The sequence below is a fragment of the Myodes glareolus genome, chromosome 9, assembly GCF_982192425.1.
Source record: "Myodes glareolus chromosome 9, mMyoGla1.1, whole genome shotgun sequence".
Taxonomy (NCBI): domain Eukaryota; kingdom Metazoa; phylum Chordata; class Mammalia; order Rodentia; family Cricetidae; genus Myodes; species Myodes glareolus.
The window spans coordinates 39,452,292-39,737,974 of record NC_142034.1 but is presented as its reverse complement, the minus strand read 5'-3'; the positions used below and the strand labels follow the sequence as shown (position 1 = coordinate 39,737,974).

The 285,683-nt window shown below is 44.6% G+C and overlaps 10 protein-coding genes, 2 long non-coding RNA genes, 2 other non-coding genes and 4 pseudogenes across 29 annotated transcripts; 11 read left to right on the top strand and 7 right to left on the bottom strand.

Annotated features, from left to right (window-relative positions):
* Positions 1-356: 356 nt before the first annotated feature.
* Positions 357-8,125, top strand: LOC148120849 (schlafen family member 2-like). Its single transcript, XM_087910194.1, has 2 exons — positions 357-587; positions 6,738-8,125. Exons 1-2 carry the CDS (start codon positions 538-540, stop codon positions 7,816-7,818), a joined length of 1,131 nt encoding a protein of 376 aa, XP_087766320.1. The 5' UTR covers positions 357-537; the 3' UTR covers positions 7,819-8,125.
* Positions 8,126-15,132: 7,007 nt separating this feature from the next.
* Positions 15,133-23,524, top strand: LOC148120848 (schlafen family member 1-like). Its single transcript, XM_087910168.1, has 2 exons — positions 15,133-15,495; positions 19,765-23,524. Exon 2 carries the CDS (start codon positions 19,790-19,792, stop codon positions 20,933-20,935), a length of 1,146 nt encoding a protein of 381 aa, XP_087766294.1. The 5' UTR covers positions 15,133-15,495; positions 19,765-19,789; the 3' UTR covers positions 20,936-23,524.
* A 19,658-nt stretch (positions 23,525-43,182) lies between these two features.
* Positions 43,183-59,315, top strand: LOC148120847 (schlafen family member 2-like). 3 transcript variants are annotated; one of them, XM_087910170.1, is made up of 8 exons: positions 43,183-43,274; positions 43,439-43,519; positions 46,820-46,904; positions 47,067-47,146; positions 52,285-52,460; positions 53,533-54,590; positions 56,254-56,373; positions 57,265-59,315. In XM_087910170.1, exons 5-8 carry the CDS (start codon positions 52,330-52,332, stop codon positions 57,789-57,791), a joined length of 1,836 nt encoding a protein of 611 aa, XP_087766296.1. In that variant the 5' UTR covers positions 43,183-43,274; positions 43,439-43,519; positions 46,820-46,904; positions 47,067-47,146; positions 52,285-52,329; the 3' UTR covers positions 57,792-59,315. The 3 variants fall into 3 exon arrangements, with proteins under 3 accessions (XP_087766296.1, XP_087766295.1, XP_087766297.1); XM_087910169.1 differs by lacking the exons at positions 43,183-43,274; positions 43,439-43,519 and having other exon boundaries at positions 46,417-46,904; XM_087910171.1 differs by lacking the exons at positions 43,183-43,274; positions 43,439-43,519 and having other exon boundaries at positions 46,421-46,904; positions 56,254-56,370.
* A 3,292-nt stretch (positions 59,316-62,607) lies between these two features.
* On the top strand, positions 62,608-62,798 carry LOC148120846 (U2 spliceosomal RNA). The gene has a single exon (XR_015738951.1). It is a non-coding gene; the product is annotated as a U2 spliceosomal RNA (small nuclear RNA).
* A 16,773-nt stretch (positions 62,799-79,571) lies between these two features.
* On the top strand, positions 79,572-92,837 carry LOC148120845 (schlafen family member 1-like; annotated as a pseudogene).
* A 7,535-nt stretch (positions 92,838-100,372) lies between these two features.
* Positions 100,373-120,365, bottom strand: LOC148120844 (schlafen family member 2-like). 2 transcript variants are annotated; one of them, XM_087910182.1, is made up of 8 exons: positions 120,281-120,365; positions 115,616-115,696; positions 112,609-112,693; positions 112,367-112,446; positions 107,109-107,248; positions 104,994-106,036; positions 103,321-103,440; positions 100,373-102,411 (listed from the first exon to the last, which is right to left on the bottom strand). In XM_087910182.1, exons 5-8 carry the CDS (start codon positions 107,201-107,203, stop codon positions 101,885-101,887), a joined length of 1,785 nt encoding a protein of 594 aa, XP_087766308.1. In that variant the 5' UTR covers positions 107,204-107,248; positions 112,367-112,446; positions 112,609-112,693; positions 115,616-115,696; positions 120,281-120,365; the 3' UTR covers positions 100,373-101,884. The 2 variants fall into 2 exon arrangements, with proteins under 2 accessions (XP_087766308.1, XP_087766309.1); XM_087910183.1 differs by lacking the exons at positions 112,609-112,693; positions 115,616-115,696; positions 120,281-120,365 and having other exon boundaries at positions 103,324-103,440.
* On the bottom strand, positions 120,188-126,328 carry LOC148120843 (schlafen family member 2-like). Its single transcript, XM_087910192.1, has 2 exons — positions 125,989-126,328; positions 120,188-122,380 (listed from the first exon to the last, which is right to left on the bottom strand). Exons 1-2 carry the CDS (start codon positions 126,036-126,038, stop codon positions 121,300-121,302), a joined length of 1,131 nt encoding a protein of 376 aa, XP_087766318.1. The 5' UTR covers positions 126,039-126,328; the 3' UTR covers positions 120,188-121,299.
* A 7,477-nt stretch (positions 126,329-133,805) lies between these two features.
* Positions 133,806-240,878, top strand: LOC148120837 (golgin subfamily A member 5 pseudogene; annotated as a pseudogene).
* On the top strand, positions 152,781-167,627 carry LOC148120842 (schlafen family member 2-like). Of its 10 annotated transcripts, XM_087910176.1 has the most exons (9): positions 152,781-153,017; positions 153,186-153,266; positions 155,787-155,847; positions 156,336-156,420; positions 161,480-161,577; positions 161,988-162,161; positions 163,266-164,323; positions 165,682-165,798; positions 166,665-167,627. In XM_087910176.1, exons 6-9 carry the CDS (start codon positions 162,031-162,033, stop codon positions 167,183-167,185), a joined length of 1,827 nt encoding a protein of 608 aa, XP_087766302.1. In that variant the 5' UTR covers positions 152,781-153,017; positions 153,186-153,266; positions 155,787-155,847; positions 156,336-156,420; positions 161,480-161,577; positions 161,988-162,030; the 3' UTR covers positions 167,186-167,627. The 10 variants fall into 10 exon arrangements, with proteins under 10 accessions (XP_087766302.1, XP_087766299.1, XP_087766300.1 ...); XM_087910173.1 differs by lacking the exon at positions 155,787-155,847; XM_087910174.1 differs by having other exon boundaries at positions 155,787-156,420; positions 161,480-161,557.
* LOC148120841 (uncharacterized) lies at positions 180,909-183,065 on the bottom strand. Its single transcript, XR_015738793.1, has 3 exons — positions 182,861-183,065; positions 182,612-182,692; positions 180,909-181,175 (listed from the first exon to the last, which is right to left on the bottom strand). It is a non-coding gene; the product is annotated as an uncharacterized LOC148120841 (long non-coding RNA).
* Positions 193,376-204,667, bottom strand: LOC148120840 (schlafen family member 1-like). The gene is made up of 2 exons (XM_087910190.1): positions 204,385-204,667; positions 193,376-200,111 (listed from the first exon to the last, which is right to left on the bottom strand). Exon 2 carries the CDS (start codon positions 200,084-200,086, stop codon positions 198,923-198,925), a length of 1,164 nt encoding a protein of 387 aa, XP_087766316.1. The 5' UTR covers positions 200,087-200,111; positions 204,385-204,667; the 3' UTR covers positions 193,376-198,922.
* Positions 212,176-213,786, bottom strand: LOC148120839 (schlafen family member 2-like). Its single transcript, XM_087910195.1, has one exon. The coding sequence runs from the start codon at positions 213,784-213,786 to the stop codon at positions 212,746-212,748; it is 1,041 nt and encodes a 346-aa protein (XP_087766321.1). The 3' UTR covers positions 212,176-212,745.
* On the bottom strand, positions 213,690-236,525 carry LOC148120838 (schlafen family member 2-like). Of its 3 annotated transcripts, none has more exons than XM_087910189.1 (3): positions 236,424-236,525; positions 226,811-227,865; positions 213,690-213,826 (listed from the first exon to the last, which is right to left on the bottom strand). In XM_087910189.1, exons 2-3 carry the CDS (start codon positions 227,823-227,825, stop codon positions 213,738-213,740), a joined length of 1,104 nt encoding a protein of 367 aa, XP_087766315.1. In that variant the 5' UTR covers positions 227,826-227,865; positions 236,424-236,525; the 3' UTR covers positions 213,690-213,737. The 3 variants fall into 3 exon arrangements, with proteins under 3 accessions (XP_087766315.1, XP_087766313.1, XP_087766314.1); XM_087910187.1 differs by lacking the exon at positions 213,690-213,826 and adding an exon at positions 221,191-224,311; XM_087910188.1 differs by lacking the exon at positions 213,690-213,826 and adding an exon at positions 224,394-224,656.
* A 640-nt stretch (positions 240,879-241,518) lies between the features above and the next one.
* On the bottom strand, positions 241,519-242,498 carry LOC148120836 (nuclear inhibitor of protein phosphatase 1 pseudogene; annotated as a pseudogene).
* Positions 242,499-250,695: 8,197 nt separating this feature from the next.
* Positions 250,696-256,617, top strand: LOC148120835 (schlafen family member 2-like). The gene is made up of 2 exons (XM_087910191.1): positions 250,696-250,996; positions 254,210-256,617. Exons 1-2 carry the CDS (start codon positions 250,947-250,949, stop codon positions 255,288-255,290), a joined length of 1,131 nt encoding a protein of 376 aa, XP_087766317.1. The 5' UTR covers positions 250,696-250,946; the 3' UTR covers positions 255,291-256,617.
* On the top strand, positions 256,446-277,442 carry LOC148120834 (schlafen family member 2-like; annotated as a pseudogene). The gene is made up of 7 exons (XR_015738792.1): positions 256,446-256,524; positions 261,223-261,303; positions 264,851-264,930; positions 270,392-270,567; positions 271,641-272,701; positions 274,365-274,481; positions 275,390-277,442. The product of XR_015738792.1 is annotated as a schlafen family member 2-like (transcript).
* A 2,823-nt stretch (positions 277,443-280,265) lies between these two features.
* On the top strand, positions 280,266-283,932 carry LOC148120832 (uncharacterized). The gene is made up of 2 exons (XR_015738676.1): positions 280,266-280,715; positions 281,619-283,932. It is a non-coding gene; the product is annotated as an uncharacterized LOC148120832 (long non-coding RNA).
* LOC148120833 (U2 spliceosomal RNA) lies at positions 280,761-280,951 on the top strand. Its single transcript, XR_015738950.1, has one exon. It is a non-coding gene; the product is annotated as a U2 spliceosomal RNA (small nuclear RNA).
* Positions 283,933-285,683: the final 1,751 nt, after the last annotated feature.

Here is a 285,683-nt window from a genome sequence, read left to right as displayed (position 1 = left end):
AGTTCTTGTCATACATGTCTTCCACTTCTTTGGTTAGAGTTACTCTGAGATATTTTGTGCTATTTGTGGCTATTGTGAAGGGTGTTGACTCTCTGATTTCTTTCTCAGCTTTTTATCATTTTTCGACTGGAGGGCTACTGATATTTTTGAGTTAATCTTGTATCCTGCCACATTACTGCTCATTACACTTATGAGTTGTAGAAGTTCCTTGGTAAAATTTTTGGGGTCGCTTATGTAAACTATCATATCATCAGCAAACAGTGACAGTTTGACACAGAGAGGGTGGTATGGTTAACTACAAGCAATTCTCAAATTTCCAGTATGACACCAGAAGTGAGGCAGCAGCAAGCTTTTCAAAGATCAGGGAGATCAAAAAACAAAGGACTAGGTTAGGCTTGGAGGTGGGGACACAACCGGAGCTGTACCTGGGACTGGCCAAGTGACATAGCCCACCCTGGAAGACCTCACAGTGGGGAGGGTCTTCCTCAGATGACTGTAGACTGCCTCATCACACCAGGAGGCTGACTGGAAGAAGATATGAGCCCCAGACTTCAAACAATTCAGCTAGGCAACCCCAGAACTCATAGGTAAGTGACCACTTCATTAGAGCCTACTCAAGCCCCAACCCTAAAGGGGTTATGCCCTTTCCATTTCTCCCTTCCAGCCCAGGTACAGTCTAGTGGCTGTGGGATCTTATGGGGGTCGTCAGTACAATTATTGTCTATCAGGGGACCCTTGTTTGTTTCTGTTCCTACTTGGACTATTGGCTTTTGGAGATTTCATAGCTCATTTTGACAAAGTACAGGCTGTGGAGGACTTGGGTGAGCTGTGGGTGAGGAAAAGGCCTTTGTCTGCTTAGGGTGGAGGGAGGGTTTAATCTCAGGCTCTGCTGTGTGTGAGCCAGAACTAGTGAGGCAGACAGCAGAGGGTGTGGGTGGTCTCCAGAGCCTCTGGAGCCTTCCTTGTTCTCTTGGAGATCTGACCCTGTGGGGAGTTGGGTAACTATGTCCGGCAGGAAGGCAAGAACTGCATTCTAGATGAAGAAAGAAGGAAGTATAATAGAGCCAGAGAAGCTTTCACTGCTCTCCTAAACCAAAGGCAGAGCACCTTAGAGGAGCCCAAAGAGGGCTCCAGGGCTCACTGTTCTCCAGAGGCAGCTCCTGCTCCTGTCCCAGGGGGTTTTCCTGCCAGTCTGCAGTGCTGGCATCAGAATGCCACGTTCTTCCCCGCTGAAGACAGCTACCAAGACACCTTAAATCCCAAGTCAAAGTCTCAGGGAATTTTCTCCAGTGCACAACACAATTTGGGAGTGGATTTAGGGTTGGAGAATCTGATTTGTAAACCACAGCTAAAGCTCCCGGGAGGTTAATGAATTTACACGCCTGGATTTGTGGTTCACCTGACCTGTGTCTTTCTGAAGGATTGAGTCCCAGATACATGCCGAAAAGAAGTGAATTTTGAACCATTGAAAATTTACCATAGTCACAGGTTTAGGAGTGCGATGGTCAGTGCCCCAGGCTAACCCACAACACCTTTAAATATGACTGTACTGTCTCCCCCTTGAGGTCCAAATTTCCTGGGGATGTGAGAATTGTGCTTTGGGACTTGGGTGTGAGATGAGACTCTGTCTCCTTTCCATATGGAGAGCGAACCATGGGTGCTGGCTTAGGACTGGGCCTGACAAGGAGACGCTGGACAGGAGGGGCTGGGAAGGAATGAGGAACTGGCTGCTCAGCAGTGCAAAGAACAGGGTGGAGTCACGACTACTGACTGGGCAGAAACGAAATTTCTCCCTTTTCAGAAACAAAACTGTTCCCTTCTCAGAAACGAAACTTCTCCCTTTTCAGAAACGAAACTGCTCCCTTCTCAGCAGTACAGGCTGCTTTAGTTCCTGTTTATGAAGGTTGTTGTTTTGCTGTAGTATTTTAGAGGGGAAGGAGGCAGACAGGGTCTGGGTGTGTAGCCCAGGCTGAATGCTCACTGTTCATTTTCTCCATGTCTCAAGCTCACAGAGCCCACATCAGCCTCACAGGGTCAGTACCATGCTAGGCTCCTTGCAGCCTTTTGGGTAGAGATGAAGAACTTTACAAGGTGTTAGGGAAAATGTGCTCACCTTTGGGCGCCTCAGTCACACCTGTTCCCTCTTTCTGTGATTTTATTACTAACATTCAATTGTGACAGAGTAAGGTATCTGAATACCATTCTCTTTCTTTCCAAACATAGCTGACTAGACACCCTGAACCCCAAGTTCCCTTCTGAGAGAATTTCCCCCAGAGACAGTGCTATAATTTGAGAAGGAACTACCTGGTTAACTAGACCCAGGGGTGCCCCTCTTTGTCTGCCAACACTGGGATGTTAGACACAGGCAGTCAATCTCAGCTTTCTGTGTGGGTGCTGGCAATCCAAACTCAGGTCCTCAAGCTTGCAAAACAAGCCCTTTATCTACAGAGTCACCTCCCTGGTCAGAGACCTTAATGTAACTTCATGCTGAGGCAGAGGATGGGGACCTGGCCAGGTATGGAGGTGCCCTGGAAGATTAGAAGTGCTAGTTTCTTTCCTTGCTGACCCATTTTCACCCAAAGCTCACGAGGCTTATGAAAATCAGGAAATTATGGCCCATGCAAAAGTAGACAACAAATGGTCAGGAACTCCTTCTGAGAGAGCCAAGACCCTAGACAGTAGATGAAGTCATTCAGACACTTGAGGTGATGTACACTTGCAGAAAATGAGATTGGAACTTTTCCCACAGCACGTAATAATATGAACATAAACCTGAACATTTATTACTTCAAAGAGAGAAAGACAGAAACAGAAAAAGGGAGAAAGGACAGAAAACACATGTGCACACGCCAAGAGAGGAAACAGAAAGAGGCCAAGATGGTGAAGAGAGGTCAAAAGTCGCTGGGAGTGGGCGTGACTTGCCCCTTAAAGGGACCAGAGACCAAAAGGAATAACATTCCCAGATCCTTTTTATAATAAAAAGCAGGTAATATTCCTTAAAAAAAATTGCTGGCGTGCCCCCCGAGCGGCCTGCCCAAGATCCCTGGGCAGCAGGCTCATAGAGCAACCACAAGCCAGGCAGAGGCTGCCAGAGCGGTGCTGGGAGAGTCATCCAAACGAGTGGGAGAGCAGGCGGTGGATGAAAGGCTTACAAGATATAGTAAATAGACATAAAGCTGAACATTTATTACTTAAAGGATAAAGAGAGACAGAGACAGAGATACAGAGAGACACGTGTGCACATCCCAAGAGAGAAGATAGAAAAGAATGTGTGATCCAAGATGGCGGGGAGAGGTCAGGGGTCACTGGGAGTGGGTGTGGCTTGTCCCTTAAAGGGACCAGAGACCAGAGGAATAACTGTCCCGCGCTATCGTCTCGCCAGCAAGAACCATGCGGTACACATAGGATACTTTTGTAGAAAGGCTTTAATCCTCTTGGGAGCTAGAGCATAAGCCACATGGCGGAGACCCAGATATGATGGAACCCATCCCTTATATAGGAAACAGACCCTGCTTTGGACGTGTCACTCTTGTATTGGTCCGCTGCTCCTAGTCCCAGGTGATACCTTGGGAGTAGTGGAAAAATACCAACATGTGTGAGCTTTCTAGCTCACCTGGCGGTGCAGCGCCATCTATGGTGGAGAGTGTGGTTGCGGCCTTCTACATCTCCCCCTAATTTTACTTCTTAGCAGAAAGGCAACTCCCTCAAAAGGTAAAGATAGAGGTCGTACTTTCCAAAATGAAAACATTAAAATGGGCTTACATGGAATCTGTCCCTAGGCTCATGACATCTGGAACCTATCCGGCCTGTCCTCTGCCAATTTTTTGGGAAAGGGAACATATGGCAGGAAACCCTTATGCAGAGCGACTTATCTCTCAGAGAGGGCCATTCTCTGTGTGCTGCTTTTTAGCTCCATAACCTTTAGGGCTAGCTAAGCCAAGCATTCCACCCTGTGCAATGGACCATTGTCCTAGGGGTGCAGGAGCTGGTTGGCTTAAACCTTATTGCTTTAACAAGATAACCATATAACAATAGAGGCTCCCTGTTCTAGGGCAGCCAGCGCTGAGCAAAAACCATTTTGTCCCTAAGACTTTGGGATTTGAGTCAGCAGACCATCCAGAGGAGAAACACTATTTCATAGCAGGACCGTTCCAAAACATTTCCACCCCCATCCATTCTTTGAAGTAGGGGATGAAGGACACGATCCAGGACTGGAATTCTTTGGCCAAGCTTATGTCCATTCGCGTGGAGTTGATTGTCATGATGGACCGTCTCAAGGAGGACAGCAAATCATCAAAATTCTCCTGCAAGATACAAAGACAATTCTCGGGACAAGTTAGCCATTTTTATAAAGTTCTCATATGGTACATTGGTCATATATAAGGCTGGAGTTTTCCATTTACAGCCCAATTGGGCAAGCTATCATAAGCTATCCACCTGTTCTTGTATTAGGTCAATTATTTGATTAAGAACCATTATTTTACCTCTAATAGATATATCTATGGTAACCTGCTGATCTAGGGCTGTAGCCACTGTGGTCGATAACTGATTGAGGGTCTTTGTTTTTTATGATATAGGCCGTGCTGTCCCAGTGGCGCCTAGGAAAAACCCAGGCCCTGTTTGTTGATATAAGGTTTAAGATTTATTGGCTCCCGTATTCCTTGCCGGTACGGTGGCCTCGGGCTCCAGAGCCCGCCCGCTATCCAAGTGTTGTGTGGGCCTGCTCGCTGTGCGGATCCCCGTGTCCCAGGCCAGGAAGTGGCGGCTCCACTCCCAGGCGCCCCCCCCCCCCGCCTTCCCTGCGAGGCCAGCCCAGTCCTCTGCGGCTGTGTTGGTGGGGGAGTGTGGGGGGAGCCGACACACAGACCGAGGCGGCATAGGCCAAGATGTGTGAGCTTTCTAGCTCACCTGGCGGTGCAGCGCCATCTATGGTGGAGAATGTGGTTGCGGCCTTCTACAAATAACACATAACATAAGCAGAATACAAAATGAATTAATCATATCAATGTAAGACCATAAAAAATGTAAGAAATTGAAAAACTACTAAAAGAAGGCTTAGAAGAAAAGTTCTATGACATTGGTTTTGGTAAAGGTCATTGGATGTTGCCTTGAGTGGTTCTACTGTCAACTGGACAGAACCTAGAATTATCTGGGAAAAGTACATCTGATGGAGGAGGGTTAACTGTCTATGTGTTTCTTTCACTGGTTAATAAAGAAACTGCCTTAGCCTTTTTGATAGGCCAGCCCTTAGGTGGGTGGAGTAGACAGAACAGAATTGTGGGAGAAAGAAAGCAGAGGCAGTCAGTCGCCATGACTCTCATCTCCGAGACAGCCACAGGTTAGAATCCTCCTGGTAAGCCCCCACTTCGTGGTGCTACAACGATTATTAGAAATGGGTTAGATCAATATGTAAGAGTTAGCCAATAAGAGGCTACAGACAATGGGCCAGGCAGTGTTTAAAAGAATACGGTTTCCGTGTAATTATTTCGGGTAAAGCTAGCCGGGCAGGCGGTGGGAAGCGGCCTGCCGTTCATTCTACATATATCAACTGAAGGATCATCAATATCTGATTGACTGTGGGCACGTGTGTAAGATTGTGTTGATAATTGATGTAGGAGGGCCCAGACCACTTTAGGCAGCCCCATTCCCTAGGCAGGGAGACTACAACAACATAAGAAAGCTAGCCGGTCAGCTCCACCCCCATGATTCCTGGTATATTTCCTAGACTGTGAAGTGAGTTCTTCAGTCAAGGTAATGTTGTGTGGAACAGCAAGCAGGCCTCCTTCAAGTTCCTGCTCTGACATCCCTCAGTGGTGGGTGGTGATGTGGAATTATTTGCAATAAACCAGCTCTATCCCAAAGTTACTTTGGTCCGGATATTTGTCACAGGAACAGAGAGAAAATCAATGCAGATGTTTCCTAAAGCACAATAAAAAAAATTTACCAATGTTGATCTGAGATTTTATCAAACTGTAATATTTCTGCAAAACATAGCAGACAATCCACAGAGGGAGAAAAGGTTTACAACACACAGTCTGATAAAGGGTTAATACCCAAGGAGATAATAAACTTAGTCAAAGATAAACAAATAGCCTAATTGCAAAATGGACAGAATGGATACTAATCACAAAACTTTGAAAGCTGGGATGGAGAGAGGGCTCAGTGGTGAGGAACTCTGGCTGCTCTTCCAGAACACCAGAATTCAATACCCAGCACCCATATGGAGCTTACAACCACCTGAAACTCCAGTTCCAAGGGATCCGGTGCCCTCTTCTGGCCTCAGGGCTACTGCATGCACATGGTCCCCAGACATAATTTCAGAAAAAACACAAGTAGGCATAAAATAAATAAGTCTAAAAAAAAAAATGTGTAACTAAAGCCTTTGTTACACAAAAGGCAAGAACCACACAGATTCCAATAAGGGCTTACTTAGAGAAGACTGAAGACAATATTTAGGACTGGAAAAGAGATAAGTGAAAATTAAATTAGAATTGAAAATGCAAAGGGCTTAACTATACTTGTAACGCCACATCTGAAAACTCAGTAGGCAAATAAGCTCAGCCAATGAATGCAAAAGCTGAAAATAAAATAAAATAAAATAAAATACCCATTTCTCCTCCTGAAAAGTGACCAGCGCTGTGAAAAATATGTAGTCAAGGATGGTGCTGTTGGCTTCACAGTACAGAATTTGTTGTCTCCTGTTAGGTCTCATTCTAAAGGCTCTGTCTGTTTTACAGGAAAGAAATTCAGGTTGAAAATGCAAACGCTGCTGGGGACATGGCCATCACCATTGATCTGGAAACAGACTATGCTAAGCTGGTTCTAAAGGTGAAAGCAATCACACTTGGAGAGAAGAATAGAAAGGAAATGAAGAACCAACCCCTCAGAAAACAGGAGAATGAAACCATCTCTCGAGCTGTGTGTGCCCTCCTGAACTCTGGAGGTGGAGTGATCAGGGCTAAAATTGAAAATGAAAATTTTAGCCTCCCCAGGAATGGATTGGGACAGGATTTGGAAGCCGCTCTTTGTAAATGTCTGCCGTTTGTGGGGAGGCATCTGGACTTCATGGAGCATGGAGGCTACTTTAATATCTTCGTGAAACCATGGAGTCTGGATGTCTTCGGGCTGCCGATTGGCACCCTGAGAACCAATTTGTACATTAGAAACGTTTCATCTTCGATTGAAGTGAATGCTGCTGCTGCTCTCGAGTTCCTCCAAGACCTGGAGGAGGTGGGAGGGAGATCCTGTGTCAGACCAGAGCTGCCTGCAAGCAGAGCCTGCCCTGGAGTAGAAGAAGAGAGCGACCTGGAGGACCTGGCTGCTGCGGTTTTTAACAAGACACAATTTCGGCACCAGGAAGACTTCCCCTTCACCAGATCCACCTATGTTGAAGTTACATTGCTTTCTGTGAAACAGCTGCGAAAATGCGTCAAAGAGCTCATCCCTCGAACTGTGTCCGCGTTTGCAAACACTGACGGGGGATATTTGTTCATTGGTCTGGATGGAAACAATCGGCAAATAATTGGTTTTGAAGCAGAGAAGAGAACACTTGTTTTTCTAGAGAGTGAAATAGAGAAGTGCATCAGACAGCTGCCTGTCACTCACTTCTGTGAGGAGCAGAAGAAGATACAGTACACATGCAAATTCATCCCCGTCCTCAGACAGGGAGCTGTGTGCTCATATGTGTGTGCACTCAGAGTGGAGAGATTCTGCTGTGCTGTGTTCGCTGCAGAGCCTGAGTCCTGGCACGTGGAAGACAAGGGTGTGAAGAGGTTTACCTCAGAGGAATGGGTCAAGAGTCTAATGGATGGCAAGTAAGGCTCTGGAGCCACTGGTGACTTCACGCATGCCCACTGGTCATGTTTTAGCTGAGGCTCTCAAGAAACACTTGGAGTCTTTACCAATGGCATTCTTTGGGCCTGTCACAGCTGAAGGACTTCATGGCTACAAGAGGGCCAAGCCTGCAAGTCCCTGAAGCTGTGTAACTGGAGATGACTCCCCAGCAGACGTCTACTACCAACCAACTATTCCCTGCTGGACTTCAATTGACAGAAGAAAATGCCTTCATAAGATCAGGCTTCAGCCAAGCCTACAGCCATTTGCTTCTCCCTTCCTTCCTTCCCTCCTTCCTTTCCTTTTTTCTTTCTTTCTTCTTTCCTTCCTTCCTTTCTTCCATTCTCTTTTCTTTTCTTTCTTTCCTTTTCTTTTGTTTGACTTTTATTTGATTTTTTGTGAATTGCACCCCAATTCTACTCACCTCCCCATCCCTTCATAAGCATCGTTTGCCTTTTCATCAGCCCTTGCAAAAGAAAAAAGAAGCCTAAATAAAGATGAAAACAATAATCTCGCCATGGAAGCTGTGCTGTGTCACTGTGTGTCCACAGTATACCCTTTTTCACAAACATCTTTACTTGAAAATGTTTTTCACAATAAGTTGTTGGTCTGGTTCTAGGATTCTGGCCTCTGTCACACTATCAATATTGGACGCTCCCCTGGACCCTTTTCTGATATCCAATTGTTGTCCTGTGTCATGGAGATCCTGCAGCTATGCTTCTACAGTACCAGCCCCTTCCCATGTTCCAGCAGTTTATGAATAGGTTAGATGCTGGGATGAGCCAACTCAAAACTCTGGGTCTTGGCCTGGGTGGCAACTGAATAGGTTAACCAGCCCACTTCTACACCCGTGCCACCCAGATCAGCTCTCCACACTGCCCCTGTGAGTAGTAGGGCCAGCTCACCTGGGTGTCACAGCTAGTAAGGGGCAGAGCTAGCTTTTAGACTCTACTACCCAGGAGAGCAGTATAGGACATTTCCTAAACTAGTGATTGATGTAAGAGAGCCCAACCTCTGCATAGGCTCCTCCCTCCAGGTTCCTACACGGTTTGAGTTCTTGTCCAGGCTTCCTTCAAGGCCGATGACACCGTGGAAGTGTAAGGCAAATAAACCATTCCCTCCAACTCCTGCTTTATGGTCATGGAGTCAACGGAGCAATAGAAACTCTAAGATACATGCTTAGTGTAAAGTCTGTGAGAAATTCTTACTGTAGCCACTGGCAGTGCTCTCAGCGGTGCACGTGAGAAGGGTGGTTTCATGGGGGAGGGGGTTAGGCCATGGGAGGTGGAGGTGTGGGGAAGACTGACAGGAGCAGGTATTTGTTTGTTTGCTTGCTTGCTTGATGAGACAGGGTTTCTCTGTGTATCCCTATCTGTTCTGAAACTCAATCTGTAGACCAGACTTGTAGGTGATAATAATAAATTGGCACATACTAGCCCACAATGGAGCATAATAAAAGTCTTTTTATTTAAGGGTAGACTGACAGATCAGCAATCCTAAGCACAAGTCGGGAACAGGAACCAAATCCAGTAGCCAAGATGCTGTGCACATTTCTACATCTGTTTATATAATACCTGTGGCCATGGTCCAGAGTGTTCTAGGATCTTAATGGCTATTGGCTGAAGGAGTTCCCACAGCATCTTCTCCTTTTGTCTAAATAAGAGAGTTCTAAACACAATACAAAAGTATATACAATAAGAATAGATATCAAGTATAAAAATTAGAATTACATCCAGCATAAACAATATCAAGGAAGAAGCATATGCTAAATGTTTAAATAGTTATCCTATCCTAAGGAGACTAAGTCTTATATTATAAATAACTTAGCTAAATTATGAGAGGAAAGGAACTACGACTATCTAGATTTTAACCCCATCAAAGACCTGAGAAGGAAAACAATATTACTTGAATAAACAGGAACTGCAATCATGCAACTTCCAAATGTGCAATAAATGACAGAGACAACTGGCTACCTGGGCTATCACCCAAAGTCTCATTTGCAAGGTTGAAGCAACCAACTTTGACTAAGGCCTAGAGTAACTGACAGACCATTTTCAGAGGCTGGAAGATTCTCAAAGTCTTGTTACCCTGTCTTGGCAAGGTATGGCAGTGTTTTCTCTTGTAGCCTGCTTGTCCTGTCTGGACACCATGCATTATGTCAGTGATAGAGGCATGGGCAGTTCATTGTCCAAAGGCCAGTTTTGTCAAGAAGAAAACAAGATCCAAGTAGAGTGTCTCTGGTGCGCAACACTCTCTTGGGGATAGATTGGTGCTGCCAGGAGCAATTGCGTCTCACGTCAACAGAACCTTAAGTTATTTAAATACTATATCCTACAGTTCTTTAAAGTGGTTGAAGATTACCTATCTATGTGGAATACAATCTCTACATATATCTAAAGAACCTGATTAGTCTAACTATAAGTATGGCAAACACAAATGACTATTGACCTATAATTAGTAATACCTATATAGCTTAGAGACTAAGACTTCATATTAGAATATTATACAATATTTATGCAACTGTGCAGAAAATGAAGACAATGACCTCAAAATGTAAACAATGTATAAGTATCTTGGTCAGAGGTAAAAATGTATAGTGCAACATGATAAATATATCCTAAAATTGTATTAGTATACAAAATGTCTTAAGCAGAGGTATAAACATGCATGTATGCAATATGACAAAATAACTTTGCGTAGGTATGCAAATATTGTAAACAGAAATAGGAGCATATTCAATATAACAAATATAATTTGAATTTGTATCAATGGGTTCAACCCCACTATCACTCAGAATAGTTGAATCAACATTAAATGTAAAATCAGATAATAGAAATAAAAATCAAAGCCACCTATTATACTTTCTGTTCCTATAGAAATGATCATGTGCCCTTTGGTGTGATAATGGCATGAGGAGAAAGGGTTCAATCATTTTCCAATTGGATTTAAGGTCACGTCATCCCCCCTCCCATCTATGCAGGGATTTAATGTCTGATACTGGAAGCCAAGGCAAAGGCCATGCATGGCTACAGAAGTCCCAGGGACAGGGGCAAAGCACCTGACAGTTGTGAAACAGATGTGATTTGCCTATCACACAGCTTTGTAAATATTGGTCTTCAGGGCCGCTCCTGTCGGTTTCATAAGAACGTGGTCTGCCCTTACAGTGGGCGCTGGGCACTGCAGAGACTCACACCTGCTCAGGTCCTGAGGATAAGTGACTCCGTGACAGCACGGAGGCCAGTGCTCAGCAAACCCTGCAGACCCTGAGCAGGCTCAGAGCAACCTGCTCCAAGGCTTTGGGTCACAGACAAAAGGGGCAGGAAAAACAAAACTTATCCTCCAAGTTTGATTTAGAGTAAGATTGCATTATGATAAAAGAAGAAACATGGTTTTGTTTTGTTTTGTTTTGTTTTGTTGTCTTGCGTGGTCCATTCTGGTCTTGAACTCACAAGTCTGGTCTTGAAGTCACAGAGGAGAAGATAGAACTTGTGATTCTTTTCTCTCAACTTCACAAGTGTTGAGCTTACAGTTGTGTGCCAAGAGGCTTAGTTTTGTGATAATACAATTTAATTGTCATTTTCAACAAAAGAAATAGCAGGGCAATCATAAAATTACTATCTCAGGCTTTCATAGAGAGCAAAAATCTGACTCTAACAGGGTATACGAGCCCTAAGAGGAACAGAAATGGGGAGGGACATCTTTACAAGTAAGTGAGTCTAGTGGGGCTAGAGAGATGGTTCAGTGACTAAAAGCACTTGTTTCTCTTATTAAAAATCCAAGTCAGGTCCCAGCCTCACATGGAGCTCTAAAACTATCTGTAATTTCAGTTCCTTGGGATATGATGTTCTCTCCTGAACTCTGCAGGCACCATGCACATAAGCAGGACAGATATGCCTGCAATAAGAACACTCGATACACATGAAATAAAACCAATGAATCTGAATACTCTTAAATCTAGTTCAGCCTGGCTTGTCAACACATGGGTATAGCACTAAGGAGACAAGACAGTAGAAGTAAAAGTTTGATAAGAGGCGATATAAGGTGTCTGAGCGAGGCTTAAGATAAATCCAACACCTTGTATTAAATAATTAAACATAGTATAGAAGTGTTTGCTGAGAGTGTAACATAGTTGACTTTGGTCTGATTCCTATGAATCACTCCAGTCCCACCAAAGCCAATCAGTGTCTATCACTTGTTTACAGCTTAGTTCTGCTGCTTCCCTCTGAAGTGCTGCACTGTTTACGTTGCTGGTTGCCATGATAGCATCCTGAGGGCAGAGTCCATCATGTCAGGGATGGAGGGGTGGCCAGAAGGCCTCTAGTTATGAGGGATGGAGTGTGAGGAGACAGGGCTACTGTGTGCAAACTGAGGCAGCAGAGAGGAGTGAATGCTTTCCTGTTGTCCTTCCCCAGTTTATCCAGCCCAGGACACCAGGCCATGGGATACAGACCCCATGTCAGGTGTATCTTCCCTCTGAGCTAAACCTCTATAGAGAGTTTCTCACCAACAGAGCAGAGTCGAGTTTCCTAGAAACATCTAAGTGTGATCAGGTTGACACTGGAGATTAGTCATCAGCATATTAATTTCAAGTTAAATTCTTCTTGAACTGGAAGAAGAATTTCCCTTCCTTTGGTTATAGTCTCATGGGTCAGTGTTATAAACTGGTGTGTCGTCTTCACCCACCTTAAAGTGGACGTGGTGCCACTAAAGAGGTGAGCAAGGCTAAACATCCTCAGGGTGAAACAGCACATGGACTATGTCCTTAGGAAGTGGCATGGCAGGGCACCTGCTCCCTTTTCCTTATGTCCCTGTGGCCTTGAGAACACAGAATGACTGACTGCTGATAATCCTAGATATAAACCCTCTCAGCTGCCTTGGAGTAGAAAATCTGAAAGTAAGTATGTTGCTAACCCCAATGGAAGCACACTAAGGCTTGCTGTGTCAGTACCATATCGACAACGGGAATCAGATTGTGGGGCTGAAGCGAACCATCCAGGGCTTCCAGAGAACGGCAGTGACAGCCACAGGAGCAGAGTTCTGAGCATCCTGTCATGGGTTTGCATGAGTGGTTCCGTGCAGTTGGCTACCAAGGCCACAGGGGCATGAGGACTGATGGGAAGCCAGAAGAATGTTGATGAATCAGCCTGGCACATTCTGGGCGGTGCCGTCCCTCAGCCCTTCCAGAACCACCTTCTGCTGCTGTTCCATCTGGAGGCACAGGACTGACTTCACTCCGTGTCTCCTGGATGCTTCAGCCCATGTTTAAGATCCATGTATGATCATCCCCTCCAGGCCGGCCAATTTCTACATAGCGTCCAAGACCGCATTGTGGTAAAATTCTGTGGGGTCACTTGGATTTTCTCCTAACCTTCAGACCTGTATTGCCCTCCAGTAAGGGGTGCATTATTAAGGAATAGTCCCTCTGGTAATGTCCCTCCGGGTCTCCCAGGATTCTCCTGTCTGGCCCTGTGTTCTCAGATCTTTTGGATCTCATGAGGTAGCACATCAGATCCTAATCAATGCACGACTGGATGCTGACTTTGGAGCTGGTTGCTCCTTCAGAGAAGCCCAATGACCACAGTGGTGCTGCAGGCTCCCAACAAGCCTAATGTGGCACTGGAGCCAACATCCTGACTGACGCATGTCGGGTGTGACAATCACCCCAATGCTTTCCAGTTGATATCAAAGGCTTTTAGGATGGGGCTTTTGTCTGCTCTGGCAGATGTTTTCCAAGGTAATGAGGTGATGCTTCTGAGCTCTGAGACATGCCTCCTGCTGTTGAACAGACAGATCTGGAGGAGCTAGGTAGCCACGCTTGTTTGTGTTCAAACTATTTTTAGTCAACATATATATCAATGTGCCTCATTATATTTTCACACATACCTGCACTTGTAGTTCACCCACAACCATATCCTGTTATCCTTCCCGCTTCCTCTTCTTCCCTCCTGATGGTCACCTTGCCAATCCCACAGTCCCCTGTGGTGTCCATATATATGTGGATACACAGAAATGGATTCTGCACTGCGAGAGAACATGTAACCTTTGTCATTCTTTGGCCTCTCCATCTTCTCTTGTTCCCTTCCTCCCACCTTTAGACACGGTTCTCACTCAACATAAAGTGAAGTTCCATATAGATGAGAAAAGAAACAATATTTGCAGTTCTGAGTCTGAAATATTTTATTCTCCAAAAAGCATTTTTTCTAATACTTTCTGTTTTCCTCCCTGCAAACGACATATTTTAATTTTTATTTAATCTGAATGACATTTCGTAATGTACATATGAGTATACATATCTTACAGATATATATAACATACAATAATAAATATTTGGCAACATGTGAGATGCAAACTGACATTTCAGTGATTCAGGAAAATGATTAATTCTGAAATGTCAAGTGTTGGAAACCTGTCCATCAGGTGCACATGGTCGCCTGGACACAAGTTTGCGTTGGTAGATCAAGCTGAGAGTCAAGGCCTTGGGCACCATTTCCTTGAGGACCCAGCAGCGCAGGAACATTCCGGTGATGGAAAATCCAGATGATGACAGGATGCAGACAGCATTGCTGCGGTCACTACAGGTGTGTAGCAAGTGATCCAACCCCAGCCTATGAAATTATTAGTTATTCTACCTACAGGTGTTTGGGTAGGGGAGGAGCTCAGGGCAGGATGCAGAAGCCTCGGTTCTGTTTCCTTCACCTTCAACTGGTGTGTCCTGTGCAAGGGTACTCGAGTCACCCACAGGCTCTTTTACCTGTCTGAGGTTCATGGTGGAGAGGCACCCACAGCTGGGGTGTCTGAAGACCCTCTCTCCTGCCCGCTGGCCTCCCCTCTCCTCTCACCTTTGCCTAAGCTCTTGCCTCCTCCTCACTCCCTCTATTTTCTTCCTCACCTCTCCCCTCAACTCTAAAGTCTCTCCCTTCTCCCCACTCCTGGTTGGTGGTTCTTAAATGTTGTGAGTCAGAGTCTTGTATTACCAAAATTACCATAAGACAGGGCACAAAGAAAAAGTGGTAGATGATTCTTGTCTGCCTAGGGTAGTTCTTGGAGACTCCCACAGAACCCCATCTTCCCAAAAAGCTAGGAGATGCAGCTTCGCCCTATGAGCCAGCACCCCACTCTGCCTCCCCTGGACCAGCCCCCCCCCCCATGCTCCTTCCCTGCAAGGCTGTGACAGGTGTTCTTTCCTGTCCCTAGTGTCACCTGCTCTGTCTGAGGGCAGAGACAGCACCTTTACCCTGAGGATTCTAGTGAAGTAGTGAAGGCTGAGTAACCAAGTCTAGGAGCCCAGTTCTTCAATTTTGACAGGTTCAGTGACAGTCACAGACAGAGATCAAAGAACTTAGAGAGAGTTCTCACACTTCCTGGTTTGACGCTAACCGATGAATCACAGGTTCTCCAAAACTGAACTCAGCACTGAGAGTGGAGGAATCCGCCCAGATCCACAAAGATCCACAAAGAGGAAAGTTTAGTGCGACCACAAGCACTGAAGTTTGGCATTCTCACATCCAGTTGCTGAGGAAGTCTGGTGACAGCCACCAAGCCCCTGCTGTGGGAGCCTGTCCCAGGCTTGAGCTTTCCTGTTTCGTCCAGCAGGTGTCCACAGCACAGCCAACTCACAGAGGGCTTCAAGCCAGAGTGAGATTCATTGGAGCAGCTTTGTAGGTAAGTGAGCCACACTCTATGGCACCATTCACCATCTCAACACTTTTATTTCTCTCTTTCCCCATGCCCACCCAGAATTCACTCTGCTGGCTCTCGGGTGAAGTGGGGGGGCGCTTCGAGTGCATCACCCAGCCCTGGAGAGGAGCCTGGTTGCTTTGACTCCTTTCTGGAAACTTTGGCTCCTTTGTATCTTCATAGACTCCTTCACAGCTGCTGAGGGCTAGGAGGTTTAGGGAGAATGGGGTGAAAGCAAAGTCCCTCGGGCTGCTTGGGTTGGGGTACTTACAGATCCCTGAGAGAGGAAGCCTGGGTTCTGTGAGGGTCAAGCAGGGGAGGAGAGGCAGGGAGAAGAGGTTATGCACAGGCCAGGCTTGTGCAGGACTCCAAGTCCCTCAGAGGGGGGACTCCATCTTCTCAGAGACCAGACTCGGTAGAATGTTAGGGGAAATTTGCCATTAGGCGGGGAGGAACTGCATTCCAGAACTAAAGAGATCTAAGAACCTGAGAGTCCTGGAGAATTTTTTATCTAGAATGAGAACATGATCTTCCAAGAGGCAAAGCATCATCCTAACAGGGAATGCGCCAGGGTTATTTGTTTTCCAAGAGGCAGCATCTCCCACTCTTGTGTCCCCACCCCATTTTATTCCCTCCTGCCGAAGGGCACTGCCTGCAGAACTAGGGACATCTGTGTGAATGCCATCATTTCCTGCTGAAGATAACAACAGCCAAAGTTGTGGGTGAACTCTGAGAGAATTTTCTCCAGTAAACACTCTAAAGAATTTTACAAGAAAAACTAGTGTTTACACCAGACCCAAAGGTTGTGGGAGATCAGTGAGTTTCATTCAGGGACTCCAGAGTCCAGCTTACTGGTTGAGGACTGCTTTCCAGGTAGATGCCCGTCGGAATTTAAGTCATAAAATTTTTCATAGTTACAGGCATGATATTAGAGAGCCTGGGTCCCAGGTTAGCCCCCAGATTCCCTTTGAGATGATTCCACTCCAGTTTCCTTGAGTTTCAAATGTGCCACCTACATGAGCATCCTCCTTCAGCACTTTGGGGTGAGATATGGTTCCTGCCCCTTTTGATGTTGGGAAGTGGACTAGGGATGCTGGCTTAAAACAAGGTGCTGAATGGGAGGTGCTGGGAGGTAATGATGAACAGATACTGCTCAGCAATGAATAGAACAGGGTGGGGCTGCAGCTTCTAACTGGGCAGAAATGAAACTGCATTTCCCGTGATCTTACAAGACTTTCGGTTTTGTTTTTCTTTGGTCTTCCTGTCTCCCTCTCCTAAGAGCTCTCTACCCCAATGCCTACCCTGCAAGCAGACTGTGGCAGACAGAATCTTGCTAAAATATAGCCCAGGTTGACTTTAGACACAGTTTTGCAAGTGCTGAGATGACAGGCATGCAACCCCAATCCCCTGACTCCCCACTTCCCCTTGCTTTGGGGTGAAGATATCATCTGGAAAGTCCTCAGGGAAATTGGTCCCAAGTTTGGGGCAGCATCCCATGGAGGAAATAGGATCTAACCAACATTAACTTGTTGTGATAAGGAGAAGAATGTTCAGCACGGCAGAAGCAGACATCTCTCTCTGCTGTCTGGGCAGAGCACTGTCACACTGAGACTATTGTGGAGCGGTGAACTTAAGCACCGATGGTTGTGTCCCATTGGTGTTCCCTTGCCAGGAGTCAGGACTTCAGCTTGAGCATCACTTCCTCTAGAATGTCTTGAGGTCAAGTCAAAGCTTTCTCCCCTGAGGGTTTCTCTGAATGAAGATCTGTCAGGAAAACATCTTCACATTCCTAAGCAACCCTAGGGGCTGCTGTGCATGGTGCAGCCGGTTCTAGGTCTGCAATCACAGTGTGATCTCCAAGGGGCACTAGATGCAGCTCTATGGGCTTGGCCAAGATAAACCTGGTAGAGCAAAGACTGATGACATCCTCTAGGGCACCATTTTCTAGTTCATTTCCAAATGCTCAGGTGTCCATCAGGGGACCCAGTAGTTCTGATTTCCAAAGCTTCTCTCTCCATGCACATAGCTGTATGTACTCAGATGATTCTTTGCTAGTTTACAGACCTGAGACAGAAGCCCAGTATGGCCTCATGGTTTAGACTAAATCTTCATTTCCAGATTTCCAACTCCTTCATCACATGATTTTGCTCCTTCAGAGTTCCACTTCATACTTTCTGGATCTATCCCTATTTTGTCTTCTTGTTCTGGCCTCCCACCCCATTCCAGCAGATCTTTATAGATGCCTGAACTATGCTGCGTATAGGACTAGGGACTCCATGAGAGAACTCTTGGGCTTAAAGAAAATCAAATGTGATTTGCATACCCAAACCTCAGTCACATTGAGCCATGATGCTAGTATAGTTGGAATAACAGGGGACTCCTTACTCTCACATTAATGTGGCATGTGGGATTGGGCAGCGGGTTAGAGTCTTTTTTAAAGAACAGTTTGTGGTAATTATAAAACTTGATTGTGAATAATATGTGACCCCATGGAAAAGCAAGATTCCAAATTCTCTCCTTCACTTTCATATAGGATGGCAAAAGACGACGTGTTCATGTCTGTAAAATATTGAAACCATTTAATATAATTCAATTTTATGTATAGGCTGGGCACAGTACATATCAGGCAAGTGTCTTTTCGCCGAGGATCCCCCACTTCCTTGGGACTCATTTTATAATGCTGTTACACTTTACATGATCATCCACCCATAGCAATAGCAGAAAGAACCTCATAGATGCAAACTTAAAACAATCGCCAGTAAATTAACTTTAGTGCTAAGGTAATAGTAATAGGATGCTTCTACGGTCACAGTTATTCAGGAGACTGAGGCAGGTGGATTGCTTAGGAGTTAAAGCCCACACTAGGCAGGAAAAAAAAAAGGAAAACCATCCTGAGTACTCTTTCTCCCATAGAAAATTAAAAACCAGAGATCCACTGAATTACAAGTCAGAGGTTGACGGCAACAAAATGTATGCCCATTGAGAAGTCAGTTTCAACACTGGGAGATCTCAGGCTGGAAAGATGGCTCCATGGTTAAGGGCACTGGCTGCTCTTGCAGAGGACCAGGGATCTGTTCCCAGCACCCACCTACACACAAACATCCAGTCCCAGAGGATTCAGTGCTGTCTTCTGACCTCTATGAACACCACACACACAGTAATAGACACACATGTATGCAAAATACCCATAAGCACAAAATAAAAAAAAATAAGATCTTAAGGCAACAGCAATAACAAACGTAGTTAAAAGGTGCCATATCATTTTATTTTCCATTTGCAGAAAAATGGACCCTGCTGGCTCCTAAAAGGAAAACACTGGCGGGTGAGAGGCACAGAGCCCCAGCCTGACCGCCTTATGCCATTCAGCCAGATCTGAGTGACACGAGCTTGGTGGAATAGGAATCCAGACGTCCCCCTTGCAGTGTAGGTGGCAGGAGGTCAGAATGAAGATGCCGTGGTCAGGCTCTAGAGACGACCCTCTTTTCTTTGAAGACTGCCAGCGTCTCTCTGGGACAGGATGCACAGCGTGAGCTTAGCTATCTGGAGTTCCTTTGATCAGAGCACTGGAACCATTTAGATGGTTCTACCTGTTGACCTGGTAACCTCCCAGAGGCTTCATGACCACAGGAGTAGTAATTACAGCATCAACTTTGAAAGGAAAGAAGCCTAGTGATTCTGTTTTAACTGTAAGAATCACACCTCCCTGGAAATACGCGGCAGTCTAATAGGAAGAGACGACCACAACCCGGCTTGTCCTCTCTAAGATCAATGGCCAAAGTTTGTGACTGAAATTTATTCCCAGAAAGAAAGAAAATAAATTCCCTTTTCTATTGTTCTGTGTCCCTAGGTCCCAAGGGATGAACATCTGAAATTATTCAAGAAAAAGTATCAGTGGCTTTATAGCAAACCTTTACTTCTTTAAGAAAAAAAACATAGGTAAATTGCCCTTGTAGTTTATTGAAAGACACAGAATTCAAGTTGTATCATGTTAAATATTAAGAAGGAGATAAATCGCTGATAAGATGAAGCTAAAATACAGATGGATCATAACGAAGGATAGTAACAGACCTGAGAAGTCACTACATGCATGCGCTATCATGGCCTAATATCTATCTCCAAATGGCCTCTTCCCCCACCTACACACTGAGCAGTGCCATGGAACTCACCCAGCGAACAATTTTGCTGTTAGTTTCTCAGTATAGAATTTGCTCTATCCTCTTCAGCCTTATTCTAAAGGTTCTGCCTGTCTTCCAGGAAAGAATTTCCGTCTGGGAACAGAATGGATCCTGTGGAGAAGAACATCACCATTGACCCTGAAAGCACCGCTGCTGAGTTGGTTCTAAATGTAGGAGATGTCACTCTTGGAATAAAAAGTAGGAAGGAAATTCAAAAAGGTATGGAGGAAACGCAGAATCGTTGCAGGAAACAACAGCAAAAAACCATTTTAGTAGCTGTGTGTGCTCTGCTGAATTCCCAAGGAGGTAAGGTCAAGGCTCATATTGAAAATGAAGACTATAATTACAACCAACACGGAATAGGAGAAGATTTGGAGACCTCTTTCAAGGGGATTCTGCCACTTGCACAGAACCCTCTAGACATCAAACAGGAAGGGCGCTGCATTTTTATCTCTGTGACATCATGCAGTCTGAGTAACTTTGATTTGAAGCCTACCACCATTGCAACAAATTTGTACATGAGAAATGGGACCTCCTGTATTCAAATGGACTTGTGTACTGCTCTGCAATTCTTCAAAGACTTGGAGGACCCTGGATTAAGATCTCCAATAAAAACAATGTTGTCTGACAAAAGGCCTGGGGAAGATGTGCGAGGAGACCTCTGCATCCGTGGACAAAAAGAACTCCAGGGGCAAGAAGAGCTCCACGTGCAAGAGCTGGCTGCGGCTTTATTTAACCGGGAAGAACTCACAGAAATGGCAAAATTCTCCTTTAGTGAATCCAAGAATGTTGAGTATAAATCATATAACACAGGTAACCTCATAAAGCGAGTTAAAGACATTCTCCCTATAACTGTGTCTGCTTTTGCCAACACAGACGGAGGATATTTGTTCATTGGTTTAGATGAAAAAGAGAAGCAAATAGTTGGTTTTAAAGCAGAGAAGATAACGCCTGCTTTTCTAGAGAGTAAAATAGAAAAGTACATTCGAGAGCTGCCTGTCACTCACTTCTGTGAAGAGAAGCAGGAGAAGATACAGTACACATGCAAATTCATCCCAGTCCTCAGACAGGGAGCCGTGTGCTCATATGTGTGTGCACTCAGAGTGGAGAGATTCTGCTGTGCTGTGTTCGCTGCAGAGCCTGAGTCCTGGCACATGGAAGACAAGAAACTGAAGAGAATTACCTCAGAGGAATGGGCCAAGATCTTAGTGTCTAGCAGGCCAGGGTCAGGAAGGGGGATTAGCAATTAGAACACATTTAGCTTGGGAAGTTGGAAGACTTTCTCTTTGGAATTTGAGACAAGATCATTAGTTCTGACTCTACTCAGTGATCAACAGTGGAGCTGAAGTCTCAACTGCTCCTGCCACCTACCTGGGGCACGGATCTCTCTCACCCTGGGTATTACATCAACCACCTCTGTTCATGTGTAAAGAAAGTGCCAGCATCTCCCACTTGAGCTCCATTTCAGGCAGTAGACATTTCTTTCAGCAATCTGTGCCTCGGTTGTCTGCTGTTTCTCTCCCCATCTTTCTCATTGACTCTTCTCCCTGAACCGTCCTCCCTTCCAGTCACATTATTAGACAACACACAGCCCTAGAGTTTATGATGAGAAAAGTACCTTGCGGTGTGTCATGTCTGCAAAAGAGAACCCTCTGAAGAGGCCAGAGCAGCACCAGCAACCCTGAGCCTGCGCAGTTCTGGCAGCTGCTGTCATCTCCTCCCAAGCTCCCATTGCTTCGCCAGCCTCCCACCTTCTTTTCCACAGCTTTTCAATAAATACATAGATAAACAAATAAAAGCCTCAGCAATGTGCTCACAGGAAACAATCTTCTTCATGAGAAACTGTCCATTGATTTGGACCTAATTAGATCTCGTTTAGAGATGAGAAAGTTTTGATTTAAATTTTAAAATTCCTACTGAAAATCATGGAACTAATAAATTTCACCTCCAGGATCTGAAACCAAGGCTGCCCGAAACCAAAGTCAGTGTCAGCCTCCGTGCCTCTCTGTCTCCCTGGACAGCACAAGCAGTGGCATGCAGTGATGTGGGATTTCCCTCTGTGTGCTACGATTACCATTGATTAATAAAGAATTGTTTTGAGCCTATAACAGAGCAGGGAAGAAGAGATCTAGGCAGGAAAACTAAACTGAATGCTGGGAGAAAGAAGGCAGAGTGAGAGAGAAGCCATGTAACCCTACTGGAGACAGAAGCTGGAACTTTACCCAGTAAGCCACAGCCATGTGGCGATACACAGATAATTAAGATGTAAGAGTTAGCCAGTAAGAAGCTAGAACTAATGGGCCAAGCAGTAATTTAATTTAATTTCTGTGCGGTTATTTCGGAGCTGAACAGCCGGGAACAAACAAGCAGCCTCTTACTACAGTACAGCTCCGTGTTGACAGTAGTTGCCTGATTTATGCTGAGAAGAAGGAACGCACTTATAGTATTTTATGTCAGCCAAATTGATTCCTCTTAAGTGCCACAACCTTTTCTCTAAAACCTAACATTTACCCAAGTGACTTACATAGAAGGAGATGCTCAGAGAAATGCATTATCTACACTAAGAAATTTAAAAACAGTTGTCATCAAAAATTCTGTAGTACCGCACTACAGAAGATTAAAAACAGAGAACCATAAAAGAGAACCCATTCTTGTTCTTCCCTGATCCAACAGACAGATCGCAGCTGGTTTTCACTTTTTTTGTCTCCATGCCCAGAAGCAGCTTAGCAGAGTTTCATCATGGGCACACTCCACCTGCTGCCACCCAGGGCTGATGTTCCACGGCCCCTTCCCACTCTGTAGACAAAGCATCTTCCAGGTCACAGCCCAGGCACAGCAGGTTCTTGGTGCCGTTGAGCAGTGAGGGGTTGGCAATGCGGGTTTTTTGTAGCCTGAGATCAGGCCTGTGGGAGAGGAAGAGGCTGGTGGATTAGCACTTTACTTCATTAAGTCTTAAAATTCAGGACATGGGAGGATTCCAACACTCCGGGGCACTCGACCACAGGACAATACAAGAGAGACACATTGTCTTCCCCACAGGTCACTGTGAGAAGATGGCACCCGTGACAACTGTGTCCTCTGTGAAGAGTGGCAGTTGACAGGTACAGAATGCAAGAGGTCCTTAAGCAGATCCCTGCCTGCCCAAATGTTGCTAGACAGTGGTGGCAAATGCTACCCCAATACATACTGTTTGGCATTATTTGATTTAAAGCAACTGAAGAGCTGCAGATGCAAAGGAGACGATCTAATTCTTTCTCCTCCTAGAAACAGGAGATGAAAACTCCCCCAGGCAAGGTGCCCTCCATGTAGGAAAGAAACATGCTTCCATGGAAATCTCAGAGAAGAGCATTCTATAGCAAACCTTTCTTACTTATAATCCCTTTCTCACTGCATTCTCCCCTTGCCCCGTCCATCATATTATCCTTTCCCACAACCTTTTGTCCCCTCCTCTTCTTAGTCTCTGTTCCTCCTTCCCTTTGGTCCTGTTTTTCCAAATAAATCTGAATTTTGCATACAAGAGAAGATGATCCTGCTGGGCGGTGATGGTGCATACCTTTAATCCCAGCACCCAGGAGATGTGGGGGGGGGATCTCTGTGAGTTCTAGGCCAGCCTGGTCTACAAGAGCTAATTCCAGGACAGGTTAAAAAGCTACAGAGAAGTCCTGTATTAAAAAACCAAAGAGAGAAAGAGACAGAGACAGAGAAGATGATCCATATTTCTTATTCCAGGTCTGGCCCATTTTACTAAACAAAATAATCTCAAGCTATAGCCTCTCTCCTGGGAAAGAGAGCATCGCTTCATTTTTGTTGTGGTTAAGTAAACCCTTGTTGTGAACAGATGTCAGAGCTTCTTTATCAAGTCCTCTGTTGATGCGCACTGTCCTAATTCCACATCTGGTCTACTGTGAGCGTTCTCCAGGACACGGATGTGCCAGTTTCCCTGTCATCTACAGACTTAGATTCTTTCAGGCTTTGACACAGGATTAGTGCAAATGCAATCTGTGGTGGGTTTTGTTTTCAATAATCCCCACAGTTTTGTTTCATGATTGCACTAAGTTACATACGTAGTAAACTGTTATTACCCTCTAGGGAATGGACCAGAGCAAGTAGATGGAGAGAGAGGAAGATATCTGTTGTTGTTATTCTAGTATTTCCAAACACAAGTTTTCTATTTCTTGACAATTTCCTACATATGAGCAATGTATCTTGATCATATCAAGCTCCAGCCTCTCCTGAGATGCGCCCTTCCCATCTCCACCGCATCTCATTAAAATATAATCCACTGAAACCACTAAGTGCTGCCTGCTTAAGTATGGGCGAGCTACAAGGAGCCACATCTCTGAGCAAAAATGATCACCCCTTGTGCGGGATAGTTTAAGTCAGCCTGACACCAGCTAGTCATCTGAGAGGAGTGAACCTCAATTAAGAAAATGTCTCTATAAAATGGGGCTGTCAGTTATCCTGTAGGCATTTTCTTTATCTGTGATTGATAGAGGAAGGCCAGTCCATTGGGGTGGGGCCATTCCAAGTCTGGTGGCCCTGAATTTCATAAGAAAGCAGACTGAGCAAGCCATAGGGAGCAAGTCAGTAATGGTCCTCATCCTTGTCCTCTGCATCAGCTCCTGCCTCCAGGTTCCTGCCCTGTTTGAGTTTCTGTCTTAGCTTCCTTCAGCTAAGGATTACAATGTGGAAGCGTAAGACAGATAAACCCTTTTCTCCCCAATTTGCTTTGGACTTGGTGTTTCATCACAGCAATAGTAACCTTAACTAAGACTCCGCCTGTAAGACCCTGCACTTTTCTGTGGATACCCACACCGAATACAGGCGCGCGCTTTCCCGAACTCGGGCCCACGAGAATGGACGATTGTCCTGAGGGTTAAAAGAGACACACACAAAAAGAGACCTTTGCTCATTTACCAGAGTAAATGGCAACTTTATTAAACTCAAGTCAGGTATTTATAGAAGTGGGCAAGCAGGAACAAAAGGGTAAGGCCTCCTCCCATCCAGGAGCAGGAGGAGAAGATTAAAGGCCCCCGACGCCTCTGGCAGAATCAGCTGTGGGAGGCAGGCTATGGAGCCCACTACTAAAACCTTGAATACAGGTGGAATCACCATAACAAAGAGAGCCAGGTTCTTGCTAAGTTATCCCCTCAAGCCAGTGCTAGAGCAGAATCTCCAGGGAGCCAATTGTAAATTTAGATATTTTGAATGGTATGGTAATTCTGTGTATCTGGCAAGGTTTTAGCCTTGAGCATCCAACTCTGCTATCAGGGCAGGGGAAAGTAGCTGTTTTCCCCTCAGGGGGTCAAGCAGCCTTGGCTGAAAGGGACAGATCAGGCAGAGAGACAGAAAGCTGGGAAAGGGGTAAAATCAGGCGCTGGATCATCTCTCAGGAATCTGCCAACTCTGCCGCCACCTCCGCCGCAGTGTCCGTGGGATCTCTTGATCTCGCCTCGTCCTCAGGTTTCTGAACAGAGGAATCCACGGTCCGCACCAGACGTTCAGGGACCCAGATCGGGAGCTCTGCATCCTGTGGAAATACGCAAACCGCTCCTCTGCCCCAAATTAAGACCCGGTCCAGACCACACCAAGTGCCGTTTGCCAGATTTTTCCACTTCACTAAGGGCTTCCCGGGGGAGCTAGGCTGCCAATGATTCTCGGCCGCCTTACGGGAGCCAGCATCCACAGTCAGAAAGTTTAAAATGTATAAAATGAATGATAGATGCTCTCTGGGGGTAGAACTGTAATCCCCCCTTTTAGTTTTGTGTAGATAAGCCTTAAGAGTGTGGTGGGTCCTCTCTACGACTGCCTGCCCCTGGGGGTTATGGGGTATACCGGTTTTGTGAGAAATATGAAACTCCTGGCAGAACTTAGCAAAACCAGCACTGGTATAGGCTGGTCCGTTGTCCGTTTTGAGAGATTTAGGGACCCCCATGTAGGCAAAAGCCTGCAGGCAGTGGCTTTTAACATCCCGTAATTTTTCTCCTGTATGAGCTGAGGCAAAGATAAGGTGTGAATATGTGTCCACAGTTACGTGAACATACTGCAAACGTCCAAAAGAAGGAACGTGGGTAACATCCATCTGCCATAAATGGTTGGGAGCCAGCCCACGCGGGTTAATTTCCAAATGGGGAACAGTTAAAAGTTCTACACATAAAGGGCATTTCTTAACAATATCAGTGGCTTGCTCCCGAGATATTTTAAAATGAAATCTCAAAGACCCAGCATTGAGATGAAAGCGATTATGAGCTTTCTTAGCAGCTTTATAAGATTTTTGACTAACTGTATAAGCCTGGCGAGTGAGTTCATCAGCCAAGGCATTGCCTTCACTCAGGGGGCCAGGAAGATCGCTATGTGCCCTCAAATGTCCCACGTATATGGGAACAGACCTGGCCCAAAGCAATGCTTGAATAGCTAGAAGCTGAATCTGGACTCGAGACACAGAAGCAATATAAGCTGCAGTTTTTAAAGGTGCAAGAATTTTGCTAATATACTGACTTGTCAGTATAGAGGTTAAATGGAATGTCAGCATATTTTTCCAAGGCCAGTTGTACTGCGATTAATTCAGTTATCTGAGCAGAGTTAGTATCAGCAGCTCGGGTGCAAACATCAGGCGGGGAGAACGCCATAGCTCTTCCGGTGGAGGAGCTGTCAGTAAATACATTCCTAGCCCCAGCCAAAGGCTTTAAGGAAATAACTTTAGGGAAACACATCAGATGATTCTTGAAGAAGGTGACTAGCTTATTAGAAGGGTAATGATTATCAAACTTACAGGGATTGGAGCATAGAAATAAGGTCCAATCCTTAGCAAAATTCTGCAGCCAAGTTATTTCTGACTGGGTATACGGTGTAATAACTTTATCAGGTAACATACCAAATGTTTGCAGACACAGTTTCTATCCTTTCTGAATAACACGCAGCACAGCTGATGGATAAGAAAGATATAACAATTTTTGCAGGTGACACGTATTCATGTACCCATAGGATTGGCCCTGTTTGCCAAAAAACTCCAGTAGGACTATGCTGGGAAGGAAAAATTATTAAAAACAGAGGTTGATTATAGTCTATATACTGGACATGAGCAGAGGCAAGCCTTTCTTCAATCAGTGAGATACACTGTCTTGCCTGGGGAGTTAACTCTCGAGGGGAAGTTGGGTTAGAGTTTCCCTGCAGGATGTCAAAAAGCGGCTTTAGGATTCCAGTAGGAATACCCAAACAAGGCCAGATCCAATTGAGGTCCCCAAGTAGCTTTTGAAAATCATTTAAAGTTTGTAACTTGTCTAGGCGGAGAGTGACCTTTTGAGATTTTACTCCTGTTTGCAACAACTGATGCCCCAAATATTGATATGGGAACTGCTGTTGTACCTTATCAGCAACAATCACCAACCCAGCATGTGCTAGAAATTCCTGCAGGTCAGCAAAGGCCTCAAGAACTACTTTCGGCTCCTGTCCAGCGAGAAGTATGTCATCAATGTAGTGGATCATATACAATTGAGGATATTTTTGTCTGATTGGGGCAATAACCCTTGCCACAAACACCTGACAAATGACTGGACTGCATGACATTTTCTGTGGCAAGGTTTTCCACTGGTAGCATTTGAAAGGCTCTACGAGATTTGTGGAAGGCATACTGAAAGCAAATTTATCAGAGTCTTTTGGATGCAGGGGAATGGTGAAAAAACAATCCTTCAGGTCAATAACTAACAGATGGTATCCTGCAGGGATACCCACCGGCTGTGGCAAACCTGGTTGGGTGCTACCCATTATTTCCATGCAATCATTTACGGCTCTGAGATCCTGCAACAATCTCCATTTACCTGATTTCTCTTTAACCACAAAAATAGGTGTATTTCAGGGGGAGGTGGAGGGCATTATACGCCCCGCTTCCAGCTGTTCCTGGACCAAGGTCTGAGCAGCCAGTAGTTTCTCCTTACTAAGGGGCCATTGCTCAATCCACACAGGTTTTTTAGTTTTCCATTTAATAGGTATATAATCTGGCTGCTCTGCAATGGTCCCTAAGAAAAATTTCCTAGCCCTGCACGTTGTCCAGGCAATTGCTGGATCAAGTTCTTGTTGACTAAGGTCTGAATGTCTCCCTGGAGATTTTTTCCCAGACCTCGGCCGGGGACAAAGCCCTGATTAGCTTGCATGCGCCGCACGGGTTCCGTGGTCAGCACCGCTCCCATGGCCTATAACACATCTCTTCCCCACAGGTTAAGAGGAAGGTGTTCTAGAACATAAGGTTTAAAAATGCCAGCGTGGCCCTCTTCGTCCTCCCAATCAAGGTATTGCGTGCTGCGCTCCGGGGAGCTGGCTACACCGACCCCCTGTAATGCAGTGCAGGCCAGCTGAAGGGGCCAGGAAGCGGGCCAATGTTTCTTAGCAACCATGGACGAGTCAGCCCCAGTGTCAGGGAGACCCGTGAATTTCTTTCCACAGATGGTTAAAGTGAGAGCAGGGCGGTCCTTTAGGCTAGTAACCCAAAACGTCCCAGGGGATTTACCGGGAGTCAAGCCTTTCGCCTTCTCCTCGTATTTGTTTATTTAAAGGATTAACAGAGTGAAAACTGCGCAGGAGAACCAGTTGGGCTATCCTCTCCCCGCGGGGGATGACAAGGACACCCATGGTGGCTTCCATCATAACTTTAATCTCTCCCGAATGATTGCTGTCTATAATACCTGGCAAAACTTTAATTCCTTTAAGCATAGAACTGCTTCGGCCCAGTATTAACCCTACAGAGTTCTCCGGAATGGGTCCAAACACCTCAGTCCCTAATGCTGTGCCCCCATCTGCGGTGTTAACACTGCCCGGGCAGAGGCGCAGAGAGCTAATCCTGCATCTCCTGGGGTGCTTCGGGCAAGTTCAGAGACAGTGAGGCGCTTCTTTGAGGGACGAATCTGATCTGAGCATTTGGCTCGCTCATAGCCCCATACGCTTGCGTTTTTGGGGCCCGAGGCTGGCCCCTTCTCCCGTTTTTTTACACAGGTAGGGGAATGCCCTGACTGTCAGTTTTAGACCAGCAGTTGCTTGCCCAGTGCGTTCCTTTTTGGCATCTGGGGCAGACATCAGGGCTACTCCTGGAAGGACCAACCATTCCTATAATAGCTGGGCAGTCTTTTCTAATATGCCCGGGCTTCCCACATTGAAAGCAATTTTTTGATCCAGTTTTGGCTGCAACCTCCCTAGGAGCAGAAGTGACCACCTGTCCCACCACAGTAGAAGGAACTACGCTTCTGCACAGATGAATAAAATTATCCAGGTCCTTGTTTTTATGCAGGCGCAAAACTTCCTGGCAAGACCTGTTAGCATTTTTATAGGCTAATAGCTTTACTGCTGGCAAGTAAGAATTAATATCCCCAAGAGTACGGTTGCCCACTTCTAAGAGGCGGTTTATAAATGCAGAATAAGACTCTGTAGGTCCCTGTACAATTTTTGAGAGTAGTTCTCCTGTTCCTTCAATTGGTAGAGATGTCCAGGCCTTTATCGCCGCGGCAGCCATTAGAGCGCAAACTGCGTGATCGTAAGTGGTTTGCACTGTGAGATCAGAATATTGACCCCCTGTAAGTAACACATCAAGGTCATGCTGGGAGAAACTGGCGGCGGCATTAAGCCCAGCGGATTCCTTGCAAATCCTTCGCAAATCATCTCTCCACAGTAAAAATTCACCCCCAGAGAGACAGGCCTTGCAAAGTTGTATCCAATCACTGGGCATAAGGTTGAGCTTAACGAAGGACTCCAGCAATGTCACAGTGAAGGAAGCGCAAGCACCATAAGCAACGACCGCCTCCTTTAATTGCTTGACCATCTTAAAGTTCAGAGAGTCAGGCTGTCTGATACTAAGTACTTGCTGGCCAAGAGTTCCTTCAGTAGGATAGACCGACCTATCTCTACCGAGATTATCAGGCCTGTTTGAAAACTCTCGAGCTCCCGCCTCCAGATTAACAGGGGCGAAAGCTGTAGCGCAATGGTTTGGGGTAGCAGAAAATGTTCTTTGCGGAGGAGGCCTAATGGGGGCATCTCTACTAGTGGCCCCGCCTTCCTCCTTCTCTAGCTGTTTGGTTAGAAGTGCGATTTCGCCTTCTAATATTTCCTCTTCTTTATCTAAATTATCAATGCTTTTGACTTTTTGATCCTCAAAATTCCTGATAGAGCTCACAGATTCTACTTTCTGATTTCCTCAAGGATTTTGTTCAAAACCTCTAACTGTTCCTTCACTAAAACATCTTCACTAAGGAGGGCATCTCTGATAAGACGCCATAGCGAATAGATCGCTAGGGGGACGGCTTTAGTTCCCCGTTCTCTCTGTGCAACACGTAAATCAGCCCTAACTTGTTCCCAGTCCTTGATATTAAGATTTCCTGTTAACAAGAACCAAGGACTGAGCTCTGAAATTACCTTGATGGTCCCTTGTGCTGTGTCAACTTTGATCCTGGTGCCTAGCTTTTCCACAAGCTGCAGTAGCTGATCTGCTAACTGCCCTTCTAACTCCGGAGTGGACATTTCAGCAACCATTTTCCTAAAAATCAAACTATTCAAACTATTCACCCCGTTATCATATGTGCACAATTGCACATTACAAAACTGGCCAGATTCCGGATCGTGGGGGGGCCCTCACCTCTATTGGGGTTCTCGTGGTGGATCCACTGACGGCAGGACGCGATTCTTCAATTTTTCTTCAAAGCCGACCCGAGGACGCCATCTGTAAGACCCCGCACTTTTCTGTGGATACCCACACCGAATCCAGACGCGCGCTTTCCCGAACTCGGGCCCACGAGAATGGACGATTGTCCTGAGGGTTAAAAGAGACACACACAAAAAGAGACCTTTGCTCATTTACCAGAGTAAATGGCAACTTTATTAAACTCAAGTCAGGTATTTATAGAAGTGGGCAAGCAGGAACAAAAGGGTAAGGCCTCCTCCCATCCAGGAGCAGGAGGAGAAGATTAAAGGCCCCCGACGCCTCTGGCAGAATCAGCTGTGGGAGGCAGGCTATGGAGCCCACTACTAAAACCTTGAATACAGGTGGAATCACCATAACAAAGAGAGCCAGGTTCTTGCTAAATTATCCCCTCAAGCCAGTGCTAGAGCAGAATCTCCAGGGAGCCAGAGGTCACACGGCCCTGCGAATCGCCAGGAGAAGGAAAAAAGACTTTTGGTACCTACATCCGCCTCTCCAGCAGCCATCAGTTTCCAACAGCTTCTCTAGGATGCATTCTCATGACTACCTACCCATCCACACTGCAATTATTCTCTGGCTGGATCTTGTGTGGGTCGTGTGCAGATGCTCACAGCTGCTGTGAATTTATGAGCACAGCAACTTTGTTATGTCCAGAAATGGTGCCCAGCAACGTGGTGCTGACTACTGAACCTCCGAGACAAAAGACAAAATGGTACTGACCGCTAAAATCTATGAGACGCCGGAAAAAGGGACAGGACGAGAGAGACCATGAATGCTGACCGCTAAAGCCCGAGGGAGACCAGACAAAGGATGGAGGAGAAGGCGAGGCTGATTCACGCACCCCAAAAAGCAAGGAGGAAGGGACCAGGCACGACAAACTCACACACACACACACACAAAAAAAAAATCAGTGGATATATGAGTATTGAGCCCTCAGAGATAGAGATCGGAATTAAAAGAAAAATAAAAAAGCCAAACAAAATTTAAATCGGGAGTAAAAACTTATAAATATAAAAATATGGGATAAGAAAAAATATTCAGCTATATATGTTGGTAACTAAAGGAAATGAAAATAGAGCAGAAACAATGGCAGAGTTATTGAAAATCTGCAAATATGATAGATACAAAATTGCAACTTTTATTGCTTGTTAAATGAGTAGGAAAGATAAAAAAAAATGACTCTTGGCCCCGAAATCACCAAATTACTGCTGAGATTGAATAGCCACATGCTCACAGTAGCCAGCTAATCCAACTCACCTGCGGGTAATAGACAAGCAGGAGCAAGAGTAAATATAGAGAACAAATTTAATCTCACACAGTCTATAGAACAGAGGAGAGGATTCAAAAATTCTCCTAATTTAATGATTTACAAGTTAAAATAAAAAGGATAGTTAAAAATACGCCTGCCTGAGTTGGGAAAGGCAGTTTAATGGACAAAATGAGCCTGTGTCCTAACCTGCCATGCAGCACAGCTTCCGCTGAAAGAAAAAAGACAGGTTTAAATTAAGGTAGCCTCTGAGATAAGCAGGTTAAAAATTCTTCTTTTCCATTTCACAATTTTGCTTCTTTGTCAAAAGTCTGCTGCTTGTAGGCAGGTGAATTCGTATCCAAGATGGATTGATTTCAATACTATGGCTCTGTAATGAAGTTTAAAGTCAAAGATTATAATATATTTAAAAGTTCCTTGATTGTACAGGATTTTAAGATTGTTTAGGCTATCCTGAGTTTTTGTCTTTTCTCATAAAATGGAGGATTTTTTTTTTCGAAGTCTAACAATTTTGTTATAAGTTTAATGGGCATTTACATTAAATTTGTAGATTGCTTTCAATAATATTGTCAATTTTGCTATATTGGTGCTGTCTTTACAAGAGATTAGAAGATCTTTCCATTATTGGATGGCTTAAATTTTTTCAAAGATTTAAAATCCTTATTATACAGGATTTTCAATTTACATAATTAGAGTTACTCAAAGATATTTAAGATATTTATGGTTATCTCATTTATCAGGATACATTTGGGTTGTTTTCAGATTCTATGTATGATAAAATGATTCTGCTATAAACATGATTGAGCACATGTCCTTATGATATGGTTGAACATCTTTTATATATAGGCCCAAAAGAGATATAGCTGAGTTTTGAGATAGTTTATTGCCTAATTTTCTGAGAATTCGACATACTAGGATCCAAAATGGCTGTACCAGTTTACACTTCCACAAACAATGGAAGAATTTTTCTTTAGCATAAGTTATGAGCAATATTTTTTATCTTGGTCATTTTTACAGGGATAAGATGGAGTCTCAGAGTTATTTGATTTACATTTCTCCAATGGCTAAGGATATTATATTTGAACATTTTTTTAAATGTCTTTCAGTCATTTTAAGTTCATCTATTGAGAGTTTTCAGTTTAGGTCTATAACATATATTTTGATTGGATTAATTGTTCTTTTAATGACTAATTTCTGGAGTCCTTATGTTTTTAAAATGGATTAATGATTAATAAAGATATTTTCCTATTCTATAGGCTATTATGTCTTGTTGACTATGTCCTTTGCTATACGAAAGCTTCTCAGTTCAAGAGATCTTATTGTTTCTCTCAATATATATGCCACTAATATAGCCACTAAGGCTATATTAGAATTGTACCAGCACATTCAAATGTTAATTCTAAAATTTTCTTCTATGAGGTTAAATATTATTGATTTTATGTTGAGGTCTTAAAAAAAAAAGAGAGGAGAAGACCGATTTGGTTCGTCTGATGATGGATTGTTGCAACAGAGCCTAAGCCATGCAGGGTTAATTGTTGCTCTTAAGAAAGTACAGAGGCACCCACCTTTTTAATATCTAGGTCATGTGTTAAACCCCAAAGAAATTAAGCCTCAGAAGATAAAAATTAGGAAGAATGACTTAAAAAACTCTTAAGGACTTTCAGAGGTTGTTAGGAAATATACAAGGCCTTATTTAAGGTTTCCTACAGGAGACCTCGAGCCTTTAAATGAAATACTTAAAGGGGACAACGGACCTGAGGACAGCTTAGCTGACACCCGCCCAGCAGAAGAAACTAAATGAAAAGAGCTCCACGAGGAATCCGTAACCCAGCCTGATCCTGACCTGCAGCTGCCAACCTGCACCGCAGCAGGGAGACTTCAGACAAAGAGATCCTGCTGAGATGAGCTGACTGCGATGTCTGCAGCTGGCTGTGGTATAGAACCTGTTGCTTTAGAATGAAGATACAAACTGAACATTTAAGTGTTCTCGGTTTATGAGACACAGAACGCATTTTAAATAAAATATTAAACCTAAGAACTAGGACCTAAGCTTTCCCCTCAGGGAAAGAAAGACTCAATAAAGAATGACAAAAACCCCTCTTCACTTAACAAGGGGACAGACTAAGGGTTTAACAGCTGCACAGTGACTGAAAATGGGATTTAATAACAGCAAATGGTATTATACTCTTAACGATAATGACCTGATATTTAAAGCTACATATAAGGTGATGGAAAAGATCTGGTAATGACCAATGGTGCTAAATACATCGGTAATGACCAAAAAGAATATAGAATTATGGTTAAAAAAAGAATATGAAAGGGTTGGTAATGACCAACTAAATATAAAATGATGAATAATTAGAGAGTTGGTACTGACCAACTAAATATGAAATTATGATGATTAAAGAGTTGGTATTGACCAACTAGATATAAAATTATGATGACTGAAAGCTGGTACTGACCGGCTAAATATGAAATTATAAATAATTGGAGCGCTGGTATTGACCGGCTAGATATAAAATTATGATATAAAAAATTAAAAGATCGGTATTAACCGATAATGTGAAAAAATCATGATTATAAATGGTTGCGATTGGAAATTGCTAAAAAAGAGGTTATGATGGTAAATGTTGAGAGTTGATGCATATGCTGAGAATGCTGAGAGCTAAGTGATGTTCTGTACCAGCGGAAGAAACATTTTCAACTCAGGCGATTCTACTCTCCTTTAAAATAGGAGACTATAGACTTTGGGAGCATAATTATTCATAAAGCATTATGATATATCCTGACAAAAGATATGGCTCATACACAGGGCCTAAAAAGTATATTTCTCTCCATTAATCTCTTTTCTTTACAGAGATCAGCATCAATGATGGTTTTGAAGCCTCTTCTCCCCAAATGCCTAAGACAGGGGCTCGCATATATGAATGCCTGTTCCAAAAACGAGAAAATTTGGGTAAATGAAGAGGACTTTGCACAGGCCAGGCATAATCCATCTGTCCTGTTGCAAAAGCACAGGAGTTAGTAAAATTAATAAGAGAATGGATTGTAGGCCCATATTTCTTATTGGTATAGCAGCCAGGCTCTGAAGCCATTGGGCTGATCCGAAAAGATCACATAGCCCTGTAGACAGGCCTTCTCTGCCTGACAAAGGTCAGGATGTTGGCTGCTCCCTTTCTTTGTAATTTAGAGGATGCCTTATAGAGATGCTAATTCAAGCCTACCTGACAGTTAGCATACTCAGCAGACAGGTAGATGAGGACTTGACAAAAGGCCATTCACCTGGTTGCCTACATGACTGAAGCTGATGTATTCCCCTCCCCCCCCCCCCCCCCCCCCCCGCTCAGTTTATGTGTTGATATAAAAGCTGGCTGGAAAATAAACGGGAGAGCTTCAGGAGGAGGAAGCCTGAGATGCCTTTTTCTGTAATAATGGTGTAAGTTCCACCTGGTTATTCCTTATGCCTCCATACCAGTCCAATTAGGGAAAATAGATACTTATGTTGGAGCCACACGGGCTCCAACACAGAACTGGCATTTCACAGAACTGGAAGCGGTATTTTAAAGCATTTTCAGACAATGGCTTACCGTGTAGGTCAGGCTAGCCTTAAACTCACTGTGTAGCCCTGAATGGCCTCCAACGTGCAGCAATCCTCTTACCTCAGCCTCCCAGACCGCTGTGACTAAAAGAGAGAGAGAAATAGTCAGCAACCCAGGAGGAATGGGGGAGGTAGAGAGCTTACCTGATGTGTTCAATAGTTCTGAGTTGCTCAAGAAGTGTTTTCCAGTAAGGAAATAAAGAAAGCAAACAAAACAAAGCAAAACTAACAAGAAGAAGCAAAATTGCTGGAGCCACCCAGAGAATCAGTCAGTTTATCTCCTTGACTATCCACTTAAGTGTTCTAGTACCCTCCATGACCCTGAGAGTTTCAGTAGAAGCTCAGCTGAAGTTCCTGCTGGATCCCCAGTTACCCATGTGGCTCTTAATACTGCGGCGTCACTGGAAGAGCAGTCAGTGCTTCTGACTGCTGAACCATCTCTATAACCCACAAAACAACTTTTGAAAGTTTAACCACAGATGTGAGGAGCACCCACAAGGGTGTACAGTTGTGGAAATTGCCCTGACAAGACTCAGGAAGTTCTCTCCCAGAATTAGTGAACAAAGCTGAAACTGTGCACCGCAAGCTGGTTCATGCTTGAATCTCAACACTCAGAAACGTGAGGCAGGAGAATTGCTGTGACCCTGAAGCCTGTTAAGGCAAAGAATAAGAAAGAATTTTTTAAACAGAGGAGGTGAAGGCGGGTGTAGAGAGACAGAAAGTCTAGCAGAGACAGACAGACAGACATTGAGAATAAAGGCCATTATCACTAGCTATCAGGATAGTGTGCATATAGAAATCTTTTAATGCAGTGATTCTCAATCTTTCTAACACTATAACCCTTTAATACAGTTCCTCATGTTGTGGTGACCCCCAACTATAAAATTATATTTCTTGCCTTTTTTTTTTTTTTGGTTTTTTTTTTTTGAGACAGTGTTTCTTTGTGTAATAGTCCTAACTGTTCTGGAAGTCACTCTATAAACCAGGCTGGCCTTGAATTCATAGAGATCCATCTGCCTCTGCCTCTCAAGTGCTAGGATTAAAGGTGTGTGCCCATAACCTTGCTAGTTCATAAGTGTAGTTTTGCTACTGCTATGAATTATAATATAAATATCTTTGTTCTACGATGGTCTTAAGTGAACTCTTTCAAAACATTGCTCAACCTCCAAAGAGGTCGAAAACCAGAGCTTGAGATCCGCTGTTCTAAGGGATGTGAAGTTCCTCCAAGAGTCACAGACTCACTGGCCTGTGATACGTGGGGGAAGAAAACACGGGAACAAGAGATTCACACTCATATCTAGACAGTGAAGGTGAAGGTGAAAAGCCAGTGTGGGCGGGACGGCTCCGGAAGACACACCCTCTAACCCTGGCACTCAGACTAGGAGACATCTGCTTTCTCTTCATGTCTTGAAGCCATTTGGCCACTCCACGGGTCAGCACATGCTCTCACTGGCTGCTGGAGACCAGAGAGAATGTTCTCAGTGGTTACAAATCTAAGCTCTGGAGATAGAAAACAAGATGAAAGACAAACAATTTTCCCCTGTGACAACGTAATAAAAGGGACAGAAGGCACACAGAGGCTATTCCAGGGGAGGCTGCAGTTCACACCCAAACCAAACTCATGAAGTCACAGGAAAGAACCAGATCTCTCGGTCTTTGTCTGTCTATCTGTATTTCTGTCTCCGTCTCTCTATCTCTCTCCCTCTCCTTGTGTGTGTGCATATGCGTTTGGTTAATGACACCAGGCTTCACACATACTAGATAAATCTTCTACCTCTGAGCTCCATCCCTACCCTGAGCAGAAAGTTTTTAACATGTTCTGTTGGGCCTCATGAGGCCCAGTGTAACTTCCTAAGCCTAACTTGAGTTTGATGAGGCCCAGTGTAACTTCCTAAGCCTAACTTGAGTTTAGAGAGGAGTGACTCAGACAGCCTGATCTAGGCCCATCTCTGCCCAGCCACCTCTGACGTGCCAGGATATTATTGGCCCTTATTTCTCACTCCACCTCACCTCATCCCAAGACTTCTGTCCACTACCTCAGCCCTTTTTAAGTTCCTGCCCTGATGCAATAAAGTGAGATCCTGCTTTGACAGACTCCCAGCTCAGTGTGTGTTTCTCCTAGGTGGCCGGCAGGGAGGGGGGGTTCGGGTCTGGGTTATTTGACCCTCACCATCCTGCTCAGCCCCGGGGAGAGATCAGTGGGACTGGCTCTGTCTCAGGCCTGTCTGCTGGAGAACCCAGCAATGTTCCTTGCTGATTCATTTGGACAATGATGAAGCTGAAAACTTGGGGAACTGAAATACTTACAAAATAGTAAACCAAATCTGGCAAGTGTAGACATTAAATTGAAGTGTGTATGAAGGCAAAGATAAAATTACTCGAGAGATGGCGCTGCAAAGTACAGTGGTTGAATGCATGCTTAACATGAAACATACAAACACAAAGAGAGACACATGCATGTGCACATACACACACACATGTGCACACACACACACTCACACATTCACATAACACTTCCACATTCCCGTACATGTACACACACAGGCAAAAAGACACACAGGAAAGGGGAAGATAGGGTGAGGGAGAAGAGACTAGCAAGAAGGGGAAAGAAACACACGGGTCTCTCATCTATGAATGTAGATTGGCATGTATGATATGAAGGAAGAAGGAAGTTAATTAGGAGACTAGTGGGGGAGGAGACAGATACGAGGGAGGGTAATGAACAAGGTACAAATCTATCCATGTACGAAAGCTGCAGAAGATTTCCTTTATTTTGAGCATTAACTAACTAAAAGGCATTAATGATAAAATAAAAAAACTGAAATGAAAACCAGCCAGACCTGGACACACATGGTGGGAAAGGGTTGCAGAAGGAACAGGAGTTCCATGTCCTTGCTGGTAACACAGACAGTCCAAGGACAGCCAGGGCTACCTGAGACCCTGTCTGACCACAAGAGAAACCAATAGACACAGTTTATTGCTGTGTGATATTTTGTTTGTGTTCTAACAAATGAATCTTGCTTCGAGTCAGAGGGCAGAGCTAGCCACTAGTTAACCACAGGGGTCTAGAGGTCTATACAGAGAGGAGTGCTGTGTGATAATGCTTTTGTACACTGTAAAGATTTGTCATTCAGGGGGCTGGAGAGATGGCTCAGTGGTTAAGAGCATTACCTGCTCTTCCAAAGGTCCTGAGTTCAATTCCCGGCAACCACATGGTGGCTCACAACCATCTGTAATGAGGTCTGGTGCCCTCTTCTGGCCTGCAGACATACACACAGACAGAATATTGTATACATAATAAGTAAATAAATAAATAAATATTAAAAAAGGATTTGTCATTCATATTGGTTTTAATAGAACACTGATTGGCCAGTAGTCAGGAAGAAAGTATAGGCAAGGAAACCAGACTAAGAGAACTCGGAAATGAGGAAAAGCAGAGACGCAGTCACCACCCAGATGCGGTGGAAGTAAGATGAGAATACCTCACTGAGAAAAAGTACCAAGACTAAACAAGACAAGACTTAAGGGTTAATTTCAATTTTAAGAGCTAGCTATTAATAATCCTGAGCTAATAGGCCAAACCAGTTAAAATTAATATAATCCTCTGTGTGTTTAATTTGGCAGCTGGACCCACCCAATTCCTTAGCTTTTTGAGAGTCTAGCTTCATGGTGGAGGTCCTGGTGGGATCTACACTTACTGCCACAACTCCATGGAGTTCCTAGGTCCATGCCAACACCAAGAAGCATGCTGCCACCTGCTCATAAACACCATTTAAGTGTTTGGTGGTAGGGCCTCTTAGAAGATATTTGATTGTAAATGCTGCTGTATTAACCCAACTTATATATTTTGGAAATGCCTTTCCCCTCTTTGTTCTGCAAGGGATTTGGTGTTTTCTAATACAGCTTCTTCAGTCTCAAGCCAATTTGTAAAGTGATGAATATTACCCAACAGGAAGTAGACTTTGCTTACTCAGGTTAGTAGGGTGGAGGCAGAGGAGAACAGAGAACTGTGCTTTCGTTTTCTAAGAAACAAAACCTAAGAAAGGTGGGGAAATTGAAAGCAAGCCAACCTCAGCCTTTGCCTGGAACTGCATTACCTCACAGAGGCAAAATGGAGCTGGGTCCTTCTCAAGCCTTAGGCCTGCATCCGCCAGTGTCTGACGCTTGCACTAATCAGGGCTTCTGGAGTCTTCTACTCTTTCAAAACTCCAACAATATGGGTTTTTAACTCCCCAGGCAAGTTGTTTGTTCAAATTCTCTTGGAGATGGGAAACAGATTCATATATAATTAGGAAGAATTCAGCAAGTGAGGAGTTGGTGACTCTCCCCGCTCTGCCACAGCAGTGGCCTGGAGCACACTCACTCAGTTTCTCACACAGGCAGCCCCTACCTGTCCTGACAGTGAGAATCTAGGCTGCACTTGCACCAGCAGGGAGTTGAGGCAGGACTAGGGCTTGGGTTGAACTTCAGAGACCAAGCAATGCACCCCCACAGAGTCCCTAGAGGTCTGGGCATTTTGTCCCCTGTGTATTCAAACCTGAGGTCTCTAGGCACTGGAAGTGACAGAGCTTAAAGGGAATGGGTATGCCCAATCTTTGTAAACTACGTATACACCACCCTCAAAACAAACAAACAAAATAAAACAAAACCCTAAAAATAAAAAAAAAAAAAACGAAAATTGCTTGTGCTTTCCTGAGATTAGTCATTGAGAGTAAAGGGCTAAAAAAATAAAATAAAAGAAAGAAAGAAAGAAAGAAAGAAAGAAAGAAGGAAAGAAAGAAGAAGAGAAGAGAAGAGAAGAGAAAAGAAAAGAAAAGAAAAGAAAAGAAAAGAAAAGAAAAGAAAAGAAAGCAAAGCAAAGCAGTAGGAGGCTGTAAACTCCTTAGGGCCACTGGAGTCTTTTCTTGCAGGGCTAAGGGGGGGGGGGATGCCCTCTGCCTGCACTGGTACAGCAGCTGTTTCAGTTTAAAAAGTGGCACATGAGAGAAAGGCACCATGTGACAGAACTCACATGGGGGTTTTTATTGGGGCCAAGGTAAGGGGGAGGGGAGAAAAGGGGAGACTGGCTTCCGGAGACAGGAGTGGTGGAAGAGAAGAGAGAGGCAGAGAAAGAGGGAGAGACAGAGACAGGCAGAGAGTGAGAGGCAAAGAGAGTTAGAGAGAGAGCAAGAGAGAAGGGCCAATGCCTGCCTGCATCTTCAGAGGAGCAGCAGGAAAGAGAGAGAGGGAATGAGTGGAGCTTGTCTCTTAAAGGGGGCACCTAGTACATGCGCACAGGCTATGCGGGCACAGAACGCTCGACTATTCAGGGTACTGCCTGAGTGCATCCTGCCAGGTTCTCAGGGAAAGGACAATGAATGCATGTGCCTGGGTGCTAACATTCCGACCTTTGCTTATTATAAAAAGTGAGTTAGGGATGGCAAGTGGGGACAGGAAATGAGGGCACCAAGTTCTCAAGACTGCTTCCTGCTGACATGTGGGTGTCAAAATCTTGGGAACTTAAGAAACTGTGGTGCTGGCAATGGTGTGGTGGAGTAGATGGTTGTTTCACTTCTGCCCAGGTTCTATGGAACTCTCTGGCACTGTTTGATCACGGCAAGACATTGGCAGGGCAGAAGATAAAAGTTAAGTTTAGAGAGAAAAAAATTTCTCAGGTCCTGGTAATTGAGGGAGGGGTCATCACAAGACCAGGGAAAGTGGGGATCGTACTTATCTGGAGTGAATCTGAGATGTTCAGGTGGATCCCAGTCGACTCTCTGGAACCTACGAGAATTCTGTGAGTGTGGGAAAGATAACTTTTACACACGTTAGAAACGGCAGCACACTCACACCAGACATGATTTTCACTGAAAGCATTAACGCCCTTTCTTCTGTCCAGGAAACTGCGACAGATGTTTGTAGTACAATGCAAAGGACCTTTTAAGCCTAGAGTTAGAACCAACTAAGGGAATTAAAGTCCTGAGCTTGTGGCTATGGTGACATGGTGGTAGTATGGTGTGTAGTTCTTCACCAGCGCTAGGTTACTAGCTTATCAGAATCCCATCAATTACTGTGAAGACGGTTAACTTTTGTAGTCTTAATATCACAGTAGCAAAATGAGAGAGAGAAACGTGTTTCATTCTTCAAGCGTCTCAAATCGCTTTCTCTTCACTGGCACTTAAGCCTTTCATCCTCAGACCTTCATAACACGCATTCACACACCTTAAGTCACTTTCTTAGACCCTGAAACACTCTGAGATCCGCACATCTTAAGCTGTCTTACCCTCACATAAACTTCACACCGCAAACACCGTCTTTCTATCTAATTCACTAGGAGACACAGGGGACTGAGCACTGCGGGCAGTCAGTGCAAAGTGAGCTCTTTTAAATAAAGGAATGGTAAAGGTTACATGGAAATATGTTTTGAGATTTCTCTTTTCTTGAGTCTCGGAGCAAGGGGAACTGTGCCCGGATTTAGTATTAACTCTAGGAAAGTGAGGCCTGTGACCTGAATTTCACACAGAGACCTGAGGAGGCAGCTGAAGCCTTGGTTGCTGCTGTTAAACTGACAAAGCTACTAGTGATCAAAGGGCATCAGTGTTCTGAGAAGTATAATGTTTACCTGAGTTTAGCGATTGAAAATGAGAGATGCTCACTTGCTGGCTACCTAGACAGCTACTCCCCAGGGTCCTCCATGCTAGTTGAGGACAGAGGTCTCAGGGCAACATCAGTCTTCTGCTGTTAGGTCTAGGCCTGCTAGGTCGCAGACGGTCCAACAGGGACTAGGAATTTGATGGAGGACCAGCCTGCCTTTGTCTAGGTGACAACTCAAGGCAGTAGATTCCCCAGTGTCCTGTTGCCTACACTCTGAAGAGGGTCTTGGCAACAGTTGAGATGAAAGGCAGTTTTTGCTTGGTTACTGGGGTTGCCACTTTTACAGCATGTTCTGGACATGCCTCAGATTGCTAGTAGGTGATCGGAAATGCCAGGATAGTCTGTCAAGCTTCACACGATGCCAATGTTAGAATTTTAAAAGTGGCGTGAGAAAGACACCATGCGATGGAGCTCACGTGGAGGGGCTTTTATTAGGAGAAAAGGAATGGGGGAAAGTGGGGGAAAGAGGAGAGACCAACCTCTGGGGACAGGTGTGGCAGAAGAGACGAGGGAGGTGGTGAGGGGACGACATGAATGGGGGCAGAGAAACAGGGTGACAGTCAGAGAGACAGGCAGAAAGACAGAGAGACAGAGAGCAAGGGATGCAAAGGCCTGCCTGCCTCTTCAGAGGAGCAAGGGGAAGAAGAGAGAGGTAACTTCTGGAGCTTGTCTCTTAAAAGGGGGGAAGGAGTGGCACAGGGCACACAGACAATGTGGTGTCTTAGTGGCCATAGGATGCTGGGCTGGCCAAGTTTCTGTCTGAAGGCTCCTGCCAGGTGCCCAAGGGCTAACAGCAGCCCTCTGCAGGCCCCTTCCTTCTCCCCAGGACACTCACTGCTCTCCTCCTACCAGCCCTCCAGCACCTGCCCTTTGTGGCTCTGGGGCTTAGGCTGCTCAGGGCTGGCTGCTAAAGATGGAAGGCTGGCGCTCCTGCTAAGACACCACAAACAGCCCATTTCTTTTCTAAATTAAATTAGAATGTTTTTCATGCCAGTATTTACTAGATAGGAACAAATTCCCCTGAACCTCTACCCTCCCTTTGCCCTTCTCCTTCCATCTGGTCCCTGTGTTCTCCGCACTTTCACGTGTGTTCGCATTTTGTTTGTTCTTGTTCTTGTCTTCGTCCATTTTGAGTGAGGATTACACAGAGCGGGGAAGTTCCCCATCATACTTCCTGGAGTGACGCAAGGCTCAAAGTTCCAGCGTACAGCACAGTTTAATTCATAAAACCAGTCCACTTCAGGGCATCAAGCAACCACACCTTGGCTATATATAAGCCAGTTGCTCTCTAGGAGACTGTCAAGGGGGGGTTTTAGCCACCCAATGTATACCTCGTTCATCTCTGGACAAGAGAAACAACTGGAAGCCTACCAGAGCTCTGAGAGTCAGTGAACTCAGCTTCCAGGACGCTGAGTAAGTGAGCCAGGTCCATTGCAGCATCCTTGACCCCACTGTCTCTTCCTTTTCCCACCCAATGTCAGGGCCTGTCAGCTTACTGACACCTGGGGGATGTGGAGTGGGGGAGTTGCCAGCACAACCCATCCCTCTCAGGTAAACCCAACATGGTTTCCTTGTAGGAATCTTGACTCCTTGGCATCTTCATAGACTCTTCTGTCAAAGCACAGGCTGCTGAGGACTTGGGAGTCACCGGAGCTGAGGTGAGAGTAAATGTCTTCCTCTCTTAGAGAGGAAGGGGGGCTTTAAGTTGCTGAGAGAACCTACTATGCTTGTTCTGTGACTGACTAGTGAGGCAGGAATAGGGAGGTCATGAAGGGGCTGTGTATAACAGGCTTTTGTGACTCTCTAGAGTCTCTTGAGGGTTCCCTGTTCTTCTGGAGACCTGACCCTGTTGCAAGGTAAGAAAATATGGTTCCCGGAAGGGGAGGAGCAGCACTCTAGAGCCAGGAAGAAATCAGCCCCTATGGAACTTTGTAATTTAGAAGATGGGAACTTTGCTTTTCCAAGGGAAATGCACAGTGCCAACCCAGAAGAGAAAGAGACAGTATGGTCAAGGCTTAGGTATTTGCTGCTGTTCCACAGAAAGCAGGTCCTTCCTCTCCTGGCCACCCTTTCTCTGCTTTCCTACCAACCTGCATTTGTGGGAAAGGAAGGACATCTGAATGTCATCCTCTTTACTTCCAAAGACAGTTGACTGGACACCCTGAACCCCAGTTCCTTTCTGAGAGAATGTCCCCAAACTCAATGCTACAATGTCAGAAGGAAATCTGGTAAATTAGACCCAGGGGTCCAGGACTTGAGTGAGCTTTATGTCACTCTTGGGAATTGGTGAACTCTGGCATCTGCCTTGGTTTTGAAAGACAGAATCACAGTCGTGTGCCTGAAGGTAATGAATATGAACCATAGTCAGTTTTCATAGATGGGCCCTAGAACTGAGATGGTCATTGCCCCAGGCTAGCCCACAGCTCCTCTAAATGTGACTGCATGGTATCACCCTCGGGTTTTAATAATCTTAGGGTCACTGTCATTTTGCCCTTTGGTGTGAGATATGATTTCCGCCTCCTTCATTATGGATGGTGATCTAGGGGTGCTGGCTTAGGACTGGACCTGGTAAGGAGGGTGCAGGACAGGAGGGGCTGGTAAGGAATGAGGAACTGAGACTGCTCAGCAGAGCAGAGAACAGGGTGGGGCTGCAACTACTAACTGGGCAGAAAGGAAACTGTATCTTTCTCGGCAGTACAATAGCTTTAGACCCAGTGTAGTTTGGTTATGGTTTTGTTTTAGTATTTTAGAGGGGAGGGAGGCAGACAGGGTCTTGGTGTGTACCCTAGGCTGGCCAGAACTGGCCAGAACACAGTGTGTGTACTGCCTGCCTCAAGCTCAGGATGCCCACAGCAGGCTCCCAAGGCCAACACCATGCTTGGCTCCTTGCAGCCTTTTAGATGGAGATGAGGATCTCTGGCAGGGCACTGGGCAAAGTGACTCACATCTGGGGCTGCTCTCCTGTGTAGAAATTGGTACTGACTGGCGCTAACACACACTAAGTAGCTCTCCCGTGAACCAGAATGCTCATCAGAGTGAGAACACACAACTTCCTGCGAGTTTCTAGCTCAGTTACATCACATGAACATCATGGTTAGGCATTCAGTCTACATTTGAGTGATCACACACATCTGGCTTCCTCGCTGTTCATTTCTTGGGAGACCAAACTTCTTTCTTTAGCCTGACTATGAACTTTCAGCAGTGTGTTCAATGTTTTCCTTAGCTGGGACCTATCTGAATGTATGGCCAGTCTGAACTCATCTTGGAACAGTGTTTTCCTCCTTGCTCTGGGTACTTGGAGAACATAGAGGAACATGATGGTTTATAATAGATACGGAATCCTAGGCCTGTGTCCTATCAGGTGCTGTGTGTGCATCCACACCCCTGCCCAAGAGAAAATTGTTGTTGGGGAAACCCCAATGGTGAATATAAAATATATAAGCAGTTTTATCACTTGACCTAGTAGTTCAGCTTCCAGAAACTTCTTTAGTGTTCCTATATAGTTTTTGCAGTCTTAGATGATATTACCTTCTTGTAAAACAAGTCACGATTCAGATGCATCCTCATGGTTTATTCTGATTTGGATTCCTGGAGTCAAAACAAACTTCTTTCCCACAAGGCTGTTTTACTTCAGGATTCTACTTTTGTTTTCTGTGATTTAATTATTTTGTGTATCTTCTCAGGATTCCCAGCTCCCAGTATAATCTTTATATCCCTGCACCACATCTACATGTAGATTTGAGGATATTTATGAGAGAACCCTTGGGCCTAATGAAATTCAATAGCTGTGGCCAGGAGGGTTGACTCATGCCTTTAATTCCAGCTCTCAGGATGCATGGGCAGGTGGATCTCTGTGAGTTAAAGGCCAGTCTGATGGGTCGAGGTCAGCCAAGTGGACATAGAAAGATCCCATCTCAAAATACATAAATAAAAATGAATTATAAATAAAAATCAGTAGATATGATTACTATCCTCATGCCTCATTTATGATGGTGTCTGATCCTCATATATATTGCTCTAACCGTCTGGAACCCATCTCCAATCTCAGCTGTCGTGATAGTAAGAAGGACTGATGCATTAACATGAATATGAATTTAGGAGCAATTTACAGGCACTGGGATGGTGTAGAGGTTCAGAGCACTTGCTGCTCTTGTAGAGGACCTGGGTTTAGTTCCCAGCATGGTGGCTCACCAACATCCCTAATTACAGTTCCAGGGATCTCTCTTCAGAACTCCCTGAGCACCAGTCACAAGTGTGGTACACATACATACGTGAATCAAATGACTCATTTTAAAAAGCTACAGTTTTCAGGGTTTTGACAGAAGCTGCTAATCATTATTTTACAAACTAATTGTAAATGAAACATGACTGCAGAGCAAAACAAAATTCCAAACTTTCTGCTTTAATTTTTGCCAGGATGGCAAACCATGATGAACTTGCCCATGAGGGAAAGAAAGCTCATCATGTCGGTGAAATGGTACTTCCTTCAGCTGTAGGATAATGGATGTGCTGCATGGTGTTCTATCCAGAACGGTCCACACATCAGGGCAGACCTCTGCCATTGAGCTTCGGCCCAGCACTCCCCCCTCCTTTCATGAAGTTATGAAAAATTAACACCAGCATGTTTCAACAGTTATGCTAAGAAGAACATCATAGGTGCAGACGCTTAAGTCAAATGCTGACAGATTGAACTCTGCCCTAGAAATGACAACAGAGTGATGGGTGTGCCCATGATCATGGGTACTTTGGAGGCTGAGGTGGGAACAAGGTTGGGGAACAGAATTTGGGTAACTCTGGGCCGAGAGAGAAAGAAGACAAAGGAACAAAACTGCTTTATTCCCTCTATGGAAGTATGAAACAAACAATAACAACAAGGAAACAAAACCAGAACTCATGAAGGTTAAGTATTTATCCAGGAGAAGCCACATTCGGCACTGAAGGAACTCTCGTCCTTGCAGGGCTCCTGCTCTGGAGGAGGCTGCACAACGTGAAATTCCCTCCCTTGAGCAAAAAGGACTTCAAGCAACTAGATTCCAGCACAAGGTAGGGTGAGGCAGGTTCACGCCAGCATCCTGCAGACTCATTATATTTCTCTTTCTGTCCTCACCCCAAGAGCAGGTCCTGTCTATTCCGCGATGAGTAAGAGTTGATGATTCAACAACACAACGTTTCCTGTAAACCCTGAATAGTTTCTGTTTCTTCTAGGATCTTTGGATCCTTGGCATCTCCACAACCTCTTCTCCCAACGCACAGACTTCTGGGGACCTGAATCCTGCAGGAGTTTGGTGAGAGCAAATGCTTTCCTCTATTTGGGGAAAGGGAAGAATTAAGGGTGCTGAATTATGCTTGGTCTAAGTCTGGCTGGTGAGGCAGAGGAAGAGGGGTTTATGTAGATCTCCAGAGTCCCATCCTCTTAGAGCACTAACCCTACAACCAGAAACTGACGAAAGATCTCTACACAGAGAAGAATGAAATTGGAACTCACACTAAAGATACACTTCAGCTAAAAATGAGCTAAAAAGATAATTTTCAGACCCCAAAGCTAGGGTGCTGAAAGAAGAGACGTCCCAGAACCCCATCAGTTCAGGAGTCCACAGCTGGATAGAGGCGAGGGGAAACATTCAACGCAGATTCACAAATGCCAAAGAGATACTTGACAAAAATTTAAAGTCATAATCTTTGAGGAGGTACAAGAAGAACAGTGAAATATGATTTATTCTTGTCACAATGACTGGGCAATTTATTATTTTAATTATTATATTTATACTAGAAAAATAACTATTTTATAATAATTATTATTTATTGTCTTCATGTATGTAGGTACACCATGTATGTGCCTGTTGCTCTGTAGAAGTAAAGAGGGTGACAGATTTCCTGGAACTGGAGGTATAGAAGGTTAAGTCATCATGTGGGTGCTAGGAACTGAACCAGGTCCCCTGGGGGAGCAGCCAGTGCTTTAACTGCTGAGCTATCCTTCAGCATCCTTACTTTTTATAAGACTAATTTATTTTATGTGCATGTATGGAACTTGAATCTTCTGCAAGAGCAGCAGGTGCTCTTAACGATGGAGCCTGTCTCTCCAGCTCCTGATTCTGCAGTGACTGTTACCAGAAAGATGAAAGAGAAATGTTGTCACAGATGTGGAGTAAAGAGAACCCAGCACAGCGTGGGTGAGCGTATGAATTAGAGTGGGTAAATTGGAGAACACAGTGGCAGCTCAACTAGTGAGAGACACCACTAGGCTTGTCCAGGGAAATGAGATCATTATGGCAGAGAGACAGCTGCATGTCCCTGGCTGTTGCTGCATTTTTGAAAAAGTCAAAATATGAAATCATGGATGGATGAGAAGCAGAGAATATGTAGTACACATACAGCGGACTGAGATGGAGCCTTAAAAGCAGGGAAATATAGTCACTTGTAAACACATGGAAGAACCTAATGACAATATGTTCTGTATAATAAGCCAGGCACAGAAAGGGAAATCCTGTATGAATTCACTTACATAAGGAATCTAAAGAAACTCAGATGACAGGAGAAGTTAGGGTGGCAGTGAGCAGGGAGGGGGCTCGCATGCTGAAAGGCTATCAACTATCTGTCATGTAAGAGGAGAAGTGCAGTACAGGGTGCCTGCAGCAAACAGTAGTGTGTTCTACCTGGAAAGACACCAAAATTAGACTTCGTATTTGTGGTGCTGAGGGTTGAAGGCAGGGCTGAGAACATGCTGGGCAGCTGTTCTGTTCCAATCCTCTGATTACTTTCTATTTGGAGAGGGAGTTTCGCTTACGTTACTCAGGCTGATGTTGAACTCACTCTACATTCCAAGCTTGACTTTGAAGTTGTGCAGTTTCTGCCTTGTTCTCCTGGGTACCAGGATTATGGGATGCACCACCAGGCCTAACTCTAGAAGTAGGTGTTTAGTGTTCTTCACACAAAATGACAGTTTTATCATATTTGTATCAAACAATCCACAAGTTAATTAACTTAATTTAACCATCCCATAATATGTACATATTTCATATGGGTATTCTGCACTCTGAATACACGGCATTTACGTTAGCAAATGAAGAAAGGAAGGCTGAAGAAAGACTGACAAGGATAGATGGCTCAGCAATTCAGAGCACTGGCTGCTCTTCTAGAAGACCTGGTCCTGGCACCCACAGGGCAGCTCACAACCATTTGTGCCTCCAAGTCAGATGTCCTAATGTCATCTTCTGACTGCCAAAGACACCAGGGATATTAGTGATTCACAGACATACACAGCGGGAAAAAACATTCAAAAAATTTCAGCTATAATACACACACACAGCACACTCAAACATGCTCAGAGAGCTAAAACTCTACAGGGCATAAAAGAATCCTGAGCATCCACACCGAGCTGGCAAGGACAGCACAAGTGACTCAGGCAAACTCGGTTCCCTGAAGTCAGATGAGCTCAGTGGGGTTAGCTCACAACAGGGACAGGCTAGGAGAGTTGCATTTATTTGCCATTGGCCAAGACACTGAAGTGCCCCACCTTATCCTCCCACATCTCTGCAGCTCCCCTTGTCCAAGGTGTCTTCGCTGTCGTTTTGTGTGAGAGTGCCCCCTAGCGTCAGTGCAGCAAAGCAGCTGCAGTTCAAAACACCTCAGGCTGGAAGTCATGCTGAGAAAATTGATTTGTTGGTGGTGGTGATGTTTTCCCTCTACAGGAGCCTCTTTCTTATTGATTGGTATTCGTTTTTACTGAATAAGGGGCTTCACTCTGACGTTGTCACCCACGAGATGTCCTTTGGTCATGGGAACCCCTCTTTATTCTCTGTTCTCCCCCTCCCCTCCTGTTCCTCTTCCGGCCCTTGTACTTTAATACCTTTTAGGGGTTTCATTCTGCATGTGAGAGTAAACACGTGATGTCTGTCTTTCTGTATCACTTCCCTTATGACACTCCTCAGCTCCATCCACTTTCCTGCAACGATGCACTTCATTCGTCCCTATGGCTGAATAAACCCTCAGTACAGAATGAGGATGTAGTCGGCTGGATTGTGCATCGCCAGCCGTGTGCTCCTCATCCACTCGCCTGCTGACAGGCTATTTGAGTCAGCTACTCGGCTGCTGTGAAGAGGAAGGTGACACACAGTGTGTGTGTGTGTGTGTGTGTGTGTGTGTGTGTAACTACATGATGATTAAGAGACTTAGATTCTTTAGGTCATATTCCCAGGAGAGCAACTACTGTGGGTTTTTATTGTACTGTCTTTAATAGAATATCTTTATTATTGGATAATTTCATGTGTGTAACAATGTATCCTGAACCTATGCACCTCCCCTCCCTTTCTCCATTCCAAACACTTTCCTGCCTTATCTTCTCTCTCTTACTAATTAATTAATTAACTGTGGCCCACCGTGTCCAGTCAAACCTGTTGGACACAGTGTGGCTTTTTTGGGTTGGTCTGGTGCCTGTGCTGACACTATGGGGAGTTCATGAGTACAGAGGCCTCGTCATGTCCAGAGACAGAACTTCTCCATATTCCACCTCACCCTCCTGCTTTTACAATATCTTAATGGATTTATTTATCGTTATGTGTGTGTGTGTGTGTGTGTGTGTGTGTGTGTGTGTGTGTGTGTACACAGAGGTCAGGAGAGGATCCTTATCCCTGGTCCTGGGCTGCAGATGGTAATGCGCTGCCACTCAGTGCAGTGCAGCAAACCTGAGTCCTCTAGAAGAACAGCAAGTTCTCCTCAACACGACCCGTTTCTCCGGCTCCAGCTCTCAGCCCCGACATTCTTCATGTGCCGTCTTCTGCACTGACAGGGCGGGCCATATTTTTTTTTTCATTTAAGGAGGGGAACTCAGTAGCCAATTCTTCCCAACATTTGAGCAGTGATGAGTCTCTGCATTAACCACTGACCACTGCAGAGGGAAGCTCTTCAGACCGAGGTTGAGTGTAGTAGTAATTCAAGTATATGATCATCAAGGGAAAGTTGTGTTTAAAACAATTTTAAACTATTTTTGTGTGTATTGGTGCTTTGCCTGCATGCATGTGTTGGCACCACATGTATGAAGTACCACATGTGTAGGCTGAGACTGCTCAGTTCATTTCCCAGCAGCTCAGACCCAAAATAATCACACAGAAAATTATATTAAGTAATTATATTAATGAAAACACTGCTTGGCCTGTTAGCTTGGGCTTCTTATTAACTCTTACATCTTAAAGGAACCCATTCCTATTATTCTGCGTATTGCCACAAGGCTGTGGCATACCGGATAAATCTCCAGCATCTGTCTCTTTTGACAGCTGCCTGGCATTTCCTTGACTTTGCCTTCTTTTCTCCTCCATCTCTGCTTGGAATTCCAGCCTTGCTCCCTCCTGTGCTGCCATAGGCCCATAGCAGGTTTGTTTGTTTTTTTTTTTAAATTAACCAATGGTAATAAAAACATCTTCACAGCATACAGAGGGGAATCCCACATCATCTGTGCATGGTGGGAACTGAGCAAGGGTGCTCTGGAAGAGCAGTCAGGGCTCTAAAGCACTAAGCCAGGTGTCCAGCCCTGTTGGAGTTGCTGACATCAGCAGGACTGTCCTGGTGTGGACGGATGCTGTGTGCTCCTGTCGTCTGTCACGTGGAGCAGGGAAGAGCAGCTTCATTGCACAGTGGAGTTGCCCTGGCTGGGGTTCTGAGAACTACTCTCAGGAAAGACGGGGACCAGGATGGTCACTTTGGAATATGAATTCACTAATTAAATAGCATATGAAAGAACCAAACAGGATTTTCAAAACTACACTAGTTGAATTTTTTAAAATAATTGGAAATGCCCAATATTAGACCGAGTAGACAGAAAAACAAACCTGTAAACTGAAGAAAAAAACCAATGAAACCACTAAGCCAGGGAACATCAAAAGGAGCTGTTGTTTTTAACTAATCATTCAATTTTACCAATACAGACTTGAGAGTCAGATGCTGGGGTGAAAGCCTCCTAGCTTAGAGAGGCAACTGCTTCCTCTTCTATCAACATCTCAAAAAAGGAGTTTTCTCCTATACTGTCAATTAAAACTCCCCCAAATGAATGTCCCTCCCTTCTACTTCCTGTGCGTCTCTCTCTTCCTTCATCCTCTGGACTCCCTCTCACCGTCTATGGATTTTTTCCTCATCAACTGGTTGCTTGCTCCACCTCTTGAACTATGGTTCATTTTATTTACTCCCGTTAACAAGATTCAAGCAGAAAACTCTTGGGTTAAAGGTGTGTGCTAGAGCTGAGTCACGTCACAAGGAGAAATAGGTTTTTCTAGTAAATAATGCAATCTCAGTGTTCACAGTGTGATAAAATAACCTACATGAACACAGGCACTGTGTTCAGGAACTGAACACAGGCAAATAAACAAACAAAAAAGAACGAGTCCAATATTATGTGCATTGCTATCATGAAAACTAACATGGTTTTTGTCCCCAGAAAGCAGAGTGTCAGAAAGCAGTTGAGAAGTTATTGAAAGGAGCAATGCCTGCCAACAGCCCAATGTCGGTGAAAGGTGTGAATCCACAGACCCTCGCAGAGCCCTCTGATCAGCTCTCGGCAAATGTTCTCCAGAGAAGACAGCCTGCCAGGTCAGGACGCTTGAAAGACTCAAGGTATGTGAACTAACTGATTTGTCATGGTGGGAAGAAATTAGGAAGCAGCCCAGAAGGAAAGTCGGAAGCTCAGAGTCCTAGGACAGAACAGAGTGCTCCTAAGCAATGGTACAAAGAAGACTTCACAGGATTAGAAACAAAAGTCCCGAGAAAATGAAAAGAGAAAATCAAGACCCAAGAGCTTAAAAAACACACCAGGAGGGAGATGGAGAGTGAGGAAGGAAGGGCTGTGGTGTGCCACATGGAGAATGCTCACCTCACAAATACAAAGCCCTGAGTGTCATCCCAACCTCTGTGGGGAGTGGAGACCATGGGACATGCTCACACTCAGTGAATCAAGTCAGTGCTAGAGAGACAAATCTCAGACATTTCCTCTAGGTTGTATTTCCTAGAGTTTATAGATTATACATCCATAAAATCACGGGTGTGTATAAGACATGAAAGAAGAGGTGAAATTATTTAAGTGGGCATAGGGGACATCAAAGAAAGGTCAGACAGGAGAATATACTCAGTGTGCAGCATTCACCTAGGTTAAATGTCCTTCTCTAGGGGCTGGAGAGCTGGCTCAGTGCTTAAGAGCCCTTGTTCTTACAGAGGACACGGGGCAGATTCCCAGCACTCATATGGGGGCTCACAATCACCAACTCCAATCCTGAGGAATCCAACACACTTTTCTGACCTCCATGGGCACCTGGCATACCTGTGGTGCACCTACATACATGCAGGCAAAAAACACATATGCATAAAGTAGTAAAGTAAATAGACTAAAATTTCTAAATGTCCCTTATATAACACAGGGCCATAAATGATGAATATACACAAAGAAGTTTATTAGTTTAAAATGACGAGAAGAGGATTATATATAATCACAACAGCCAATGTGAAAATTTACCAAGTTCACAAGCTACTGTAGTCAGTTCAAAATTTGTCAAACAACCCATAAACAAAACATAGGTCCGACCTTCACACTGACTCATCCAGAGCAGCTCAGGTGCTTGTACTGTTTGTTCTGTAAAGCAGAGCTGGCTCTCACTGGTTGGCTCCTGCTCTAATGGCTCTGTCTGTTTTACAGGAAAGGATTTCATCTGGGAAAGAGAGCAAGTGCTCAGGAAATGAGCATCAGCATTGACCAGGAGACGGACTATGCCGAACTGGTTCTGTCTGTAGGAGAAATCACACTGGGAGAGGAGAATAGGAAGACAACCAAAAAGAAAGAATTGAAAGATCCACAGCTGAGAAGGAGCGAGGCCCACAGTATCTCACAGGCTGTGTGCACTCTGCTGAATTCTGGAGGGGGCGTGGTCAAGGCTCACATTAAGAATTCAAATTACAGCCTCAGCAGAGATGGAATAGGACTTGATTTGGAAGAATCATTTCATAAAATGCTTTCATTTTCGCATAAATATCTAGACTACATGCAGAACAAAGGGTACTTTTTAATTTTTGTGAAACCATGGATCCCAGATATCTCTGGTCAGTGTGTCCTCACCTTGAAAACCAACTTTTATGTGAGAAATTTGTCAACTTCAGATGAACTGAAAGGTCCTGACACAGTGCAGTTCCTCAAACCCAAGAAAGACTTTGAAGGGAGATCACGTTCAAGACAGAGCTTGCCTGGATCACATGACTCTGATGAACGCCTTGCCACATTTTTTAACAGAGCAAAGTTAACCTACGAGGAGACATTCTCTTTCACTAAATCCAAACATGCAGAAGTTAAAATGTCCCCTAAAGAAAAGATTTTAGAGATTCTTCCTAAAACTGTTTCTGCATTTGCAAACACTGATGGGGGATATTTGTTCATTGGTTTAGATTTGGAAAAAGGACAAATAATTGGTTTTGAAGCAGAGAAAGGAGATCTTGAGAATCTAGAGAGTGAAATAGAGGAGTGCATCAGAGAGCTGCCTGTCGGGCACTTCTGTGAGGAGCAGGAGAAGATACAGTACACATGCAAATTCATCCCAGTCCTCAGACAGGGAGCCGTGTGCTCATATGTGTGTGCACTCAGAGTGGAGAGATTCTGCTGTGCTGTGTTCGCTGCAGAGCCTGAGTCCTGGCGCGTGGAAGACACGGAAGTGAAGAGAATTACCTCAGAGGAATGGGTCAAGCTCCAGATGGAAGCCACATCAGGTTTGGGAAGGGGGAGTAACAATCACTTTTCTAATTTGCTCAGGGGGAGTTAGAAGATTGCTTTCTGGGGCCTAGGCAACATCTAACTCCTCATTTACTGATCTCTGCTAGATACTATCCAGAGCTCACAACCTCCTGTTTCTTCTGTCCACTTAGGACATTCCCTACAGAAAGTATGTTAGCTGCTTTCAGTAAGGCTATGAGCTATTTCCTTCACAATGAGTAAATGTGACACAGCCTGCTTCTCCAGTGGCCAGGACTAAAGCATACTTAGATTCCCTACAGAAAGTATGTTAGCTGCTTTCAGTAATGCTATTAGCTATTTCCTTCACAATGACCAAGTGTGACACAGCCTGCTTCTCCAGTGGCCAGGACTAAAGCAGGAAGACGAAAGGGGACCAGGCCCCATAATTCCCCTCAAGGGTCTTGTCACCTCCAACAGTAGGTTAAGCTAAGATCCCTGTCAAGACTCAGGCCATGGGCAAAACACAGCCCAACTTCTTGTAACAGAATCCTGAAAGTTTCTCTAGCCCTAACCTCACTGGAGTGCCCGTTTCCATCAGAAAGCCGATCAACAGAGCCTCTCATGGACGCTGTCCTATCTGTTCCCTGAATTTCTGCGCATCCACCCAGAGTTGCCTATCGAGTTCTCCCTGCCTCTTTCAGACTATAACTAGCTTGTCTGTCCAAATCCCTCCTTCTGCGCAGGCTCCTGGAGCCCACCCCAGGCTCCCACTGCACTGATCCCATTTCTCAGGGTCAACTTTCTGTGTCCCTCATCCTTCACTAACAGTGACAAATGCATTAAAAAACCGAGTAAAGCAAAGAGAATGTCCCTTTGTTTGGGCATTTTGATGCTCTCACCCACCATGGATTGTCTCCATAACCCCGGGTCCTGTGGTACCCTGTGTTCAGTTCAGAAACCTCACCATCTTATCTGCTCCTTTGTTTTTATTTACCTCTTTATTGTCATTTGTGCCTCTGCCTTAAAACTTCCTCCTCCTCACATTTGTATACAAAATAGAGCCCTGAATTTTTCTCAGAAGGAAAAAATGCTGGCCTTTTAACTCCCTTCGACTAAGAATGCCCAGCTGACATGAACACGAGAAACTTCTGCACTCTCCCAGTGCCAGCTTCCCCATCTCTGCACAAACCCACTTCTTTCCCAGCCTTCATTCCTTCTGGATTTACCAGCTTTAAAAAGAAACCAAACCTGGGGACATATCTGAGGTGACAGAGTGGTTGCCTAGCATCCGTGAAGCCCTGGTTTCAATCGTTCTGCTTTGTAAACTCATAAACTGGGCGTGGTGAGGCACTTGGGGCACAAGGTCCACATTGTGGGTTTGCACCAGCATGGTCTATGGGATGTCTGTCTAAATGTCACTTAGTACAAAGTAAAGCAGACCCACTTAGTTGTTAACACATTCAGGAACTCTTAGTGCGCTTTTTGCAGTTATGCTTTATGTAAGTGTACTGTTGAGAACTTCACTATCATCAAAACTGAATTTTGCAAATTGCATTTGACCTCAAAATCTAACCTCAATATCTAACCCTTTTTCTCTTAGGAAAACACAGTTCAACTTGGACTCTTAAAACACATTGCTCTAGTTAGAGAACAGTATGACCTGTGAGAAATTTAAAATTACCTTTTCTGTCTTCTCAGGTTTTTCCAAGCAAAAATATAAACAGACCCTTCAATCAAGCAGCCCACCACCATGTTTCTGTAGCTGCTTTGCTACTGACATTCCAGAAGCCCAGCAACAGAGTGCCCACCTTCCAGGTAGTGGTAATGTGACTTCCTAGGTTGGTTGCTGTGACTGTGTTCAGGCCTTCTCGCCTCAATAGGTCTCTGTGCTGAAATCTGTCTCCAGGCTTTCTGCATTGGGATTGATTTGCTGTCAGGTCCCTTTCAGGTCCCTAGAATAACTTTGTCTCAAACATTAACCACCCCATACCACCCTGCCAGCACCAGAACACACACACACACACACACACACACACACACTAGCACCTGGCTACATGTAACACTCTGACAAAGGAGGACAGACAAAACGGACTTCCTCTCCAATGTCAACCTGACAGGTAGAAGATGACAGTGTCCCTTCAAACTCCTGTACTGGAAACAGGTTTTCAAGAACTATGAATTGACCCTATGGCCGTGATTGCCAGTCTGTGCTCACAGGGAAGTCTAGCCTACCTTGTGTTCTCCTCTGAGGCGTCCTCTCCCCATCCCTTGAGCTCTGGGAATGTGCTCTGCTCCCTCCTTTGCTCTGTGGAGACGTCCTGTTTCTCCTCACTTTCCTTCTGTCTCATCACCTCTTTGTTGCTTCCTGATACCTGACTTTTCTGTCTTCAGGACTAGGTCTGTCCTTTGCTCCCCTGACTCTTCCGATTCATTGAGTACCAGAGCAGGCTCCTGCTGCACCATGTTATGGAAAAGGTGGGAATGTGAGTGTTCAGCTGCTTCCAAAGCTCTCTCTTTGCAGAGACTGTGTTTCTAAGTCCCCCTTGCGCTGCTGCCCTTCTGTTCTTGAATTATCGTTTGGTGTCTTGTGTGTTCACCTTCTGGGTTGTGATGCAAAGTGTGGGACTTACCAGCTGTTTGGTGATAGCTCATACAGGACATTCATGACATTTTTGTTTTATAATTTGGTGTATTTATTTATTTTTCTAGTGCTGTCTAGAAAGGTGCCATGCCCTCCAGAAGGCCTCCGCATGGAGCTGTGCTCAGAACATGAAAGATATGGGCAGTTACTTCAGACAGAGCTGGGCTCACTTCGTCAGGGAAGGCTGATCATCTCTAAGAGCTTGGCTTTAAGTCTGGGCTTGCAGAGGAAGCAGGAAGTCATCTTGGATGTGCTTCATATTTCCCAGGACAGTCTCCTGACCCTGCACAGCTTTGTCCAGGGAGAGGAGGAGCTGGAAGGCGACAGTTCTGTTCTGAGGGACCTGGGCACTAAGTTAAAGAATGATTGTAAACAAACTGCACTAACTTTAAAGCAGAAGCTGGTGAATCTTGGCGGTTTCACTGGTAAAATAGGTATTGGGATAAAGATAACGTACTTGGGTCATAGGGCAGTGTCTCTATATGATTCAAGCTCGATAATAAGTTACCCCAGAAAGTATCGTCTGACAACTAAGACAGTAAGGGACCTAGAGAAGTCACTTGATGAAGTCTTAGGACCAGTGTATCAAGGTTAAACTGTAGTGATCAGTCTGCCTCTGAACTTTTAAACACATAGAATTAGATACTTTACTTTTCGAGGATTGTCCTAACTCATGTTTGAGACTGCCTGTCATAGAAAATGGACTTTGGTGCCATGATAGTTCACGTTTTGTAGGTGATAATATTCTTTCATTCTGTTAAAATATGGAAAATATGTCTTTGGATAACTTAACAAATATAAAAATGAAATTCTGGGAAAGGGATTGGCCATTGAAGAAGGCAATGGTAAAATAGTGCTTTAAAAAATGTGTCCCTAAGCCAAGGGATGTGACTGATGCTTTTAATTCCAGTTCTTAGAATAAGGCTGGTCATCTTAGTCTACACGGAGAGTTCCAGGACTGCGAGGGGTGTGAGGAAAGACCAGGCCTCAAAATAAATACTTAAGAAAATAATCAAAAGGCCAAAAATTGTCCCAATCTGCATAGCCATCCTTCTTGCTGAGGAAATGCATGGGGACTCTAATCATGGAAGACACTCTCCCTAGAGAAGATTGTGAAGGAAATGATGAAGAAGGCATTGTAGGGCAACATTTGGTCACAGTGTTGCTGCTCAGCTGTGTGTGCTATTGCTGTTAAATCTGTGGTTTGTGTGTCACAACCCTAAGAAGGACTTTTCACATGTCCCAAATCACAGAGCCAAGGCGCAGGGTTTGCAGAAAGTAAATGGACACTGCTCACAGCAGCAAGTAGGAAATACGGGAGGTTCCTGAAAAGGTCAAAGATATGTATAAAAGAAATACAATTGTACATTGCGTCTTAAGAAAACAGTGTATCTGTTGATGTAAGGCTTCAAAAGGCCAACAAGTGTCAGGAATGAGGACATGCAAGTACTCTCTATGGGACTATAGCATGTGCCTCAGTTTCTCTTTATAACATTGTTCCCTTTTGAAGTCTTGATAATATGGTTTTAAAACCGATATTATTCTTTTACGGTTCGAAGTATATATGTTTTATATTCGAATTGTAGTTTTATCTGTGCTGTACATTAACACCTGTGAAGGTGTTTACAGCATTGAGTTTATATGCGAGTATTGTGCATTTGAAATGTTGGTGTTTCCTTCATAAAGGAAGTAATGTCCTTGTGGTACATCTTCATTTGTGAAGGATACAATTTCTCAACATTTGGCCCCTAGGGGTGATTATATATGCCGTGGTGCCTGTTGTGACTTCTGATGGTGCTCATCAAAGGGCAGGTTGACCATGATGAGAATTTGTATGACCGGGCTATGGGCTGGGTGCTCAGAGATGCCAGACATTCTAAGCCATGTTTTCTGTTTTCATCTATTTCTTAATCAATGCAATTTATTTTAAAAATCTAATTCATTTGTCACCTAATATTTTCTAAGATCTGTGTCTTTCTAAATACAATTATGCACGCATCTTTCTTTGATAAAGCTTCACTGTTATATCTGGGAAGTTATACTTACCAAAATTTGGATGCCATCAAAATGTTCTGCCATTTTTTATGTTTCTAAAATAAATAATCATTTGAAAACATCACCAATGCCTTGTTAATAATTCTCATTATTTTTCCAGAATAATATTTCTAACCTGATGTTTTAGATGTGTTGATTACTTGGGGTTGTGGTTTTCAGAACTGTGGCTCAGAGCTTTGAAGACCAAGGAAGTCAGAGGAGATGTTAGCAGGGCAGCAAGAGCACTGCCCCTGAGACAGCCAGCCCCAGGAACTGGCCTAGAAGACACCTTACCACTCTGCCACCACCCACAAACAGCCCTGAGTCTGAGATCTATTGGAGACACTTGGAAAAGGAGGCAAGATCAAGGGTCAGTTCATGAGAATATGTCAAGGGACAACACGGTTGTCTTGGAGACTGATGTACTGTCAAGTTTGTGGGAACTTATGGGAGGTTCTTTAGCAGAGAATTTAGTGAAAGCAGCTATCTTTCACTAAACCTCTGAGAGACAGGATGGGAGCTGGCTAATCTAGGAAACCAGGAAGCAGGAAACCGTGTAGATAGGTGCCCTGGGAAGGGGCAGTGGAGTAGTAGTGCTGACATGCTTGACTGAAGGGTCAGGGTGTCAGGCACATTAGAAAACCATCAACACATGAATGAAGCGTTGGGGACAGTGAGATGGCCCAGTGGGCGAAGGTCTCTGCTATGTCGCCCGAGGACCTGAGCTCCAATACCAGGGATCAGTGCTGGAAAGAGAGGATTGACTCCTGTAAGCTGTTGTCTGACCCCACGTGGAGCTGTGGTCCATGACCACCCTCCACACATCTACACACATACATACATACATTTATGCATGCCTAATTTTTAATTTTTTAAAAATGTTTATTTATTTATTATGTATACAGTATTCTGTCTGTGTGTATGCCTGCAGGCCAGAAGAGGGCACCAGACCCCATTACAGAGGGTTGTGAGTCACCATGTGGTTGCTGGAAATTGAACTCAGGACCTTTGGAAAAGCAGGCAATGCTCTTAACCTCTGAGCCATCTCTCCAACCCCCACTCCTAATTTTTTAAAAGGTCCATTTTAGGGTCTGGAGTGATGTCTCAGCAGTTAAAAGCACAGCTGCTCTTTCAGAGAACCCGAGTTCTATTGCCAGCACCCACATGGTAGCCCAGAACCATCCCTACCTCCAGTTCTGGGGGATCTGTTATACTCTTCTGTCTTGAGAGAGACTAAGGCAGGGTGTGGTCATATACATTCAGCAAACACTCATACACCTAGTGTCAAAATAAGTAAACCTATTTTGGTCTTCTTAAGATATTTCTCTAAATTGATTTTGATCTTGAACTTATCTGAAGCCCTGAAATTCTATTTCTAAAATAGAAAAATAATCCATTTTAAGTTGAATATAAGGAAGATCTCCAACTAACTGGTACATAATGTATTAAATCTACTTAAATCTGACTGTTTTCCTAAAAGAAATCAGGGGTTGTTTATGGTTGCTAGAGTCCCAAGTTTGATGCAAATTGTAAATTTAACTTCTGAGTGGTCTACAATGCTATCTACTTGCAATGAAAAATAACAATGCTGAAAACAGCCTGGTATTGGCATAAAAACAGACAGGAGGGCCAATGGAACCAAATAAAAGACACAGATATCAATCCACACACCTACAAACATCGATCTTTGACAAGGAAGGAAACAATATAAAATGGAAAAAGAAAGCATATTCAACAAATGGTGCTGTCATACATGGATATCAACATATAGAAGAATGAAAATAAATTCATATCTATCACCATGCACAAAACTCAAGTCCAGATGGATCAAAGACCTCAACATAAAACCAACCACACTAAACCTCAAAGAAGAGAAAGTGAGAAGTACACTTGAACACATTGGCATAGGAGACCACTCCCTAAATATATCTCCAGCAGCACAGACACTGAAAGAAACAGTGGGTTAATATAAACGGGACCTCTTGAAACGGAGAACCTACTGTAAAGCAAAGGACACAGTCAACAATACAAAACGACAGCCTACAGAGTGGGAAAAGATCTTCACCAACCCCACATCAGACAGAAGTCTGATCTCCAAAATATACAAAGAACTCAAGAAATTGGTCATCAAAAGAACAAATAATCCAATTTTAAAGAAAAGGGGAGCATACAAACCTAAACAGAGAACTCTCAACAGATGAATCTAAAATGGCTGAAAGACACTTAAGGAAATGCTCAACATCTTTAGCCATCAGAAAAGTGCAAATCAAAACAACTCTAAGATTCCATCTTATACCTGTCAGAATGGCCAAAATTGAAAACACTAACAGCTTATGTTGGAGAGGATGTGGGGCAAAGGGAACACTCCTCCATTTCTGGTGGGAGTGCAAACTGACACAGTCGCTTTGGAAATTAGTATGGCAACTTCTCAGAAAACTAGGAAACAACCTACCTGAAGACCAAGCAATACCACTTTTGGGTATAAACCCAAAGGATACTCAATCAAGTTTTGGTATAAGGAACTGTGCCGGGTATGGCGGGCCACACCTTCAGGGTGAAAAGGCGAGGTCGATCTCTGAGTTTGAGACCTGCCTGGTCGACATTGCACATTCTGGAATAGCAACAGCTACACAGGGAGACCCTATCTCTCAAACTATAAAAGAAATGAACCTGGCTGTTGGGCCAAGCTGACATGGGAGGATCACCAAAAGTTCCAGATCAGTCTGGACTTCATCTGCTAGAGACTGCATGTGGAAAACAATACTTATAGGGGAGGAATTAACGGGGGGGGAGGGGGGAGGGGGAGGCGGCACGTAACAAGCCAGAGCAACAGTTACAGCAAAAGAGCCGAAATTACCCATCCAAGGCTCAGTCCACCCTTGAGCAGATCAGAAAGTCTCTTCCCTAGATCCACACGCAGTTAGGCACCGACCCCTCTGCTCAGCCAGGAATATCAGTCATCCCGGGGAGAGACGCGACGCATAAGGGACTAGATATAAGAGGAGGAGTGTGGGGGCGAGGGAGGGAACCTCTTTTTGGTAGTTGTTGTCAAGTCTGTGTCCGGAAATTGTGAAAATGCTGGGAGAACCGCTGGCATCAGTCCTGCAGCACCCAGACCGAAAGCGCGTTGGGCGGGGCATGCAAATGAAGACACGACCCAGTATCCTGGGAACTCTGGGAACGAAAACGGAAAGGAAAAAAAAAAAACTTTCGCCCTTCCTTGCATTTTCACGAGCTTTCTACGGAGTAAAGTCGTGTTCACGACAGAGCAAGAGAGTTCGTGTCTGGTGAGTGTTTGTCGGAGCGACCGTCTTTGTCACCGTGAAGTAAAGGTGGGTTCTCCTGTTAGTGGGGCAAGACTACTGCACGGTGTCATTATCGCTTCTCGGCCTTTTGGCTAAGATCAAGTGTAGTATCTGTTCTTATCAGTTTAATATCTGATACGTCCTCTATCCGAGGACAATATATTAAATGGATTTTTGGAACTAGGAGTCGGAATAGGAGCTTGCTCCGTCCACTCCACGCATCGACCTGGTATTGCATTGCCTCCAGGAACGGTGCACCCCCTCGGGGAGTATCTGTGGTCTAAGAATAGCTTGTGTCTTTCCCCTCATACAACCTGAGAATATTAGGGTATTTCCTGTAACTCGTGAGAATTTTGTTTTATTTTTGTGAGGCTTTCAGTTTAGTTATTAATTTTTTGTCACTGTTGTTTTTTTTGACGCAGAACGTCACTAATGTAGCTGTGCTCGTCCAGATGGTGTGTGAGTTCCAGGGCTGCACAGAGAAATCCTGCCATGAAAAAACTAAGATCAAAAGGTTTCAGTTAATCTTAATCCCCATGTATGTGAGAGAAAAAAGCAAATTGAAAAAAAAGGCATATACGAAATCCTATTTTATTGTACTATCGCACCACGAGTTTCATCTACATTTCTAGGATAATTAAATGCTGGGGTTTGTGCGTTTGTTTTTGGAAGAGACTATCCATCTGTGTTCACTGTGGCGCTACTCACAGGAGCCGAGATGTGAATGGCTCTTTCTCCCATCTGATGAATGAATGGGCAAAGGAAATGTGTCCTTGGAAGTTTTCCTCTCCTCTTTGCAGAAGGGGAAAGAATTAGATTGTCTCTTGCATCTGCAGTTTTTCAGTTGCCTTTAATTCAAATAATTATGTCAAACAGCATAAATTGGGGTAGCATATGCAACCACTGTCTAGAAACCTTTGCTTACAGACCTCCTGGATTCCTTACCTGGGAACTGCCACTCTTCACGGAGGACACAATTGTCACCTGTACCATCTTCTCACAGTGACCCGTGAGGAGATGAAGGGAGAAGAATGCTTCTATCTTATGTTGCTCTGTGGCCCAGTCCCTGGAGTTCCGGAGCCCCCATCCCCTGCCTTGCCCTAGTTTTAAGACCTTCATGAAGTGAAGTGCTAACCCACAGGCCTGAGCTCAGGCTGCAGGAAACCAGCCTTGCCGTCCCTCGCTGCTCAAAGGCACCAAGGTCTGCTTGCTGCGCCTAGGCTGTGACCTGGAAGATGCTTTGTCTGCCGTGTGGGAGACTGCAGAGTGGGAAGGGGCTGTGGAACATCAGCCCCAACAGGCACCAAGAGGAGTGTGCCTATGATTACAACTCAGCAAAAGCATATCTGCCAGTGTGCTAGCACTGGAAATGAAAGAGCAAAATTGAGTAACAATTGGGGGCGTTGTGAAAATAAGGATGAGGGTTTTGTATTTGTATTTTGATTTGTGTGTGTGTGTGTTTTCCTCTATAATACACTTTTTATAGAAAATATACTACTTACACATTTCCTAAATCATTCAAACAAGATTTAGAATAAGCTAGGCTTGGTGGTGTAGGCCTGTTATCCTAGCTACTCTCGGGGCTGAGGCAGGAGGATGACGGGTTGAACATCAACCTGGGTAACTTAGTGAGACCTGGTCTCAAAATATAAAATAAAACCCAGTCTGGGGTTATAGCTTCATGCTAGAGTTCATAGCACATGAGAGGTTGGTATTAAAGGTGTATGCTACCATGCTTGATTAAAAATTATTTTTAAAAGTCCCATTCATGAACGGGGTCATCTTTTCTTTTCGCTGAAACTGTACATATGCAATATCAAGGTTAAGTGATCCATGCTTCTACTACAATTCTCCAAGTAATTTCTTTGAGGTTCTGGATTCAAGTGATTAGGCATGGCTCTTCCGCGCATGCTCCTTTGCAGAGTCAACTATTTCTGAGACATGAGTACTCATTTTTGTAATCAGATGCTGATATCAGTCTCCCCCCCCCTTATTTAAGTAAAAGAATTCTATATGTCTGCTAGGTTAATGGTACAGGTATACAATCACAGACATAATAAGACATTGTTTGGGGGTGGGGGTTGAAGAGATGGCTCAGTGGTTAAGGGAGAGCATTGCTCTTCCAGAGGACCTGAGTTTAATTCCCAGTCCCCATGCTCAGTGACTCACAACCAACTATAACTCTAGCTCCAGGGGCCTCCATGGGCACCTACACCTATATGCATATACATACACATAATTTAAAAATGAACCTTTTAAAAAAGGAAGGCTAAGGACGTAGCTCAGTGTTACAGGCTTGTCTAGCACATACAAGGCTCTGGCTTTGACCCTCAGCACTGGGAACAAAAGCCAACACCACCGCCAACACCCTAAGTTAACAAGTGTGATGACAGAGTGTTCTGTGCCCTTCACAGCAATATAAATAAGATGTTTCTTTTCTGCACCTCACCCCCTAAATCCTACTTCTGGGAATTTGTAAATATACCAGTAAAAGAAGAGGCTGCACGCCTATGTGTCTGTCTTCATTTTTGTTTGTTTTTTGTTTTTCAAGACAGGGCTTCTCAGTGTAGCTTTGGAGCCTGTCCTGGAACTAGTTCTTGTAGACCAGGCTGGCCTCGAACTCACAGAGATCCTCCTGCCTCTGCCTCCCGAGTGCTGGGATTAAAGGTGTGCAACACCACCACTCGTCTGCCTGTCTTAATATTAATAGCGTGGAATTGCTAGTGACACATCCAACAGAGTGATCGCCGAAACTCTGTGAGCAGCGAGGGTGCGTGAAGCCACTGAGAAGGACACTTTGAAGACTGTGCTGTAACGGATGTCGGAATACGGTCAAAAGAATGACGCATGGCGAACAAGGCCTTGAGGAACCATGAGGGAGGCTCCAGGAGAAAAGGCAGAGGACCTTTTACCTCAGGTGCATTTTGTTCCCTGGATTGTTCACGGACCTGATTTTGTGCCTCGTGTATTAAACGTTTACACTCATAAGGCAAGTTTATTCTTGTTGGATGTCAGAACATAGCTATAGAACCCAATCTGGTCAGTGTACCCTGAATCTGGATATGGCCTTCTACCTTGCCTTCATGGTTTCCCAGATATAATCTATAGTGCGAGCCAGCAATTGTTTTTGAGTTGATCTATTCTGAGGAAGTTCTGGGAAAGGGCTACTCTGTCAATATTTAGTATGCGCTTACTGGTGTTTATTTATATGTTTTTCTGATCATGTTTTTTGAACTCAACATTCCTTGAACCGTTGTTTTCTTTGTTGCATTTGCATATAAAAGTGCACTGAAACTGAGGTGAGGTTGTCTACAGCACTAGACTGTAGTCTGCCCTGTTCTTTCGGGTCCTCAGATCCCAGGTCCAGCAAACAAGATCTGAGTAGGTCAGCCCAAGAGTCGTCACACGGAGAGCTGCCTGCATCTGTCAGTCGTTGCTACAAAACAACCTTGAAATCTCAGTTGTAAAGGATCAATATGTATTTCTCATTAATACATTTACTGTCCGTTGGGATCCCTTGACCTAGTTGTAATTCCTTGAACTTGGCCCTGAGCTGAGTTCAAGTTGGTTTCGCATGTTTCTCGTTCATCTGTGGCTGATGGGTCATCTAGGGCCGGCTCTTTGTATGCCGTCAGCATAAAGGCAAAAGAGCAAAGATGTCGAAAGCACACAGTCAGCCTCTACACACAGCGCAGTTACTGAAATGTCATTGTGCAGCACAAGCGACATGACCAAGCCCACGTCACAGCACCAACAAAATATCTATAGCTCTCTTTCTAAAATAGGTTTTGTTTTAAAATTTTCATGCATGAACATGGTATCCACCTCCCTCAACTCCTTCCCAAATTCATGAGCAGGATTTTTTGTTTGTTTGTTTGTTTTTTGAGACAGGGTTTCTCTGTATCTTTGGAGCCTGTCCTAGCTCTTGTAGACTAGGCTGGCCTCAAACTCCCAGAGATTCGCCTGCTCTGCCTCCTGTGTGCTGGGATTAAAGGCGTGTGCCACCACCACCCGGCTGATCATCATCTTTTAAAAAATTATTGTTATATGTAATATATATGTGTATACATACAATATTTTTATTATTTTATATATGTACTACTTATACATATATATTATTTGTATTATATTTATACACATATATTATATATGTATTATGTGCATGTGTATACATACCATGCTAAGTTCATTTAGCTTTCTTTGCTTGCATGTATATGTGTTCAGGGCTAACTTTGGGATTAAGATAATCCCAAAGTTATGGGATTTGGTCTCTGTGGGAGCTGATCTCTGCAAGCACCCAATGCTCCCTGTCTCAGCAGTCATTGACCTCCTGCAGCTTTTTGCCTAGGGCTGGGACTATGCAGACGTTCCCTGTCCCCACTAGCATGTCAACTGGTAGCGTCATTACGCGGGTCATGTTGAGAGCTCATGGGTGCAGCTCCCCTGTTGTGTCGAGGAGATTCAGTCTAGCAGCAGGCAGGGGTCATGGTCCCATGGTTCTCACAAACTTTCCTCCCCACTTTTCCAGAATCTTCCCTGAGCCTTAGATGTAGGGAGTTGTGTTGCAGATGTATCAGATGGGACTGGCACCTCCACTCACGAATTACCTGCATTTTGATCGGTGTGGGTGTCGGTAACAGTCTCCATCTGTTGCAGAAAAACGCTTCTTTGGTGAGGGGTGAGAGCTGCACTTACCTGTAGAAGGATAGTTACTGGGAAAACAAGTCATACTGGCTTAGGGAAGGAGCAGCAGGAAGCTCTCGTCTCCGGTTTATGTCCCCTCTAGCCATGTGTAGTTGGCTAGGTTTACAGTACTAGGCATGAATTCCTCCTGCTCCTGTTGAGCAACCCTTAAATCCAATCAGACAGCCCTTGGTAACCAAAATAAAGGTGCCACTATAGCACAATTGTGGCCATCTTGCCAGGCCAGTCACTGTTGTGGTTCCTGGACTTTCCAGTGAAGCGGGACTACCAAATGCATCTCTCCCTTGGCAGCGTCCATAGAATCTTCTAACACTGCAAGAGCCAGTCATCAAGGAGGAGGTTCCGAGGCCAGTTCCAGATCATTTCCTCCAAGTCCTGTGTCACAAGGGTGTGACTTCTTCAGCAATAGGGTCTTCCTTCCAAATTCTGGGGGGCAACCAAGTGCAGCAGCAATAGCCTATGTTGTTGTGTTTGGGGGTCCTCTTGGACTACGGGTCAAGAGAACTCAAGTGTCTCATGCATGGTACTGGAGGCTTTGTTAGTTCATGGCTCTTTTGGGGAGCATTATCACCCCAAGTGTTGTAACTTCTTTAAACTATATATCTGTGTATACACGTACACACATATATTACATGCAATTTTAGGTAAGCATAAAATCATAGGGTCTATATGTCTTATGAAACATTCTTAGTGTTATTTCTTGCCCCCTCTGTATTGCTTACCTTCCCTCTCCCTGGCTAAAGCCCCACTCCAGTTTCCCTGTTTTCTGCTTCATAGCACTGTGCCAATCTAGAGCTCCCCGGAATTGCTCCCTTTTTACTTCCCTGGTTTCTGTGGTTACTCTTATCTAAAGATTCTGAGCTAAAGACCACAGACAAGAAAGAACATGTGGCATTTGTCTTTCTGGGTCTGGATTACTTCACTTGGCATATGATCTAGTTCCATCCATTTACCTACAGAATTCATGGCTTCATTTTTCTTTGCAGCTGAGTAGAATTCCTTTGTATACATGTCCCTTTTCATTATTCATTCAGTTTTGAAGGTCATTTAGGTTGTTTCCTAGCTGTTGTGAATAGAGAGGAAATGGGCATGGCTGAGCGTGTTCACAGTGGAGTGTGATATCAATGAGAAGTCCAACTCAAAAACACAAAAAAATATATTAGACAAAATCATAGAAGAAAACTTTCCTAACCTAAAAAGAGATATACATATGAAGATACACGAAGCTTACAGAACACCAAATAGACTGGATCAAAAAAAAAGTCCCCTCACCACATAATAATCAAAACACTAAACAAAGAATAAAGAAAGAATATCAATATCTGTAAAGAATAAAGGCCAAACAACAAATAAAGGCAGACCTTTCAGAATTACACCTGACTTCGCAGTAAATGGCAGAAGATACAAAATAATCCCACAGCAGTACAGAATTATGTATAACAAAGCATTACTTATTTAGGGGAGACTCAGATCACGGTCCTAGATCACAATCCTCTGCACAAATGGGGAACAGGAACAGAATCAAGGAGCCAAAAGCAAGAGCCAAAAGTAAGAGAGTGAGTACAAGCTTTACAGCTGCATTTATAGTATAAGAGACCACACCCAAGTGGGCTGGTATCTTCAAAGGCTATTGGTTGAAGGAGCTGAAGGAGTTCTCACAGCACCTCCCCCTTTTGTTTAAATCAGAGTTCTAAATCCAGTACAAAACTATGTACACTAGGAGCAGATATCAATTATAAAGTTAGATTTACAATTAGCATAAACAATATTAAGGAACATATCCTAATGTTTTAATAAACATTCTATCCTAAGGAGTCCAAGTCTTGTATTGGAAAAGGCATGACTAGATCATAAGAGGATGGTAAATATGACTATCTAAGTAGTTCTCTTTATAAGGTTAAGTATCATTTTTGGGATAATGGTTATTAATTTCTCCTTAAAAATTAGCACAAGCTCTTTGTCATGGTTCATTTTCTTCCCATAATTTTGTAATTTCATCAGTAGTAAATGGAACTATAATCTCTGCTGGTTCTATACCCGCTAGTTGATTAAGTCTCAATTTCCCTTTTATAATTAATTCGGAGACGTTTTCCACATACGTTTTAAATTTTTTATTTCATTTATGTGGTAAAATATCCATTCTAAGATAATATCTTCTCTTTGCATTAAAATTCCCATAGGGGAAATTCTAAAAGGCAAGATGACTAGAATACAATTAAGAATTGGATTCACACTGTCTATATGTACCTCCTGTAATTTCTCTTTAACAACCATCAACTTTTCTGCTTCAGCTGTTAATTCTCTGGGACTGTTTAAGTCTTTGCCACCATCTACATTTTTGTTTAAATGATCTATTAGATCAGGTGTTATTCTAACAGCCAGTCAGACAGAAAATGCCTAACAGTCTTTGAACATCATTAAGAGTCCACAATTGGTCTCTCCTAATTTGTGCCTTTTGTTTTTAATTTTTTGTAAACCTATTTTGTAACCTAGATAACTGACAGAATCTCCTCTTTGTATTTTTTCAGGAGCAATTTATAATCGCCAGTTAGGCAAAAATTTACTTCAAACATTTTTTCTAAATTACCTGCATTTGAATCAGATAATAAAATATCATCCATGTAATGGTAAATTATAGTCTTAGGAAATTGTTTGCATATTATTTCCAATGGCTGATTTACAAAGTATTGGCCCTGTTTAACCCTAATATATGACTCAATCATATTTCTTGGCTCCTGAATCCTATCCCAAGCATTTAAAGCCGCTGTGCTACATAGGGACAAGGTGTGTTCGTTGTAGCGAGCCTGGTCCCGAGGATCAGAGTAATGGCCCTTGCCAAGAATTTGATCTTGGGAAGTCTCAAATCCTTTTGCTTTCCCTCACTGCTCTAAAATTTTTGCCTCTCTTCTCCAATAACACTTTAAAAGCAGGTGAGGTCTATTTTCTAGGACCGCTGAGATTAACTGAAGCCAATCGTGTGGCATTGCCTTAGTGCTTAAAGCCCACATTTTCACCATTTCCCTGATAAATGGTGAATGCAGCCCATAAGAAACTATTGCTTGTTTTATTTCTTTTTAATCACTCATACATATGGGTTCCCATGCATATTCTTTGACTGTTTGACAAACTACCTTAGGGTACTTTGTGCCAGATGGTCTTTTCGAGGAAATTACCGGATATGCAGTTGAAACTCTGTATAAGTCATCCAGGGGTCTGGCACATACTGATGAGACTAAATCCTGCCCTTTTACCTTCTGTCCCTGCTCATCAATTTCAATAAATTCCTCAATCTCTTCAAATCTTTTTAAAAGTTTGAACCTCCTGTCCAGTGTTCTGTTCTAATGTCTTCACTGAGGATTTCAAAGTATGAAACTTGTACAGTAAAGATAATGTCTCATCTTTGGACGTTTCATAACTTTTAAACAGATTTTAATAGTTAGATTCAACAGCACAAATTCTTTCAGATAATTTTGTCAAGTTGATGCTCTCCCTCTCTGTAGTAATGAACCACTTTTTAATGAGATAATATTGAAAACAAAGCTAATTCCTAGATTCAAATAAAGGGATGTTGAAGGAAAATCATGTCAGCCTTGTAAAATACCTTCCATAGTATAAGCAAAATAATTATTGAACTCCTGGTTGTTAGTCATTTTTGTAGTTTTTCAGATCTTACCTGTCATAAAGCTATTACAATGAATTGGAATAGGTGTAATAATCTTTATCGGCCAGCATACTTTATGGTATCGCAGTTGCAGCCATGTGGCCTAGAGATGCTAGCAGTAGTGAACAGCACACACTGCTTACTTAGGTACTGAAAAATATGCTTTGTTTAACAAATTAAGAGTAGTTATTAAGGTGATCAAACGAGAGTTGGGGCCCAGGAAAAAGAAAACCCAAAGTTTTTCATCAGTGCAAGATGCAGACTGTGTGCACTGTAGGGATCGCAGGCAGCAGTGTGTGGGCTGGCGTGTAATGCACAGAGAGGCAGCATTGGGTCACTAGCCAGGGAGCTCTGAGCAGCAGCAGCCTGCTGTATCTGAGGGCCGGCTAGAGCTGCAGGTGGGAGAGTCAGTGCCCAATGTGTGCCACATGGCTGGTGGACCAATCCCAAATAGTGTGGACTGGTCCTATGTTCAGGCTCCAGATAACAGTGCAAGACACAAAATAATCCCACACTAATTCAGAATTATCTATAATAAAGAGTTATTTATTTAGGGGAGACTCACAGATCACTGTCATAGATCACAGTCCTCTGCATAAATGGGGAACAGGAACAGAGTCAAGCAGCTGGAAGAGAGAGTCTGAAGCAAGAGAATGAGTGCAAGCTTTACCGCTGAATTTATAGTATAAGAGACCATCCCCAAGTGGGCCGGTATCCTGAAGGCTATTGGCTGAAGGAGCTAAAGGAGCTCCCACAGCAAGTACAAACAATAAAAACCAGAAGGTACTGGTCAAGTGTTATGCAGACATTAAGAGACCACGGATGTCAGCCCAGACTACTATACCCAGGAAAACTTTCAATCACCATAGATGGACAAAACAAGATATTCCATGACAGAACCAGATTTAATACCTAGCCACAAACCCAGCCCTATACAAAGTGCTAGAAGGAAAACTCCAACCCAAGGAAGTTAGCTACATCCATAAAAATACAGACAGTAGATGATCTCTCAGCAGCAAATCCCAAAAAAGCACACAACATCAATAACGAAAACTAAAATAACAGGAACTAGAAATCACAGGTCATTAATATCACTTAATATAAATGAATTCCACTCACCTATAAAAAGAGACAGGTTAACAGATTGGATAGGAAAACAGAATCCATCCTTCTGCTGCATACAAGAAACACACCTCAACCTTAAAGACAGACTGTCTCAAAGTGTTGGGAAAAGATTTTCCAATCAAATAGACCTAAGAAAGAAGCTGGTGTAGCTATCCTATTATCTAACAAAATAGACTTCAAACTAAATCAAAAGAGACAAAAGAAAGACATTTCATATTAGTCACAGAAAAAATACATCAAAAGGAAATCTCAATGCTAAACATCTCTACCACAAATATAAGGGCCCTCATATGTAAAAGGAAAACTTCTAAAGCTTAAATTACCCATCAAACCCCACACATTAGTAGTGGGAGACTTCAACATCTCACTCCCACCACCGAACAGGTTTGTCAGATAGAAAATCAACAGAGAAATAAGGGAACTAACAGATGTGATGACTCAAATGAACTTAACAGATCTAGAGAACATTCCATCTAAACATAGACCCTTAATGTTTATGAACTTTTATATTCTTCGACCTTTATATATATAATGAGCTAACAAGCTGACTATAGCTTTGTGGAAGGATCTGGAAATCCTTCTTGCTCTTAAACTGATATTATAGCTGACCTAGCCATTAATACAATCAGAGATCTTAGAAGGATAAATAAATTATACTTAAGTACAGACAAAACCCAAAAATGACACAGACCAGCCCATATACAGTCATACCCAGGTCTCCAGAGTATGGAGACAGAAGTATCAGAACAGCAGGCTTTATCAGACACACAAGGTGATTGGTTTCTGTGGAAGAGGACATGGAAAAGACTGACCTTATTTTGTCTAGGCAGAAGTGGTGTGATCAATTCTCCAAGGGCCTACCATTTGTCCACAGTCTGGACCGGGTCCTGGCAGCCGGGGTTGCACCGCGGGTCAGCGTCGTTGTTATCCAGGTGGAGACACTGGTGTACCATAGTCTTCTTTGGAGACCTTGGGTCACTGTTAGGATCTCAGAGTCTCTGTCTGATATAAGCTTTTTAAACATTATTTTAAATGCCATATTTGAAGTATTTAGGGCTGTCCAGTATCTCTGAATAGACAGACTTTATTATTTTTAATTATTTGTTTTAAGGTTTAAAACATATATAGGGGACTAAATAAGGCTTACCCCTATATTTATATTAGTACTTTGAGGATGACTGATTATTAACTTGTATTTTTAACAGACCAGAAGTATATACCATATTTTTGTCAGATTGAACCTTTAAATTAATCATTTTTAGCAAAGACAATGAGGCTAAAATCTAAATATTAACAATATGAAACATTTTATAAGCATTTATGCTTTACAACCTATTTTATTATAATTGATGCTTTTGGTGATTTATCACCTGGCCTTGGTGTTTTCTTTATAACTGTTTTTTCTTTGGGAGTCTAGTCCCAGCTATTCCCGGTGGTAACTGACATTCTTGTATATCAATAAAGAACAGCATAAAACAGTTTTAACATTATTTATATCAAAAAGACATCCAAATTTTTGCGAACCCGAATCTAATGACCAGAGTTCAGACAAAAAATTACAAGTACAAAACTTACAATTACCAAAGATTAATTTTTTAACAAAACAAGCATACATATTTTTTAAAGAAATAAACATGACCCTTGAGCAAGACAAACAAAGCTTTTTAAAGCCAGATTTAACCATTAAACATTTAAGTACAAGAAATTACAGCAAACATCTTTTGGCCTTTTATAACCTTTTGTGACATTTTATATACCTTTTGTAATTTTTAGGTTAGGCTCTTTCTCAATCTTTGTTTTATTGGTTAAGCCAGACATTTTTAGACAAACCCCTTTTATTATTATTATTATTATTTTAGTTTTTTGTTTTTGTTTTTTAGACAATATAAAAACCTCTATTAAAAACTTTTTAAATTTTTTTCAGACAATTGCAAATTTTTATCGAAGTCTTTTTTTGTGATTTTTATCCAGCAGAACATTGCATAAAATAAAAGCAGAAATATGTATCTTAATCAAAGGTGATAAGTATTTGTAACCCATATATTTATTTATTTATTTATTTATTGGAAAGAAAAGCATTTTTTAAACAATGCATCTTTGACATTCAGTTTTAAATTAATGTTTTTTTTTTAAAAGTTACAGGTTGGTATAATTGAAAACTTCTTATAAACTGTATCAAGACAGGAAAGGGTTAAGAAGGGAACCTGCTAGCCAGCAGAAGAGACCTTGAGTGTTATCACAGTGAAGAATTTAGCTCAGTAAAGAAAAGAGGCACAGAGAGTGTCCTTAGCTGCTGATGCTTTTTTAAAAAAAATTTTGTTAACTTTTCTCTGTCCATGATCTCAGACTTTTTGTTTTATATTTGCCTAGTTTTTTATTTTAATTTTAATTTTTATTCTTATCTAAGCGCATTCCATCCTTAAGGAACTTGGATTTACATTCATTTCTCCAAAGTCTCCCTTTTTGACATCTTGGACAATTACCTAGGGGAGGGCCTCTTTTGCCCTCCTTCCTTTCCCCGGGGCAATTCTTTTATACATGACCTTATTCCCCACATTTATAACAAGTGGGAGCTGAAGGGTTCCTTTGACCTCCTCCATAGGTTTGCTTAACATAGACGCTGAACTTCTGTCCTTTCATTGCTTCAGCATAGGCCATCCCTAGGACTATGTCTGGTGAGGCGTCTGTACAGGCTTTAATGTAGTCCTGTATGGTTCATGTATTTCTGATGGGCCTTATAATGTCCTGGCATAGAGCATTGGCATTTTCCCATGCCAATTGTTTAAGGAGCATATCTGTGAAGAAATCCCCCAAAGACTGTTCTGATACGTTCAGTCCTCTACTTGCCATTAGATGTTTAAATACTGAGTATAACTTTCTTTCCTGCTTTGACTTAGTGAGCCCCATGGTTTACCTCAAGATTACTTGCACTTAACCCATAATCCTTTAGCGGCGGAACTGCAGATTCCTGGGAAGAGCCTACTTGTTACCTTGAAAAGAAAAGAGGAATTACCTGTCCAAGGTCCCTGTTCGGGTGCCACCTGCCACGGACCGGCTCGGGGAGTCACTCAGACCATGGGAGAAGCAGGGTCTTGGTACACAGGAAGGCACAAGTTCGGCAAATGACAGACAGACACAACACACAAGAGAGTGTTTGGAATCTGCTGCGATTTTACCGAATTCATGTTTTCATTATATAGTATTCAAACAAAGAACAAATCAGAAGGTCATATATCATTGGTTGGCACAGTATGAAAGCTTCTTTTAGTCACATCAGCGATATTGAAGAAAAGCATATTATCAGGGACAGATATTAGACATAAGCATCCTTAGAAGAGAAAATCTTGTCCTTGGGAACATAAACCTCAGACAAGTAGTTTCATCTTATGAATAGAAAGTTTCTGTCTCATTATCGCTATCATGGTGCTTCCTCTTTCTAACCCCCCCTTTTTTATCTCATCTAGTGACCAAATATGCCTAATCAGCTCTCTGCACCTGCTGAAATATACTTTTTAGTACCTTCTAATGCAGCAGACACCATGGGGGTTGGGATCTAGCAAGCCTATCCATAAAGTTCAAAGTATAATATAACAGTCTTTGTCCATCAACATTAATCCATCTATTCCCTTGCTCATCATACACCCTGTGTATGACAAAGGTTCTGCTGTAGTCTTATATATTCCCATACTGTGCTTCCCTATCCCAGAGCTGTTCCTGAAGAAATAATCCTTGTCTTGTATATATAAAGACTATCATTATTATGAAAGAGATTGTGCAAAGCCCATATCTCATATAGCCAGCTAATCCAGAAACCTGTCTATGCCTCAAGAGCCGCCAATTCCAGGTCATCTGCCATTGACCTCCAGGAAGCCTAGTCCCATAGGACACGTAATGACACATATCATGTCACACAGACAACACTGGAGTAGGTGTGCAAAATCTCACTCATGAATATTGATGTAAATATACTCAATAAAATACTGACAAACACCACTTAAGTGTTTAGTAGTAGGACCTCTTCAAAAGCCACCTGTTTTTGTCACTAACACTAAGTCAGAAATAACATCTCTTAAAGGAGTCATGCCTCCTCCCACCACAAACAGATTGCACCAGAGAAAGCATAGCTACCAAGAAGTCATGCTTGACTTCATTCTTGTGTTTAGAATCTTTTAAGCTTTTTCAGGCTTTATGTGGCAATTTGGACCCACATCAGAACGCCATATGAGGTGCAGTTCAAATTAGTCTTAACAATGAAAACCTGGAGTCAGATACTGAGGGTGAAAGCTGAAAGATCAGAGAAGCAGAGCAGCAGCCACTAGAGAGACTTCTTACCTCTATGAATCCTCAGAACAAATGGGCCAGGCTCCTGTCTCCTCCTGCCTTATACTCCTTTCTCTACCCAGCCATATCACTTCCTGTCCCCACCTCCCTAGTGGTGGGATTAAAGGCATGTGCCTCCCACTTCCTGGCCATTTTGGTAAATGAGTGGCCAGCTCTGCCCTCTGATCTCCAGGCAAGACTTATTTGTATGAAACAACATATCACACAACAAGCATCCTCCATCTCAACATCTTTAGCCCTCTCTTTCCCCATCTTTAGCCATGCTTTTTACCCAGAATTCACTCTGTTGGCTCTGGAGTGAGGTGTGGGGTTTCCAGTGCAACCCAGAGATCTAAAGAGCCAGGTTGCTTTGTCTTCTTTCCTGGAATCTGAGCTCCTTGGCACCTGCATAGCCTCCTTCACAGCTGCTGAGAGCTTGGAAGCTTTGGGAGCATGGGATGAGAACAAAGTCCCTCGGGCTGCTTGGGTTGGGTTGAGATGGTCAAGTAGGGGCCAGTGAGGCAGGGAGAAAAGGTTATGCACAGCCCAGACTTGTACAGGGCTCCAAGTCCCTCCAAGGATGCTCCATCTTCTCGGAGACCCTACTCTATGGGAAGTTAGGGGAAATTTGCCATTAGGCAGGAAGGAACTGCATCCCTGAACTAAAGAGATCTAAGAACCTGAGAGCTTTGGAGGACTTTTTCTTTTTTTAATCCAGAACGAGAGCATGTTTTTCCAAGTGAGAGGCAAAGCATCATCCTAGCACAGAATGCTCCAGGGTTATCCATTTCCCAGGAGGTAGCTCCTGCCACTCCTGTGCCCCCTGCCATTCTATGCCTTCCTACCAACCTGCACTGCCTGCAGAACTAGAGGCATCTGTCTGAATGCCATCCATTTCCTGCTAAAGAATTAAACAGAATACAAGAATCTGAAGACTTGTGTATGCTCTGCTGAATTCTAGAGGAGACGAAGCTCATATTGAAAATGAAGAATATTATCTCAACAAACGGAATAGGGGAAGATTTGGACACCTCTTTCAAGGCTATTTTGCCACTTGTGCTGAATCACCTAGGCTTCCAGCAGAAAGGACGTGACTTTTTCATCTCTGAAATCATGGAGTCTGAATTATCTCTGGTGTGCAGCCGGCCAACATTAAACCAATTTCATACATGGGAAATCGGGACCCGTCATTGAAATGGACTCGATTACTGCTCTGCAATTCTTTGAAAACAGACAACCCTGGAGTAAGATCTCCAATAGAAACAAGATTGCTTGATAAAAGGCCTAGTGAAGATTTGCAAGAACTCCATGTACAAGGTTTCCAAGGCAGACCCCACGGGCAAGGCGGACCCCACGGGCAGGGGGTGGCTCCTGAGTTGAATGTAGGAGGGAAATGAAGGATTCTCATATGATACAACAGAATAAAAGCATTTTAAGAGCTGTGTGTGCTCTGAATTCTTGAGGGGGTATAGTCAAGGCTCATAAAGGAAAGTCAAGCGTATAGTCTCCCCAAACACAAAATAGAAGACTTGGGGACCTCTTTCGAGGCCATTCTGCTGCTTGTTCAGAACCACCAGTACGACTAGCAGAAAGGCCTTTTTTCATCTGTGTGAAATCATGTAGTCTGGATATCTGGTTTGCATCCTGCAACCATTAAGCCAATTTGTCCTTGAGAAAAGGGGCCTCCTGTGTTCAAATTGTGCTCTGTGCTGCAATTCTTCAAAGATATAAAGAAGTGTTGTGCACGAAGTCTCCTGGAGCAGGAACGACAGCTCTGCGACATCCACGGCTGTCTCGCCAGTGTAGCAGAAATGCTGACTGGATGGGCAAATATTGCTGGAAGGATTGGGATTTGTGCTTCTAGGAGCTGTGTGTTCCAGACGGTCCCTTGGCAATCAGTTGTGGTGTAATGCTACCTGAGTCGCCATTAGTACTGACTCGACTTGGCTGTCCTTGGAGCCATATGTCTGTCTTTTCCCCTTGTCTGTGTGTTCTTTGTGATCCTTGCATATTGCTAACAGATCAGACTATTCCAGGCAGTTGCGGATACAAACAAGACTGCTGAGGACATTTTTGAGCTTTGCCCCAGTATTCATTAAAGCCTTAAAAGAAGCTTTAGGCATTTGCCTGAGAAATATGTACAGTTGTAAATAGAAGGCCTATGAAACCTTTCTTATGGAAAGAAAAAGACCTAGCCTAAGCTGACAATATCTGAGCCTGAGAATTGAGAAGGGAGGAGAGTTGAAGTTAGTGATATAAAGTAAACTTCAGAGAGATTCAAGACTATGTATTAGAATTTTCCTAGCAGAAAGCTTTCCCAGGGAGATAGTAGCCTTTTTCTTTCTCACCCAGACACACAAGGTCACTTAGCTCAAATCGGCTAGCCACCTGCAAGCTGATAAAGATGGTCTAGCTCAAGGGCAGTGGTCTCTCTGAAGACAAGAAAAAAGAATTTACTTTACAAAATATGAGGAAGCAAAAGTCCTTGTACTCATGCCAAAGCATCTTTAAAGATTCACTTTGTGAAACTGTTTTATGCTGTTCTTTTCTATTTTATGATCTGATGATGTATGCCTTTGCCAAGTTCTTTGTTTGTAATAATATAAAAACCTCGCACTGAATAAGTAAAGCACAACAGCATGTCTCAACATTGAGAGTGTCTGTGTGCCACTTTCCTCGCCGTATTCTGATTTCTCCTATGCCTTCGCCCTGATTCCCTTATGGTCTGAGTGGCTCCCCTGAGCCGGTCCGTAGCACAACTCCACGAGCACGAAGAAATCCATGAACATGAGCTGGCTCCTGGGTAGGAAGCAAGGGAGGAAATGCAGGCTTCTCACATGATACAACAGATTTCAAGTATTTTATGAGTTGTGTGTCCTCTGCTTAATTCTCGATTGTGTGTCAGGCTCATACTGAAAATCAAGACTATACTTTCACAAACCATGGAATAGAAGATTTAGAGACCTCTTTTCACGGCATTTCTGCTGCTTGTTCAGAACCACCAGGATGTCAAGCAGAAAGGACTTTTTTCCTCTCTTTGAAATCGTGCAGTCTGGGTATCTCTGATTTGTAGCCTGCAACCATTAAACCAATCTATACTTGAGAAAAGGGGCCTCTTGTATTCAAATGGACTTGTGTACTGCTCTGCAATTCCTCAAAGACATAGACAACCTCAGAATAAAATCTCGAATAAAAACAAGGTAGCTTGACAAAAGGCCCAGTGAAGATGTGCAAGAAGGACTCCACGGGCAGGAAGAACATCTCCTCCACGGGCAGGAAGAACAACTCCTCCACGGGCAAGAGCTGGTTGATGATTTTTTTTTAACCAAAGTAATGGAATCCAAAAATGTTGCATGTAAATTATTTGAAACAAGTTGTTGCAATGAGCTAAAGATATTCTCCCTTGTACAGTATCTGCATTTGCCAACACTGATGGAAGATATCTGTTCACTGGTTTGGATGAAAATTAAGAGCAAAAATTCAAAAAGGTATGGAGGAAACGTAGAATTGTTGCAGGAAACAACAGCATAGAAACCTTTTAATGGCTGTGTGTGCTCTGCTGAATTCCCAAGGAGGTAAGGTCAGGGCTCATATTGAAAGTCAAGACTATAATTACAACCAACACGGAATAGGAGATTTGGAGACCTCTTTCAAGGGGATTCTGCCACTTGCACAGAACCATCTACACTTCAAACAGGAAGGGCGCTGCATTTTTATCTCTGTGAAATCATGCAGTCTGAGAAACTCTGGTTTGAAGCCTACCACCGTTGCAACCAATTTCTACATGAGAAATGGGACCTCCTGTGTTCAAATGGACTTGTGTGATGCCCTGCAATTCTTCAAAGACTTGGAGGACCCTGGATTAAGATCTCCAATAAAAACAATGTTGTCTGACAAAAGGCCTGGGGAAGATGTGCGAGGAGACCTCTGCACCCGCGGACAAAAAGAGCTCCACGTGCAAGAAGAACTGCATGTGCAAGAGCGGGCTGCGGCTTTTTTTAACCGGGCAGAACTCACAGAAATGGCAAAATTCTCCTTTAGTGAATCCAAGAATGTTGAATATAAATCATACAAAACAGGTAACCTCATAAAGCGAGTTAAAGAAATTCTCCCTAAAACTGTGTCTGCTTTTGCCAACACTGACGGAGGATATTTGTTCATTGGTTTAGATGAAAAAGAAGAGCAAATAGTTGGCTTTGAAGCAGAGAAGAGAATGCTTCTTTTTCTAGAGAGTGAAATAGAGAAGTACATCCGAAAGCTTCCTGTCACTCACTTCTGTGAAGAGAAGCAGGAGAAGATAAAGTACACGTGCAGTCCTCAGACAGGGAGCCGTGAGCTCATATGTGTGTGCACTCAGAGTGGAGAGATTCTGCTGTGCTGTGTTCGCTGAAGAGCCTGAGTCCTGGCACGTGGAAGACAAGCAAGTGAAGAGAATTACCTCAGAGGAATGGGCCAAGATCTTAGTGTCTAGCAGGCCAGGGTCAGGAAGGGGATTAGCAATTAGAACACATTTAGCTTGGGAAGTTGGAAGACTTTCTCTTTGGAATTTGAGACAAGATCATTAGTTCTGACTCTACTCAGTGATCAACAGTGGAGCTGAAGTCTCAACTGCTCCTGCCACCTACCTGGGGCACGGATCCCTCTCACCCTGGGTATTACATCAACCACCTCTGTTCATGTGTAAAGAAAGTGCCAGCATCTCCCACTTGAGCTCCATTTCAGGCAGTAGGCATTTCTTTCACCAATCTGTGCCTCGGTTGTCTGCTGTTTCTCTCCCCATCTTTCTCATTGACTCTTCTCCCTGAACCGTCCTCCCTTCCAGTCACATTATTAGACAACACACAGACCTAGAGTTTATGATGAGAAAAGTACCTTGCGGTGTGTCATGTCTGCAAAAGAAAACCCTCTGAAGAGGCCAGGCCAGGGAAAAGTTATCTGACTGGCCAATTTGGAAAGAGAAATCGGGCCATACTTGCTCAGCCTTTTCCTCTGAAAGCAGCTCACAGCACTGAACACATGCTCTTTCTGAGTTCTCAGTCATATAATAAGTTGAAGGATAAAAGCTGTCTCTGTGGAGGGAAGTCTGGTTATTTAGCACTGCCAGTTGAGAGAGTGAGGGAGGAGCCTAGCTAATTCCCCGTTCATCCCATAAATCTCACTGCTGCTATACTCATAAGCCATTTGCGCAAATACCTCTACAACAATAAAGCTGATGGGCTGACATCTACGTGCCTCGCCTCTCTGTCTTGATCCACAAGGGGAAAGGGACAGTGCTTCTGGCATCCCTCACATACTAACAGCTGGCAGAGAGGAAAAACCAGTATCTCCTTAAAAAACTCAATTAACACCCAAGAAATCCTCTGCAGGTGACCAGTCCCTTCAAAACTAAACTGTTTAAGGTCACTTCCCCACTCCACACTTGTCCTGGCCTTACAACCCTCATGCTAGCAAGGGTGTATGTCATGAATCAGACCCCAAGTCCCCATATTTGTATCTAGAATTGCCCACCCCTAGAGTCAGTACTTACCCCCAGTCCATCATCCACATCCTTCACATAGCCTTTCTCATACAGATCCTGTGGAACATTTAAGATGCGTTTCGAAAAATCATTTTCTTGCCAATCCACACGAAGACCTACAATAGACAATAATGACCTGAGATCACCTATGGGAGCTAATGTCAATTTTCTGCCCACTCTCAAAAAGGATGTGTAGTCTACACTGGTCTGATACTTGACTGTAGTGGAGACTGGTCTTGAACTTGCAATCCTCCAGCCTTTGCATCCTCAGTGCAGGGATTACAGAAATGTTCCACACACTTGGCTCTATGATACCTTCTTTTAAAGCTACTGTATTTACCAAAGATTGAAGGCAGATTGGCTGGGGTAGAAGAATAATATAAAAGCTTGATCAGTCCATGGAGATAACAGTATTCAGCTATAGCATGGGCTAACATTTCGGGTCCTTAGACTCAAAAAGTCAAGGAGAGTGGGTAGAGATCTAGCTACAAAAAGACAAGGATTAAGGTGGGGTGGGAGTAGAGGAAAAGGAAAAAGGAGAGGGAGAAGCATGACAAGATTTCTCACCGCAACACACAGGCAAAAGACCTCCAATGTTTTCAGGCCTGCTTTGGGGCCAGAGGTCTGAGAAATAATTCAAACTTTAAATAAATATATATATTGTATTTAGGGTTCTGTCTGCATGTATGCCTGCAGTCCAGAAGATGAGAGATCTCATTTCAGATGGTTGTGAGCCACTGTGTGTTGCTGGGAATTAAATTCTTCCAGAATTAAATAATTCTGGAAGAGCAGTCAGTGCTCTTAACCATAATTCATCCTGTATGAGCCTCTGGAAATGGAAGAAGAGGTTTTATTGGTCTCCGCAGAGTCATGATTCCATGGTCCCTAAATGTCTCTGTATTCAGCTCCAAGGGGAACACTACAGCCTCTCCATTCAAACAAGAACAAATTCAACCTTTTAAACTATTTGACCCAGCAGGTCTGGAAAAGATATGGCAATCCTCTGGACAGTTGGAGGAAAAAGGGTTCAAATCTACAGTATTCAGTCTCAAGACAATAGTCATTCCTATTTCAAAAGGTTTTATCATGTTTGTTCCCTGTGTGTGGGGCCCTCCCCTCCCCATGTGCGAGTGCATAAAAGGGGAGGGGTAGTTCTTTTAATTATTAGTTTAAAAAGTCACATGACAATCTAAAGAACTGGCAAGGATAAATCATTTCTCGATATTTCTTTATCCCTTAGCATGCTTGGGATAAAGGTGGCTACTGATCCTATCTCTGCACCCTTAGAAATGAACAGCAGGCAGACATCTGAGGACCTGAGATCAAGGCTTTTCCTAGTGATCCAGGTCACTCCCTAGGCACTGCTGACGTCTAATTTCATCTAACAAGTCTTCCTCTGAGGATGCTTCCAGTCTACTCCGAGATATGAAAACTACCCCTATCACTGCCAAAATGTGTCTTCCAGAGTTTCTCCAAATCAAATCCTAGTATCATTCCAGATCTCAGTTTAGTATCTGTACATAGAATGTAAATTATATTCCTAAAATATGAGAAAAATTAAAGAGTAAATAGAGAGTGGTGAAGGAAGGCCTTTGACACCTGGGCCTCCACTCTGCACTCATATATGCCCATATAGATATGAACACACACATATATACATATCACACATCACATACACAAAAATTTAACAAGCAAAAAAAAAAAACAAAACAAAAAAAAACAAATGATTTCTTACCGCTGCCCCTCCAGGGAAGAGTTGAGAAGCCTGCAGTTTGAGCACAATAGAAGATCCAATCTTATCCCCCCAAGGCCCACTTGGAGGGCCTAAAAACAAGACAAGAAAGGAACCTTAACAGCAGTATCTCTGCCTCCTTTATGGTACATAGTGTTGTCCCACTCATGACCTACAGTGACCTCCACGCTTTGACTCATCTTTGCATTGTTTCTAGAATCCAATGTAGTAAACTATTCGCAAACAAGGTCAGCCCAACATACAGAAATTCTATTATTAAATTTCTGAAAACAATCTAATTTTATGAGTCAAAATCCACCTTAACCAAGTAACAAAGTCATTTCTCTTAATCTATATCCTAAGGTAAAGTTTACAAAATTTTAGGGTTTACATCTGAAATATATACTATCTGATCTTAGGAAACCTAACAAAGACATTCTCCCCCCACAATTATACTTTTAAAGTGTCATAAGCATTGGAGGGTCCATGTAACCTCCATTTTTCCTTCAGCCATGATAAGGGTAGAAAAGCTGGAAGAAATAGCTCTCACTGGTAGAATAAAATTATTTACTTAAAATATAAAGGGGCTAATTCATATTTAAGGACAATGCTAGGGTAGGGAGAGGGAGGGAGAGGGAGGAAGGAAAAAAATCGTGACTGTCTTTACTCTCTTGGCCACCCAACTCTGCCTTCGTGTCTAGTGGTTACATGGTCACTTAAGTCTGGCAATGGTTCTCACCTGTGGGTTGCAACCCCTTTTGGCTTCTGACCCTGGGCTGCCAATGGGAGGGACAAGAGCATGTGGGAGGCGGGTGCTGAGGGCCGAGTCTGGTGGCTTGGAAAGTTGACCTTAAATTTGTATCAATACAGACAGAGACCCACATTGGAGCACCGGACTGAGCCCCCCAAGGTCCAAATGAGGAGCAGAAGGAAAGAGAACGTGAGCAAGAAAGGCAAGATCAGAGGGAACCTTCATCCGACGATGGATGGCGATACAGACGGAGACCCACATTGGAGCACTGGACTGAGCCCCCCAAGGTCCAAATGAGGAGCAGAAGGAGGAAGAACATGAAAAAGGATTTCAGGACTGCGAGGGATGCTATCACCCACTGATACAAGGGGACGGATCTAATGAGAGTTTACCAAGGCCAGTTGGACTGGGACTGAACGAGGACGTGATCTAACCAGATTCTCGGAATTTGGCCGGATTCTCTGAATGTGGCTGGCCCGAAGTCTTTCTGAAAAGCCATTGACTATGACACTGGGACTTGTTTCCTCTGCATATACTGGATTTTGGGGATCCAGTCTGTTTGGATACTCACCTTCCTGGACCTGGAGGGAGGGGGGAGGAACTTGAACTTCCCACAGGGCAGGAAACCCTGACTGCCCTAAGGGACGAAGAGGGAGGAGGAGAGGGAGTGGGGGGAGTGGGAGGGTGCTGGGAAGAGGGGCGGACATGGAAACTTTTATAATTTAATAAAATTACTTTGAAAAAAAATTTATCAATAGACCAACATCCATACCAATGCAAAATATTCATCTCTATTATCATATCCTCTTTTTTTAAAAATTGACTGTGATCATTAATCACTTAAAATCAACCCCCTTTAAATGAAAACGTGATGTGGGATTCCCCTCTATATGCTGAGAATGCCATTGGTTAATAAAGTAACTGCCTTGGCCTGTTGATAGGGCAGAACTTAGATAGGTGAGGAAAACTAAACTGAATGCTGGGAGAAAGAAAGACGGAGTAAGGAGAAGCCATGGAACCTCTGCCAGAGACAGATGTGCTGAAACTTTGCTGGTAGGTCACTACCTCGTGGTGATGCACAGATTAATGGAGATGGGTTAAACTATTATGTAAAAGTTAGTCAGTAAGAATCTAGAGCTAAAAGGTCAAATGGTGATTTAATTAATACAATTTCTATATGATTATTTCGGGGGTCTGTGCTGCTGAGTGGCCAGAATGACCAAGTGGCCTCCTTGAAACAAAAACAAACATTTATAAATAATCATTTTGAGAATTTGGGTATAGTTTTCTCCAAATTGCTTCCTGTTGTTTGTTGGGCAAAGTATTTTTAGAGTTTATGGAGACCTTTCAGGGGACCTTGTTCCATCAAACCACATTAGTCTGGAAGGAATCCACAGATTCTCATTTTCTGTGGAAATAAAATCAGAACCTCTTTTTCAAAGCAACATAGCCTTAGACTCAAATTTTGAAGTTAAGATACCTTTAAAATATATATGTTGATTTAGCTTAGCAACCCCCAAAATGTCTCTCTGCAGTCAAAAAATTCAAAGAAAAAATATATAGAATCCAGACTCTGTATATTCCATCTTTACAGTTAATCAGCTGGGCTGATTAACTCGTCCTTACACAGAGAAACCCTGTCTCGAGAAAACCAAACAAAAACCAAACCAAACCAAACAAAACCTACCAACACCACTGCAACAGCAAAATCTCAAAATCCAATTTAATCTTATCTCTGATGTATTTCTATACAACTTTACTAAAACATAAGCAAAGCCTCTACAACACTAATAAACACAGGCAGCTTCGGAAATTAGTATTTTACTATTGACATCTTTCACTGATCCACAGGTTTTGATAATTATTACTGGGGTCACACCAACACTCCTGTTAAAGCTCAAGTAGTATTTAGAAATAAAGCAGACGCCAAAGAAGTGGGAAGAGACTTGCTCCTTTGCAGCAAGCAGGCACCTACTACCTGCACTGCTAAAACGGACCCTACTCTTAGACAGCGATGCTTTCCCAACAGGTGTTTGTCAAATGGGTACAGAAATCCAAGACAGATGTCAAGGGCATCCTCATTCATGAAACAACAAATTAGAGTATTCCCACCCCCTAAGAGAGTCAACTATGTAACGAAGGAAAGCATATTTCCAAGCATCAACTGTAGGATTAGAGGGGGAAAATGAAACAGAAAAGTCAAGAGAGATCAGCTCCTGAGAGCAAAGGCCAGGTCATGAGATTTATTCCGCACACTGGAAAGTTTCTGAAACACTTTATGCAGACATGGAATCAGGAAATTCTGAAGTCTCTTGATTTGTCATAAATCTCCCAACACATCCATCTAAAATTATTTCCCCTGAACACATATACGCCTGTATGCTTTTAGAAAAACCCACAAAGCCTACATAGAACCCCTGAGTTTTAAAGCTGATTCCAAGTGTTCACTTGCCGGATACTCAGTTCCAAAATAATACCGGCCCAGACGCGGGCAGAATCTCCACGCCCATTTTCCTCTGCAATCTTTAGCTTCCTATCACCTTCTGTCCTATCTCCAACAGCTGCCCCAAACCATCCAGAGGAACGCCAAGGGGAGAGTTGAGAGCTGGCGAGTAGCTTTTCCTACTTCCTTCCCTCATAGAAACCCTCAAATCCTGTAAGCAGGAACTGACAAGGGGACAGCAGCACCTGCCCGGCCTGGGCTCTCCCCATACAAAGGCACAGTGAGAGGCACAGCAGCCTGCGCCTCTGCGCCCCACACCTCTCTCCACAAGAGAGGAACAAGACTTTCCAAGCCACCAGACCCGGCCCTCAGCACCCGCCTCCCACGTGCTCTTGTCCCTCTCGGAGCCCGTGGTCGGAAGCCAAGACTCAGCCCGGCGAGTGGCAGCCAGCAGCGGGCGGACACCGCGGGTCCTCCCGAAGGGCTCCGGGCGGCACTCCTCCCGGGTTCCGGGGTCTCGGCCAGCCAGCCCCGAACCCCAGAGCCCTCCATGCGGAGCCCAGAGGGAGGGGACTTGGAGGCCGTGGAGCTGAGGGGAGGACCCGGCTGCCCAGCCCAGAGTCTGCGTGGGATGGAGCCCCACCGCGTGCGGGCGGGCGGGGCCCAGCCTGGATGGATTGTAGTATTGCTAATCCTGTTACTAATGAGGTCGGTCGGTCTGATCATATATCGATGGTTGTTTTTGGTCTTTTCGGGGGGTCCACCACCCTGCTCCTAAATAAATCACACACGGAGGCTTATTCTTAATTATAAATGTCCGGCCTTAACTTGGCTTGTTTCTTGCCAGCTTTTCTTAACTTTAAATTATCTCATCTAACTTTTGCCTCTGGGGTTTTACTTGTCTTACTTCTGTATTTGTTACCTTCACTATTACTCCGTGGGTGGCTGGGTGGCTGGGTGGCCGGGTGGCCGGGTGGCCGGATGGCCGGATGGCCCGATGGCCGGATGCCTGGATGGCTGGATGACAGGCCCCACTGTGTTCTCTTGCTCTTTTTTGTCTCCCAGAGTTCTCCTTCTATTTATTCTCTCTGCCTGCCGGCCCCGCCTATCCTTGCTCCTGCCTTGCTTTGGCGGTTCAGCTCTTTACTAGGCCATCAGGTGTTTCAGACAGGCACAGAAACACAGCTTCACAGAGTTAAAGAAATGCAGCATAAAAGAATGCAATTCACCTTTGCGTTATTAAGCGAATGTTCCACAGCATAAACAAATGTAACACATCTTACAGTAATATTCTACAACAATCAAGCCCATCCACTGCCTTCAGGTTAGTTCAGGCTAACCAATGCAGCTAATCCATCCCCAGCCCTTTGCTTAGCTCCCCAGCCTACCTGAAAGGAGCTGTTGATGATGGGTCCTGGATATTGAAGAGAAATGTTAGTAAAGAAAGTTTGGTGGACAAGGCCGTGTACAAAGGACAGCAATCTCATGCTGTCTTCAAGAGTTAAGCGCCAGTGAGTCCTGACTTGTTAGATTGCCTTCCAACCTTTCCTGGGGTTGCCCCAAGTCTTTTGAGGTGAAGCAAACAGATTTATCTAGTTCTGCCACTTCACAGCAAGACTTTCATGGCAGTGCACATTGTCTATTCATGGTGACTGGAAGAATTCCCAACACAATACAACCATTGGGCGTAGGTGCAGTGGCGATGACAGGAGACCCATTTGACAAGAACAGGGTGAGTTCTAACCTAGTGCAAGAATTCAGAGGACCCGGAGTTCTTTTCCCAGTCCTTATACAAGCCCGTGATGAAGGCCGGGATAGGTGCAGAGAACATCATGGGCAGAAGAGAATTTTGATGCCAGAGGGCAAAAAGTGAAAAGGGTAGATGGCCACACCCCGGGAAACAAATTATTGGATGGAAGCTAAGTCAGGAAGATTCTAAGACAGGTCAACAGGAACAATGGGGCCCCTCATTACCATTAGGGGGCAGCTTCTTCAAGAATTTGCCCACTCACTTTTGAATTAGTAACTATTGGTAACAAATTATAGAAGTAGCAAATTTTACAAAACATTGATCTATATTTTAACAGAAAGTGTGTCATTGGGATAAATGTCAGCTGAACAAATGAAACTCCAAGCTAAGAGAGAGAGAGAGAGAGAGAGAGAGAGAGAGAGAATTGAGCAAGACTTCCTGGTTTAACAAACTGTTCGACTGACTAAGAATGATCTGGAAAGTTTTGCCTCTTCATGGTAGTGCTCTCTGAAGCTGGCATGAAGAAGTGACCAAGGAAAGAATTTTAAACCCTTGGAGTTGCCTCTTGTTCTTTTACCTTTTAAATGGTACAGTCTCTTTCCCTAGGCCTCTTAATGGTGCTGCCGTTCGTCAGCTTTAGGGATGCCACAGTAATGGATTTGTCCTCTAAACTTCAGGATGTGTGCAAGACCCTGGGGTCCATCCTCGAGCGAGGTATTCAAATAGTCCAGCGCTCAGGGCGGGCAAGTGAGATGGCTCAGCAGGGAAAGGTGTTTGCCACCAAGCCTGAGGACCTAGGTACTGTCCTTAGACCCCACAGGGTTGAAGGAGAAAACCGAAGAAGGTTCACAAGTACACTGGGGCAGGACATGTACACACACACACACACACACACACACACACACACACACAAGTACACTGGGGGCAGGACATGTACACACACACTTGTGCTCACACACATACATACACACACAAGTACACTGGGGGCAGGATATGTACACACACACTTGTGCTCACACACACACACAAGTACACTGGGGCAAGCACATATACACACATACACACAAGTACACTGGGGCAGGACATGTACACATACACACGTGCTCACACACACACACACACAAGTACACTGGGGCATGTACATGTACACACACTTGCTTATCTTATTCTTAAACTTTTAATAAGTTCCCTAAGGGGGCTGGAGAGGTGGTTAAGAGTTAAGAGCAGTTCTTAACACCCACACAAGGTGGCTCACAACTACATTGTAACTCCAGTCCCATGGGTTACAATGCCCTCTGGCCCCCTTGGGTACACATATGGTGTACACACAGGCAAGCAGCCTACACATAAAGATAAAATTTAAGAACAAGCTCTATAAGCAGAGGTGGATTTATTGTGTGTTACTAACACTTCAAGACCATGGACCTTGGCCAAGGTTTGTATCTAATATTGTAAACTTTACATTCCCCTTTTTTGTTTGTTTTGTATTTTTTTTGTTTTTTTTTTTTTTTTTGAAATAAGGTTTCTATGTGTAGCTCTGGTTGGCCTTAAGAGTACTCTATAGACCAGACTGGCCTGTAACTCAGAGATCCTCCTGCCTCTGCCTCCTGAGTGCTGAGATTAAAGGTGTGGACTACCACTCACCACCCGGCTAGTTAAGCATGTTTCTTTAGGAAGGTTCCTCCTAATTGTAAAATCTTTAGCATTATAACATGTGTCCACCCTGAGTAACTCTCAGATACAGCAGCGTTTAGGATCTGCTGTGCTTCAACCCAGTTTAAAGATTTGGCAGAGCAACTTTCTTTCCCCTTATGTTTGGGTTTCCTGACATGATTATAAAGAGTGCCTTTTGGTGTCTGAGCTGTCACCACAGGGCTGATTCACCAGACTGATTAATCCAGATTGCCAAGCCAGGTTAGACTCAGCTTTGGGATAGTGGAAAGTGATAAATGGGCACTTTCCCTAAGACACCCAGACACTCACTAACATGAGCAGACAAGGTTCCCACTGGATCTAGTTCAAAGCCTCAGTCTGGCACCACAGTAAGACTGTCTCAAAAACAAACAAAATAAGCCATACGACAGTTGTTCCCTGTGCACTAAACAAAACGAGGTGTCCGTTTTTGTAGATTTATAGCACTGAGAATTGGTCTCAAAGATGGTGCATTAAAGGGGTTTGATCCTCAGCAATATCACCAACACACACACACACACACACACACACACACACACACCCCTGCTATTCCTTTTTGATCTGTATCAACTGCACAGGTTACAATAGTAATTAAGAACAGTACCTGCAGCCTAGCAACAGACTGTTTCTTATCAGGGTACTGAGTCAAGTGAACTTATTTGTCCTCTTGGGGCTAGGTTGGTATTTTCTAATTTTATGAATATGGGTTTTACCTGCACATATGTATGTGTGCCAAGTTCATGCCTGTTGCTAATGGAGATCAGATGATGTGTAAGATCCCTGAAACTGGGTTTACAAATGACTGTGAGCCATCATATCATGTGGGTTCTGGGACTTGAACCTGTGTCCTCTGGAAGGGGAGCCAGTGCTTTTAATCATCGAGCCATCTCTCCAGTTCTTATATTAATACTTCTATAATCCTGATTATTCTAATAGTAGATGATGGATTAATATTTTTAGAGTTTTGCTCCTATCAGCAGCATCATTTCAACTGAACATTAAAAGAAATAGACTTGGTCAGGTGCCTTTAATCCCAGCACTTGGGAGGCAGAGGTAGGTGGATCTCTATAAGTACAAGGCTAGTCTGGACTACACAGTGAGTTTCAGGACACCCAAAGTTACATAGGAGATCTTGTCTCAAAACAAACAAACAAACAAACAAACAAACAAACAAACAAACAAAGACTTGAAGAGAGCTAAATAGCTTAGAGCAAAATTAAAGATAACCTCATAGCAGCAAATGATTGAACTTCTTCCATGAATATGATTGGCTATAAATTGGTGACATAAGCTCGTAATCTCCGTATTCAAGAGATGGAAGCAGGAGGATGAGAGGTGTAAGGTGATCCTCAGCTACAAAGAGGGTCTGAGACCAGAGCCGTGAAAATGAGTCAGCGGGTTAAACACTTGCCCGAAAGCCTGGTGATCCCAGATCCTTCGTGGGGAAAGGAGAGAACTGACTCCACAGTTGTCTTGTATCAAAAAATAGGAGGTATCACCCAGTGGTGGCACATGCCTTTAATCCTAGTACCAGGGAGGCAGAGGCAGGTGGATATATGAATATGAGGCCAGCCTGATCTACAGTGAGTTCCAGGACACCCAGGGCTGCACAGAAAAACTCTGTCTCAAAGAAAAGCAAACAAAACTATATATCTATGTGTATGTATGTATGTGTATACACACACCGAGTATCAGTTTTATACACATTACCCAATCTGCTCTTCCCAGCGCTCCCGAAGGAAGACAGAACACAGAACGAGTCTCTTCCAGTTTCAGATGTTGAATCTGAAACTTAGAGAGGACTGTGATTCTCCTAAGGTCGTTCAGAGGAAGCAGAACTAGGGTTCCAACCCCCTCTTCTGATCTCTTAGGGCATCAGGTACACACATGGCTCACATACGTACATGTAGGCAGAATACCTGTAAACAAAACTGTGTAACGTTCATAATATAGGCATTCAGAAAATGCATGCAAAATCTGATAGGCCATAAACTCAAACACAGTAAGGGTGGAACTGGATTATTTAAAATATTTAAACCAGGTGTATGCCACACTCTGCATGGCTTCACGGACTGGCCTAACTGGGTGATGCGGGAATGAGAGAGGGACAGACTCAGGGACACATATACAGAAAGACTGGGATCAGCTGGGCTACGCTCATTCTGATGGACAGCACCCGCTCCTGTCTTCTGCACCACCATCTCCTTCTTGCAAATCATTACAGGCTGCCTCCTGAAGCCCTCACACTCGTATCTTCACGGAGACTTTATAATCAAATATATGCCAGGACAGTGAAGGAAGCTCTGGGTCGACTGAGCTACCCTCATGCCCTGCACCTGACACAGACAGAAGCCTCTGCGATTCACTTTGTACTTCCATAAAATGGGTTATCTGTCCAACCCAGCAAATGAAGACAAAGTCCTTGCCTCCGAGTGTTGTGAATGACCTTACTGCCTTCTTCAGTGAAAGCCGAGACACAGTCTCCAAAGAGCTGGAGCCCACAGCATCCACGTTCCAGCTCCTCTGCTGCCCTCCCAGCTTTCTTCATGCTCACTGGCTGCCAGCGAGCTTACACAGGGCATCTGCTCTCCCAGGCTTATGATTAAATGACTTAGCCTCTGTCAGTATACCTGATAAAGAGAACCCAGCCTTAAGCATCCCCAAAATCCTTCTAATAAGCCATTCCTGAAGGGTTTCAGGACAGCAGAATATAGCATTGAAATGAGTTTGGAACATTCAGGATTCCTAAAGGAGATCTGATATTAAGCCTTTTCTTTCCTGATACTGTGATTTGGACCAAGGTCCTCACCAGCAAGTGCTATGCCACTGAGATATAACTAAGCCCTTTTGTAAAGGTAACTTTTATTTTGAAAGGTAGGTTCTCACCAGTTACCCAGAACCTGGAACTCTCTGAGTGGACCAAGATCTTTCAATTCTCTTGCCTCAGCCTCCCAGAGGAGTTGGCAATACAAGTGTGAATCACCAGGCCTGGCTATGTCTTTTTTAATTTTTAATTTTTTGAGACTGGATTTTATGTGTGTAGCCCAGGCTGGCCTCCAACTTGCTGTGTAGCTGAGGATCACATGGAACTCCCAACCTTCCTGCCTCTATTTCCTGGCTAGGCACTATTTTACCAAGGAGCTGCATGTGGTTTTAATTAAGGACCTGAGAACAAAATGATCGCACTCACAGGGACACCGCTCTGAGTAGAGTCTGACCTGCTTAGACAGATTTCAGTGAGAAAGCAGAACTGGGGACTGGAGCAGCTGATACAGCGAATGGTGGGGTCCTGTGTTGTCCTGCGTCTTTCCCAAGAGCGTGAAACCCATTCCAACTGCCGGATGTTCCCCTCCTCCATGTACAAACTATTCCACATATACATATATATTACATGTACCCCAGGCTAGTGCTGAACTACATACATATCCCAGGATGACCTTCAGCGTGTGTGTGCCTATGTGTCGAAATGAGAGGACAAACCTTAGAATCATCCTTAGAAATGCTGCCCCGCTCTTTTGAGAGATGAAATGCTCATCTGCCTGAAGCTTACTAGTTGGGCCAAGCTGTCTAGCTGGGGAGCCCCACGGATTCTTCTGTCTCGACCTCCCCAGCACCGTGACTACAAGCTTACACTATCATGCCCAGTTCTACGTGAGCGCTGGGGCTCAAGCTCAGATTCTCATGCTTGCAATGTGCTTTACGGACTGAGTCATCCCTCTCCAAGATCTTATTTGTGGTTATGAGACACAGTCCCACGTAGCTGAGGCTGGCCTTGAACGTCCCAACTTCTTGCCTCTTCTTCCCGAGGGCTGAGGTCACAGGTGTGACCCCAGTTTACACAGTGCTGAAGATGAAGCAGGGTTCTGCCATCACTCTGCCGAGTAAGCTTCAGTCCCAGCTCTGGTTGGCTTTGGTTTCTGTTGGTCTGTTTGTTTTTAGGACACTTTCTCTAGCACAGACAAGACTGAATTCACATATGTAGCCCAGCCTGGCCTAGAAGTCATAATTGGTATTCCTGCCTCAGCCTCCCAAGTGCTGGAATTATAGGCAAGAGTTATTACACTTAGTTAAGTTTATATCTTCCCCCTCAGATTTCTATATCTCTTGCTACTTCTCTTCTCCTTCCTCCCAATATATATTTTCCTTGTGTCCTTCAGACCATGCATCTTGATCCCATTCATTTCTCTGTCCCTTTGTATCTGCCCTCTGCCCTTGCCATCTCCACCCCAAAATAGAATAAAATAAATTTTAAGAGAATAAAGAAAGAAAGAAAAAGGAAAAATCTCATCATGGAGGCCAGAAGCTGTAGTGTGACACAGTGAATCACTTAGTGAACACTTTTGTCCATGTGTCTTTACCTGCAAGTGTTCGTTGCAAAGAACACCTAAATGGTGTCTGTGTGCGTGAGTCATGTGCATGCACACCTAGAAAAGCTAAGAATGGCGTCAGAACCTGAATTCTGGTTCTCTGGAAAAGCAGCAAGCGCTCTTAACTTCCAAACCATTTTCTAGGCTCTTCACATGGTGTGTGTGTGTGTGTGTGTGTGTGTTAAATAAAGTACATTTTTTTTAAACAGAGTCTCACTCTGTAGCTCAGGCTGGCATGGAGCTTGCTTACTATATAGTTCAGCAGGCTGGTCTTGAATTTGTGGGAATCCTGCTTCAATTTCCCAAGAGCTGGGATTTTCAACATTTTTTCATGTGTTTTTTTTTTCCTTATTCAATAATCTGACCTCAGTCATCAAATTCAGTTTATCAGGTCCAACTCTAAGAATCTTTATCCACTGAGCAATCTGTTTGGCCCTATTCATTCTTCATATTAAAATGAGAGGAAAGAACAAAAAACAAACCAAGTTGTCAAATTCTAGGAGCTGTTATCGTCTTACTGTGAAACTAGTTAAGTCACACCCAGTTCAGTTTCAGAATGAGTTAGACAGGTCCTGTTCTCCTGGATGGCTATGAAGACACCATTGTGTCGGAAAAGAAATACAAAGCCTGGGGGGGGGGGCGGGGTGGCACATGCCTCTAATTCCAGCACTCAGAAGGCAGAAGCAAGCTGATTTCTGTGAGTTCTAGGTCAGTCTGGTCTATGGAGTGAGTTCCAGGACACTGAAGGTTACACAGATGAATCTGATCTTGGGGAGGAAAAGTAAAAAAGAAAGAAAAGATACAAAATCCAGCAATATCTACACCTCGGGGATAAAGTTCATTTAAAAAACAAAGGGGCACAAGTCTTTAGAATTCAAGCTACTTGGTAGGCAAAGACATGATGATCACTTGGACCCAGAGTTCCAGGCCACCAGGGAACACACAATGAGAGCCTGTCTCAAAACAGTAAAAGCACCAACCACACCAGGGCACGCCATAAAGCACCTGTGCCCAAACGTTTTGTCTGAGTACACGGAGGATGAACCCGGGCAAATGGCACAGGAGAGGAGTCTGCTGGGAGCCGCTCCTTCTGGCTATGAGGGAAACAGGCAGGTTGATATGCACTGCAGCAGCCTCTCATTTGTTGCCCATGACCTTCTATCATCTTTCACCAAGTCCTCGACGTCACAAACACGGTGAGCTTTTCACAGTGCAAACTGTACAGCATGGCTTTGCAGCAGAAAACTACTCAGCGACGGACTCAACAGATGGCTAACAGAAATCAGTCAGGGCAGGCGGCAGACACCTGGCATCCAGCTCTTGAAAGTTCAAGGCCAGCCTGGACCATGTCCTAAATTATTATTTTTTTTTTTACCGCCTCTGCTTGTTGACAAAGCAGTGGTCAGCCTCTGGTCCAGAAGCTTGCCTCTCCACTATGCTACTGGTGTACGCTCTCCATGGATCAGGCCTTTATGAAGTGGAAGTCTGAGTGATGCTCAAGAGGCAAACCGTAGCCACCTACCTCAGGTCCCAAAAGTTCCTGTCACTTCGCAAAGGAAAACACATTTAATATGGCACCAGGAGCCTTGAAGTCTCAACTGCTTCTGTCTCCTACCTGAGGCACAGATCCCTCTCCCCATGGCCAGTTCACCCTGAGCGCCTCTACTTGTATTGCAGGTGAGGGGCCTTCTGGGATTTGCTTTCTCTGCCAGTTAAAGAACTAAAGGCAGGAAAACTATGGAGCACAGCAGGGAGGGTGGTGGAGTGAAATCTCAGACACAACAGACCACAGCAACAGAGTCTGCCTGTAGAAGGCTTTTAGTAGGGGTAGGGAAGCATACATACAGAGTAAGACAGACAGACAGAAAAGACGCTGAGCAGAGCAGAGGGGGCCTCAGGAAGCTGAGGTCCTTTCTCTCCTTGATGTCTGGGGGCTCTTAAGGGTCTTCCACCCCCATTTTATGACTATTCAGTTTGAACGAAGACAGTGCAGCTGATAGATCCGTAAGTCTGAGGAAAACACATTCTGGTCTGGCTTTGGTCTTGTTGGACTGGTCCATAGGTGGTGGTGGGGTCCTCCTGGCAGGAGGAAAAACCCAACAGGCCTTTCTTTGAAGCTGCCAGGCTTTTGTCTCAGGTCAGGAGGATGAGGAAGAAGTCACCATCTTGTAATTTCACTGTCTTTATGATCTATAGTCATGGCCTCTCTCCTTGTACCTTCCCCATGTGCAAGAAAAGTCCTTCCACCCTCTCTTCCCTCTTGAGCTCCATTTTGGTCTCTGACCATTTCTTCCAGGAATCCTTGCCTGTGCTGTTTGCTCTTTCATTTTTTTCCTCCTCTTTTCCCATTTACGTCTTTTTCTTAAGCTGCCTTCCCTTTAACCATACTGATTAGACAGTACACAGCCCTATAGTCTGAGGAGGATAGAGAGGTGGGTGCTGGTGTGTCAGGTTTTGCAATGGGAAAGCATCAGGTGAGGCCAGAGCAGCACCAGGCAACCAGAGACTGAAGACACCGGGGTCTGCTTCCATTGTCTCCCCAGCTCAGCTTCCTTCATCAGCCTCCTATCTCCTGATTGTAAGTGCTCTTCCAACAAACGCATGATCAATACATGAATATTCTATCAGTGTGCTCACTTCTGTTTCTTTGTTTTCGTTGCTGCTTTTCTTTTTTTCTTTATTATTTTTTATTGAGCTATAATCCTTTTCTTCACTCCCCTCCCTTTCTTCCCTCTCCCCTTCTACCGTCTCCCATAATCCATACACTCCCAATTTACTCAAGAGATCTTGTCCTTTTCTACTTTCTGTGTAGATTAGATCCATGCATGTTTCTCTTAGGGTCCGCTTGTTGTCTAGGTTTTCTGGGATTGTGAATGTATGTTAGTTTTTATTTGCTTTATGTCGAAAAGCCACTTATAAGTGAGTCCATATGATATTTCTCTTTCTGGGTATGGGTTATCTCACTCAGTATGATGTTTTCTAGATCCATCCATTTGCCCAAAAATTTCAAGATGTCATTGTTTTTTTTCTGCTGTATAGTATAGATTATGTAAATGGACCACATTTTCCTTTTTCATTCCTTGATTGAGGGGCATTTAGGTGTTTCCATGTTCTGGCTATGACAAATAATGCTTACCATGAACATAGTTGAGCATATGTCTTTGTGGTTTGATTGAGTATCCTTTGGGTATATACCCAAAAGTGGTATTGCTTGGTCTTCAGGTAGGTTGTTTCCTAGTTTTCTGAGAAGTTGCCCTACTAATTTCCAAAGCAGCTGCATCAATTTGCACTCCCACCAGCAATGGAGGAGTGTTCCCTTTGCCCCACATCCTCTCCAACATAAGCTGCCAGTGTTTTTAATCTTGGCCATTCTGACAGGTATAAGATGGAATCTCAGAGTTGTTTTGATTTGCATTTCTCTGTTGAATAACGATCAGAGCATTTCCTTAAGTGAATGTTGAGCATTTCCTCAAGTGTCTTTCAGCCATTTTAGATTCCTCTGTTGAGAGTTCTCTGTTTAGGTCTGTACTCCATTTTTTTTATTGGATTATTTATTCTTTTGATGACCAATTTCTTGAGTTCTTTGTATATTTTGGAGATCAACCTCTGTCCGATGTGGGATTGCTGAAGATCTTTTCCCATTCTGTAGGCTGCCTGTATGTCTTGTTGACCATGTCCTTTGTTTCACATAAGGTTCTCAGTTTCAGGAGGTCCATTTACTAATTGTTTCTCTCAGTGTCTGTGCTACTGGGGTTATACTTAGGAAGGGGTCTCCTGTGCCAATGTGTTCAAGTGTACTTCCCACTTTCTCTTCTATGAGGTTTAGTGTGGTTGGTTTTACTTTGAGGTCTTTGAAACATCTGGACTTGAGTTTTGTGCATGGTGATAAATATGGTTCTATTTTCATTCTTCTACATGTTGATATCCAGTTATGCCAGCACCATTTGTTGAATATGCTTTCTTTTTCCATTTTATATTGTTTCCTTTCTTGTCAAAGATTGATGTTTGTAGGTGTGTGAATTGATATCTGTGTCTTTTATTTGGTTCCTTTGGTCCTCCTGTCTGTTTCTATGCCAATACCAGGCTGTTTTCAGCATTGTTATTTTTCATTGCAAGTAGATGGCATTGCAGACAACCTCAAAAGTTAATTTTACAATTTGCATCAGACCTGGGACTCTAACTGAAATGCTCTGTCTCTTTAAGAGACAAGCCACGCCCACTCCCTTCCTGCTTGTAGCCTCAGCCTCTGGCCCCCCCCTTCCCTCTCTTTGAGAGGCATTCTCTCTCTCTCTCTCTCTCTCTCTCTCTCTCTCTCTCTCTCTCTCTCTCTCTCTCCTTCTCCCTTTTTTCTTCCCCTCCATAATACCAAATAAAATTCCAGTTCCATTCTGTAGGGTGTGTCTATCTCTTTGTCTCCCACCCCCCTGCCTATCCCTTTATTGCTGCCAGGGACCATCCACCTTCCCTGCCATGTGGTCTCTGGGACTGACTGCTTTCTGGTCCCCAGCAGTCCTGGAGACTTGCTGCAATCCATTACACTAACAACCATAAATAACCCCTGATTTCTTTTAGGAAAACAGTCAGATTTAGGTCAATTTAATACATTATGTGCCAGTTAGTGTGAAGTCTTCCTTATATTCAACTTAAAATGGATTATTTTTCTTTTTAGAAATAGAATTTCAGAGCTTCAGATAAGTTCAAGGTCAAAATCAATCTAGAGAAATATCTTAAGAAGACCAAAATAGGTTTACTTATTTTGACACTAGGTGTATGAGTGTTTGCTGCGTGTATATGACCACACCCTGCCTTAGTCTCTCTCAAGACAGAAGAGTATAACAGATCCCCCAGAACTGGAGGTAGAGATGGTTCTGAGCTACCATGTGGGTGCTGGCAATAGAACTCGGGTTCTCTGCAAGAGCAGCCGTGCTTTTAACTGCTGAGACATCGCTCCAGACCCTAAAATGGACCTTTTGAAAAATTAGGAATGCATAAATGTATGTATGTATGTGTGTAGATGTGTGGAGGGTGGTCATGGACCACAGCTCCACGTGGGGTCAGACAACAGCTTACAGGAGTCAGTCCTCTCTTTCCAGCACTGATCCCTGGGATTGGAGCTCAGGTCCTCGGGCGACATAGCAGAGACCTTCGCCCACTGGGCCATCTCACTGTCCCCCACACTTCATTCATTTGTTGATGGTTTTCTAATGTGCCTGACACCCTGACCCTTCAGTCAAGCTTGTCAGCACTACTACTCCATTACCCTTTCCCAGGGCACCTCTCCTCCCCACACCAGTACAGCCTCCTCTACACGGTTTCCTGCTTCCTGGTTTCCTAGATTAGCCAGCTCCCATCCTGTCTCTCAGAGGTTTAGTGAAAGATAGCTGCTTTCACTAAATTCTCTGCTAAAGAACCTCCCATAAGTTCCCACAAACTTGACAGTACATCAGTCTCCAAGACAACCGTGTTGTCCCTTGACATACTCTCATGAACTGACCCTTGATCTTGCCTCCTTTTCCAAGTGTCTCCAATAGAGCTCAGACTCAGGGTTGTTTGTAGGTGGTGGCAGAGTGGTAAGGTGTCTTCTAGGCCAGTTCCTGGGGCTGGCTGTCTCAAGGGCAGTGCTCCTGCTGCCCTGCTAACATCTCCTCTGACTTCCTTGGCCTTCAAAGCTCTGAGGCACAGTTCTGAAAACCACAACCCCAAGTAATCAAAACATCTAAAACATCAGGTTAGAAATATTATTCTGGAAAATAATGAGAATAACAAGGCATTGGTGATGTTTTCAAATGATTATTTATTTTAGAAACATAAAAAATGGCAGAACATTTTGATGGCATCCAGTTTTGGTAAGTATAACTTCCCAGATATAACAGTGAAGCTTTATCAAAGAAAGATGCATGCAGAATTGCATTTAGAAAGACACAGATCTAAGAAAATATTAGATGACAAATGAATTAGATTTTTAAAATAAATTGCATTGATTAAGAAATAGATGAAAACAGAAAACATGGCTTAGAATAACTGGCTTCTCTGAGCGCCCAGCCCATAGCCCGGTCATACAAATTCTCATCATGGTCAACCTGCCCTTTGATGAGCACCATCAGAAGTCACAACAGGCACCACGGCATATATAATCACCCCTAGGGGCCAAATGTTGAGAAATTGTATCCTTCACAATTGAAGATGTACAACAAGGACATTACTTCCTTTATGAAGGAAACATCAACATTTCAAACGCACAATACTTGCATATAAACTCAATGCTGTAAACACCTTCACAGGTACAGCACAGACAATACTACAATTCGAATATAAAACAAATGTACTTCGAACCGTAAAAGAACAATATCGATTTCTTAAAACCATATTATCAAGACTTCAAAAGGGAACAATGTTATAAAGAGAAACTGAGGCACATGCTATAGTCCCATAGAGAGTACTTGCATGTCCTCATTCCTGACACTTGTTGGCCTTTTGAAGCCTTACATCAACAGATACACTGTTTTCTTAAGACGCAATGTACAATTGTATTTTTATACGCATATTTGATCTTTCCGGAAACCTCCATATTTACTATTTGCTGCTGTGAGCAGTGTTCATTTACTTTCTGCAAACCCTGCGCCTTGGCTCTGTGATTTGGGACCTGTGAAAAGTCCTTCTTAGGGTTGTGACACACAAACCACAGATTTAACAGCAATAGCACACACAGCTGAGCAGCAACACTGTGACCAAATGTTGCCCTACAATGCCTTCTTCATCATTTCCTTCACAATCTTCTCTAGGGAGAGTGTCTTCCATGATTAGAGTCCCCATGCATTTCCTCAACAAGAAGAATGGCTATGCAGATTGGGACAATTTTTGGCCTTTTGATTATTTTCTTAAGTATTTATTTTGAGGCCTGGTCTTTCCTCACACCCCTCGCAGTCCTGGAACTCTCCGTGTAGACTAAGGTGACCAGCCTTATTCTAAGAACTGGAATTCAAAGCATCAATCACATCCCTTGGCTTAGGGACACATTATTAAAGCACTATTTTACCATTGCCTTCTTCAATGGCCAATCCCTTTCCCAGAATTTCATTTCTATTTTTGTTTAGTTATCCAAAGACGTATTTTCCATATTTTAACAGAATGAGAGAATATTATCACCTACAAAACGTGAACTATCATGGAACCAAAGTCCATTTTCTATGACAGGCAGTCTCAAACATGAGTTAGGACAATCCTCGAAAAGTAAAGTATCTAATTCTATGTGTTTAAAAGTTCAGAGGCAAACTGATCACTACAGTTTAACCTTGGTACACTGGTCCTAAGATTTCATCAAGTGACTTCTCTAGGTCCCTTACTGTCTTAGTTGTCAGACGATACTTTCTGGGGTAACTTATTATCGATCTTGAGTCATATAGAGACACTGCCCTATGACCCAAGTACGTTATCTTTATCGCAATACCTATTTTACCAGTGAAACCGCCAAGATTCACCAGCTTCTGCTTTAAAGTTAGTACAGTTTGTTTACAATCGTTCTTTATCTTAGTGCCCAGGTCCCTCAGAACAGAGCTGTCGCCTTCCAGCTCCTCCTCTCCCTGGACAAAGCTGTGCAGGGTCAGGAGACTGTCCTGGGAAATATGAAGCACATTCAAGATGACTTCCTGCTTCCTCTGCAAGCCCAGACTTAAAGCCCAGCTCTTAGAGATGATCAGCCTTCCCTGACGAAGTGAGCCCAGCTCCGTCTGAAGTAACTGCCCATATCTTTCATGTTCTGAGCACAGCTCCATGCGGAGGCCTTCTGGAGGGCATGGCACCTTTCTAGACAGCACTAGAAAAATAAATAAATACACCAAATTATAAAACAAAAATATCATGAATGTCCTGTATGAGCTATCACCAAACAGCTGGTTAAGTCCCACACTTTGCATCACAACCCAGAAGGTGAACACACAAGACACCAAACGATAATTCAAGAACAGAAGGGCAGCAGCGCAAGGGGGACTTAGAAACTCAGTCTCTGCAAAGAGAGAGCTTTGGAAGCAGCTGAACACTCACATTCTTGCTGTTTCTATAACATGGTGCAGCAGGAGCCTGCTCTGGTACTCAATGAATCGGAAGAGTCAGGGGAGCAAAGGACAGACCTAGTGCTGAAGACAGAAAAGTCAGGCATTAGGAAGCACCAAAGAGGTGATGAGACAGGAGGAAAGCGAGGAGAAACAGGATGGCTCCACAGAGCAAAGGAGGGAGCAGAGCACATTCCCAGAGCTCCAGTGATGGAGAGAGGATGCTCAAAGGAGAACACAAGGTAGGCTAGACTTCTCTGTGAGCACAGACTGGCAATCATGGCCATAGGGTCAATCCATAGTTCTTGAAAATCTGTTTCCAGTACAGGAATTTGAAGAGACACTGTCACCTTCTACCTGTCAGGTTGACATTGGAGAGGAAGTCCGTTTTGTCTGTCCTCCTGTGTCAGAGTGTTACATGTAGCCAGGTGCTAGTGTGTGTGTGTGTGTGTGTGTGTGTGTGTGTGTGTGTGTGTGTGTATGTTCTGGTGCTGGCAGGGTGGTATGGGGTGGTTAATGTTTGAGACAAAGTTATTCTAGGGACCTGAAAGGGACCCGACAGCAAATCAATTCCAATGCAGAAAGCCTGGAGACAGATTTCAGCACAGAGACCCATTGAGGCGAGGAGGCCTGAACACAGTCACATCAACCAACCTAGGAAGTCACATTACCACTACCTGGAAGGTGGGCACTCTGTTGCTGGGCTTCTGGAATGTCAGTAGCAAAGCAGCTACAGAAACATGGTGGTGGGCTGCTTGATTGAAGGGTCTGTTTATATTTTTGCTTGGAGAAACCTGAGAAGACAGAAAAGGTAATTTTAAATTTCTCACAGGTTATACTGTTCACTAACTAGAGCAATGTGTTTTAATAGTCCAAGTTGAACTGTGTTTTCCTAAGAGAAAAAGGGTTAGATATTGAGGTTAGATTTTGAGGTCAAATGAAATTTGCAAAATTCACTTTTGATGATAGTGAAGTTCTCAACAGTACACTTACATAAAGCATAACTGCAAAAAGCACACTAAGAGTTCCTGAATGTGTTAACAACTAAGTGGGTCTGCTTTACTTTGTACTAAGTGACATTTAGACAGACATCCCATAGACCATGCTGGTGCAAACCCACAATGTGAACCTTGTGCCCCAAGTGCCTCACCACACCCAGTTTATGAGTTTACAAACCAGAACGATTGAAACCAGGGCTTCACGGATGCTAGGCAACCACTCTGTCACCTCAGATATGTCCCCAGGTTTGGTTTCTTTTTAAAGCTGGTAAATCCAGAAGGAATGAAAGCTGGGAAAGAAGTGGGTTTGTGCAGAGATGGGGAAGCTGGCACTGGGAGAGTGCAGAAGTTTCTCGTGTTCATGTCAGCTGGGCATTCTTAGTCGAAGGGAGTTAAAAGGCCAGCATTTTTACCTTCTGAGAAAAATTCAGGGTCCTATTTTGTTTACAAATGACAGGAGTAGGAAGTTTTAAGGCAGAGGCACAAATGGCATTAAAGAGGTGAATAAAAACAAAGGAACAGATTAGATGGTGGGGTCTCTGAACTGAACACAGGGTACCACAGGACCCGGGGTAATGGAGACAGTCTATGGTGGGCAATCGCATCAAAATGCCTAAACAAAGGGACATTCCCTTTGCTTTACTCGGTTTTCTAATTCATTTGTCACTGTTAGTGAAGGATGAGGGACACAGAAAGTTGACTCTGAGAAATGGGATCAGTGCAGTGGGAGCCTGGGGTGGGCTCCAGGAGCCTTCGTAGGAGGAGGGGTTTGGACAGACAAGCTAGTTATAGTCTGAAAGAGGCAGGGAGAACTCGATAGGCAACTCTGGGTGGATGCGCAGAAATTCAGGAAGCAGATAGGACAGCGTCCATGTGAGGCTCTGCTGATCAGCTTTCTGATGGAAACGGACACTCCAGTGAGGTTAGGACTGGAGACCACTTTCAGGATTCTGTTATAAAAAGTTGAGCAGTGTTTTGCCCACGGCCTGAGTTTTGGTAGGGATTTCAGCTTAACCCATGGTGGGAGGTGACAAGACCCTTGAAGGACATTATGAGACCTGCCCCTCTTCTTCTTCTTCCTGATTCACTCCTGACCACTGGAGAAGCAGGCTGTGTCACATTTACTCCTTGTGAAGGAAATAGCTCATAGCCTTACTGAAAGCAGCTAACATACTTTCTGTAGGGAATGTCCTAAGTGGACAGAAGAAACAGGAGGTTGTGAGCTCTGGCTAGTATCTAGCAGAGATCAGTAAATGAGGAGTTAGATGTTGCCTAGGCCCCAGAAAGCAATCTTCTAACCCCCCCCCCCGAGCAAATTAGAAAGTGATTGTTACTCCCCCTTCCCAAACCTGATGTGGCTTCCATCTGGAGCTTGACCCATTCCTCTGAGGTAATACTCTTCACTTCCTTGTCTTCCACGTGGCAGGACTCAGGCTCTTCAGCGAACACAGCACAGCAGAATCTCTCCACTCTGAGTGCACACACATAGGAGCACACGGCTCCCTGTCTGAGGACTGGGATGAATTTGCATGTGTACTGTATCTTCTGCTTCTCCTCACAGAAGTGACCGACAGGTAGCTTTCGGATGCACTCCTCTATTTCACTCTCTAGATTCTCAAGATCTCCTTTCTCTGCTTCAAAACCAATTATTTGTCGTTTTTCCAAATCTAAACCAATGAACAAATATCCCCCATCAGTGTTTGCAAATGCAGAAACAGTTTTAGGAAGAATCTCCAGAATGTTTTCTTTAGGGGACATTTTAACTTCTGCATGTTTGGATTTAGTGAAACAGAATGGCTCCTCTAGGGTCAACTTTTCTCTGTTAAAAAACGTGGCAAGGCGTTTATCAGAGTCACATAATCCAGACAAGCTCTGTCTTGAACATGACCTCCCTTCAGAGTCTTTCTTGGCTTTGAGGGACAGCACTGCAATAGGACCTTTCAGTTCATCTGAAGTTGAGAAATGTCTCACATAGAAATTGGTTTTCAAGGTAAGAACACGCTGACCAGAGACATCCAGGATCCATGGTTTCACAAAAATTAAAAAGTACCCTTTGTTCTGCATGTAGTCTAGATATTTATGCGAAAATGAAAGCATTTTATGAAATGATTCTTCCAGATCCAGTCCTACTCCATCTCTGATGAAGCTGTAATTTGAATTCTTAACGCGAGCCTTGACCACGCCCCCTCCAGAATTCAGCAGAGCGCACACAGCCTGTGAGATACTGTGGGCCTCGCTCCTTCTCAGTGGTGGATCTTTCATTGTCTTCCTAGTCTTCTCTCCCAGTGTGATTTCTCCTACAGACAGAACCAGTTCGGCATAGTCCGTCTCCTGGTCAACGCTGATGTTCATTTCCTGAGTACTTGCTCCCTTTCGCAGATGAAGTTCTTTCCTGTAAAACAGACAGAGCCATTAGAGCAGGAGCCAACCAGTGAGAGCCAGCTCTGCTTTACAGAACACACAGCACAAGCACCTGAGCTGCTCTGCATGAGTCAGTGTGAAGGTCGAACCTGATGTTTTGTTTATGGGATGTTTGACAAATTTTGAACTGACTACAGTAACTTGTGAACTTGGTAAATTTTCACATTGGTTGTTGTGATTATATATAATCCTCTTCTCGACGTTTTAAACTAATAAACTTCTTTGTGTATATTCATCATTTATGGCCCTGTGTTATATAAGGGACATTTAGAAATTTTAGTCTATTTATTTTACTACTTTATGCGTATGTGTTTTTTGTCTGCATGTATGTATGTGCACCACAGGTGTGCCTGGTGCCCATGGAGGTCAGAAAAGTGTGTTGGATTCCTCAGGATTGGAGTTGGTGGTTGTGAGCCCCCATTTGAGTGCTGGGAATCTGCCCCGTGTCCTCTGTAAGAACAAGGGCTCTTAAGCACTGAGCCAGCTCTCCAGCCCCTAGAGAAGGACATTTAACCTAGGTGAATGCTGCACACTGAGTATATTCTCCTGTCTGACCTTTCTTTGATGTCCCCTATGCCCACTTCAAAAATTCACATCTTCTTTCCTGTCTTATATATACATATGATTTTATGGATGTAAAACTTATAAATTCTAGGAAATACAACCAAGAGGAAATGTCTGAGATTTGTCTCTCTAGCACTGACTTGATTCATTGAGTGTGAGCATGTCCCAAGGTCTCCACTCCCCACAGTGGTTGGGATGACACTCAGGGCTTTGCATTTGTGAGGTGAGCATTCTCCATGGGGCACACCACAGTCCTTCCTTCCTCACTCTCCATCTCCCTCCTGGTGTGTTTTTTAGGCTCTTGGGTCTTGATTTTCTTTTTTCATTTTCTCGATACTTTTGTTTCTAATCCTGTGAAGTCTTCTTTGTACCATTGCTTAGGAGCACTCTGTTCTGTCCTAGGACTCTGAGCTTCTGACTTTCCTTCTGGGCTGCTTCCTATTTTCTTCCCACCATGACAAATCAGTTAGTTCACATACCTTGAGTCTTTCAAATTTGCCGAGAGCTGATCAGAGGGCTCTGCGAGTGTCTGTGGATTCACACCTTTCACCGACATTGGGCTGTTTGGAGGCATTGTTTCTTTCAATAACTTCTCAACTGCTTTCTGACACTCTGCTTTCTGGGGACAAAAACCGTGTTAGTCTTCGTGATACCAATGCACATAATATTGAACTCTTTGTTTTTTGTTTGTTTATTTGTCTGTGTTCAGTTCCTCATGTAGGTTATTTTATCACACTGTGAACACTGAGATTGCATTATTTACTAGAAAAACCTATTTCTCCTTGTGATGAGACTCAGCTCTAGCACACACCTTTAATCTAAGAGTTTTCTGCTTGAATCTTGTTAATGGGAGTAAATAAAATGAACCATAGTTCAAGAGGTGAAGCAAGCAACCAGTTGATAAGGAAAAAAATCCATAGACAGTGAGAGGGAGTCCAGAGGATGAAGGAAGAGAGAGACGCACAGGAAGTAGAAGGGAGGGACATTCATTTGGGGGAGTTTTAATTGACAGTATAGGAGAAAACTCCTTTTTTGAGATGTTGATAGAAGAGGAAGCAGTTGCCCCTCTAAGCTGGGCGACTTTCACCCCAGCATCTGACTCTCAAGTCTGTATTGGTAAAATTGAATGATTAGTTAAAAACAACAGCTCCTTTAGAAATTCCCTGGCTTAGTGGTTTCATTGGTTTTTTTCTTCAGTTTACAGGTTTGTTTTTCTGTCTACTCGGTCTAATATTGGGCATTTCCAAATATTTTAAAAAATTCAACTAGTGTAGTTTTGAAAATCCTGTTTGGTTCTTTCATATGCTATTTAATTAGTGAATTCATATTCCAAAGTGACCATCCTGGTCCCCGTCTTTCCTGAGAGTAGTTCTCAGAACCCCAGCCAGGGCAACTCCACTGTGCAATGGAGCTGCTCTTCCCTGCTCCACGTGACAGACGACAGGAGCACACAGCATCCGTCCACACCAGGACAGTCCTGCTGATGTCAGCAACTCCAACAGGACTGGACACCTGGCTTAGTGCTTTAGAGCACTGACTGCTCTTCCAGAGCGCCCTTGCTCAGTTCCCACCATGCACAGATGATGTGGGATTCCCCTCTGTATGCTGTGAAGATGTTTTTATTACCATTGGTTAATTTAAAAAAAAAAAAAACAAACAAACCTGCTATGGGCCTATGGCAGCACAGGAGGGAGCAAGGCTGGAATTCCAAGCAGAGATGGAGGAGAAAAGAAGGCAAAGTCAAGAAAATGCCAGGCAGCTGTCAAAAGAGACAAATGCTGGAGATTTATCCGGTATGCCACAGCCTTGTGGCAATACGCAGAATAATAGGAATGGGTTCCTTTAAGATGTAAGAGTTAATAAGAAGCCCAAGCTAACAGGCCAAGCAGTGTTTTCATTAATATAGTTCCTGTGTGATTATTTTGGGTCTGAGCTGCTGGGAAATGAACTGAGCAGTCTCAGCCTACACACGTGGTACTTCATACATGTGGTGCCAACACATGCACGCAGGCAAAGCACCAATACATACAAAAATAGTTTAAAATTGTTTTAAACACAACTTTCCCTTGATGATCATATACTTGAATTACTACTACACTCAACCTCGGCCTGAAGAGCTTCCCTCTGCAGTGGTCAGTGGTTAATGCAGAGACTCATCACTGCTCAAATGTTGGGAAGAATTGGCTACTGAGTTCCCCTCCTTAAATGAAAAAAAAAATATGGCCCGCCCTGTCAGTGCAGAAGACGGCACATGAAGAATGTCGGGGCTGAGAGCTGCAGCCGGAGAAACGGATCGTGTTGAAGAGAACTTGCTGTTCTTCTAGAGGACTCAGGTTTGCTGCACTGCACTGAGTGGCAGCGCATTACCATCTGCAGCCCAGGACCAGGGATAAGGATCCTCTCCTGACCTCTGTGTACACACACACACACACACACACACACACACATAACGATAAATAAATCCATTAAGATATTGTAAAAGCAGGAGGGTGAGGTGGAATATGGAGAAGTGCTGTCTCTGGACATGACGAGGCTTCTGTACTCATGAACTCCTCATAGTGTCAGTACAGGCACCAGACCAAGTCAACAAAGCCACACCATGTCCAACAGGTTTGACTGGACACGGTGGGCTACAGTTAATTAATTAATTAATTAATTAGTAAGAGAGAGAAGATAAGGCAGGAAAGTGTTTGGAATGGAGAAAGGGAGGGGAGGTGCATAGGATCAGGATACATTGTTACACACATGAAATTATCCCATAATAAAGATATTCTATTAAAGACAGTAAAATAAAAACCCACAGCAGTTGCTCTCCTGGGAATATGACCTAAAGAATCTAAGTCTCTAAGTCATCATGTAGTTACACACACACACACACACACACACACACACACACACTCTGTGTGTCACCTTCCTCTTCACAGCAGCCGAGTAGCTGACTCAAATAGCCTGTCAGCAGGTGGATGAGGAGCACACGGCTGGCGATGCACAATCCAGCCGACTACATCCTCACTCTGTACTGAGGGTTTATTCAGCCATAGGGACGAATGAAGTGCATCGTTGCAGGAAAGTGGATGGAGCTGAGGAGTGTCATAAGGGAAGTGATACAGAAAGACAGACATCACGTGTTTACTCTCACATGCAGAATGAAGCCCCTAAAAGGTATTAAAGTACAAGGGCCGGAAGAGGAACAGGAGGGGAGGGGGAGAAGAGAGAATAAAGAGGGGTTCCCATGACCAAAGGACATCTCGTGGGTGACAACGTCAGAGTGAGGCCCCTTATTCAGTAAAAACGAATACCAATCAATAAGAAAGAGGCTCCTGTAGAGGGAAAACATCACCACCACCAACAAATCAATTTTTTCAGCATGACTTCCAGCCTGAGGTATTTTGAACTGCAGCTGCTTTGCTGTACTGACGCTAGGGGGCACTCTCACACAAAACGACAGCGAAGACACCTTGGACAAGGGGAGCTACAGAGATGTGGGAGGATGAGGTGGGGCACTCAGTGTCTTGGCCAATGGGAAATAAATGCAACTCTCCTAGCCTGTCCCTGTTGTGAGCTAACCCCACTGAGCTCATCTGACTTCGGGGAACTGAGTTTGCCTGAGTCACTTGTGCTGTCCTTGCCAGCTCGGTGTGGATGCTGAGGATTCTTTTATGCCCTGTAGAGTTTTAGCTCTCTGAACATGTTTTGAGTGTGCTTTGTGTGTGTATTATAGCTGAAATTTTTTGAATGTTTTTTTCCCGCTGTGTATGTCTGTGAATCACTAATATCCCTGGTGTCTTTGGCAGTCAGAAGATGACATTAGGACATCTGACTTGGAGTTACAAATGGTTGTGAGCTGCCCTGTGGGTGCTAGGAACAGGTCTTCTAGAAGAGCAGCCAGTGCTCTGAATTGCTGAGCCATCTATCCTTGTCAGTCTTTCTTCAGCCTTCCTTTCTTCATTTGCTAACGTAAATGCCGTGTATTCAGAGTGCAGAATACCCATATGAAATATGTACATATTATGGAATGGTTAAATTAAGTTAATTAACTTGTGGATTATTTGATACAAATATGATAAAACTGTCATTTTGTGTGAAGAACACTAAACACCTACTTCTAGAGTTAGGCCTGGTGGTGCATCCCATAATCCCGGTACCCAGGAGAACAAGGCAGAAACTGCACAACTTCAAAGTCAAGCTTGGAATGTAGAGTGAGTTCAACATCAGCCTGAGTAACTTAAGCGAAACTCCCTCTCCAAATAAGAAGTAATCAGAGGATTGGAACAGAACAGCTGCCCAGGATGTCCTTGGCCCTGCCTTCAACCCTCAGCACCACAAATACGAAGTCTAATTTTGGTGTCTTTCCAGGTAGAGCACACTACTGTTTGCTGCAGGCACCCTTTACTGCACTTCTCCTCTTACATGACAGATAGTTGATAGCCTTTCAGCATGCGAGCCCCCTCCCTGCTCACTGCCACCCTAACTTCTCCTGTCATCTGAGTTTCTGTAGATTCCTTATGTAAGTGAATTCATACAGAATTTCCCTTTCTGTGCCTGGCTTATTATACAGAACATATTGTCATTAGGTTCTTCCATGTGTTCACAAGTGACTATATTTCCCTGCTTTTAAGGCTCCATCTCAGTCCGCTGTATGTGTACTACATATTCTCTGCTTCTCATCCATCCATGATTTCATATTTTGACTTTTTCAAAAATGCAACAACAGCCAGGGACATGCAGCTGTCTCTCTGCCATAATGATCTCATTTACCTGGACAAGCCTAGTGGTGTCTCTCACTAGTTGAGCTGCCACTGTGTTCTCCAAGTTACCCACTCTAATTCATACGCTCACCCACGCTGTGCTGGGTTCTCTTTACTCCACATCTGTGACAACATTTCTCTTTCATCTTTCTGGTAACAGTCACTGCAGAATCAGGAGCTGGAGAGACAGGCTCCATCGTTAAGAGCACCTGCTGCACTTGCCGAAGACTCAAGTTCCATACATGCACATAAAATAAATTAGTCTTATAAAAAGTAAGGATGCTGAAGGATAGCTCAGCAGTTAAAGCACTGGCTGCTCCCCCAGGGGACCTGGTTCAGTTCCTAGCACCCACATGATGACTCAACCTTCTATACCTCCAGTTCCAGGGAATCTGTCACCCTCTTTACCTCTACAGAGCAACAGGCACACACATGGTGTACCTACATACATGAAGACAATAAATAATAATTATTATAAAATAGTTATTTTTCTAGTATAAATATAATAATTAAAATAATAAATTACCCAGTCATTGTGACAAGAATAAATCATATTTCACTGTTCTTCTTGTACCTCCTCAAAGATTATGACTTTAAATTTTTGTCAAGTATCTCTTTGGCATTTGTGAATCTGCATTGAATGTTTCCCCTCACCTCTATCCAGCTGTGGACTCCTGAACTGATGGGGGTCTGGGACTTCTCTTCTGTCAGCACCCTATCTTTGGGGTCTGAAAATTATCTTTTTAGCTCATTTTTAGCTGAAGTGTATCTTTAGTGTGAGTTCCAATTTCATTCTTCTCTGTGTAGAGATCTTTCGTCAGTTTCTGGTTTTAGGGTTAGTTTTCTAAGAGGATGGGGCATCATTAAGGGACTCTGGAGATCTACATAAACCCCTCTTCCTCTGCCTCACCAGCCAGACTTAGACCAAGCATAATTCAGCACCCTTAATCCTTCCCTTTCCCCAAGTAGAGGAAAGCATTTGCTCTCACCAAACTCCTGCAGGATTCAGGTCCCCAGAAGTCTGTGCGTTGGGAGAAGAGGTTGTGGAGATGCCAAGGATCCAAAGATCCTAGAAGAAACAGAAACTATTCAGGGTTTACAGGAAACGTTGAGTTGTTGAATCATCAACTCTTACTCATCGCGGAATAGACAGGACCTGCTCTTGGGGTGAGGACAGAAAGAGAAATATAATGAGTCTGCAGGATGCTGGCGTGAACCTGCCTCACCCTACCTTGTGCTGGAATCTAGTTGCTTGAAGTCCTTTTTGCTCAAGGGAGGGAATTTCACGTTGTGCAGCCTCCTCCAGAGCAGGAGCCCTGCAAGGACGAGAGTTCCTTCAGTGCCGAATGTGGCTTCTCCTGGATAAATACTTAACCTTCATGAGTTCTGGTTTTGTTTCCTTGTTGTTATTGTTTGTTTCATACTTCCATAGAGGGAATAAAGCAGTTTTGTTCCTTTGTCTTCTTTCTCTCTCGGCCCAGAGTTACCCAAATTCTGTTCCCCAACCTTGTTCCCACCTCAGCCTCCAAAGTACCCATGATCATGGGCACACCCATCACTCTGTTGTCATTTCTAGGGCAGAATTCAATCTGTCAGCATTTGACTTAAGCGTCTGCACCTATGATGTTCTTCTTAGCATAACTGTTGAAACATGCTGGTGTTAATTTTTCACAACTTCATGAAAGGAGGGGGGAGTGCTGGGCCGAAGCTCAATGGCAGAGATCTGCCCTGATGTGTGGACCGTTCTGGATAGAACACCATGCAGCACATCCATTAACCTACAGCTGAAGGAAGTACCATTTCACCGACATGATGAGCTTTCTTTCCCTTATGGGCAAGTTCATCATGGTTTGCCATCCTGGCAAAAATTAAAGCAGAAAGTTTGGAATTTTGTTTTGCTCTGCAATCATGTTTCATTTACAATTAGTTTGTAAAATAATGATTAGCAGCTTCTGTCAAAACCCTGAAAACTGTAGCTTTTTAAAGTCAGTCATTTGATTCACGTATGTATGTGTACCACACTTGTGACTGGTGCTCAGGGAGTTCTGAAGAGAGATCCCCGGAACTGTAATTAGGGATGTTGGTGAGCCACCATGCTAGGAACTAAACCCAGGTCCTCTACAAGAGCAGCAAGTGCTCTGAACCTCTACACTATCCCAGTGCCTGTAAATTGCTCCTAAATTCATATTCATGTTAATGCACCAGTCCTTCTTACTATCACGACAGCTGAGATTGGAGATGGCTTCCAGACGGTTAGAGCAATATATATGAGGATCAGACACCATCATAAATGAGGCATGAGGATACTAACCATATCTACTGATTTTTTATTTATAATTCATTTTTATTTATGTGTTTTGAGATGGGATCTTTCTATGTCCACTTGGCTGACCTCGACCCATCAGACTGGCCTTTAACTCACAGAGATCCACCTGCACATGCATCCTGAGAGCTGGAATTAAAGGCATGAGTCAACCCTCCTGGCCACAGCTATTGAATTTCATTAGGCCCAAGGGTTCTCTCATAAATATCCTCAAATCTACATGTAGATGTGGTGCAGGGATATAAAGATTATACTGGGAGGTGGGAATCCTGAGAAGATACACAAAATAATTAAATCACAGAAAACAAAAATAGAATCCTGAAGTAAAACAACCTTGTGGGAAAGAAGTTTGTTTTGACTCCAGGAATCCAATTCAGAATAAACCATGAGGATGCATCTGAATCGTGACTCATTTTACAAGAAGGTAATATTATCTAAGACTGCAAAAACCACAGGAACACTAGAGAAGTTTCTGGAAGCTGAATTACTAGGTCAAGTGATAAAACTGCTTATATATTTTATATTCACCATTTGGGTTTCCCCAACAACAATTTTCTCTTGGGCAGGTGTGTGGAGGCACACTCAGCACCTGATAGGACACAGGCCTAGGGTTCCGTATCTATTATAAACCATCATGTTCCTCTATGCTCTCCAAGTACCCAGAACAAGGAGGAAAACACTGTTCCAAGATGAGTTCAGACTGGCCATACATTCAGATAGGTCCCAGCTAAGGAAAGCATTGAACACGCTGCTGAAAGTTCACAGTCAGGCTAAAGAAAGAAGTCTGGTCTCCCAAGAGACTGAATGCCTGACCATGATGTTCATGTGATGTAACTGAGCTAGAAACTCGCAGGAAGTTGTGTGTTCTCACTCTGATGAGCATTCTGGTTCACGGGAGAGCTACTTAGTGTGTGTTAGCGCCAGTCAGTACCAACTTCTACACAGGAGAGCAGCCCCAGACGTGAGTCACTTTGCCCAGTGCCCTGCCAGAGATCCTCATCTCCATCTAAAAGGCTGCAAGGAGCCAAGCATGGTGTTGGCCTTGGGAGCCTGCTGTGGGCATCCTGAGCTTGAGGCAGGCAGAACACACACTGTGAATCACAGGCCAGCCTGGGGTACACACTAAGACCCTGTCTGCCTCCCTCCCCTCTAAAATACTAAAACAAAACCACATCCAAACTACACTGGGCCTAAAGCTATTGTACTGCCGAGAAAGAAGCAGTTTCCTTCCTGCCCAGTTTGTAGTTGCAGCCCCACCCTGTTCTCTGCACTGCTGAGCAGTCTTGGTTCCTCATTCCTTACCAGCCCCTCCTGTCCTGCACCCTCCTTACCAGGTCCAGTCCTAAGCCAGCACCCCTAGATCACTATCCACAATGAAGGAGGCAGAAGTCATATCTCACACCGAAGTGCAAAATGACATTGACCCTAAGATTATAAAAGCCGAGGGTGATACCATGCAGTCACATTTAGAGGAGCTGTGGGCTAGCCTGGGACAATGACCATCTCAGTTCAAGGGCCTGTCTATGAAAACTGACTATGGTTCATATCCATTACCTTCAGGCATACGGCTGCCACACGGTCCTTCAAAACCAAGGCAGACACCAGAGTTCACCAATTCCCAAGAGTGACATAAAGCTCACTCAAGTCCTGGAGCCCTGGGTCTAATTTACCAGGTTTCCTTCTGACATTGTAGCATTGAGTTTGGGGACATTCTCTCAGAAGGGAACTGGGGTTCAGGGTGTCCAGTCAGCTCTCTTTGGAAGTAAAGAGGATGACATTCAGATGTCCTTCCTTTCCCACAAATGCAGGTTGGTAGGAAAGCAGAGAAAGGGTGGCCAGGAGGGGAAGGACCTGCTTTCTGTGGAGCAGCAGCAAACACCCCAAGCCTCTAAGAGAGGAAGACAGTTGCTCTCACCTCAGCTCCGGTGACTCCCAGGTCCTCAGCAGCCCGTGCTTTGACAGAAGAGTCTATGAAGATGCCAAGGAGTCAAGATTCCTACAAGGAAACCATGTTGGGTTTACCTGAGAGGGATGGGTTGTGCTGGCAACTCCCCCACTCCACATCCCCCAGGTGTCAGTAAGCTGACAGGCCCTGACATTGGGTGGGAAAAGGAAGAGAGAGACAGTGGGGTCAAGGATGCTGCAATGGACCTGGCTCACTTACTCAGTGTCCTGGAAACTGAGTTCATTGAGTCTCAGAACACTGGTAGGCTTCCAGTTGTTTCTCTTGTCCAGAGATGAACGAGGTATACATTGGGTGGCTAAAACCCCCCCTTGACAATCTCCTAGAGAGCAACTGGCTTATATATAGCCAAGGTGTGGTTGCTTGATGCCCTGAAGTGGACTGGTTTCATGAATTAAACTGTGCTGTACGCTGGGACTTTGCGCCTTGCGTCACTCCAGGAAGTATGATGGGGAACTTCCCCGCTCTGTGTAATCCTCACTCAAATGGACGAAGACAAGAACAAGAGCAACCAAAATGCGAACAAACTTGAAAGTGCGGAGAACACAGGGACCAGATGGAAGGAGAAGGGCAAAGGGAGGGTAGAGGTTCAGGGGAATTTGTTCCTATCTAGTAAATACTGGCATGAAACACATTCTAACTTAATTTAGAAAAGAAATGGACTGTTTGTGGTCTCTTAGCAGGAGCACCAGCTCTCCATCTTTAGCAGCCAGCCCTGAGCAGCCTAAGCCCCAGAGCCACAAAGGGCAGGTGCTGGAGGGCTGGGAGGAGGAGAGCAGTGAGTGTCCTGGGGAGAGGGAAGGGGCCTGCAGAGGGCTGCTATTAGCCCTTGGGCACCTGGCAGAAGCCTTCAGACAGAAACCTGGCCAGCCCAGCATCCTATGGCCACTAAGTCACCACATTGTCTGTGTGCCCTATGCCATCCCTTCCCCCCATTTAAGAGACAAGTGCCAGCAATTCCCTCTCCCTTCTTCTTGTTTCTCTGAAGAGGCAGGCAGGCCTTTGAGCCTGTGTCTATCTCTACTTCTCTCTCATCTGTCTCTCTGCCTCTCTCTCTGCCCCCCAACCCCAGTGCCTCTCTCTTTCCTTCCTTTGTACCTGTCCCCAGAGGTCAGTCTCTCCCCTCTGCTCCTGCCTTTCCCCATTCCTTTTCCCCAATAAAATGCCCTCCATTTCCTCCTGTCTGCTGGCAGTCTGAGACATGCTGGAACTTGCTTCAAAAGTGGCAACCCCAGTCACCGAGCAAAAACTGCCTTTCACCTCAACTACTGCCAAGACCCTCTTCAGACCGTGGACAACAGAACACTGGGGAGTTGACTGCCTTGAGTTGTCGCCTAGACAAAGGCAGGCTGGTCCTCCATCAAATTCCTCATCCCTGTTGGACCTTCTGTGACCTAGCAGGCCTAGACCTAACAGCAGAAGACTGATGTTGCCCTGAGACCTCTGCCCTCAACTAGCATGGAGGACCCTGGGGAGTAGCTGTCTAGGTAGCCAGCAAGTGAGCGTCTCTCATTTTCAGTCGCTAAACTCAGGTAAACATTATACTTCTCAGAACACTGATGCCCTTTGATCACTAGTAGCTTTGTCAGTTTAACAGCAGCAACCAAGGCTTCAGCTGCCTCCTCAGGTCTCTGTGTGAAATTCAGGTCACAGGCCTCACTTTCCTAGAGTTAATACTAAATCCGGGCACAGTTCCCCTTGCTCCGAGACTCAAGAAAAGAGAAATCTCAAAACATATTTCCATGTAACCTTTACCATTCCTTTATTTAAAAGAGCTCACTTTGCACTCACTGCCCGCAGTGCTCAGCCCCCTGTGTCTCCTAGTGAATTAGACAGAAAGACGGTGTTTGAGGTGTGAAGTTTATGTGAGGGTAAGACAGCTTAAGATGTGCGGATCTCAGAGTGTTTCAGGGTCTAAGAAAGTGACTTAAGGTGTGTGAATGCGTGTTATGAAGGTCTGAGGATGAAAGGCTTAAGTGCCAGTGAAGAGAAAGCGATTTGAGACGCTTGAAGAATGAAACAAGTTTCTCTCTCTCATTTTGCTACTGTGATATTAAGACTGCAAAAGTTCACTGTCTTCACAGTAATCGATGGGATTCTGGTAAGCTAGTAACCTAGCGCTGGTGAAGAACTACACACCATACTACCACCATGTCACCATAGCCACAAGCTCAGGACTTTAATTCCCTTAGTTGGTTCTAACTCTAGGCTTAAAAGGTCCTTTGCATTGTGCTACAAACATCTGTCGCAGTTTCCTGGGCAGAAGAAAGGGCGTTAATGCTTTCAGTGAAAATCATGTCTGGTGTGAGTGTGAGTGTGAGTGTGCTGCCGTTTCTCACGTGTGTAAAAGTTATCTTTCCCACACTCACAGAGTTCTCGTAGGTTCCAGGGGGTCGGCTGGGATCCACCTGAACATCTCAGATTCACTCCAGATAAGTACCTTCCCCTTTTCCCTGGTCTTGTGATGCCCCCTCCCTCAATTATAAGGACCTAAGGAAATTTTTTTTCTCTAAACTTAACTTTTATCTTCTGTCCTGCCAACATCTTCCTCAGTCCAAGCAGTGCCAGATGTTTCCACAGAGTGGGCAGAAATGAAACAACCACATACATCAGGATGTCGTGGCCAGCACCCCAGTTTTTTTAGGTCCCCAAGCGTTTGATACTCACAAGTCAGTAGGAAGCAGTCTTGAGAACTTGGTGTCCTCACTTCCTGTCCCCACTTGCCATCCCTAATTCACTTTTTATAATAAGCAAAGGTAGGAATGTTAGCATCCAGGCACCTGCATTGTCCTTCCCCTGAGGACCTGGCAGGATGCACTCCGGCAGTACCCTGGCCAGCCGAGGGTTCTATGGTTGCTATGTCACTACATAGTCTGTGTGCATGAGCCATGTGCACAAGCTATGTGCTCCCCTTTAGAGACAAGCTCCACTCGTTCCCCCTCTCTCTCTTTCCTGCTGCTCCTCTGAATGTGCAGGCAGGCATTGGCCCTTCTCTCTTGCTCTCTCTCTAACTCTCCCTGCCTCTGTCTCTCTTCCTCTCTGCCTGTCTCTCTGTCTCTCCCTCTTTCTCTCTCTCTGCCTTTCTCTTCTCTTCTACCACTCCTGTCTCCAGAGTCCAGTCTCCCCTCTCCTCTCTTCCACTCTTTTCCCATACCTTTGCTCCATTTAAAAGAGAAACAAACAAACAAAAAACCCAAAAACCCATGTGAGCTCTGTCACATGGCGCCTTTCTCTCATGTGCCGCTTTTAAAATGACGACAGCTGCTGTACCAGTGCAGGCAGAGGGCATCCCCCCCGCTTAGCCCTGCAAGAAAAGACTCCAGTGGTCCTAAGGAGTTTACAGCCTCCTACTGCTTTGCTTTCTTTGGAGCTCTTTTCAAACTCAATATGACCACACATCCATTTTTGTTTTTTCTAGCTCTTTCCCTCAGTGAGTAATCTCAGGAAAACACAAGCTTTTCGGTTTCTTTGATTTAAGGGTTTTTTTTTTTTTAATTTAGGGTGGGGTATGATTTAGTAAATATATATATTAAACAAAGATTGGCATACCCATCCCCTTTAAACTCTGTCACTTCCAGTGCCCAGAGACCTCAGGTTTGAATACACAGGGGACAAAATGCCCAGATTACTAGGGACTCTGTGGGGTGCATTGTTTGGTCTCTGAAGTTCAACCCAAGCCCCAGTCCGGCCTCAACTCCCTGCTGGTGCAAGTGCAGCCTAGACTCTCACTGTCTGGACAGGTAGGGGCTGCCTGTGTGAGAAACTGAGTGAGTGTGCTCCAGGCCACTGCTGTGGCAGAGCGGGGAGAGTCACCAACTCCTCACTTGCTGAATTCTTCCTAATTATACTTGAATCTGTTTCCCATCTCCAAGAGAATTTGAACAAACAACTTGCCTGGGGAGTTAAAAACCCAGATTGTTGGAGTTTTGAAAGAGTAGAAGACCCCAGAAGCCCTGATCAGTGCAAGCGTCAGACACTGGCGGATGCAGGCCTAAGGCTTGAGAAGGACCCAGCTCCATTTTGCCTCTGTGAGGTAATGCAGTTCCAGGCAAAGGCTGAGGTTGGCTTCCTTTCAATTTCCCCACCTTTCTTAGGTTTTGTTTCTTAGAAAATGAAAGCACAGTTCTCTGTTCTCCTCTGCCTCCACCCTACTAACCTGAGTAAGCAAAGTCTACTTCCTGTTGGGCAATATTCGTCACGTTACAGTAAGTATGATATCATGAAATCCGGCTTGAGACTGAAAAAACTGTATTAAAATACACTAAATCCCTTGCAGAACAAAGGGGGGAAAGGTTTAGATGAACTCTAAACTGAAGCATAAATCTAATCTCATCAGTAAAAACCAGCAGTCAGATATTGGGGTAAAAACATGAGAGATCAGAGAAGCAGGGGACTTCCTGCCTCTTCCATTCCTCCAACGAAGAAAGCCTAGATCCCCTCTCCACCCTGCCTTATCCCTTCCTTATCTGTCCTGCCCAGTCCCATAGCCATTCAGTCCCAATGAAACACATTAATTATAACTGGTTTGGCTTATTAGTTCAGGTTTATTAATAACTAGCTCTTACAACTTAAATTAACCCAAAATTCTTATCTATGTTTAGTCATATGGCTTGGTACCTGTTCTCAATGAGGCATTCTCATCTTGCTTCTTCTGCGTCTGGGTGGTGAATGCATCTCTGACTTTCCTCTTCTCAGAATTCTCCTAGTCTGGTTGCCCCGCCCATACTTCCTGCCTGGCTATTGGTCAATCAGTGTTTCACTAAACCAAAGGGCTGCAGGAAGGTTTACCCGCCTCCCGGGGCATGGCCTCATAGATTATTTACCAGGATGCCAAAGTGCATCCAGTCTCCTCCTCTTCTCTCTGCCCCACCCCCCGCCACCTCCTTGTTCCGGATGGCTCCCTTAGGTTTGTTCTGGATCTGATCTCCATCTACCTTTCAAGAAGATTATCCTAATTTGCAAGTTTTTCCCCTAAATAAATAACTATCTATCTCTCAGTTCTGAGCCAGTGTGAGATTTCCTTTAAGCCCCCAATATCTCTGCCCACACCAAAATGAATGACAAATCTTTACAGTGTACAGAAGCATTGTCCCACAGCATTTACCCCCCTATTTTCTTTTCGAAACAAGACCCTTCTCTTCTGCAAGGATGGTTAAAAAGCCAGACGGTGTTTATGGAGGGAAAGGGAGATGAGAGGAATTGAGGTGCAATTCACAAAGAATTGATAAGGGTTAAAAAAGGTGAAAGAAAGAGAAGAGAAAGAGAGAAAGAGAGAGACAGAGACAGAGAGAAAGAACGTCTGCAGGAGGCTTGGCTGAATCCTGATCTTATGAAGGCATTTCCTTTTCTTTTTCTTTCTTTCTTTATTTATTAAAAATTTCCACCGCCTCCCTTTTCCCTCCCCAGGCATTTGCTTTTCAATTGAAGTCCATGGCCAGCAGTAGACCTCTGCTGGGGAGTCCTCTCCAGTAACACAGCTTCAGGGACTTGCAGGCTTGGCCCTCTTGTAGTCATGAAGTCCTTCAGCTGTGAAAGGCCCAAAGGATATCATTGTTCCAGGCTCGAAGTGTTCCTTGAGAGCCTCAGCTAACACATGACCAGTGGGCATGCGTGAAGTCACCAGTGGCTCCAGAGCCTTACTTGTCATCCATCAGACTCTTGACCCATTCCTCAGTGGTAAACCTCTTCACACAGCTGTCTTCCACGTGCCAGGACTCAGGCTCTGCAGCAAACACAGCACAGCAGAATCTCTCCACTCTGAGTGCACACACATATGAGCACACGGCTCCCTGTCTGAGGACTGGGATGAATTTGCATGTGTACTGTATCTTCTTCTGCTCCTCACAGAAGTGAGTGACAGGCAGCTGTCTGATGCACTTCTCTATTTCACTCTCAAGATTCTCAAGATCGCTCTTCTCTGCTTCAAAACCAATTATTTGCCGATTGTTTCCATCCAGACCAATGAACAAATATCCCCCGTCAGTGTTTGCAAACGCGGACACAGTTCGAGGGATGAGCTCTTTGATGCATTTTCGCAGCTGTTTCGCGGAAAGCAATGTAACTTCAACATAGGTGGATCTGGTGAAGGGGAAGTCTTCCTGGTGTCGAAACTGTGTCTTGTTAAAAACCGCAGCAGCCAGGTCCTCCAGGTCGCTCTCTTCTTCTACTCCAGGGCAGGCTCTGCTTGCAGGCGGCTCTGGTCTGACACAGGATCTCCCTCCCACCTCCTCCAGGTCTTGGAGGAACTCGAGAGCAGCAGCAGCATTCACTTCGATCGAAGACGACATGTTTCTAATGTACAAATTGGTTCTCAGGGTGCCAATCGGCAGCCCGAAGACATCCAGACTCCATGGTTTCACGAAGATATTAAAGTAGCCTCCATGCTCCATGAAGTCCAGATGCCTCCCCACAAATGGCAGACATTTACAAAGAGCGGCTTCCAAATCCCGTCCCACTCCATCCCTGGGGAGGCTAAAATTTTCATTTTCAATTTTAGCCCTGATCACCCCACCTCCAGAGTTCAGGAGGGCACACACAGCTCGAGAGATGGTTTCATTCTCCTGTTTTCTGAGGGGTTGGTTCTTCATTTTCTTTCTATTCTTCTCCCCAAGTGTGATTGCTTTCACCTTTAGAACCAGCTTAGCGTAGTCTGTTTCCAGATCAATGGTGATGGCCATGTCCCCAGCAGAGTTTGCATTTTCAACCTGAATTTCCTTCCTGTAAAACAGACAGAGCCTTTAGAACGAGGCCTAATAGGAGACAGCAAATTCTGTACTGTGAGGCCAACAGCACCACCCTTGGGTACACATGTTCCACATGACCGGTCACTGTGGATGGAGAAATGGTTTTCTTTTTACAGAGTTTTGCATCATTAGGCAAGCTGATATGCCTACTGGGTTTTTACTTGTGATGTTACAAGTATAGTTGAGCCCTTCGTCTTTCAATTCTTGTTTAACTTTCACTTACCTCTTTTCCAGTCATCAATACTGTATTCAGTCTCCTCTAAGTAAACCCCATTGGAATCTGTGTGGTTTTTGTCTCTTGTGTAACGAAGGCTTTAGTTACACATTTTTTTAGACTTATTTTATGGCTGCTGGCGTTTTGACTGCATGCTTGTCTTCTGTGCCATGTGCATGTACTAGTAGTTTTTCTATTTCTTACCTTTCTTTTCTGATCTTACATTGATATGTTTAATTCATTTTGTATTTGGTTTATGTAATGTGGTGTGAGAAAAGTTCTAATCTCATTCTCTACAGGTCAACATCACCTCAAGTCTCTGAACGACTTTGTCTACACTCTAGGGTCTTGCCTCTCTCAGAAGGCGATTCTGCCCATTTACACCCTGCTTTTGCATTGTTGGATCCTGAAGTCCAATTACCAAGGAGGAGTTGCCCCAAGAGACCACACTCATACCACAGTTGATGTAAAAGCAAGACGATTTAATTAATTCTGTTGCGACAGGGTCCTTCACCATTCGAGAAGCCAAAAGACCCCAAATTGTGGAGGACCGCAACCACATTCTCCATTGCTTCAAGGGACAAAGGTAGAGATTGACCTCTGTGACCTCAAGGTGTGGTAGTACACACCTTTGGTCCCAATGCCTGGGAGGCAGAGACAGGCAGGTCTCTGAGTTCAAGGTGTTGTAGCACACGCCTTTAATCCCAGCGCATGTGCTTGGTAACTTACTACTGCTGCGTCCCTGCCTACTTCCGAGGCATCATCTGGGATAATGGGAAGCAGACCAATCCAAGAGTGACACGTCAGAAGCGAGGACTGTTTCCTTTATAAGGGCTGGGTTCCCCTCATTCTGGGTCTCCGCTTTGGAAGCTGATGCTCTCCCTCTCAAGAGGCATTAAAGCTTTACTGCAAAAGAATCCTAAGTGCCCCGCGTCGTTCTTGCGGGCGAGAAGGTAGCGCGGGACACCAAATGATTATCACAAGCTATTTTTAAAGTAAAAAGCCACAGAAACAAGGGCTGGGGAAACTCAGCAGTTGTTCTTCAACTATTAGGATTGGCTTATTCAAAGGACTATTAACAATAATTGGTCTGGGCCAGGGCTGGAGGGCGGTTGCCAGATCAGGCGAGGTAAGAGGGAACATCTGAGGGTTATTTTGGCCCCTTTCCCAGGACTGAGTCAAAGCATCTGTGGGCATCTCTGGGTTATTTTGTCCTAATTCCAGGAGCAGAGTTCTATTTGGGCAACACCCACAGGGACACTGTGAGATGGGAGAGTCTCCAATATTCCAGGATGTGCATGTGTAGTTAGGCTCCCAGGGAAAGGGGGAAAGCACTAAGGCTGAGAGACCTCAGAAATGGCCTCAAAGTAGTCAGAAATGACTTCAAAGTTATCCTAGACTTTTACAGTATTAGCCATAATTTCCTGTTTTTCATAAGCCTTGTGATGTTTGGCTGAAAATAGGTCAGTTAAGAAAGTAGCTAGCTCTGCCAGTCTTCCCAGGGCACCTGCCTGTCTACTGATTATCTGGGCAGGCCCTCATGCTCAACACCAGCATGTAGCCTCTGACTCGGCAGGTGACTCTGTAGATAAAGGGCTTGTTTTATAAGTTTGAGGACCTCAGTTTGGATTGCCAGCACCCACACGGAAAGCTGAGATTGACTGCATGTGCCTAGCATCCCAGTGTTGGCAGACAAAGAGTTGGGTCTAATTAACCAGGTAGTTCCTTCTCAAATTATAGCACTGTCTCTGGGGGAAATTCTCTCAGAAGGGAACTTGGGGTTCAGGGTATCTAGTCAGCTACCTTTGGAAGCAAAGAGAATGACATTCGGATACCTTACTCTGTCACAATTGAATGTTGGTAATAAAATCACAGAAAGAGGGGACAGGTGTGACTGAGGCGCCCAGAGGTGAGCACATTTTCCCTAACACTTTGTAAAAGTTCTTCATCTCCACCCAAAAGGCTGCAAGGAGCCTAGCATGGTGCTGACCCTGTGAGGCTGATGTGGGCTCTGTGAGCTTGAGACATGGAGAAAATGAACAGTGAATCGCAGTCAGCCTGGGCTACACACCCAGACCCTGTCTGTCTCCTTCCCCCCTAAAATACTACAGCAAAACAACAACCATCATAAACAGGAACTAAAGCAGCCTGTACTGCTAGAAGGGAGCAGTTTCGTTTCTGCCCAGTCAATAGTGTGACTCTACCCTGTTCTTTGCACTGCTGAGCAGCCAGTTCCTCATTCCTTCCCAGCCCCTCCTGTCCAGCATCTCCTTGTCAGGCCCAGTCCTAAGCCAGCACCCATGGTTCACTCTCCATATGGGAAGGAGACAGAGTCTCATCTCACACCTAAGTTCCAAAGCTCAATTCTCACATCCCCAGGAAATTTGGACCTCAAGGGGGAGACAGTACAGTCATATTTAAAGGTGTTCTGGGCTAGCCTGGGACACTGACCATCTCACTCCTAAACCTGTGACTATGATAAATTTTCAATGGTTCAAAATTCACTTCTTTTCGGCATGTATCTGGGACTCAATCCTTCAGAAAGACACAGGACAGGTGAACCACAAATCCAGGCATGTAAATTCATTAACCTCCCGGGAGCTTTAGCTGTGGTTTACAAATCAGATTCTCCAACCCTAAATCCACTCCCAAATTGGGTTGTGCACTGGAGAAAATTCCCTGAGACTTTGACTTGGGATTTAAGGTGTCTTGTTAGTTGTCTTCAGCGGGGAAGAACGTGGCATTCTGATGCCAGCACTGCAGACTGGCAGGAAAACCCCCTGGGACAGGAGCAGGCGCTGCCTCTGGAGAACAGTGAGCCCTGGAGCCCTCTTTGGGCTCCTCTAAGGTGTTCTGCCTTTGGTTTAGGAGAGCAGTGTAAGCTTCTCTGGCTCTAGTGTACTTCCTTCTTTCTTCACCTAGAATGCAGTTCCTGCCTGCCTGCTGGACATAGTTACCCAACTCCCCACAGGGTCAGATCTCCAAGAGAACAAGGAAGGCTCCAGAGGCTCTGGAGACCACCCACACCCTCTGCTGTCTGCCTCACTAGTTCTGGCTCACACACAGCAGAGCCAGAGCTTAAACCCTCCCTCCACCCTAAGCAGACAAAGGCCTTTTCCTCACCCACAGCTCACCCAAGTCCTCCACAGCCTGTACTTTGTCAAAATGAGCTATGGAATCTCCAAAAGCCAATAGTCCAAGTAGGAACAGAAACAAACAAGGGTCCCCCAATAGACAATGACTGTATTGACGACCCCCATATGATCCCAGAGCCACTAGACCGCACCCAGGCTGGAAAGGAGGGACTGAAAGGGCATAACCCCTTTAGGGTTGAGGCTTGAGTAGGCTCTAATGAAGTGGTCACTTACCCATGAGTTCTGTGGTTGCCTAGCTGAGTTCTTTGAAGCCTGGGGCTCATATCTTCTTTCAGTCAGCCCCCTGTGTGTGTGATGAGGCAGTCTACAGTCATCTGCGGAAGACCCTCCCCACTGCGAGGTCTCCCACGGTGGGCTATGTCACTTGGCCAGTCCTAGGTACAGCTCCGGTTGTATCCCCACCTCCAAGCCTAACCTAGTCTTTGCTTCCTGTTATTTTTCGGAGCTTACTGCCGCCTCTTAAGCTGCCTGCCTGGTGTCATAAGGGAAACTAGAGAACTGCGAGTATTTATCCATAGTTCCACCCTCCGTCGATTTCTTGTCTGTTTGTAGTTCCACCCTCCGTCGCTGAGTCGCTGGCTAAAAGCCAGCTGGCAGACGCCCAAGACGTTTTCTATTGGTCAGAACGAAACACAGGCTCACAGATGAGAAAACCAACCTTTTCACACACAGCCAACCGCACCTGGATTTCCCAGAGCATCAGGCCTGTCCCTTTGTTCAAAAGAGCAAGTGTCCCTGTTAATACCCCGGAAGCCATTTCAGCCCAGGGTTTAAGACTTTCAATACACTGCTCCACCAGAAATGCAAATAGGTGAGACCCCTCTTCTTTCCCTGGGATCCTAGAGCCCTCTGGGAAGATGAGGTTTTTTGGGGTGATTCCCAGGACTACCCTAAAGTGATCACCCCTCCTGCCACTTTGGTATAATAAAACTTCCCAAAGTTAGTGCACAGAAAACTGGCCCAAGGAAAATGATTCTGGTTTTGAGCGCATATGAACTGTGCAAAATATTCAGGGTCCTGTACATTTTCATGACGTGCATTGCTCATGGTCTGTCCACTGTCACCCTCTCTCATTTGCTTTTCCCTAAGAAACAGCAACCTTAGAAAGACAGGGGCCCTGGAAATGTTCAGCTGGCGTGAATGGGGGGGAGAGGGGAGGAGTGGAGCCGACCGGGTCTCTGCTGTGAATTGCTTTGTCTGGGGAGCGCCACCCAAACCCCATTCCTGACTCTACTGCCTATTAGAGGCTGTGCAGTCCAGATCCCACTGTCCCTCCACCCTAGTGGTCCAGAACCAGGGGTCATCCATGTGGACTGAGCTTCATCTTCTGTCATCACCAGGCCGGATCTGAAGAAACCTCTTCGCACACTGAAGAATCTTTTCTTTAATCTTTAATGGAAGAAGTAACAGGATGCTGGGGGTTTCTCAGGCTGGCAGGAAGCAATGAAGAAGAAATCATATACAAAGTGTGAGGAAGGAGTGGGCAGAGACGGAAACCCCCTCTGTGCGGGGCGGGGGGGGGGTGGGAGGGAGGTGTCAGGAGGTGGGTAGGAAGTAGCTAAGGAGAACTAGTTAGTGAAATCAGTCCAGTGAGTCACCCTCCTCCTCCAAACCAAGTCAGAGCCCTGTGACACAAATGCACCCTCCCCCTTCCTAGGGAAGTCCTACAGCAAGAGGGTGGGGCAAGCCAGTGATCTGTGCTTTAGGGGGGCACTGGGAGGAAGGGAAGAGGGGTTAAAAATTGGCAGCCCAGGCAGGAGCAGCATCTCTCTAAATGGTTTACAGTTTGTTAAAAATATATGTAGGCTAAAAGTTAAAGTTCTTAAAAGTAAAAAAAAAAAAAGAGAGTAGTTGGGTGTGGTGGTACACACCTTTAATTCCAACACTTACAAGTCAAGTGCTTTACCAACTAAGCCATCTCCCCATTCCTAGGTTCAACCTTTTCTTTTTGATTTTGAGACAAGGTTTCTCTATGTAGCTTTGGACCCTGTCCTAGAACTTGCTCTGTAGACCAGGCTGCAGTATGGCCTTGAACTGGAGGCAGAGATAGATTGACCTCTGTGACTTCAAGGCGCAGAAGTAGACTGACCTCTGTGACTTCAAGGTGTGGTAGCCTACACCTTTAATCTCAATGCCTGGGAGGCAGAGGCAGACAGATCTCTGTGAGTTCAAGGTGTGGTAGCATACACCTTTAATTCCAGCACTGGGAAGGCAGAGGCAGAGGGATATCTGTGAGTTCAAGGATAGCCTGATTTACAGAGTTACTACAGGACAACTGGTCTCACAAAGTAAAAGAAAAAATAAAAGAAATAGAGGTTAAAATAAAGCTGCACAAAGATGGAAAATACACAGAGAGTCTTGATACTGTATGCTATTATGCTCTCTTTGAATGGTTTGAATCCTGAGGAAGGAGCAACAGCTGCTAAAAAATATTTGTTTATAAATGCTGCTGAACTAATGCAAAATAGATATTTTGAAAATACCTTGACTTCAGAATTTGGATCTAAGGATATGATACTTTGGAAAAGAGATTCTTCTTTTGTTTTCACAGAGGATGAGACTCTGTGGATTGCTTCCATCCCAATATGGTATGATAGACCACGCCCTCCTGAAAGGTTGCTGTGAACACCCTCAAAAAATTATTTCATTCAACTGCTGACTGAGATGAATCTAGCACACAGGTTATGTTATTCTCCTGGGGAACTACATTTCCCAGGAGGCCCCTGTGTGCAGGAGCAGAGTACAGCATTGTCCACCTGACTCAGAAGACTTCATTTCCTAGAAACACATGCACCCACAATCCAACGCAAAAGTGTGTGCTCCCCCCCCCCCCGTGCGCAGACGCAAAAGGCAGCGTCTGATGCGCCTAAGCTGGGGTGGCCTTTAAAAGGCAAAGCGCGGTACTTTCGCTCTCTCTTTCTTTCCTGTTTCCTGCTGTCATGGTCCCACATGCCCCTCCCTGTAATAAAGTTACACGTGGGTTCATTTGTACCTCTTGGGTTTCTTTTGTTTCTACAGAAAAGAACATCAGGTTACACCATGAAAGACTTGATTAACAGTGCCCCTATACAGCAGGAAGAAGTTTGGAGAGAAAAAACTGCACCCATATTCCCGAATATTGTTTATAAATGTTCTTTTATATTTAAGGGGGATATGATATAGATATGAATAATTTACATTGTTATAAATTTTGCTTTGTTGATATAAATTTAAGGTCAATTTTGTTATATGTATATGTATTTCTGATATTGATTAAGGTATTGTGATTGTGTAGTTCATTTAAAAATGTAATGTATAATTAGGAAATATAGGTTGTTAATGGATAGTCATCAATGATAGTCAAGCTTGTAGTCATGTTAGTTAGATTTTCTAGATATACAGAGATTTATTTCAGTTAGATAGGCATTCTTCATATCTTTCAAAGACTACAGAACATGGCATTTAATGTTTTAATAACTTAGGGCTTTTCATGACAATGAGACACGTCTGCTCCTGGCAGCACCAAACTACTTTAAGAGGAAGATGGGCATCGAAGAGGTTCCTTTTGGAGTTTGATAGCCATTTGGGCAAGAAACTGCTTTTGCCTGGACTGTTGCATAGACTGGACACAGAGAACCCACAGAGAGAGGACTGCTGAACTTGCTTAAAGGTGAGATGATCTTTCAAGGTTGCTGCTTGGTGAAAGTCTGTGAGTCATTATGCAGGACACAGCAGAAAGTGACTGAACTGTCTTTAAAAGTTCCTGCTTTATGGAAATGTCTGCTGGATACTATGGGCCTGTAGGCTGAAGATGGATGCCCCAATGATACAGAAGAACTTTGGGTAACTGTTCAGGAGGCGAGATGTCTCTGTCATTTCTAGAGTTTTGGAAGTTGCTTACTTCTCATTTACTTAGGTAATATTATATCCTTCTGGAGTCTTTGATAGAGTTGAAGAATAGATAGATAGTTATAGATATAGTTTTCCTTTGTTATGATAAAAGATATAAATATTGTAACTGTAATTCTTGCTTGATAACTGTTTTGTTATATGTAATTTTACTATGTTAAAATGAAAGCCTTTCGTTGTTGTTTAAACAGAAAAAGGGGAAATGGAGTAGGAAGGTCATCTATGTGTTACTTTCATTGGTTAACAAAGAAACTGCCTTGACTTTTTGATAGGGCAGAATTTAGGTAGGTGGAGTAGGCCAAACAGAACTGTGGGAGAAAGATAGCAGAGTCAGGCAGATGCATGAAGCTCCAGCCCAAGATGGACGTATGGTGCGGGAGAATTGTCTGTATTCTGTCAATCATGTATTTTAATAAAACGCTGATTGGCCAGGCAGGAAGTATAGGTGGGTCAACCAGACAGGAAGTAGAGGTGGGGAGATGAGAACAGGAGTATTTCTTCTGGGAAGCAGGAAGCTTCCTCCGCATTCCTGTGCAGACCACCAAAGAGGCAGCATGTAACTTGCCCAGCTGAGAAAGGTACGGAGCCATGTGGCTAATGTAGATAAGGATACTGGGGTAACATAAGTTATAAGAGCTAATAAGTAGCCTGACCTAATGGGCCAATCAGTTTATAACCTAATGTAGACTCTGTGTGATTGATTTTCTCTGGGACTTGCCGGCTGTGGGGTACTGGGCAGGACAGATACCCCAACAAGCTGGCCCCTCATGTTACAGACGTAGGTTAGAATCTTCCTGGTAAGCCACCACCTCGTGGTGCTACACACATTAATAGAAATGGGTTAATCAAGATGTGAGAGTTAGCCAGTAAGAGGCTAGAGCTAATGGACTAGGCAGTGTTTAAATAAATATAATTTGTGTGTTGTTATTTTGGGTGTAAAGCTAACCGTGCGAGAGCCGGGTGGGACGAAAAGCAGGCCTGCTCGCCTCATCACTACAAGAGGTCATGTATATCTACCTCCTAAAAGTTAACTCAGCTCATATCCCTCATTAATCAAAGATGCATGGGAGGTTGGTGGTGGGGGTGTTAGGCTCTCCGCTTGCAGAGAGATGCTTTGGCCTTGTATATAGAGCTATGGAATGTATTTCACAGTAATCCACTGTTCATAGTTAATCCTTAAGCTGCTTAGAGAGCTGCTGACAGCCTTCTCTCATTCTCCTAGGCTTTAGATTTCTTATTTATACATTCTTATTTCTGGAATCTACATTTTTATATTCTTATTCTTGGACCCTTCAGTGAATACAGAGGAAGACAGTTGTGTAGGCCTGCAGCTTTGGCAGTCCCTGTCTGTGACCAACAGACCCTGGTCCTTTTGGAGGTAGCACATGAAGAAGTGAGCCCATGGAAGAACAAGACTCTCCACCTCACTGCCCCGGGTCAGGAGATGTAGGGGCCAGCGCCTGCTAAGTCCCTTCAAGATCTTGTAAGACCACACACAAGCTCCTATTGTGCTCTGTTTACACTATTATGGGATTCCCAAGTCTCCACAAGGGACATCCCCTAAAGACCACTCCCAATTAGCATCACTGTGAGGAGCAGGTCTTTATGAAGTGGAAGTCTCAGTGATGATCAAGATGCAAACTGTAGCAATCTACCCTGGTAATGAGAGTTCCTGTCACCTCGCAAAGGAAAACACATTTAATATAGCACCAGGAGCCTTGAAGTCTCAACTGCTTCTGTCTCCTACCTGGGGCACAAGCCCCTCTCCCCCTGACCAGTTCACCCTGAGCACCTCTACTTTTATTGCAGGTGAGGGGCCTTCTGGGATTTGCTTTCTCTGCCAGTTAAAGAACTAAAGGCAGGAAAACTATGGAGCACAGCAGGGAGGGTGGTGGAGTGAAATCTCAGACACAGCAGACCACAGCAACAGAGTCTGCCTGTAGAAGGCTTTTATTAGGGGTGGGGAAACATACATACAGAGTAAGACAGACAGACAGAAAAGACCCTGAGCAGAGCAGAGCGGGCCTCAGGAAGCTGAGGTCCTTTCTCTCCTTGATGTCTGGGGGCTCTTAAGGGTCTTCCACCCCCATTTTATGGCTGTTCAGTTTAAACGAAGACAGTGCAGCTGATAGATCCGTAAGTCTGAGGAAAACACATTCTGGTCTGGCTTTGGTCTTGTTGGACTGATCCATAGGTGGTGGTGGGGGTCCTACTAGCAGGAGGAAAAGCCCATCTGTCTTTTTTGAAGCTGCCAGGCTTTTGTCTCAGGTCAGGAGGATGAGCAAGAAGTCACCGTCTTATAATTTCACCATCTTTATGATCTATAGTCATGGCCTCTCTACTTGTACCTTTCCCGTGTGCAAGAAAAGCCCTTCCATCCTCTCTTCCCTCTTGAGCTCCTTTTTGGTCTCTGACCATTTCTTCCAGGAATCCTTGCCTGTGCTGTTTGCTCTTTCATTTTTTTCTCCCCTTTTCCCATTTATCTCTTTCCCTTAAGCTGCCTTCCCTTTGGCCCCACTGATTAGACAGTACACAACCCTATAGTCTGAGGGGGAAAGAGAGGTGGGTGCTGGTGTGTCAGGTTTTGCAATGGGAAAGCCTCAAGTGAGGCCAGGGCAGCACCAGGCAACCAGAGACTGAAGACACTGGGGTCTGCTTCCATTATCTCCCCAGCTCAGCTTCCTTGACCAGCCTCCTATCTCCTGATTGTAAGTGCTCTTCCAACAAACACATGGTGAATACATACATATTTTACCAGTGTGCTCACTGCTATTTGTTTGTTTTCTTTGTAAGTATAAAGCATTGCAGGCAACTCAAAACTTAGTTTTATTATTTGTGTTAGACTTAGGAATCTAACAACAATAATTAACTCCTGATATCTTTTAGGAAAACAGTCAGATTTAAGAAAATTTTATACATTATGTACCAGTTAGTTAGAGGTGTTCCTTATAATCAACTTAAAATGGATGTTTTTTGTTTGTCTGTTTGATAGATTGATTTTTTTTTAAAGAAACAATATTTCAGAACTGGCGACATAAATTCAAAATCAAATCAAATTTAGATTAAACCCTTTTTAACATGTCCGGGATGAGGTAGCTGGCAGGTCCAGGAGCAGCCAGCTCCTCTGGCGGCCTGGGTGGGCAATGAGGCCATGGCGCCGTCACTCGGCGTTCTCAGTAGGATTATCCCACTACCATCATGTCTTGGTTTGCTGATCTTGCTGGAAGGGCAGAAGATCTTTTAAACTGAGTCAATCAAGGGACTGCAACAGCTCTCAGAAAGGAAAATACCAGCTGTTATGCCCAAATCTGCAAAGTCCCCACAAAAGCCAACAAGGAAACTGAGTCCCATATGTAAAAGCAAAGAGCCCTTCTTTTAATCACGTTTGCAAGCTCAGTCTCTCTGCATGTCCAATGTACTGGAATAAGCAGAGGGCCACAAGCTCAATTAGAATAGGGTTTTATAGTAGTAAAGATGGGGGTGAGGGGTTTCTGAGGTTTTAAGACCCCTGATTGGCTGACATTTGTCTAGGATGTCCTGGTGAAAGTATGCTGGCGGGTGTTCCTATCTACAGCACTTGGAATGCCAGGCTCTTCCTTTGAATTGTCTGTTCTTGGGTGGGGTCTGGTAACTCAGCTTGTGGTTCCTCTTGCAGCCAGACATTGCCTCAGGGTAAACTACTGAGATTTGGGCCTCTTATTAAATTTATCGAGGGCCGAGTTCTACTCTGGCAGGTGATAATGGTTGGAAATAAAGAAAGCCGGGTTTAATCCCAGCACTCAGGAGGCAGAGGCAGGCGGATCTCTGTGAGTTCGAAGCCAGCCTGGTTTACAAGAGCTAGTTCCAGGACACAGACTCCAAAGCTACAGAGAAAGCCTGTCTCAAAAAAAAAAAAAAAAAGAAAGAAAGAAAGAAAGAAAGAAAGAAAGACAAAGAACTTCCTTTGGGTGACCTGTCTGTACTTAGCCTATCATGGCCCCCACATTTCCCCCTTCACAAGCACCAATGACAGGACCCAATCTTGGGTCCTGCTTGCCCCTGGTTTTAAGGAGGTATGGAACTACTTAAATTAATAAATCTACTAATTAGCAACTTTGGACCTAGTATATTAACAGACACTATAGGTAGTTATCTTGTCCCCCATGCCAGGGAGTTCACCCTTATCTCAGCCTTTTAAGCTATTTTGGGCAGGGGGCGTGGGACGATGTGTTCTTTTCCGCAACTACTTCAAGCTGAAATTGGGTGTTGTTATCCAGGCCCAAGTAGGTTGAAAGGCTAGCCAAAGGTGGAGGGGGGACTTTTAGGCAATGGGACACTCATCAGTCTTCGTTGAAGGAACAGGGAGTGTTCATATCAGCTGGACTGGTTCACAGCTTTCATGAAGCCCAGAGCTCACCACCTTTTAGAGCAGGTTGAAGTCAGCAACTGATGCTTAGATGCATCTGCCAGCCAAGTGGAAGCCTATTGAGATAAGTTTAAACTAGGAACAGAAGTTAAAATTTGTTTACTTAAAGAAAAACCCTATTGTAGAAAAAGAGCAGACAATAGGCATCCCATGCCACTGAACATGCATCTGTCCCTAGGCCTTCATCACAGTTTGTTTGAAGGAAAAAGGCAGAGCCTGATGAGGAGCTGCTGTTTGATTTTCTTAACACTTCCCAGAAGGAGCCGACGGGGAGAGTGGAGATCAAGAAAGAGAAGGGCAAAGTACCCGTCTTTCCAAGCTCTCAGTCCTCAAGCATCAGCTCTGTGGATACAAGTGTAACCACCACCAAGGCCACTGAAGAGAATCCTGGGAGTCAAAGTCCTGAAGGTAATAGTTCTGATTCTGTGCCTGAAGGCCACTAGGGATCCACGAAGGAAAGCATGGAGCACAGCCCAGCACCTACCGATGGGAACAGATCGCATGAATTGTCTAATCTCCACCTGGAGAACCAGTAGTTCAGGAATGAAGTCCTGTCTTTAAACCAGGAAATGGCCTCATTACTTCAGAGACCCAAAGAAACTCAAGAAGAATTAAATAAGGCAAGGGCAAGAGTTGAAAAATGAAATGTTGACCATTCAAAGAGTGATCAAATATCTCGGGTGTTGGAATTGCTGCCCCGAGTTACATTTCCCTGCCCCCACCCATTTGAGGTGCTTATCTGCAAAGAAAACATAATAACTTCCCTCTGCTCCTGGAGTTGGATAAGGAAGTTTGAGTGTACGTGATCAGTCCTTGACCCCTTACTGGGGTCAGGTGACAGTCCCTTTGCAGCCCACTCCTCTTTTGGTACCATGGTATAAACGCCCCAGCAGAACAATAAATGAGCTGAAGCTGTTCCACCTCGACCTCGTGCTCTGTGGATCCATTCAACCTGGACACCCTCCGCCGAGACTTGTGGTTCCAGACCGTGTGGGCGCGGTAATTGGAGGCCCTCCGAGATCGGAAAGGTGAGGAAAGTGGACCGGGTCATCCTGTAGCCGGCCAGGATGCATTGGGGATTAAGATATAATTAAGAAATAAGAGATACTTAAGATAATTAAGAGATAAGAGATAATTAAGCAATGGGAAATTTCCCGGGTAAATCAGAGTTAAAATTTTAGTTAAAGAGGTTGTTGAAAGAACAGGGAACAGCTGTAAAAACTAAGACTTTAGAAGATTTTCTTAAAACTATAGAAACGTGGAGTCCCTGGTTCATCACCAGTGGAGCCCTCAATATTTCTGAATGGGAACAGGTTTGCGGGGATCTTCAAAAAACTTTGAGAAAGGAGGGGCCTGAAATCCTGCCAATCGCCACATTCTCCCTTTGGAGATTGATCAGGGATGCTTTGCTTACAGAGAAAGCCCGGGTTAAGCAGGCTTTGGAAGCAACAAAAGAGGTGTTATCTGAGATTCAAGATAGTGAGACAAAGGCTTCTCTTTGTTCTGATATGGCCTCCCACACAACCGCTCCCTCAGCCTGCTAAGGGGAGGCCCAGTAAGGTAGAGGAGAGGATGATTAAAATGAAAAAACCTCCAGACAAGGAGGGGGAAATGAGTCACGGGACAGAGTTTCCTCTCAGAATTTAGGGGCTCATCCCAAGCTCACAATTTTCACCTACTGGTGTTTTTTGGCAAGGGGGACCCATTTATTGGTTACATTTACCCGCTTCCCCTAAGAAGGTAGTGACCCCATATTATGAAATGGTGCTACAGCTCCTATGGAAGGCATATGATTTTAGTTTACAAGTTTTGGGCAGGATCCCAAATAAATTTCTAATCCCTTACCAAAAAGAGGAAATAACAAGGCTACAGAGGGTTCAAGATGGATGGACCTTGTTCATCGCAACCACTGGAGCCATTTTTGATAACCATTATCCTGATTCTCGTTTAATTTCATTTTTTAAGAATCATCCTGTTATCTTTCCAAGAATTATTAAAACCTTCCCCCTTGGGGGCTGGAGAGATGGCTCAGAGGTTAAGAGCATTGCCTGCTCTTCCAAAGGTCCTGAGTTCAATTCCAAAAAAAACCTTCCCCCTTTAAGGGAGTGCGCTCAGTGTTTACTAATGGTTCTTCCAAGGGCTATGCAGTGGTGGTCTCTGGTTCAATTAAAGAAAAGCAGCCCATAGGTCCAATTTCTGCCCAAGCTGCAGAACTCACGGCCTGCCTTATGGCCTTTTCTCTTTTCAAGGATCAACCCTTCAATTTGTATACTGATAGTATACATGTGGCAAAGATTGTTGGGTCATTGGAAACCTCACCATACATATTACCTACCTCTCAGGTTTTCCACCTTTTGGTTCAGCTGCAAAGTCTTATATGCCAAAGAGTGTTTCCTGTCTTTGTTGGCCACATTCGGGCCCATATTGATCTGCCAGGGTCCTTGGCAGAGGGAAATAAGCTTGCAGATTCCCTCACCCGCCCAATGACATTGTTCCTTTCTTACCGCGCCAGCATGGTCTGGAACCACGAGTCTCGGCGGAGGGTGTCCAGGTTGAATGAAATCCACAGAGCACGAGGTTGAGGTGAAACAGCAGCTCATTTATTGTTCTGCTGGGGCTAGCTTTTATACCATGGCACCAAATGGGGAGGGGGCTGCGAAGGGACTGTCACCTGACCCAAGGAGGAACTCTCACCTGACCCCAGTAGGGGTCAAGGACTGATCACATGCACTCCACCTTCACCTGTCCCCAGTAGGGACTGTCACCTGACCCCAGCAGGGATCAAGGAATAATCACGTGCACTCAAACTTCCTCATCCAACTCCAGGAGCAGAGGGAAGTTATGATACTTTGCAGATAAGCACCTCAAATGGGGGCAGGGAAATATAACTCAGGGTAGCAATTCCCACACTTTCTGAGGAACAATGAGACCGTCATCTTCATGAAAAGTATCATTTAAATGCCTCTTCTCTAAAGTTTCACTCTGGCTGTACTCTAGCCACAGCTACTCAACTCATATCCCAATGTCCAGCTTGTGCTCCATTTCATAATGTCCCCAATGAAGGTGTTAATCCTCGAGGCCTCTGTCCTAACCACCTTTGGCAGATAGATGTTACCCATTTGTCTCAAGCTGGCAGACTTAAATTTTTACATGTCTCTGTAGACACTTATTCCAAGGTAATTTATGCCTCCCTACATTCAGGAGAAAAGATTAAGGACGTTATTGCTCATTGTCTACAGGCTTTTGCCTATATGGGCATCCCAGATTTTCTCAAAACAATGGACCGACTTATACCAGCCAACAGTTTGCAAAATTTTGCCAAGAACATCAAATTACACATACCTTTGGAATTCCACATAATCCCACAGGACAGGCCGTAGTGGAGCACACGCATGCTACGCTTAAACATTTTTTTTTTTTGTAAAATAAAGAAGGGGGAGTATATCGCCTCCACAAATACCCAGTTATCTATAATTTTATACATTTTAAATTTTTTAACAGTAGATAAACAAGGTCTATCAGCAATGGAGAGACATTGGCAGAAACCTTCCCAATCTCTGGGTTGGGTTAAATGGAAGGATAGTATCACGGGACAATGGCAATCACCCACACCCATGTTGGCTAGGGTGAGGGGAGCCATTTGTGTCTTCCCTCCAGTAACCAAAAAACCCATCTGGCTGCCGGAGCAGAATGTTCGGCCAGTGGAGCCAGGTCCTACTGGTCCTGATAATATGGATCCAAGTGAAGAACATCGAGGGAGCCCTGAGATGGGCACTGGTGAGGAATCCACCCATACTGATGCCAGTAAGTAAAATAAGCTCTGTTTTTCCATCCTTTTATTCCACCAATTATACCTTGGGGGTTCCTGCAGCAAATATAGCATCAGAAAGATCTTCATTGGGTAATTTAACGTTTGATATATTCCATGCCCTCTGCTTCCGGAGGATTAGCAATATTTCAGAGATGCCTAGTATCTCTCTTTCTGGACCATGTGTGGTCCTTAGTAATTATTCTCTGGGAGACTTTTCTTCTTCTTTTTTTTTATATTTATTCATTTATTATGCATACAATATCTGCCAACATGTGTGCCTGCAGGTCAGAGAGGGCACCAGATCTCACTACAGATGGTTGTGAGCCACCATATGGTTGCTGGGAATTGAACTCAGGACCTTTGGAAGAGCAGGCAATGCTCTTAACCACTAAGCCATCTCTCCAGCCCCCGAGACTTTTCTTCTAATTCTTCTGGGCATCCTTGTTTTGGATTGAGAGATATCTTTTACCCAATAAATTTTAAAAGAAATGTTTCTGGACTTCCAACTCCGAGACCAGCTCCCTTATGTTGGAAGACACCACAATCCTTCAGACTCTACTTACCATTATCTTGGGGAAATTGTGCTCCCAAGGAACCATGGAAATTGGAGGGAGATAAATATTTATGGTGGTTTGGTCACCGACCTACCTCTAAAAACTCCTTGAGAGGGGCCTTTGATTATTCCTATAGAAATCCAAATATGGCAGGAGTTTCACCTACGTTCGCGGGCATGTTTCTCTGCGGCCCTCGTGCATGTACAGATATTTGGCCTTTAGCCCTTCAAAGGGGCTTGGCTTTCAATGCTACAGCCAGATGGAACACATCAGACATCTTTGAATCATCCCTCCAGTTTAATTATGCAGCGGAAATGACAATAGCTAGGCTATTGTCAGCCTAGCTTGTGTTCTGCCTCCCTTTATGATTGTCTCCTTTAATGGGTCGGTTGGGGAGGATGGTGTCCTTAATTGTTCTTCCAGCTCCTGCTTTTTGAGCAACTGCTGGTCCCCGATGGATGAGTTCGTGCTGATGGTGAGAATTCCTGCCCTGGTTCCCCTGGTGGTAGAAGACCCACATGATGGACGAGAGCTTATCGTGTATAGAGAAAGAAGAGACTTTGGGATCACCGCCACAGTCATCGCAGCCATTGCCATATCAGCCACAGTTGCTACCGTTGCAGGAATCACCGTGTCCCAGAATGCAGCTACTGCAGAGACTGCTAACACTCTTGTGGCCCGTGTTACCCAGGCCTTAGAGACTCAGAATACCATTGACTCACATATTCAATTGGGGATGTTAAATTTAAATCAGCAAGCAGCCTTATTGCAGGAACAAATTAATGTGTTGTGGATGGTGCAACAAGCCTCTTGTTCTCATTTTTATCATTCTGCCTGTGTGACCCTTATGGAAGTGAAAAATATGTCCATTGAGGTACAATGCCTTAATGCTTACCTTAGGGGGCCTTGGAATGATTCCTTTGTAAACTTTACCCACTCTTTGGTACATCAAATTATTGCAATTAATGAAACTCGTGTCAAACCCGTATCTGCTGAGGGATGGTGGAATGTCATGACCCAGATTGGGGGTTGGGCACAGCGATGGGGAGGTGCCTTGTCCCTGGGGATCTTGGGACTAGTAGGGGTGGCAGTAGGCCTGCTCATCTTAAAACAACTCCTAAACACCTTCACCACGACTGAGCTTGTCCACCGTCAGGTGTTGCTCAGTCTGGCCCATGACTCTCCCGGAAGTCATGAGGTATGGCTGCAGATGCTGAAAAAATGAGGATCTCCAAGGACTGGCAACCTGTGAGGAGACCTCCCACCTAAGACAGGGCATCGGGGGCCCAATGACAGGTAAGGGAAGGTACTTCTCTCGCAGGACCTAAGACAGGACCCCTCATTATATAATAAAGTAAGGGGAATTGTGGGAATTGCTGCCCCGCGTTACATTTTCCTGCCCCCACCCATTTGAGGTGCTTATCTGCAAAGAAAACATAATAACTTCCCTCTGCTCCTGGAGTTGGATAAGGAAGTTTGAGTGTACGTGATCAGTCCTTGACCCCTTACTGGGGTCAGGTGACAGTCCCTTCGCAGCCCACTCCTCTTTTGGTACCATGGTATAAACGCCCCAGCAGAACAATAAATGAGCTGAAGCTGCTCCACCTCGACCTCGTGCTCTGTGAATTCATTCAACCTGGACACCCTCCGCCGAGACTCGTGGTTCCAGACGATGCTGGCGCAGTACTTGGGAACTAGGAGCCCAAGCCTTACTGAAGTAGAGGCTGCAAAGGATTCCCAGCTGGCTGTGCTCAAAGTGTGACTGCGGAAGGCTGGCAGGTGCTGGATACTATGGGCCTGAAAGCCGAAGATGGATGCCCCAATGGTACAAAAGAACTTTGGGTGACTGTACAGGCAGCGAGATGTCTCTGTCATTTCTAGAATTTTGGAAGTTGCTTATTTCTTGTTTACTGAAGTAATATTATATCCTTCTGGAGTCTTTGATGGAGTTGAAGAATAGATAGTTATAGTTTTCCTTAGTTATGATAAAAGATAAAGTCGATATAAATATTGTAACTGTAATTCTTGCTTGATAACTGTTTTGTTATATGTAATTTTACTATGTTAAAGTGAACGCCTTTCTTTTTTGTTTAAACAGAAAAAGGGGAAAAGGAGTAGAAAGGTCACCTGTCTATGTGTTACTTTCATTGGTTAATAAAGAAACTGCCTTGACTTTTGATAGGACAGCAGCTTAGATAGGCAGAGTAGACAGAACAGAACGCTGGGAAGAAGACAATGAGGCAGACGCCATGGCTCTCCGACCCAAGATGGACATAGGTTAGAATCTTCCTGGTAAACCACCACCTCATGGTGCTACACATATTATTAGAAATGGATTGAATCACTATGTGAGAGTTAACCAATAAGGGGCTGCAGAGATGGGCCAGGCAGTGTTTAAATGAATACAATTTGTGTGTTGTTATTTCGGGTGTAAAGCTAGCTGTGCGGGAGCTGGGCAGGATGAAAAGCAGGCCTGTTCACCTCTCACTACACCCCAACTCCAACCCTCCATCCATCCTTGATTAACAAGGGATATGAGCTGAGTTAATTTTTAGGAGATAGATATATGACCTCTGGGTTGCCCCTTATCCCTGCTACGTGAAACTGGCAGCATCAAAGGGGAGAGCACAGGGCTTCAGTAAACACTACCTGGAAGTACCAAGGAAGACAAGAGAGTAAGTACAAACACCAGTTTAACTGAAAAGTGAAGATCGTAAAGTAAGGCAATCTGTATCTGAGTTTTACATTGAGATTGTAAGAATTCCTTTGTTCAGACCTAATGCTTGACGCCCCTACTACAAGAAGGTAGATTCAGAACAGCCTTTGGCACAGCCTTACAAAATCCATCTCTGGCGAGGTCTCAGCTGGCTGATAAACTTTTTGTGCCCATGGAGATTTTTATTTTAATTCTTTCCTTTTTTTTCCCGGAATAAAATCTGCTTCTGGTTTTTTAGACTTGGTGGTCTGCCCCCATGTTCACACACCCGCGTGGACCCAACATTCGCAATCAGAGATTTGTCACTGTGTCAGAGCGCTGAAGACCACACACAGGTTACTGTGAGGAGCTGACATCCTTGCTACGTGGCATCTTCTGAGTGGGGAGAAGATAAGAGGTCACAAATTCTTAAACGTTTGAGTTCATTGGTGATCACTAACTGAGTTCAATCAGTACTAATGATCTTGCTCTAAACTGCAAAGAGAAACTCTTCAAACTGATATCAGAAGGGGACCTATTTAGGTGGAAGGAGCTGATCAGTGGTAGAAGGAAAACATACCAGACGTCCCTGTAAGCAAGAGAAAGGAAAACAGAAAATAACCATGAGGGCTGAGCAATGTCCTGGTTCTGGGGTGTGTGTGATCTTCACCACATCCTTCCTGCATCCCCTCCTGTACTTAGTAACCCTTCCTGCCGGCTGTCGGGAAAAGAAAAGGCCACCGTGTGGTCTAGTCTGACAAAATGCTCACGTGAGTTCTTGCTGTATCACTTGAGTGGCTCTCCATTCCTCCAAAACCAGGCTGTCTGTAAAATCCAACTTTAAGGTTAAAAGAAGCAAAATTCATATAAAAAGACTTGTTTAACTGTAGACCTCTCTCCATTGAGGTTGGCCAAGATATTAGCATAATGAAAACCTGCTTTAATTCTTTATTTTCCTCTTTCCCTTTTTTCCTTTCTTCCTTCCTCTTTCATTCCCCTCTCCCTCCCTTCTTCCTGTGTTGTGTTGTTCTGTGACTGAGTCCTCTACAGCATTGAACTCTCCCTTGCCTATGGCTTTTAAGGCCTTCATGAAGTAAAGTGCTAACCCACCACCCTCTTTCCATATGGAACTTTATTGTAGACAGTAGAAAGTGTTAATGTACAGTGTTACATTATGTTCAATTGAAAAACTCATCAAGAGATCAGTTTGCTTTGGGTAAATCTACATGTATTTGCAACATAATTGCGGAAACTCCAAGAAATGATTAGCAATCCAGGAGTTGTAAACCTAACCTTAAATGTTTTTTAAAAACTTAAAAAGCTGACAATGTGTAGTGTTGGGAAATGAGTCCAGCAGGTGCACCTGTGGACCTGTGTACCCGGACATAAGTTTGGGTTTGCTGGATCAAGTAAGGTTCAAGGCGTCAGGCACCATCTCCTACTGAGGACTGAGCAGCTCAGGAGCATGGCAGTGATGGAAAACACTAGAAGACAGCAGGATGCATGGGGCATCGCTTCAGTGAGTCCAGGAGTGTGGCAGATGAGACAAAACCACATAGCTCTTGTGGTATAACTACTGAGACTCAGGCCTCCATTTAAATTTATTAATGGCCTAGTCCTACTCTCGCAGGTGATAATGGTTGGAAGTAAAGAACTTCCTTTGGGTGACCTGCCCATACTTATCTTATCATGGCTGGCTCCCACAGCCCTTGGCAGAATCTAGGGTGCAGATTTCACCATGGCTCTGGATGATGGCACAGGCCACTCAGATCAGCATGGCCCTGGCAGCAGCATGGCCCTCAGACACCAACTCTCATGGTCACAGGTTGTAGTTTAGACCCTGGGCATCTGTGTAGTCTCTTGTGGCAACATGGGCCACAGACATCAATGCAGACCCCAGCTCTGATAGGCCACAGACATCAATACAGAACCCAGCTCTGATAGGCCACAGACATCAATACAGGCCCCAGCTCTGATAGGCCACAGACTCAGAAACAGTCGTTGGCAGCAGCCTGGCACAGATTTCACCATGATCCCAAGAGGGTGGGCAGACCATGTGTATCAGCATTGTTAGGATTATGCTGGCCTTTCCAGTTACCTGGCAGGATGAACCCAGACAGTACCCTGTCCCTTTAAGACACAAGTTCCACCCACTCTCAACTCTCCCTCCTTGCCTAGGTGAACTGGTCTGGGCCCTCTTTCCTCTCTCCCTGCTTCAGAAGAGGCAGCTCTCTGTCTTTCCCCTGCCCCTTCTCCTTTCCTTTTTTATTCTCTCTCTCTCTCTCTCTCTTTTTCTCTCCCTTCCTTCCTTCCCCTCTACACCCCCCTTTACACCCAATCTCTGTCCCTATGGCATTATCTGTGTCCTGTCTGCAGTCTCCCACCCTAAGGGGGACCTTCGAGGGTCACCTGCACTATAAATTTTTCAAGCATGGCTCCCATGGCAGCAAGGCCCTGGGACACAACAGAGCCCCAGGTATCAGCTTAGACACCTGGTATGGCCTTCAATGGTGTCAGAATTTGCGGATATTACCACAGACCCGGGCTATGGCAGGGCCATGGACCCAGACAGAGGCTGTGGTCTGGATGATACCATGGCTCCAGGTGAAAGAACTGACCACTCAAATAGGCTTGGCTGGGTAACAAAAACAGCATGCAGGCACCAACGAGGTCACAGGTTGTAGCCTAGACTCTGGACAGCTGTGTGGCCTTTGGTGGCATCATGGGCCCATGACATTAACATAGACGCTGGCTGTGGTAGGACCACGAACCCAGACATGGTCTCCATCAGGGTGTTCTGTGTTCTACAGTTTGCCCCCGTCCTAATCTGAAGTCTTCCACGCCCCGAACTTTGGAGTTGAATTTCTTTTTGCTGACTTTGGACCTGAGCCTGGGCTCCAGGAGGAGAAGCTAGGAGGAAGGAGGAGAGAGAAGAGTAGAGGGAAGGAGAGAAGGAGGAGAAGGCTTCATTGGAGAGTCTGCAGGCGCAGGGACCACAGGCACTGGAATCCCTTTTACCAGCTGCCTCCTCTAGATGCTGCTCCTGCCTGGGCTGCCAGTTTTTACCCCCTCTTCCCTTCCTCCCAGTGCCCCCCTAAAGCACAGATCACTGGCTTGCCCCACCCTCTTGCTGTAGGACTTCCCTAGGAAGGGGGAGGGTGCATTTGTGTCACAGGGCTCTGACTTGGTGTGGAGGAGGAGGGTGACTCACTGGACTGATTTCACTAACTAGTTCTCCTTAGCACTTCCTCCCCCACCTCCTGACACCCCCAGCACAGAGGGGGTTTCCGTCTCTGCCCACTCCTTCCTCACACTTTGTATATGGTTTCTTCTTCATTGCTTCCTGCCAGTCTGAGAAACCCCCAGCATCCTGTTACTTCTTCCATTAAAGATTAAAGAAAAGATTCTTCAGTCTGTGAAACGGTTTCTTCAGATCTGGCCTGGTGATGACAGGAGATGAAGCTCAGTCCACATGGATGACCCCTGGTTCTGGACCACTAGGGTGGAGGGACAGTGGGATCTGGACTGCACAGCCTCTAATAGACAGTAGAGTCAGGAATGGGGTTTGGGTGGTGCTCCCCAGACAAAGCAATTCACAGCAGAGACCCGGTCGGCTCCACTCCTCCCCTCTCTCCTCCCCCCCCCCCCCCCCCACGCGCCAGCTGAACATTTCCAGGGCCCCTGTCTTTCTAAGATTGCTGTTTCTTAGGGAAAAGCAAATGAGAGAGGGTGACAGTGGACAGACCATGAGCAATGCACGTCATGAAAATGTACAGGACCCTGAATATTTTGCACAGTTCATATGCGCTCAAAACCAGAATCATTTTTCTTGGGCCAGTTTTCCGTGCACTAACTTTGGGAAGTTTTATTATACCAAAGTGGCAGAGGGGTGATCACTTTAGGGTAGTCCTGAGAATCCCAAAAAACTCATCTCCCCAGAGGGCTCTAGGATCCCAGGGAAAGAAGAGGGGTCTCACCTATTTGCATTTCTGGTGGAGCAGTGTATTGAAAGTCTTTAACCCTGGGCTGAAATGGCTTCCGGGGTATTAACCGGGACACTTGCTCTTTTGAACAAAGGGACAGGCCTGATGCTCTGGGAAATCCAGGTGCGGTTGGCTGTGTATGAAAAGGTTGGTTTTCTCAGCTGTGAGCCTGTGTTTCGTTCTGACCAATAGAAAACATGTTGGGCGTCTGCCAGTTGGCTTTTAGTCAGCGATTCAGGAATGGAGGGTGGAACTATAGATAAATACTTGCAGTTCTCTAGTTTCCTTTATGACACCAGGCAGGCAGCTTATAAGGTGGCAGCAAGCTCTCTAAAGATTAGGGGGAGCAAAGAACAAAGGACTAGGTTAGGCTTGGAGTTGGGGACACAACCGGAGCTGTAACTAGGACTGGCCAAGTGACATAGCCCACCCTGGACGACCTCACAGTGGAGAGGGTCTTTCTCAGGTGAATCTAGACTGCCTCATCACATCATGGGGCTGACTTCAAAGAACTCAACTAGGCAACCGCAGAACTCATGGGTAAGTGACCACTTCATTAGAGCCTACTCAAGCCCTAACCCTAAAGGTCCTTTAGGACAGAAATGCCCTTTCTGTCCCTCCCTTCCAGTCCAGGTGCTGTGCTATAATGCCTTTGTATACTATAAATATTTGTCACTTGTATTGGTTTAATAAAATGCTGACTGGCCAGTAGCCAGGAAGAAAGTATAGGTGGGGCAGCCAGATTTGGAGAATTGTGGAAAGAGGAAAGGCAGAGACACAATCATCAATCAGACCAAGATGAGAATGCCTCACTGAGAAAAGGTACCAAGCCACGTGGCTAAATACAGACAAGTAGTATGGTTTAATTTAAGTTGTAAGAACTAGTTAATAATAAGTCTGAGCTAATAGGCCAAACAGTTTATAATTCATATATGCTGCCGTGTGTTTCATTGGGACTGAATGCTGCAGTTCTGAGTGGGACAGAAACTTCTATCTACAAAAGGTGCTACAACATTTGGCAAGAATTTCCATATAAAACCTGAGAAAATTTTTAAAAGAAAGAAAAAGAAAAAAAGAAAAAGAATGCTAGAACAGAGTCAAGCACAGCTTCTTGGTAAACATCCTTTTTTTTTCCAATAGACTCAGTTTGCTGGCACCAAACAGAGGTGGCTCCTTTAAGAAAGGCTTCCTGACTCAGTGTTAGCAGCAAAATCTGTAAGGCAGTTTTGTTAAGAGTCTCAACCACCAAATACTTAAATGGTGTTCATGAGCAGCTGGTAACTTGCATCTTGGTGGTGGCATGGACCTAGAAACTCCTCAGAATTGTGTCAATAAGTATGGTTCCCGCCAGTACCTCTGCTATGGAGCTAGACTCTCAAAAAGCCGAGGAATGGGCTAGAGCCAGTCACCAAAACCGCAGCTTTAATCCTAGCCATATCACTTAGTAGATTAAAGACTCATGTGGTCAGAAAAAGATGGAGATATACAATAAAGACAGATTCAGATGAAAAGGAAAAACTTCTAAATTGTTTACAGTGTTTGTAAAAATATATGTAGGCTTGGGAGAGAAAAGAAAAAGGATAAAGTCCTTAAGAAGAAATAGAGTAGTACAACGCCCTTAATCCCAGCACTTGGGAGGCAGAGGCAGGCCAATCTCTGTGAGTTTGAGGTCAGCCTGGTCTACAGAGTGAGTTCCAGAACAACCAAAGAGAAACTCTGTCTCAAAAATCAAAAATTAAAAAATAAGAATAAAAGAAAAAGAGTTGAAAAAGAAGCCACATAATGATGGAAAATACAAAGAGAATCTGGACATTGGATGTTATTTGAATTGTTTGACTGCTGAGGAAGGAGCAACAGCTGCTAAAAGACATTTGATTATAAATGCTGCTGGATTAATCCAACCTATATATTTTGAAAATGCCTTGTCTTCGAAATTTAACTCAAAGATATATTACTTTGGAGAAGATGTTTTGTTTTTGTTTCCACAGGAAATGAGAGGCTGTAGATCCATTCTTGGTTAAGAAAAGTAATGTTTGATCAAGGAAGACACCCTTAAAAATCTCCAATGGGAATGGATGATCCAACATTTCAGAGGACCTTCGTTGCAGTTTCCTCTGAATTCTACATTCAGAACAGCCTCAAGACTGCTGGCTGAGACGATCCAGACTCAGAGAATGCTCCAGTCAGGATTTGACTATAACCCTAAATTTTCTTTGGGTCCCCATAAGATTATCAGTGCCTCTAATCATCAGGAAGTAACCAAGACAACTATGTCCACATTCCCAAAAAATGGATTATGGATCCTTGTCTTTGTTTAGTGTGATGGTTACAAGTTGTTATAGATAATGGTCAGAAAAAAAGCTAAACAAAGGAGATTAGATTCAGGGTCTTGTTTCGAAAAAAAAATAGGAAGTTAATGCTGTGGGACAATGCTTCTGTACACTGTAAAGATTTGTCATTCGTTTTGGTGTGGGCAGAGATATTGGGGGCTTAAAGGAAATCTCACACTGGTTCAGAACTGAGAGATAGATAGTTATTTATTAAGGGGAAAAACTTACAAATCAGGATAAACTGCTTGAAGGGTAGATGGAGATCAGATCCAGAACAAGCCGAAGGAGCCATCGGGAACAAGGTGGGTGGGTGGGCAGAGAGAAGAAGAGGAGGCTGATTGCACTTGGGCATCCAGGAAATAGTCTATGAGGCCACGCCCCAGTAGGTGGGTAAACATTCATGCAGCAGTTTGGTTTAGTGAAACACTGATTGACCAATAGCCAGGCAGGAATTATAGGCGGGGCAACCGGACTAGGAGAATTCTGACAAGAGGAAAGTCAGAGATGCATTCACTACCCAGATGCAGATGAAGCAAGATGAGAATGCCTCATTGAGAACAGGTACCAAGCCATATGACTAAACATAGATAAGAATTTGGGGTTAATTTAAGTTGTAAGAGCTATTAATAAACCTGAACTAATAAGCCAAACCAGTTATAATTAATGTGTTCATTGGGATTGATTGGCTATGGGACTGGACAGGACAGAAATTTCTGTCTGCAGAAATTGATACAGGAAGGGATAAGACAGGGTGGAGAGGGGATCTAGGCTTTTTTCGTTGGAGGAATGGAAGAGGGAGAAAGAAGTCACTGCCGGCTGCTTCCCTGCTTCTCTGATCTCTCATGTTTTTACCCCAATATCTGACTCCTGGTTTTTATTGATGAGATTAATTAGATTTATGCTTCAGTTTAGAGTTCATCTAAACCTTTCCCCCCCGTTGCTCTGCAAGGGATTTAGTGTTTTTAAAATACAGTTTCTTCAATCTCAAGTCGGAGCTCATGATATCATACTTACTGTAATGTGATGAATATTGCCCAACAGGAAGAGACGCCTTTGCTTCTTGAGATTAGAAGGGCGGAGGCAGAGAGGGACAGAGAACTGTGCTTTTGTTTTCTAAGAAACAGAACTTAAGTGGAGCAATTGAAAAGAAGCCAACCTCAGCATTTGCCTAGAACTACATTATCTCACAGAGGCAAAATGGAGCTGTGTCCTTCTCAAGTCTTAGGCTTGTATCAGACAGTGTCTGACGCTTGCACTAATCAGGGCTTCTGGAATCGTCTTCTCTTTCAACAGCCAAATACTGTGGATTTTTTCTTTTAATTCTCAGACAAGTTTCTTGCTCAAATTCTCTTGGAGATGGGAAACAGATTCAAATATAATAGGAAGAATTCAGCAAGTGAGGAGTTGGTGACTCTCCCCACTCTCCCACACCAGTGGCCTGGAACACAATCACTCAATTTCTCACACAGGCAGCCCCTACCTGTTCTGACAGTGAGAGTCTAGGCTGCACTTGCACCACCAAGGAGTTGAGGCAGGACTGGGGCTTGGGTTGAACTTCAGAGATCAAACAATGCACCCCACAGAGTCCCTAGTAATCTGGGCATTTTGTCCCCTGTGTATTCAAACCTGAGGTCTCTGGGCACTGGAAGTGACAGAGTTTAAAGGGGATGGGTATGCCCAATCTTTGTTTAATATATATATATTTACTAAAGCATACCCCACCCAAAATTAAAAAAAAACCCTTAAATCAAAGAAACCGAAAAGCTTGTGTTTTCCTGAGATTACTCACTGAGGGAAAGAGCTAGAAAAACAAGAATGGATGTGTGGTCATATTGAGTTTGAAAAGAGCTCCAAAGGAAGCAAAACAGTAGGAGGCTGTAAACTCCTTAGGGCCACTGGAGTCTTTTCTTGCAGGGCTAAGGGGGGGATGCCCTCTGCCTGCACTGGTACAGCAGCTGTTATCATTTTAAAAGTGGCACATGAGAGAAAGGCGCCATGTGACAGAACTCACGTGGGCTTTTGCTGTTGTTGGGGTTTTTTTTGTTTGTTTGTTTGTTTTTTAATTGGGGCAAAGGTTTGGGAAAAGAGTGGAGGGGAGGAGAGGGGAGACTGGACTCTGAAGACAGGAGTGGTGGAAGAGAAGAGAAAGGCAGAGAGAGAGAAAGAGGGAGAGACAGAGAAACAGGCAGAGAGGAAGAGAGACAGAGGCAGGGAGAGTTAGAGAGAGAGCAAGAGAGAAGGGCCAATGCCTGCCTGCACCTTCAGAGGAGCAGCAGGAAAGAGAGAGAGGGGGAACGAGTGGAGCTTGTCTCTAAAGGGGAGCACATAGCTTGTGCACATGGCTCGTGCACACAGACTATGTAGTGACATAGCAACCATAGAACCCTCGGCTGGCCAGGGTACTGCCTGAGTGCATCCTGCCAGGTCCTCAGGGGAAGGACAAAGCAGGTGCCTGGATGCTAACATTCCTACCTTTGCTTATTATAAAAAGTGAGTTAGGGATGGCAAGTGGGGACAGGAAGTGAGGGCACCAAGTTCTCAAGACTGCTTCCTGCTGACTTGTGAGTATCAAACGCTTGGGGACCTAAAAAAGCTGGGGTGCTGGCCACAACATCCTGATGTATGTGGTTGTTTCATTTCTGCCCACTCTGTGGAAACATCTGGCACTGCTTGGACTGAGGAAGATGTTGGCGGGACAGGAGATAAAAGTTAAGTTTAGAGAAAAAAAATTTCTTAGGTCCTTATAATTGAGGGAGGGGGCATCACAAGACCAGGGAAAGTGGGGATCGTACTTATCTGGAGTGAGTCTGAGATGTTCAGGTGGATCCCAGCCGACTCCCTGGAACCTACGAGAACTCTGTGAGTGTGGGAAAGATAACTTTTACACACGTGAGAAACGGCAGCACACTCACACTCACACTCACACCAGACATGATTTTCACTGAAAGCATTAACGCCCTTTCTTCTGCCCAGGAAACTGCGACAGATGTTTGTAGCACAATGCAAAGGACCTTTTAAACCTATAGTTAGTAAGGGAATTAAAGTCCTGAGCTTGTGGCTATGGTGACATGGTGGTAGTATGGTGTGTAGTTCTTCACCAGCGCTAGGTTACTAGCTTATCAGAATCCCATTGAGTACTGTGAAGACGGTTAACTTTTGTAGTCTTAATATCACAGTAGCAAAATGAGAGAGAGAAACGTGTTTCATTCTTCAAACGTCTCAAATCGCTTTCTCTTCACTGGCACTTAAGCCTTTCATCCTCAGACCTTCATAACACGCATTCACACACCTTAAGTCACTTTCTTAGACCCTGAAACACACTGAGATCCGCACATCTTAAGCTGTCTTACCCTCACATAAACTTCACACCGCAAATACCGTCTTTCTATCTAATTCACTAGGAGACACAGGGGGCTGAGCACTGCGGGCAGTGAGTGCAAAGTGAACTCTTTTAAATAAAGGAATGGTAAAGGTTACATGGAAATATGTTTTGAGATTTCTCTTTTCTTGAGTCTCGGAGCAAGGGGAACTGTGCCCGGATTTAGTATTAACTCTAGGAAAGTGAGGCCTGTGACCTGAATTTCACACAGAGACCTGAGGAGGCAGCTGAAGCCTTGGTTGCTGCTGTTAAACTGACAAAGCTACTAGTGATCAAAGGGCATCAGTGTTCTGAGAAGTGTAATGTTTACCTGAGTTTAGCGACTGAAAATGAGAGATGCTCACTTGCTGGCTACCTAGACAGCTACTCCCCAGGGTCCTCCATGCTAGTTGAGGGCAGAGGTCTCAGGGCAACATCAGTCTTCTGCTGTTAGGTCTAGGCCTGCTAGGTCGCAGAAGTTCCAACAGGGACTAGGAATTTGATGGAGGACCAGCCTGCCTTTGTCTAGGCGACAACTCAAGGCAGTCGACTCCCCAGTGTTCTGTTGTTCACGGTCTGAAGAGGGTCTTGGCAGTAGTTGAGGTGAAAGGCAGTTTTTGCTCGGTGACTGGGGTTGCCACTTTTGAAGCAAGTTCCAGCATGACTCAGACTGCCAGTAGACAGGAGGAAATGCCAGGGTTGTCTGCCAAGTTTCACACATATCTGTAACACCCAATTCCGTGTTACCCTCTTCGTACAGTTCGCAGGCATCTGTACCTTATGCGAGTCCAGGCAAAGGCTTGGAGATTGAACAAAAGACACACACACAAGAGACCTGGGTCATTCGTCAGGAGCCAAATGCCACTTTATTCATCATTTCGCCAAACTAATATACTAGGGCCCCAGTAAAGGACTTCCTTCACAGGCGAGAGGAACCTGGCACCGTAGGAATTCCTTTCCATGTGGGGGGGGGGGGACTGGCGTCGTGGGAACTCTTTCCCAGGTGGTGGGAAACTGGCACCATGTAGGAACTTCTCCTGGGCAGGTGGGAAATTACCATACCAAAGATGAACAATGCCCTACAGCTAAATCACCAGGCAGAGTGAGCACAGGGACTAGCAGGAAGCTTCAGCCTGGCTGACCAGAAGTGTCCTTGGAAACGCACCCCAGGGAGTAAGGGGAGACCCGGGCCCTACAAATATCAATGTTAAAATTTAAAAAGTGGCCTGAGAAAGAAAGACACCATGTAACAGAGCTCACATGGAGGGCTTTTTATTGGGGGAAAAGGAATGGGGAAAGGCAGGAGCAGAGGGGAGAGACTGACCTCTGGGGACAGGTACAAAGGAAGGAAAGAGAGAGGCACTGGGGTTGGGGGGCAGAGAGAGAGGCAGAGAGACAGATGAGAGAGAAGTAGAGATAGACACAGGCTCAAAGGCCTGCCTGCCTCTTCAGAGAAACAAGAAGGGAGAGGGAATTGCTGGCGCTTGTCTCTTAAATGGGGGGAAGGGGTGGCATAGGGCACACAGACATTGTGGTGACTTAGTGGCCATAGGATGCTGGGCTGGCCAGGTTTCTGTCTGAAGGCTCCTGCCAGGTGCCCAAGGGCTAATAGCAGCCCTCTGCAGGCCCCTTCCCTCTCCCCAGGACACTCACTGCTCTCTTCCTCCCAGCCCTCCAGCACCTGCCCTTTGTGGCTCTGGGGCTTAGGCTGCTCAGGGCTGGCTGCTAAACATGGAAGGCTGGCGCTCCTGCTAAGAGACCACAAACAGCCCATTTGTTTTCTAAATTAAGTTAGAATGTTTTTCATGCCAGTATTTACTAGATAGGAACAAATTCCCCTGAACCTCTACCCTCCCTTTGCCCTTCTCCTTCCATCTGGTCCCTGTGTTCTCCGCACTTTCACGTTTGTTCGCATGTTGTTTGTTCTTTTTCTTGTCTTCGTCCATTTGAGTGAGAATTACACAGAGTGGGGAAGTTCCCCATCATACTTCCTGGAGTGACGCAAGGCTCAAAGTCCCAGCGTACAGCACAGTTTAATTCATGAAACAAGTCCACTTCAGGGCATCAAGCAACCACACCTTGGCTATATATTAGCCAGTTGCTGTCTAAGAGGTTACCCTGATATCAGACCTCCCGTCTCTCGAAAAGACTGGAAACGAAATAACTGGAAGCCTACCAGTGCTCTGAGCCTCAGTGAACTCAGCTTCCAGGACACTGAGTAAGTGAGCCAGGTCCATTGCAGCATCCTTGACCCAACTGTCTCTCTCTTCCTTTTCCCACCCAATGCCAGGGCCTGTCAGCTTACTGACACCTGGGGGATGTGGAGTGGGGGAGTTGCCAGCACAACCCATCCCTCTCAGGTAAACCCAACATGGTTTCCTTGTAGGAATCTTGACTCCTTGGCATCTTCATAGACTCTTCTGTCAAAGCACGGGCTGCTGAGGACCTGGGAGTCACCGGAGCTGAGGTGAGAGCAAATGTCTTCCTCTCTTAGAGGCTTGGGGTGTTTACTGCTGCTCCACAGAAAGCCGATCCTTCCCCTCCTGGCCACCCTTTCTCTGCTTTCCTACCAACTGCATTTGTGGGAAAGGAAGGACAACTGAATGTCATCCTCTTTACTTCCAAAGAGAGTTGACTGGACACCCTGAACCCCAGTTCCCTTCTGAGAGAATGTCCCCAAACCCAATGCTACAATGTCAGAAGGAAACCTGGTAAATTAGACCCAGGGCTCCAGGACTTGAGTGAGCTTTATGTCACTCTTGGGAATTGGTGAACTCTGGCGTCTGCCTTGGTTTTGAAAGACAGAATCGCAGCCGTGTGCCTGAAGGTAATGAATATAAACTATAGTCAGTTTTCATAGACAGGCCCTTGAACTGAGATGGTCATTGCCCCAGGCTAGCCCACAGCTCCTCTAAATGTGACTGCATGGTAGCACTCTCGGGTTTTATAATCTTAGGGTCACTGTCATTTTGCACTTCGGTGTGAGATATGACTTCCGCCTCTTTCATTGTGGATGGTGATCTAGGGGTGCTGGCTTAGGACTGGACCTGGTAAGGAGGGTGCAGGACAGGAGGGGCTGGTAAGGAATGAGGAACCAAGACTGCTCAGCAGTGCAGAGAACAGGGTGGGGCTGCAACTACTAACTGGGCAGAAAGGAAACTGTTTCTTTCTCGGCAGTACAGTCGCTTTAGACCCAGTGTAGTTTGGATGAGGTTTTGTTTTAGTATTTTAGAGGGGAGGGAGGCAGACAGGGTCTTAGTGTGTACCCCAGGCCGGCCTGTGATTCACAGCGTGTGTTCTGCCTGCCTCAAGCTCAGGATGCCCACAGCAGGCTCCCAAGGCCAACACCATGCTTGGCTCCTTGCAGCCTTTTAGATGGAGATGAGGATCTCTGGCAGGACACTGGGCAAAGTGACTCACATCTGGGGCTGCTCTCCTGTGTAGAAATTGGTACTGACTGGCGCTAACACACACTAAGTAGCTCTCCCGTGAACCAGAATGCTCATCAGAGTGAGAACACACAACTTCCTGCGAGTTTCTAGCTCAGTTACATCACATGAACATCATGGTTAGGCATTCAGTCTACATTTGAGTGATCACACACATCTGGCTTCCTCGCTGTTCATCTCCTGGGAGACCAGACTTTTTTCTTTAGCCTGACTATGAACTTTCAGCAGTGTGTTCAATGCTTTCCTTAGCTGGGACCTATCTGAATGTATGGCCAGTCTGAACTCAACTTGGGACAGTGTTTTCCTCCTTGCTCGGGGTACTTGGAGAACATAGAGGAATGTGCTGGTTTATAATGGATATGGAACCCCAGGCCTGTGTCCTATCAGGTACTGCATGTGCCTCCACAGATCTGCCCAAGAGAAAATTGTTGTTCGGGAAACCCCAATGGTGAATATAAAATATATAAGCAGTTTTATCACTTGACCTAGTAATTCAGCTTCCAGAAACTTCTCTAGTGTTCTTCTCTAGTGTTCCTATGGTTTTGCAGTCTTAGATGACTTTTTTACCTTCTTGTAAAATGAGTCACAAATTCAGATGCATCCTCATGGTTTTAGTTGAATTGGATTCCTGGAGTCAAAACAAACTTCTTTCCCGCAAGATTTTATTACTTCAGGATTTTATTTTTTGCTTTCTGTGATTTAATTATTTTGTGTATCTTCTCAGGATTCCCACTACCAAGCATATTAGATGTTTATATTCCTTCACCACATCTACATGTAGATTTGAGGATATTTATGAGAGAACCCTTGGACCTAATGAAATTCAGTAGTTGTGGCCAGGAGGGTTGACTCATGCCTTTAATTCCAGCACTCAGGAGGCATGGACAGGTGGCCAACCTGGTGGGTAGAGGCCAGCCAAGAATACATAGAATTACAGAGAATACAAGAATACATAGAAGACCCTATCTCAAAAAGCATAAATATAAAAACAAAATATAAATAAATAAAAAATTAGTGATATGATTAGTATTCTCCTGCCTCAGTTATGATTACACCTGAACCTCACATATATTACTCTAACCGTCTGGAAGCCATCTCCAATCTCAGCTGTCATGATATTATGAAGTACTGGTACATTGATATGAATATGAAAATGAGCAGATTACAAGAACTGGGAATAGTGAGCCACCATGTGGTTGCTGGGAATTGAACTCAGGACCTCTGGAAGAGCAGTCAGTGCTTTTAACCTCTGAGCCATCTCTCCAGCCTTAGGAAGGGGGAGTGGTATAAAAAATCAGAGCATGGTGGCTCACCAACATTCCTAACTACAATTCCGGGTATCTCTCTTCAGAACTCCATGAGCACCAGTCCTATGTGTGGAACCCATACATACGTGAATTAAATTAATCATTTTGAAAAGCTACAGTTTTCAGGGTTTTGACAGAAGCCGCTAATCATTATTTTACAAACTAATTGTAAATGAAACATGACTGCAAGGCAAAACAAAATTCTAAACTTTCTTCTTTGATTTTTGCAAGGATGGCAAACCATGATGAACTTGCCCATGAGGGAAAGAAAACCCATCATGTCGGTGAAATGGTACTTCCTTCAGCTGTAGGTTAATGGATGTGCTGCACGGTGTTCTATCCAGAACAGTCCACACATCAGGGCAGATCTTGGCCGTTGAGCTGCGACCCAGCACTTTCCCCTCCTTTCATGAAGTTGCAGAAAACTGACACCAGAATTTTTCAACAATGATGTTAAGAAGAACATCATAGGTGCAGAAGCTGAAGTCAAATGCTAACAGATTGAATTCTGCCCTAGAAATAACAACAGAGTGATGGGTGTGCCCATGATCATGGGTACTTGGGAGGCTGAGGTGGGAACAAGGTTGGAGGCCAGAATTCGGGTAACTCTGGGCAGAGAGAGGAGGAAGACAAAGGAACAAAACTGCTTCAATCCGTCTATGGAAACATTAAACAAACAAACAATAACAACAACAACAAAACAAAACCAGAACTCATGAAGGTGAAGTATTTATCCAGGAGAAGCCACATTCGGCACTGAAGGAACTCTCGTCCTTGCAGGGCTCCTGCTCTGGAGGAGGCTGCACAACGTGAAATTCCCTCCCTTGAGCAAAAAGGACTTCAAGCAACTAGATTCCAGCACAAGGTAGGGTGAGCCAGGTTCACACCAGCATCCTGCAGACTCATTGTATTTCTCTTTCTGTCCTCTTCTCAAGAGCAGGTCCTGTCTATTGCTCTGGGATGAATAGGGCTTGATGGTTCAACAACCCACCGTCTCATATAAACCCTGGAATGTTTCTGTCCCTCCTACTGTCTTTGACTTCTTGGCATCTCCACAGCCTCTTCTTCCAAAGCACAAACTTCTGGGGACCTGGATGCTGCCGGAGTTTGGTGGAGCAAACGCTTTCCTCTGTTTGCAGGATGGGGAGAAGTTAATGGTACCAAATTTTGCTTGGTCAACAACAGAGTTCCTCAGACCTATGTTTAGCCCTTAGTGCCACAAAGATGTAGTTTAATCTTGGTAGCTCCATGAACAGCCAAATTATGTCTCTAAGAGATGGGGCAACCTGAAGGGGCTCTGGAGATCTACACACACCTCTTCTTTCCAAGCCTCACCAGTCAGACTTGCATCAAGCATCAATGATAACTTGTATTATTTGTATAAGGTTATCCACATTTCAATGAACTTAATTTTACTGTACGTAGTTCCTATGTGAATCCTCCAGTCTGAATCCACCTCATTTCTGTTGATAGCAATGGAAAGAAGGAAGGATGAAGAAAAACTGACAAGGATAGATGGCTCAGCAATTCAGAGCACTGGTTGCTCTTCTAGAAGACCTGGTCCTAGCACCCACAGGGCAGCTCACAACCATTTGTAACTCCAAGTCAGATGTCCTAATGTCATCTTCTGGCTGCCAAAGATACCAGGCTCATTTGTCATTCACAGACATACACAGCGGGAAAAAAAACTACTAAAAAAATTTAAACTCATTATACATGCAGCACTCTTAAACATGTTTTTTTTAAGATTTATTTTATTATTATGTACATTGGGGCTTTGCCTACACGTATGTCTGTGAGATTCCCTAAAACTGGAGTTACAGACAGTAGTGAGCTGCCATGTGGATGCTGGGAATCGAACCCAGGCCCTTTAGGAAGAACAGTCAGTACTCTTAACCACTGAACAATCTCTCCAGTCCCACTTAAACATGTTTAAAGAGCTAAAAACCTACAGGACATAAAAGAATCCTGAGCATCCACACCAAGCTGGCAAGGACAGCACAAGTGACTCAGGCAAGCTCGGTTCCCCGAAGTCAGATGAGCTCAGTGGGGTTAGCTCACAACAGGGACAGGCTAGGAGAGTTGCATTTATTTCCCATTGGCCAAGACACTGAGTGCCCCACCTCATCCTCCCACATCTCTGTAGCTCCCCTTGTCCAAGGTGTCTTCGCTGTCGTTTTGTGTGAGAGTGCCCCCTAGCGTCAGTACAGCAAAGCAGCTGCAGTTCAAAACACCTCAGGCTGGAAGTTAGGCTGAGAAAATTGATTTGTTGGTGGTGGTGATGTTTTCCCTCTACAGGAGCCTCTTTCTTATTGATTGGTATTCGTTTTTACTGAATAAGGGGCTTCACTCTGACGTTGTCACCCATGAGATGTCCTTTGATCATGGGAACCTCTCTTTACTCTCTCTTCTCCTCCTCCCCTTCTGCTCCTCTTCCTGCCCTTGTACTTTAATACCTTTTAGGGGTTTTATTCTGCATGTGAGAGTAAACACATGATGTCTGTCTTTCTGAATCACTTCACTTATTACACTCCTCAGCTCCATCCACTTTCCTGCAACGATGCACTTCATTCGTCCCTATGGCTGAATAAACCCTCAGTACAGAGTGAGGATGTAGTCGGCTGGATTGTGCATCGCCAGCCGTGTGTTCCTCATCCACTCGCCTGCTGACAGGCTCTTTGAATCAGCAGCTTGGTGCCTGAGGAAGGCGACGTACATGAGTGTACGTGTGTGTGTGTGTGTGTGTGTGTGTGTGTGTGTGTGTGTGTGTGAAGTGCATGATGACATGAATTCTTAGGTCATATACCCGGAACTGTAACTTCTGTTTTTTTATTTTATTATCTTGAACAGAACATCTTTTCTTTATTTTTGGATAATTTCATGTGTGTAACAATGTATCCTGATCATATGCACCCTTCCTCCCCTTCTCCATTCCTAACACTTTCCTGCCTTATCTTCTCTCTCTTATTAATTAATTAACTGTGACCCACTGAGTCCAGTGAATGCTGCCTGTTGGACATGGTGTGGCTTTGTTGGCTTGGTCTGGTGCCTGTGCTGACACTATGGGGAGTTCATGAGTACAGAGGCCTCGTCCTGTCCTGACGACAGCACTTCTCCATATTCCACCTCACCCTCCTGCTTTTACAATATTTTAGTGGATTTATTTATTGGTGTGTGTGTGTGTGTGTGTGTGTGTGTGTGTGTGTGTGTGTGTGTACACAGAGGTCAGGAGAGGATCCTTATCCTTGGTCCTGGGGCTGCAGATGGTAATGCTCTGCCACTCAGTGCAGTGAGACAAACCTGAGTCCTCTAGAAGAACAGCAAGTTCTCTTCAACACGACCCGTTTCTCCGGCTCCAGCTCTCAGCCCCGACATTCTTCATGTGCCGTCTTCTGCACTGGTCCCCAAACTGACGTTTAAAAAGAGCAGTCAGTAGTCAGTTCTTCTCAACACTTGGAGCAGTAATGAGCCTCTGTATTATCGACTGGTTCACAGCAGAGGGAAGCTCTTCAGGCGAAGGTTGAGTGCAGCAGTAATCCAAGTGTACAACTATTATGGGAAAATTGTGCTTAAAATAATTTTTAAACATTAATTTATTTTGTATATATTGGTATTTTGCCTGCATGCATGTCTTTGTACCACATGTCTAAGCCACCATGAGGATGCTGGGGGTTGAACATGGGTCCTCGGGAAGACCAACCAGTGCTCTAAACTGCTGAGCCACCTTGGATTCTGCTGATCTTGGCATGCACTGTCCTGCTGAGGACTGAAGGCTACTGTTCCTGTAGTGTCCTGTTGAACACAGAAAGTGAAGCTCCACTGCAAGATGGGGTTACCCTGGCTGGGATTCTGAGGACTAACTGCTCTAGGGAGAGATAAAAACCAGGATAGTCACTTTGGAAAATAAATTCAATAATTAAATATAATATAAAGGAACAGGCAAAATTTTTAAGGCTACACTAATTGAATTTTTGAAAATTTTTGGAAAAGCCCAATACCAGACCAAGCAGACAGAAAAACAAATCAGAAAACTGAAGAAAAACCAATGAAATCACCAAGCCAGGGAGCATCAATAGGAACTATGGTTTTTACCTAAATCTCCATCATTTGAGTTTACCACAAAGACTTGTTGACTGAGATTTCTGTCCCACCCAGTCCTGAAGACATTCAGTCCTAAAAAAACACACAGAGGTTTACGTTAATTATAAAACTGATTGGCCCATTAGCTCAGTCTTCTTATTAGCTTTTATAACTTATATTAGCCCATTATTCTTGTCTAAGTTAGCCACATGGTTTGGTACCTTTTTCAGTGAGGCAGTCTGAGTCATGACTGAAGGCTGCAGATCCTCTTCCCAGAATTCTCCTGTTCTCATTGCTCCACCTCTACTTCCTGCCTTGTTGCCCTGTCTCTACTTCCTGCCTGGTCACCCCACCTATACTTCCTGCCTGGCTACTGGCCAATCAGCATTTATTAAACAAGTACAAGAAACAAATCTTACAGGGTAAAACCATTGTCCTACAGCACTCCCCCCCCTTTTTTTCAAAACAAGAACACTGAATTGATTCTCCCTTGTTCAGCTTTCTTCCTGATCATTAGCCATAACAACCTGTAACCAACACTCTAAACAAAGAAAAATATCCATAGTCCATTTTTGGGAAATGTGGGCATAGTTTTCCAGGCAACTTCCTGCTGATTGAGGGTGCTGATAATCTTACAGGGACCTAAAAAAGGTTTAGAATTATGATCAAGTCCTGACTAGAAAATTCTGTGAGGCTTGATCATCTCAGGCAGCAGTGTTGAATCTGTCTTGGATGTAGAACTTAGACATCTGGGTCATCCACTCCTATCGGAGATTTCTCAGGGGGTCTTCCTTGATCAAACCTGATTTTTCTTAACTCGGAATGAATCCACAGCCTCTCATTTGCTGTGGAAACAAAAGCAAAACCTCTTCTTCAAAGTAACATACCTGTGGCTTCAATTTTGAAGTCAAGACATTTTCAAAATACCTCTCTTAGATTAATTTAGCAGCATTTATAAACAAATATCTTTTAGCACCTGTTGCTCCTTCCTCAGCATTCAAACAACTCAAAGAGAACATAATAGCATACAGTATCCAGACTCTCTGTATTTTTTATCTTTACATAACTTTATTTTAACCTCTATTTCTTTTATTTTTAATTTAATTTTTGGCTTTTTTGAGACAGGGTTTCTTTGTGTATCTTTGGCTGTCCTGGAACTCCCTCTGTAGACCAGGCTGTCCTTGAACTCATAGAGATCTGCCTGCCTCTGCCTCTCAAGTGCTGGGATTAAAAATGTATGCCACCACACCTTGAGCTCACAGAGTTCTGTCTGCCTATGCCTCCCAAGTGTTGGGATTAATGGCATGTGCCACCACATCCAACTACTCTCTTTTTTATTTTAAGGATTTTATCCTTTTTTTTCTTTTCTTTCCCAAGCTTACACATATATTTTTTAAACACATTCTAAACCCTTTAGAGGTTTTCTTCATCTTTGAATCTATCTTTACTGTATATATCTCTCTCTTTTTCTGACCACATGAGTCTTTAATTTGCTAAGAAATATGGCTATGATTAAAGGTGTGATTTGACAGCTGGATCCTGCCCAATCTCAGCTTTCTGAGATTCCAGCTTCATGACAGAGGTGCCAGCTGGAGCCATGTTTATTGCCACAACTCTATGGCATTTCAAGATATATGCCACCACCAGGAAACATGCTGTTGGCTATTCATAAACAGCATTTAAGTGTTTTGTGGTAGAGCCTCTTAAAAGGGCTGCAAAGGTTTTGCAGCTAAAGCTGAGTCAGGAAACCTCTCTTAAATAAGACTTATTTGCCTCTAGTAAGCAGAGTACACCTGAGAAAATGCTGCTATCAATAAGCCATGCTTAACTCTATTCTTTTTTAGGTAGAATAACTTCACAAGCTCTCTCAGGCTTTATGTGGATGCAGCTGTCCAGATGTTGGGCACCATTTGTTGACCGAGGTTTGGAGTCAGATGTTGGGGTGAAAGCCTGCTTTCTCTTATGTTGTCTCAAAGAAAACTCCTCCAAATGAATGTCCCTCGCTTCTACTTCTTGTGCCTCTCTCTCCATCCTCCTGATTCCCTCTTACTCTCTATAATTATTTTTTTTCCTTTTATGAGATTACATACTCTGTCTCTTGATCTATGGTTGATTTCATTTAAAGCTATTGACAATGTTCAAGCAGAAAGCTCTATGATTAAAGGTTGCTTGCGGGCTGAGCAACACCACAACTAGAAATAGGTTTTTCCAGTAAGTAATGCAATCTTGGGGTTCACAGTGTGATCAAATATCTTGCAACAAGGAACTGAAAAACAAAACAAACCCCACAAAGTCCATCATTGTATGGATCACTATCATGTAGGCTAACATGGTAATTGTATTTGTCCCCAGGATCTGACATCAGAAAGCAGTTGAGAAGTTATTGAAAGAAATAATGGCTGGGAACAGCCCAATGTTGGTGAAAGCTGTGAATCCACAGACACTCATAGAGCCCTCTGGTCAACTCTTGGGAAATGTTCCCCAGGGAAGACTGCCTGCCAGATCAGGACATTTGAAAGACCTAAAGTATGTGAACTAACTGATTTGTCATGGAGGGAAGAAACTAGGAAGCAGCCCAGAAGGAAAGTCAGAAGCTCAGAGTCCTAGAACAGAGCAGAGCATTCCTAAGCAATGGCACAAAGAAGACTTCACAGGATTAGAAACAAAAGTCCTGAGAAAATGAAAAGAGAAAATCAAGACCCCAGAGTGTAGAAGCAACACCTGAAGGGAGATGGAGAGTAGGGAACCCCTACATTAAAGGAAGTAAGGAGCTATAGTGTGCCCATGGAGAATGCTCACCTCACAAATGCAAAGCCCTGAGTGTCATCCCAACCTCTATGGGGAGTGGAGACTATGGGACATGCTCACATTCAGTGAATCAAACCAGTCCTAGAGAGACAAATCTCAGACATTTCCTCTCGGTTGTGCTTCCTAGAGTTTATAGATTATACATCCATAAAATCTTGAGCGTGTATAAGACAGGAAAGAGGAGGTGAAATTGTATAAGGAAACATAGGGGACAGATGGGTCAGGGATGTCAAAAATAGGTCAGATAGAATGTATTCAGGGTGCAGTCTTCACTTACATTACATGTCCTTCTCTTGGGGCTGGAGAGCTGGCTCAGTGCATAAGAGCTCTTGTTGCTCTTACAGAGGACCCTGGATAGATGTCCAGCACTCATGTGGGCTCACAACCACCAAGAAGTCTAGTCTGATTAATCCAATACCCTTTTCTGACCTCCAAGGGCACCAGGCACACCTGTGGAGCACATACATACATGCAGGCAAACACATATATACATAAAATATTCAAATGAATAAACCACAAATTTTTAAAGTTCATTACACAACACAGTATCACAAATGATGAAAATCCACAAAGAATGTTATTAGTTTAAAACTATTAGAAGAGGATTATATACAATCGTGACAACCAATTTTAAAATTTAGCAAGTTTACAGGTTACAATAGTCTGTTCAAAATTGTTTAGACAGTCCCTAAATAAACATCAGGTCCAATCTTCTCATTTAAGTAATCCAGAGCAGCTCAGGTGCTTGTGCTGTGTGTTCTGTAAAGCAGAGCTGGCTCTCACTGGTTGGCTCCTGCTCTAATGGCTCTGTCTGTTTTACAGGAAAGGACTTCATCTGGGAAAGAGAGCAAGTACTCAGGAAATGAGCATCAACATTGACCAGGAGACGGACTATGCTGAACTGGTTGTGTCTGTAGGAGAAATCACACTGGGAGAGGAGAACAGGAAGGCAATGAAAAATAAACAACTGAAAGCAAGAGAGGCCCACAGCATCTCACAGGCTGTGTGCGCTCTGCTGAATTCTGGAGGGGGCGTGGTCAAGGCTCACATTCAGAATTCAAATTACAGCTTCATCAGAGATGGAATAGGACTGGATTTGGAAAAATCTTTTCATAAAATGCTTTCAATTCCTCATAAATACCGAGACTACATACAGAACAAAGGGTACTTTTTAATTTTTGTGAAACCATGGATCCCGGATATCTCTGGTCAATGTGTCCTCACCTTGAAAACCAATTTCTATGTGAGAAATTTGTCAACTTCAGGTGAACAGAAAGGTCCTGATGCAGTGCAGTCCCTCAAAGCAAAGAAAGACTCTGAAGGGAGGTCATGTTCAAGACAGAGCTTGCCTGGATTATGTGACTCTGATAAACGCCTTGCTACGTTTTTTAACAGAGAAAAGTTGACCCTAGAGGAGCCATTCTGTTTCACTGAATCCAAACATGCAGAAGTTAAAATGTCCCCTAAAGGAAAGATTGAAAAAATGATTTTAGAGATTCTCCCTAAAACTGTGTCTGCATTCGCAAACACTGATGGGGGATATTTGTTCATTGGTTTAGATTCAAAAAAAGGACAAATAATTGGTTTTGAAGCAGAGAAAGCATACCTTGAGAATCTAAAGAGTGAAATAGAGAAGTGCATCAGACAGCTGCCTGTCGGTCACTTCTGTGACGAGAAGCAGGAGAAGATACAGTACACATGCAAATTCATCCCAGTCCTGAGAGAGGGAGCCGTGTGCTCATATGTGTGTGCACTCAGAGTGGAGAGATTCTGCTGTGCTGTGTTTGCTGCAGAGCCTGAATCCTGGCACGTGGAAGACGGCTGTGTGAAGACGTTTACCTCAGAGGAATGGGTCAAGCTCCAGATGGAAGCTACACCAGGTTGGAGAAGGGGAATTAACAATCACTTTCTAATTGGCTTGGGAGTTGGAAGATTGTTCTCTTGGACCTGGGCAACACCAAACTCCTCATTTACTGATCTCTGCTAGATACTATCCATAGCTCACAACCTTCTGTTTCTTTTCCCCACTTAGGACATTCCCTATGGAAAGTATGTTAGCAGTTTTCAGTAATACTGTGAGCTATTTCTTTCACAATGACCAAGTGTGACACAGCCTGCTTCTCCAGTGGCCAGGACTGAAGCACAAAGAGAAAAGGACCTGCCTCATAATTCCCATAAGGGTTTTGTCACTTCCACAGTGTATTAAGCTGAGATTCTTGCCAAGAAACAGGCCATAAGCAAAATGCAGCCCAACATTTTGCAACAGAATCCTAAAAGTGGTTTCCATAAGAAAGCTGATCAGCAGAGCCTCTCATGAACCCTGTCCTGTCTACTTCCTGAATTTCTGTTCATCCACCCAGAGTTGCCTATCGAGTTCTCCCTGCCTCTTTCAGACTATATCTAGCTTGTCTGTCCATATCCCTCCTACTGTGAAGGCTTCTGGAGCCCACCATGGATTGTCTCCATTACCCCGGGTCCTGTGGTAACCTGTGTTCATTTCAGAAACCCCACCATCTAACCTGTTCCTTTGTGTTTCTTTGCCTCTTTATTGCCATTTGTGTCTGTCTTAAAACTTTTCCTTCTCATATTTGTATACAAAATAGGACCCTAGATTTTCTCAAAAGAAAAAATGCTGGCCTTTTAACTCCCTTAGACTAGGAAAGCCTCGGTTGACATGAGCACGGGAAACTTCTGCAGTCTCCCAGTGCCAGCTTCCCCATCTCTTCAGAAACCCACTCCTTTCCCAGCCTTTATTCCTCTTAGACTTACCAGCTTTAAAAAGAAACCAACCTGGGGACATATCTGAGGTGACAGAGTGCTGGCCTAGCATCCAGAAGCCCTGGATTCAATCACTCTGATCTGTAAACTCATAAATTGGGCGTGGTGGTGCACTTGCTGCCCAAGGTCCACATAGTGGGTTTGCACCAGCATGGTCTATGGATGTCTGTCTAAATTTTAAAAAGCATAGAGTAAAAAGAGACTCATTTAATTGTTGATGCCTTCAATTACTATTACTGCTCTTTCTGCTGTTGTGTTTTCTGTAAGTGTTGTGTGGAAAACTTAACTATCATCAAAGCTCAATTTTGCAAATTTTGTTTGACGTCAAAATCAAAACTCACTATCTAACCCCACTTTCTCATAGGAAAACACTGATCAACTGAGACTGTTAATACACATTGCACTGATTAGAGAACAGAGTGGACTGTGGGAAATATAACATTACCTTTTCTCTTCTCAGGTTTCTTCAATCAAGAAGATAAACAGACCCTTCAATCAAGCAGCCCACCACCATGTACCTGTAGCTGCTTTGCTACTGACATTCCAGAAGCCCAGCAACAGAGTGCCTGCCTTCCAGGTAGTGTCACTGTGCCTTCCTAGGTTGGTTGCTGTGACTGTGTTCAGGCCTCCTTGCCTCAATAGGTCTCTGTGCTGAAGTCTGTTTCCAGGCTTCCTGCACTGGGATTGACACTTTTTTTCAGGTCCCAAGAATATCTTTGTCTCAAACAGTAAGCATCCCAATGCACGCTGCCAGCCCACAAGTACACATACAAGATAGCACTTGGCTACATGTAACATTCTGACATAGGAGGACAGACAAAACGGACTTCCTCTACAATGTCAACCTGACAGGTAGAAGGTGACAGTGTCCCTTCAAACTCCTGTACTGGAAACAGATTTTCAAGAACTATGGATTGACCCTATGGCCATGATTGCCAGTCTGTGCTCACAGAGAAGTCTAGCCTACCTTGTGTTCTCCTTTGAGCATCCTCTCTCCATCACTGGAGCTCTGGGAATGTGCTCTGCTCCCTCCTTTGCTCTGTGGAGCCATCCTGTTTCTCCTCGCTTTCCTCCTGTCTCATCACCTCTTTGGTGCTTCCTAATGCCTGACTTTTCTGTCTTCAGCACTAGGTCTGTCCTTTGCTCCCCTGACTCTTCCGATTCATTGAGTACCAGAGCAGGCTCCTGATGCACCATGTTATAGAAACAGCAAGAATATGAGTGTTCAGCTGCTTCCAAAGCTCTCTCTTTGCAGAGACTGAGTTTCTAAGTCCCCCTTGCACTGCTGCCCTTCTGTTCTTGAATTACCGTTTGGTGTCTTGTGTGTTCACCTTCTGGGTTGTGATGCAAAGTGTGGGACTTACCAGCTGCCTGGTGATAGCTCATACAGGACATTCATGACATTTTTGTTTTATAATTTGGTGTATTTATTTATTTTTCTAGTGCTGTCTAGAAAGGTGCCATGCCCTCCAGAAGGCCTCCGCATGGAGCTGTGCTCAGAACATGAAAGATATGGGCAGTTACTTCAGACGGAGCTGGGCTCACTTCGTCAGGGAAGGCTGATCATCTCTAAGAGCTTGGCTTTAAGTCTGGGCTTGCAGAGGAAGCAGGAAGTCATCTTGGATGTGCTTCATATTTCCCAGGACAGTCTCCTGACCCTGCACAGCTTTGTCCAGGGAGAGGAGGAGCTGGAAGGCGACAGCTCTGTTCTGAGGGACCTGGGCGCTAAGTTAAAGAACGATTGTAAACAAACTGCACTAACTTTAAAGCAGAAGCTGGTGAATCTTGGCGGTTTCACTGGGAAAATAGGTGTTGCGATAAAGATAACGTACTTGGGTCATAGAGCAGTGTCTCTATATGATTCAAGCTCGATAATATGTTACCCCATAGAGTATTATCTGACAACCAAGACAATAAGGGACTTAGAGAAGGCCCTTGCTAAAGTCTTAGTGATAGTGGACTGACGTAAAACTGTAGTGAGTGACCAGTTTACCTTTGAAATTTTAAACACACAGAGTTAGATACTTTACTTTTCAAGGATTGTCATAACTCATGTTTGAGACTGCCTGTTATAGAAAATACACTTTGGTGCTATGACATTTCACATTTTGTAAGTGATAATATTCTCTCATTCTATTAAAATAAGGTAAATATGTGTTTGAATAACTTCACAGGGATAGAAATAAAATTCTGGAAAGGGATTGGCTATTAAAGACGGCAATGGTAAAACAGGGTTTTAAAAATCTGTCCATAAGCTGGGGATGTTGCCCATGCCTTTAATTTCAGAGTTTGGAGGGAGGCTGGTCATCTAAGTCTACATGGAGAGTTCCAGGACTGCTAGGTGTGTGAAGAGAGACCATGCTTCAAAATAAATACATAAGGAAATAATTAAAAGGCAAAACCATATCCCAATCTGGTGTAGGAGTTCTTTCTGTTTGTGTGTTGCTTTCGTTGGTTAATAAATAAAGAAACTGTCTTGGCCTAGTTGATAGGGCAGAACTTAGGTAGGCAGAAAAAACAGAACTGAATGTTGGGAGGAAGAAGGGCAGAGTCAGAGAAGCCATGGATCCTCTGCCTGAGACGGACGCTGGTTAGAATCTCTGGTAAGCCACAGCCATGTGGCAATACACAGACTAATGGAGATGGGTTAAGTTAATATGTAAGAGTTAGCCAATAAAAAGTTAGAGGTAATGGGCCAGGCAGTGTTTAATTTAATACAGTTTATGTGTGGTTATTTTGGGTGTAAGCTAGCTGGGTAGCCTGGACATCTTGCAATAATTGGTGGCCCAACATGGCAAACTAACTTCATGTAAAACCTAAGAGGGCTTAAAAAAGAATTATAGAAAAAATACAGAGTTTAACACAACTTCTTGCTGCTTACTGGCAAGAAGCAGTAAGCTTCTTAAAGCCCCTAGAGATATTTTCCTGATCCAGCCATAGCAGTAAAAAAGCTGCAGTGGTTTTGAAATGCCGGATTTATGGGCTATGCTGCCAGTGTGACCTCTGGCTCTTTCAGAAGACCAAGCACTTGGATGGGGGTTTGTGAGCATCGTGCTGCATGCAGCTTGCTTGATGGCAACTTGGACTGACTGTGTGCTTGGAATTGGGGCACAATGGGCTCCACCATGCTGGATTGTGCAGAGCACAGGCAGGAACTACCGTATTTACAATAATAATGGTGCAGCTTAAGTTTTAGACTGGACAGGCAAACATGTGTTAGCATATTTTCCTGACTAATGGCGCAACTTAAGTTTTTAAGAAGCGCTTAGCATTTTAAGACGTGCTCCTGGACAGTAAAGAATTACAGATTCACATTAGGACAGATTCAGACATAAAAGACCTAAAAATGAGTCACAGTGTTGGATAAATGTATGTAGGCTTGAGAGAGAAAAGAAAAAAAGAGTATAGAGAGTCATAAAATAAAGTTAATGCTTTAAAAAAAAGGATAAAGTCTTTAAAGAGACAGAGTAATCGAGTAAAAATAAGCCACGTAAAGATGAAAAATTCACAGAGAGTCTGGATTATGTATATTGTGTTTTCTTTGAATTTTTTGACTGTGAAGGAGGTGTCTGCCGCCTGCCCTGACTCATTTCTGTTGGAGGTAACTGTTGAGCCAGTGTGTGGGAGTCCGTCGCTGAGTAGTTTTCTGCTGCAAAGCGACGCTGTACAGTTTGCACTGTGAAAAGCTCACCGTGTTTGTGACGTCGAGGACTTGGTGAAAGATGATAGAAGGTCGTGGGCAACAAATGAGAGGCTGCTGCAGTGCATATCAACCTGCCTGTTTCCCTCATAGCCAGAAGGAGCGGCTCCCAGCAGACTCCTCTCCTGTGTCATTTGCCCGGGTTCATCCTCAGTGTACTCAGACAAAACGTTTGGGCACAGGTGCTTCATGGCGTGCCCTGGTGTGGTTGGTGCTTTTGCTGTTTTGAAACAGGCTCTCATTGTGTGTTCCCTGGTGGCCTGGAACTCTGGGTCCAAGTGATCATCATGTCTTTGCCTACCAAGTAGCTTGAATTCTAAAGACTTGTGCCCCTTTGCTTTTTAAATGAACTTTATACCAGAGGTGTAGATATTGCTGGATTTTGTATCTTTTCTTTCTTTTTTACTTTTCCTCCCCAAGACCAGATTCCTCTGTGTAACCTTCAGTGTCCTGGAACTCACTCCATAGACCAGACTGACCTAGAACTCACAGAAATCAGCTTGCTTCTGTCTTCTGAGTGCTGGAATTAAAGGCATGTGCCACCCCCCCCCCCCAGCCTTTGTATTTCTTTTCCGACACAATGGTGTCTTCATAGGTATCCAGGAGAACAGTATCTCCCTAATCATTCTGAAATTGAACTGGGTGTGACTTAACCTGTGTTGCATTTTATTCATGAATGCCCTGTGCTTTTCAGGATGCAGTTATTAGTTCTAGCCACTAGGTGGCAAAAATTCACAGGTGTCCAGTGAAAGTCCCTGAACTACAGCCCGGAGAGCAAAATAGGGTTTCTATTTGCTGAGTGGCACAGAAGGAAGGAAGGCTGGGGGAGAACAGGTTTATTCGGCCTGAAATCCCTAAAATTGAGGTCAGATTATTGAATAAGGAAATGAAAAAGTGTTGGAAATCCCAGCACTTGGGAAACAGAAGCAGGAGGATTGCCACAAATTCAAGGCCAGTCTGCTGAACTACATAATAAGCTCCATGCTAGCCTGAGTTACACAGTGAGACTCTGTTAAAAAAAAAAACAAAAACAAAACAAATGTACTGTGTTAAACACACACACACACACACACACACACACACACACACACACACACCACATGAAGAGCCTAGAAAAAAGTTCGGAAGTTAAGACCACTTGCTACTTTTCCAGAGAACCACAGTTCAGATACTGACACCATTCTTGGCTTTTCTAGGTGTGCATGCACATGGACGCATGCACACACACACCTAAATAAAAAGTGATACAAATAAATCTTTTAAAAAGTACATATTGCTCTTCCCCTCACTTCTGCCACCTGTGGTGGGCAATGGAGCTGACCCTCCCCTTACCATCTGTGGCACTCAGGAAAGTGCGCCCTGCCTCTTCCCTGGGCAGCACAATAGAGCTGACCCTGTTGACAGGATGCAGGTGAACCAGCTGGAAATTTTGATCAGGGGAGATCTGACCCCGCACCTCATCTGTAATAAGGTGGTGAGGGGGAAGATACCCTGTCCACCGTCACTAACTGGACAATTGGGAGAGCAGGCACTGAGGTCAAAAGAGCAGGAGAGCTGACCCTCCCCCTCACCAGCTGCAGCACTCAGGAGAGTGGCCCCTGAACTTCAGCTGGGCAGCACAGTGGAGCTGGCCCTGATGGTGTAGGGTAGGTAATCCTACCCTGAAGGCGTGAGAGCAGGACCTCTGGCTGCCCCTGGTTCGTTGCTCTTTGCTGCAAGGGGTGAACTCGCCAGGGCAATGCTGGAGAGCTCACCCTGATGCTGAGAACTGGGAAGAGCTGGCAGGCTAACCAAACCTGTAATTACTCAGGCCCAGAACCAGGGTTAAGAGTTGGCAAACCACAACATCCACACCATCTATGATCTACTGGAGCATATGAAGAGGCTGGTCCTGCAGATCCAAGGTTGCAGAGTCTCCATAACACAGGAAAACAACAGAACATTCCAGAAGAGCCCCAGTGAGGGCCCAGTATCAGCATAGCAGAAACCAGAGGCCTCTAACCAGACCAAGGACTCTTTGCAATGAACACTTGCAGGTAAAGACACATGGACAAAAGTGTTCACTAAGTGATTCACTGTGTCACACTACAGCTTCTGACCTCCATGATGAGATTTTTTCTTTTTCTTTCTTTTTTCTCTTAAAATTTATTTTATTCTATTTTGGGGTGGAGATGGCAAGGGCAGAGGGCAGATACAAAGGGACAGGGAAATGAATGGGGTCAAGATGCATGGTCTGAAGGACACAAGGAAAATACATATTGAGAGGAAGGAGAAGAGAAGTAACAAGAGATACAGAAATCTGAGGGGGAAGATGTAAACTTAACTAAGTGTAATAACTCTTGCCTATAATTCCAGCACTTGGGAGGCTGAGTCAGGAATACCAATTATGACTTCTAGGCCAGGCTGGGCTACATATGTGAATTCAGTCTTGTCCTAAAAACAAACAGACCAACAGGAACCAAAGCCAACCAGAGCTGGGACTGAAGCTTACTCGGCAGAGTGATGGCAGAACCCTACTTCATCTTCAGCACTGTGTAAACTGGGGTCACACGTGTGACCTCAGCCCTCGGGAGGAAGAGGCAAGAAGTTGGGACGTTCAAGGCCAGCCTCAGCTACGTGGGACTGTGTCTCATAACCACAAATAAGATCTTGGAGAGGGATGACTCAGTCCGTAAAGCACATTGCAAGCATAAGAATTTGAGCTTGAGCCCCAGCGCTCACGTAGAACTGGGCATGATAGTGTAAGCTTGTAATCACGGTGCTGGGGAGGTAGAGACAGAAGAATCCATGGGGCTCCCCAGCTAGACAGCTTGGCCCAACTAGTAAGCTTCAGGCAGATGAGAATGTCATCTCTCAAAAGAGGGGGGGGGCAGCATTGCTAAGGGTGATTCTAAGGATTGCCCTCTCATTTCTACACATAGGCAAAGTGAATCACAGAGGCTTCTGTCTGTGTCAGGTGCAGGGCATGAGGGTAGCTCTGTCGACACAGGGTCTTTCTTCACTGTCCTGGCATATATTTGATTATAAAGTCCCTGTGAAGATACGAGTGTGAGGGCTTCAGGAGGCAGCCTGTAGTGATTTGCAAGAAGGAGACGGTGGTGCAGAAGACAGCACTGGTGTTCAGAGTGAGGCAAAGCCGAGCTCAGAAGTATGTCTGGTGGATTACAGTGACCCCTGTAATTGTCGTTGAAGCTGAAGAGTTAGGAGTATCTTGTCCATCCTAGAATGGAAAGGACACACGAAAGGTCAGTAAGGGTGCAGATGAACCGAATCAGCAAGGGATCGCTGAGAGAAAACCCATTTCAGTCCAGTACACCTGGGTTTCCCTCTTTACCTGCCTGACGGTTGTTCTGAGAAAACATGACCACCTTACACATGAGTCAAGAACCTATAGACCAATCCAGAGGGCCTTCGGAGCGAACCCTCATCTGGCGATGGATGGAGATGGAGGCGGAGAACCACGTTGGAACACTGGACCTAGCTCCCTAGGTCCAAATGAGAGGCAGAGGGAAGGAGATCGTGAGCAAAGAAGGCAAGGGCACAGGAAACCTTCATTCGACGTTGTATGGCAATACGGATGGAGACCCATATTGGAACACCGAACTGAGCACTCCACAGTCCAAATGGGGAACAGAATGATGAAGAAAATAAAAAAAGTAATCAGGACTGCGAGGGATGCGAGCACCCACTGATACAGGGGGACTGATATAATGGGAGTTCACCAAGGCCTGTTGGACTGGGACTGAGCGAGGACGTGATCCAGCCAGATTCTCTAAATATGGCTGGCCCGGAGCCCTTTTGAAGGGCCGTTGACAATGACACTGGGACTTGCTTCCTCTGCATATACTGGATTTTGGCGCTCCAGTCTGTTTGGACTCTCACCTTCCCTGGACCTGGAGGGAGGGGGGAGGAGCTTGGGCTTCCCACAGGGCAGGAAACCCTGACTGCTCTGGGGGATGGAGAGGGAGGAGGAGAGGGAGTGGGGGGGGTGGGGAGGTGGTAGGAGGAGGGGCTGAAATGGAAACTTTTATAATTTAATAAAAAAAAAAAAGAACCTATAGACCACTAGCAGAGGGCCCATCGCCCATGTCTTGACCAGGTTTTCTGGAATGGAAAAGGCCTGAGTGTGTGGCTCCACTGGATCCCATATGCACAGGAATTCCACTTCCTTCCTTCAATCAAACTCAAAGGGTCTCATTATGTTTAAAGAGGATTTAGAAAGAGATTTTAGGATCTGATTATTTATTTTTGAAACAAGGTCTCTTGTATATCAAGCTGCCTCACTATGTAGTTGAGAACGCCTTGAACTCTTGCTCCTCCTACCTCCATCGCCCAAGTGCGGGGAATACAGGTGTGTGCACCACACCTGTGGGGAGCGGATGAGTCCTGAGTGAATGTGTATTGCTAACATGGGCACAGCCATGCCAACGACCCCAATGCCTCAGGCCCATAGGAGCGGGAAGCTTTCCCCAGTGAGGTTCAGAGAAACAACATAGCCTTCTTCTGGTCTAAGTACCAGTGTTTACAAATGTTTGCCCAGTGTGTGCATAAACTAGAAACCACAGCTTCATCCTCCTGGATGACTGCAGCCTGGGACTGCTCCCCCCAGAGACCTCCTACCGAGATGAGCTAAACCTGCCTCCTTGTTCAGTTGTAAACCATGAGTCCACTTCTTTACTTGACTATATACTATAAGCCTGCATCCTTCATTCAGGTGTATAAAATAAATGAATTGAAGTTCTGGGCAGCAGTGGGTGCTGCCCATCAGAATGAGCGTAGCCCAGCTGATCCCAGTCTTTCCGTATATGTGTCCCTGTGTCTGTCCTTCTCTCATTCCCGCATCACCCAGTTAGGCCAGTCCTTGAAGCCATGCAGAGTGCGGCATACATCTGGTTTAAATATTTTAAATAATCCAGTTCCACCCTTACTGTGTTTGAGTTTATGGCCTATCAGATTTTGTATGCATTTTCTGAATGCCCATATTATGAACGTTACACAGTTTTGTTTACAGGTATTCTGCCTACATGTATGTATGTGCACCATGTGTGTGCCTGATGCCTAAAGAGATCAGAAGAGGGTGTTGGAACCCTTGGAACTGGAGTTACAATTGTGGGCAACCATGTGGGTGCTAAGAATCAAATCTAGGTCCTTTGGAAGAGCAACAAGTACTCTGAACCACTGAGCATCTTTTTGGCACCTGCACGACTTTTAGATGGGATTTTCCTGTGTAAACGTGGCTGCTTAGAACTTATTTTATAGACCGGGCTGCCCTTGAATGTGTGTCAGTCCTCCTGCCTTAGCCTCCAGCCTTAGGCTCCAAGTGCTGGATTTCAGGCGTGTACTACAGTCTATTGTTTTGTTTTGCCTTGTTATTTTTGAGATAAGGCATCATGGAGCCCAGGCTGGTCTTGAATTCTTGATCCTCCTGCTTCTACATCCAAAGTCCAGGAGTGCAGGTGTGCTCCACAATGCCTCGTTGCACAAGGTATTTGGTGGGGAAGGCTTGATGACTTTTTTCTCAAGCTAAGGCTTGACACATAGGTTTTCAGTAAAATTGTATGGAATAGATAAATGACCAATAAATATAAATGTCAGTGTAGCAAGTAAAAGATATGGATTCTGGTTCTACTTCCTCTGAATGACCTTAGGAGAATCACAGTCCTCTCTAAGTTTCAGATTCAACATCTGAAACTGGAAGAGACTCGTTCTGTGTTCTGTCTTCCTTCGGGAGCGCTGGTAAGAGCAGAGTGGGTAATGTGTATAAAACTGATACTCTGTGTGTGTATACACATACATACATACACATAGATATATAGTTTTGTTTGCTTTTCTTTGAGAGAGTTTCTCTGTGCAGCCCTGGGTGTCCTGGAACTCACTGTAGATCAGGCTGGCCTCATATTCATATATCCACCTGCCTCTGCCTCCCTGGTACTAGGATTAAAGGCATGTGCCACCACTGGGTGATACCTCCTATTTTTTGATACAAGACAACTGTGGAGTCAGTTCTCTCCTTCCACCACGAAGGATCTGGGTTCACCAGGCTTTCGGGCAAGTGTTTAACCCGCTGACTCATTTTCACGGCTCTGGTCTCAGACCCTCTTTGTAGCTGAGGATCACCTGACACCTCTCATCCTCCTGCTTCCACCTCTTGAATATGGAGGTTACGGGCTTATGTCACCAATTTATAGCCAATCATATTCATGGAAGAAGTTCAATCATTTGCTGCTATGAGGTTATCTTTAATTTTGCTCTAAGCTATTTAGCTCTCTTCAAGTCTTTGTTTGTTTGTTTGTTTGTTCATTTGTTTGTTTTGAGACAAGATCTCCTATGTAACTTTGGGTGTCCTGGAACTCACTGTGTAGTCCAGACTAGCCTTGTACTCATAGAGATCCACCTGCCTCTGCCTCCCAAGTGCTGGGATTAAAGGCACCTGACCAAGTCTATTTCTTTTAATGTTCAGTTGAAATGATGCTGCTTATAGGAGCAAAACTCTAAAAATATTAATCCATCATCTACTATTAGAATAATCAGGATTATAGAAGTATTAATATAAGAACTGGAGAGGTGGCTCGATGATTAAAAGCACTGGCTGCTCTTCCAGAGGACACAGGTACAAGTCCCAGAACCCACATGATATGATGGCTCACAGTCATTTGTAAACCCAGTTTCAGGGATCTTACACACCATCTGATCTCCATTGGCAACAGGCATGAACTTGGCGCACATACATATGTGCAGGTAAAACCCATATTCATAAAATTAGAAAATACCAACCTAGCCCCAAGAGGACAAATAAGTTCACTTGACTGAGTACCCTGATAAGAAGCAGTCTGTTGCTAGGCTGCAGGTACTGTTCTTAATTACTATTGTAACCTGTGCAGTTGATACAGATCAAAAGGAATAGCAGGTGTGTGTGTGTGTGTGTGTGTGTGTGTGTGTGTGTGTGTTGGTGATATTGCTGAGGATCAAACCCTTCTAATACACCATCTTTGAGACCAATTCTCAGTGCTATAAATCTACAAAAACGGACACCTCATTTTGTTTAGTGCATGGGGAACGACTGTCGTATGGCTTATTTTGTTTGTTTTTGAGACAGTCTTACTGTGGTGCCAGGCTTTGAACTAGGTCCAGTGGGAACCTTGTCTGCTCATGTTAGTGAGTGTCTGGGTGTCTTAGGGAAAGTACCCATTTATCACTTTCCACTATCCCAAAGCTGAGTCTAACCTGGCTTGGCAATCTGGATTAATCAGTCTGGTGAATCAGCCCTGTGGTGACAGCTCAGACACCAAAAGGCACTATTTATAATCATGTCAGGAAACCCAAACATAAGGGGAAAGAAAGTTGCTCTGCCAAATCTTTAAACTGGGTTGAAGCACAGCAGATCCTAAATGCTGCTGTATCTGACAGTTACTCAGGGTGGACACATGTTACAATGCTAAGGATCTTACAATTAGGAGGAACCTTCCTAAAGAAACATGTCTGACTAGCCGGGTGGTGGGTGGTTGTCCACACCTTTAATCTCAGCACTCAGGAGGCAGAGGCAGGAGGATCTCTGAGTTACAGGCTAGTCTGGTCTATAGAGTGCACTTAAGACCAACCAGGGCTACACATAGAATCCTTGTTTGTTTTTTTTTAAAAAAAAGGAAAAATACAAAACAAACAAAAAAGGGAAATATAAAGTTTACAACATTGGATACAAACCTTGGCCAAGGTCCATGGGTCTTGAAGTGTTAGCAACACACAATAAATCCACCTCTGCTTATAGAGCTTGTTCTTAAATTTTATTTTTATGTGTAGGTGGCTGCTTGCCTGTGTGTACACCATATGTGTACCCAAAGGGGCCAGAGGACATTGTAACCCATGGGACTGGAGTTACAATGTAGTTGTGAGCCACCTTGTGTGGGTGTTAAGAACTGCTCTTAACTCTTAACCACCTCTCCAGCCCCCTTAGGGAACTTATTAAAAGTTTAAGAATAAGATGAGCATGTATGTGTACATGTACATGCCCCAGTGTACTTGTGTGTTTATGTGTGTGTGTGTGTGTGTATACATGTCCTGCTCCAGTGTACTTGTGTGTGTACATGTGCATGCCCCAGGGTACTCGTGTGTTTATGTGTACATGTGCATGCACAAGTGTACTTGTATGTGTATGCGCGTGTGTGTGTACATGTCCTCCCCCCAGTGTACTTGTGTGTGTGTGTGTGTGTGTGTGTACATGTCCTGCCCCAGTGTACTGTGACCCTTGTTCGGTTTTCTCCTTCAACCCTGTGGGGTCTAAGGACAGTACCTAGGTCCTCAGGCTTGGTGGCAAACACCTTTCTCCGCTGAGCCATCTCATTTGCCCACTCTGAGCGCTGGACTATTTGAATATCTCGCTCGAGGATGGACCCCAGGGTCTTGCACACATCCCACAGTCCTGAAGTTTAGAGGATAAATCCATTACTGTGGCATCCCTAAAGCTGACGAACGGCAGCACCATTAAGAGTCCTAGGGAAAGAGACTGCACCATTTAAAAGGTAAAAGAACAAGAGGCAACTCCAAGGGTTTAAAATTCTTTCCTTGGTCACTTCTTCATGCCAGCTTCAGAGAGTACTACCATGAAGAGGCAAAACTTTCCAGATCATTCTTAGTCAGTCGAACAGCTTGTTAAACCAGTCTTGCTCAATTCTCTCTCTCTCTCTCTCTCTCTCTCTCTCTCTCTCTCTCTCTCTCTCTCAGCTTGGAGTTTCCTTTGTTCAGCTGACATTTATCCCAATGACACACTCTCTGTTAAAATATAGGTCAATGTTTTGTAAAATTTGCTAGTTCTATAATTTGTTTCCAATCCTTATTACTTCAAAAGTGAGTGGGCAAATTCTTAGAGAAGCTGCCCCCTAATGGTAATGAGGGGCCCCATTGTTCCTGTTGACCTATCTTAGAATCTTCCTGACTTAGCTTCTATTCAAGAATTTGTTTCCCGGGGTGTGGCCATCTACCCTTTTCACTTTTTGCCCTCTGGCATCAAAATTCTTTTCTGCCCATGATGTTCTCTGCACCTTTCCCGGCCTTCATCACGGGCTTGTATAAGGACTGGGAAAAGAACTCCGGGTCCTCTGAATTTTTGCACTAGGTTAGAACTCACCCTGTTCTTGTCAAATGGGTCTCCTGTCATCGCCACTGCACCTACGCCCAATGGTTGTATTGTGTTGGGAATTCTTCCAGTCGCCATGAATAGACAATGTGCACTGCCATGAAAGTCTTGCTGTGAAGTGGCAGAACTAGATAAATCTGTTTGCTTCACCTCAAAAAGCTTGGGGCAACCCCAGGAAAGGTTGGAAGGCAATCTAACAAGTCAGGACTCACTGGCGCTTAACTGTTGAAGACAGCATGAGACTGCTGTCCTTTGTACACGGCCTTGTCCACCAAACTTTCTTTACTAACATTTCTCTTCAATATCCAGGACCCATCATCAACAGCTCCTTTCAGGTAGGCTGGGGAGCTAAGCAAAGGGCTGGGGATGGATTAGCTGCATTGGTTAGCCTGCACTAACCTGAAGGCAGTGGATGGGCTTGATTGTTGTAGAATATTATTGTAAGATGTGTTACATTTGTTTATGCTGTGGAACATTCGCTTAATAACGCTAAGGTGAGTTGCATTCTTTTATGCTGCATTTCTTTAACTCTGTGAAGCTGTGTTTCTGTGCCTGCCTGAAACACCTGATGGCCTAGTAAAGAGCTGAACCGCCAATAGCAAGGCAGGAGCAAGGATAGGCGGGGCCTACACGCAGAGAGCCAAAAAGAGCAAGAGAACAAGGTCAGGCCTGTGATCCAGCCACCAGGCCATCCAGCCACCCAGCCACCCAGCCACCCAGCCACCCATGGAGTAAGAGTGAAGGTAACAAATACAGAAGTAAGACAAGTAAAAAGCCCAGAGGCAAAAGTTAGATGGGATAATTTAAAGTTAAGAAAAGCTGGCAAGAAACAAGACAAGTTAAGGCCGGACATTTATAATTAAGAATAAGCCTCTGTGTGTGATTTATTTAGGAGCAGGATAGTGCCCCCCCACCCCAATAGAGCAAAAAGAACCATCGATATGTGATCAGACCGAACGACCTCATTAGTAACAGGATTAGCAATACTACAATCCATCCAGGCTGGGCCCTTATGTCGCCTCCTGTGCCACTTGACCCCATTGGGTTCTGGGTTCCCTTCCCGCGCTACTGGCTGCAGGACCTTGCAGGGAGGTTGGAGCAGAACCTTTGCATTCACTCTGCTTTCTGCCGGAAGGTGGAGCCGTCGGGCTGGCCCCAAACCCTCCCTGGCAAAAGGGGTAACCGCCATGTCCCAGACCAGCCCGCCCTCGCACCCCCAGCCTGAGGTGAGGGGGGGGGGGCCGCAGCACCACCCGGAGCGGCCCGAGTCCGGCCGGGGAAGGGCAGCCGGCAGGGGGCGGCCTCACAGCCCCCGCCCGCCCGCACGCGGTGGGGCTCCATCCCACGCAGACTCCGGGCTGGGCAGCCGGGTCCTCGCCTCAGCTCCGCCGCCTCCAGGTCCCCTCCCCCGCATGGAGGGCTCTGTGGTCCGGGGCTGGCGCGCCGAGACCCCGGAACCTGGGAGGAGTGCCGCCCGGGGCCCTTCGGGAGGACCCGGGGTGTCTGCCAGGGCTGAGTCTTGGCTTCCGACCCCGGGCTCCGAGAGGGACAAGAGCACGTGGGAGGCGGGTGCTGAGGGCCGGGTCTGGTGGCTTGGAAAGTCTTGTTCCTCTCTTGCGGAGAGAGGTGTGGGGCACAGAGGCGCGGGCTGCTGTGCCTCTCACTGTGTCTTTGTATCGGGGAGAACCCAGGCCGGGCGGGCGCGTTGTCCTCTTGCCAGTTCCTGCTCACAGGATTTGAGGGTTTCTATGAGGACAGAAGTAGGAAAAGCTACTCGCCAGCTCTTAACTCTCCCCTTGTTTTGTCTTCTTGTTCTGGCCTCCCACCCCATCCAGCAGATCTTTATAGATGCCTGAACTATGCTGTGTATAGGACTAGGGACACCATGAGAGAACTCTTGGGCTTAAAGAAAATCAGATGTGATTAGCATACCCAAACCTCAGTCACACTGAGCCATGATGCTAGTATAGTTGGAATAACAGGGGACTCCTTACTCTCACATTAATGTGGCATGTGGGATTGGACAGCGGATTAGAGTCTTTTTTAAAGAATAGTTTGTGATAATTATACAAACTTGATTGTGAATAATATGTGACCCCATGGAAAAGCAAGATTCCAAATTCTCTCCTTCACTTTTATATAGGATGGCAAAAGACGACGTGTTCATGTCTGTAAAATATTGAAACCATTTAATATAATTCAACTTTATGTATAGGCTGGGCACAGTACATATCAGGCAAGTGTCCTTTCACCGAGGATCCCCCACTTCCTTGGGACTCATTTTATAATGCTGTTACACTTTACATGATCATCCACCCATAGCAATAGCAGGAAGAACTTCATAGATGCAAACTTAAAACAATCGCCAGTAAATTAACTTTAGTGCTAAGGTAATAGTAATAGGACGTTTCTACGATCACAGTTAGTCAGGAGACTGAGACAGGTTGATTGCTTAGGAGTTAAAGCCCACACGAGGCATAGAAAAAAAAAACAAGGAAAACCATCCTGAGTACTCTTTCTCCCACAGAAACATTAAAAACCAGAGACCCACTGAATTACAAGTCAGAGGTTGACGGCAACAAAATGTATGCCCAATTAAGAAGCCAGTTTCAAAACTGGGAGATCTCAGGCTAAAAAGATGCCTCAGTGGTTAAGAGCACTGGCTGCTCTTGCAGAGGACCAGGGATCTGTTCCCAGTACCCACCTACACACAAGCATCCAATCCCAGAGGATTCAATGCTGTCTTCTGACCTCTATGAACACCACACACATGGTAATAGACACATATGTATGCAAAATACCCATAAGCACAAAATAAAAAAATAAGATCTTAAGGCAAGAGCAATAACAAAAGTAGTTAAAAGGTGTCATATCATTTTATTTTCCATTTGCAGAAAAATGGACCCTGCTGGCTCCTAAAAGGAAAACACTGGCGGGTGAGAGGCACAGAGCCCCAGCCTGACCGCCTTATGCCATTCAGCCTGATCTGAGTGACACGAGCTTGGTGGAGTAGGAATCCAGACGTCCCCCTTGCAGTGTAGGTGGCAGGAGGTCAGAATGAAGATGCCGCCGTGGTCAGGCTCTAGTGACGACCCTCTTTTCTTTGAAGACTGCCAGCGTCTCTCTGGGACAGGATGCACAGCGTGAGCTTAGCTATCTCTTGGGCAGGTGTGTGGAGGCACACTCAGCACCTGATAGGACACAGGCCTAGGATTCCGTATCTATTATAAACCAGCACGTTCCTCTATGTTCTCCTAGTACCCTGAGTAAGGAAGAAAACACTGTCCCAAGTTGAGTTCAGACTGGCCATACATTCAGATAGGTCCCAGCTAAGGAAAGCATTGAACACACTGCTGAAAGTTCACAGTCAGGCTATAGAAAAAAGTCTGGTCTCCCAGGAGATGAACAGCGAGGAAGCCAGATGTGTGTGATCACTCAAATGTAGACTGAATGCCTAACCATGATGTTCATGTGATGTAACTGAGCTAGAAACTCGCAGGAAGTTGTGTGTTCTCACTCTGATGAGCATTCTGGTTCACGGGAGAGCTACTTAGTGTGTGTTAGCGCCAGTCAGTACCAATTTCTACAGAGGAGGGCAGCCCCAAACGTGAGTGACTTTGCCCAGTGCCCTGCCAGAGATCCTCATCTCCATCTAAAAGGCTGCAAGGAGCCAAGCATGGTGTTGGCCTTGGGAGCCTGCTGTGGGCATCCTGAGCTTGAGGCAGGCAGAACACACACTGTGAATCACAGGCCAGCCTGGGGTACACACTAAGACCCTGTCTGCCTCCCTCCCCTCTAAAATACTAAAACAAAACCACAACCAAACTACACTGGGTCTAAAGCGACTGTACTGCCGAGAAAGAAACAGTTTCCTTTCTGCCCAGTTAGTAGTTGCAGCCCCACCCTGTTCTCTGCACTGCTGAGCAGTCTTGGTTCCTCATTCCTTACCAGCCCCTCCTGTCCTGCACCCTCCTTACCAGGTCCAGTCCTAAGCCAGCACCCCTAGATCACCATCCACAATGAAAGAGGCGGAAGTCATATCTCACACCGAAGTGCAAAATGACAGTGACCCTAAGATTATAAAACCCGAGGGTGCTACCATGCAGTCACGTTTAGAGGAGCTGTGGGCTAGCCTGGGGCAATGACCATCTCAGTTCAAGGGCCTGTCTATGAAAACTGACTATGGTTCATATTCATTACCTTCAGGCATACGGCTGCCACACGGTCCTTCAAAACCAAGGCAGACACCAGAGTTCACCAATTCCCAAGAGTGACATAAAGCTCACTCAAGTCCTGGAGCCCTGGGTCTAATTTACCAGGTTTCCTTCTGACATTGTAGCATTGGGTTTGGGGACATTCTCTCAGAAGGGAACTGGGGTTCAGGGTGTCCAGTCAACTCTCTTTGGAAGTAAAGAGGATGACATTCAGTTGTCCTTCCTTTCCCACAAATGCAGTTGGTAGGAAAGCAGAGAAAGGGTGGCCAGGAGGGGAAGGGCCTGCTTTCTGTGGAGCAGCAGCAAACACCCCGAGCCTCTAAGAGAGGAAGACAGTTGCTCTCACCTCAGCTCCGGTGACTCCCAGGTCCTCAGCAGCCCGTGCTTTGACAGAAGAGTCTATGAAGATGCCAAGGAGTCAAGATTCCTACAAGGAAACCATGTTGGGTTTACCTGAGAGGGATGGGTTGTGCTGGCAACTCCCCCACTCCACATCCCCCAGGTGTCAGTAAGCTGACAGGCCCTGCCATTGGGTGGGAAAAGGAAGAGAGAGACAGTGGGGTCAAGGATGCTGCAATGGACCTGGCTCACTTACTCAGCGTCCTGGAAGCTGAGTTCACTGAAGCTCAGAGCACTGGTAGGCTTCCAGTTGTTTCTCTTGTCCAGAGATGAACGAGGTATACATTGGGAGGCTAAAAACCCCCCTTGACAATCTCCTAAAGAGCAACTGGCTTATATATAGCCAAGGTGTGGTTGCTTGATGCCCTGAAGTGGACTGGTTTTATGAATTAAACTGTGCTGTACGCTGGGACTTTGAGCCTTGCATCACTCCAGGAAGTATGATGGGGAACTTCCCCGCTCTGTGTAATCCTCACTCAAATGGACAAAGACAAGAACAAGAACAAACAACATGCGAACAAACGTGAAAGTGCGGAGAACACAGGGACCAGATGGAAGGAGGAGGGCAAAGGGAGGGTGTAGGTTCAGGGGAATTTGTTCCTATCTAGTAAATACTGGCATGAAAAACATTCTAACTTAATTTAGAAAAGAAATGGACTGTTTGTGGTCTCTTAGCAGGAGCACCAGCCCTCTGTTTTTAGCAGCCAGCCCTGAGCAGCCTAAGCCCCAGAGCCACAAAGGGCAGGTGCTGGAGGGCTGGTAGGAGGAGAGCAGTGAGTGTCCTGGGGAGAAGGAAGGGGCCTGCAGAGGGCTGCTGTTAACCCTTAGGCACCTGGCAGAAGCCTTCAGACAGAAACCTGGCCAGCCCAGCATCCTATGGCCACTAAGTCACCACATTGTCTGTGTGCCCTATGCCTCCCCTTTCCCCCATTTAAGAGACAAGCTCCAGATGTTACCTCTCTCTTCTTCCCCTTGCTCCTCTGAAGAGGCAGGCAGGTAGGCCTTTGCATCCCTTGCTCTCTGTCTCTCTGTCTTTCTGCCTGTCTCCCTGACTGTCACCCTGTTTCTCTGCCCCCATTCATGTCGTCCCCTCACCACCTCCCTCGTTTCTTCTGCCACACCTGTCCCCAGAGGTTGGTCTCTCCTCTTTCCCCCACTTTCCCCCATTCCTTTTCTCCTAATAAAAACACCTCCACGTGAGCTCCATCGCATGGTGTCTTTCTCACGCCACTTTTAAAATTCTAACATTGGCATCGTGTGAAGCTTGACAGACTATCCTGGCATTTCCGATCACCTACTAGCAATTTGAGGCATGTCCAGAACATGCTGTAAAAGGGCAACCCCAGTCACCAAGCAAAAACTGCCTTTCATCTCAACTGTTGCCAAGACCCTCTTCAGAGTGTAGGCAACAGGACACTGGGGAATTTACTGCCTTGAGTTGTCACCTAGACAAAGGCAGGCTGGTCCTCCATCAAATTCCTAGTCCCTGTTGGACCTTCTGTGACCTAGCAGGCCTAGACCTAACAGCAGAAGACTGATGTTGCCCTGAGACCTCTGCCCTCAACTAGCATGGAGGACCCTGGGGAGTAGCTGTCTAGGTAGCCAGCAAGTGAGCGTCTCTCATTTTCAGTCGCTAAACTCAGGTAAACATTACACTTCTCAGAACACTGATGCCATTTGATCACTAGTAGCTTTGTCAGTTTAACAGCAGCAACCAAGGCTTCAGCTGCCTCCTCAGGTCTCTGTGTGAAATTCAGGTCACAGGCCTCACTTTCCTAGAGTTAATACTAAATCCGGGCACAGTTCCCCTTGCTCCAAGACTCAAGAAAAGAGAAATCTCAAAACATATTTCCATGTAACCTTTACCATTCCTTTATTTAAAAGAGCTCACTTTGCACTGACTGCCCGCAGTGCTCAGCCCCCTGTGTCTCCTAGTGAATTAGATAGAAAGACGGTGTTTGCGGTGTGAAGTTTATGTAAGGGTAAGACAGCTTAAGATGTGCGGATCTCAGTGTGTTTCAGGGTCTAAGAAAGTGACTTAAGGTGTGTGAATGCGTGTTATGAAGGTCTGAGGATGAAAGGCTTAAGTGCCAGTGAAGAGAAAGCGATTTGAGACGCTTGAAGAATGAAACACGTTTCTCTCTCTCATTTTGCTACTGTGATATTAAGACTACAAAAGTTAACCGTCTTCACAGTACTCGATGGGATTCTGATAAGCTAGTAACCTAGCGCTGGTGAAGAACTACACACCATACTACCACCATGTCACCATAGCCACAAGCTCAGGACTTTAATTCCCTTAGTTGGTTCTAACTCTAGGCTTAAAAGGTCCTTTGCATTGTGCTACAAACATCTGTCGCAGTTTCCTGGGCAGAAGAAAGGGCGTTAATGCTTTCAGTGAAAATCATGTCTGGTGTGAGTGTGAGTGTGAGTGTGAGTGTGCTGCCGTTTCTCACGTGTGTGAAAGTTATCTTTCCCACACTCACAGAGTTCTCGTAGGTTCCAGGGGGTCGGCTGGGATCCACCTGAACATCTCAGACTCACTCCAGATAAGTACGATCCCCACTTTCCCTGGTCTTGTGATGACCCCTCCCTCAATTACCAGGACCTGAGGAATTTTTTTCTCTCTAAACTTAACTTTTATCTTCTGCCCTGCCAATGTCTTGCCGTGATCAAACAGTGCCAGAGAGTTCCATAGAACCTGGACAGAAGTGAAACAACCATCTACTCCACCACACCATTGCCAGCACCCCAGTTTCTTAAGTTCCCAAGATTTTGACACCCACATGTCAGGAGGAAACAGTCTTGAGAACTTGGTGCCCTCACTTCCTGTCCCCACTTGCCATCCCTAACTCACTTTTTATAATAAGCAAAGGTAGGAATGTTAGCATCCAGGCACATGCATTCATTGTCCTTTCCCTGAGGACCTGGCAGGATGCACTCAGGCAGTACCCTGAATAGTCGAGCGTTCTGTGCCCGCATAGCCTCTGCGCATGTACTAGGTGCCCCCTTTAAGAGACAAGCTCCACTCATTCCCTCTCTCTCTTTCCTGCTGCTCCTCTGAAGATGCAGGCAGGCATTTGCCCTTCTCTCTTGCTCTCTCTCTAACTCTCTTTGCCTCTCACTCTCTGCCTGTCTCTGTCTCTCCCTCTTTCTCTGTCTCTCTCTTCTCTTCCACCACTCCTGTCTCCAGAGGCCAGTCTCCCCCTTTCTCCCCTCCCCCTTACATTGGTCACAATAAAAACCCCCATGTGAGCTCTGTCACATGGCGCCTTTCTCTCATGTGCCACTTTTTAAACTGAAACAGCTGCTGTACCAGTGCAGGCAGAGGGCATCCCCCCCTTAGCCCTGCAAGAAAAGACTCCAGTGGCCCTAAGGAGTTTACAGCCTCCTACTGCTTTGCTTTCTTTTCTTTTCTTTTCTTTTCTTTTCTTTTCGTTTCGTTTCGTTTCTTCTTTCTTTCTTTTTTTTTTATTTATTTCTACTTTTTTATTTTATTTATTTATTTTTTTTAGCTCTTTACTCTCAATGAGTAATCTCAGGAAAACACAAGCAATTTTCGTTTTTTTTATTTTTAGGGTTTTGTTTTATTTTGTTTGTTTGTTTTGAGGGTGGTGTATGCGTAGTTTACAAAGATTGGGCATACCCATTCCCTTTAAGCTCTGTCACTTCCAGTGCCCAGAGACCTCAGGTTTGAATACACAGGGGACAAAATGCCCAGACCTCTAGGGACTCTGTGGGGGTGCATTGCTTGGTCTCTGAAGTTCAACCCAAGCCCCAGTCCTGCCTCAACTCCCTGCTGGTGCAAGTGCAGCCTAGACTCTCACTGTCAGGACAGGTAGGGGCTGCCTGTGTGAGAAACTGAGTGAGTGTGCTCCAGGCCACTGCTGTGGCAGAGCGGGGAGAGTCACCAACTCCTCTCTTGCTGAATTCTTCCTAATTATACTTGAATCTGCTTCCCATCTCCAAGAGAATTTGAACAAACAACTTGCCTGGGGAGTTAAAAACCCAGATTGTTGGAGTTTTGAAAGAGTAGAAGACTCCAGAAGCCCTGATTAGTGCAAGCGTCAGACACTGGCGGATGCAAGCCTAAGGCTTGAGAAGGACCCAGCTCCATTTTGCCTCTGTGAGAGAACGCAGTTCCGAGCAAAAGCTGAGGTTGGCTTCCTTTCAATTTCCCCACCTTTCTTAGGTTTTGTTTCTTAGAAAACGAAAGCACAGTTCTCTGTTCTCCTCTGCCTCCACCCTACTAACCTCAGGAAGCAAAGTCTACTTCCTGTTGGGCAATATTCATCACGTTACAGTAAGTATGATATCATGAGATCTGGCTTGAGACTGAAGAAACTGTATTAAAATACACTAAATCCCTTGCAGAACAAAGAGGGGAAAGGCATTTCCAAAATATATAAGTTGGATTAATACAGCAGCATTTACAATCAAATATCTTCTAAGAGGCCCTACCACCAAACACTTAAATGGTGTTTATGAGCAGGTGGCAGCATGCTTCTTGGTGTTGGCATGGACCTAGGAACTCCATGGAGTTGTGGCAGTAAGTGTAGATCCCACCAGGACCTCCACCATGAAGCTAGACTCTCAAAAAGCTAAGGAATTGGGTGGGTCCAGCTGCCAAATTAAACACACAGAGGATTATATTAATTTTAACTGGTTTGGCCTATTAGCTCAGGATTATTAATAGCTAGCTCTTAAAATTGAAATTAACCCTTAAGTCTTGTCTTGTTTAGTCTTGGTACCTTTTCTCAGTGAGGTATTCTCATCTTACTTCCACCGCATCTGGGTGGTGACTGCGTCTCTGCTTTTCCTCATTTCCGAGTTCTCTTAGTCTGGTTTCCTTGCCTATACTTTCTTCCTGACTACTGGCCAATCAGTGTTCTATTAAAACCAATATGAATGACAAATCTTTTTTTAATATTTATTTATTTACTTATTATGTATACAATATTCTGTCTGTGTGTATGTCTGCAGGCCAGAAGAGGGCACCAGACCTCATTACAGATGGTTGTGAGCCACCATGTGGTTGCCGGGAATTGAACTCAGGACCTTCGGAAGAGCAGGTAATGCTCTTAACCACTGAGCCATCTCTCCAGCCCCCTGAATGACAAATCTTTACAGTGTACAAAAGCATTATCACACAGCACTCCTCTCTGTATAGACCTCTAGACCCCTGTGGTTAACTAGTGGCTAGCTCTGCCCTCTGACTCCAAGCAAGATTCATTTGTTAGAACACAAACAAAATATCACACAGCAATAAACTGTGTCCATTGGTTTCTCTTGTGGTCAGACAGGGTCTCAGGTAGCCCTGGCTGTCCTTGGACTGTCTGTGTTACCAGCAAGGACATGGAACTCCTGTTCCTTCTGCAACCCTTTCCCACCATGTGTGTCCAGGTCTGGCTGGTTTTCATTTCAGTTTTTTTTTTTTTATCATTAATGCCTTTTAGTTAGTTAATGCTCAAAATAAAGGAAATCTTCTGCAGCTTTCATACATGGATAGATTTGTACCTTGTTCATTACCGTCCCTCATATCTGTCTCCTCCCCCACTAGTCTCCTAATTAACTTCCTTCTTCCTTCATATCATACATGCCAATCTACATTCATAGATGAGAGACCCGTGTGTTTCTTTCCCCTTCTTGTTAGTCTCTTCTCCCTCACCCTATCTTCCCCTTTCCTGTGTGTCTTTTTGCCTGTCTGTGTACATGCACGGGAATGTGGAAGTGTTTTGTGAATGTGTGTGTGTGTGTGTGTGTGTGTGTGTGTGTGTGTGTGCGCCCATGCGTGTGTGTATGTGCACATGCATGTGTCTCTCTTTGTGTTTGTATGTTTCATGTTAAGCATGCATTCAACCACTGTACTTTGCAGCGCCATCTCTTGAGTAATTTTATCTTTGCCTTCATACACACTTCAATTTAATGTCTACACTTGCCAGATTTGGTTTACTATTTTGTAAGTGTTTCAGTTCCCCAAATTTTCAGCTTCATCATTGTCCAAATGAATCAGCAAGGAACATTGCTGGGTTCTCCAGCAGACAGGGCTGAGACAGAGCCAGTTCCACTGATCTCTCCCTGGGGCTGAGCAGGATGGTGAGGGTCAAATAACCCAGACCCAAACCCCACCTCCCTGCCGGCCACCTAGGAGAAACACACACTGAGCTGGGAGTCAAAGCAGGATCTCACTTTATTGCATCAGGGCAGGAACTTAAAAAGGGCTGAAGTACTGAACAGAAGTCTTGGGATGAGGTGAGGTGGAGTGAAAAATAAGGGCCAATAATATCCTGGCACGTCAGAGGTGGCTGGGCAGAGATGGGCCTAGATCAGGCTGACTGAGTCACTCCTCTCCAAACTCAAGTTAGGCTTAGGAAGTTACACTGGGCCTCATCAAACTCAAGTTAGGCTTAGGAAGTTACACTGGGCCTCATCAAACTCAAGTTAGGCTTAGGAAGTTACACTGGGCCTCATCAAACTCAAGTTAGGCTTAGGAAGTTACACTGGGCCTCATCAAACTCAAGTTAGGCTTAGGAAGTTACACTGGGCCTCATGAGGCCCAACAGAACACGTCAAAAACCTTCTGCTCAGGGTAGGGATGGAGCTCAGAGGTAGAAGATTTATCTAGTATGTGTGAAGCCTGGTGTCATTAACCAAACGCATATGCACACACACAAGGAGAGGGAGAGAGATAGAGAGACGGAGACAGAAATACAGACAGACAAAGACCGAGAGATCTGGTTCTTTCCTGTGACTTCGTGAGTTTGGTTTGGGTGTGATCTGCAGCCTCCCCTGGAATAGCCTCTGTGTGCCTTCTGTCCCTTTCATTACGTTGTCACAGGGGAAAATTGTTTGTCTTTCATCTTGTTTTCTATCTCCAGAGCTTAGATTTGTAACCACTGAGAACATTCTCTCTGGTCTCCAGCAGCCAGTGAGAGCATGTGCTGACCCGTGGAGTGGCCAAATGGCTTCAAGACATGAAGAGAAAGCAGATGTCTCCTAGTCTGAGTGCCAGGGTTAGAGGGTGTGTCTTCCGGAGCCGTCCCGTCCACACTGGCTTTTCACCTTCACCTTCACTGTCCAGATATGAGTGTGAATCTCTTGTCCCCGTGTTTTCTTCCCCCACGTATCACAGGCCAGTGAGTCTGTGACTCTTGGAGGAACTTCACATCCCTTAGAACAGCGGATCTCAAGCTCTGGTTCTCGACCTCTTTGGAGGTTGAGCAATGCTTTGAAAGAGTTCACTTAAGACCATCGTAGAACAAAGATATTTATATTATGATCCATAGCAGTAGCAAAACTACACTTATGAACTAGCAAGGTTATGGGCACACACCTTTAATCCTAGCACTTGGGAGGCAGAGGCAGATGGATCTCTATGAATTCAAGGCCAGCCTGGTTTATAGAGTGACTTCCAGAACAGGTAGGACTATTACACAAAGAAACACTGTCTCAAAACAAAACAAAACAAAACAAAAAGGCAAGAAATATAATTTTATAGTTGGGGGTCACCACAACATGAGGAACTGTATTAAAGGGTCATAGTGTTAGAAAGAATGAGAATACTGCATTAAAAGATTTCTATATGCACACTATCCTGATAACTGGTGATAATGGCCTTTATTCTCAATGTCTGTCTGTCTGTCTCTGCTAGACTTTCTGTCTCTCTACACCCGCCTTCACCTCCTCTATTTAAAAAATTCTTTCTTATTCTTTGCCCTAACAGGCTTCAGGGTCACAGCAATTCTCCTGCCTCACGTTTCTGGGTGTTGAGATTCAAGCATGAACCAGCTTGCGGTGCACAGTTTCAGCTTTGTTCACTAATTCTGGGAGAGAACTTCCTGAGTCTTGTCAGGGCAATTTCCACAACTGTACACCCTTGTGGGTGCTCCTCACATCTGTGGTTAAACTTTCAAAAGTTGTTTTGTGGGTTATAGAGATGGTTCAGCAGTCAGAAGCACTGACTGCTCTTCCAGTGACGCCGCAGTATTAAGAGCCACATAGGTAACTGGGGACCCAGCAGGAACTTCAGCTGATCTTCAACTGAAACTCTCAGGGTCATGGAGGGTACTAGAACACTTAAGTGGATAGTCAAGGAGATGAACTGACTGATTCTCTGAGTGGCTCCAGCAATTTTGCTTCTTCTTGTTAGTTTTGCTTTGTTTTGTTTGCTTTCTTTATTTCCTTACTGGAAAACATTTCTTGAGCAACTCAGAACTATTGAACACATCAGGTAAGCTCTCTACCTGCCCCATTCCTCCTGGGTTGCTGACTATTTCTCTCTTTTAGTCACAGCGGTCTGGGAGGCTGAGGTAAGAGGATTGCTGCACGTTGGAGGCCATTCAGGGCTACACAGTGAATTTAAGGCTAGTCTGACCTACACGGTAAGCCATTGTCTGAAAATGCTTTAAAATACCGCTTCCAGTTCTGTGAAATGCCAGTTCTGTGTTGGAGCCCGTGTGGCTCCAACATAAGTATCTATTTTCCCTGATTGGACTGGTATGGAGGCATAAGGAATAACCAGACAGAACTTACACCATTATTACAGAAAAAGGCATCTCAGGCTTCCTCCTCCTGAAGCTCTCCCGTTTATTTTCCAGCCAGCTTTTATATCAACACATAAACTGAGCGGGGAAAATACATCAGCATCAGTCATGTAGGCAACCAGGTGAATGGCCTTTTGTCAAGTCCTCATCTACCTGTCTGCTGAGTATGCTAGCTGTCAGGTAGGCTTGAATTAGCATCTCTATAAAGCATCCTCTAAATTACAAAGAAAGGGAGCAGCCAACATCCTGACCTTTGTCAGGCAGAGAAGGCCTGTCTGCAGGGCTATGTGATCTTTTCGGATCAGCCCAATGGCTTCAGAGCCTGGCTGCTATACCAATAAGAAATATGGGCCTACAATCCATTCTCTTATTAATTTTAATAACTCCTGTGCTTTTGCAACAGGACAGATGGATCATGCCTGGCTTGGGCAAAGTCCTCTTCATTTACCCAAATTTTCTCGTCTTTGGAACAGGCATTCATATATGCGAGCCCCTGTCTTAGGCATTAGGGGAGAAGAGGCTTCAAAACCATCATTGATGCTGATCTCTGTAAAGAAAAGAGATTAGTGGAGAGAAATATACTTTTTAGGCCCTGTGTATCAGCCATATCTTTTGTCAGGATATATCATAATGCTTTATGAATAATTATGCTCCCAAAGTCTATAGTCTCCTATTTTAAAGGAGAGTAGAATCACCTGAGTTGAAAATGTTTCTTCCGCTGGTACAGAACATCACTTAGCTCTCAGCATTCTCAGCATATGCATCAACTCTCAACATTTACCATCATAACCTCTTTTTTAGCAATTTCCAATCGCAACCATTTATAATCATGATTTTTTTCACATTATCGGTTAATACCGATCTTTTAATTTTTTATATCATAATTTTATATCTAGCCGGTCAATACCAGCGCTCCAATTATTTATAATTTCATATTTAGCCGGTCAATACCAGCTTTCAGTCATCATAATTTCATATCTAGTTGGTCATTACCAACTCTTCAATCATCATAATTTCATATTTAGTTGGTCAGTACCAACTCTTTAATTATTCATCATTTTATATTTAGTTGGTCATTACCAACCCTTTCATATTCTTTTTTTTTTACCATAATTCTATATTCTTTTTGGTCATTACCGATGTATTTAGCACCATTGGTCATTATCAGATCTTTTCCATCACCTTATATGTAGCTGTAAATATCAGGTCATTATCATTAAGAGTATAATACCATTTGCTGTTATTAAATCCCATTTTCAGTCACTGTGCAGCTGTTAAACCCTTAGTCTGTCCCCTTGTTAAGTGAAGAGGGGTTTTTGTCATTCTTTATTGAGTCTTTCTTTCCCTGAGGGGAAAGCTTAGGTATTAGTTCTTAGGTTTAATATTTTATTTAAAATGAGTTCTGTGTCTCATAAACCGAGAACATTCAAATGTTCAGTTTGTGTCTTCATTCTAAAGCAACAGGTTCCATACCACAGCCAGCTGCAGACATCACAGTCAGCTCATCTCAGCAGGATCTCTTGGTCTGAAGTCTCCCTGCAGCGATGCATGTTGGCAGCTGCAGGTCAGGATCAGGCTCCTCTCTATGGGCTGGGTTACTGGTTCCTCATGGAGCTCTTTTCATTTAGTTTCTTCTGCTGGGCGGGTGTCAGCTAAGCTGTCCTCAGGTCCGTTGTCCCCTTTAAGTATTTCATTTAGAGGCTCGAGGTCTCCTGTAGGAAACCTTAAATAAGGCCTTAGCCATTGTATATTTCCTAACAACCTCTGAAAGTCATTAAGAGTTTCTTAAGTCATCCTTCCTAATTTTTATCTTCTGAGGCTTAATTTCTTTGGGGTTTAACACATGACCTAGATATTAAAAAGGTGGGTGCCTCTGTACTTTCTCAAGAGCAACAATTAACTCTGCATGGCTTAGGCTCTGTTGCAACAATCCATCATCAGACAAACCAAATCCGTCTTCTCCTCTCTCTCTCTCTTTTTTAAAGACCTCAACATAAAACCAATAATATTTAACTTCATAGAAGAAAATTTTAGAATTAACATTTGAATGTGCTGGTACAATTCTAATATAGCCTTAGTGGCATATATATTGAGAGAAACAATAAGATCTCTTGAACTGAGAAGCTTTCGTATAGCAAAGGACATAGTCAACAAGACATAATAGCCTATAGAATAGGAAAATATCTTTATTAATCATTAATCCATTTTAAAAACATAAGGACTCCAGAAATTAGTCATTAAAAGAACAATTAATCCAATCAAAATATATGTTATAGACCTAAACTGAAAACTCTCAATAGATGAACTTAAAATGACTGAAAGACATTTAAAAAATGCTCAAATATAACATCCTTAGCCACTGGAGAAATGTAAATCAAATAAATCTGAGACTCCATCTTATCCCTGTAAAAATGACCAAGATAAAAAATATTGCTCATAACTTATGCTAAAGAAAAATTCTTCCATTGCTGCTGGAAGTGTAAACTGGCACAGTCATTTTGGATCCTAGTATGTCGAATCCTCAGAAAATTAGGCAACAAACTATCTCAAAACTCAGCTATATCTCTTTTGGGCCTATATATAAAAGATGTTCAACCATATCATAAGGACATGTGCTCAATCATGTTTATAGCAGAATCATTTTATCATATATAGAATCTGAAAACAACCCAAATGTATCCTGATAAATGAGATAACCATAAATATCTTAAATATCTTTGAGTAACTCTAATTATGCAAATTGAAAATCCTATATAATAAGAATTTTAAATCTTTGAAGAAATTTAAGCCATCCGATAACGGAAAGATCTCCTAATCTCTTGTAAAGACAGCACCAATATAGCAAAATTGACAATATTATTGAAAGCAATCTACAAATTTAATGTAAATGCCCATTAAACTTATAACAAAATTGTTAGACTTCGAAAAAAAAAAACAATCCTCCATCTTATGAGAAAAGACAAAAACTCAGGATAGCCTAAACAATCTTAAAATCCTGTACAATCAAGGAACTTTTAAATATATTATAATCTTTGACTTTAAACTTCATTACAGAGCCATAGTATTGAAATCAATCCATCTTGGATACGAATTCACCTGTCTACAAACAGCAGACTTTTGACAAAGAAGCAAAATTGTGAAATGGAAAAGAAGAATTTTTAACTTGCTTATCTCAGAGGCTACCTTAATTTAAACCTGTCTTTTTTCTTTCAGTGGAAGCTGTGCTGCACGGCAGGTTAGGACATAGGCTCACTGTCTGTTAGACTGCCTTTCCGAACTGAGGCAGGCGGATTTTTAACTATCCCTTTTATTTTAACTTGTAAATTATAAAATTAGGAGAATTTTTGAATCCTCTCCTCTGTTCTATAGACTGTGTGAGGTTAAATTTGTTCTCTATATTTACTCTTGCTCCTGCTTGTCTTTTACCTGCAGGTGAGTTGGATTAGCTGGCTACTGTGAGCATGTGGCTATTCAATCTCAGCGGTAATTAGGTGATTTCCGGGCCAAAAGTCATTTTTTTTTATCTTTCCTACTCGTTTAATAAGCAATAAAAGTTGCAATTTTGTATCTATCATATTTACAGATTTTCAATAACTCTGCCATTATTTCTGTTCTATTTTCATTTCCTTTAGTTATCAACGTATATAGTTGAATATTTTTTTCTTATCCCATATTTTTATATTTATAAGTTTTTACTCCCGATTTAAATTTTGTTTTGCTTTTTTATTTTTCTTTAAATTCTGATCTCTGTCTCTGAGGGCTCAATACTCATATATCCACCGATTTTTTTTGTGGGTTTCTCGTGCCTGGTCCCTTCTTCCTTGCTTTTTGGGGTGCGTGGATCAGCCTCGCCTTCTCCTCCATCCTTTGTCTGGTCTCCTTTGGGCTTTAGCGGTCAGCATTCATGGTCTCTCTCGTCCTGTCCCTTTTTTCCGGCTTTTCACAGATTTTAGCAGTCAGTACCATTTTGTCTTTTGTCTCGGAGGTTCAGTAGTCAGCACCACGTTGCTGGGCACCATTTCTGGACATAACAAGGTTGCTGTGCTCATAAATTCACAGCAGCTGTGAGCATCTGCACACGACCCACACAAGATCCAGCCAGTGAATAATTGCAGTGTGGATGGGGAGGTAGTCATGAGAATGCATCCTAGAGAAGCTGTTGGCAACTGATGGATGCTTGAGGGGTGGAGTCTTAGTTAAGGTTCCTATTGCTGTGATGAAACACCAAGTCCAAAGCAAATTGGGGAGAAAAGGGTTTATCTGTCTTACGCTTCCACATTGTAATCCTTAGTTGAAGGAAGCTAAGACAGAAACTCAAACAGGGCAGGAACCTGGAGGCAGGAGCTGATGCAGAGGACAAGGATGAGGACCATTTACTGACTTGCTCCCTATGGCTTGCTCAGTCTGCTTTCTTATGAAACTCAGGGCCACCAGACTTGGAATGGCCCCACGCCAATGGACTGGCCTTCCTCTATCAATCACAGATAAAGAAAATGCCTACAGGATAACTGACAGCCCCATTTTATAGAGACATTTTCTTAATTGAGGTTCTCTCCTCTCAGATGACTAGCTGGTGTCAGGTTGACTTAAACTATCCCACACAAGGGGTGATCATTTTTGCTCAGAGATGTGGCTCCTTGTAGCTCGCCCATACTTAAGCAGGCAGCACTTAGTGGTTTCAGTGGATTATATTTTAATGAGATGCAGTGGAGATGGGAAGGGCGCGTCTCAGGAGAGGCTGGAGCTTGATATGATCAAGATACATTGCTCATATGTAGGAAATTGTCAAGAAATAGAAAACTTGTGTTTGAAAATACTAGAATAAAATCAACAGATATCTTCCCCTCTCTCCATCTACTTGCTCTGGTCCATTCCCTAGAGGATAATAACAGTTTACTACATATGTAACTTGGTGCAATCATGAAACAAAACTGTGGAGATTACTGAGAACAAAACCCACCACAGGTTGCATTTGCACTAATCCTGTGTCGAAGCCTGAAAGAATCTAAGTCTGTAGATGACAGGGAAACTGGCACATCCATGTCACCTGGAGAACGTTCACAATAGACCAGATGTGGAATTAGGACAGTGCGCATCAACAGAGGACTTGATAAAGAAGCTCTGACATCTGTTCACAACAAGGGTTTACTTAACCACAACAAAAATGAAGCGATGCTCTCTTTCCCAGGAGAGAGGCTATAGTTTGAGATTATTTTGTTTAGTAAAATGGGCCAGACCTGGAATAAGAAATATGGATCATCTTCTCTGTCTCTATCTCTTTCTCTTTCACTCTTTGGTTTTTCAAGACAGGGTTTCTCTATAGCTTTGGAGCCTGTCCTGGACCTAGCTCTTGTAGACCAGGCTGGCCTTGAACTCACAGAGATCCTCCTGTCTCTGCCTCCCGAGTGCTGGGATTAAAGGTGTGCGCCACCACTGCCCAGCAGGATCATCTCTTATATGCAAAATTCAGATTTATTTGGAAAAACAGGACCAAAGGGAAGGAGGAACATAGAATAAGAAGAGGAGGGGGCAAAAGGTTGTGGGAAAGGATAATATGATGGAAGGGGCAAGGGGAGAATGCAGTGAGAAAGGGATTATAAGTAAGAAAGGTTTGCTATAGAATGCTCGTCTCTGAGATTTCCATGGAAGCATGTTTCTTTCCTACAGGGAGGGCACCTTGCCTGGGGGAGTTTTCATCTCCTGTTTCTAGGAGAAAGAATTAGATCGTCTCTCTTGCATCTGCAGCTCTTCAGTTGCTTTAAATCAAATAATGTCAAACAGTACGTATTGGGGTAGCATTTGCTACCACTGTCTAGTAACCTTTGGGCAGGCAGGGATCTGCTTACGGACCTCCTGCATTCTGTACCTGTCAACTGCCACTCTTCACAGAGGACACAGTTGTCACAGGTGCCATCTTCTCACAGTGACCTGTGGGGAAGACAACATGTCTCTCTTGTATTGTCCTGTGGTCGAGTGCCCTGGAGTGTTGGAATCCTCCCATGTCCTGGATTTTAAGACTTAATGAAGTAAAGTGCTAATCCACCAGCCTCTTCCTCTCCCACAGGCCTGATCTCAGGCTACAGAAAGCCCGCATTGCCAACCCCTCACTGCTCAAAGGCACCAAGAACCTGCTGTGCCTGGGCTGTGACCTGGAAGATGCTTTGTCTGCAGAGTGGGAAGGGGCCGTGGAACATCAGCCCTGGGTGGCAGCAGGTGGAATGTGCCCATGACGAAACTCAGCTAAGTTGCTTCTGTGCATGGAGACAAAAAAAGTGAAAACCAGCTGCGATCTGTCTGTTGGATCAGGGAAGAACAAGAATGGGTTCTCTTTTATGGTTCTCTGTTTTTAATCTTCTGTAGTGCGGTACTACAGAATTTTTGATGACAACTGTTTTTAAATTTCTTAGTGTAGATAATGCATTTCTCTGAGCATCTCCTTCTATGTAAGTCACTTGGGTAAATGTTAGGTTTTAGAGAAAAGGTTGTGGCACTTAAGAGGAATCCATTTGGCTGACATAAAATACTATAAGTGCGTTCCTTCTTCTCAGCATAAATCAGGCAACTACTGTCAACACGGAGCTGCACTGTAGTAAGAGGCTGCTTGTTTGTTCCCGGCTGTTCAGCTCCGAAATAACCACCCAGAAATTAAATTAAATTACTGCTTGGCCCATTAGTTCTAGCTTCTTACTGGCTAACTCTTACATCTTAATTATCTGTGTATCGCCACATGGCTGTGGCTTACCGGGTAAAGTTCCGGCTTCTGTCTCCAGTAGGGTTACATGGCTTCTCTCTCACTCTGCCTTCTTTCTCCCAGCATTCAGTTTAGTTTCCCCGCCTAGATCTCTTCTTCCCTGCTCTGTTATAGGCTCAAAACAATTCTTTATTAATATATCGTAATCATAGCACACAGAGGGAAATCCCACATCACTGCATGCCACTGCTTGTGCTGTCCAGGGAGACAGAAAGGCACGGAGGCTGACACTGACTTTGGGATCGGGCAGCCTTGGTTTCAGATCCTGGAGGTAAAATTTATTAGTTCCATGATTTTCTGTAGGAATTTTAAATTTTAAATCAAAACTTTCTCATCTCTAAACGAGATCTAATTAGGCCCAAATCAATGGACAGTTTCTCATGAAGAAGATTGTTTCCTGTGAGCACATTGCTGAGGCTTTTTTTTGTTTATCTATGTATTTATTGAAAAGCTGTGGAAAAGAAGGTGGGAGGCTGGCGAAGCAATGGGAGCTTGGGAGGAGATGACAGCAGGTGCCAGAACTGGGCAGGCTCAGGGTTGCTGGTGCTGCTCTGGCCTCATTGGAGGGTTCTCTTTTGCAGACATGACACACCGCAAGGTACTTTTCTCATCATAAACTCTAGGGCTGTGTGTTGTCTAATAATGTGACTGGAAGGGAGGACGGTTCAGGGAGAGAGTCAGTGAGAAAGATGGGGAGAGAAACAGCAGCAACCGAGGCACAGATTGCTGAAAGAAATGCCTACTGCCTGAAATGGAGCTCAAGTGGGAGATGCTGGCACTTTCTTTACACATGAACAGAGGTGGTTGATGTAATACCCAGGGTGAGAGGGATCTGTGCCCCAGGTAGGTGGCAGGAGCAGTTGAGACTTCAGCTCCACTGTTGATCACTGAGTGGAGTCAGAACTAATGATCTTGTCTCAACTTCCAAAGAGAAAGTCTTCCAACTTCCCAAGCTAAATGTATTCTAATTGCTAATCCCCCTTCCTGACCCTGGCCTGCTAGACACTAAGATCTTGGCCCATTCCTCTGAGGTAATTCTCTTCACTTGCTTGTCTTCCACGTGCCAGGACTCAGGCTCTGCAGCGAACACAGCACAGCAGAATCTCTCCACTCTGAGTGCACACACATATGAGCACACGGCTCCCTGTCTGAGGACTGGGATGAATTTGCATGTGTACTTTATCTTCTCCTGCTTCTCTTCACAGAAGTGAGTGACAGGCAGCTTTCGGATGTACTTCTCTATTTCACTCTCTAGAAAAGCAGGCGTTATCTTCTCTGCTTTAAAACCAACAATTTGCTTTTCTTTTTCATCTAAACCAATGAACAAATATCCTCCGTCTGTGTTGGCAAAAGCAGACACAGTTTTAGGGAGAATTTCTTTAACTCGCTTTATGAGGTTATCTGTGTTGTATGATTTATACTCAACATTCTTGGATTCGCTAAAAAAGAATTTTTCATTTTCTGTGAGTTCTGCCCGTTTAAAAAAATCCTCAGCCCGCTCTTGCACATGCAGTTCTTCTTGCACGTGGAGCTCTTCTTGCCCCTGGAGTTCTTTTTGTCCGCGGATACAGAGGTCTCCTCGCACATCTTCCCCAGGCCTTTTGTCAGACAGCATTGTTTTTATTGGAGATCTTAATCCAGGGTCCTCCAAGTCTTTGAAGAATTGCAGGGCGGTACACAAGTCCATTTGAACACAGGAGGCCCCATTTCTCATGTACAAATTGGTTGCAACGGTGGTAGGCTTCAAATCAGAGTTACTCAGACTGCGTGATTTCACACAGATAAAAATGCAGCGTCCTTCCTGTTTGAAGTGTAGATGGTTCTGAGCAAGTGGCAGAATACCCTTGAAAGAGGTCTCCAAATCTTCTCCTATTCCGTGTTGGTTGTAATTATAGTCTTCATTTTCAATATGAGCCTTGACCTTACCTCCTTGGGAATTCAGCAGAGCACACACAGCTACTAAAATGGTTTTTTGCTGTTGTTTCCTGCAACGATTCTGCGTTTCCTCCATACCTTTTTGAATTTCCTTCCTACTTTTTATTCCAAGAGTGACATCTCCTACATTTAGAACCAACTCAGCAGCGGTGCTTTCAGGGTCAATGGTGATGTTCTTCTCCACAGGATCCATTCTGTTCCCAGACGGAAATTCTTTCCTGGAAGACAGGCAGAACCTTTAGAATAAGGCTGAAGAGGATAGAGCAAATTCTATACTGAGAAACTAACAGCAAAATTGTTCGCTGGGTGAGTTCCATGGCACTGCTCAGTGTGTAGGTGGGGGAAGAGGCCATTTGGAGATAGATAATTGGCCATGATAGCGCATGTATGTAGTGACTTCTCAGGTCTGTTACTATCCTTCGTTATGATCCATCTGTATTTTAGCTTCATCTTATCAGCGATTTATCTCCTTCTTAATATTTAACATGATACAACTTGAATTCTGTGTCTTTCAATAAACTACAAGGGCAATTTACCTATGTTTTTTTCTTAAAGAAGTAAAGGTTTACTATAAAGCCACTGATACTTTTTCTTGAATAATTTCAGATGTTCATCCCTTGGAACCTAGGGACACAGAACAATAGAAAAGGGAATTTATTTTCTTTCTTTCTGGGAATAAATTTCAGTCACAAACTTTGGCCATTGATCTTAGAGAGGACAAACCGGGTTGTGGTCGTCTCTTCCTATTAGACTGTCGCGTATTTCCAGGGAGGTGTGATTCTTACAGTTAAAACAGAATCACTAGGCTTCTTTCCTTTCAAAGTTGATGCTGTAATTACTACTCCTGTGGTCATGAAGCCTCTGGGAGGTTACCAGGTCAACAAGGTAGAACCATCTAAATAGTTCCAGTGTTCTGATAAAAGGAACTCCAGATAGCTAAGCTCACGCTGTGCATCATGTCCCAGAGAGACGCTGGCAGTCTTCAAAGAAAAGAGGGTCGTCACTAGAGCCTGACCACCATGGCATCTTCATTTTGACCTCCTGCCTCCTACACTGCAAGGGGAACGTCTGGATTCCTATTCCACCAAGCTTGTGTCACTCAGATCAGGCTGAATGGCATAAGGCGGTCAGGCTGGGGCTCTGTGCCTCTCACCCGCCAGTGTTTTCCTTTTAGGAGCCAGCAGGGTCCATTTTTCTGCAAATGGAAAATAAAATGATATGGCACCTTTTAACTACGTTTGTTATTGCTGTTACCTTAAGATCTTATTTTTTTATTTTGTGCTTGTGGGTATTTTGCATACATGTGTGTCTATTACCATGTGTGTGGTGTTCATAGAGGTCAGAAGACAGCATTGAATTCCCTGGAACTGGATGCTTGTGTGTAGGTAGGTGCTGGAAACAGATTTCTGGTCCTCTGCAAGAGCAGCCAGTGCCCTTAACCATGGAGCCATCTTTCCAGCCTGAGATCTCCCAGTTTTGAAACTGGCTTCTTAATTGGGCATACATTTTGTTGCCGTCAACCTCTGACTTGTAATTCAGTGGGTCTCTGGTTTTTAATGTTTCTGTGGGAGAAAGAGTACTCAGGACGGTTTTCCTTGTTTTGTTTTTTTTTTCCTGCCTAGTGTGGGCTTTAACTCCTAAGCAATCCACCTGCCTCAGTCTCCTGAATAACTGTGACCGTAGAAACGTCCTATTACTATTACCTTAGCACTAAAGTTAATTTACTGGCGATTGTTTTAAGTTTGCATCTATGAGGTTCTTCCTGCTATTGCTATGGGTGGATGATCATGTAAAGTGTAACAGCATTATAAAATGAGTCCCAAGGAAGTGGGGGATCCTCGGTGAAAGGACACTTGCCTGATATGTACTGTGCCCAGCCTATACATAAAGTTGAATTATATTAAATGGTTTCAATATTTTACAGACATGAACACGTCGTCTTTTGCCATCCTATATAAAAGTGAAGGAGAGAATTTGGAATCTTGCTTTTCCATGGGGTCACATATTATTCACAATCAAGTTTGTATAATTATCACAAACTATTCTTTAAAAAAGACTCTAATCCGCTGCCCAATCCCACATGCCACATTAATGTGAGAGTAAGGAGCCCCCTGTTATTCCAACTATACTAGCATCATGGCTCAGTATGACTGAGGTTTGGGTATGCTAATCACATCTGATTTTCTTTAAGCCCAAGAGTTCTCTCATGGTGTCCCTAGTCCTATACACAGCATAGTTCAGGCATCTATAAAGATCTGCTGGATGGGGTGGGAGGCCAGAACAAGAAGACAAAATAGGGATAGATCCAGAAAGTATGAAGTGGAACTCTGAAGGAGCAAAATCATGTGATGAAGGAGTTGGAAATCTGGAAATGAAGATTTAGTCTAAACCATGAGGCCATACTGGGCTTCTGTCTCAGGTCTGTAAACTGGCAAAACATCATCTGAGTACATACAGCTATGTGCATGGAGAGAGAAGCTTTGGAAATCAGAACCACTGGGTCCCCTGATGGACACCTAAGCATTTGGAAATGAACTAGAAAATGGTGCCCTAGAGGATGGCATCAGTTTTTGCTCTACCAGGTTTATCTTGGCCAAGCCCATAGAGCTGCATCTAGTGCCCCTTGGAGATCACACTGTGATTGCAGACCTAGAACCAGCTGCACCATGCACAGCAGCCCTTAGGGTTGCTTAGGAATGCGAAGATGTTTTCCTGACAGATCTTCATTCAGAGAAGCCTTCAGGGGAGAAAACTTTGACTTGACCTCAAGACATTCTAGAGGAAGTGATGCTGAAGCTGAAGTCCTGACTCCTGGCAGGGGAACACCAATGGGACACAACCATCCGTGCTTAAGTTCACCGCTCCACAATAGTCTCAGTGTGACAGCGCTCTGCCCAGACAGCAGAGAGAGATGTCTGCTTCTGCCGTGCTGAACTTACTTCTCCTTATCATAACAAGTTAATGTTGGTTAGATCCTATTTCCTCCATGGGATGCTGCCCCAAACTTGGGACCAGTTTCCCTGAGGACTTTCCAGATGATATCTTCACCCCAAAGCAAGGGGAAGCGGGGAGTCAGGGGATTGGGGTTGCATACCCTGTCATCTCAGCACTTGCAAAACTGAGTCTAAAGACAACCTGGGCTATATTTTAGCAAGATTCTGTCTGCCACAGTCTGCTTGCAGGGTAGGCATTGGGGTAGAGAGCTCTTAGGAGAGGGAGACAGGAAGACCAAAGAAAAACAAAACCGAAAGTCTTGTAAGATCACGGGAAATGCAGTTTCATTTCTGCCTAGTTAGAAGCTGCAGCCCCACCCTGTTCTATTCATTGCTGAACAGTATCTGTTCATCATTACCTCCCAGCACCCCCCCCCCATTCAGCACCTTGTTTTAAGCCAGCATCCCTAGTCCACTTCCCAACATCAAAAGGGGCAGGAACCATATCTCACCCCAAAGTGCTGAAGGAGGATGCTCATGTAGGTGGCACATTTGAAACTCAAGGAAACTGGAGTGGAATCATCTCAAAGGGAATCTGGGGGCTAACCTGGGACCCAGGCTCTCTAATTTCATGCCTGTAACTATGAAAAATTTTATGACTTAAATTCCGACAGGCATCTACCTGGAAAGCAGTCCTCAACCAGTAAGCTGGACTCTGGAGTCCCTGAATGAAACTCACTGATCTCCCACAACATTTGAGTCTGGTGTAAACACTAGTTTTTCTTGTAAAATTCTTTAGAGTGTTTACTGGAGAAAATTCTCTCAGAGTTCACCCACAACTTTGGCTGTTGTTATCTTCAGCAGGAAATGATGGCATTCAGACAGATGTCCCTAGTTCTGCAGGCAGTGCCCTTTGGCAGGAGGGAATAAAATGGGGTGGGGACACAAGAGTGGGAGATGCTGCCTCTTGGGAAACAAATAACCCTGGCGCATTCCCTGTTAGGATGATGCTTTGCCTCTTGGAAGATCATGTTCTCATTCTAGATAAAAAATTCTCCAGGACTCTCAGGTTCTTAGATCTCTTTAGTTCTGGAATGCAGTTCCTCCCCGCCTAATGGCAAATTTCCCCTAACATTCTACCGAGTCTGGTCTCTGAGAAGATGGAGTCCCCCCTCTGAGGGACTTGGAGTCCTGCACAAGCCTGGCCTGTGCATAACCTCTTCTCCCTGCCTCTCCTCCCCTGCTTGACCCTCACAGAACCCAGGCTTCCTCTTTCAGGGAAGAGAGGCAAGCAGCCCGAGGGACTTTGCTTTCACTCCATTCTCCCTAAACTTCCTAGCCCTCAGCAGCTGTGAAGGAGTCTATGAAGATACAAAGGAGCCAAAGTTTCCAGAAAGGAGTCAAAGCAACCAGGCTCCTCTCCAGGGCTGGGTGATGCACTGGAAGCGCCCCCCACCTCACCCAAGAGCCAGCAGAGTGAATTCTGGGTGGGCATGGGGAAAGAGAGAAATAAAAGTGTTGAGATGGTGAATGGTGCCATAGAGTGTGGCTCACTTACCTACAAAGCTGCTCCAATGAATCTCACTCTGGCTTGAAGCCCTCTGTGAGTTGGCTGTGCTGTGGACACCTGCTGGACGAAACAGGAAAGCTCAAGCCTGGGACAGGCTCCCACAGCAGGGGCTTGGTGGCTGTCACCAGACTTCCTCAGCAACTGGATTTGAGAATTCCAAACTTCAGTGCTTGTGGTCGCACTAAACTTTCCTCTTTGTGGATCTTTGTGGATCTGGGCGGATTCCTCCACTCTCAGTGCTGAGTTCAGTTTTGAAGAACCTGTGATTCATCGGTTACCGTAAAACCAGGAAGTGTGAGAACTCTAAGTTCTTTGATCTCTGTCTGTGACTGTCACTGAACCTGTCAAAATTGAAGAACTGGGCTCCTAGACTTGGTTACTCAGCCTTCACTACTTCACCAGAATCCTCAGGGTGCTGTCTCTGCCCTCAGACAGAGCAGGTGACACTAGGGACAGGAAAGAACACCTGTCACAGCCTTGCAGGGAAGGAGCATGGAGAGGGAGACTGAGCCAGGGGAGGCAGAGTGGGGTGCTGGCTCACAGGGTGAAGCTGCATCTCCTAGCTTTTTGGAAAGATGGGGTTCTGTGGGAGTCTCCAAGAACTACCCTAGGCAGACAAGAATCATCTACCACTTTTTCTTTGTGCCCTGTCTTATGGTAATTATGGTAATACAAGTCTCTGACTCACAACATTTAAGAACCACCAACCAGGAGTGGGGAGAAAGGAGAGACTTTAGAGTTGAGGGGAGAGGTGAGGAAGAAAATAGAGGGAGTGAGGAGGAGGCAAGAGCTTAGGCAAAGGTGAGAGGAGAGGGGAGGCCAGGGGGCAGGAGAGAGGGTCTTCAGACACCCCAGCTGTGGGTGCCTCTCCACCATGAACCTCAGGCAGGTAAAAGAGCCTGTGGGTGACTCGAGCACCCTTGCCCAGGACACCCCAGTTGAAGGTGAAGGGAGCAGAACCGAGGCTTCTGCATCCTGCCCTGAGCTCCTCCCCCACCCAAACACCTGTAGGTAGAGTAACTGATAATTTCATAGGCAGGGTTGGATCACTGGCTACACACCTGTAGGTAGAGTAACTGATAATTTCATAGGCTGGGGATGGATCACTGGCTACACACCTGTAGTGACCGCAGCAATGCTGTCTGCATCCTGTCGTCTTCTGGACTTTCCACCACCGGAATGTTCCTGCGCTGCTGGGCCCTCAAGGAAATGGTGCCCAAGGCCTTGAATCTCAGCTTGATCTACCAACGCAAACTTGTGTCCAGGCGACCATGTGCACCTGATGGACAGGCTTCCAACACTTGACATTTCAGAATTAATCGTTTTCCTGAATCACTGAAATGTCAGTTTGCATCTCACATGTTGCCAAATATTTATTAATGTATGTTATATATCTGTAAGATATGTATACTCATATGTACATTACGAAATGTCATTCAGATTAAATAAAAATTAAAATATGTCATTTACAGGGAGGAAAACAGAAAGTATTAGAAAAAATTCTTTTTGAGAATAAAGTATTTCAGACTCAGAACTGCAAATATTGTTTCTTTTCTCATCTATATGGAACTTCACTTTATGTTGAGTGAGAACCGTGTCTAAAGGTGGGAGGAAGGGAACAAGAGAAGATGGAGAGGATATGGTTGTGGGTGAATTACAAGTGCAGGTTTGTGTGAAAATATAATGAGGCACATTGATATATATGTTGGCTAAAAATAGTTTAAACACAAACAAGCGTGGCTACCCAGCTCCTCCAGATCTGTCTGTTCAACAGCAGGAGGCATGTCTCAGAGCTCAGAAGCATCACCTCATTACCTTGGAAAACATCTGCCAGAGCAGACAAAAGCCCCATCCTAAAAGCCTTTGATATCAACTGGAAAGCACTGGGGTGATTGTCATACCCGACATGCGTCAGTCAGGATGTTGGCTCCAGTGCCACATTAGGCTTGTTGGGAGCCTGCAGCACCACTGTGGTCATTGGGCTTCTCTGCAGGAGCAACCAGCTCCAAAGTCAGCATCCAGTCGTGCATGGATTAGGATCTGATGTGCTACCTCATGAGATCCAAAAGATCTGAGAACACAGGGCCAGACAGGAGAATCCTGGGAGACCCGGAGGGACATTACCAGAGGGACTATTCCTTAATAATGCACCCCTTAATGGAGGGCAATACAGGTCTGAAGGTTAGGAGAAAATCCAAGTGACCCCACAGAATTTTACCACAATGCGGTCTTGGACGCTATATAGAAATTGGCCGGCCTGGAGGGGATGATCATACATGGATCTTAAACATGGGCTGAAGCATCCAGGAGACATGGAGTGAAGTCAGTCCTGTGCCTCCAGATGGAACAGCAGCAGAAAGTGGTTCTGGAAGGGCTGAGGGATGGCACCGCCCAGAATGTGCCACTCTGATTCATCAACATTCTTCTGGCTTCCCATCAGTCCTCATGCCCCTGTGGCCTTGGTAGCCAACTGCACGGAACCACTCATGCAAACCCATGACAGGATGCTCAGAACTCTGCTGCTGTGGCTGTCACTGCCATTCTCTGGAAGCCCTGGATGGTTCGCTTCAGCCCCACAATCTGATTCTTGTTGTCGATACGGTACTGACACAGCAAGCCTTAGTGTGCCTCCATTGGGGTTAGCAGCATACTTACTTTCAGATTTTCTACTCCAAGGCAGCTGAGAGGGTTTATATCTAGGATTATCATCTTTCCTTCAAATGATAGAAGGGAGGTAATTTTTTAAAAATTTTATCTAGAAAGGTGTTTTAACAAAAAATCCAGACAATTTTAGTAGCATGATTTTCCATGGTGTGGAAATCTTAAACAGACCCTAACACAACCCAACAATTTGCAGCATGCTGAAGGGAATTCTAGAGTCTATTTTGAAGGAAAGCCACACAGATACACATACACATTCTTTCACACACAAATACAAACATTTAATTTATGAATCTTAATAATTTCTGGGTTTTTTTTTAGCTGTAGAGGTTACTAAACTTGGGGCTAGCACATGCTAACATGCTTTTTGCATCTGATATATACCTTGAATCTAGACTGACATAGCAAAGTGTCTGTCAGTGTTTAGTCAGAAGAATACTCATAGTGCTGTATCCTGTGTTAGGGTTCACATGTCGCAGGAAGGAGATACCACAGACTGAGTGTCTTGACAGAACTCATTTCCCACAGTTCCTGTGGTTTTGGAGTCCAAGACCAAGACTGAGGCAGAGCAGGGTTCACTGAGGGCGGGGGGGGGGGCGCTCTATTCAGCAGCCAGTCATTCTGTGTTCCCATGGCCACAGGGACATAAGGAAAAGGGAGCAGGTACCCTGCCATGTCACTTCCTAAGGACATAGTCTATGTGCTGTTTCACCCTGAGGACTTTGTTTAGCCTTGCTCACCTCTTTAGTGGCACCACGCCCACTTTAGGGTGGGTGAAGACGACACACCAGTTTATAACACTGACCCATGAGACTATAACCAAAGGAAGGGAAATTCTTCTTCCAGTTCAAGAAGAATTTAACTTGAAATTAATATGCTGATGACTAATCTCCAGTGTCAACCCGATCACACTTAGATGTTTCTAGGAAACTCGACTCTGCTCTGTTGGTGAGAAACTCTCTATAGAGATTTAGCTCAGAGGGAAGATACACCTGACATGGGGTCTGTATCCCATGGCCTGGTGTCCTGGGCTGAATAAACTGGGGAAGGACAACAGGAAACCAGCATTCACTCCTCTCTGCTGCCTCAGTTTGCACACAGTAGACCTGTCTCCTCACACTCCATCCCTCATAACTAGAGGCCCTCTGGCCACCCCTCCATCCCTGCCGTGATGGACTCTGCCCTCAGGATTCTATCATGGCAACCAGCAACGTAAACAGTACAGCACTTCAGAGGGAAGCAACAGAACTAAGCTGTCATGTCATAGACGCTGATTGGCTTTGGTGGGGCTGGAGTGATTCATAGGGATCAGACCAAAGTCAACTATGTTACACTCTCAGCAAACACTTCTATGCTATGTTTAATTATTTAATACAAGGTGTTGGATTTATCTTAAGCCTCGCTCAGACACCTTATATCGCCTCTTATCAAACTTTTACTTCTACTGTCTTGTCTCCTTAGTGCTATACCCATGTGTTGACAAGCCAGGCTGAACTAGATTTAAGAATATTCAGATTCATTGGTTTTATTTCATGTGTATCGAGTGTTCTTATTGCAGGCATATCTGTCCTGCTTATGTGCATGGTGCCTGCAGAGTTCAGGAGAGAACATCATATCCCAAGGAACTGAAATTACAGATAGTTTTAGAGCTCCATGTGAGGCTGGGACCTGACTTGGATTTTTAATAAGAGAAACAAGTGCTTTTAGTCACTGAACCATCTCTCTAGTCCCACTAGACTCACTTACTTGTAAAGATATCCCTCCCCATTTCTGTTCCTCTTCAGGCTCGTATACCCTGTTAGAGTCAGATTTTTGCTCTCTATGAAAGCCTGAGATAGTAATTTTATGATTGCCCTGCTATTTCTTTTGTTGAAAATGACAATTAAATTGTATTATCACAAAACTAAGCCTCTTGGCACACAACTGTAAGCTCAACACTTGTGAAGTTGAGAGAAAAGAATCACAAGTTCTATCTTCTCCTCTGTGACTTCAAGACCAGACTTGTGAGTTCAAGACCAGACTGGACTACGCAAGACAACAAAACAAAACAAAACCGTGTTTCTTCTTTTATCATAATGTAATCTTACTCTAAATCAAACTTGGAGAATAAGTTTTGCTTTTCCCGCCCCTTTTGTGCTGTGACCCAAAGCCTTGGAGCAGGTTGCTCTGAGCCTGCTCAGGGTCTGCAGGGTTTGCTGAGCACTGGCCTCTGTGCTGTCACTGAGTCACTTATCCTCAGGACCTGAGCAGGTGTGAGTCTCTGCAGTGCCCAGCGCCCACTGTCAGGGCAGACCACGTCCTTATGAGACTGTCAAAAGTGGCCATCCCTGAAGACCAATATTTACAAGGCTGTGTGATACCCAAATCAAATCTGTTTCACAACTGTCATAGGTGCTTTGCCACTGTCCCTGCGACATGGCCTTTGCCTTGGCTTCCAGTATCAGACATTAAATCCCTGCATAGATGGGAGGGGGGATGATGTGACCCTAAATCCAATTGGAAAATGATTGGACCCTTTCTACTCACGCCATTATCACACCAAAGGGCACATGATCATTTCTATAGGAACAGAAAGTGTAATAGGTGGCTTTGATTTTTATTTCTATTATCTGATTTTACATTTAATGTTGATTCAACTATTCTGAGTGACAGTGGGATTGAGCCCATTGATACAAATTCAAATTATATTTGTTATATTGAATATGCTCCTATTTCTGTTTACAATATTTGTACACCTATGCAAAGTTATTTTGTCATATTGTACACATGCATGTTTATACCTCTGCTTAAGACATTCTGTATACTAATACAATTTTAGGATATATTTATCATGTTGCACTATACATTTTTACCTCTGACCAAGATACTTATACATTGTTTACATTTTGAGGTCATTGTCTTCATTTTCTGCACAGTTGCATAAATATTGTATAATATTCTAATATGAAGTCTTAGTCTCTAAGCTATATAGGTATTAATAATTATAGATCAATAGTCATTTGTGTTTGTCATACTTATAGTTAGACTAATAGGTTCTTTAGATATATGTAGAGATTGTATTCCACATAGATAGGTAATCTTCAACCACTTTAAAGAACTGTAGGATATAGTATTTAAATAACTTAAGGTTCTGTTGACATGAGATGCAATTGCTCCTGACAGCACCAATCTATCCCCAAGAGAGTGTTGTGCACCAGAGACACTCTACTTGGATCTTGTTTTCTTCTTGACAAAACTGGCCTTTGGACAATGAACTGCCCATGCCTCTATCACTGACATAATGCATGATGTCCAGACAGGACAAGCAGGATACAAGAGAAAACACTGCCATACCTTGCCAAGACAGGGTAACAAGACTTTGAGAATCTTCCAGCCTCTGAAAATGGTCTGTCAGTTACTCTAGGCCTTAGTCAAAGTTGGTTGCTTAAACCTTGCAAATGAGACTTTGGGTGATAGCCCAGGTAGCCAGTTGTCTCTGTCATTTATCGCACATTTGGAAGTTGCATGATTGCAGTTCCTGTTTATTCAAGTAATATTGTTTTCCTTCTCAGGTCTTTGATGGGGTTAAAATCTAGATAGTCGTAGTTCCTTTCCTCTCATAATTTAGCTAAGTTATTTATAATATAAGACTTAGTCTCCTTAGGATAGGATAACTATTTAAGCATTTAACATATGCTTCTTCTTGATATTGTTTATGCTGGATGTAATTCTAATTTTTTTTATTTATTTTTATTTATTTATTTACTTATTATGTATACAATATTCTGTCTGTGTGTATGCCTGCAGGCCAGAAGAGGGCGCCAGACCTCATTACAGATGGTTGTGAGCCACCATGTGGTTGCTGGGAATTGAACTCAGGACCTTTGGAAGAGCAGGCAGTGCTCTTAACCTCTGAGCCATCTCTCCAGCCCCCTGTAATTCTAATTTTTATACTTGATACCTATTCTTATTGTATATACTTTTGTATTGTGTTTAGAACTCTCTTATTTAGACAAAAGGAGAAGATGCTGTGGGGACTCCTTCAGCCAATAGCCATTAAGATCCTAGAACACTCTGGACCATGGCCACAGGTATTATATAAACAGATATAGAAATGTGCACAGCACCTTGGCTACTGGATTTGGTTCCTGTTCCCGACTTGTGCTTAGGATTGCTGATCTGTCAGTCTACCCTTAAATAAAAAGACTTTTATTATGCTCCATTGTGGGCTAGATGTGTCAATTTATTATTATCACCTACAAGTCTGGTCTACAGATTGAGTTTCAGAACAGATAGGGATACACAGAGAAACCCTGTCTCATCAAGCAAGCAAGCAAACAAACAAATACCTGCTCCTGTCAGTCTTCCCCACACCTCCACCTCCCATGGCCTAACCCCCTCCCCCATGAAACCACGTGCACCGCTGAGAGCACTGCCAGTGGCTACAGTAAGAATTTCTCACAGACTTTACACTAAGCATGTGTCTTAGGGTTTCTATTGCTCCGTTGACTCCATGACCATAAAGCAGGAGTTGGAGAAAATGGTTTATTTGCCTTACACTTCCACAGTGTCATCGGCCTTGAAGGAAGCCTGGACAAGAACTCAAACCGTGTAGGAACCTGGAGGGAGGAGCCTATGCAGAGGTTGGGCTCTCTTATTTCAATCACTAGTTTAGGAAATATCCTATACTGCTCTCCTGGGTAGTAGAGTCTAAAAGCTAGCTCTGCCCCTTACTAGCTGTGACACCCAGGTGAGCTGGCCTGGGCACTCACAGGGGCAGTGTGGAGAGCTGATCTGGGTGGCACGGGTGTAGAAGTGGGCTGGTTGACCTATTCAGTTGCCACCCAGGCCAAGACGCAGAGTTTTGAGTTGGCTCATCCCAGCATCTAACCTATTCATAAACTGCTGGAACACGGGAAGGGGCTGGTACTGTAGAAGCATAGCTGCAGGATCTCCATGACACAGGACAACAATTGGGTATCAGAAAAGGGTCCAGGGGAGCGTCCAATATTGATAGTGTGACAGAGGCCAGAATCCTAGAACCAGACCAACAACTTATTGTAAAAAACATTTTCAAGTAAAGATGTTTGTGAAAAGGGGTATACTGTGGACACACAGTGACACAGCACAGCTTCCATGGCGAGATTATTGTTTTCATCTTTATTTAGGCTTCTTTTTTCTTTTGCAAGGGATGATGAAAAGGCAAACGATGCTTATGAAGGGATGGGGAGGTGAGTAGAATTGGGGTGCAATTCACAAAAAAATCAAATAAAAGTCAAACAAAAGAAAAGGAAAGAAAGAAAAGAAAAGAGAATGGAAGAAAGGAAGGAAGGAAAGAAGAAAGAAAGAAAAAAGGAAAGGAAGGAAGGAAGGAAGGAAGGAAGGAAGGAAGGAAGGAAGGAAGGAAGGAAGGAAGGGAGAAGCAAATGGCTGTAGGCTTGGCTGAAGCCTGATCTTATGAAGGCATTTCCTTTGGTCAATTGAAGTCCACAGCAGGAAATAGTTGGTTGGCAGTAGACGTCTGCTGTGGGGTCATCTCCAGTTACACAGCTTCAGGGACTTGTAGGCGTGGCCCTCTTGTAGCCATGAAGTCCTTCAGCTGTGACAGGCCTAAAGGATGTCATTGTTGCAGGCTCTAAGTGTTCCTTGAGAACCTCAGCTAACACATGACCAGTGGGCATGCATGAAGTCACCAGTGGCGCCAGAGCCTTACTTGTCATCCATCAGACTCTTGACCCATTCCTCAGTGGTAAACCTCTTCACACAGCTGTCTTCCACGTGCCAGGACTCAGGCTCTGCAGCAAACACAGCACAGCAGAATCTCTCCACTCTGAGTGCACACACATATGAGCACACGGCTCCCTGTCTGAGGACGGGGATGAATTTGCATGTGTACTGTATCTTCTTCTGCTCCTCACAGAAGTGAGTGACAGGCAGCTGTCTGATGCACTCCTCTATTTCACTCTCAAGATTCTCAAGATCGCTATTCTCTGCTTCAAAACCAATTATTTGCCGATTGTTTCCATCCAGACCAATGAACAAATATCCCCCGTCAGTGTTTGCAAACGCGGACACAGTTCGAGGGATGAGCTCTTTGACGCATTTTCGCAGCTGTTTCACAGAAAGCAATGTAACTTCAACATAGGTGGATCTGGTGAAGGGGAAGTCTTCCTGGTGCCGAAATTGTGTCTTGTTAAAAACCGCAGCAGCCAGGTCCTCCAGGTCACTCTCTTCTTCTACTCCAGGGCAGGCTCTGCTTGCAGGCGGCTCTGGTCTGACACAGGATCTCCCTCCCACCTCCTCCAGGTCTTGGAGGAACTCGAGAGCAGCAGCAGCATTCACTTCCATCGAAGACGACATGTTTCTAATGTACAAATTGGTTCTCAGGGCGCCAATCGGCAGCCCAAAGACATCCAGACTCCATGGTTTCACGAAGATATTAAAGTAGCCTCCATGCTCCATGAAGTCCAGATGCCTCCCCACAAACGGCAGACATTTACAAAAAGCGGCTTCCAAATCCCGTCCCACTCCATCCCTGAGAAGGCTAAAATTTTCGTTTTCAATTTTAGCCCTGATCACCCCACCTCCAGAGTTCAGGAGGGCACACACAGCTCGAGAGATGGTTTCATTCTCCTGTTTTCTGAGGGGTTGGTTCTTCATTTTCTTTCTATTCTTCTCCCCAAGTGTGATTGCTCCCACCTTTAGAACCAGCTTAGCATAGTCTGTTTCCAGATCAATGGTGATGGCCATGTCCCCAGCAGCGTTTGCATTTTCAACCTAAATTTCTTTCCTGTAAAACAGACAGAGCCTTTAGAATGAGACCTAACAGGAGACAGCAAATTCTGTACTGTGAAGCCAACAGCACCATCCTTGACTACATATTTTTCACAGCGCTGGTCACTTTTCAGGAGGAGAAATGGGTATTTTATTTTATTTTATTTTATTTTCAGCTTTTGCATTCATTGGCTGAGCTTATTTGCCTACTGAGTTTTCAGATGTGGCGTTACAAGTATAGTTAAGCCCTTTGCATTTTCAATTCTAATTTAATTTTCACTTATCTCTTTTCCAGTCCTAAATATTGTCTTCAGTCTTCTCTAAGTAAGCCCTTATTGGAATCTGTGTGGTTCTTGCCTTTTGTGTAACAAAGGCTTTAGTTACACATTTTTTTTTTAGACTTATTTATTTTATGCCTACTTGTGTTTTTTCTGAAATTATGTCTGGGGACCATGTGCATGCAGTAGCCCTGAGGCCAGAAGAGGGCACCGGATCCCTTGGAACTGGAGTTTCAGGTGGTTGTAAGCTCCATATGGGTGCTGGGTATTGAATTCTGGTGTTCTGGAAGAGCAGCCAGAGTTCCTCACCACTGAGCCCTCTCTCCATCCCAGCTTTCAAAGTTTTGTGATTAGTATCCATTCTGTCCATTTTGCAATTAGGCTATTTGTTTATCTTTGACTAAGTTTATTATCTCCTTGGGTATTAACCCTTTATCAGACTGTGTGTTGTAAACCTTTTCTCCCTCTGTGGATTGTCTGCTATGTTTTGCAGAAATATTACAGTTTGATAAAATCTCAGATCAACATTGGTAAATTTTTTTTATTGTGCTTTAGGAAACATCTGCATTGATTTTCTCTCTGTTCCTGTGACAAATATCCGGACCAAAGTAACTTTGGGATAGAGCTGGTTTATTGCAAATAATTCCACATCACCACCCACCACTGAGGGATGTCAGAGCAGGAACTTGAAGGAGGCCTGCTTGCTGTTCCACACAACATTACCTTGACTGAAGAACTCACTTCACAGTCTAGGAAATATACCAGGAATCATGTGGGTGGAGCTGACCGGCTAGCTTTCTTATGTTGTTGTAGTCTCCCTGCCTAGGGAATGGGGCTGCCTAAAGTGGTCTGGGCCCTCCTACATCAATTATCAACACAATCTTACACACGTGCCCACAGTCAATCAGATATTGATGATCCTTCAGTTGATGTATGTAGAATGAACGGCGGGCCGCTTCCCACCGCCTGCCCGGCTAGCTTTACCCGAAATAATTACACGGAAACCGTATTCTTTTAAACACTGCCTGGCCCATTATCTGTAGCCTCTTATTGGCTAACTCTTACATATTTATCTAACCCATTTCTAATAATCGGTGTAGCACTACGAGGTGGTGGCTTACCAGGAGGATTCTAACCTGCGGCTGTCTCGGAGATGAGAGTAATGGCGACTGATTGCCTCTGCTTTCTTTCTCCCACAATTCTGTTTTGTCTACTCCACCCACCTAAGGGCTGACCTATCAAAAAGGCTAAGACAATTTCTTTATTAACCAATGAAAGTAACACATAGACAGTTAACCCTCCTCCATCAGATGTACTTTTCCCAGATAATTCTAGGTTCTGTCCAGTTGATAGTAGAACCACTCAAGGCAACATCCAATGACCTTTACCAAAACCAATGTCATAGAACTTTTCTTCTAAGCCTTCTTTTAGTAGTTTTTCAATTTCTTACATTTTTTATGGTCTTACATTGATATGATTAATTCATTTTGTATTCTGCTTATGTTATGTGTTATTCCTTTGGTCTCTGGTCCCTTTAAGGGACAAGCCACGCCCACTCCCAGTGACCCCTGACCTCTCCCTGCCATCTTGGATCACACATTCTTTTCTGTCCTCTCTCTTGGGATGTGCACACGTGTCTCTCTGTATCTCTGTCTCTGTCTCTGTCTCTCTCTCTCTCCTTTAAGTAATAAATGTTCAGCTTTATGTTCAGCTTTATGTCTATTTACTATGTCTTGTAAGCCTTTCATCTGCTGCCTGCTCACCCACCCGCTTGGATGACTCTCCCGGCCGGCTGCATGGCAGTACCAGCCTGTCTGGGATGAGCCACTGCTCTGCCGCTCGCTGTGGGGAATCTGCACCGCTCTGGCAGCCTCTGCCTGGCTTGTGACTGCTCTGCGAGCCTGCTGCCTAGGGATCTTGGGCAGGCCGCTCGGGGGGCACGCCAGCAATTTTTTATAAGGAATATTACCTGCTTTTTATTATAAAAAGGATCTGGGAATGTTATTCCTTCTGATCTCTGGTCCCTTTAAGGGGCAAGTCACGCCCACTCCCAGCGACTTTTGACCTCTCATCGCCATCATGGCCTCTTTCTGTTTCCTCTCTTAGCGTGTGCACATGTGTTTTCTGTCCTTTCTCCCTTTTTCTGTTTCTGTCTTTCTCTCTTTGAAGTAATAAATGTTCAACTTTATGTTCATATTATTATGTGCTGTGGGAAAAGTTCCAATCTCATTTTCTGCAAGTGTACATCACCTCAAGTGTCTGAATGACTTCATCTGCTGTCTAGGGTCTTGGCTCTCTCAGAAGGAGTTCCTGACCATTTGTTGTCTACTTTTGCATGGGCCATAATTTCCTGATTTTCATAAGCCTCGTGAGCTTTGGGTGAAAATGGGTCAGCAAGGAAAGAAACTAGCACTCCATACCTGGCCAAGTCCCCATCCTCTGCCTCAGCATGAAGTCACATTAAGGTCTCTGGCCGGGGAGGTGACTCTGTAGATAAAGGGCTTGTTTTGCAAGCTTGAGGACCTGAGTTTGGATTGCCAGCACCCACACGGAAAGCTGAGAGTTACTGCATGTGCCTAACATCCCAGTGTTGGCAGACAAAGAGGGGGACCCCTGGGTCTAATTAACCAGGTAGTTCCTTCTCGAATTATAGCACTGTCTCTGGGGGAAATTCTCTCAGAAGAGAACTTGGGGTTCAGGGTATCTAGTCAGCTACCTTTGGAAGCAAAGAGAATGACATTCAGATACCTTACTCTGTCACAATTGAATGTTGGTAATAAAATCACAGAAAGAGGGGACAGGTGTGACTGAGGCGCCCAGAGGTGAGCACATTTTCCCTAACACCTTGTAAAAGTTCTTCATCTGCACCCAAAAGGCTGCAAGGAGCCTAGCATGGTGCTGACCCTGTGAGGCTGATGTGGGCTCTGTGAGCTTGAGACATGGAGAAAATGAACAGTGAGCATTCAGCCTGGGCTACACACCCAGACCCTGTCTGCCTCCTTCCCCTCTAAAATACTACAGCAAAACAACAACCATCATAAACAGGAACTAAAGCAGCCTGTACTGCTGAGAAGGGAGCAGTTTCGTTTCTGAGAAGGGAGAAGTTTCGTTTCTGAGAAGGGAGCAGTTTCGTTTCTGAAAAGGGAGAAGTTTCGTTTCTGCCCAGTCAGTAGTCGTGACTCCACCCTGTTCTTTGCACTGCTGAGCAGTCAGTTCCTCATTCCTTCCCAGCCCCACCTGTCCAGCATCTCCTTGTCAGGCCCAGTTCTAAGCCAGCACCCATGGTTCGCTCTCCATATGGAAAGGAGACAGAGTCTCATCTCACACCCAAGTCCCAAAGCACAATTCTCACATCCCCAGGAAATTTGGACCTCAAGGGGGAGACAGTACAGTCATATTTAAAGGTGTTCTGGGCTAGCCTGGGGCACTGACCATCTCACTCCTAAACCTGTGACTATGGTAAATTTTCAATGGTTCAAAATTCACTTCTTTTCGGCATGTATCTGGGACTCAATCCTTCAGAAAGACACAGGTCAGGCGAACCACAAATCCAGGCATGTAAATTCATTAACCTCCTGGGAGCTTTAGCTGTGGTTTACAAATCAGATTCTCCAACCCTAAATCCACTCCCAAATTGTGTTGTGCACTGGAGAAAATTCCCTGAGACTTTGACTTGGGATTTACGGTGTCTTGTTAGCTGTCTTCAGCGGGGAAGAATGTGGCATTCTGATGCCAGCACTGCAGACTGGCAGGAAAACCCCCTGGGACAGGAGCAGGAGCTACCTCTGGAGAACAGTGAGCCCTGGAGCCCTCTTTGGGCTCCTCTAAGGTGCTCTGCCTTTGGTTTAGGAGAGCAGTGTAAGCTTCTCTGGCTCTAGTGTACTTCCTTCTTTCTTCATCTAGAATGCAGTTCCTGCCTGCCTGCTGGACATAGTTACCCAACTCCCCACAGGGTCAGATCTCCAAGAGAACAAGGAAGGCTCCAGAGGCTCTGGAGACCACCCACACCCTCTGCTGTCTGCCTCACTAGTTCTGGCTCAGACACAGCAGAGCCTGAGATTAAACTCTCCCTCCACCCTAAGCAGACAAAAGCATTTGCCTCACCCACAGCTCACCCAAGTCCTCCACAGCCTGTACTTTGTCAAAATGAGCTATGAAATCTCCAAAAGCCAATGGTCCAAGTAGGAACAGAAACAAACAAGGGTCCCCTGATAGACAATGACTGTACTGACGACCCCCATATGATCCCAGAGCCACTAGACTGTACCTGGGCTGAAAGGGAGAAATGGAAAGGGCATAACCCCTTTAGGGTTGGGGCTTGAGTAGGCTCTAATGAAGTGGTCACTTTCCCATGAGTTCTGGGGTTGCCTAGCTGAGTTGTTTGAAGTCTGGGGCTCATATGTTCTTCCAGTCAGCCTCCTGTGTGTGTGATGAGGCAGTCTACAGTCATCTGAGGAAGACCCTCCCCACTGTGAGGTCTTCCAGGGTGGGCTATGTCACTTGACCACTCCTAGGTACAGCTCTGGTTGTGTCCCCACCTCCAAGCCTAACCTAGTCCTTTGTTCTTTGATCTCCCTGGTCTTTGAAAAGCTTGCTGCTGCCTCAGTGCTGGTGTCATACTGGAAATTTGAGAATTGCTTGTAGTTAACCATACCACCCTCTCTGTGTCAAATTGTCACTGTTTGCTGATGATATGATAGTTTACATAAGCGACCCCAAAAATTTTACCAAGGAACTTCTACAACTCATAAGTGTAATGTGCAGTAATGTAGCAGGATACAAGATTAACTTAAAAAAATCAGTAGCCCTCCTGTACACAGATGATAAAAAGCTGAGAAAGAAATCAGAGAGTCAACACCCTTCACAATAGCCACAAATAGCACAAAATATCTCAGAGTAACTCTAACCAAAGAAGTGGAAGACTTGTATGACAAGAACTTTAAATCTTTGAAGAAAGAAATTGAAGAAGACACCAGAAAGTTGAAAGATCTCTCATACTCTTGGGTAGGCAGAATTAACATAGTAAAAATGGCAATCTTACCAAAAGAAATTTACAGATTCAATGCATTGCCCATCAAAATCCTAGTAAAATTCTTCACAGACCTCGAAAGAACAGTACTCAACTTCATATGGAAAAGCAAAAAACCCAGGATAGCCAAAACAATGCTGTACAATAAAAGAACTTCTGGAGGCATCACAATCTCTGACTTCAAACTCTACTACAGAGCTACAGTACTGAAAACAGCCCGGTATTGGCATAAGAACAGACAGGAGGACCAATGGAATCAAATCAAAGACCTGGGTATTAATCCACACACCTTCAAACACCTGATTTTTGACAAAGAAGCAAAAAAATCAAATCAAAAAAAGAAAACATATATAACAAATGATGCTGGCATAATTGAATATCAACATGTAGAAGAATGAAAATAGGTCCACTTCTATCACCATGCACAAAACTCAAGTTCAAATTGATCAAAGACCTCAACATAAAGCCAGCCACACTGAATCTCATAGAAGAGAAAGTGGGAAGTACACTTGAACGCATTGGCACAGGGAACCACTTCCTAAATATTACCCCAGTAGCACAGACACTGAGATAAACAATTACTAAATAGGACCTCCTGAAACGGAGAACCTTCTGTAAAGCAAAGGACATGGTCAACAAGACAAAATGACAGTCTACAGAATAGGAAAAGATCTTCACCAACCCCACATCAGACAGAGGTCTGATCTCCAAAATATACAAAGAACTCAAGAAATTGGCCATCCAAAGGACAAATAATCCAATAAAAAAAAAATGAAGTACAGACCTAAATAGAGAACTCTCATCAGAGGAATCTAAAATGGCTACAAGCCATTTAAGGAAATGTTCAACATCCTTAGTCAGCAGAGAAATGCAATCAAAACAACTCTGAGATTTCATCTTATACCTGTAAGAATGGCCAAGATCAAAAACACTGATGACAACTTATGCTGGAGAGGTTGTGGGGAAAAGGAACACTTCTGCATTGCTGGTGGGAATGCAAGCTGGTACAACCCCTTTGAATATCATTGTGGCGATTTCTCAGAAAATTAGGAAGCAACCTTCCTCAAGACCCAGTAATACCACTTTTGGGTATATATCCAAAGGATGCTCAACTGTGCCACAAGGACGTGTGCTCAACTATGTTCATAGCAGCATTGTTTGTCATAACAGAACCTGGAAACAACCTAAATGCCGCTCAACCGAAGAATGAATAAGGAAAATGTGGTACATTTACACAATGGAGTACTACACAGCAGAAAAAAATGACATAATGAATTTTGCAGGCAAATAGATGGAGCTAGAAAACATCACTTTGAGTGAGGTAACCCAGACCCAGAAAGTCAAGTATCACCTGTAGTCATTCATAAGTGGTTTTTAAACATAAAGCAAAGAAATTCAGCCTACAAATCCCAATCCCAATGAGGACTCTAAGAGAGACATACATAGATCTAATCTACATGGGAAGTAGTAAAAGACAAGATGTTCTGAGTAAATTGGGAGCATGGGGACATTGTGGGAGGGTTGAATGGGAGGGGAGAGGCAGGGAGGGGAGCAGAGAAAAATGTAAAGCTCAATAAAAATCAATAAAATAAAAAAATTTAAAAAGACAGGTTGTAAAAATCAGTTACTAAGCTGAGCAAAAGGTAGGTTCAAGATGTTTGGGGGTTATTTTAAAAGCATTGATGTAGGATGTCCTTCTGTATATGTGTTGTCTTTATTGGTTGATGAATAAAGCTGTTTTGGCCAATGGCTTAGCACAAAAAAGCTAGACAGAAAGTGCAAACAATGATGCAGAGAGAAAAGGCGAGGCAAATGATGCCATGCCGCTGTTAAAGGAAAAATAGGTCGGAACATTACCGGCAAGCCATGAGCCTCATGTTTATATAAACTACTAGAAATGGGCTAATTTATAGTTAGAGATAGCCAGTAAGAGGCCTAAGTCATTGGCCAAACAATTATATTTACTATATTAGCCTCTGAGTGATTATTTAATAAGCAGCTGGGGGAATTATTGAGTGAGAGAGAAAATGATCCAGGGTACCAGCAGGACAGAGAATACTCCCTTCTACAACACACTTTCCCCTTTGACACGTTTAATTGCACTCTGCAAAACGCACTCTTACAATTTAATGTGGTATGTTTGAGTGTGTGTGTGCACAACGAGGAGGTGTTCATGTGTGTGCACATGCTTGTTCACATGTGCCTGTGCTTGTATGTAGAGACCAGAGGACAACATCAGGCGTCATTGGCTTAGAGATCACTAATCAGACTAAGCTGGCCATTGAAGGGTCTTCCTGTCTCCACTTCCCCAACACTGGAATTGTAATCATGGCATTTTATGTGGGATTTAGGTATCAGATTCAGGTCCTCCTCTGTGCAAGGCAAACAGTGGGTGGTCACAATTAACCAAGGTGGCATGGCCCTTTTTAGACCTGGGCTGGTGGAGAACACAGATGGCTCCTCCCCCAGACTTCTTGATTTGGGTAGTCACAATCAACCAATAACCCCCCTTTAACCCCACACCATCAATTATTTGAAAGGAATTAGCCATAGAGTATGGAGAAGCCAAGAAGATGGATACTGATGAACAGGAAGGAGTAGGGAGGGACTTGGAGGTCTTGTGGTCCTTCTTGGTTTGGGATGGCTGGAGAGATGCTCTCTTTCTTGCTGGGTCTTCAGCCAAAAAGGAAGTTCAGCAAGTTTCTTCTTGGCCTCTCTGCGTTAGCAGACTTTCACACCAACATCAGACTCCTGAGTCTTTAGTGGTAGATAGAATAATAGAGACTTGGTTAAAAACGACTTTTGGTGGCAGCAGCAGAGCAGGGGCTGGTGGATGGGAAGTCCCACCAGGATATGGCCTAAGTGGCAGGGTACTGACTGTGAGGCAGCGGGGTTGCAGGTGGTAGTGACAATGTCAGAAGATTCTGGTGTAGACGATAAACCAACAGCGAAACAGCAGTTCGAGGCCCTAAGGCAGCTGAGGGGAGCTGTGTTGATGCCTGTGGATCCTATTGCCACTGAGAGCCATGTAGAGGCCTGTAGTCTGAGCTGCCACCTTGGGCCATATTGTTATCTGAGGACCATGGTGCCATGGAGGGAGGCCAGGCCAATCTGAGTGGCCAACACTGCCACCTGGGGCCATAGAGACATCCTGGCCCGGCTGCTGCAGAGGTCCATGTCTGGGTACTTTGTCCTACTACAACTAGCGTCTGTGTTGATGTCACTGGCCCAGCGTGCCACTAAAGGCCACACAGCTGTTCAGGGTCCAGGCCACACCACGTTGGTGTCTGTGTTGGGCTGTCAGCCGGGCCAAGTCTTTTTGAGTGGTCAGTACTGTCAGCTGGGTCCATGTGATTTATTTGGGAGCTGAGTGTCAGGCCCCAAAAAGAGTCCCGTGGAGTCCAAAGAATCAAAGAGTAAAACACAAACAAGCAAACAACTGCATATGTGTGCACCCAGTCCATCTGTCCTGTCAGGAATTCTCATCATGGTCAACCCGTCTTCTGATGACCTCCATCAAAAGTTTCAGCAGGTATCACTTCACAAATAAATACGTACAACGAGGACATTGCTTCCTTTATGAAGGAAACACCAACCTTCCAAATTAATACATAATACTCCCATGTAATCTCCGTGCTGTAATAGTTTTGCAGGTGTTAATTTACAGCACAAACAATATGACAACAGGAATGTAAAACATACAACACATCAACCAGTAAAGAACAATATTGACTTATAAACCATACTATGAAGACTTCAGAAGGGAACAATGTTACAAAGATGTTACTGGAGCTCATGCTATAGCCCCATAGAGAGTACTTGCATGGCCTAATTCCTGACACCTGTTGACCTTGTGAAGTCTTACATCAACAGATACATTGCTTTTCTTTAATACACAGTGAACAATTGTTTTACTTTTCTCATGACTTTGACCTTTTTGGAAACCTCCATATTTACTATCTGCTGCTGTAAGCTGTCTCCATTTATTTTGTGCATATCCTGAGCCTTGCCTCTGATTTGGGACATGTGGAAAGTCCTTCCTGGGGTTGTCACATACAAATCACAGATCTAACAGCAGGAGCACACACAGCTGAGCAGCAACACTGTGACCAACAATTGCCTTCTACTGTCTTCTTCATTTCCTTCACAATCTTCTCTAGGAAGAGAGTCTTTCAGGATTAGAGGCCCCATGCATTTCCTCAGCAAGAAGGATGGCTATGCAGATTGGACACGTTTTTGTGTTTTGATTATTTATGTATGTCTTTATTTATTTATTTTGAGTCATGGTCTCTTTTCATAGCCCTGGCTATCCTGGATCTCTCTATGAATATTAAAAGGATGGGCCATTCTCCAAGATCTAAAGTTAAAGTCGCAGACCTCTTCCCCAGGTGAGGGACGCGTTCTCAAAGCACTGTTTTATTGTTGTGTTCTTTATCAGCCAATCCCTTTCCTAGAATTTGGTTTCTACTTTGTAAAGTTATTAAAGGACAAATTTCCATATTTTTATAGAATCAGAGAACATTTTCACCACATAATATAAGATATCATTGCATCATAGTCCACTTTCCGTGTCAAGCAGTATCAAACACGATTTAGCACATTTCTTGAAAAGTAAAATATCTAATTCTATGTGTTTAAAAATTCAGAGGTAAACTGATCACTACAGTTTAACCTTGGTACACTGTCCCTAAAACTTCAATAAGGGCCTTCTCTAGGTCCCTTACTGTCTTAGTTGTCAGACAATACTTTCTGGGGTAACTTATTATTGAGCTTGAATCATATAGAGACACTGCCCTATGACCCAAGTACGTTATCTTTATCGCAACACCTATTTTCCCAGTGAAACCGCCAAGATTCACCAGCTTCTGCTTTAAAGTTAGTGCAGTTTGTTTACAATCGTTCTTTAACTTAGCGCCCAGGTCCCTCAGAACAGAACTGTCGCCTTCCAGCTCCTCCTCTCCCTGGACAAAGCTGTGCAGGGTCAGAAGACTGTCCTGGGAAATATGAAGCACATCCAAGATGACTTCCTGCTTCCTCTGCAAGCCCAGACTTAAAGCCAAGCTCTTAGAGATGATCAGCCTTCCCTGACGAAGTGAGTCCAGCTCCGTCTGAAGTAACTGCCCATATCTTTCATGTTCTGAGCACAGCTCCATGCGGAGGCCTTCTGGAGGGCGTGGCCCCTTTCTAGACAGCACTAGAAAAATAAATATATATATATATATATATATATATATATATATATATACCAAATTAAAAATAAAAATGCCCAGAATGTCCTATGTGAGCCATTGCCAATCAGCCTGTGAGTCCCCCTCTTCATATCACCAGTAGGTCAACACACAAGACACCAAGGAATAATTCAAGAGCAGCAGGGGGCAGGTGCAAGGCAGACTTAGAGACTCAGGTTTTGACAAGAGAGAATCGTGAAAATAGGTGAACACTCACATTCATGCCTTTTCCATTACATGGTGCATCAGGAGCCTGCTCTGGGCAACTTCATTATTGTGAAGAGTCAGGGAAGCAAAGGACAGACCTAATTCTGAAGACAGAAAAGTCAGGCATCAGGAAGCACCAAAGAGGTGATGAGACAGAAGGAAAGTGTGGAGAAACAGGACGGCTCCACAGAGCAAAGGAGGGAGCAGAGCACATTCCCAAAGCTCCACGGATAGGGAGAGTGCCTCAGCAGAGAACACAAGGTAGCCAGGCTTCCCTGGTGAACTTGGAAAATTCTGAGAAGACATTAAAGGTGATTTTAAATTTCCCACAAGCCATACTGTTCACTGGTGTGGGAGAATTGTCTGTATTCTGTCAATCATGTATTTTAATAAAACGCTGATTGGCCAGGCAGGAAGAATAGGTGGGTCAACCAGACAGGAAGTGGAGGCAGGGCAATGAAAATAGGAGAAGGCTAGGGAGGAGGAAACTTCCTCAGCCTCTCCTGCGCAGACCACTGAAGAGGCAACATGTAACTAGTCCAGCTGAGAAAGGTACGGAGCCATTATGGCTAACATAGATGAGAATAATGGGTTAACATAAGTTATAAGAGTTAACAAGAAGCCTGACCTAATGAGTCAATCAGTTTATAACCTTATGGAGTCCTATGTGTGATTTTCCTTTGGGGCTTGCCAGCTATGGGGTACTGGGTGGGATGGAAACCCCAACAAGCCGGCCCCCTCATGTTACAGTTCACCAACTAGTGCAACATGTATTAAAAGTCTCAGTTGAACTGTGTTTTCCGCAGAGAAAATGGGGTCAGATAGTGAGGTTAGATTTTGAGGTCAAATCCAATTTGCAAAACTAAGCTTTGATGATAGTGAAGTGTTCTACACTACATTTACAGAAAACATAACAGCAAAAAGCCCACTAATAGTAATTGAATGTATTAATAATAAAACGGGTCTGTTTCACTTTGTGCTTTTTAAAATTGAGAGGAGGATTCATTTAGACCATGCTGGTCACAACTCACTATGTGGGCCTTGGGCCACACGTGCACCCCCGTGAGCAGTTCATGAGTCTATGTAACACTGGAGATGGAAACAGGATTTCCTGGATGCTCGGCAACCACTATGTCACCTAGGAAATGTCCCCAAATGTGGCTTCTTTTAAGAAGGAATGAAGGGTGGTAAGGGAGAGAGCTTCTGAAGAAGCTGGGATGCTCGCATTTTCAGAGACTTCGAAATTTCTGCTGCCAGTTTCAAGTGAGGCCCTCCAGTGAGATCAGTGCCAGAATGTTTCTCTCCTTCAGGACACATTCTGAGTTTTATTTCACATGCAAATGTGAGACAAAGGAGGAACTTTTAAGAAAAGGGTGAATGGAATAAGAGTGTTAAGCAAAGACTAAGGAGAAGATTAGATGGCGGGGTTCTGATGTTCTGAAAAGGAGCACAGGTTGCCACAGGTCGAAAGAAATGAGGCACTACATGCTGGGCTAGCACACTGAAATTCCCAAACAAAGGGACATTCCCTTTTCGTTGCTTGCTTTTCTAATGCATTTGTCACTGTTAGTGAAGGATGAGGGACACAGAAAGTTGACCCTGAGAAATGGGATCAGTGCAATTCGAGCCTGGGGTGGGCTCCAGGAGCCTTCGCAGGAGGAGGAGCTTGTCTTGTTTGGACAGACAAGCTAGTAATAGTCTGAAAGAGGCAGGGAGAACTCGATAGGCAACTCTGGGTGGATGCGCAGAACTTCAGGAAGCAGATAGGACAGCGTCCATGAGAGGCTCTGCTGATCGGCTTTCTGATGGAAACGGACACTCCAGTGAGGCTAGGCCTGGAGACCACTTTCAGGATTCCATTGTAAATTGTAGGGCTACAAATTGGCCATGGCCTGTTTCTTGGCAGGAATCTCATCTTAACTCCCTGAGGGAGGGGACAAGACCCTTCAAGGTCATTATGAGGCTTGACCCCTTCCTCTTCCTGCTTCAGTCCTGGCCACTGGAGAAGCAGGCTGTGTCACACTTGGTCATTGTGAAGGAAACAGCTAATAGTGTTACTGAAAGCAGCTAACATACTTTCCATAGGGAATCTAAGTGGGCAGAAGAAACAGAAGGTTGTGAGCTCGGGATAATACCTAGCAGAGATCAGTAAATGAGCTATTGATACCTGAGGAGATTGATTTGCCCAGGATCCAGAAAGCAATCTTTTAACCCTCCTTAGCCAAATGTAAAATGATTGTTAATCTCCCTTCCCAAACCTGGTGTGGCTTCCATCTGGAGCTTGATCCATTTCTCTGAGGTAATTCTCTTCACTTCCTTGTCTTCCACGTGCCAGGACTCAGGCTCTGCAGCGAACACAGCACAGCAGAATCTCTCCACTCTGAGTGCACACACATATGAGCACACGGCTCCCTGTCTGAGGACTGGGATGAATTTGCATGTGTACTGTATCTTCTCCTGCTCCTCACAGAAGTGCCCGACAGGCAGCTGTCTGATGCACTTCTCTATTTCACTCTCTAGATTCTCAAGATCGCTATTCTCTGCTTCAAAACCAATTATTTGTCCTATTTCCAAATCTAAACCAATGAACAAATATCCCCCATCAGTGTTTGCAAATGCAGAAACAGTTTTAGGAAGAATCTCTAAAATCTTTTCTTTAGGGGACATTTTAACTTCTGCATGTTTGGATTTAGTAAAACAGGATGTCTCTTCCAGGGTCAACTTTTCTATGTTAAAAAATGTGTGTAGACTTCCATGTCGTAATGCATCAGAGTCACATAATCTAGGCAAGCTCTGTCTTGAACATGACCTCCCTTCAGAGTCTTTCTTGGCTTTGAGGAACTGCACTGCATCAGGACCTTTCAGTTCATATGAAGTTGACAAATTTCTCACATAGAGATTGGTTTTCAAGGTGAGTACACACTGACCAGAGATATCCGGGATCCATGGTTTCACAAAAATTAAAAAGTACCCCTTGTTCTGCATGTAGTCTAGGTATTTCTGAGGAAATGGAAGAATTTCATGAAAAGAATTTTCCAAGTCCAGTCCTATTCCATCTCTGATGAAGCTGCAATTTGAATTCTTAACGCGAGCCTTGACCACGCCCCCTCCAGAATTCAGCAGAGCGCACACAGCCTGTGAGATACTGTGGGCCTCTCTTGCTTTCAGTTCTTTATTTTTCATTGTCCTTCTATTCTTCTCTCCCAGTGTGATTTCTCCTACAGACAGAACCAGTTCGGCATAGTCCGTCTCCTGGTCAACATTGATGCTCATTTTCTGAGTACTTGTTCTGTTTCCCAGATGAAATCCTTTCCTGTAAAACAGACAGAGCCATTAGAGAAGGAGCCAACCAGTGAGAGCCAGCTCTGCTTTACAGAACACACAGCACAAGCACCTGAGCTGCTCTGCATGAGTCAGTGTGAAGGTCTGACTTGATGTTTTGTTTAGGGACTGTTGGACTATGTTGAACAGACTACAATAACTTGTATGCTTAGTAAAATTTCAATTTGTTGTCACGATTATATATAATTTTTAAAAATTGTTTAAAATTAAGAAACTCCATTGTGCTGGGAAGTGGTGTCACATTCCTTTATCCCCAGCATTTGGAAGGCAGAGGCAGGAGGATCTCCGAGTTCGAGGCCAGCTTGGTTTACAAAGTCAGTTTCAGGACACCAGGGATATTATGAAGAGAGACCCTGTTTCAATAAACCAGAGGGGGGTGGGGAGGGAAGGAGGGAGGGAGCATTCTGCATGTTCATCATTCTCCGCATTGTGAATGGAGGTCAGAAGAGGGTGTTGAATCCCTGAGGCTGGATTTATTTCTGGTTTTGAGCCCCCTCATGTGTACTGAGAATCTGTAAGAGATACAAGGGATTTTAGGCACCGAGTCAACTTATCAAGCCCTACAAAAGGGCATTTAGTTTAGGTGAAGGCTACACACTGAGTCTGTTCTCCTATCTGGCATTTCTTTGCTGTCCCTATCCCATCTGTCCCCTATGCCCACTTACGTAATTTCACCTCTTCTTTCCTGTCTTATACACACTCATGATTTTATGGATGTATAATCTATAAACTCTAGGAAACACAACCGAGAGGAAATGTCTGAGATTTGTCTCTCTAGGAATGGCTTGATTCACTGGAGTGTGAGCGTGTCCCATGGTCTCCACTCCCCACAGTGGTTGAGATGACACTCAGGGCTTGCATTTGTGAGGTGAGCATTCTCCATGGGACACGCCACAGACGTTCCTTCCTTTAATGCAGGGGTTCCCCAGTCCCCATCTCCCTCCTGGTGTTGCTTCTATGCTCTGGGGTTTTGATTTTTCTCTTTTCGTTTTCCTCAGAACATTTTTTTCATTCTATTTGTGTGAAGTCTTCTTTGTACCATTGCTTAGGAATGCTCTGTTCTGTCCTAGGACTCTGAGCTTCTGACTTTCCTTCTGGGCTGCTTCCTAGTTTCTTCCCACCATGACAAATCAGTTAGTTCACATACTTTGAGTCTTTCAAATGTCCTGGCTTGACAAGCTGTCTACTCTGGAGTATGTCCCCTGGACACTCCAGTTGATCAAAGGGCCTTGTGAATGTTCACCTGTGTATGTGTATGTGTAACACACATGTGCCCAGTGACCTTGAAGTTCTGAAGAGGGATCTTCTGGAACTGCAGTAGGGATGGTGGTGAGCCACCCTGCTGGGAACAAAACCCACATCCTCTGCAAGCACAGCAAGCCCTCCGAACCTCTGTGCCACCCCCGCCTGCAAACTGCTGCTTAATTTCATGTTCATATGAATGCATCAGTGCTTTATAATATCATCACAGCTGAGATTAAAGATGGTTTCCAGATGATCAGGGTAATTATGAGTATCTGGCATCATCCTGACTGAGGCACGAGAATACTAAGCACATCTACAGACATTTTTTATTTATTTATATTCTATTTTTATTATTTTTCTTTATGTATTTTGAGAAAGGACCTTGCTGTGTTGCCTTGTCTGGCCTGGAACTCACTATGTAGAGCAGACTGGCCTCTAACTCACAGACATCCAGCTGGCCATGCATTCCAGCTGTTGGGCTTGAAGACATGTGCCACCACTCCTGGCGATAGCAACTGATGTCCCTTTGGGGCACAGGTGCTCTCATAAATTCCCTCAATGCTACCCATGGGTGTGGGTCAGGAACAAAAGGAACTATTAGAATGGGAGGCTGCAATGCTGAGAAGATAAACAAAAATAATTAAATTTCAGAAGGAAAGAAATAGAATCCTGAAGCAAACCTTTCCCCCAAACATTTGACTCTAGGAATCCAATACTGATGATACTCATGAAACATGAGGATGTGCCTGAATTTGTGACTCCTAATACAAGAAGTTAATATTATCTAAGCCCACAAATCATATGCACTCAAGAGAAGTTTCTAGAGGCCCAGATAATTTGTCGAGTGATGAAACTCCTTATATAAATACTATATACTATTTGATGTTTTTCTCAAGGATGCAATGGGGGTTTCCCTAGCACCTTTACCACAGGCATGTCTAACATGGGTACCATTTGGGAAACAAGCCCAGGGTTCCATATCCATTACAAACTAACACTTTCCCTCTAGAAAGAGAGTGACATACCTGGAGCCAGAAGCCATATACAAAAAATATTGAGAGTAAGATACACAGAAGGAAATTATTTGGATGGAAGCTCCTTCATCCTCTCCAAACCCTGCTGCATCTCAGAAAGCTGGTAAAATGATGACCCCTCCCCCAGAGATGCTCAAGACCATTCCCACAGGATATTTAAACTGTCCCCCAGAAAACAGACATGTGATTTTCTGGTCTTCCTTTCCCGTCTCCTCTCTGGGGGCCTGGAAAACCATCTGGGAGTATTGTATCCACTAAACCTGGGCTTTTTCTAATCTGTTTTGATTTGGTATGATTTAGATTATTGCATCGGCTTATTGGGGTGCAGAAACTTTTTATCTGGCGGTCCCACTGAGGGACTTCCCCCAGCAGCCTGGGGACACATAGTGGGAAATCACCCTTCTCCCCAATCTGCTCCCCTCCAGGCTAAGATCAGCTTTCGGCTGGGTAAGCTGTCTTTCCAAGTCATTGCCTTAGAGGCTCAGGGCCTCCTGAGATTTTCAGGGTGTCCTGCCAAACACGTGGCTGTACCAGGCCCCCAACCTGTTACTGGAACAAGGACCTTCCTTGTCCAAAGTAACCTCTTTTTCAGAAGACATTCTGTTCAAGGGAATATCCCACATCCCTGGTTTTGTTGTTGTTGTTGTTGTTTTGTGCTAGGCTTCAGGTCCTGGCATAGACTTGTGAAATGAATATTTGCAATTCAAAACCAGATCCTCAGTCACCTTTGGGCTGCCTTTAACAAATTCTTTTTAAATTGGGACTGTCTGACACCATATGTCCTGAATGTCTGATTTCTCTGTATAGTAATGCATGGCCTCAATATGCCCTTGACAATGGGACACGATGGCCACCAGAGGAAATTTTTGAATTTTCCATCCTCTGTGACCCTGAAAACTTTTTTGCTGGCTTGGGAACAAGTGAACAGAACTCCCATATGCCCATCTGAGTACTGGGTTCCTACCCTTCCCTCAGTAGCCAGTGTCTCACAGCACTGGTCTTGTTGACTAGGGTCACAGTGCTTCCTGATTCCCGCCTATCTGGTAATCGGGACTCAAAAGCAATTCTGCGAGGAGAGGGGGAAACTAGAAAAAAAAAAAAAAAAAAAAAAGCAGTTCTGCCCTGACCATGCTGCTGGAGACACTGGTTCCTCCCCCAACCCTGTCTATTCAATCCCCTTCTATGGGGCCACATGTTCTATTCAGTGGTCAACATTCCTCTCATTTCTCCCCCTGTCCACCCTCCCGCTTCTCCCCACCTTCCTACTGCCCCTCCCTACCCTGCCATGCTGCAATCCACCTCCTGGTCACCCTCTGCACATTGTACCTCTGCTGCCCTTCTCTCACTGTTTGCTGTTTGTCTGCATCTCTGTATTCCTGCCTCTCTCTCATTCCTGGAAGGTGATCTGGTCATGCTGGGGATCTCCCTGCAAGGGATCCTTTTCCTTGCCCTCCCACTCTGAGCTGCATAGGTATTCCTTCTAGTGTTGTGTTTCTGTTCTCCGCGACAGCAACTGCTGATCTGGCCCTCAATGAGACACTTATGTGCTCACCTGGCTTCTGCAACCTACTCCAGGATTTTTAAATTGGTCAGCTGACACAGTTTCCTGGAAAAAGTTTTGTTCATCTGTTAAAATATGTGTATAAATAATGTGGCCACAGTATGCTTGTTTTTGTTTGATTTTTAAGTTGGCCAGCTGACACAGGTTCCTAAAAAACGTTTTATTTGTCTGTTAAAATAATGTGGCCACACTATGCTTTTATGTCTGTCAATGTATGTGTATTTGTTTCCATAGTATCTCTGTGTGTATGTGTACGTGTTTTAAGATCTGTAAAACTTATAACTCCAGGTTACAACAGTTCTAAAAAAATCCTCTACTTCCTGTCTGGTTGACCCACCTATACTTCCTGCCTGGCCAATCAACGTTTTATTAAAGTATGATTGACAGAATACAGATAATTCTCCCGCACCAAATGCCATTTGGGGTTAAGAGTACCCATGTGTGCTCGTATTCTCTGACTTATTAAAATATTCCTTTTAATCTTCTTACATTTACTACCATTAGTAAGCAGTAACTAATTGGGTAAAATACATGTCTAAATTTAACTTATATGTCTAATTTAAATATAACTAACAGGTAATGGTACCCAGTTCTCAAGTGCCTTTACAGATCTGAGAGTATGGTGTTTAACAAAAGAGCTTCTAACACAGAGACATGCCAGCTCCTGCAGCATCCTGTAGCTCCTCCAAGAAGATGCATGGTTACAGAAGACCTTCTGCCTCAAGGCTTGCCTTTGGGTATGGCAAAGCCACCCACACAACAAAAAGCAGCCTTCCACCTGGATGCTACACCGGGAATTGACCGTCTCATCCTGTCAAGACAGGTAGACTAAATATCTCCACCACAGGAAAATCTTTGGGCCTCTTGTACTGCTTCTAAGGCTGGTGTTCCAAAGACTAAGGAGGGACTTGGGATTGCCCGCATAGCAAAAAACCTGTCTCATTTCTGCTCATTTATCCCTCCCAGATCTGTCTAGTGGCATTTGATGACTTAAGGTACTGGTAGCTCATTACTTCATTTGTCAAGTTTTCTGCTAAAATACAGACAGGTGTGCCTCTTTCACAGGTTTCATGGTCCAGGATTAACAGGTTTCAGGTGTATCTTCAAAAGTCCAAAGTTGTCAATTCTCTCTAATTGTCTTCTAAAATGTTCCTGTTCCATTTACCTTACAGATACCTGCAGGTTCCTGAAAAAAGTTCTGCTGCTGTATCAAAAATCAGGTCTGGTAATAAACAAACAAACAAACAAACAACAACAACAACAAAAACTAATATTCTCCAGAGCCTATTTTAACCCCACCCATTTTCAAGCACATTTTTCATGCCACTCCTGCTGTCTGGACCAAGACCAACCTACAAAGGGCCCTCCAGTTAGCACCAACACCTGCACCAGCTCCAGGGACTTCACCAGTGATTCCAACTCTCCTGGCTCAAAAGGACATCTGCCAACTAAAATTTGGTTTTAAAATTGGCATATCTGCTATGGTATATCACTTATTCACCCAAGCCTCACCTGTACAACCAGGACACTTCTCTGTCCCATTCTGTCTGACAGTTAATGACTCTTCCCATGGCTAGTCCCATTTATAGGGCCAGCAATAACAATATATTTTTTCTCCTAGCCACCTGCCTTTCCATCTACCTCAAGGAACAGCTGCCTGAGGTCTCCAGGATGACAGTAAACCAGATGCCACTACAGTCACACCTCTCACTGAGCATGAGCCGACCAACTCCCAGCTCTCCCCTCTCCCATGTCACCCCATGCCCGCAGGAAGTAGCCAGACTTGAGCAGGTGTGTGTGTGTGTATGTGTGTGTGTGTGTGTGTGTGTGTGTGTGTGTATGCATGTGACTTTTGAGTTAACTTTCTGTGTTAAAGTAAGTTAGCTTTAACGCTGTGTGTATATGTGTATAAAACTTTAATTCAACTGTGTGCAAATGTGCATGGACTTAATGTTAAAAAAAACGTTTTAAGTAGTCCCAGTCCTATTGAACTCTGTTCATTGTATCTCATTACAGATTAAGAAAGCAATAAATCTCAAATACTTTAAATTAGTATGTACTTTTACATCTGTTACAACATACCATGTATGTAATCCAACTCTGTTTTAAAATACATATGGAATCCAACTCTGTTTCCCCCTATTGTAAACTTCTATTGCAAACAGTTTTTTCTTCTTTGTCTTTCACAATTAAAAATCTCACCTGTTCAGTTAAAAACCAGTACTGTCAAGCTTGGGCTAAGCTCTCCAGACAGATTCTATACAGTAATTATCACTTTTCTATACCTAGTAGATAGCCTTCCAGTGCTCAAAGATCTGGGGAATATGGCATTTAAATGTTTAATTATTAAAAGACTTTTCATAAAGAAGAGACTGATTCACTCCTAGCAGCAGCAACCCATCTCTTCCAAAGAGAACAGAAAACAAATGGGCACACAACAATGGCCAACCACAATTTTCTTCATCAAGTGAAAGTGCTAACCACTGGGTTAAACTGCCTTTCATCTAAACTCCTGAAGATCTCCAGACAGTGGATAAAGAAGTGGAATCAACTGCCTAGCTGCTCAGGCCAAGGTAGGTTTACCTTCCTACAGACTCCTAACCCACAGGATCTTCTAAAACCTGGTAGGCCCTGCGCTAAACAGCAGAAGAAAAATACAGACCTGATGTACCTGCTCTCAACAACCATGGAGAACCCTGAGGAGTGGCTCTAGGTGCCAATCGAGTAAGTTCTCTGTCATTTGTTAAATCAGTAACTGAAGTAAAATTTTATCCTTCTCAAAGATCTCTGATGCAGTTTGACAGCTAAGAGGTTTAGTCAGTTTTAAAGGACAACCTCACCAAACAAATTTGAGTACAATTTCTTAACATGTCCTAAATAAAAGGTGTTTTAAGCTATAGTAATGGAAATTATTAAGGTGTGAACCTGAAGATTATGAAGGTCTGAGGACAAATGCAGGTTATCAGTTTTCTCTCTTGTGCTGCCTTTCATGGTACGGCTACTGCAAGATCAAGATTTTAAATTCTCTTTGGTCATTTTCTAAAGATATTTTTCACTGTGCAAAAACATCTCTCACAGTCGTTCTGACATAAATATGCTGCTGTTTATACAATGTATGTGTCTAAAACTTATGTTTTCACAAACTCAAGGAATTCATGTGAGTTCCAGGGAGCCGAATTGAAGGATCCACCTTTAAACACACCTCTCAATTCCCTGGTCCTGAAAAAGTTTTTTTTCTTCCTAAATGTAACCTTGTCCTCCACCCTGCCAACACCTTGCCAGGTCCAAGAGACACTGGACAGGTGTAAAGTAATCAGCTACCCCAGGATGTGACTCACCCAGCCTCCTCAGGTTTCCCAAGACTCAGACATCCTTAAATAAACAGGAAGCAGTCTTAAGAATCCGAAGTCCTAATCCCTCAACCTGTCATGCCTAATTTCCCACTTTTTTTTTTTTTAAATAAGAGAAAGGTGGGAATGTTATAAAAGTAAACCTGCTGGCCTGGCCTGTCACCTGGATACCCTATCCCTTTAAAAAACAAGCCCCACCCACGCCCAATCTCCCCCTTCCTGCAGAGACAAGAATATCACCCTGCCTTCCACCTCCCCATACTCCCCTTCTCCCGCCTTCTTCTGGAGAGGGAGCTTCTGCCTCTCTCTCTTCTCCCTCTTCTCTCCTTCTTTCTTCTCTTTATCTCTCTCTTCTTCTCCCTCCCACCCCCAGTAAATAAACTCTATATCCAAGCTCTCTCCGCATGTATCTGTCTCACACCCACCACAGTCTCCCGTCCACCATGGAACCTGTAGGGGTGGTGCCTACATGAATGGTAACAGTTGGTGGACCAAAAGAAAAAGCCTGTGCAAACTCTTAGAGGAGCTAAGTGCTAGCGTGGAACCCTGGCCATTGAGTTCGAGACCACAGCTTTCAAAACTGACTATGGTCCATACCCACTACTTTCAGGCACACGTCTGGGACACAGTCCTTAAAAACCAAGGCAGAGCTCACCAAATTCCATGACAGAAGCAAAGTTCACTGAAGTCCTGGAACCCTGGGTCTAATTTACCAGCTTTCCTTCTTAAATTATAGCATTGAGTTTGGAGTTATTTTCTCAGGGTGTCCAATTTTTGGTGGGAAAAGGATGATATTCAGATATCCTTCTTCTGCCATAGTTGCAGGTTGGTAAGAAAGCACAGAAAGGGTGGCCAGGAGTGGAAGGATCTGCTTTCTGTGGAACAGACGCAAACTCCCCAAGCCTAGACCACACTTTCTCTTTCGCTTCTGGGTTGGCACTGTGCATTTCCCTTCGAAAAGCAAAGTTCACATCTTCTAAATTACAAAGTTCCATAGGGGTTGATTTCTTTCTTCCTCTAGAGTGCAGCTCCTCTCCTCTGGGAGCCATGTTTTCTTATGCAACACAGTCAGGTCTCTAAGAGAATAGGGAATCCTCAAGAGACTCTGGAGAGTCACACAAGTCTGCCATACATAGCCCTCATGACCTCCGTCTTCTTGCCTCACTAGCCAGCCTCAGAACAAGCATAATGGGTTCTCTCCCAGCAACTTAAAGCCCTCCTTCCATCTCAAAGAGAGGAAAGCATTTGCTCTCACTCTGAAGATGGATGCTATAAAATAATGCTATACTAGCTCAGAATCGAGTATAATAAAGGGTTATTTATTTAGGGGTAGACTCACAGATCACAGTCCTCTGCACAAATGAGAACAGGAACCAAATCCAGCAGCCAGGAGAGAGTGAACAAGTGAGCTCTTTACATGGGCATTTATGGTATGAGAGGCCACGCCCAAGTAGGCTGGTATGTTAAAGGTTACTGACTGAAAGAGTTCCTACAGTACTTTCCCCTTTTGTTTAAATAAAACAGTTTTAAGCCTAATACAAAACTACATACAATAAGAACAAGCATCAGGTATAATAATTAGAATTACAACCAGCATAAACAATATCAAGCAAGAAACATATGCTAAATGTTTCAATAATTATTCTATCCTAAGGAGTCTAAGTCTTGTATTAGAAATGGCTTGGCTAAGTCATAAGAGAAACATAATTATGACTAGTCTTCAACCCCATCGAAGACCTGTGAAGGGAGAAAATATTACTTGAGCAGGCAGGAAGTACAATCAAGCAGCTTCTGAAATGTGCAATAAATGACAGAGACAACTGGCTACATGGGCAATCACCCAAAGTCTCATTTGCAATGGTGGAGCAACCAACTTTGGCTAAGGTCTAGAGTAATTGACAGACCATTTTTAGAGGCAAGAAAATTTTCATGACTATCTTGCCATGTCTTGGCAATGTTTGATATGTCTTACCATGTTTGACAGTCTTTGTTCTTGTATCCTGCTTGTCCTGTCCGGTCACCATGTATTTTGTCAGTGGTAGAGGCATGGGCAGTTCCTTGCCCAAAGGCCAGCTTTGCCATGTGGAGGAAGAAAACAAGCTCCAAGTGGAGTGTCTTTGGTGCTCAGCACTCTCTTGGAGATAGATTGATGCTGCTGGAGCAATTGCGTCTCACATCAACAGAACCCTAAGTTATTTAAATACTACATTCTACAGTTCTTTAAAGTGGTTGAAGACTACCTACCTGTGTGGAATACAATCTCTATGTATCTAAAGGACCTGATTAGTCTAACTATAAGTATGACAAACACGAATGACTATTGACCTGTAGATCTTAATACCTATATAACTTAAAGAATGAGACTTCATATTAGATTATTATACAATCTTTAAAAAATTGTGCAGAAAATGAGGACAATGACCTCAAAATGTAAACAATGTATAAGTATCTTGATCAGAGGTAGAAATGTATAGTGCAATATGATAAAAATATCCTAAAATTGTATTAGTATATGAAATTTCTTAAACAGCAATAGAAACATTCATGCATACAAGATGACAAAATAACTTTGCATAGGTATACAAATATTGCAAACCAAAATAGGAGCATATTCAATATAATTGGAATTTGTATCAATATATATGAATTTATACCAGGACTCGCCGATTGCAGGCTTGGTGGCAACATGTCTGTGGCATTCGCAGCCCCGAAGCAGCGAGACAAGGGGGAGATCATGCCCACCACCATCCAGAAGATGCTGGATGAAAATAACTATCTTATTCAGTGTATAATGGACTATCAGATTAAAGGGAAGGCGTCAGAGTGCTCTCAGTATCAGCAGATGTTGCATACGACCTGGTATACCTTGCTACAATAGCAGACTCTAATCAAAATACGCAGTCTCTCCTGCCAGCACTGCCCACACAGAATATGCCTATGGGTCCTGCAGAAATGATTTGATTATTGGTTCTTTTGATGATCAATTTCTTGAGTTCTTTGTATATTTTGGAGATCAGACCTCTGTCTGATGTGGGGTTAGTGAAGATCTTTTCCCATTCTGTAGGCTGTCATTTTGTCTTGTTGACCATGTCCTTTGCTTTACAGAAGCTTTTCAGTTTCAGGAGGTCCCATTTATTAATTGTTTGTCTCAGTGTCTGTGCTACTGGGGTTATATTTAGGAAGTGGTCTCCTGTGCCAATGTGTTTAAGTGTACTTTCCACTTTCTCTTCTATCAGGTTTAGTGTGGCTGGCTTTATGTTGAGGTCTTTGATCCTTTTGGACTTGAGTTTTGTGCATAGTGAGAGATATTAGTCTATTTTCATTTTTCTACATGTTGATCCAGTTATGCGTGCACCATTTATTAAATATGCTTTCTTATTTCCATTTGATATTTTTTGCTTCTTTGTCAAAAACCAGACGTTCAAAGGTGTATGGGTTAATATCTGGGTCTTCGATTCTGTTCCATTCATCCTCCTGTCTATTTTTCTGCCAAATACCAGGCTGTTTTCCATATTGTAGCTCTGTAGTAGTGCCTCTAAAATTTTAAACACAAAGAATTAGATACTTTACTTTTGTGGAATGTCTTTCGCCCATTCCCCCCCCCCGGGCTGTATTTCAGAAGTTTATTTTCCACAGCAAATAGCAGGAACACATGCATGACAATTCATTAAAATCCAAATAAAAGAAAACTACACATAGTGCTGATGGAAGGAATGGCACTCGTTTTGTGGAATGTCTTAAATGATGTTTGAGACTGGCTTGACATGGAAAATGAACTATGGTGCAAAGGTATTTCACAGTATGTAGGGGATAATGTTCTCTGATTCTATAAAAAATATGGAAAATGCGTCTTTTGATAACCTCACAGAGTAGTAACCAAATGCTGGAAAAGAGATTGGCTGATAATGAATGCAACTATGAACCAGTGCTTTAAAAATGTGTCCCTGAGTCGGGGATGAGGCCCATGCCTTTAATTTCAGAGTGTGGAGGATGGCACATCATCTTAATATACATAGAGAATTTCGGGACAGCCAGGGCTTTGAAGAGAGCTCATGCATCAACATAAATAGGTAAATAATAAAAAACCAAAAGCCTGTCCCAATCTGCATAGCCATCCTTCTTGCTGAGGAAATGCATGGGGACTCTAATCACGGAAGACACTCTCCCTAGAGAAGTTAGTGAAGAAAATAATGATGGATGCAGTGTTGCTGCTCAGCTGTGTGTACTATTGCTGTTAAATCTGTGATTGTATGTGACAACCCAGGAAGGACTTCCCACATGTCCCAAATCACAGAGGCAAGGCACGGGATATGCATAAAATAAATGGAGACAGCTCATAGCAGCGTATAGTGAATACGGCAGATTTCCAAAAAGGTTCAAGACCCATAGGACCCATAGGAAAGGGCAGTGCTCAGGCTGTCGTGCTAGCATGTCCTCTTACTTCCTTGGTCTTCAGTATCTAAGTCACAATTCTGAGAACCACAACCCCAGTAATCAAAACATCTAAAACATAAAGCCTGGAAATACTATTCTGGAAAAAACATATAAATTATTAAAAAGTCATTTTTTGATGTTTTGAAATGATCACTTACTTTAGAATCATAAAAATGGCAGAACATTTTCCTGGCATCCAAATTTTGGTAAATAGATTTCTAGATATACCAATGAAGGAAAGCACCGAGCACAGAATAGCACCTACTGATGGGAACAGATCACAGGAATTGTCTAATCTCCGCCTGGAGTTGCTCAGGAATGAAGTCCAGCGTTTAAACCAGGAAATGGCCTCACTACTTCATTGATCCAAAGAAACTCAAGAAGAATTAAATAAGGCAAGGGCAAGAGTTGAAAAATGGAATGTTGACTATTCAAAGAGTGATGGAATAACTCGGGAACTATGAGCCCAAGTGGATGACCTTATTGTAGCAGTGGCTGCAAAGGATTCCCAGCTGGCTGTGCTCAAAGTGCAACCGCGGAAGGCTGGCAGGTGCTGAGATCCCGCAGGGTAGCACTGGAAGCCTTGCAAAGTGAAAAGTCACCAATAATGCAGGATCACAATGAAGGCGGTAGCCTACAGAACCACGCTCTACAAACTCTTCAGGAGAGGCTGCATGAAGCCGATGCCACTCTGAAGAAAGCCGGAGAGCTACAAACAGACGCAGAGTGAATTCACTGAATGCCTTAGTAAAATGGAAGCGGAACGTCAGAATTTGGCAGAAGCAGTTACTCTGGCGGAAAGAAAGGACTCTGAGGAGAAGAAGAAGGTTGATGGGCTCCAGCAGCAAGTCAAGCTGCACAGGTCTAGCGTGGCGTCTTCTAAGCAGGAATTAATTAACTGCAAGCAGAAAGCTATGTGAATACTGCAGTCTAAAGAAAAATTGATAACCGGTTTAAAGGAAGGCTCCAGTTTTGAAGGCCTGGATAGCAGTACTGCTGGCAGCATGGAGCTAGAAGAACTTTGATGTGAGAAGGAGATGCAAAAGAAGACCCAGAAGCGGATGGGCCAGATATATCAGCTGAGATCTGAGTTGCAGGATATGGAGGCTCAGCAGGTTAGTGAAGCACAGTCAACAAGAGAACAGTTACAAGATCTGCAAGACCAGATAGCTAGGCAGAACGTCTCTAAACAAGAGCTGGAGACAGAGCTGGACTGGATGAAACAGGAATTCCATTACGTGGAAGATCTGCATAGAACAAGGAACATCCTGCAAAGCAGAATTAAGATCGAGAGGAAGAAATTCAAAAACTAAGGAACCAGCTTACCATTAATTTACAATGTAATAAAGGTTACAGGTAAAAAGCTACACTTGGAGCAGAAAAGGCCCTATTACACAGATGTACAAATCTATGCAAAGATCATACAATGGTTCCTTCCTTGTCTCCTGTTAGCCAGGTCTAGCCTGGAGCTCTGAATAACCAGACCGCTCTACTGGGTGGGGGAGGGGGTATGTGGGAATGGGGGGAGCCTCCAAACCAACAGCTGGGCAATGTCCTCCTGATATGAACCTGACCCTTGCAAAGTAGAGTCTTTTCCTGTTCAACGTGAGCCACCCTGACTGGTCATAGTCTTAAACGGCCTCATGGCACACACAAAAGTTGATGCCACAAGAGGGCAGCACAGGACTCTATAGCTCTGGATTCCCCCTGAGTGTGTGTGTGACTTCACATGAAAAAGGCCCTAGGCTATGGAGGCAGAGGGAAAGCACCAGGGCAGTCTGCTTAGGGCCTGGAGAGCCTTTCTCCACCCTTAGGGGTTCTGACTCAGGTCTCTAACTGGTATTTTAGCCCACCCCTAGTCTCAATATTACATGTTAGGGGCCCAGGAAACTTTCTGAAAGACGATACCGCACACAGAGAAAGTTTCCGCCCTAGATCATTAGCCCCTTTGCCAGCTTCCACCCATCCCACCCATCCCACACGCTCCATAGTCAAAATTATCAAATCAATAAGGAAGCTGTGGGTTTCTTCTTCTTAGGTTCATTGACAGCTTCAGGGTTATAGACTGCAAGGTTTGGTGTGGAGGTTATGGTCACTGCCGATGGCACAACAGGAGTCAAGTCCACATCAGGGGCAAGGTTCGGGTATGGCATGGGCAAGTCCCCGCTGAGTGCTGTCCCATGGATGCCAAGCTGTTGGGAGCCCTGTATAATCCTCCACTGAAGGCAAAGTTCTGTATGCGCCTGCTTCCTGTCTCCTCCAGGCCCAGAAAGCCAGAGCCCTCCATCCGTTTCTTCTTGACTAGAACCACTGCAGTCTGCACCATGTTCTGGAAGCCCCCCGACAGAGGAATCCACATCCTCTGAGTTGATAATTTCATCGTCCTCACTAAAAGTCACCTGTGAGTTCTTCCTCCTCCTCTTTGGTCTCTGAATGTCCGGATTTCCCTCCTCAATAGTGAGAATTGAAATCCGTTTGCTCTGGGCAGTGTTGAACTCTGTCAGATTATCAATCTCGGTCTCCTCTTCTGGAAGTCCCTGCAAGCCCTTGAGTTCATCATCCAATCCACCCATCTTCTCGTCTCCCTTAACAGCTGATGGCCATGTCTGAGGCTTCTCTCGCAGAGTGTATGCCTTGTGGATGCACCAAATGAGACCGTGGAACCGATGGGAATCTCTTGAGGCTAGTGAGATTTCACCCAAATGTGACCCAAGAAAGTCCCTCGAGTGCTGTTGAGATCTACCAAGAAAACTCTCTGCAGGTGCCGCGTGAACTCCAGAGCAAGACTGGTGATCGATGGTGAAGTCAAACAAATCAGGGTTTCTCCCAAATAAGTAATACTTCTTCTCATCGATAATCAGTTTCTCCATTAGCCTGTCTCCTTTCACTACATCCAGATGCAAGCCAGGTGGGGGCTTGACTGCCAAGTCGGGCCATCGAACAGCGGGAGGCCAGAGCCTGAGTTTGCTGCTGCATCCATCTTTCACCTCCCTCTCCCATTTGGCGCCCAAAGCACACCCACCCGGAAACTGAGAGGCCAAGAGGGAAGAGGCAGCCTCCCAGCAGCCTGTGCGTGCACACGCACACACGCACGCACAAAGCAATAAGTATATAAAAATGTAGATTCCAAAAATAAAAATGTATAAGAAATATAAAGTTGTAAGCCTAGGAGAATGAGAGCAGGCTGTCAGCAGCTCTCTAAGCAGTTTAAGGATTAACTATTAACAGTGGATTACTGTGCTTTACATCCCATAGCTCTATATACAAGGCCGAAGCATCTCTCTGCAAACGAAGAGCCTAACACCCCCCACCCCCCATCCATCCTTAATTAACAAGGGATTTGAGCTGAGTTAACTTCTAGGAGATAGATATATGACCTCTGGGTTGCCCCTTATCCCTGCTACGTGAAACTGGCAGCATCAAAGGGGAGAGCACAGGGCTTCAGTAAACACCACCTGGAAGTACCAAGGAAGACAATAGAGTCAGTACACACACTAGTTTAACTGAAAAGTGAAGATTGTAAAGTAAGGCAATCTGTATCGGAGTTTTACCTTGAGATTGTAAGAATTCCTTTGTTCAGACCTAATGCTTGACACCCCTACTATAAGAAGGTAGATTCAGAACAGCCTTTGGCATAGCCTTACAAAATCCATCTCTGGTGTGGTCTCAGCTGGCTGATAAACTTTTTGTGCCCCATGGAGATTTTTATTTTAATTCTTTATTTTTTTCCTGGAATAAAATCTGCTTCTGTTTTTTTAGACTTGGTGATCTGCCCCATGTTCACACACCTGTGTGGACCCAACATTCGCAATCAGAGATTTGCCACTGTGTCAGAGCGCTGAAGATCACACACAGGTTACTGCGAGGAGCTGACATCCTTGCTATGTGGCATCTTCTGAGTAGGGAGAAGATAAGAGGTCACAAATTCTTCAACGTTTGAGTTCATTGGTGATCACTAACTGAGTTCAATCAGTACTAATGATCTTGCTCTAAACTGCAAAGAGAAACTCTTCAAACTGATATCAGAAGGGGACCTATTTAGGTGGAAGGAACTGATCAGTGGTAGAAGGAAAACATACCAGGCGTCCCTGTAAGCAAGAGAAAGGAAAACAGAAAATAACCACGAGGGCTGAGCAATGTCCTGGTCCTGGGGTGTGTGTGATCTTCACCATATCCTTCCTGCAGCCCCTCCTGTACTTAGTAACCCTTCCTGCAGGCTCTCGGGAAAAGAAAAGGCCACCGTGTGGTCTAGTCTGACAAAATGCTCACGTGAGTTCTTGCTGTATCACCTGAGTGGCTCTTTCTCCATTCCTCCAAAATCAGGCTGTCTTGAAAATCCAACTTTAAGGTTAAAAGAAGCAAAATTCATATAAAAAGACTTGTTTAACTGTAGACTTCTCTCCATTGAGGTTGGCCAAGATATTCAGCATAATGAAAACCTGCTTTAATTCTTATTTTCCTCTTTCCTTTTTCTCCTTCCTTTCTTCCTCTTTCATTCCCTCCCTCCCTCCCTTCCTGTGTTGTGTTGTTCTGTGACTGAGTCCTCTACAGCACTGAACTCTCCCTTGCCTATGACTTTTAAGACCTTCATGAAGTAAAGTGCTAACCCACCACTCTCTTTCCATATGGAACTTTATTGTAGACAGTAGAAAGTGTTAATGTACAGTGTTACATTATGTTCACTGGAAAAACTCATCAAGAGATCAGTTTGTTTTGGGTAAATCTACATGTATTGGCAACATAATTGCGGAAACTCCAAGAAATGATTAGCAATCCAGGAGTTGTAAACCTAACCTTAAATGTTTTTTAAAAACTTAAAAAGCTGACAATGTGCAGTTCTGGGAAATGAGTCCAGCAGGTGCACCTGTGGACCTGTGCACAAGTTTGGGTTTGCTGAATCAAGTAAGGTTCAAGGCGTCAGGCACCATCTCCTACTGAGGACTGAGCAGCTCAGGAGCATGGCAGTGATGGAAAACACTAGAAGACAGCAGGATGCATGGGGCATCGCTTCAGTGAGTCCAGGAGTGAGGCAGATGAGACCAAACCACATAGCTCTGTGGTATAATATGATTGTATGCCTGAAGTTGGTGGTGGAGAGAGACCTACGTCCGGGTCCTGAGGACCCCTCCCTCCCTCTCCAGCCTCTTACTGCTCTCTCAGTCTCTTCTCTCTGGACCTCAGCAGTAGCTGACTCTGCCCTCCTCTGCTCTCCTCAGCCCCTCACCTCTGCTGTAGTTGTCTCTGCTCTCCTCTGCCCTGCACCTCACCTCTGCAGTAACCTGTCTTTGCTCTCCTCTGCCCTGCCCCTCAGCTCTTACACACTGGGTCAAGGTCCCCAAATGCAGGCAAAGATGGGGAGCAAGGAGAAGGAGGAAGGCAGAGGGGAGAAGAGGAAGGGAGGAAATGTTTTCTTCTGTGCACAGATTTCTTTTAGCAAAGCAGCTGCTACACTTTCTGTGTCTGCGCTGATACCTTAAAGACAGCAATCTTTTTTTCTTTTATTGATTCTTCGTGGATTTCTCGTCACGATCTGATCCCACTTATCTCTTCATTCCATTGCATCCTCCCTCTGCTGTTGCAGCTTCCGCCCGAACCAAACCAAATGTAAAGCATAATCCGACCTGTTAGGAAAAAATTCTAAGATTTTTGTGTTCCACCTGCACACAAAAATCCAATTAAAATAGATTAAACCAATTTAAAACATCCATGTTTTATTTAGTGCAGCGCTCTCGGGTGACCAAGAGCATGGCAGGGGAGATAGAAAAGCGAGGAGCACATGCAAACCTGGGACCACGTGGTCCTCCTCTGGGAGCCCACTTAAATACCCTGTGGGAATGGTCCTGACCCTCCACCCCAGGAGGGGTCAGGACCTGGCATGCTAGGATTTGGAGTCCAGACCAATTCAACTCACAGGCCAGGGGGCTGGGATGGATGCCAGGGACTGGGGTTATGCTCCCAACTTAACACAAACTAATGAACAAAATTAGAGAGAGAGAGAGAAAGAGAGAGAGAGAGAGAGAAAGAGGGAGAGACTCTTGTAATGGAAGCTGTAGCGTGGCCCGTTGGGTCCCACAGTTTACCCATTACTCCATTCATCTTTACATACATTCAAGAGTTCATTGCCATGAGTCATTGGTCTGGCTCAAGGTCTCTGGCTTGTGCTACCCCAATGTAAAGAACTGTAAGAACGCTGGGGCTCCTCTTGGATATCCTGTCACTGTCCTGTGTCATGGAGATCCTGCCGTCTTGATCTGTAGGTTCATTCCTTCACATGCTCCAACACTTCCTAGATGAGGGGTATGTGAGGAATCTAGTAACAGAATATAGAAACAAAGGGTCCAGGAATATAGAAATATAAAGTTGGAAGCCCAAACACATTTTGGAAGGAATAAAAAAAAATAAAGACGGCAGCCACTGTTAACCTTTACCAAACACTTCCTTTTTTAAGGGCAGACATCCTGGCAGCTACTGTGGACAGAGGGAAACTTTTACCAATTGTCTCCTGCCTCCCAGCTTCCCTGCTAGGCAGGTATTGCGGACAAAGGTTAGCTTCTACCTGTTGCCTCTATGGGACCCTCTGCTTGTGTTCCCTTAATTTTTAACAGTCCCCTATGCGACTCTACTCTCTGCCTTGCATTCTTTCAGGGACAGCGAAAAGCAGATGTGACAGCCATAGGCTTTCGCAACCATCCCAAGCTAACATTCTAACGTCCTATAACCAAAAGTTGTAAAACTTAATAGGTAATGCGACTTTAAGCCTGACCTCAAGGCTGTAAAAGCTCTTTGACCCACACCTGGTGCTTGATTTTACCATGAGAGAGGCCCAAACCAGCTCCCGTTGCCCCAGTTCCAGAAGCCTGATCTCTGGCTGTGGTCACAGCTGTAGCTGACAAGCTTTCTGTGCCCCATGATGATTTTTTTTTTCTTTTTCTGAAGCTTGCGTGTGGTTTAATAGAATTTAGTGGTTGGTCCCACCACCAGTGTGTGATCCCAGACCCAACAGATGTTGGGCTGGGTCAACTCATATCCCTGGATCTGAGCGTAGGTTGTAGCTGGATGGGCCAGCCTGCCAGCTTCCCAGTATAGTCTCTAGTGCCTTGGCAAGCTCACTCAGCCTGCAGCAGGGGTGGAACCAGCTCACCTATTCCCAGGTCCTCAGACCCCGGTCACCCACACTCATACCACCAGGAACAGCTATACTGTTTCTCCCAGGACAGAAGCAGGCTCCAGTATCCTGGTTGCTGTGGGGGCATATGAGGTGGGGGCAGAGTCAGCTCTCTTGCTCTCATGCCTTCAGGGCCAACTAGCCTGGACCCCGCCCCCACAACAGGGTTGGCTCTAGTGTGCTGCCCAGGCAGGCTGCAGGGCCCAGTCTCCTGTGTGCTGCAGCTGGTGAGGGGCAGGGCTAGCTCTCACTCTTGTGACCCTGGCTCCAGCTCTGTCACCTGCCACAGGTGGTAACAGGCAAGTGGGAAGGAGGGGAGGCATCTTTCTCCCACCCACGCCACCACATGGCAGACAAGGAATGGTGGGGTAGGCTGTTCTGCTCTCAAGCCTCCAGGGTCAGCTCAGCTGTGTCCCTGACCACAGGTCAGCTCTAGTGTCCTGCCCAGCAGAGGTGTACCGCTGTAGTGAGGGGTGGGGCCAGCTTTCCTGAATGGGGGACTACCATGAGGGGACCAGCTCTCCTGCTTCACTATCCAGATAGGGGCAGGGACTTCTATCCCAGTGTGGGACTGGCTCAGCACAGCCTGGTTCCATGACCCCCTGTGCTAACTTGGGCCATGGACACCATCACAGATTCCAGCTGCAGTAGAACCCCAGAACCAGACATGGCCCTCTGAAGTCCAAATCCGCAAAGTCCCTGCAAAAATCAACAAGGAGATCGAGTCCCATGTGTAAAAGCAAAGAACCTTTATTTTAAGCAAGTCTGCAAACTCGGTCTCTCCGCATGTCCAACATATTGGAATAAATGGAGAGCCCCGAGCTCAGTTAGAGTTGGGTTTTTATAGTAGTAAAGGTGGGGGTGTGGGGTTTCTGAGGTTCAGGATCCCCGATTGGCTGACATTTGTCTAGGGGTGTCCTGGTGAGTGTATGTTGGCAGGTTGGCCTATCTACAGTGGTTGGAATGTTAGGCATTTCCTTTGGATGGTCTGTTTGTGGGTGGTGCTGGGGTAATATCAGTTGGTGGTTCTTCCTGTAGCCAGGTATACTACCTCAGGGTAAACTACTGAGACTCAGGCCTCCATTTAAATTTATTAATGGCCTAGTCCTACTCTGGCAGGTGATAATGGTTGGAAGTAAAGAACTTCCTTTGGGTGACCTGCCCATACTTATCTTATCATGGCTGGCTCCCACAGCCCTTGGCAGAGTCTAGGGTACAGATTTCACCATGGCCTCAGTGGCAGCCTAGGCCACCTACCTGGGTCAGTGTGGCTCTGGTGGTAGCATGACTTTCAGGTACCAACGTGGTCTCAGGTTGCTGATAAGACCATGTCACCATGCCTCTGGGAGACAGCACAGGCCACTCAGATCAGCATGGCCCTGGCAACAGCATGGTCCTCAGACACTCTCATGGTCACAGGTTGTAGTTCAGACCCTGGGCATCTGTGTAGTCTCTGGTGGCAACATGGGCCACAGACATCAATGCAGACCCCAGCTCTGATAGGCCACAGCCGTCAATACAGACCCCAGCTCTGATAGGCCACAGACTCAGAAACAGTCGTTGGCTGCATCCTGGCACAGATTTCACCATGATCCCAAGTGGCAGGGCAGACCATGTGTATCAGCATTGTTAGGATTATGCCTGCCTTTCCAGTTACCTGGCAGGATGAACCCAGACAGTACCCTGTCCATTTAAGAGACAAATTCCACCCACTCCCAACTCTTCCCTTTTTGCCTTCACCCAAAGGAAGTTCTTTACTTCCATCCATTATCACCTGCCAGAGTAGGATAGGCCTTTAATAAATTTAAATGGAGGCCTGAGTCTCAGTGGTTTACCCTGAAGCGATACCCGGATGCAGGAAGAACCACCAACTGATATTACCCCAGCACCACCCAAAAGAGGTCTGGGCCCTCTTTCCTCTCTCCCTTCTGTTCTTCTGAAGAGGCAGCTCTCTGTCTCTCCCCTGCCCCTTCTCCTCCTTTCCTTTTTTTCTTCTCTCTCTCTCTCTCTCTCTCTCTCTCTCTCTCTCTCTCTCTCTCTCTCTCTCCCCCTCCGGTCCTTCCTTCCTTCCCTCCCCTCTACACCCCCCTTTACACCCAATCTCTGTCCCTATGGCATTATCTGTGTCCTGTCTGCAGTCTCCCATCCTCAGGGGGACCTGCCAGTGTCCCCTGCACTATAAATTTTTCAAGCATGACTCCCATGGCAACAAGGCCCTGGGACACCAACATAGCCCCAGGTGTCAGCTTAGACCCCTGGTATGACCTTTAATGGTGTCAGGATTTGCGGATATTCCCACAGACCCGGGCTATGGCAGGGCCATGGACCCAGACAGAGGCCCTAGTCTGGATGATATCATGGCCCCAGGTCAAAGAACCGACCACTCAAATAGGCTTGGCCGGGTAGCAAAAACAGCACACAGGCACCAGCAAGGTCACAGGTTGTAGCCTAGACTCTGGACAGCTGTGTGGCCTTTGGTGGCATCATGGGCCCATGACATTAACACAGACACTGGCTGTGGTAGGACCACGAACCCAGACATGGTCTCCATCAGGGCGTTCTGTGTTCTACAGTTTGCTGCCGTCCTAATCTGAAGTCCGCCACGCCCCGAACTTTGGAGTTGAATTTCTTTTTGCTGACTTTGGACCTGAACCTGGGCTCCAGGAGGAGAAGCTAGGAGGAAGGAGGAGAGAGAAGAGTAGAGGGAAGGAGAGAAGGAGGAGAAGGCTTCACTGGAGAGTCTGCAGGCGCAGGGACCACAGGCACTGGAATCCCTTTTACCAGCTGCCTCCTCTAGATGCTGCTCCTGCCTGGGCTGCCAGTTTTTACTCCCTCTTCCCTTCTTCCCAGTGCCCCCCTAAAGCACATGATCACTGACTTGCCCCGCCCTCGTGCTGTAGGACTTCCCTAGGAAGGGGGAGGGTGCATTTGTGTCACAGGGCTCTGACTTGGTGTGGAGGAGGAGGGTGACTCACTGGACTGATTTCACTAACTAGTTCCTTTTAGCTACTTCCTCCCCCACCTCCTGACACCCTCCCCCCCCCCCCCCGCCCCGCACAGAGGGGGTTTCCGTCTCTGCCCACTCTTTCCTCTCACTTTGAATATGGTTTCTTCTTCATTGCTTCCTGCCAGCCTGAGAAACCCCCAGCATCCTGTTGCTTCTTAAATTAAAGATTAAAGAAAAGATTCTTAAGTCTGTGAAACGGTTTCCTCAGATCTGGCCTGGTGATGACAGGAGATGAAGCTCAGTCCACATGGATGATCCCTGGTTCTGGACCACTAGGGTGGAGGGACAGTGGGATTCTGGACTGCACAGCTTCTAACAGGCAATAGAGTCAGGAATGGGGTTTGGGCTGTGCTCCCCAGACAAAGCAATTCACAGCAGAGGCCTGGTCGTCGTCTACCCCTCCCCCCACCTTCGCGCGAGCTGAAGATTTCCAGGGCCCCTGTCTAAGGTTGCTGTTTCTTAGGGAAAAGCAAATGAGAGAGGGTGACAGTGGGCAGAGCATGAGCAATGCACGTCATGAAAATGTACAGGACCCTGAATATTTTGCACAGTTCATATGCGCTCAAAACCAGAATCAGTTTCCGGGGGTCAGTTTTCCATGCACTAACTTTGGGAAGTTTTATTATACCAAAGTGGCAGGAGGGGTGATCACTTTAGAGTAGTCCTGGGAATCCCAAAATCTCATCTTCCCAGAGGGCTCTAGGATCCCAGGGAAAGAGGAGGGGTCTCAACCATTTGCATTTCTGGTGGAGCAGTGTATTGAAAGTCTTTAACCCTGGGCTGAAATGGCTTCCGGGGTATTAACAGGGACACTTGCTCTTTTGAACAAAGGGACAGGCCTGATGCTCTGGGAAATCCAGGTGCGGTTGGCTGTGTATGAAAAGGTTGGTTTTCTCAGCTGTGAGCCTGTGTTTCGTTCTGAGCAATAGAAAACGTCTTGGGCGTCTGCCAGCTGGCTTTTAGCCAGCGACTCAGCGACGGAGGGTGGAAACTACTAAAGGACAAGTACTCGCTTGCAGTTCTCTAGTTTCCCTTAGGACACCAGGCAGGCAGCTTATGAGTCAGCAGCAAGCTCCGCAAAGATCAGGGGGAGCAAAGGACTAGGTTAGGCTTGGAGGAGGGGACACAACCTGAGCTGTACCTAGGACTGGCCAAGTGACATAGCCCACCCTGGAAGACCTCGCAGTGGAGAGGGTCTTTCTCAGGTGACTCTAGACTGCCTCATCATACACACAGGGGGCTGACTGGAAGAAGATATGGGACCCCGACTTCAAACAACTCAGCAAGGCAACTGCAGAACTCATGGGTAAGTGACCACTTCATTAGAGCCCACTCAAGCCCCAACCCTAAAGGGGTTATGCCCTTTCCTTCCCTCCCTTTCAGCCCGGGTGCAGTCTAGTGGCTCTGGGATCATATGGGGGTCGTCAGTGCAGTCATTGTCTATCAGGGGACCCTTGTTTGTTTCTGTTCCTACTTGGACTATTGGCTTTTGGAGATTCCATAGCTCATTTTGACAAAGTACAGGCTGTGGAGGACTTGGGTGAGCTGTGGGTGAGGCAAATGCTTTTGTCTGCTTAGGGTGGAGGGAGGGCTTAAGCTCAGGCTCTGCTGTGTGTGAGCCAGAACTAGTGAGGCAGACAGCAGAGGGTGTGGGTGGTCTCCAGAGCCTCTGGAGCCTTCCTTGTTCTCTTGGAGATCTGACCCTGTGGGGAGTTGGGTAACTATGTTCAGCAGGCAGGCTGGAACTGCATTCTAGGTGAAGAAAGAAGGAAGTACACTAGAGCCAGAGAAGCTTACACTGCTCTCCTAAACCGAAGGCAGAGCACCTTAGAGGAGCCCAAAGAGGGCTCCAGGGCTCACTGTTCTCCAGAGGTAGCTCCTGCTCCTGTCCCAGGGGGTTTTCCTGACAGTCTGCAGTGCTGGCATCAGAATGCCACACTCTTCCCCGCTGAAGACAGCTAACAAGACACCTTAAATCCCAAGTCAAAGTCTCAGGGAATTTTCTCCAGTGCACAACATAATTTGGGAGTGGATTTAGGGTTGGAGAATCTGATTTGTAAACCACAGCTAAAGCTGCTGGGAGGTTAATGAATTTACATGCCTGGATTTGTGGATCGCCTGACCTGTGTCTTTCTGAAGGATCGAGTCCCAGATACATGCCGAAAAGAAGTGAATTTTGAACCATTGAAAATTTACCATAGTCACAGGTTTAGGAGTGAGATGGTCAGTGTCCCAGGCTAGCCCACAACACCTTTAAATATGACTGTACTGTCTCCCCCTTGAGGTCCAAATTTCCTGGGGATGTGAGAATTGTGCTTTGGGACTTGGGTGTGAGATGAGACTCTGTCTCCTTTCCATATGGAGAGCGAACCATGGGTGCTGGCTTAGGACTGGGCCTGACAAGGAGATGCTGGACAGGTGGGGCTGGGAAGGAATGAGGAACTGGCTGCTCAGCAGTGCAAAGAACAGGGTGGAGTCGCAACGACTGACTGGGCAGAAACGAAACTTCTCCCTTTTCAGAAACGAAACTGCTCCCTTCTCAGCAGTACAGGCTGCTTTAGTTCCTGCTTATGATGGTTGTTGTTTTGCTGTAGTATTTTAGGGGGGAAGGAGACAGACAGGGTCCGGGTGTGTAGCCCAGGCTGACTGCGATTTCCTGTTCATTTTCTCCATGTCTCAAGCTCACAGAGCCCACATCAGCCTCACAGGGTCAGCACCATGCTAGGCTCCTTGCAGCCTTTTGGGTGGAGATGAAGAACTTTTTTACAAGGTGTTAGGGAAAATGTGCTCACCTCTGGGCACCTCAGTCACACCGGTTCCCTCTTTCTGTGATTTTATTACCAACATGCAATTGTGACAGAGTAAGGTATCCGAATGTCATTCTCTTTGCTTCCAAAGGTAGCTGACTAGATACCCTGAACCCCAAGTTCCCTTCTGAGAGGATTTCCCCCAGAGACAGTGCTGTAATTTGAGAAGGAACTACCTGGTTAATTAGACCCAGGGGTCCCCCTCTTTGTCTGCCAATACTGGGATGCTAGGCACAGGCAGTCAATTTCAGGTTTTCAGGTGGGTGCTGGCAATCCAAACTCAGGTCCTCAAACTTATAAAACAAGCCCTTTATCTACAGAGTCACCTGCCGAGTCAGAGGCTACATGCTGGGGCTGAGCATGAGGGCCTGCCCAGCTAATCAGTAGACAGGCAGGTGCCCTGGGAAGACTGGCAGAGCTAGCTACTTTCTTAACTGACCTATTTTCAGCCAAACATCACAAGGCTTATGAAAAACAGGAAATTATGGCTAATACTGTAAAAGTCTAGAATAACTTTGAAGTCATTTCTGACTACTTTGAGGCCATTTCTGAGGCCTCTCAGCCTTAGTGCTTTCCCCCTTCCCCTGGGAGCCTAACTACACATGCACGTCCTGGAATATTGGAGACTCTCCCATCTCACAGTGTCCCTGTGGGTGTTCCCCAAATAGAACTCTGCTCCTGGAATTAGGACAAAATAACCCACAGATGTCCACAGATGCTTTGACTCAGTCCTGGGAAAGGGGCCAAAATAACCCTCAGATGTTCCCTCTTACCTCGCCTGATCTGGCAACCACCCTCCAGCCCTGGCCCAGACCAATTATTGTTAATAGTCCTTTGAATAAGCCAATTCTAATAGTTGAAGAACAACTGCTGAGTTTCCCCCGCCCTTGTTTCTATGGCTTTTTACTTTAAAAACAGCTTGTGACAATCATTTGGGGTCTTTTGGCTTCTCAAATGCTGAAGGACCCTGTCGCGACAGAATTAATTAAATCGTCTTGCTTTTACATCAACTGTGGTATGAGTGTGGTCTCTTGGGGCAACTCCTCCTTGGTAATTGGACTTCAGGGTCCAACAACGCAAAAGCAGGGTGTAAATGGGCAGAATCGCCTTCTGAGAGAGGCAGGACCCTAGAGTGTAGACAAAGTCGTTCAGAGACTTGAGGTGATGTCGACTTGTAGAGAATGAGATTAGAACTTTTCTCACACCACATTACATAAGCCAAATACAAAATGAATTAAACATATCAATGTAAGATCAGAAAAGAAAGGTAAGAAATAGAAAAACTACTAGTGCATGCACATGGCACAGAAGACAAGCATGCAGTCAAAATGCCAGCAGCCATAAAATAAGTCTAAAAAAATGTGTAACTAAAGCCTTCGTTACACAAGAGACAAAAACCACACAGATTCCAATGGGGTTTACTTAGAGGAGACTGAATACAGTATTGATGACTGGAAAAGAGGTAAGTGAAAGTTAAACTAGAATTGAAAATTCAAAGGGCTTAACTATACTTGTAACATCACAAGTAAAAACCCAGTAGGCATATCAGCTTGCCTAATGATGCAAAACTCTGTAAAAAGAAAACCATTTCTCCATCCACAGTGACCGGTCATGTGGAACATGTGTACCCAAGGATGGTGCTGTTGGCCTCACAGTACAGAATTTGCTGTCTCCTGTTAGTCCTCCTTCTAAAGGCTCTGTCTATTTTACAGGAAGAAAATTCAGGTTGAAAATGCAAACTCTGCTGGGGACATGGCCATCACCGTTGATCTGGAAACAGACTATGCTCAGCTGGTTCTAAAGGTGGGAGCAATCACACTTGGGGAGAAGAATAGAAAGAAAATGAAGAACCAACCCCTCAGAAAACAGGAGAATGAAACCATCTCTCGAGCTGTGTGTGCCCTCCTGAACTCTGGAGGTGGGGTGATCAGGGCTAAAATTGAAAATGAAAATTTTAGCCTCCCCAGGGATGGAGTGGGACGGGATTTGGAAGCCGCTCTTTGTAAATGTCTGCCATTTGTGGGGAGGCATCTGGACTTCATGGAGCATGGAGGCTACTTTAATATCTTCGTGAAACCATGGAGTCTGGATGTCTTCGGGCTGCCGATTGGCACCCTGAGAACCAATTTGTACATTAGAAACGTGTCGTCTTCGATCGAAGTGAATGCTGCTGCTGCCCTCGAGTTCCTCCAAGACCTGGAGGAGGTGGGAGGGAGATCCTGTGTCAGACCAGAGCCGCCTGCAAGCAGAGCCTGCCCTGGAGTAGAAGAAGAGAGCGACCTGGAGGACCTGGCTGCTGCGGTTTTTAACAAGACACAGTTTCGGCACCAGGAAGACTTCCCCTTCACCAGATCCACCTATGTTGAAGTTACATTGCTTTCTGTGAAACAGCTGCGAAAATGCGTCAAAGAGCTCATCCCTCGAACTGTGTCCGCGTTTGCAAACACTGACGGGGGATATTTGTTCATTGGTCTGGATGGAAACAATCGGCAAATAATTGGTTTTGAAGCAGAGAAGAGCGATCTTGAGAATCTAGAGAGTGAAATAGAGAAGTGCATCAGACAGCTGCCTGTCACTCACTTCTGTGAGGATCAGGAGAAGATACAGTACACATGCAAATTCATCCCCGTCCTCAGACAGGGAGCCGTGTGCTCATATGTGTGTGCACTCAGAGTGGAGAGATTCTGCTGTGCTGTGTTTGCTGCAGAGCCTGAGTCCTGGCACGTGGAAGACAGCTGTGTGAAGAGGTTTACCACTGAGGAATGGGTCAAGAGTCTGATGGATGGCAAGTAGGCCTCTGGCACCACTGGTGACTTCATGCATGCCCACTGGTCATGTGTTAGCTGAGGCTCTCAAGGAACACTTCGAGCCTGGAACAATGATATCCTTTGGGCCTTTCACAGCTGAAGGACTTCATGGCTACAAGAGGGCCAAGCCTGCAAGTCCCTGAAGCTGTGTTACTGGAGAGGACTCCCCAGCAGAGGTCTACTGCTGGCCATGGACTTCAATTGAAAAGCAAATGCCTGGGGAGGGAAAAGGGAGGCGGTGGAAATTTTTAATAAATAAAGAAAGAAAGAAAAAGAAAAGGGGGGCTGGGGAGATGGCTCAGAGGTTAAGAGCATTGTCTGCTCTTCCAAAGGTCCTGAGTTCAATTCCCAGCAACCACATGGTGGCTCACAACCATCTGTAATGGGGTCTGGTGCCCTCTTCTGGCCTGCAGGCATACACACAGACAGAATATTGTAAACATGATAAATAAACAAACAAACAAATAAATAAATATTTTTAAAAAAAAGAAAAAGAAAGGAAATGCCTTCATAAGATCAGGATTCAGCCAAGCCTCCTGCAGACGTTCTTTCTCTCTGTCTCTGTCTCTCTCTTTCTCTCTTTCTCTTCTCTTTCTTTCACCTTTTTTAACCCTTACCAATTCTTTGTGAATTGCACCCCAATTCCTCTCATCTCCCTTTCCCTCCATAAACACCGTCTGGCTTTTTAACCATCCTTGCAGAAGAGAAGGGTCTTGTTTCGAAAAGAAAATAGGGGGGTAAATGCTGTGGGACAATGCTTCTGTACACTGTAAAGATTTGTCATTCATTTTGGTGTGGGCAGAGATATTGGGGGCTTAAAGGAAATCTCACACTGGCTCAGAACTGAGAGATAGATAGTTATTTATTTAGGGGAAAAACTTGCAAATTAGGATAATCTTCTTGAAGGGTAGATGGAGATCAGATCCAGAACAAACCTAAGGGAGCCATCGGGATCAAGGAGGGGGTGGGGAGGCAGAGAGAAGAGGAGGAGACTGGATGCACTTTGGCATCCTGGTAAATAATCTATGAGGCCATGCCCCGGGAGGCGGGTAAACCTTCCTGCAGCCCTTTGGTTTAGTGAAACACTGATTGACCAATAGCCAGGCAGGAAGTATGGGCGGGGCAACCAGAATTGGAGAATTCTGAGAAGAGGAAAGTCAGAGACGCATTCACCACCCAGACGCAGAAGAAGCAAGATGAGAATGCCTCATTGAGAACAGGTACCAAGCCATATGACTAAACATAGATAAGAATTTGGGGTTAATTTAAGTTGTAAGAGCTAGTTATTAATAAACCTGAACTAATAAGCCAAACCAGTTATAATTAATGTGTTTCATTGGGACTGAATGGCTATGGGACTGGGCAGGACAGAAATTTCTGTCTGCAGAAATTGATAAGGAAGGGATAAGGCAGGGTGGAGAGGGGATCTAGGCTTTCTTCGTTGGAGGAATGGAAGAGGCAGGAAGTCCCCTGCTTCTCTGATCTCTCATGTTTTTACCCCAATATCTGACTGCTGGTTTTTACTGATGAGATTAGATTTATGCTTCAGTTTAGAGTTCATCTAAACCTTTCCCCCCTTTGTTCTGCAAGGGATTTGGTGTATTTTAATACAGTTTCTTCAGTCTCAAGCCGGATCTCATGATATCATACTTACTGTAACGTGACGAATATTGCCCAACAGGAAGTAGACTTTGCTTACTCAGGTTAGTAGGGTGGAGGCAGAGGAGAACAGAGAACTGTGCTTTCATTTTCTAAGAAACAAAACCTAAGAAAGGTGGGGAAATTGAAAGGAAGCCAACCTCAGCCTTTGCCTGGAACTGCATTACCTCACAGAGACAAAATGGAGCTGGGTCCTTCTCAAGCCTTAGGCCTGCATCCGCCAGTGTCTGACGCTTGCACTGATCAGGGCTTCTGGGGTCTTCCACTCTGTCAAAACTCCAACAATCTGGGTTTTTAACTCCCCAGGCAAGTTGTTTGTTCAAATTCTCTTGGAGATGGGAAACAGATTCACATATAATTAGGAAGAATTCAGCAAGTGAGGAGTTGGTGACTCTCCCCGCTCTGCCACAGCAGTGGCCTGGAGCACACTCACTCAGTTTCTCACACAGGCAGCCCCTACCTGTCCTGACAGTGAGAGTCTAGGCTGCACTTGCACCAGCAGGGAGTTGAGGCAGGACTGGGGCTTGGGGTGAACTTCAGAGACCAAACAATGCACCCCACAGAGTCCCTAGTAATCTGGGCATTTTGTCCCCTGTGTATTCAAACCTGAGGTCTCTGGGCACTGGAAGTGACAGAGTTTAAAGGGGATGGGTATGCCAATCTTTGTTTAATATATATATTTACTAAAGCATACCCCACCCTAAATAAAAAAAAAAAAACCTTAAATCAAAGAAACCGTAAAACTTGTGTTTTCCTGAGATTACTCACTGAGGGAAAGAGCTAGAAAAAACAAGAATGGATGTGTGGTCATATTGAGTTTGAAAAGAGCTCCAAAGAAAGCAAAGCAGTAGGAAGCTCTAAACTCCTTAGGGCCACTGGAGTCTTTTCTTGCAGGGCTAAGGGGGGGGGGGGTGCCCTCTGCCTGCACTGGTACAGCACCTGTCATCATTTTAAAAGCGGCACATGAGAGAAAGGCGCCATGTGACAGAGCTCACATGGGTTTTTGGGGTTTTTTTTGTTTGTTTGTTTCTCTTTTAAATGGGGCAAAGGTATGGGAAAAGAGTGGAAGAGAGGAGAGGGGAGACTGGACTCTGGAGACAGGAGTGGTGGAAGAGAAGAGAAAGGAAGAGAGAGAGAAAGAGGGAGAGACAGAGAGACAGGCAGAGAGGAAGAGAGACAGAGGCAGGGAGAGTTAGAGAGAGAGCAAGAGAGAAGGGCAAATGCCTGCCTGCACGTTCAGAGGAGCAGCAGGAAAGAGAGAGAGGGGGAACGAGTGGAGCTTGTCTCTAAAGGGGAGCACATAGCTTGTGCACATGGCTCATGCACACAGACTATGTAGTGACATAGCAACCATAGAACCCTCGGCTGGCCAGGGTACTGCCTGAGTGCATCCTGCCAGGTCCTCAGGGGAAGGACAAAGCAGGTGCCTGGATGCTAACATTCCTACCTTTGCTTATTATAAAAAGTGAGTTAGGGATGGCAAGTGGGGACAGGAAGTGAGGGCACCAAGTTCTCAAGACTGCTTCCTGCTGACTTGTGAGTATCAAACGCTTGGGGACCTAAAAAAACTGGGGTGCTGGCCACAACATCCTGATGTATGTGGTTGTTTCATTTCTGCCCACTCTGTGGAAACATCTGGCACTGCTTGGACTGAGGAAGATGTTGGCAGGACAGAAGATAAAAGTTAAATTTAGAGAAAAAAAATTTCTTAGGTCCTTATAATTGAGGGAGGGGGCATCACAAGACAAGGGAAAGTGGGGATCGTACTTATCTGGAGTGAGTCTGAGATGTTCAGGTGGATCCCAGCCGACTCCCTGGAACCTACGAGAACTCTGTGAGTGTGGGAAAGATAACTTTTACACACGTGAGAAACGGCAGCACACTCACACTCACACTCACACTCAAACCAGACATGATTTTCACTGAAAGCATTAACGCCCTTTCTTCTGCCCAGGAAACTGTGACAGATGTTTGTAGCACAATGCAAAGGACCTTTTAAACCTATAGTTAGTAAGGGAATTAAAGTCCTGAGCTTGTGGCTATGGTGACATGGTGGTAGTATGGTGTGTAGTTCTTCACCAGCGCTAGGTTACTAGCTTACCAGAATCCCATCGAGTACTGTGAAGACAGTTAACTTTTGCAGTCTTAATATCACAGTAGCAAAATGAGAGAGAGAAACGTGTTTCATTCTTCAAGCGTCTCAAATCGCTTTCTCTTCACTGGCACTTAAGCCTTTCATCCTCAGACCTTCATAACACGCATTCACACACCTTAAGTCACTTTCTTAGACCCTGAAACACTCTGAGATCCGCACATCTTAAGCTGTCTTACCCTCACATAAACGTCACACCTCAAACACTGTCTTTCTATCTAATTCACTAGGAGACACAGGGGGCTGAGCACTGTGGGCAGTCAGTGCAAAGTGAGCTCTTTTAAATAAAGGAATGGTAAAGGTTACATGGAAATATGTTTTGAGATTTCTCTTTTCTTGAGTCTCGGAGCAAGGGGAACTGTGCCCGGATTTAGTATTAACTCTAGGAAAGTGAGGCCTGTGACCTGAATTTCACACAGAGACCTGAGGAGGCAGCTGAAGCCTTGGTTGCTGCTGTTAAACTGACAAAGCTACTAGTGATCAAACGGCATCAGTGTTCTGAGAAGTGTAATGTTTACCTGAGTTTAGCGATTGAAAATGAGAGATGCTCACTTGCTGGCTACCTAGACAGCTACTCCCCAGGGTCCTCCATGCTAGTTGAGGACAGAGGTCTCAGGGCAACATCAGTCTTCTGCTGTTAGGTCTAGGCCTGCTAGGTCGCAGACGGTCCAACAGGGACTAGGAATTTGATGGAGGACCAGCCTGCCTTTGTCTAGGTGACAACTCAAGGCAGTAGATTCCCCAGTGTCCTGTTGCCTACACTCTGAAGAGGGTCTTGGCAACAGTTGAGATGAAAGGCAGTTTTTGCTTGGTTACTGGGGTTGCCACTTTTACAGCATGTTCTGGACATGCCTCAGATTGCTAGTAGGTGATCGGAAATGCCAGGATAGTCTGTCAAGCTTCACACGATGCCAATGTTAGAATTTTAAAAGTGGCGTGAGAAAGACACCATGCGATGGAGCTCACGTGGAGGGGCTTTTATTAGGAGAAAAGGAATGGGGGAAAGTGGGGGAAAGAGGAGAGACCAACCTCTGGGGACAGGTGTGGCAGAAGAGACGAGGGAGGTGGTGAGGGGACGACATGAATGGGGGCAGAGAAACAGGGTGACAGTCAGAGAGACAGGCAGAAAGACAGAGAGACAGAGAGCAAGGGATGCAAAGGCCTGCCTGCCTCTTCAGAGGAGCAAGGGGAAGAAGAGAGAGGTAACATCTGGAGCTTGTCTCTTAAAAGGGGGGAAGGAGTGGCACAGGGCACACAGACAATGTGGTGTCTTAGTGGCCATAGGATGCTGGGCTGGCCAAGTTTCTGTCTGAAGGCTCCTGCCAGGTGCCCAAGGGCTAACAGCAGCCCTCTGCAGGCCCCTTCCTTCTCCCCAGGACACTCACTGCTCTCCTCCTCCCAGCCCTCCAGCACCTGCCCTTTGTGGCTCTGGGGCTTAGGCTGCTCAGGGCTGGCTGCTAAAGATGGAAGGCTGGCGCTCCTGCTAAGACACCACAAACAGCCCATTTCTTTTCTAAATTAAATTAGAATGTTTTTCATGCCAGTATTTACTAGATAGGAACAAATTCCCCTGAACCTTTGCCCTTCTCCTTCCATCTGGTCCCTGTGTTCTCCGCACTTTCACGTGTGTTCACATTTTGTTTGTTCTTGTTCTTGTCTTCGTCCATTTTGAGTGAGGATTACACAGAGCGGGGAAGTTCCCCATCATACTTCCTGGAGTGACGCAAGGCTCAAAGTCCCAGCGTACAGCACAGTATAATTCATAAAACCAGTCCACTTCAGGGCATCAAGCAACCACACCTTGGCTATATATAAGCCAGTTGCTGTCTAAGAGGTTATCTGATATCAAACCTCCCGTCTCTCGAAAAGACTGGAAGCGAGACAACTGGAAGCCTACCAGTGCTCTGAGCCTCAGTGAACTCAGCTTCCAGGACGCTGAGTAAGTGAGTCAGGTCCATTGCAGCATCCTTGACCCCACTGTCTCTCTCTTCCTCTTCCCACCCAATGTCAGGGCCTGTCAGCTTACTGACACTGGGAGGATGTGGAGTGGGGGAGTTGCCAGCACAACCCATCCCTCTCAGGTAAACCCAATATGGTTTCCTTGTAGGAATCTTGACTCCTTGGCATCTTCATAGACTCTTCTGTCAAAGCACAGGCTGCTGAGGACTTGGGAGTCACCGGAGCTGAGGTGAGAGCAAATGTCTTCCTCTCTTAGAGAGGAAGGGGGGCTTTAAGTTGCTGAGAGAACCTACTATGCTTGTTCTGTGACTGACTAGTGAGGCAGGAATAGGGAGGTCATGAAGGGGCTGTGTATAACAGGCTTTTGTGACTCTCTAGAGTCTCTTGAGGGTTCCCTATTCTTCTGGAGACCTGACCCTGTTGCAAGGTAAGAAAATATGGTTCCCGGAAGGGGAGGAGCAGCACTCTAGAGCCAGGAAGAAATCAGCCCCTATGGAACTTTGTAATTTAGAAGATGGGAACTTTGCTTTTCCAAGGGAAATGCACAGTGCCAACCCAGAAGAGAAAGAGACAGCATGGTCAAGGCTTAGGTATTTGCTGCTGTTCCACAGAAAGCAGGTCCTTCCTCTCCTGGCCACCCTTTCTCTGCTTTCCTACCAACCTGCATTTGTGGGAAAGGAAGGACATCTGAATGTCATCCTCTTTACTTCCAAAGACAGTTGACTGGACACCCTGAACCCCAGTTCCTTTCTGAGAGAATGTCCCCAAACTCAATGCTACAATGTCAGAAGGAAATCTGGTAAATTAGACCCAGGGGTCCAGGACTTGAGTGAGCTTTATGTCACTCTTGGGAATTGGTGAACTCTGGCATCTGCCTTGGTTTTGAAAGACAGAATCACAGTCGTGTGCCTGAAGGTAATGAATATGAACCATAGTCAGTTTTCATAGATGGGCCCTAGAACTGAGATGGTCATTGCCCCAGGCTAGCCCACAGCTCCTCTAAATGTGACTGCATGGTATCACCCTCGGGTTTTAATAATCTTAGGGTCACTGTCATTTTGCCCTTTGGTGTGAGATATGATTTCCGCCTCCTTCATTATGGATGGTGATCTAGGGGTGCTGGCTTAGGACTGGACCTGGTAAGGAGGGTGCAGGACAGGAGGGGCTGGTAAGGAATGAGGAACTGAGACTGCTCAGCAGAGCAGAGAACAGGGTGGGGCTGCAACTACTAACTGGGCAGAAAGGAAACTGTATCTTTCTCGGCAGTACAATAGCTTTAGACCCAGTGTAGTTTGGTTATGGTTTTGTTTTAGTATTTTAGAGGGGAGGGAGGCAGACAGGGTCTTGGTGTGTACCCTAGGCTGGCCAGAACTGGCCAGAACACAGTGTGTGTACTGCCTGCCTCAAGCTCAGGATGCCCACAGCAGGCTCCCAAGGCCAACACCATGCTTGGCTCCTTGCAGCCTTTTAGATGGAGATGAGGATCTCTGGCAGGGCACTGGGCAAAGTGACTCACATCTGGGGCTGCTCTCCTGTGTAGAAATTGGTACTGACTGGCGCTAACACACACTAAGTAGCTCTCCCGTGAACCAGAATGCTCATCAGAGTGAGAACACACAACTTCCTGCGAGTTTCTAGCTCAGTTACATCACATGAACATCATGGTTAGGCATTCAGTCTACATTTGAGTGATCACACACATCTGGCTTCCTCGCTGTTCATTTCTTGGGAGACTAAACTTCTTTCTTTAGCCTGACTATGAACTTTCAGCAGTGTGTTCAATGTTTTCCTTAGCTGGGACCTATCTGAATGTATGGCCAGTCTGAACTCATCTTGGAACAGTGTTTTCCTCCTTGCTCTGGGTACTTGGAGAACATAGAGGAACATGATGGTTTATAATAGATACGGAATCCTAGGCCTGTGTCCTATCAGGTGCTGTGTGTGCATCCACACACCTGCCCAAGAGAAAATTGTTGTTGGGGAAACCCCAATGGTGAATATAAAATATATAAGCAGTTTTATCACTTGACCTAGTAATTCAGCTTCCAGAAACTTCTTTAGTGTTCCTATATAGTTTTTGCAGTCTTAGATGATATTACCTTCTTGTAAAACAAGTCATGATTCAGATGCATCCTCATGGTTTATTCTGAATTGGATTCCTGGAGTCAAAACAAACTTCTTTCCCACAAGGCTGTTTTACTTCAGGATTCTACTTTTGTTTTCTGTGATTTAATTATTTTGTGTATCTTCTCAGGATTCCCAGCTCCCAGTATAATCTTTATATCCCTGCACCACATCTACATGTAGATTTGAGGATATTTATGAGAGAACCCTTGGGCCTAATGAAATTCAATAGCTGTGGCCAGGAGGGTTGACTCATGCCTTTAATTCCAGCTCTCAGGATGCATGGGCAGGTGGATCTCTGTGAGTTAAAGGCCAGTCTGATGGGTCGAGGTCAGCCAAGTGGACATAGAAAGATCCCATCTCAAAATACATAAATAAAAATGAATTATAAATAAAAATCAGTAGATATGACTACTATCCTCATGCCTCATTTATGATGGTGTCTGATCCTCATATATATTGCTCTAACCGTCTGGAAGCCATCTCCAATCTCAGCTGTCGTGATAGTAAGAAGGACTGATGCATTAACATGAATATGAATTTAGGAGCAATTTACAGGCACTGGGATGGTGTAGAGGTTCAGAGCACTTGCTGCTCTTGTAGAGGACCTGGGTTTAGTTCCCAGCATGGTGGCTCACCAACATCTCTAATTACAGTTCCGGGGATCTCTCTTCAGAACTCCCTGAGCACCAGTCACAAGTGTGGTACACATACATACGTGAATCAAATGACTCATTTTAAAAAGCTACCGTTTTCAGGGTTTTGACAGAAGCTGCTAATCATTATTTTACAAACTAATTGTAAATGAAACATGACTGCAGAGCAAAACAAAATTCCAAACTTTCTGCTTTAATTTTTGCCAGGATGGCAAACCATGATGAACTTGCCCATGAGGGAAAGAACGCTCATCATGTCGGTGAAATGGTACTTCCTTCAGCTGTAGGTTAATGGATGTGCTGCACGGTGTTCTATCCAGAACGGTCCACACATCAGGGCAGACCTCTGCCATTGAGCTTCGGCCCAGCACTCCCCCCTCCTTTCATGAAGTTATGAAAAATTAACACCAGCATGTTTCAACAGTTATGCTAAGAAGAACATCATAGGTGCAGAGGCTTAAGTCAAATGCTGACAGATTGAATTCTGCCCTAGAAATGACAACAGAGTGATGGGTGTGCCCATGATCATGGGTACTTTGGAGGCTGAGGTGGGAACAAGGTTGGGGAACAGAATTTGGGTAACTCTGGGCCGAGAGAGAAAGAAGACAAAGGAACAAAACTGCTTTATTCCCTCTATGGAAGTATTAAACAAACAATAACAACAAGGAAACAAAACCAGAACTCATGAAGGTGAAGTATTTATCCAGGAGAAGCCACATTCGGCACTGAAGGAACTCTCGTCCTTGCAGGGCTCCTGCTCTGGAGGAGGCTGCACAACGTGAAATTCCCTCCCTTGAGCAAAAAGGACTTCAAGCAACTAGATTCCAGCACAAGGGAGGGTGAGGCAGGTTCACGCCAGCATCCTGCAGACTCATTATATTTCTCTTTCTGTCCTCACCCCAAGAGCAGGTCCTGTCTATTCCGCGATGAGTAAGAGTTGATGATTCAACAACTCAACGTTTCCTGTAAACCCTGAATAGTTTCTGTTTCTTCTAGGATCTTTGGGTCCTTGGCATCTCCACAACCTCTTCTCCCAACGCACAGACTTCTGGGGACCTGAATCCTGCAGGAGTTTGGTGAGAGCAAATGCTTTCCTCTATTTGGGGAAAGGGAAGGATTAAGGGTGCTGAATTATGCTTGGTCTAAGTCTGGCTGGTGAGGCAGAGGAAGAGGGGTTTATGTAGATCTCCAGAGTCCCTTAATGATGCCCCATCCTCTTAGAGAACTAACCCTACAACCAGAAACTGACGAAAGATCTCTACACAGAGAAGAATGAAATTGGAACTCACACTAAAGATACACTTCAGCTAAAAATGAGCTAAAAAGATAATTTTCAGACCCCAAAGCTAGGGTGCTGAAAGAAGAGACGTCCCAGAACCCCATCAGTTCAGGAGTCCACAGCTGGATAGAGGCGAGGGGAAACATTCAACGCAGATTCACAAATGCCAAAGAGATACTTGACAAAAATTTAAAGTCATAATCTTTGAGGAGGTACAAGTAGAACAGTGAAATATGATTTATTCTTGTCACAATGACTGGGCAATTTATTATTTTAATTATTATATTTATACTAGAAAAATAATTATTTTATAATAATTATTATTTATTGTCCTCATGTATGTAGGCACACCATGTATGTGCTTGTTGCTCTGTAGAAGTAAAGAGGGTGACAGATTTCCTGGAACTGGAGGTATAGAAGGTTGAGTCATCATGTGGGTGCTAGGAACTGAACCAGGTCCCCTGGGGGAGCAGCCAGTGCTTTAACTGCTGAACTATCCTTCAGCATCCTTACTTTTTATAAGACTAATTTATTTTATGTGCATGTATGGAACTTGAATCTTCTGCAAGAGCAGCAGGTGCTCTTAACGATGGAGCCTGTCTCTCCAGCTCCTGATTCTGTAGTGACTGTTACCAGAAAGATGAAAGAGAAATGTTGTCACAGATGTGGAGTAAAGAGAACCCAGCACAGCGTGGGTGAGCTTATGAATTAGAGTGGGTAACTTGGAGAACACAGTGGCAGCTCAACTAGTGAGAGACACCACTAGGCTTGTCCAGGGAAATGAGATCATTATGGCAGAGAGACAACTGCATGTCCCTGGCTGTTGCTGCATTTTTGAAAAAGTCAAAATATGAAATCATGGATGGATGAGAAGCAGAGAATATGTAGTACACATACAGCGGACTGAGATGGAGCCTTAAAAGCAGGGAAATATAGTCACTTGTGAACACATGGAAGAACCTAATGACAATATGTTCTGTATAATAAGCCAGGCACAGAAAGGGAAATCCTGTATGAATTCACTTACATAAGGAATCTACAGAAACTCAGATGACAGGAGAAGTTAGGGTGGCAGTGAGCAGGGAGGGGGCTCGCATGCTGAAAGGCTATCAACTATCTGTCATGTAAGAGGAGAAGTGCAGTACAGGGCGCCTGCAGCAAACAGTAGTGTGTTCTACCTGGAAAGACACCAAAATTAGACTTCGTATTTGTGGTGCTGAGGGTTGAAGGCAGGGCCGAGGACATGCTGGGCAGCTGTTCTGTTCCAATCCTCTGATTACTTCTTATTTGGAGAGGGAGTTTCGCTTACGTTACTCAGGCTGATGTTGAACTCACTCTACATTCCAAGCTTGACTTTGAAGTTGTGCAGTTTCTGCCTTGTTCTCCTGGGTACCGGGATTATGGGATGCACCACCAGGCCTAACTCTAGAAGTAGGTGTTTAGTGTTCTTCACACAAAATGACAGTTTTATCATATTTGTATCAAACAATCCACAAGTTAATTAACTTAATTTAACCATCCCATAATATGTACATATTTCATATGGGTATTCTGCACTCTGAATACACGGCATTTACGTTAGCAAATGAAGAAAGGAAGGCTGAAGAAAGACTGACAAGGATAGATGGCTCAGCAATTCAGAGCACTGGCTGCTCTTCTAGAAGACCTGTTCCTAGCACCCACAGGGCAGCTCACAACCATTTGTAACTCCAAGCCAGATGTCCTAATGTCATCTTCTCACTGCCAAAGACACCAGGGATATTAGTGATTCACAGACATACACAGCGGGAAAAAACATTCAAAAAATTTCAGCTATAATACACACACACAGCACACTCAAACATGTTCAGAGAGCTAAAACTCTACAGGGCATAAAAGAATCCTGAGCATCCACACCGAGCTGGCAAGGACAGCACAAGTGACTCAGGCAAACTCGGTTCCCCGAAGTCAGATGAGCTCAGTGGGGTTAGCTCACAACAGGGACAGGCTAGGAGAGTTGCATTTATTTGCCATTGGCCAAGACACTGAAGTGCCCCACCTTATCCTCCCACATCTCTGCAGCTCCCCTTGTCCAAGGTGTCTTCGCTGTCGTTTTGTGTGAGAGTGCCCCCTAGCGTCAGTGCAGCAAAGCAGCTGCAGTTCAAAATACCTCAGGCTGGAAGTCAGGCCGAGAAAATTGATTTGTTGGTGGTGGTGATGTTTTCCCTCTACAGGAGCCTCTTTCTTATTGATTGGTATTCGTTTTTACTGAATAAGGGGCTTCACTCTGACGTTGTCACCCACGAGATGTCCTTTGGTCATGGGAACCCCTCTTTATTCTCTCTTCTCCCCCTCCCCTCCTGTTCCTCTTCCGGCCCTTGTACTTTAATACCTTTTAGAGGCTTCATTCTGCATGTGAGAGTAAACACGTGATGTCTGTCTTTCTGTATCACTTCCCTTATTACACTCCTCAGCTCCATCCACTTTCCTGCAACGATGCACTTCATTCGTCCCTATGGCTGAATAAACCCTCAGTACAGAGTGAGGATGTAGTCGGCTGGATTGTGCATCGCCAGCCGTGTGCTCCTCATCCACTCGCCTGCTGACAGGCTATTTAAGTCAGCTACTCGGCTGCTGTGAAGAGGAAGGTGACACACATGAGTGTGTGTGTGTGTGTGTGTGTGTGTGTGTGTAACTGTAGGGAGCCACCTGGAGGCACAGGTGGTCCTGCAGTTTGGAGGTATACAAGTCCATACCTGGCTTAGCCACGTGGGGCTGAGCACCCTTGCCTGCACATGCTCAGACCAGCAGAATGGCATTAACCAATCAGGACAGCATTCAAGCCTCTCCACCGTTTAAAAGCAGCTGCCTCTGGGCTCTACTTCCTCTCTCTAAGCTTTCTCTTGTCCCTGCACTCTCTCTTCCCTTCCCCCAATTTTCCTCAACCGAGTGCTCCGAATAAAGACGTGACAGAGAGGAATTCTCGTTTTTAGTGGCGTTCATTCCTGCTGGTCAGGAAGCACGTCGCATGTAACTACATGATGACTTAGAGACTTAGATTCTTTAGGTCATATTCCCAGGAGAGCAACTGCTGTGGTTTTTTATTTTACTGTCTTTAATAGAATATCTTTATTATTGGATAATTTCATGTGTATAACAATGTATCCTGATCCTATGCACCTCCCCTCCCTTTCTCCATTCCAAACACTTTCCTGCCTTATCTTCTCTCTCTTACTAATTAATTAATTAATTAACTGTGGCCCACCGTGTCCAGTCAAACCTGTTGGACATGGTGTGGCTTTGTTGGCTTGGTCTGGTGCCTGTACTGACACTATGGGGAGTTCAATAGTACAGAGGCCTCGTCATGTCCAGAGACAGCACTTCTCCATATTCCACCTCACCCTCCTGCTTTTACAATATCTTAATGGATTTATTTATCATTGTGTGTGTGTGTGTGTGTGTGTGTGTGTGTGTGTGTGTGTGTGTGTACACAGAGGTCAGGAGAGGATCCTTATCCCTGGTCCTGGGCTGCAGATGGTAATGCGCTGCCACTCAGTGCAGTGCAGCAAACCTGAGTCCTCTAGAAGAACAGCAAGTTCTCTTCAACACGATCCGTTTCTCCGGCTGCAGCTCTCAGCCCCGACATTCTTCATGTGCCGTCTTCTGCACTGACAGGGCGGGCCATATTTTTTTTTCATTTAAGGAGGGGAACTCAGTAGCCAATTCTTCCCAACATTTGAGCAGTGATGAGTCTCTGCATTAACCACTGACCACTGCAGAGGGAAGCTCTTCAGGCCGAGGTTGAGTGTAGTAGTAATTCAAGTATATAATCATCAAGGGAAAGTTGTGTTTAAAACAATTTTAAACTATTTTTGTATGTATTGGTGCTTTGCCTGCATGCATGTGTTGGCACCACATGTATGAAGTACCACGTGTGTAGGCTGAGACTGCTCAGTTCATTTCCCAGCAGCTCAGACCCAAAATAATCACACAGGAACTATATTAATGAAAACACTGCTTGGCCTGTTAGCTTGGGCTTCTTATTAACTCTTACATCTTAAAGGAACCCATTCCTATTATTCTGCGTATTGCCACAAGGCTGTGGCATACCGGATAAATCTCCAGCATTTGTCTCTTTTGACAGCTGCCTGGCATTTCCTTGACTTTGCCTTCTTTTCTCCTCCATCTCTGCTTGGAATTCCAGCCTTGCTCCCTCCTGTGCTGCCATAGGCCCATAGCAGGTTTGTTTGTTTTTTTTTTAAATTTACCAATGGTAATAAAAACATCTTCACAGCATACAGAGGGGAATCCCACATCATCTGTGCATGGTGGGAACTGAGCAAGGGCGCTCTGGAAGAGCAGTCAGTGCTCTAAGCACTAAGCCAGGTGTCCAGTCCTGTTGGAGTTGCTGACATCAGCAGGACTGTCCTGGTGTGGACGGATGCTGTGTGCTCCTGTCGTCTGTCACGTGGAGCAGGGAAGAGCAGCTCCATTGCACAGTGGAGTTGCCCTGGCTGGGGTTCTGAGAACTACTCTTAGGAAAGACGGGGACCAGGATGGTCACTTTGGAATATGAATTCACTAATTAAATAGCATATGAAAGAACCAAACAGGATTTTCAAAACTACACTAGTTGAATTTTTTAAAATATTTGGAAATGCCCAATATTAGACTGAGTAGACAGAAAAACAAACCTGTAAACTGAAGAAAAAAAACCAATGAAACCACTAAGCCAGGGAACATCAAAAGGAGCTGTTGTTTTTAACTAGTCATTCAATTTTACCAATACAGACTTGAGAGTCAGATGCTGGGGTGAAAGTCGCCCAGCTTAGAGTGGCAACTGCTTCCTCTTCTATCAACATCTCAAAAAAGGAGTTTTCTCCTATACTGTCAATTAAAACTCCCCCAAATGAACGTCCCTCCCTTCTACTTCCTGTGCGTCTCTCTCTTCCTTCATCCTCTGAACTCCCTCTCACTGTCTATGGATTTTTTCCTCATCAACTGGTTGCTTGCTTCACCTCTTGAACTATGGTTCATTTTATTTACTCCCATTAACAAGATTCAAGCAAAAAACTCTTGGGTTAAAGGTGTGTGCTAGAGCTGAGTCACGTCACAAGGAGAAATAGGTTTTTCTAGTAAATAATGCAATCTCAGTGTTCACAGTGTGATAAAATAACCTACATGAGGAACTGAACACAGGCAAATAAACAAACAAAAAAGAAAGAGTCCAATATTATGTGCATTGCTATCATGAAAACTAACATGGTTTTTGTCCCCAGAAAGCAGAGTGTCAGAAAGCAGTTGAGAAGTTATTGAAAGGAGCAATGCCTGCCAACAGCCCAATGTCGGTGAAAGGTGTGAATCCACAGACACTCGCAGAGCCCTCTGATCAGCTCTCGGCAAATGTTCTCCAGAGAAGACAGCCTGCCAGGTCAGGACATTTGAAAGACTCAAGGTATGTGAACTAACTGATTTGTCATGGTGGGAAGAAATTAGGAAGCAGCCCAGAAGGAAAGTCAGAAGCTCAGAGTCCTAGGACAGAACAGAGTGCTCCTAAGCAATGGTACAAAGAAGACTTCACAGGATTAGAAACAAAAGTCCCGAGAAAATGAAAAGAGAAAATCAAGACCCAAGAGCTTAAAAAACACACCAGGAGGGAGATGGAGAATGAGGAAGGAAGGGCTGTGGTGTGCCACATGGAGAATGCTCACCTCACAAATACAAAGCCCTGAGTGTCATCCCAACCACTGTGGGGAGTGGAGACCATGGGACATGCTCACACTCAGTGAATAAAGTCAGTGCTAGAGAGACAAATCTCAGACATTTCCTCTAGGTTGTATTTCCTAGAGTTTATAGATTATACATCCATAAAATCACGGGTGTGTATAAGACATGAAAGAAGAGGTGAAATTATTTAAGTGGGCATAGGGGACATCAAAGAAAGGTCAGACAGGAGAATATACTCAGTGTGCAGCATTCACCTAGGTTCAATGTCCTTGTCTAGGGGCTGGAGAGCTGGCTCAGTGCTTAAGAGCCCTTGTTCTTAAAGAGGACACGGGGCAGATTCCCAGCACTCATATGGGGGCTCACAATCACCAACTCCAATCCTGAGGAATCCAACACACTTTTCTGACCTCCATGGGCACCTGGCACACCTGTGGTGCACCTACATACATGCAGGCAAAAAACACATATGCATAAAGTAGTAAAGTAAATAGACTAAAATTTCTAAATGTCCCTTATATAACACAGGGCCATAAATGATGAATATACACAAAGAAGTTTATTAGTTTAAAATGACGAGAAGAGGATTATATATAATCACAACAGCCAATGTGAAAATTTACCAAGTTCACAAGTTACTGTAGTCAGTTCAAAATTTGTCAAACAACCCATAAACAAAACATCAGGTCCGACCTTCACACTGACTCATGCAGAGCAGCTCAGGTGCTTGTGCTGTGTGTTCTGTAAAGCAGAGCTGGCTCTCACTGGTTGGCTCCTGCTCTAATGGCTCTGTCTGTTTTACAGGAAAGGATTTCATCTGGGAAAGAGAGCAAGTGCTCAGGAAATGAACATCAGCGTTGACCAGGAGACGGACTATGCTGAACTGGTTCTGTCTGTAGGAGAAATCACACTGGGAGAGGAGAATAGGAAGACAACCAAAAAGAAAGAATTGAAAGATCCACAGCTGAGAAGGAGCGAGGCCCACAATATCTCACAGGCTGTGTGCACTCTGCTGAATTCTGGAGGGGGCGTGGTCAAGGCTCACATTAAGAATTCAAATTACAGCCTCAGCAGAGATGGAATAGGACTTGATTTGGAAGAATCATTTCATAAAATGCTTTCATTTTCGCATAAATATCTAGACTACATGCAGAACAAAGGGTACTTTTTAATTTTTGTGAAACCATGGATCCCAGATATCTCTGGTCAGTGTGTCCTCACCTTGAAAACCAACTTTTATGTGAGAAATTTGTCAACTTCAGATGAACTGAAAGGTCCTGACACAGTGCAGTTCCTCAAACCCAAGAAAGACTTTGAAGGGAGATCACGTTCAAGACAGAGCTTGCCTGGATCACATGACTCTGATGAATGCCTTGCCACATTTTTTAACAGAGCAAAGTTAACCTACGAGGAGACATTCTCTTTCACTAAATCCAAACATGCAGAAGTTAAAATGTCCCCTAAAGAAAAGATTTTAGAGATTCTTCCTAAAACTGTTTCTGCATTTGCAAACACTGATGGGGGATATTTGTTCATTGGTTTAGATTTGGAAAAAGGACAAATAATTGGTTTTGAAGCAGAGAAAGGAGATCTTGAGAATCTAGAGAGTGAAATAGAGGAGTGCATCCGAGAGCTTCCTGTCGGGCACTTCTGTGAGGAGAAGCAGGAGAAGATACAGTACACATGCAAATTCATCCCAGTCCTCAGACAGGGAGCTGTGCGCTCATATGTGTGTGCACTCAGAGTGGAGAGATTCTGCTGTGCTGTGTTTGCTGCAGAGCCTGAGTCCTGGCGCGTGGAAGACACGGAAGTGAAGAGAATTACCTCAGAGGAATGGGTCAAGCTCCAGATGGAAGCCACATCAGGTTTGGGAAGGGGGAGTAACAATCACTTTTCTAATTTGCTCAGGGGGAGTTAGAAGATTGCTTTCTGGGGCCTAGGCAACATCTAACTCCTCATTTACTGATCTCTGCTAGATACTATCCAGAGCTCACAACCTCCTGTTTCTTCTGTCCACTTAGGACATTCCCTACAGAAAGTATGTTAGCTGCTTTCAGTAAGGCTATGAGCTATTTCCTTCACAATGAGTAAATGTGACACAGCCTGCTTCTCCAGTGGCCAGAACTAAAGCATACTTAGATTCCCTACAGAAAGTATGTTAGCTGCTTTCAGTAATGCTATTAGCTATTTCCTTCACAATGACCAAGTGTGACACAGCCTGCTTCTCCAGTGGCCAGGACTAAAGCAGGAAGACGAAAGGGGACCAGGCCCCATAATTCCCCTCAAGGGTCTTGTCACCTCCAACAGTAGGTTAAGCTGAGATCCCTGTCAAGACTCAGGCCATGGGCAAAACACAGCCCAACTTCTTGTAACAGAATCCTGAAAGTTTCTCTAGCCCTAACCTCACTGGAGTGCCCATTTCCATCAGAAAGCCGATCAACAGAGCCTCTCATGGACGCTGTCCTATCTGTTCCCTGAATTTCTGCGCATCCACCCAGAGTTGCCTATCGAGTTCTCCCTGCCTCTTTCAGACTATAACTAGCTTGTCTGTCCAAATCCCTCCTTCTGCGAAGGCTCCTGGAGCCCACCCCAGGCTCCCACTGCACTGATCCCATTTCTCAGGGTCAACTTTCTGTGTCCCTCATCCTTCACTAACAGTGACAAATGCATTAAAAAACCGAGTAAAGCAAAGGGAATGTCCCTTTGTTTGGGCATTTTGATGCTCTCACCCACCATGGATTGTCTCCATAACCCCGGGTCCTGTGGTACCCTGTGTTCAGTTCAGAAACCTCACCATCTTATCTGCTCCTTTGTTTTTATTTACCTCTTTATTGTCATTTGTGCCTCTGCCTTAAAACTTGCTCCTCCTCACATTTGTATACAAAATAGAGCCCTGAATTTTTCTCAGAAGGAAAAAATGCTGGCCTTTTAACTCTCTTCGACTAAGAATGCCCAGCTGACATGAACACGAGAAACTTCTGCAGTCTCCCAGTGCCAGCTTCCCCATCTCTGCACAAACCCACTCCTTTCCCAGCCTTCATTCCTTCTGGATTTACCAGCTTTAAAAAGAAACCAAACCTGGGGACATATCTGAGGTGACAGAGTGGTTGCCTAGCATCCGTGAAGCCCTGGTTTCAATCGCTCTGGTTTGTAAACTCATAAACTGGGCGTGGTGGGGCACTTGGGGCACAAGGTCCACATTGTGGGTTTGCACCAGCATGGTCTATGGGATGTCTGTCTAAATGTCACTTAGTACAAAGTAAAGCAGACCCACTTAGTTGTTAACACATTCAGGAACTCTTAGTGCGCTTTTTGCAGTTATGCTTTATGTAAGTGTACTGTTGAGAACTTCACTATCATCAAAACTGAATTTTGCAAATTGCATTTGACCTCAAAATCTAACCTCAATATCTAACCCTTTTTCTCTTAGGAAAACACAGTTCAACTTGAACTCTTAAAATACATTGCACTAGTTAGAGAACAGTATGACCTGTGAGAAATTTAAAATTACCTTTTCTGTCTTCTCAGGTTTTTCCAAGCAAAAATATAAACAGACCCTTCAATCAAGCAGCCCACCACCATGTTTCTGTAGCTGCTTTGGTATTGACATTCCAGAAGCCCAGCAACAGAGTGCCCACCTTCCAGGTAGTGTTACTGTGGCTTCCTAGGTTGGTTGCTGTGACTATGTTCAGGCCTCCTTGCCTCAATAGGTCTCTGTGCTGAAATATGTCTCCAGGCTTTCTGCATTGGGATTGATTTGCTGTCAGGTCCCTTTCAGGTCCCTAGAATAACTTTGTCTCAAACATTAACCACCCCATACCACCCTGCCAGCACCAGAACACACACACACACACACACACACACACACACACACACACACACACTAGCACCTGGCTACATGTAACACTCTGACACAGGAGGACAGACAAAACGGACTTCCTCTCCAATGTCAACCTGACAGGTAGAAGATGACAGTGTCCCTTCAAACTCCTGTACTGGAAACAGGTTTTCAAGAATTATGAATTGACCCTATGGCCATGATTGCCAGTCTGTGCTCACAGGGAAGTCTAGCCTACCTTGTGTTCTCCTCTGAGGCGTCCTCTCCCCATCCCATGAGCTCTGGGAATGTGCTCTGCTCCCTCCTTTGCTCTGTGGAGACGTCCTGTTTCTCCTCACTTTCCTTCTGTCTCATCACCTCTTTGGTGCTTCCTGATACCTGACTTTTCTGTCTTCAGGACTAGGTCTGTCCTTTGCTCCCCTGACTCTTCCGATTCATTGAGTACCAGAGCAGGCTCCTGCTGCACCATGTTATGGAAAAGGTGGGAATGTGAGTGTTCAGCTGCTTCCAAAGCTCTCTCTTTGCAGAGACTGTGTTTCTAAGTCCCCCTTGCGCTGCTGCCCTTCTGTTCTTGAATTATTGTTTGGTGTCTTGTGTGTTCACCTTCTGGGTTGTGATGCAAAGTGTGGGACTTACCAGCTGTTTGGTGATAGCTCATACAGGACATTCATGACATTTTTGTTTTATAATTTGGTGTATTTATTTATTTTTCTAGTGCTGTCTAGAAAGGTGCCATGCCCTCCAGAAGGCCTCCGCATGGAGCTGTGCTCAGAACATGAAAGATATGGGCAGTTACTTCAGACAGAGCTGGGCTCACTTCGTCAGGGAAGGCTGATCATCTCTAAGAGCTTGGCTTTAAGTCTGGGCTTGCAGAGGAAGCAGGAAGTCATCTTGGATGTGCTTCATATTTCCCAGGACAGTCTCCTGACCCTGCACAGCTTTGTCCAGGGAGAGGAGGAGCTGGAAGGTGACAGTTCTGTTCTGAGGGACCTAGGCACTAAGTTAAAGAACGATTGTAAACAAACTGCACTAACTTTAAAGCAGAAGCTGGTGAATCTTGGCGGTTTCACTGGTAAAATAGGTATTGCGATAAAGATAACGTACTTGGGTCATAGGGCAGTGTCTCTATATGATTCAAGCTCGATAATAAGTTACCCCAGAAAGTATCGTCTGACAACTGAGACAGTAAGGGACCTAGAGAAGTCACTTGATGAAGTCTTAGGACCAGTGTACCAAGGTTAAACTGTAGTGATCAGTCTGCCTCTGAACTTTTAAACACATAGAATTAGATACTTTACTTTTCGAGGATTGTCCTAACTCATGTTTGAGACTGCCTGTCATAGAAAATGGACTTTGGTGCCATGATAGTTCACGTTTTGTAGGTGATAATATTCTTTCATTCTGTTAAAATATGGAAAATATGTCTTTGGATAACTTAACAAATATAAAAATGAAATTCTGGGAAAGGGATTGGCCATTGAAGAAGGCAATGGTAAAATAGTGCTTTAAAAAATGTGTCCCTAAGCCAAGGGATGTGACTGATGTTTTTAATTCCAGTTCTTAGAATAAGGCTGGTCATCTTAGTCTACACGGAGAGTTCCAGGACTGCGAGGGGTGTGAGGAAAGACCAGGCCTCAAAATAAATACTTAAGAAAATAATCAAAAGGCCAAAAATTGTCCCAATCTGCATAGCCATCCTTCTTGCTGAGGAAATGCATGGGGACTCTAATCATGGAAGACACTCTCCCTAGAGAAGATTGTGAAGGAAATGATGAAGAAGGCATTGTAGGGCAACATTTGGTCACAGTGTTGCTGCTCAGCTGTGTGTGCTATTGCTGTTAAATCTGTGGTTTGTGTGTCACAACCCTAAGAAGGACTTTTCACATGTCCCAAATCACAGAGCCAAGGCGCAGGGTTTGCAGAAAGTAAATGGACACTGCTCACAGCAGCAAGTAGGAAATACGGGAGGTTCCTGAAAAGGTCAAAGATATGTATAAAAGAAATACAATTGTACATTGCGTCTTAAGAAAACAGTGTATCTGTTGATATAAGGCTTCAAAAGGCCAACAAGTGTCAGGAATGAGGACATGCAAGTACTCTCTATGGGACTATAACATGTGCCTCAGTTTCTCTTTATAACATTGTTCCCTTTTGAAGTCTTGATAATATGGTTTTAAGAAATCGATATTGTTCTTTTACGGTTCGAAGTATACATGTTTTATATTCGAATTGTAGTTTTATCTGTGCTGTACATTAACACCTGTGAAGGTGTTTACAGCATTGAGTTTATATGCGAGTATTGTGCATTTGAAATGTTGGTGTTTCCTTCATAAAGGAAGTAATGTCCTTGTGGTACATCTTCATTTGTGAAGGATACAATTTCTCAACATTTGGCCCCTAGGGGTGATTATATATGCCGTGGTGCCTGTTGTGACTTCTGATGGTGCTCATCAAAGGGCAGGTTGACCATGATGAGAATTTGTATGACCGGGCTATGGGCTGGGTGCTCAGAGATGCCAGTCATTCTAAGCCATGTTTTCTGTTTTCATCTATTTCTTAATCAATGCAATTTATTTTAAAAATCTAATTCATTTGTCATCTAATATTTTCTAAGATCTGTGTCTTTCTAAATACAATTATGCACACATCTTTCTTTGATAAAGCTTCACTGTTATATCTGGGAAGTTATACTTACCAAAATTTGGATGCCATCAAAATGTTCTGCCATTTTTTATGTTTCTAAAATAAATAATCATTTGAAAACATCACCAATGCCTTGTTAATAATTCTCATTATTTTTCCAGAATAATATTTCTAACCTGATGTTTTAGATGTGTTGATTACTTGGGGTTGTGGTTTTCAGAACTGTGGCTCAGAGCTTTGAAGACCAAGGAAGTCAGAGGAGATGTTAGCAGGGCAGCAAGAGCACTGCCCCTGAGACAGCCAGCCCCAGGAACTGGCCTAGAAGACACCTTACCACTCTGCCACCACCCACAAACAGCCCTGAGTCTGAGATCTATTGGAGACACTTGGAAAAGGAGGCAAAATCAAGGGTCAGTTCATGAGAATATGTCAAGGGACAACACGGTTGTCTTGGAGACTGATGTACTGTCAAGTTTGTGGGAACTTATGGGAGGTTCTTTAGCAGAGAATTTAGTGAAAGCAGCTATCTTTCACTAAACCTCTGAGAGACAGGATGGGAGCTGGCTAATCTAGGAAACCAGGAAGCAGGAAACCGTGTAGAGGAGGCTGTACTGGTGTGGGGAGAGAGGTGCCCTGGGAAGGGGCAGTGGAGTAGTAGTGCTGACAAGCTTGACTGAAGGGTCAGGGTGTCAGGCACATTAGAAAACCATCAACACATGAATGAAGCGTTGGGGACAGTGAGATGGCCCAGTGGGCGAAGGTCTCTGCTATGTCGCCCGAGGACCTGAGCTCCAATCCCAGGGATCAGTGCTGGAAAGAGAGGACTGACTCCTGTAAGCTGTTGTCTGACCCCACGTGGAGCTGTGGTCCATGACCACCCTCCACACATCTACACACATACATACATACATTTATGCATGCCTAATTTTTAATTTTTTTAAAATGTTTATTTATTTATTATGTATACAGTATTCTGTCTGTGTGTATGCCTGCAGGCCAGAAGAGGGCACCAGACCCCATTACAGATGGTTGTGAGTCACCATGTGGTTGCTGGAAATTGAACTCAGGACCTTTGGAAAAGCAGGCAATGCTCTTAACCTCTGAGCCATCTCTCCAACCCCCACTCCTAATTTTTTAAAAGGTCCATTTTAGGGTCTGGAGTGATGTCTCAGCAGTTAAAAGCACAGCTGCTCTTTCAGAGAACCCGAGTTCTATTGCCAGCACCCACATGGTAGCCCAGAACCATCCCTACCTCCAGTTCTGGGGGATCTGTTATACTCTTCTGTCTTGAGAGAGACTAAGGCAGGGTGTGGTCATATACATTCAGCAAACACTCATACACCTAGTGTCAAAATAAGTAAACCTATTTTGGTCTTCTTAAGATATTTCTCTAAATTGATTTTGATCTTGAACTTATCTGAAGCCCTGAAATTCTATTTCTAAAATAGAAAAATAATCCATTTTAAGTTGAATATAAGGAAGATCTCCAACTAACTGGTACATAATGTATTAAATCTACTTAAATCTGACTGTTTTCCTAAAAGAAATCAGGGGTTGTTTATGGTTGCTAGAGTCCCAAGTTTGATGCAAATTGTAAATTTAACTTCTGAGTGGTCTACAATGCTATCTACTTGCAATGAAAAATAACAATGCTGAAAACAGCCTGGTATTGGCATAAAAACAGACAGGAGGGCCAATGGAACCAAATAAAAGACACAGATATCAATCCACACACCTACAAACATCGATCTTTGACAAGGAAGGAAACAATATAAAATGGAAAAAGAAAGCATATTCAACAAATGGTGCTGTCATACATGGATATCAACATATAGAAGAATGAAAATAAATCCATATCTATCACCATGCACAAAACTCAAGTCCAGATGGATCAAAGACCTCAACATAAAACCAACCACACTAAACCTCAAAGAAGAGAAAGTGAGAAGTACACTTGAACACATTGGCATAGGAGACCACTCCCTAAATATATCTCCAGCAGCACAGACACTGAAAGAAACAGTGGGTTAATATAAACGGGACCTCCTGAAACGGAGAACCTACTGTAAAGCAAAGGACACAGTCAACAAGACAAAACGACAGCCTACAGAGTGGGAAAAGATCTTCACCAACCCCACATCAGACAGAAGTCTGATCTCCAAAATATACAAAGAACTCAAGAAATTGGTCATCAAAAGAACAAATAATCCAATTTTAAAGAAAAGGGGAGCATACAAACCTAAACAGAGAACTCTCAACAGATGAATCTAAAATGGCTGAAAGACACTTAAGGAAATGCTCAACATCTTTAGCCATCAGAAAAGTGCAAATCAAAACAACTCTAAGATTCCATCTTACACCTGTCAGAATGGCCAAAATTGAAAACACTAACAGCTTATGTTGGAGAGGATGTGGGGCAAAGGGAACACTCCTCCATTTCTGGTGGGAGTGCAAACTGACACAGTCGCTTTGGAAATTAGTATGGCAACTTCTCAGAAAACTAGGAAACAACCTACCTGAAGACCAAGCAATACCACTTTTGGGTATAAACCCAAAGGATACTCAATCAAGTTTTGGTATAAGGAACTGTGCCGGGTGTGGCGGGCCACACCTTCAGGGTGACAAGGCCAGGTCGATCTCTGAGTTTGAGGCCTGCCTGGTCGACATTGCACATTCTGGAATAGCAACAGCTACACAGGGAGACCCTATCTCTCAAACTATAAAAGAAATGAACCTGGCTGTTGGGCCAAGCTGACATGGGAGGATCACCAAAAGTTCCAGATCAGTCTGGACTTCATCTGCTAGAGACTGCATGTGGAAAACAATACTTATAGGAGAGGAATTAACGGGGGGGGGGGGGGGAGGGGGGAGGGGGAGGCGGCACGTAACAAGCCAGAGCAACAGTTACAGCAAAAGAGCCGAAATTACCCATCCAAGGCTCAGTCCACCCTTGAGCAGATCAGAAAGTCTCTTCCCTAACACGCAGTTAGGCACCGACCCCTCTGCTCAGCCAGGAATATCAGTCATCCCGGGGAGAGACGCGACGCATAAGGGACTAGATATAAGAGGAGGAGTGTGGGGGCGAGGGAGGGAACCTCTTTTTGGTAGTTGTTGTCAAGTCTGTGTCCGGAAATTGTGAAAATGCTGGGAGAACCGCTGGCATCAGTCCTGTAGCACCCAGACCGAAAGCGCGTTGGGCGGGGCATGCAAATGAAGACACGACCCAGTATCCTGGGAACTCTGGGAACGAAAACGGAAAGGAAAAAAAAAAAACTTTCGCCCTTCCTTGCATTTTCACGAGCTTTCTACGGAGTAAAGTCGTGTTCACGACAGAGCAAGAGAGTTCGTGTCTGGTGAGTGTTTGTCGGAGCGACCGTCTTTGTCACCGTGAAGTAAAGGTGGGTTCTCCTGTTAGTGGGGCAAGACTACTGCACGGTGTCGTTATCGCTTCTCGGCCTTTTGGCTAAGATCAAGTGTAGTATCTGTTCTTATCAGTTTAATATCTGATACGTCCTCTATCCGAGGACAATATATTAAATGGATTTTTGGAAGTAGGAGTTGGAATAGGAGCTTGCTCCGTCCACTCCACGCATTGACCTGGTATTGCAGTACCTCCAGGAACGGTGCACCCCCTCGGGGGAGTATTTGTGGTCTAAGAATAGCTTATGTCTTTCCCCTCATACAACCTGAGAATATTAGGGTATTTCCTGTAACTCGTGTGAATTTTGTTTTACTGTTGTGAGGCTTCCAGTTTAGTTATTAGTTTTTTTGTCACTGTTGTTTTTTTGACGCAGAACGTCACTAATGTAGCTGTGCTCGTCCAGACGGTGTGTGAGTTCCAGGGCTGCACAGAGAAATCCTGCCATGAAAAAACTAAGATCAAAAGGTTTTAGTTAATTTTAATCCCCATGTATATGAGAGAAAAAAGCAAATTGAAAAAAAAGGCATATACGAAATCCTATTTTATTGTACTATCGCACCACGAGTTTCATCTACATTTCTAGGATAATTAAATGCTGGGGTTTGTGCGTTTGTTTTTGGAAGAGACTCTATCCATCTGTGTTCACTGTGGCGCTACTCACAGGAGCCGAGATGTGAATGGCTCTTTCTCCCATCTGATGAATGAATGGGCAAAGGAAATGTGTACTTGGAAGTTTTCCTCTCCTCTTTGCAGAAGGGGAAAGAATTAGATTGTCTCTTGCATCTGCAGTTTTTCAGTTGCCTTTAATTCAAATAATTATGTCAAACAGCATAAATTGGGGTAGCATATGCAACCTCTGTCTAGAAACCTTTGCTTACAGACCTCCTGGATTCCTTACCTGGGAACTGCCACTCTTCACGGAGGACACAATTGTCACCTGTACCATCTTCTCACAGTGACCCGTGAGGAGATGAAGGGAGAAGAATGCTTCTATCTTATGTTGCTCTGTGGCCCAGTCCCCTGGAGTTCCGGAGCCCCCATCCCCTGCCTTGCCCTAGTTTTAAGACCTTCATGAAGTGAAGTGCTAACCCACAGGCCTGAGCTCAGGCTGCAGGAAACCAGCCTTGCCGCCCCTCGCTGCTCAAAGGCACCAAGGTCTGCTTGCTGCGCCTAGGCTGTGACCTGGAAGATGCTTTGTCTGCCGTGTGGGAGACTGCAGAGTGGGAAGGGGCTGTGGAACATCAGCCCCAACAGGCACCAAGAGGAGTGTGCCTATGATTATAACTCAGCAAAAGCATATCTGCCAGTGTGCTAGCACTGGAAATGAAAGAACAAAATTGAGTAACAATTGGGGGCGTTGTGAAAATAAGGATGAGGGTTTTGTATTTGTATTTTGATTTGTGTGTGTGTGTGTTTTCCTCTATAATACACTTTTTATAGAAAATATACTACTTACACATTTCCTAAATCATTCAAACAAGATTTAGAATAAGCTAGGCTTGGTGGTGTAGGCCTGTTATCCTAGCTACTCTCGGGGCTGAGGCAGGAGGATGACGGGTTGAACATCAACCTGGGTAACTTAGTGAGACCTGGTCTCAAAATATAAAATAAAACCCAGTCTGGGGTTATAGCTTCATGCTAGAGTTCATAGCACATGAGAGGTTGGTATTAAAGGTGCATGCTACCATGCTTGATTAAAAATTATTTTTAAAAGTCCCATTCATGAACGGGGTCATCTTTTCTTTTCGCTGAAACTGTACATATGCAATATCAAGGTTAAGTGATCCATGCTTCTACTACAATTCTCCAAGTAATTTCTTTGAGGTTCTGGATTCAAGTGATTAGGCATGGCTCTACCGCGCATGCTCCTTTGCAGAGTCAACTATTTCTGAGACATGAGTACTCATTTTTGTAATCAGATGCTGATATCAGTCTCCCCCCCCCCTTATTTAAGTAAAAGAATTCTATATGTCTGCTAGGTTAATGGTACAGGTATACAATCACAGACATAATAAGACATTGTTTGGGGGTGGGGGTTGAAGAGATGGCTCAGTGGTTAAGGGAGAGCATTGCTCTTCCAGAGGACCTGAGTTTAATTCCCAGTCCCCATGCTCAGTGACTCACAACCAACTATAACTCTAGCTCCAGGGGCCTCCATGGGCACCTACACCTATATGCATATACATACACATAATTTAAAAATGAACCTTTTAAAAAAGGAAGGCTAAGGACGTAGCTCAGTGTTGCAGGCTTGTCTAGCACATACAAGGCTCTGGCTTTGACCCTCAGCACTGGGAACAAAAGCCAACACCACCGCCAACACCCTAAGTTAACAAGTGTGATGACAGAGTGTTCTGTGCCCTTCACAGCAATATAAATAAGATGTTTCTTTTCTGCACCTCACCCCCTAAATCCTACTTCTGGGAATTTGTAAATATACCAGTAAAAGAAGGGGCTGCACGCCTATGTGTCTGTCTTCATTTTTGTTTGTTTTTTGTTTTTCAAGACAGGGCTTCTCAGTGTAGCTTTGGAGCCTGTCCTGGAACTAGTTCTTGTAGACCAGGCTGGCCTCGAACTCACAGAGATCCTCCTGCCTCTGCCTCCCGAGTGCTGGGATTAAAGGTGTGCAACACCACCACTCGTCTGCCTGTCTTAATATTAATAGCGCGGAATTGCTAGTGACACATCCAACAGAGTGATCGCCGAAACTCTGTGAGCAGCGAGGGTGCGTGAAGCCACTGAGAAGGACACTTTGAAGACTGTGCTGTAACGGATGTCGGAATACGGTCAAAAGAATGACGCATGGCGAACAAGGCCTTGAGGAACCATGAGGGAGGCTCCAGGAGAAAAGGCAGAGGACCTTTTACCTCAGGTGCATTTTGTTCCCTGGATTGTTCACGGACCTGATTTTGTGCCTCGTGTATTAAACGTTTACACTCATAAGGCAAGTTTATTCTTGTTGGATGTCAGAACATAGCTATAGAACCCAATCTGGTCAGTGTACCCTGAATCTGGATATGGCCTTCTACCTTGCCTTCATGGTTTCCCAGATATAATCTATAGTGCGAGCCAGCAATTGTTTTTGAATTGATCTTTTCTGAGGAAGTTCTGGGAAAGGGCTACTCTGTCAATATTTAGTATGCGCTTACTGGTGTTTATTTATATGTTTTTCTGATCATGTTTTTTGAACTCAACATTCCTTGAACCATTGTTTTCTTTGTTACATTTGCATATAAAAGTGCACTGAAACTGAGGTGAGGTTGTCTACAGCACTAGACTGTAGTCTGCCCTGTTCTTTCAGGTCCTCAGATCCCAGGTCCAGCAAACAAGGTCTGAATAGGTCAGCCCAAGAGTCGTCACACGGAGAACTGCCTGCATCTGTCAGTCGTTGCTACAAAACAACCTTGAAATCTCAGTTGTAAAGGATCAATATGTATTTCTCATCAATACATTTACTGTCCGTTGGGCTCCCTTGACCTAGTTGTAATTCCTTGAACTTGGCCCTGAGCTGAGTTCAAGTTGGTTTCGCATGTTTCTCGTTCATCTGTGGCTGATGGGTCATCTAGGGCCGGCACTTTGTATGCCGTCAGCATAAAGGCAAAAGAGCAAAGATGCCGAAAGCACACAGTCAGCCTCTACACACAGCGCAGTTACTGAAATGTCATTGTGCAGCACAAGCGACATGACCAAGCCCACGTCACAGCACCAACAAAATATCTATAGCTCTCTTTCTAAAATAGGTTTTGTTTTAAAATTTTCATGCATGAACATGGTATCTACCTCCCTCAACTCCTTCCCAAATTCATGAGCAGGATTTTTTGTTTGTTTGTTTGTTTGTTTTTTGAGACAGGGTTTCTCTGTATCTTTGGAGCCTGTCCTAGCTCTTGTAGACTAGGCTGGCCTCAAACTCACAGAGATTCGCCTGCTCTGCTTCCTGTGTGCTGGGATTAAAGGCGTGTGCCCCATATAACAATAATATTTATTATTATTTTTATATATGTATTATTTATACATATATATTATATATGTATTATGTGCATGTGTATATATAACATGCTAAGTTCATTTAGCTTTCTTTGCTTGCATGTATATGTGTTCAGGGCTAACCTTGGGATTAAGATACTCCCAAAGTTATGGGATTTGGTGTCTGTGGGAGCTGATCTCTGCAAGCACCCAATTCTCCCTGTCTTAGTAGTCATTGACCTCCTGCAGCTTTTTGCCTAGGGCTGGGACTATGCAGACGTTCCCTGTCCCCACTAGCATGTCAACTGGTAGCGTCATTACGCGGGTCATGTTGAGAGCTCATGGGTGCAGCTCCCCTGTTGTGTCGAGGAGATTCAGTCTAGCAGCAGGCAGGGGTCATGGTCCCATGGTTCTCACAAACTTTCCTCCCCACTTTTCCAAGATCTTCCCTGAGCCTTAGATGTAGGGAGTTGTGTTGCAGATGTATCAGATGGGACTGGCACCTCCACTCACGAATTACCTGCATTTTGATCGGTGTGGGTGTCGGTAACAGTCTCCATCTGTTGCAGAAAAACGCTTCTTTGGTGAGGGGTGAGAGCTGCACTTAACCTGTAGAAGGACAGTTACTGGGAAAACAAGTCACACTGGCTTAGGGAAGGAGCAGCAGGAAGCTCTCGTCTCCGGTTTATGTCCCCTCTAGCCATGTGTAGTTGGCTAGGTTTACGGTACTAGGCATGAATTCCTCCTGCTCCTGTTGAGCAACCCTTAAATCCAATCAGACAGCCCTTGGTAACCAAAATAAAGGTGCCACTATAGCACAATTGTGGCCATCTTGCCAGGCCAGTCACTGTTGTGGTTCCTGGGCTTTCCAGTGAAGCGGGACTACCAAATGCATCTCTCCCTTGGCAGCGTCCATAGAATCTTCTAACACTGCAACAGCCAGTCATCAAGGAGGAGGCTCCGAGGCCAGTTCCAGATCATT

Excerpts from the sequence above, each read along its gene's own strand:
- LOC148120840 (XM_087910190.1), bottom strand. The coding sequence starts at position 200,086 with ATGGATCCTGTGGAGAAGAACATCACCATTGACCCTGAAAGCACCGCT.
- LOC148120847 (XM_087910170.1), top strand. The coding sequence starts at position 52,330 with ATGCCTGCCAACAGCCCAATGTCGGTGAAAGGTGTGAATCCACAGACC. Across the intron at positions 52,461-53,532 it reads GGACGCTTGAAAGACTCAAG|GAAAGGATTTCATCTGGGAA; the intron begins GTATGTGAACTA and ends TCTGTTTTACAG. Across the intron at positions 54,591-56,253 it reads CCAGATGGAAGCCACATCAG|GTTTTTCCAAGCAAAAATAT; the intron begins GTTTGGGAAGGG and ends CTGTCTTCTCAG.
- LOC148120839 (XM_087910195.1), bottom strand. The coding sequence starts at position 213,786 with ATGGCCATCACCATTGATCTGGAAACAGACTATGCTAAGCTGGTTCTA.
- LOC148120844 (XM_087910182.1), bottom strand. The coding sequence starts at position 107,203 with ATGCCTCCAAACAGCCCAATGTCGGTGAAAGGTGTGAATCCACAGACA. Across the intron at positions 103,441-104,993 it reads CCAGATGGAAGCCACATCAG|GTTTCTCCAAGCAAAAATAT; the intron begins GTTTGGGAAGGG and ends CTGTCTTCTCAG. Across the intron at positions 102,412-103,320 it reads GAGTGCCCACCTTCCAGGTA|TGCTGTCTAGAAAGGTGCCA; the intron begins GTGGTAATGTGA and ends TTATTTTTCTAG.
- LOC148120838 (XM_087910187.1), bottom strand. The coding sequence starts at position 227,825 with ATGAGCATCAATGTTGACCAGGAGACGGACTATGCCGAACTGGTTCTG. Across the intron at positions 224,312-226,810 it reads CCAGATGGAAGCCACACCAG|TGCTGTCTAGAAAGGGGCCA; the intron begins GTTTGGGAAGGG and ends TTATTTTTCTAG.
- LOC148120842 (XM_087910177.1), top strand. The coding sequence starts at position 162,031 with ATGGCTGGGAACAGCCCAATGTTGGTGAAAGCTGTGAATCCACAGACA. Across the intron at positions 162,162-163,265 it reads GGACATTTGAAAGACCTAAA|GAAAGGACTTCATCTGGGAA; the intron begins GTATGTGAACTA and ends TCTGTTTTACAG. Across the intron at positions 164,324-165,681 it reads CCAGATGGAAGCTACACCAG|GTTTCTTCAATCAAGAAGAT; the intron begins GTTGGAGAAGGG and ends TTCTCTTCTCAG.
- LOC148120843 (XM_087910192.1), bottom strand. The coding sequence starts at position 126,038 with ATGAGCCCCAGGCTTCAAAGAACTCAGCTAGGCAACCACAGAACTCAT. Across the intron at positions 122,381-125,988 it reads GGCAACCACAGAACTCATGG|GAAGGAAATTCAGGTTGAAA; the intron begins GTAAGTGACCAC and ends TCTGTTTTACAG.
- LOC148120849 (XM_087910194.1), top strand. The coding sequence starts at position 538 with ATGAGCCCCAGACTTCAAACAATTCAGCTAGGCAACCCCAGAACTCAT. Across the intron at positions 588-6,737 it reads GGCAACCCCAGAACTCATAG|GAAAGAAATTCAGGTTGAAA; the intron begins GTAAGTGACCAC and ends TCTGTTTTACAG.
- LOC148120835 (XM_087910191.1), top strand. The coding sequence starts at position 250,947 with ATGGGACCCCGACTTCAAACAACTCAGCAAGGCAACTGCAGAACTCAT. Across the intron at positions 250,997-254,209 it reads GGCAACTGCAGAACTCATGG|GAAGAAAATTCAGGTTGAAA; the intron begins GTAAGTGACCAC and ends TCTATTTTACAG.
- LOC148120848 (XM_087910168.1), top strand. The coding sequence starts at position 19,790 with ATGGATCCTGTGGAGAAGAACATCACCATTGACCCTGAAAGCACCGCT.